Here is a 269999-nt window from a genome sequence, read left to right as displayed (position 1 = left end):
CTTCCTTCAGTTTATAATGTTGAATTTAGTCTTTTCCTAAATAAATCAGAAAAGGTAGAATATCCTTAATTGAATAAAACGTGTGCTTTTCTGACACATTAATACTCAATTTGATCAATTTTGAAGAATTACCAATAGAAACAAGCAAGAATTAAAGAAAAAAAAGATTTTCTACACAATACAAATCAAAAAAAGCAATTTCTGATGGAGACTAAATTGGGACACCATATAGATACTTTAATTCCTTAGGGAAAATTGCAATTCCCATCTCACACACTGCATCCAAACATCAAGTACTTAATGTTTTTAGTTTTTCAGTTCATTAACAGCCCAATCCTATAATTTCTCTGTTTCTGTTAGCCCTCCTTCCAAGCTCCAGTGAGGAGTTGAAGACTTTCATTTATTTACACTGCCTGACATTAGCTGCACATGGTTACAATATGATAACTCAGTATTTTAAGAGGTTTTTCCTATTTGAACATCTGATATGTAGCTTAGGTGCACATGAATCTACTGGGTATTTGAGGGAAATAAAAGACCCCTAAAATTCATAAAACTGAAGCAGAACTTGAACATATAACAAGACAATGACCTCTAAGCAAGTTCACTTTTGCCTAGTGGATTTTGACACTTGGTATTAAAGTGCAATTAAATCACTTTTTCAAAAGTTGAGATTAGACAGTATGAGAGTAGCTTACTTTTTTTTGAGACTTCTTAATTTTTATTGTAGCAAAGTGAACATAACTACAAGTATTCTTTATAAATGCAGAGTGCATATTTCAGAAATTCCAGTTTTTCAAAATTAGAATTAATAAAAACTAAATGTGGAAAAGGTTAAATATGGAATAATTTTCTATATATTTGATTTATGGTTTCATTTAAAGTTCCACTTCTGTTTTTTGAAGAAGAGCCTTTTAAATGGAAAGAGTAAAATGAAAGCAGAGAATTGCATGAATAATAAAGGACCAGAGACGGAGCCGAGTCGTTTGAATGTTTATTGTTATTCCCGCTGCGCACCCCCCTCCCTATTCACAGTGAGGCCGTCGTCCTTCTCCAGTCAGATGCACTGCTGCTCTCCACTCCTTCCACACAGAAACAGATCAACTGCAAAACACAACATACCAAGACTGCTTATCTACTGCGCTTCTACAACGCTCAGGTTAGAACTTTTTAAGCCTATAGAAAAATAAAATAATGGAATTACCTTGAATATTTGCGTTTCTTTCCTACATTCTCATTTTTTTGTTGGTACCAATAAGCTCAGTGACAACTAAAATATTTTAGACATTTCAGTGCAAAACATTTAAGTTGAACTGTACAGATCTACTGTAGATCAGCTCCAGGTCAACATCTGTACCAATTTTCAGATTAGGCTTCAATTATTCTACATTTTGATAGAATAGATAATAATAAATAAAACAAATGTTAAAAACAACAATTTTATAAGCTTGCACAAATTCTGTTAAAATGTTTCAGCACCACAGATTTTTCCAAGTTCCTCACAGAACTGCTCCTTTAAGTTTTCTGAAGAGAAACTGAGCATTTATTTATCCGAGTTCTAAACCAGATCAGAATATTTGAAATGATAAATATAATTTAAATAGAAATAATGTTTTTGAAAGCATTTTTAGAGTTGTTTTTCTTTTAGAAATGGAAAAAAAGGTAGTGAAAAAATGTAATGTTTTTCATTATTTTAACTTCCTTAACATTCTAGTTATATAGTATATATAATTCAATATGCAGATTTTTTTTTTCCAATTTTATTATCTTTGTCTACTATTTTTCTTTACTAGTTGTATTATTGTTACCTTCATAGATAATATTTTTATTCAATTATCTTTGATTTGTTTCCTTTTTATGTTATATAATATTCTACATAAATTGACAATTTTTAAATATTTTTTAGTTTCCATAGGACTGTATATGGTCTATTTTGACATTTTATATTTTGCATATTGATATATTACTTTACAATCTGGGTTTTCTATATCATTTCATACATTACAGATTACCATTTAAATCATTTAAGATATTTGTATCCACTTTTAGACATTACATCGCAGTATTCCACATCAATTTAAAAATTATTCTGAGACACCAAATGTATTAGTTTATTTATTTTATTATATATTTATTATACTGTAGTTCAGATACCCAACTCAATTTGTTTTGTTTATTATAAGTTCATTTATTCTTCATTGTAGTTTGTCCATTCCTTCAGAACTCGGTTTTAAGTACGTCTCCTGCCTTGACCCTTGGTACTGATATTTCCTACATGTCATTGAATGCGACTGTTCAGGTGTTTTCCTGGAATGGGTCTTTTTGCGAGGCAGTGCTGTTTCGTTCTGCTGAGGAGCGTTAGGCACCGAGTGTGACACACTGAGTTTTTGTGTGAAGGTAAATAAAACCCTTTTTTATTCGCAAAGACAACTCCAGATGTCATCTGTGCCTGATCCAGCAACATTATGTTGTATTGATTTTTACTCATTTTTATTTTCCATTCTTTCCCAACCTAAGATATAAGAAGAAACCTGTGATGAAGCTTTTCAACCAGAAAAATGCATCGTTAGGATTATATAGTATTCATATCCTAAATCAATATTCCAGAAAAATAATCCTGGAATATTGGTTCCAGGATTATCAATACTGTTCATAATATTGGGCTGAATGAACAGGACCAACCTGTGTAGCGGACTACAGATCTCCGAAGGGAATGATTTCTTCATTGATAAAAAACTCAATAGTCTCCTCCTCCCAGTCGTCCACGTTGCTGTCCAGCTCATCGGTGTCCACACCTGAAGACATGGCAACATTTTAAACACTGAAAATCTGAGTGTGGGTTCAGTAAAATACCAGTGATTTCTGACCCCCTCTGAGCTCGAGGCGGAGGCTCTTCTGTTCATGATAGAGCTGCTGAGCTGCCTCCCGGTAGTGACGGTACTCCTCCATCATGGCCCTGCGCTTGTCCACCAGCTCCTGCTCTCACATGCGTTTAAACACACACACACACACGCAGCTTTATGAGAACTTTTAAACTTTTTTTTGACTTTCACAATCGACCATCCCAGGCATTACCAACCTGCCTGATTTCTTTAGGATTGTTGCATGCATCAGCATGGTTTGCACTACTCAAATAAGGACATTTTTAATTGTAAAACTCACTCATTTAAAGGGGCAGTATTATTTGTTTTCCAGGCATATAGTGCTATTTTGTAACTGCTTACCTTCAATTGTTAAAAAATTATATTATATTATACAGTACAGACCAAAGGTTTGGACACACCTTCTAATTCAATGGGTTTTCTTTATTTCCATGACTATTTATAAGGCAAGAAATCCCACTTATTAACCTGACAGGGCAGGTTGACCTATGAAGTGAAAACCATTTCAGGTGACGACCTCTTGAAGCTCATCAAGAAAATGCAGAGTGTGTGCAAAGCAGTAATCACAGCAAAAGGTTGCTACTTTGAAGAAACTAGAATATAAGGGCTATTTTCAGTTGTTTTACACTTTTTTGTTTAGTGCATATTTCCACATGTGTTATTCATAGTTTTGATGCCTTCAGTGTGAATCTACAATGCCAAATGTCATGAAAATAAAGGAAACTCATTGAATTAAAAGGTGTGTCCAAACTTTTGGTTGTACTGTATATATAAAATTTGACTTAAAACAGGAAGTAAAATTTCTTTTAACACTAACAATAAGTGTCCTTTTTGGACACGGCAGCTCCAAGAAGGAGCTGAAGGTGGGCTAGGTCCACCCAGGTATTTTGCACAGCTGAAAGATTACCATGGAGATGAAAGGATTTCTCAAACATGCATGAAAAAATGAAGAAAACACTCTATGGAAGGTTTTTGATAAGGGAATAACATTATAACATTATGGAAAGCTCAGAAAAGTCCATTTTACATACTGCCGTTTTAAAAATAGAACCTGCAAAAACGATCCGAGAGAAAGACAGATTCATGGAAGACTAGATTAATGCATACATAATCAGATGCACAGAGAGAGTCGGATGGCTCAAAGCTACTCTGTTTAGCCATGTCTTTCCTAGAAGAAGCGACTGAAGGAGCTAGTACTATCATCAACTCTTTAGTTGGTGGTGGCAGCTGGCCGCTGGTACTGAGCCCACTTCTGGATCTGCTGGAGCTTCCTTCCTGTTAAAGGAGAGTTTTTCCTCTCCACTGTCGCCCCCTGCTGATCCAGGAGGAGTGAATGCTGCAAATCAGTGACTTGATGTAATCTGTTAGGTTTCCTTAGGGTTTTTAAACAGCAACTACTACTGCTTCTCCACTCATATCCAAATCTGGAAATACTTGGATCAAATTTGATGCTTTTTCTAAAAAGTAGGAAATTAATACTACAAACCCTGCAATAAACATAAACGTCAGAAACAGTAATGAAAAAAAATCCAACCTTTGAGGCCTTGGACTGGCTCAGACGATCCTTCTGCTCAAAGATCTTGGAATATTTCTTCAGATCTTTTTTTATCATCTGTAAGAAATTTGACATTTGTAATCAACAGAAGGCTCGACTAAGGTTTAGCAGGTGTGTGTTGTCTGCATGAAGAAGATCTACAATTGAGGTGGAAGCAAACCTTGATCTGATCTGAACTGAGCAAAGTGGGAGGTCTGGGCCTCCACAGCAGCTGACAGAAGCGATCCTTGTTGTTCTTCTGAAGCAGACGTCCTTGGAAGGTCCACAACCAGTACGCGTTGTCCACCTGAGCCCAGAGAGTGAAGGGGACGTTAGCAGAAAACAGGACTAGACCTGAGGACGTGTCCCCTGGTCTGCCAGCAGGAGGCGTTGCCAACCTTGTGGCTCCACCATGAGACGGAGGTGACGACGTATCGACCGGTGGGGTCCCACTCCACATCGGAGGCCATGTAGTGCTCTGCGATGTTCATCATGGTGCAGTCGGAGGTATCCACAAAGGCCAGAGCCCCGTTCATACTGAACACACACACACACCGACAGGAAGGTGAGAACATCTGGAGGCATTCAGCAGCATTGAGGAGGAGCAGGGGTGCAAGCCTCAGAACAGATTTAGAATCATGAGCTTAGCTCTCATATGAGGTGTCAGAAAAATGTTTGCTTTTTCATCAGCGGCTGCTTGAGTTTGTTTCACACAAAAACATTTTGACCTCTGACCTCCTAAGTCCAGCCAGCACCATGAATTGTCCCTGTGGACTCCAGAAAATACTGTTTGCCTGCTGCTTGTCGAACATCTCTGCAGACAAAACAGAACAAAAACACAAAGAGCTTTACACATTAGATAAGAATAGACAGCATTCTTCTGCGCATCTGTTGTATTTACTCACTTATGAGCTCGATCTTGCCATTGTTTTTGACATGATAGAAGGAGGCGTTGATTCTCGGGGACTCTCCATGGAGAACGGCAAATTTGCTGCCATTTGGTTCCCAAGCAAATGCAATAATGCTTTCTGCAAACAACAGAAGATTCACACATCAAAGTATAAATATAAATTCAATCTGGAGAGACTCAGACGGAGATAAGACGACAATTAGAAGAGTTTATTGACAAACAGGATTTAAAGTCTTTGGCGCTCGGGCCCCGGCTGGGGATAACGGTTATCGCAGCGTTAGCGATAGGCTTCAGATGAGCATCCCCGATGCTGTTAGGAACGTCATCCCCCCGGGCAAGGCACTGGTGGTGGAGGTTGAAGAAGGGTGCGGGCCGCAGGACCGGACGAATGGAGGAGAAGGGGTGGTGGTGGGTTGAGCTCGGCTGGAGAGCGAAGGACACCATGAATGAAGGTCCTTATCAGCTGGGACTTGGTCGATGATTGGACGTGACGTGGCTTGGTCCGGCGTTGATAGGTCGACAATTGTGGGCAGGTTGCTTCAATTAACGGGTCCCGGTGGGGATAAAAGAGTCTTCCAGTTTGAATTTGCGCCTAGGCTTCATGACTACACTGTAGACTGACATGAAATACGTCTGCAGCTATCACGCTTTAAAACCTTATCTGATCAAACCCCTCAAACTGCGAGGGGTAAAAGACAAGCAGGATAAAGGAATATAAAGGAATAGACAGACCAGGGCCTGCACTTTTACAAGCCACAGTGCCATTCTGACTCTCACTCCAGCTAAATCAAATTTGTTCAGAAAGACAGAGCTGCCAATGTAAAAAGCATACATAAAAAGCTGCAACCCTGCCACATCAAAGGGGCATTCACTCAACTACTCTTAAAACTACGGGAGGGTTAAAACTCAGCTTATTGTTTATAGCTAGCTTCACTGCAGCTAAATATGACTTCTGTAAAGTATTTAGCTAACAGAAAGAGCGCCAAGCTGCCAAATAAACATACGTAAACTGACCAATAACATTTAGGATTAGAACGTACATGTGCCCACACCCACAGACTCACACAGATGCAGGCTACGTACAAGATGTTTTGACACAAAATACAGTTTTTATCTGCAATGTTGTTAATAGTAAAGGTGGTTAGATAATAAAAAAATAAAGGAACTTTGTCTTTAATTAAAAGAAAATTTCAAGGCTTATAGCCATACAGCTGCAGGCACTACTGGATTTACAATACCGATCATTGAAAAGTGCTCTTGAGTTGTCACACAATTTCAATCGAACGACTCATCAGTTTGATTGACTACTGTTTTGCCAGCAAGAAAAAACACGCATTAGCTGCACCTTAGCCGCAATGTTCAAAGTGTGGGAAAAAAGTAGCAGCTTATAGTCCAGAATTTATGATAATAATTTTAAATATCTACAGGTGGAAACTTGTCAAGGTGCACCAGTAAATCGTCCTTGATTTCCCTAATTTTGGGTGATCGGCTGATACATTTCAAGGAGACCTAATCAATTTCCACACAGGTCTGGAATCAGCCACTGTCCCTTCAGTCAACCCTGACAATCTGCACATGTGAGCTGCTGACCCCGACACGTGGACAGACCAATGGATGGAGAGTACAAACAGAAAAATGAATGGAGAAATAATTGAAAAAGGAAAAGCATTTAGAAATTCAAATACTTTGAAAAGGCTTTTTTGATTTTCAACTTATCCAAAGGAGAAAAACATTTAAGAACTTTTATTAGCCTGCCCTAACCCTAACCCTTCATGTGCAATTCCGCAAAAAAAAAATCTCACTTACAGCACAGTTTGGCTTTCTTCCCTTCACTTAGATTGTCTCCAATAGAATTTATATCAGACCAATCAGTGAATAAAATGAGAAATTGGGAATGATGTTTTAGAATTGTTGTCTGCTTGCAGTTCTAGCAAAGGCAGTGGAGGAAGTGAAGGAAGCCGTTCAGTCCGTGTAGACCATACTTCTAAATATTGAATTAAAATGAACAGACGCCTAGTTTGGATCGGCTTTTCTCTCTCCACTGTGGAGAACGGTTGTTTACAGTGCAGGCAATGTCCGGTAAGCTTCTTAGTGTTACATCACGGGCAAACACTAGAAAAATTTAGAACCTCAACAGAGGCCATGCCTCTAGGATGAAATCATTTGTCAACAGCAGAGAGCCCATATCCCTCTGGACGAAGCAAAGAGTACAATAAGAGGTTTTTACCAGGATAAACTTTTACTGACTAGGAAACCGTGTTAATTGATTTTTTGGAAAGAAGTTTTTCCAACCCCTGGAGTTTGTGCGTTTGTTCCTACCTTTCATCTCCACCACATCAACAGGAACTTGTTTCTCCCTCATTCTGAAAATTTCAAAGTTGGTAACAACGCCCTGTAACGTGAAGACAGATTTAGATTTTTTCAGCTTATTTTTAATCCAAACAGGAGGTGCCTTCTTTTTAGGTACCTGTGTTCCTTTGGGAGTCCTGTCCACTTTCACGCACAAGTAATCGCCATTCCTCTGCCAGTGCAGCTTGCAGTCCACGACGTTGAACAGATTGCGGACACGGATCTCCTGGCGGGAAGGCAACTGCATCAGAGTCACTCTTGCAGGGATGTCCTTGTCCTCCGGTACCCAGAATGCAATGATGTTGTCACCAGGAGACCAAGAAAAGTCCCTGCAGAAACACACACACACTCTCAATACGTGTCAAAAATCTGCAACAGCACCAAATAGTTGAAAAAGAGAGAAAGCTTACTTGATCCCATTGATCTTGAGACTTTTCTTGTCCAACAAGCCCATTGACTAAAACAATAAAATAAATAAATAAATACTTTAGGATCACATCTAAAAATATTTTAAAAATAAAACCCCTTATTTTGAGATTTCCTACTGGAGTTTCATAGATGCTCAGTGTGTCTGTAGTCATCCTTGCAAAGAACTTCCCATCATGGCTCCATCTGAAAGCAGAAATCTACATTTAGCCCGACTGTTCCTGCTAAAATGATGGCAGCCTGATAAGTGCTGTACTGACTTGAATATGGGCCAGTGAGCTGAGCTCTCGCAGTGGAAGCCTCTCTTCTTCTGTCCTGTCAAGATGTCCCAGATGATGATGGCCTGTGGATCCTCCTTAGTGTCCAACAACGGACTGAAGGTCACTACGTACCTGACAGGCAGCAATACACACAAAGTAAAGGTTAAGACCACCAATCATGTTTACAGTGAAGAATCTCACATACCTGCTCGGCCCAAACACACAGGACTCCAAAGATTTACTGAAATGAGTCTTTAAAGGTGTGGTTCCACAATGCTACTTAAAACCAAAGGTACCTAGAATCCCTTGCTTAATCTCCCATGCCTCAACATGCTGTTCATAGAAGGGATATCTGCTGATGCTGTGCATGTTGATCCTCCTCGATTTTGCAATCCAAGAATATTTCTGCCAAATGGACTGTGCACTACAAATATTATTTTTCTGATAAGTTATTAATCTGTTAACTTTAGGGCTGTTGTAAATGAATATTTTAGTAATCGAGTATTTTAACGATTAATCGCGTAATCGGATAAGAAAAATTTGAAAATAAAATATTGGTAAATCTAACAGCAGTGTTACTATTGGATATCAACATGAGTCCAATTTTCATACTTGAGCTTCCCAAACAATTACTTTTATGTAGTTTAGAAAATTAACCTGTAAAAATAGAAGCCCTCTTTCTAAGTTAACCTGAAGGAAAGTTATACAAAAATCTGAAATTATATTCAATTTAATAATAAAGAGGCAGGCTCACAGACACAAAAGGTCTATAGTTTATGTATTCATTTTCAGTCAATTTAACATATGTACTTTCAACTTGTCCAGCCATCTGTAGCTTTTGTGTCCATGTTAGTGACGGGATTTGACTTCTTCGTTTGTCACACACAGAAACTCATCTACCAGCTACGTACCGCCATGATGCGCTCCGCCACCCATTTGTGCGATGAAATGAAATGAACCTTATGTTGCGGTTTGTCCGTAAAGTTACACTTACGTTAAACATAAACTACAAGAACAGCCGCCCACAGTATTCAGTCTATCTGCTCACCTGTATAATACACCTGCAGCACTCCTCGCTGCCACCAGGCAGCAACTCTGGGACGAGAAAGGCTGCTGTACTCCAGGCATCACGCCAGTCAATTTAAGTCAATTTATTAATCCCCCCAAAAATAAAAACACAGACCTTATCATCAATCAAAAAATTCCTCCCAGACTAGAGGTGTGCCGATCGATCGGTCACCAATCATAATCAACCGATTTTTGTGAAAAAGTGTACGATCGGTGATCGCCAATCACTGTCTCTTGTTGCCGATCACACAAACTGATCACCTGTATCTCACTTCGCAGCCTGCCTGTCCAGCTCATCTCTTCTTTCCCTCAAACTGCGCCAGCGTACGGCAGCAAATCCTAAGCAATGTCGTGTGGAACTATAACGCTCTGAGAGTGAATGGGGACGTTTGCGTGTTGAGGTGGAAAATTGCCTCGGCGGTGCATGCACGTCAAAATGCATCAACACAACGAATCTAATACGACATTTAAAAAACAAGCACTTGACGGAGTTTGGCTACATCGAGGCTCAGGACAAAAGGACAGCCGGAGCGGCCAGGCAGCAGGTAAAGCAGCGCACAACTACTAACACTCACCCGGAAGAGCATGACGGTCAGAAAGCTAAACAAATAACCCAAAAAATAATTTAAGTCTTCGAGCTGGCGGTGTAAGATGCTGGTTCTGCTCCCCCTGTTGCTACGCGCTACTGGGACATAACATTTCACACACGTGGAGCTGCTCAAGCTCCACCCGGCAGTGAAGTCACACCGAATGTCTGCTTAAAACTGCAGCATGTAACTAAAACTAAGTTTTTACATATGTATTAAAACTTTCGCTGTCCTAACATAAGACTTATGATATACAAGACAGATAATCTCTGAAAAAAAAATCAATCTCCTCTGTCTCCTCCTGGCATTCTGCAGAATTACTCAGCTCAGTCAGAAACAACCAGTCAGAACCAGCATTAATCAGCTGGCCAGTTATGATTTAGTAACTCAGGATTGTTTATTTCGATGGTTGTTATGCTGCCAACACTTAGTTTTCATCAACAATTCATAGGCGGAAATGAGAGCACTGAGCAACACAAATAATGACCCGGCCGGAATACGGTGCGCTACATAATAAAACATAGTTTAACGAAGCTTTGAGGCAGATTAATTTTCCTCAAGGAATTTTAATAATCGAGGTACTCGAGCAGAATCATTCGAGGAATCATTACAGCCCTTGCTAACTTAGCTGGGCTGTAATGATTCCCTAGTGAGAATAATTGATGAGAATTTCAAACAATCTTTAAACTTGGTCATTGGTGCAACCTCAACCAGCTTTAGAGTGGGTTAAAGAATGGTGAAATAAGACTAGCTTGCCATTCATTTCACAATAATTTATAGAAGTCTCATCATTTAGGTAATATCTGCACTATAATTGGATGATTTTAATAATGTAATGCATGTGCTGATCACAGCTAAGAGGAGATTAAGGGTTTAAGGGAATAAAGCTTCAGGTTGCAAACACTCTGGGTAACACTGTTAAGAGACACGCCTTTAAAAGTGACTGACACAAACCCAGGGTTCGATTATTTCTACTTAATGCAAGTACACCTCGCTGCAGCAAACAGAAAGGGGCGGGACGGACCACTGTCAGTCTCACACCTTTTTTGGAAATGCGATCATTGCACTCTGGAAGTGAAGGGGGCGCTATTTCCTATGTTATCCGCGGTCTCCCGTTTTCTTTTTTTAATCTGTGATACAGCTTCACCTTTAGGAAGGATGTTCACTCTCAGCATGTATTTGAACTTCTCTCTTTTATTTACTTCAGCAGAGCTCACAATTTTTAACAGATTCTGTAGCTTTCGGTGAACTTCTAAATCTGCTCCCTAGTCGCATCTTTTCGGGCCTGATACTGCCTGTAGTGGCATTGGGGTGGTAACACAACTAATCTAATTACATTACTAAATCAGAATAGCACAAAGTCTTTATTATTTACTATTAATTTTGGCCTTGCTGGCACCGTAAAAAGATAAATTAGATTTCAGAGACTCAACTCTGAACCTATATAGATTACCTCTCACATGGTGAGAAGTCAATGAGAGATACGCCTTGATGGCTGAACCTCTGGATCTGCTTGAACTTCTCTCCACCCCACAATGCAATGCCTCGCTGGTGGAAGGTTGCCAGGTAGGTGCCTTTGGGAGACCAGCGAACGTATGTCTCTGTCCAGCGCTGCATCCAAACACAAACAGTTAAGGCTTCTGCATGTTCCACATCCTGATAATCTCCACCTTACATGAAGCTGTCGGGTAACTCACCGCTCGCTCCTCAGCCAAGATGGGATCTTTAGCATCATTTGAGAAGATGGCTGTCCTCTCTCCAGCTTCATAGATGACACTGTACTGGTCACGGCAGTCTGAGTCCTCAATCCAGTGACGCATATTACCCTGAACAAGAAACCAGAGATAAGAAACCAAATTCATTTCCAAATAAACTGAGATCGAGAGATAATTGAGTAAAACTCACAAAATCTTTAAAGGGCTGTTTCTCTGGAGCCTCCCACTCATCACTGATGTTCATGTACCTGAAACCAAAAGTAAAAAAAGAATGGGCTTTTAATTAATGTTATGATAGATCTCTGCTTGCCACTCTATTGACTGATGTCACATACTTGTCAAAGTCAGTGAAGAGGTTAACTCTGAATGTATGCTGTTTGTCCAGTTTGTAGCCATCTGCATTCTTCACCGCCTCCACAGCCTGAGTGGGGGCAGCATACTCCAGAAAGATGTATCTACAAAGAGCAAGAGAGCGTTTCATGTCTTCAACTGGCACAAAAAGCAACAAATCAGGCAGAGCAGGGAGCTCATGGGGTCATACCCTTTGGTCATGCCGTCGGCTTCCGGATAAAACTCAGTTGTGATCTTGCCGAACTTGGAGAAGATCTTGTGTATCACATTCTTGAGTTTTTCCAACCGCTCCGGCCCCACCTGCGGGACGTTGTCCACCACTACCACCGAGTCAATCCCGTCAGCCTCCTGGGGTTTCTCCCGTAAAATGTCCTCCAGAAGTTCTGACAGGTTGACACAACATAATAAGAATAAGAATAATTGGAGAGCAAGAAAGACAGAGGAGTAGGACTGACTCATCTGTTCAGGTAGAAAACATCTGCACTACTTCAGCCTGCTGCTTCACAACCTGCTGACTTTTCATTTATTCCACAAAACAAACATGAAGATTTTTATGTATTTTTTGACAGCCACCATTTAAATATGCATAGCTTTAATAAATATCATATCTACAATGTTTTTAAAACTATATTACTCCCAAAAGCTAATTGGGTCAAACCCATACTTTAAGCTTCCTCATTCCCATTTCATACCAACATACTTCCATTTCCAAGTACTCAACAATCAAGTACTATTTTACTACCAAGGATATTGAGCATTCATTAAAGAACCAATCAAAGAAACGTTAAATTCTTGTTTTAGTTTGACAGTATATTACGATTCAGAAAATCTCATAATTCAATTTCTTTGAATTGCAGTTCTGATTTCTGTTTGGGCCTTCTGACTATGACATAGAAATCATGACAGCAAATAAAACCAAAATAAGTATGAGCAACCTCCTGCTGGCAGATATAATTTATTTAAGCTAGTTAATTACTTTATGAAAAACTTCTTTAAATTATCTTAATCAAAGTGTTTATTCTGGTGGCCCGGGCTCATTTTCATACTCAAAACTTGGGTATAAAAAGACTTAAACACGGTAAGAAAGGCTGGATTGAAATTTAATCAAGTAAACAACATAAAGCTAAGTTTACTTTATAAGTTCATAACTAAGGTGAAATTTTAAGGATTCACAAATCAACTGACACATTTTTTTCATTGTTTGACATTGATCAACGGTCAATACGTCAAGCATAAAAATCTTTTTTTATACACCAAAACTAGATTTTAGTCGAGAAATGCAGCAACCAACAGCATGTATTTTCATGCACAAATGAATTAATGCATTTTAGCTAAATGCTGGGAAAACATTATTTGATCCTTGATTTACAATATGATAATCTTATAATTCCCTACATCAGAAGGAACCTGCAGCATAGTCGCTGCCAGAAAATCCTTAAACACCGAATCTCTAGCAAAAATCCAATAGAAAAATTCTTATAAGAAAATTATTCCTGCGATGGACTAGCAACCTGTCCAGGGTGACTCCACCTCTCACCCCAAACGTTCGCTGGACATAGGCACCAGCACCCCTCCCGACCTCACTAGGGACAAGGGTGTAAGAAAATGGATGGATGGAAGAAAATTATTCTTACGCAATTTTATTTTCAGTCACAATAATTTATTACATATCCATTCTATAAATACACTTAAACTAAAAACAGACTCTTAATGCATAAATACCATTGCCCCAAGTCCAAGTGAGACTCTTTTACTATAGCTCTATTTAAGAGATTTAATGATTCAACAGCTTGATGATATTGAAGGCTTTTTTCTGTAATAACACCTACTGCCAAACACAAAGATGTCACAGGTGTAAATAGATGGAGAACAACCGAGTTTAGAATGATTAAAATTAAGTTAGCATATTTCATGTACTGCGTAAACGGCTGGTTATAAACCCTTCACAGTTTTAACTAAATAGGTCAGGGCACATTTTACATGCAGAACAAACCCCAGGGTTGCAATCTGAAGTGTCACCAGATGTTTCATTACATCATATGAAAGGAAAGTTACAGTTTTTATTTTTGGCCTTGATTTCTACATCAAAGATTTATCAAGATGTACAAATATAACGTATAATGGGTTTAAATAAAAAAAGACAACTACAACGTCAGAGCGAGGGGCTGTGTGGGGTCTGCGTGAGGCTAAAACGGTCGTTTAAGGGAGTGAGTCCTCAAAGAGAATGACGTTTCAGTTCAATAAGTCAAGACTGAACATTATTATAAAAATATAACTATTAAGTTCCAGTAAATTAAATGTGATATAGCGAGGTGTCTGAAAATTTAGGTAGCAACACAGTTGATCTCTCAGCTAACAATTAGCAACAGGCCAGAAAGCCGGCATATTTCCTGCCGCTGCTCACCCTCATCCTCGATGTCATCCTCGAAGTCCTCCGGGTCGCTGAAGGAGGGCTCCTCCTCCTCGTACTCAGGGTCGTCCACCATAGCCAATGTATCTTGCATTTACCAGGGCAAGAGATCAAATGTCTGTCAAAGAGGGAACGGAATTTCGGGAAAACGTGAGGCTAACGATGCTCGGCCGGTACGGCACCATGTGCGAAAATGGACGAAGAGGCGGAAACGGAGCGCCGGAAGCGGCTCGGAGGCGCGTGGGAGCGCTGCGAAGAAAACCCAGATCTGTAAATTAAAATGATGGGTAGGTAGCCACATACTGTACTTTGACTGTTTAACCCATCCAACTACTTATAGATCTACAAAGTGTCTAGCTGTTCTTTTGGTCATTGCGAGTTCAGTTCCCGCGAGAAAAAGTCGAGCTTAGACTGAATGAACATATCAAACGAAGACGTATTTTAGCTATCTTTAGCTCTTGGAGTTAAACCGAAAATCTGTATAACTTTAATAGATTTTATAACGTGCTGGAGACATGGATAGCCAGTGTGTTTCCACCCTGCCCCGCGTCTGTGGAGTTCTGTTGGAGTCAGGAAGCTCTCTCCCCGATGACACCAGTCTGGAGAAACTACTGGACTGGTTTACAACCATCGCGCAGACTGGTCAGTAAGACCAACATTCTCCTAGATTAGACATATCTATATAAAAATGTCATAATAAAATTAAAGTTGTCATTCAGTTCCAGAGCTGTCTGTACCCCTTGAACTTCTTTTGTTGATCGTAGTAATAAAAAATAAATCTGAAAAGTGTGGTATTTTGTATCTAGCTCCCTTTACTTTTATTCCCTTAATTAAAATGGCTTCAAAAGTTACCTGATTAGAAAATGGATTCCATCAAAAATATATTCAGAAATCCACAGCTGGGCAGGGAGAATCTTTCAGGAGAAAATCTAGTCTATATAAACAGTGAATGTTGGAAAAAAAGACATGAAAAAACACAGTTTGCAGTTGGCAAGACCTCGTATGAGACAGAGAGGTATTGAGACTAACGTTGAGACTCACCTACCACACTTCCAGCTATACGATTTAATCCCAAACATACAGGCAGGATCAGATTAATCAAATTCATTTTCATTTTGGGCCACATCAAGATCATGAATATTCTCTTTGAATTGATCAAATCCATTAACAAACCATTAAAATATTGATAACAGTCACTGCATTCAATAAGTACTACTTAAGATAAAATAATATTGAACATCTTTTACATTGATCAGTCCCTTCAGAATTTTCCGATTCTTTTTGTAATTTTTTTGCAATAAAAATCAAAGAGGGGAGTCGGGGCAGGGAATGTGCTGATCGATCACATAAAATTCAACAAAAAAATCATTGATGCATTTGGTTGTAGTGTCACAAAAGAGGTTTTCTGTTCAATTTCAACGTGTCTGTGTTTTCACTTCATTAAGGGGCATCACTGTTGGAGGCGTGTCCATGTCTGGTTGATTTCGTCTCCAAGGTGGCTTTTAACCACGCCTCAGGCTCCAGCATCCTTTCTTTCACTCTGAAGCTCACTGGCTTGATCGGTACTTCTGAAGATGGTTTTAAAGTTCTGAAGGTATGACTAACGAATCCAAACAGCCCCCCCAACCTGGTATTGCTTTCTTTCATCCCTCCATCACTCTCTCTAATGTGCAGGAGTGCTCTGTATTGAAACTGGTCTTTAATCCTCATCACTGGCAAGAGGCAGGACTTTGGGGGGATCCGTGTTTGCGGATTGGCTGGATCCAGGGTCTAAAGATGATTCTGCAGCACTCAGAAGCTCTCAGTTTTTTTGCGCAAGAAGGTAATTCATCATGTAGGACATTTGACCTTCTTTTGTTCACTTTGCTTAATAAGAGTTTCACAAAGAGACTGGCGGTGTTCCTTTATTGTCTGCAGATCTTATTGAACCACTCCTTCAACTTCAGACAGACTCAAGCCTTTTTGTTGCTTCAGCTGCCAATCAGACACTCGCTCAGGTCCTGCTTCTCTGTCAGTCTCTATCTTCTGTGGGTCATAATTGTTCAAAAAATAGATACTTAGAACACAACAGTGTGAGTATAGAAACCACCCAGAATTACAGTGGCATCATCACAAGGGTCTCTGAATATCTGAACAAGTCAGTGGTTCTGAAGGAAATTTCACAGCTTCCTGGATGCCAGCAGATCCTCAGGCTACTGGCTATGCTCCTGGTCCAGGTCGGGCCTCCTTTGAGGGACACATTGCTGCTCGCTGTCATGAACTCTCTGGAGGAACTGGTGACAACAAGCTGCAGTCAGCTCACAGTTCCTCTCATGGATGTCATCCTGGCTGCAAACAGGTGAGATCATTTAGTCAGGTGTTAAACTGCTGTTAAATCAGCTAGCAGTCTCTGCTCTAGCATTAAAGCAGCAGCATTAGATCTACCTTAGATTTGTTTTAGCCCAGTAGCTAACTTGCTAGTGTGTCCTATAAGCTAAAGGCTAATGGCAAGCTTTATGCTGTACAGTACTGAGATAGTTGGTAGTCAATAAGCACAGTTCACTGAAGCACATGTATTTCATCTAGCTAAACCAATTGCCTAAATTCTGATACCAGACCAAAAAAGGAAAATTATCTTCTGGGTAAATATAAAAATGAATATTTTTATCCATGTGATATACTGTATATATATATATATATATATATATATATATATATATATATATATATATATATATATATATATATATATATATATATATATATATATAAATAAATCTCATGCCTGTCAACCTCTTGTGCAGGGTACTGTGCAAAAGTTTCAATCCTCCCCTAATTTCTTTATACCTTGCCTCTAGTGAGCTAAATAAAAGAAAACTGAGAAACAAAGTATCACTAAAACAGTGAAACAAAAATGATAAAATAATTAAATATCAAAAATCCTTAAAAAGTTAAGCCTATAGAACAGTGGTGCCCAAAGTGGGTCCCGGAGAGCCGGCATCCTGCATGTTTTAGTTCTCTTTCTGGTGGTAGTAACAACCTTTTCAGCATGTCAGTGTTCTTCTAATGAGCCATCATTGGATCCAGGTGCATTAAACCAGGGAGTGAACTAAAAAATACAGTTGGGCACCCATGCTTATAGAAGCATAAATACGGATAGCTCAGGATAACTGAAGCCATTCTAACTAGACTAAGATTTATCAAAAAGGAAAGTTTTAAGCCTAGTCTTAAAAGTTTTCAGAGAGTTTGCCTTACAGACTAAAACTGAAATCTACTTCCAGGGGAGAGAAGTCTGAGAACTAAAAGATCTTCCTCTCATTCTACTGCTAGAAAATCCAGGAAGCAGCAGTAAACCAGCAGACTTTGAGTGAAGTGCTCTGTTAGGACCATATGGATCAGTCACATCAGGGATGGGAAGCTAAAATCAGAGAAAAAGGATCTCTCTGTAATTTCATCAGATCCTTCATTAGTACAGATCCTTCATTTACCTTCTAAAACTTTCTATGCTGCAATCAAACGTGTTGTGGGCATAGTGAGGCTGAGTCTATAAGCTAACATTTATTGCACTCAAAGCAGTTCTTTGTGAAATGCATACTGGCTGGGCTGTTATGATAAAGATATTTTAGAGACTTAATGTGTAGTCCTACTATAGTCCAGCTTTGAAGTAACAAAGGCATGCTATGGGCTTTCTGCAGCACTGTTGGGGGAACATAGTTTTTAATTTTCACAGTTTTAGAGAGTGAAGACCTTGAAATTTGTTTTAAAGAGTTTAAATAAGATTAGTCAGATATGGTGGTGTGAGAAAAAGCAGCAAAAAGGAATAGTCCAAAGAAAAAAAAACTTGAAAAACCTCAAGTAGGCTGTAGAACTGCATCTCCTAGAGGGGAGTGGGAGTCACCTGTTAGTGTATTTAAATATTGCATACATGGATTGCAAGATAACTATATCTAATATCACTTGTCACTGTAGAATATGAAAACATTTTTTCAACTAAAAAAAGCTTTCTTAAAAAAAATAATTGGAATGAATGAAGCTGGACCAGTTTCTTTCCACACTCAAGCTTACACAAAAAAACATCAGACTTTTAATTCTGACTATAAATCTGTGTTAACATCTCCACATCAAACTTTAAAGTGCTTAAAAATGAATAATTTTATTTTAAGCAGAGATTTTGCAGGATTCATAAAGAAGAAACAGATTATTGAAACTAATGTCCTTCACTGTTAAATTTTAATGAATTTATTATGTTTATTTGCACAGTGGTCTCAGGGACGATTTTGTCCCAAAGCAGCGACTCATCCGACTTTTGTGGGTCATGTTGAACATGAAGAAGCCTGCCATTGTTATGCAGGCTGCAGCTGCTGTGCTACACAGCCACCATAGGTGAGTGTAGCAGTAAGCTAGAAAACCTTTGATTTTCCTGTTAAAGCAGAACCTGCTATCTGGTCTATCTTCCTCTGTGTCCAGTGACCCCACCTTCTCTGCCCACTCTGCTCGAGTCCTGCTGCTACCCCTGGATATCGTTACTGGTGTCTCCTTACTGGATGAGAACTCCACAGGTGAACAAATGATGTTGGTGTGTTTTTACATGTGTAATAAATGTTTATTAACTTCCTTTAAGAGCATGTTGTCGAATCCTGCAGAAGAAGAGCTTCGAATTTTAATAACTGAGCAGCTTAAGAGGAAAAGCTGCATCTCCATGATTTGTGTATGTCTATCAAACATACCTCAGATCACACTAATGGTGAGTAAAATCAGCAGATAAAAGGAGCATCAGTTATCTTTATTCCATGTTGAAATTGTCATACTTGGATCTGTTCCCCCCCAGGCTTCGGACCACCTCCCCTGTCCTCAGAGGCTAATTGTTACTGCAGTTTTGATGTTACTGAGGCTGTGCTGTGTGGACTCCTCATCTTCATCTGCTGGCTGTGTTGAAGTTGTCAGATTCATTACAGGAAACAGCAAAGTTCAAAAATGTGCCCTGGAGGCTCTGTTAGTGCTCAGCAAGAGTCCAGGTAAAACTCTGACTCTTCCAAATGCAGCAAAGCATCCAACATCTCTTCTCTGTCACTCTGTGTACAAGCTGGTGGGTGGTCTGACAGGGAAAGCAGCAAGGGGTAGTATTGTGTATTTTCTAGGTACATTGTGCCATTATTAAAAATGCAGTAAATCTCCAATATGACTTAAAAGAAATTTGACATTGTAACACCTTGAAATTGGGCCTCTGTCTCTTTAAAAACTCCTGCTCTTTCTTAAACGCCACCTACAGGAAGTCATCACAACATGGCTCCTCGATTAGGCCTTTAACAATGTTTTCAGAAACTTCTTAGCATTTCACTGAAAAGTAGTTCCTATGAGCTCAACTGACGTGTAGTTCCAGCAGGTGTTTGCTAATTGCTTCTGGCTAGTCTGAAGGAGCTGATTGAGGGGGCGTTAGGGAGGGGATTTCCAGGGATCAGAAGCTACCACAGCCTCAGAGCTGAGCCTTGAAGGCGGGGCTAGGTCCACCCAAGAGTTGTGCACAGCTAAATTGTTTCTATGGAGATTAAAGAATTTCTTAAACATGAAAGAATCAATGCAACACTAGGTATAATTTTGAAGAGGGAATAATGCTATAACATGATGTAAAGCTAAATCTTACATAATACTTTCCCCTTAAATCGAATTAAAATCTGTATTTTTAATCCATGTTTTTACATTTTATTCTATGCTGAACAGTTTTGTAAGTTTTGTTTTGTCAGTTGCTATTGTATTTTAATTTTTCTCCACATTACTATTTATCTTTTTAGATAAATAATGGCAACTAAGCCCACAATTTAAAATGCAGGCATTTTATTTTAAATTATTTATATGTTTGTTTACTTTTACATTGCTTTATAAATATTGCTTATTTTTATTTTACTTTTAGCTAAAGTAAATTCATTTGTATTTTTAAAATGTAATATTTCTACCAGTACTTTTTATTTTTACATCGGTGTTGTTCATTTTTACATTTCATATAACATTTAATTCTAGTTATTTAATTATTATTTCATGTAGCAGATCCCCCAAATGAAGGATTGTGGCTTTACTGATGAACAGTGAGGTTTATTGGAAGTAAACCCTGAATTTCACAATAAGAGCTGTATGTACAGACACACAAAGAAAAGACAACGTAAGCCACCAAAACATGCCTTTATAACCGTAACGTTTGAACCAAAAAATAACATTCACTAATAAAATATCAACTCTTATTCAAAAACTGTACCAGTGTTCATATACAATAAAACAAATTTACAATTTCAACCAATCAATAATGGAATAAGAGGCCTATGGCCCGAGGTTTACAACCGCCTTTCAAAATAAAAGCGCTCCTCTGTTTGTTTTTGATTCACACTTTAAGTTTATTTCCAGTGGCTGTAAAATGTGCCACCTCAATCAAAATTGGTGACATTTGACAGGCAAAAGATCTTTCTGATTCCATAAATAATTTGTTACCAGTGACTACTCTCACTTCAGGATGACACTGGGACAGCTCTAGAAGACACCCACCAAATGCCATCCAGATTTGATGATGTTAGACTTGCAGTATAGGAGAAGAAACAAAAATAACTAATTTGGCCAGTTATTGAAGTTTCATAAATCAGATGAAGTTTTCCCAAATCACAAACTGTTTTAATTATTCAGCTATTAATACGTAAGAATCAAACCCATGTTTGTTTTGTTGAGTTGTACTAGTTTTGGAACTGGAGTGCTTTCAATGCGTTCCAAAGATATATAGTACTAATATGAACTTTCCATGAAGTTTCATAAATCAAAGAAAGATTTCATAAATCACACATTTGTTTATATGTATTCTGCTAGTTTAGAATATTCTAGTCCAAGTTTGAAATGTCTGTGGTTGTGGTTTTTAAAGTAGAGCAAATTAAAGATGCTCAGGATAGTGTGAAATCAAGTGGAGTGGCCTTTTAGCTATTTCCGGAATTGGAAGCCCCGGGTGAAGCCAAATTTACAAATTCAGCTTTGTTGCCTCAAAAATTTATTAAAAGAAAAATGACTAAGTCTCTCATTCTTTCTTGGTAATCAAAATCTGAAGTTCAGATCAAACTAATGCATGCACTAATTATTTAGCTGAAGAAAAACACAAAGTTAATAAAAAGAGAAAACTTAACGATAAACCAATTACAAATTTCTTCTTTTGAAGGGCTTTAAATTTGAAATGACACTTCAAATGTGGATAGCAATTGCTGGGTGTCTTCTAGAGGTGTCCCAGTGTCACCCTGAAGAGAGAGAAGTCGCTGGTAACTTTTACAGCCGCTGGAAAGAAACTTGAAGTGAATGAAACATAAACCGGAGGTGAGCTTTATTTTGAAAGGAGCTTGTAAAGAAGGGCGCCGTAACTGGTGCCGTCGCGCACGTCAAAATTCGAGTGCAGGCTGGCTCTACTGTCATTTCCGAAGAGGCGGCTTCGGAAATGACAGTAAGAGAGTTTGATAGTACACGTGAGAGAGTTAGTAAGTTTTGGCCTATTGGGCCTCTCATAACAGAAATATCCTTATTTATAAAATAAACATACCTTGTGCCTCTATCAATGGGGTCGCTAATAACAAGATACATTTTAGCAATGTTGTTGCAACTTGTCGTCCGTTCTTTTCTGTTGTTAAGCTGCCCTCCTATAAACAGCGGAAGTTATCTTATCAAAAGAAAGGCATAAAATCAAAAACTGAAAGTCAACCATATACTATACAAATAAAACAAAATAAAGACAATTAGCGCTAAAAAGCTAATTTACATATACATTCTGTTCTGCATTTTGAATCCTTGCAAGGACTGCTCTAAGCTGCTTTTTATATTGACAGCATGTCATATTTTATTCTTATTTTATCTTGTCTACATTGCTACTCAGTGGTGGATGTTGTGTGTCTTGTCTCTATGCTGCTGTAACTGCAAAATAATTTCCCTGCTGGGATGAATAAAGTTATTCTATTCTATTCAAAAAGGGGATACAGCAAATAAGGAGCTTGATTTGGGGTTATTCACATTTTAAATATCTAATCTGGTATTTTCTGCTGTGGTTGTTTGGTTGTTTTGTTCCTTTGCTTGTAAGATCTTTGAAGCACTTTGTGTGATATTTTAAAATGTTCTGGTACTTCATGCAAAACAAAAGCTGACTGAGTTCTTTAGGTTCATCTTATATTCTTCCTGTTTTTGTTTTTTTCAGGAGTGAAGATGGTTCTGGTTGACGTCTTCAAAGTTCTGACTGAATATTTAAATAGTCCTTCATCTGACCCATCTGTAAGTTTGTGTACGTTTGACACTAGTCACTTTTCAGCAAGTGCTCATAGAAATTTCAAAAAATTGGGGCCCTGTCAATTACAAAATTAATCATATCATGCTTTTAAAATAATTTTTAGCAGTAAAATTTAATGTTCCCCCTCCCAGACCAAAAAACACATATCCATGTTTGCCCTGAACCCCCCTGGATCTGTATGAAGTGGTAAGTTCCTGCTTGGAGGTTTGAAGGTGACGATGTTCAGCAGCAGTCAGTAGAAGACAAGAATGACTGTGGCGGTTATTGTGCTGCTAAGAAAAATGATAGAATCAGGTTTTCATAAAATAAAATAAAAAATAGAGAGAGGGAGAGAGAAAAAGGTAAGAGTGTCAATTTGTAACATAGTTTTTCTCCTATAGGTAGGTAGACTGTGTGAGATTATCAACCATTTAGCATAGTTAGCTTAGCTACAAACTACTGTTTGCCTCCGTTTCACTAGCATTTAATGAATTAAGGGAAAGAATTACCAAGATATTCATATATTTAACTTGTCCCTATATCTTTTACCACACTTAACAACAGATGAGTCAGTCAGCAGCAGCTTTAACCCACATCCCTCCTGACCTGTCCTCTCCTAAGTGAAATTAAAGCTACAGTATGTAACTTTTATTAAAAAAAAAAATTTTTTTCACATATTTGTTAAAACTGTCATGTTGTGACAGTTTGGTATAAGAGATAATCTGTGAAAAAATCATTTTCTCTGCCTTCTCCCAGTGTTTTCTAGAAACAACCAATCAGTGGCAGGAGAGTTTTAGTGCTGTCAATCACAATCTCATGTGGCTGCTATGCTGTAGCTAGTGCAGCCTGTTGTGAATGCTCAGTCTATTTAGTATAGCTACCAATGACGGCATGTAAACATTTTTCCTGTAATTATAAGTTGTTTCTCCACCATTAGCACATTTAGCAGTGAGTGAATGAGGTTGATTGACAGCACTAAGACGCTCCTCCTGGTTCTGAGTGGTTGTTTAATGTTTCATTACTTTAGCTAGTAATAGTAGTTCAGGGAGCAGGTGGAGAAGATTGATCTTCTTGACAGATTATCTGTCTCATAACAAACTGGCACAACATGGTCATCGCTTAAACAAATATGAAAAAAACATATTTTTTATTAAAGTTATATACTGCAGCTTGAACAAAATGCAACTTCATAGCATTTTTTAGAAGTCTGGATTGCGTCATGTATATTTTGCATGCTGCCTGAAAATTAGAGGCTGATTTTGCTGGTGTGACTATGCAGAACACTGTGGTGAGTCGGTCAGAACTCCAAAGAACGCAGAGTCATACTCCAGGTGATTCAACTCGTACTTGCGGTGTATTTAGGTAATTGTGTGTGGTTCCTGAAATTAAACAACAATACAGCGTCAATGTCTGAATAAACTGACTGAAGTAGCATCACACATACTGAATAACTGCACATTTCTACATAAATACACGACACAAACAAAATCCACCGTGTATAACTCTCAAGTGTGCACGTGAACAGAGCATGCTATTAATTAAGGGTAAAACTAAAATACTCTGCTAAATAAACAATATTATTAATATGTAACATCACTTACTTGTATTTCCACGCACACACATCGAAGAGTAACAATAAACGGCAAACAGCAAGTTCTTCTTCTTCTTGTTTTATGGCGGTTGGCAAACAACTTACAGGTGCATTACCGCCACCTTCCAGGTTGGAGTATGGATCACACGCTTATACCCTCCCCATAATACCCGTCCTTCTTAGAAATCTAAAAACACTCTCAAATATTATATCTCCTGACGATTTCTGAAATATTTCTTCTAAATCTAATTTACAATTATTCATCTCATTAACCAACATCTCTCTCTCCCTTACATACTTATTACATTCTAAAAATACATGCTGTATTGTTTCCATCTCTCCACAATATTCACAACAACCTGTACTGTGTTTATTAATTAACTTAAGTGTACTATTTAACTTTGTATGCCTAAATCTGATTCTAGAAATAATATCTTCTTCCCTTCTAGTCCTATTACCTTTTCTATACCCCCCAACTCTTTTTTGAATTTTATAATAAAATCTCCCTTTTTCTCCTCTATCCCACTGCTCTTGCCATTTTTCCTTCATATACTCCTTAACAACACTCTTTATCTCATTTCTACTCATTTTAATATTTAATTCAACAATTTCTTTATTAGAGGCTCTCTTAGCAAAATTATCTGCCAATTCATTACCTACCACACCGATGTGAGCAGGAATCCAAATTAATTTAATCTGAGATCCGTTCTTCTTAATCCTGAAAATTACCTGAACTATATCCTCTATAATATCTTGTCTAACTTCCGATTTCATTCCTTGTATACTCATTAATGCACTACTAGAATCTGAACAAATTACAAACTTTCCTTTTCCTATTCCCTCTATCCATTCTAAGGCTATTAAAATTGCCATTAATTCGCCTGTATACACTGTTAGTTTATCACTAATTCTTTTATTTTCCATAACATTTAAATCTGGAGCAATAAACGCTATCCCTACTTGATTATTTGACTTTTTTGAAGCGTCTGTATATACTTGGATATGCTTTGAATATTCTTTATTTATATAATTTTCCACTTCATTCTTTTCCATCTCTCTTCCCTTTTCCAATAATTTTAAGTCAACTTCAGCTTGTTCTAAAACCCATGGTGGGATGGCAGGAGAGACAACTACTGAACTAACTTGAACTTTATCAATCCCAATTTCTTCTATTTTACTTAAAATTACCCATCCAAAACTATTTGTATTCTTCTTTTCTTTTTCCTGACATGGTTTTAGTGTTAAATATGGAGGATAATTTTTGCTATGACCTTTAATATTCGCCCAATATGTTACTGCTATTTGTTCTCTTCTAATCTTCATTGGCATCTCACCCATCTCAACCTGTAGAGCCGAGACTGGAGTTGTTTTCATCGCTCCGCAGCATAACCTTAACGCTTGATATTGTATTTTGTCTATCTTTTCCAATAACTTATTTGAAGCTGAATTATATAAAATACATCCATAATCAAAAATAGATCGAATTAGACCAATATAAAACGTTCTTAATGCTTTCCTATCAGCTCCCCATTCTCTGCCTACTAGACATCTTAAAATATTTAAAATTCTTTTACTCTTTACCACTATCTTATCTATGTGCGTTTTCCATGTGAGTTTTTTATCAAACCATATCCCCAAATATTTAATTTCATCTCTCCTTTCTATTACACTCCCATAAAATTTAAGTTCCACATTACTACTCACTCTCTTATTTGAAAAACAACAAATTTAGATTTAGATGTTGAGAACCTAAATCCCCATTCTAACGCCCATGCTTCTACATTATTTAATGCTTCCTGCACTTTCTGTGTTATATATTCAATGTTCCTTCCCCTTTTCCAAATGACACCATCATCTGCAAATAGTGAAACACCTAAGGATTTATCTATATTACTAAAAATATCATCAATCATTATATTAAATAACATAGGGCTTATAATACTCCCTTGGGGAGTTCCATTTTCCACTTGATACTCTGAACTAATTTCCCCTTCTATTTTCACTCTTAACTTTCTGTCAGTTAAGAAATTTCTAATCCATCTATACATTTTACCCTTTATACCTGTTAGTTTTAATTTAATCAGCAACCCTTCTTTCCACAACATATCATAAGCCTTTTCCACATCCAAGAACACTGCTATCACACTCTCTTTATTAATTTGAGCTCGTCTAACGTCATGTTCCAAACATATTGCTGGATCAATTGTACTTCTTCCTTTTCTAAATCCAAACTGGTATTCCTTTAACTTCCCCTTGGATTCTAAGAAATATACTAACCTATTATTTACCATTTTCTCCATAATTTTACATAAACACGACGTTAGGGCTATTGGTCTATAACTTTCAGTTAAATTTGGATCTTTCCCAGGTTTGCATATAGGAATAATAATAGCTTCCTTCCAGTTATCAGGCAAAACTCCTTCCTCCCAACTTTTATTAAACAGTTTTAAAATTTTTTCTTTACTCACAGCACTAAGATTACTTATCATATTATAAGTGATTTGATCATTACCAGGTGTCGATTTTCTAGAATTCCTCAACACTTTATCTAATTCAGCTAAGGAAAATTACTTGTTACTATAATCATCATAATTCTCATCATTTTGAATTAATTCTATATTCCGCTGTTTGGTAGTTTCACGTCCTAATTTTTCCCTATTATTTAGATTCTCTGTACTATGTATCTTAGCAAACATCTTTCCTAATTCCTCAGCCTTACTTTTATTATCTATAATATTATTTCCATTCTCTTTAATTATTGGGAAAAAAAATTCTTTTGAATTCCCTGACATTTTTTTAATAGTATTCCAGACTTTATCTAATGTTGAATTCTTCCCCAAAGATTCACAATACTTTCTCCAATAATTTCTTTTAGCACTTTTAATAACTCTTCTAACTTCTGCCTGTTTTCTTTTATAATTTATCAAATTCTGAAAGCTTATCATTTTTTTCAATATCTTAAACGCTTTGTTTCTCTGTTTAATAACTATTGAACATTCTATTGTCCACCAAGGAACTATTTTTTCCTTTATCCTATTCCCATTACTTTTGGGAATACTAAATTTGGCCAAATTTATTATACCCTTGCTAATTTCAGAATTAACCTCATTAATTGGATTATTTATATCTACCTTTTCCAAGCATTCTTCACTCATAACTCCAAACATACCCCAATTTGCTCTCCCAAACTTCCACCTTCCCTCAACTTTTAACTGTTCCTCCTTCATAACTACCCCTATATTAATGGCTATTGGGTAATGATCACTCCCCATTGTATTTTCTTTGAGTATTTCCCATCTGCATACATCAGCCATAGATTGAGACACCAATGTCAAGTCAATAGCAGACTCTTTGCCTCTAACAATATCCACCCGAGTGCCTTCTCCATTATTTAAAACAATCAATCCTTTTTCATCTATGACCTCTTCTACAATCTCTCCATTATAATTATCTTGATCACCCCATAATGTGCTATAAGCATTAAAATCCCCACACCACACTATTTTCCCTCTCCAATTTTTTAGGACTTCTACAAGTTTTGATTTTTCTAATTGCTTACACGGGTTATAGAAATTAATTATTTTAATACTCCCTTCATTTGTCCATACTTCAGCACCAATAATTTCTAAGTCTGACACTATTTGTATTGGTATTTGAATAAATTTTATGTTAGTTTTGATAAAAATAGCACACCCTCCTCCATTTTTATTTTCCCTGTCTTTACGTAGAACTGAATAACTGTTAATACTAAACTGTAATGATGGCTTGAGCCAAGTTTCTTGAACACATACTATATCCGGTTTTGGATTTAAATTACTAATGAAACCTTTAAATTCCTGACCATTTGCTATTAAACTCCGAGCATTCCACTGTATTATTAAAATTATGAAATTGTTTGAGACGCTTCAAGATCAGCTGACCCTTCACCTTGTCTTAGCTCATCATGTATTTTTTCCCAAGACAAATCTTTTACCTTAAAAAATTTAGAAGCTGCTTTCACTATAATTTTAATCTTCTCAGTTTTATTTCTTGCTTGTTCTGAACAGTTAATAATATACGCAAGAAATGGAATTAATTTATCTAACGTAATATTTCCCTGATCATTTTTTGTCATTACTTTCCTTTCCTGACTTACAATCAAATTACTATCATCACTTCTCACCTGTTTCACTGCCTCAGCATAAGTTACTCTCTTTTCAGTTCTAATTTTTTGAACTTCAGCTGCCTCTTTCCTTACATTGCATCCTCCATATGCTGCAGTATGATTTCCTCCGCAGTTGCAACATTTGACAGGATTATTTCCACATTCTCCATAAGGGTGTTCTCCTCCACATCTGCCACATCTCTGTTTCCCTCTACAAACATTTGCAACATGTCCATACCTTTGACATTTATAGCATCTAACTGGTGATGGAACATATTGTCTTACATTGTAACTTAAATATCCAATCATTATCTTATCAGGCAGAACCCTATCTTTAAAGACCAATAGTACAGATGTACTATCCAATTTCTTTCCATCCCTAAAAGCTTGTAGTCTCTTAATTTCTGTAATTTCTCCTCCTTTAATCACTTTCTTCAACTCTTCCAAGTTTTCTCCTATAGGGATTCCTGAAATCACCCCTTTTACCCCTTTTACCTCTCCCACCACCTTTCTTTCTATCACTTCCTTTTTACACACCATTTGTAGCTTAAGAGCTTTATTTCTTTGTTCAGCATTTTTACATATAATTAGTAAACTCCCATCTCTTATCACCTTAGCCAGCTCTACCTCTCCAGTAGCTTTCATAAGCCCATTCGACAAACTAATAGGACTTACCCCCATCAAATCCTGTCCTGTTTTAAACTTTAATATTACTTTAAATTCTTCCATCATTGCTTTCTTTCTTATTTCAGTTGTTTCTTCTTCATCTTCAAAAGATCTTTTCCCATTACCCAATCCTTTTTTCCCTTTATCTTCCCCCCTCCCCCTCTTCTATTTTCTACCATTGACCAACCTGTATCCATATTATCCTCCTCCAAACTTCCCCCACTACTACTAGCCATCTGATCCACTCACAACCCAGATTATGCCACAAACCGCTTCTTTTTCCAAATGTCAGCGTCTCTTCTCCAGAGCTCCTCCTTTCCGGTACAATCGTTGACAGCAGCGTCCAGAACCCAAACAGCAAGTTAAAACAAAATGCGAACATAAACTGTACTCCCTTTACACTCTACTCTTTTTTTTTCTCTCTTTTTCGTCTGCATGCTGCAGCTGCTCTAAGCCCCGCCCCTTAAAGGCTCAGCATGGCAGTTTGTTATACAGTCTTTTCCACACTGCCTATGACTGTTGCTGGTGGCGAGAGACATTTCAGTAAGCTAAAGCTAGTAATAATAAAAAAATTCAATTAAATTATTTGCATACTGTATGCGGACTGTTGCATGTAAAATTCACGAGCAATAAATATTGTGCTAGTATCAGTATTGGACCAAAGAAAGCAAAGCAGTTGCTTTTTATGGGTCAAATAGACTCAAGATAGATAGATAGATAGATAGATAGATAGATAGATAGATAGATAGATAGATAGATAGATAGATAGATAGATAGATAGATAGATAGATAGATAGATAGATAGATAGATAGATAGATAGATAGATAGCATTTATTGTCATTGAACAGAATTCAACGAAATTTCCATTGCAGCTCCCGTGCAAAAGGTCAAATATATACAGTATAAATAAGCAAACACACAATAATAATAATAACAATATATACAACTAAATTAACTAAAGGCACTCAACCACACCAAAGAAGAAGCAGCAGGTCCAATTATGGCAAAGTACAGATAATGTGACAAGAAACTGTAACAGCTGCTGCGCAGGGGGGGTCCAATTTAATTTTTTGTCATGGGGCCCAAGATTCCTGGCGGCGCCCCTGTATTTCAGAAAACACTTAAAGGATTTTAAGTTTAATTTGTTATATTAGTGACACATAACTGAATATTTACATGTAATCATGCTGGATTCTACTGTACTTGTTGATTCATTTTTATACCTTGTCCCTTGGCAGGTTGATGTTATCCACAAATGATTCCTAGAGGAATAGATTATTTAACAATTAGCTTGCACCACCCAAACATGCTCCTCTCTGCATATTGAAGATAGTTATGGTGTTCCGCGAGGCTCGAGTTGGATCTGTTTTTGTTTTTATCTTAGTGATGTTCGGATCCGATCAGTGACAGAGTCCCTGAGGAAACTCAACTCCCAATACCTGTTGCTGGTTTACTCGTCTCTAGATTAAATGTTGTTTACTCTGTTTCTGAAACTGGTGGAGGAATTGCAAATTGAAACCTATATTTTTATTCTGACCCATCTGTAAATCATATTGTTGCGTTTATGACCATGTGGTCACCAGTCAGAGCTGATATAGCTGAAGGTTTTCCAGTTCCCTTCCAGTGGATAATTCCAGATCATGACTGCTCAGGTTTTATCTCTAGTAAAGCTCTCTGAAAAGTATCACAACATAAAATTTTTTCAAAGTTGAGAACTAAAATAGAAGAAATGCCAGTTATGACCTGTTTTTTATGTCTTTGAAATATCTTTGTGTTTATGTGCCAGGTGCTCCAGAAGTCCTACCAGGCTGTGATAAAGTGGGTGGGTGTTTGTCCAGATCTGTCTTGCATCACAGACCAGCTCAGAGAAGGTACAGCTCTTGGATTTGTCCCTGTGTGACAGGAAGCACATGTAGACAGAAAGGATCTGCTCTCTCCTCACTGCTAGGTTTCATCCAAGCGGTGAGAAAGCGTGCTTGTGACACGCGCTGGGAGGCCAGAGACTCCACGGTGGAGTTTCTGGGTCACTTGGGGGGGGCGCCCTCATGCCGGTCGTTCACTGAACAGGAGACGGAACCATCAGACGTTTTCCTGGGTGGCTGCAGCTTTACGGTTCCTCTCCTCAAGGAGGCGCTGCAGGATCCAGAGAGCTATGTGAGAGCCAGCTCCATCTCTGCTCTGGCGCAGACACTGACACCCAGCTGGCAGGAGGGGGCAGCATTAACACAGGAGCAGGTTGGCAGAAACAACAGCAGATTTTACAATCCCACCCGACAGTCTCACTGGGACATTTTTAATGACCTGAAGTTATTTGTTCCTTCCAGGAGGACATAGTAACCCGGCTGCAGGAAGTTCTCTTCCAGGACTCGGAGGGATTTGCCAGGAGAGCTGCTGTGAAGTACTTCATTGCCTGGCTCTCCGCTTGTTCCTCGCCTTCCTCCTGCTGGCTCCTCATGCAGTCTGTGCCGACCGTCCTCTCTCAGGGTGTCAACGATCTGGACTGGGAGGTCAAACTTCACACCCTGGAGTTGGCAGAGCTGCTGCTGGACCAAGCCTTTCCGGATCCTTCTCCATCTCATCCCTATGCTGTGATGTCTGACCAAGCCCACAGACTTCACATTGCAGGTCAGCAGTCAGACCTGCTCAGCAGCTTGAAGGATTTGGTCGATCGGGGAGTGGTCTCAGCTCTGTTGTGTGGTGTGGTTGACTGTGACAGACCCGTTGCTCTGAAGGCCTGCCAGCTGCTGCTAAAGCTCCGAGGAGTTGTTTGCCCTGTGATGGGTAACGCAGCAGACACCAGAGTTTTCTGTCAACTGGCTGAAGGCAGTGTGATGCAGCAGGTCAGAAAGATCCAGGCAATGGGGAAGGACACCTATGTTGTTTCTGAAGCTTGCAGTGAGGCAGACAAGGAAGGCATATGTGCAAGTGTTGACCCAGAGCGTGTTGGTGTGTGTGAGGTGTTGAGGCTTCTGGATTTAGATGAGAAGCTGAGCATCTTGACCCAAAGCAGCGACCACATCTACAATTCTCCCCTCTCTCTGCTCCAGGACATCCTGACAGCCGCTGCTGCTAGCTCTCAGCCTGGCCGGGACCTGCACCAGGAGCTCGTAATGGACTGTTACTAACAGCCAGACACACAGAAACAAACCATCTTCAATCAGTACAATCACATAGGTCATACATGCTGATTTAAAGCTGCAGCATATAACTTTCATAAAAAATATTTTTTTTACATATTTGTTGAAACTGTCACTGTTTGGTGACAGTATGTTATGAGACAGTATGTCTCATAACATACTATTATGTTATGAGACATAACATCTGTGATTTTTTTCACAGATTTTTTCACAATCTGAAAAAATCAAGCTGTTCTGCCATCTCTCAACACTAACTAGAAACAACCAATCAGGCGGGTCTTAGCGATGTCAATCACTCTCATTGTGGCGCCGCTCATTGCCTTGATCCCTCCAACCCCCTTTCTCCCCACTATGCTGCAGCTAACAAAGCCTGTAGTGAATGCTAAGGCTAGTTAGCATGGCTACCAACAGTTTCTCTGTAACAGCAAGTTGTTTCTCCGCCATTAGAACATTTAGCAGCAAGTACATGAGATTGAGTGACAGCGCTAAGACCCTCCTCCTGGCTCTGATTTTCCTGTTTTTAGTCAGGAGTGGTGCATTACTTCAGATTGCAATAGTAGCTCAGGGAGGAGGTGGAGATCAATCTTTTCACAGAAAAAAAGATGTAAAATAAATGATTTTTTTTAAAGTTACATATTGCAGCTTTAAACAGACAAATTTCAGTTTTAGATCTTTTATTGACAGGATTACCTGTGATGTGTCTCATTACCCCCCTAACTTGTCTAATGTTTTGTAGATTTTCCTATGGTTTAAGAAAAAACTAAATATAATGGACAGAGGCAGGAGTATAGCATCTTGAGACCTTTCTGGGTTTGGATTCATCTGTGATTTTGCGCAACTTTCAGCTATGACCAGACCTCCAGCCTCTTGTAATGCCTTTTCATGCTAAGAGCAATCTTTGTGTACAAACACTGACAAATACATTAGCAATCCTGGTAGATATCTGTAAAAAACCTAATAAATTTATGCAGTAAAATAGCTTGCATTGCTTTTTTCCAGAAACACAGCATGTGGGCCTGGAGTTATACGAATGATGAAGGATGTGTAAAAAATGCCTAATGCCAACTGTTAAGTATAATTCAATTCAAATTCTATCCAAAAATACTTTATTTTCTCAAAGAGAAATTAAATGTAACTCATATCCAAGAATCTTCAGACTCGATGTGGATAATGACGCTGTGAGCAGGAAGGATCTCCAGTAGCAGTTTGTTTTGCAGTAAATCTGAAGAAGCCCCTGACTAAAGACACAACTAACAGTTCATTATCCAGCAGAGAAGATGTTCCACAGTAGCATGTTCTGGATGACACCATCCAGGTAAGTGGTGCTAGGCCATCTCATTTGCTTGTGCTACTGCTCTCTAAATCTCTCTCTGGTCTCATGGTTAGGAATACGTAGCTTGAACCGCCTCCTTTTTCTGCTCTTTGGTCCTGCTCTGCATCCATGAAGCCTCCTTTCCAACTCCTCTGGGATTTGATATCATTGTTGAGGTATTATTTTAGTTTTGAGATGCTAGTCAGCTCCTCCCAGTTATAAAAACAATACTTTGATGTCACAGTTGCGCATCAAGGCAACTGTCCAAAAGTAAATACCAAAATTCTTCCAGTTCCTAAGCATGTCAAACTAGAGGGAATAAGTATCTGAACATGCAACGATACAACCAATAAAAGGAAGGTGATACTTCACATCAATTCACCATGTTGTAATGAGTATAAACTATGTAGCATCTAGTAGCACAGTACAGTCACAGAGGCTCATGAATATCCAAAACTCGCCTCCAATTGCACTCTACAGGGATCTTCTACATCTGATCAACTGTACTCATTAGTGGACGCTGTAACTGCCTGTACACATAACTTCATTCATGACGCAACCATTTGCCCTCTGTTTCCTGTGCCTGCTCCTTGGCCACCACTACTCTGCATATTCATCCAATTACATCCACATCAAGCTGTTTGTCAGGGTGCTTTATTTCAGGGGAGATTTTGTACGAGTGCAATCAAGCATCTCTGACTGTTAAATAATGAAGTGTCCACTAGATTGGGGGATTAACAATATTAAAAACTGCACAGCATGAAAGGAGTATATGGTCCCAGGACATTATTATTACTCTAATTGTGATTCTTTCTTTCAGAGGTCAAGACTTGACATGAAATCTAACTTATGGTGTATTATCCTGCTCTTTAGTGTCATTCATTACCCCAGCAAGTCAGAGCACTTTGCTAGAAACACACTGTTTTACAATCACACCTCACCTTGCATCAGAAGAACAGCTTCTGTTCTTCATGTCTAAGGCGTGTGTACGCACAAAATATATGCGGCGCCATATTTTACTCACAAGTCAGCATGTATAAAAATGAACTTTGCGTCAAAGTTTGCGTAAATATATGCACACTTTTTCCATGGCGTGAAAATGTGCGGCAGCCACGCAAACCTTTTCTGTGGACAATAACAAACTACAAACCACCAAAACTCACCTAATTACACTGAAATCTTACTCCATTCAGTTATTTAGACCAAGAAGCATCAAACCCAATGTTTTTTCATGATTTTAATATTTGATTGTTTAAACGTAAATATGAAACTGAACTGCATTTATCCTCAGACAATAACCTGACATGCACACAAAATAATAAAAAAAAAGATAAAAGGATGTGAAAACTTCCCTCGAATGTAAATAGTACTTTCCTCAGTTTTTGTCTCATAAAGATGTAACGCATTGGTCTGTGCGCTGAAGTGCATGAAATGCATCTATGGGGTCATTTCATTGTCACTAAAAAGAAAACAAGTTTGGTTCAGCAGATTAACTCCAAACAGGTTTGATTATTGAAGGTGATCAAGGTGTGTAGACAATCACACGTATATCAGTAGCTGCATCAAGGTTTCTGTTATTAAAATAAAAAGTCACTACTCTGTCTATTTTTAGTTCTTTTCATTTCTTCATCTGTGTCAAGCTTTCCGTGTCACCACTGTCCCTTGGTTAGAGGCTCTTTGTTAAATCCCCAGTGTTTGGAGGATGCAGACTGCGCAGATGGAGACTGAGAGGGCAGTCAGCACCTCCATGTGCTCACAGCCTCTCCACAACTCCATCGCATGGACGAACACAGTGACAGACATTTCAGAATCGTCTCTGATTAACTTCAGAGCTGCAGCAGGTCAGCACGAACATGCTGATTATCTCACCCTGCCATCTCTGCTGCGCTGCACTCCACTCCACTCCACTCCACTCCACTCCACTCCACTCACTTGTGAAGTAAAACTGGTGGATGCTTACTGTGCAGGATGGAGGCTGTGGCTCTCTTCTCTTTCACAGCATCAGAGGCAGATGAGATCAGCTTCCAGAAAGGAGACATCGTCAAGGTAAGAATGGAGACATGCTGCATATGTCTGCATATTTGAATGGTTTTTCTGCATCTTCACATGGAGTAACGGAGGCTTGTGGATTTGCACTGTAGGTGGTAGAAATGGAGAGAGACTCTTTCTGGTTCACAGCTGAGATTGAGGGGAAACGTGGATTCATACCTGAGAACTACATCTCTCTGCACCCTCATCTGTAAATAATCTATTATCCAAATTGTGTTAATAAGAAACACTAATTTTTTTCTGATGATTTTCTACATTTGATGTGTCACAGCCATCATTTTTGACTAAATCTAAACATTATGATTTAGCTAAGAATCATCTGCAGTTAGGTTTATAGTTTCTGTTTGTTTCTTTAGCTGGTTTGCAGGAGCGATATCAAGACTGGAGGCTGAACAACGACTGTGCTGGCAGGATCCTGGAGTATTTCTAGTGCGGGCGAGTGAATCAGCTCCAGGAGAGTTCTCTCTCTCTGTTAGGTCAGTGAATGCGCCACATCTCTAAACACCTTCTCTTCAGTTAAGGCTAATTCAAAGCAATGGTGCTAAAATAGTTCTATATTATTGTTTTCATCTTTTTCTTCCAAAAAGACAGAATTTATTAATTAGGCCCAAGCAGGGAAGCACTGTGAAAGCCTATTGTAATCACAGGATTTCTTATTTTTTCAGCAAAGTATGCAGCTTTCTGGAGGCTTAAAAATATTCAAAAACTCACCAAACGTCACCCAAAATTGTCCCCCAACTTAAAATTTTGGATTCCACTGGAATCGCACATGGGCGTGGCCAAACTGGTCTACAGTGCCCCCTAAGTGAGATAGCACAAACCTTATGTCGTAGATATCTAAAATTCAGTACATAAGTAGATCTAAATGAGGCAGCCATTTTGGTACAAAGGGCAAATTTTGACAATTTTTCACTTATACACACCTTGAACTTTAACAAACTCCTCCTAAGGATTTTGACATATCGGCTTCAGTTTAAGTCAGAATGCAGTTAAGGGGTGGGGCATTAAAAGTTATCAGAAAAACTGAGTTTTTGTATATGTTCAGAGGTCTTGACCGAGCGGTGAACTTGGCGTACTCGCCAAAGCAAACAAAACGCTATAACTTTCACATAAAAGGTCAATAGCCTATGTTACGGCTACTCTTGGATTTTAACAAAAATCAAAAGGTGCCAGAGTAGTTTCTAGGAGGAGGGTTTTCCGACTCATCCAAAACAAAGCACTCGCGGAAAGTTTTCTGGTGGCAAACGGTGACTTTCTCAATGTACAAAAATAACAGAAACACTCTCCGAGTTGACTTTCCAAAAAATGTAAAATTAAACTTTATTTGGTGCGGTGGAAAAACTATTTCACCCCTCGCTCCTTAACCAAACAATCAGATGCCCTGCAGCAGCTGCTTCCGCTGCCTAATCACAGCAGGAGGCCACCTGATAAGGAGGAGGGTCTAAACAAAACAAATAAATAAACAAGTTACAATAGATATATTATTTATATAAATTTAGATCTGTAACCTTAATACATTAGCAAAAATAAATTAATCAAATTCTTAATAGGCTCCAACAGCCTATATGCCACGAATGGTGACGTACTTCTGTTTAAATTTAAGCCACATTGATTATTTCTAGTTGCCTCTTGCTTTTATTGTTTTTAGCCATTGCTGCAAGAGCAATGAATAAGATATAAAAGTTTAAATATCTGCGAGGTTGCCCCAGTCATTTTTGACTCATGGTTGCTAAAACCTTTACAAGACCAACTGATTTTAGTGACATAGTAGGTGTAAAATATTGAATAAAATGTTGTGTTACAGGCGTGCCGTGGTGGCGTAGTGGTTAGCGTGACCCATATTTGAAAGCCTTTGAGTCCTCCACGCGGCCGTCGCGGGTTCGACTCCCGGACCCGACAATATTTGCCGCATGTCTTCCTCCCTCTCCTTCCCCATTTTCTGTCAGCCCATTGTCATATAAGGGACACTAGAGCCCACAAAAGACCTCCTGGAGGGGTAAAAAAAATAAAAATGTTGTGTTACAGTACTGGCTTTATTTTCACTCTTACATTTAACTTTATGACATGCAAAATTACAAGAGGATCGCCAATATTGCCTCCAAGTTTATTCTGGGTAAAGCTTGTCACCAGCCGTCCACCAACACCATCATCAGTCTCTTGGCAACAGATGGCAAACTAGCTAGAGCATTTCTACAGACTAGGTTAACATGAGTGGAGCTCCATGGAGCGGCAAAGTGAAAAGGAGGGAAAAAATAGAACAAGGAAAAGCCAAAAACTGGACGCATATTTTGTTCCTCATCTTGGAGATGAACGAGACTTTTTCGTTGGCAGCGATTCAAACCCGTCAAAACCACCAGCCCAGCGAAGGAGCTGGACTAGTTACAGGTAGCAACTCTGACATTATTCACAAAGTGTGAGTTAACTGTAGACTGATTGAAAATTGTATCAGCCGAGCCGCCGAGCTTACATCCCCTTTTTTTCTCTCTCGGCGGTACAACGGTGATGTCAGGGACCGAAGGCTGAGTTATAGTCATGCTTTTGACAGTTCGGGTTGAGCGTGTGCGAGCCAAGACAGCAGTATGGCGTTTATAGTTATTATGCTGCAGATCTTCTTCTATAAGTTTGTTGTTGAGAGCTCCATCTGTTCTGCTGTCATCTGCTGGGGCAGCAGCATTTGTCTATCTGTTTGTCTATATCTATTTATCTAAAAAAAAATTGCTTTGGGGGACTCCTTTTAAAATCTTCAGAAAGCTAGATATGACACAATTTGTCATATCCAAAAGGTAACGTCTAAATCTTTCTAAAGATTCATCACTCAAGCTGTTGTCATTGAGACTGCTTTTCTTTATCTGATGAAGTCTCCATTTAAACCCCTAAGATGTTTTAAATGTTGTCAGCTATGTTGTCATTTCGAATCTGTGTTTTTACACCTGAAAAACTTGGTCATCTTTCCCAAGGAGCTAGTCTGAAATGTAAGAAGACAACTTGCAAATGGATCAAACAGTTTCAGACAGTAGTTCTGTCAGAATCTCCTGTTTACTGTGCAGTTAGTCTGATGATTGTTTTCCATCCACATCTAACACACAATCACCAGGACTTGAATGTGTGTTAATTCATCAGAGTGGGGAGAGTTTAAATGTGCTCAATGAGAACTCATTGCACTAAAAATATCTCTCCGACACACACATAAAGCACAGAGTGAGGATGAAGTGCTGTTATTTGGGTCAACAGCAAAGTGACATGGGACTCATTTAATCACTGAGGGTAAATGAAATGTGTTCATTAATCAGGGCACTGCGTAACACCAGGCAGCTTTTTAATCATGCATAGGTATGCTATGCAACCAGTGTATGAAAAAATTCACACATTATTGTTTTGAATGAAACATCTGTTTGCTGCTGTTTGTCGCTTAGTACTTAGAAGTGTTTTCTTCTGTTGCGCTATTTCTCTGTAAGTATAAGTTTTCCAGTGACTCCTTTTGGAGTCTGCATGGTTCCTTCACCTGGGGAAGCACAGAGTGCAAGCAAGGGGTGGAAAAGATGGTTGTACCTGTTTATCTTTAGTATTATTATTATCCTTATTTTTTTACTTTTTCTCCTTTTTCTTTTTCAGCCTCTTTTCTGGGGGGTGGCAGTGTTTTTCAACCTCTGTTGTAAACGACTGGTCACATGTCCGTTCACAACCCTATCCCTAACCCTAGCTTCCTCAACATCTTCTGCTGTTAGATTCCTAAGTTGGAATGTTAAAGGTCTTAATAAAAAGGTGAAGCGATTTAAACTATATTCACATCTGAAGCACCTAAACCCTGACATAGTATTTCTTCAGGAAACGCATCTGCAGGATGAAAATCATTTCAAGCTCAGATATTCATGAGTTGGAGAGATCTACCACTCGGGATTTAACTCTAAAGCTAGAGGAGTAGCCATATTATTTAATAAGAAGGTTCATTTTACAGCATCAAAAATAATAAATGATACAAATGGCAGATATCTTATAATAGCAGGCTGTTTGTTTCACACCCCTGTTTTATTAGTGAACATTTATGCACCAAATTTTGATAATCCAGATTTTAAAGCTAGCTCTCGCTCAATATCGCAAGTCAAAGATCAGTCAGGCAATCTCGTTTCCGATTCTGTATCTTTCAGTAACATCTTTAAGAGATTTTATCGGGATCTATATAAATCTGAATTACAATCAGACTTAGATGAGCTATTTGCCTTTCTTAAGAATATTGACAGTCTTAGAATAAATACATTTATTTCTGATCAACTTGACTCTCCTATTGAATTGGAAGAAATATTTACATCAAACAAAAATATGTAGAGTGGTAAAGCGCCCAGCTCAGACGGAGTTCCTGCCAAGTTTTTCCAAAAGGTTTAAAGTCAAGTTAGCCCCTCTTCTTCTTGATGTTTATAATGAATCGCTCGGGCGTGACCTGTTGCCTCCCACCCTAGCCCTGGCCTCAATTTCACTCTTGTTGACGAAGGGTATAGATCCTACTGCTTGTGAGCCTTATAGGCCCCTGTCGCTCTTAATTGTGGATTTTAAGATTTTGGCTAAAGATCTTGCAACTTGGCTTGAGATGGTTCTTTCTCAGATTATTTCACAAGAACAGAATGGATTCAGCAAAGGCCGCCAGTTGTTTTTTAATATTCGTACGCTATTGAATACAGTCTTTTCAACTCATTGCCCACGTCCCCTGAGGTGATTATTTCTCTTGACGCCAAGAAGGCCTTTGATCGTGTAGAATGGGAGTACCTCTTTGCCGTTCTCAATAGGTTTGGTTTTGGAGATAGGTTTGTGTCCTGGATCAAACTACTTTATACATCTCCTCAGGCTTGTATTGTCACTAATCCCGTCCACTATTTGCATTAGGTCGTGGTCCTCTTTCTCCCCTCCTGTTTGCTTTAGCCATTGAACCTCTTTCTGTTGCCTTAAGATCCCTCTCTTCTTTTCATGGAATTATCCGCTCTGGTGTTGAGTTTAAACTGTCCTTGTGTAGCGGCTAAAATCCTATATTTTTGTCTACTAGTTGCTGTTCCTGAAAGACGTTGGTTTCACGTGTGCTCAGTTAAGATTCATAATGCCTATCTTCAGTTTGACTTATAATAAAGTCATTTATTGTCAGAACAATGTCCATTGTCTTACTATTTCCATTTAGATCCACATAAATTCAACATCAATCCAAACCAAGCACAGTAGAAAACTGTTGCCGCTTCCCATTAACAACACCTGAACAGAATCATGGTTGACCTTAAATAACCCCATCCCCCATCAGACACTCAGAACTCAAAATGAAATATGCCCCCTGGTGGCGATAAACATAGGAAAGGATAAATGGCTCCTACACCTTGTATGCAGATGATCTTCTCTTACACGTTTCGGATCCTTTTATGTAGCCTCCCTCCTATTTTTAAGATTCTTGAAAAATTTTGACTTTTCTCTGGCTATTAAATTAATCTATTTAAAAGTGAATGCTACCCAGTAAATTCACTAGCTTTAGGACTTAGGCAGTATGACATTCCTTTTAAACTCAGCCCCTCAGGGTTTAGGTACTTGGGAATTAATATCACACATACTCTGCCCTCAATGTTTTCACAGAATTTTGTCCCCTTGGTCTCTCAAATCGCATCAGATCTTCAGAGGTGGAACTCTCTCCCTCTTTCTCTAATTGGAAGGATTAATGTTATTAAAATGTATCCCTCTATTTTTGCCTAAACAGTACTTTAAGACCTTGGATCAGATGGTTTCTTCTTTTTTGTGGAGTGGATGAGACTTTCTCTACTGCAACAGTTCACCACAAATGGTGGTCTTTCCCTGCCCAGTTTTTCAATGTATTACTGGTCTTCACACATTCATAAATTGATTTACTGGCTAAATTCACCTAATCTGATCTGGTGTAAACTTGAAATTCAATCAATTTCTGAACTTTTTCACCTGCCTCAATTATATATTCATCACTACCAATTAAGGGGCATGCTGTGGTGGTGCAGGGGGTTAGCACGCCCCACATTTGGAGGCCCTAGACCTGCGGACGTCACGGGTTCGACTCCCGGTCTCGACGACCTTTGCCGCATGTCCTCCTTCAAAAATGGCGCCGGCTCAGCTGGCTGCCTGCAGACGCAGCTCCTGTCGTGTGTGTGTTAATCTGTGTATAAAAAAATTCTTGCTGTAACTGCGAAATAATTTCCCTGCTGGGATGAATAAAGTAATTCTTCTTCTTCTTAAATTATCCTCTGCTACTGGAAATCACATTGTGCTCTCTACACTTATGATTTGGTCACAATTTAGATCCCATTTTAAATCTGTGTTTCTTGTTAATAAAATGCCGTTGTTAAAAAAATCATCTATTTACTCCTGCGGCGACTAATGCTGCCTATAGAATTTGGCATGAAAGAGGTATTAGAACAAGGAGAGATCTTTACAAATATGGTTTATTTCTTAGTTTTTCAGAATTATACTCAAAATTTAACCTGCCTGCTTATCCGTTTCTCTATTTCCAAATTAGACATTGTGTCTCATTGCTTTTTCCAAATTTTGGGTCGACCTTCTAGTTTTGAGGCCCAATCTGAAATCACCCCTTTCTAATAGATATGGAAAACTTATGGCAATTGAAAAAAGTCAAAGTACGTCTGTGTAGCACAAGAACTGATTATAGCAGCTAAGTGGAAAAATTCACTCTAATGTGGGTTATAATTATGAAACATTAAAGGTAAAAGTCATATTTTGGTGATTCGGGAAATAAGCCCTTCTTTTCTATTTGTACTTGTTCTGTGGATTTTTTTATGTGGAGAGGTGACACTTGTACGGCTGGAAATGAAAGGTTTTGGACTTTAATTTGACCGCTACCTGTGTGGTTTGGATCGTGTTGCTCGGTGTTGGTAGAACAGAAAGATTGAATTATTTTCAGGCTGAAGCTTTGCTGCGTTTGGCTGTGCTTAAATTACCATGCTCGGTATCGGAGGGGCGCTCCGACTGCGTGTTAAGTGTATTTTATATAATTGTTGTATAAACAAAAACTAAGGAGTTGCCTAAAAATTATTTTATACTCCATATAACACAAACGCATACATCAACACACACACACACATTGACTTGTCTTGTGCTGCATCGCTGCCTCTGTTCTCAGCCTCTTCCCATAGCAGTGAATTTCCTCCCACATTATTTTCCTCCCACAAATTATTCCAGTGAACGAAGCACGAACAGCTCCCTTTTAACCACCGTCTTCCCATTTCTGACGATGGATCTTAAATATCCTCAAGTTTGAAATACCCGGCAGCTACAAACCGTGTGTTCACTTTAGTGGCTAAGTTTTGGATATGATCTGTTGTCACCTTGATATCAGCAGGAAAATGAAAAAACTAAGCACTGGATGGTACCGGCTAATTGCTGAACACAACGGCACACAACAAAACTCAGATGTTATACCAGTAGCTTGCATATATTTTAACTTTTGCGTCTTGTTCATGGTACAAATTTTGCAGCTATGGCTAAAAACAATTGGAGCAATGGTGGCGAAGGTTTAAATGGATGTACATTACCACTACTCGTGGCATATAGTCCATTGGGTGATGAACTGTCTGATTCATGGTGGGATAAAGTTATTCTCAGCATACGTCAAAGTACACCATGTGCCAGATTACAGCTTGTACAGCTTAATAGTAATGAATAGAGTCCACTTCTCAAAATCTCGCCTATCTAAAATGTTCCCTTCAATTCTAGACCAGTGTGAAAGATGCCGGACTTCACCTTGCAACTTAAGTCATGTTTTTTTTCTGCCCAAGCTTGCATAAATTTTGGAGTGCTTTCTTTTCCATACTCTCGGGGTTTTTTAAAATCCAGATCCAAAGTGATCCTCTGAGTTCCAGGGACTAGACTTAACCTGTCCCCCAGCAGGGTGAGATGTGGGCTTTCTGTTCTCTTCTCACCAGATGCTGTATTTTACTCTTCTGGAAATCTCCTACACCTCCTTCTACATCACAAATGCTTAATACTGTAAGAATGTTTTTGAAGATGGAAAAAATTTCATTAACAGTGAGGAGCAGTTCTGCAAAATTTACTCACAAATGGACACTCTTTCTGGAATACCTAAAATCTCTACCTTCATAATTCGTAGAATGATATAACTGACCCATCATGTGACTAAGTTAAAAAAAAAAAGGTAAAATACTATTACCTTTTAGCTCCTCAATGCCCCCGTTGTATTTATTTTTTAGCGTTTCTGTTATGTCAGTATGGTAATTTATGTTCATTAAGGAAAAAAAATTTGGAGAAGTGTCATGAACGGTGCGGTGTAGGTGGTGAGGTAGATGCCAGGAGATCCAGGTAAGTGAAATAAAGAATATTTAATGACAGAACTGATCCAGAAATGTAGTCCAACAACCAAGGCAGCACTGCAGAGCGGAAACCAGGGCTCTTCACAGGTAGCGACCAGGAGAAACGAATGGACTGAGCACAACATCAGACAAGATGCCAAACGAGATGAGGACCCGACCAGGAAAAAGAACACAAGTGGGAATAAATACACAGAGGGTAATCACGGAGAACGAGACACACCTTGGAGCAATCAAGGGGAGACAGGACAACACGGAGACACAGAGAACACAAAATGAACACAGAGAAAACTCAAATCATGACAAGAAGACATGTAAGTTTTGCTAAATCTAAGTAATGTCAATGAATGTATAATCTCCTGATAAACAAATAAATAAGAAAACAGATTTCATATCTTTATTTGAATCTATATAGATATCTCTGTGTGTGCGTACGTACATACATACATACATACATACATACATACATACATACATACATACATACATACATACATACATACATACATACATACATACAGTATGAATGCATGTAACGCATTGTTTTCTTATATAAAAAGTGATCAGCAGAGGGAGCTGTTGTTGTACAGGAATAAAAATCTAACACTTTAAGATCAGTAAACAAACTCAGTGTCTTTTTGTGGTTTTGATTTCTTGAGGCAATATGTGCTCACTTACAGATGAAATTCTCAATTTACATCGCTTTTAACCAGACCGCAAAGAGAACATCCAAACTCCTCCTCTGTCCACCCAGTTGTGCTATACTTCATTCTATGCTTACATTAATCATAAATGTAAGTTTGAGTTTATACTTATTCCAAAAACTAGATGCACAAAGAAAATGTGAAGGTGCTCAGGAACACTTTGTTAAACCAAAAATTACTGTACTTGAATTTGTCTGAAACAAATGATTTCTAAATATGATGGATCATGTCAACAGCATAGGGGATGTTTGGAATTAGGAAATTTAAAGTGAGTCTGAAGTTGGTCTCTATACTTGAAGGAGTAATTAAGAGCTTATCTAATTACTCATTTATTCCAGGTGTGCTGGAGCACCAATGGATTTAAAGTTGCTGGACAGTAGCTCTTAAGACCTGGAGATGGAGACCACTCTATTAGATCAAAGCCTATCCTTGTCTTTGCTAGGACCAGTCAAAGTCCAATACAATTGGACTGAATAGGAGCTATTCTTTAAAGGGGCAGTGTTATATGTTTTCCATACACACTGTTACCATTTCATAGTACAATCAAGTAACTATATTACCTTCAGTTATCAAAATTCTATATATAAAATATGACTTAAAATAAATTTTACTTCCTGATTTAATGCCTTTCAATTTGGTCTTTGTCCCTTCATAATAAGACTTAATGCTCAAAAAATTGATTTTTCACAATGTTGCCCTTCTAAAGAAAAATGGCCAGAATTCAGTCGTCATATATAAAAATCTATTAGAAATACAGGTAGAATTGCAGGAGAAGATGGTTCTGGATTCTGTTTATTAGGAAACCTCAGAAGCCACTCAGTTTGATTTGGGGGGCACTAGGACTCTGGTACATTTTTAGATTTTTATTTGTAAATACAAATCATTCCCTGCGATGGACTGGTGACCAGGGTGTCTCCACCTATTGCCTGTTGACCACTGGAGATAGGCACCATCATCCCTCACAACACTCCCTAAAGATAAGCATGTAAGATGGTGGATGGATGGACGGACGGATGGACAGAAAAATTATTCCACTGTAAAACTTTGCAACACTTTTAATTTGCTTAACACATTATTTCCCAATAAAATCTAAAGTGTATGCTTGTAACTTAACAAAATGTGAACAACTTTTTAAAAGCATTGTCTGTCACTCAGCCTCTGTACCTCCATTGCTGCGGCTCCAGTGACGTTAGACTTTGTGACTGCGGTTGTCCTACCTGCTTGGTGGAGGTGTGACCACAGCATTTAGAAAATTTATAGCTGAATGGCTTAACCTGATTTAAGTTACTGCTTAATTTGAAGGTTATTATGCATACAAAACAAGTATTTGACAACAGTCATTCAGTCGCCACTCAACCATTGTAGCGACTGAATGACTGTTACCTCGTTTTGGTGTTTAGGAGCTGAAATTGTTTACCAGTTATTAGATTAATGTCTTTGCATTTTTCACATCACCCTGTGGATTATAGATTCAATTCAGTTCATTTATAAAGTTCCACTTCACAGCAAATGTTTCTCAAGGCACTTCATTTAACAAAACCATCCTGGTGATGATCTGTCATAAAAGGTTTGTGTTCTTTTTTTCCCCACACCAGGTATGCACAGAATGACTCGAGTGAATTCCTGCAAACAAAAAAGAAACAGACACCAGAATGAAGGCGAAGGAGATGATGGAGCAGAATAAAGCACACATGCCTGCCTTTCTTCACCTGACTCTTATGCTCCTCTCTCATTTGGCAGCTATGGTGACAGGGTGGAGCACTTCAGGGTCCTGGAGGATGGTGGTCAGTACTACATCTGGGATAAGGCATTCTGCTCCCTCAACCGCCTAGTGGAGTTCTACAGAGCACACAGCATCACCATGGAGAAAGTGGTCCACCTCAGGGATTACCCCTCCTTTCACCTGAACTCACATCTTGGACTCAACCCCTACCCCAACCCGTATAATAGCAACTTGCTGGAGTCCACCGCCGCCCTAACCCGTCTCCCAGAGACTGGCAGACCTCCGCACCTTCACTCAAACCAGTTTTAGAGGTATGACACATAACAAGGAGTCACTTTTTCTCACCAGCTGATAATTGCACACCTGTGTGTCTGACGCCATGGTTTGTCTTTCAGCAGAAGCCTCGGGTGGCCCATGCTCTCTGCGACTACACCCCCTCCCAGACCACTCACCTTCACTTCCAGCGCGATGAAATCATTGACCTGCTGGATTGTTCCAGCTCCCTCAGCTGGAGGGGACGCTGCCGCGGCAGAGTGGGCATCTTCCCTCCAGAGTTTGTCCAACCAGTGCTCCATTAACTCCATATCAGCTATTTAGTGTCTATGATGTTTATGTCTGATGCTTCTCAGTCAGGATGGGTGGTGGTTCTTGCATGAATGATAAATTGGGCAGCCCCCCTTTCTGCCATCCCCCAACTAGTGAAAATGCATTTCTAGGACAAGATCAAATACATTACAGTACCACACTAGGTATGTAAGATAGTCTTCCTTTGCACAGCACGTAAATACAAATAGAAACTTTGTCCAAAGTGCTTGGACAGATTTTTTTTTATCTGGTGCTTGTGGTCTCTCTTCCTACGGCTGCCCTGGGCCACTGCCCTATGGCCCAGATCAAAAAGCGCCACTGGTCAGGAAATACCCCACTGTCAACTGTTACCCCTACATTAACTTGACTCCATTTCTTTGGAGCAGCAGGATGAAGCTTTTATATATACAATAACGATATTTTCACATATTTATTAAATATTTAAAACACTGCTTCCATGGTATGACACAGATGATCTGTGAAAAAATTGAGCTCCTCTGCCTTCTCCCAGTTCTAACTATAAACAACCAATCAGAGCCAGGAGGAGGATTTTGGCGCAGTCAATCATGCTTGTGTATGCACTGCTCATCCTGATGGTGAATAAATGGTTTTTCTGGAAAAACAAGGTGCTTCTCTGCCTTTATCATATTGAGCACTATGTACACGAGGGTGATTGATAGCAGCAAGAACCTCTTTCTGGTTCTGATTAGTTGTTTTTGGTCAGATAGAAGTAGAGCACAGGGAGGTGATCAATCTTTTCACAGATCACCTATCTCATTATGCTGGCACCACATGGTGACAGTTTTAACAAATATGTCAAAACATATTTCTTATTAAAGTTACGTAGTTCAGCTCTAAAGAGTAGTTGGTAGAACAGGGGTGTCAAAATGTTTTGTCACGTGGGTTAAAATTGAACATAAGGACCAAGAAATGTTATATTGTTAGTAAAAAACTTATATTGTGATGTGTTCTTTACCTACCTGATAATGTAATAGTTTTATTAAACAAATGAAGTAGCCAGTTTTTTGTTGGAAAGAGACGTGTACACCTAAGAAAGGTTTTGCAGATTGGTCCTGTTAAAAGAAGTATTTGTGGGGCGTGCCGTGGTGGTGGAGGGGTCAGTGCGACCCACATTCAGAGGCAACTTGGCCTCGACGCGGCTGTCGCAGGTTCGACTCCCGGACCCGACAACGCATGTCTTTCCTGTTAGCCTACTTTGAAAAAGGGACACTAGAGCTCACAAAAAAGACTCCTTGCGGGGTGATAAAAAGCAAATATATATATAAAAAAAGTATTTGTTGGTATGCTTTGAATAACAAACATTTGGTCAGTTCAGAGCAAGAAAAGCAGGATTTATTTCACTCTATATTTGGAACTGGGTAGATGTGGTCCTTGCAAAAGAATGCAAAAAGTGTGGTTATTTAAAGATGAATACATGCAAACAGATGCATAACCAGTATGATGATATAATATCCTCAACATTTGACCACCCTTGTAAAAATTTGTTAAAAGCTTATAAATAATAAATTAACCTTGATTGCAGCAGCATAACTGTATACATACAGTAGTTACATGTATAAAAAATAAATTAAAATGTTTAGAAATAATTGCTTTTTTTTTTTTTTTACCAATATAACCAATACAACACTTCAAAAGGTAAACCTCCTGTTAACACACTGTATGTCCCCTTCATGTCAATAGCACAGGACTTATTCCTGTCTGAAAACATTAACCAAGTTGGAGTATGCGGGAGGTCTTTTGCAATTCCTATTTGCCCAAAGTCTTCCGTAGGTGCATTTTTGAAGCTTTTAATAACAAGAACCACTTCAGTAAATACAAAGTTCTCCAAGCAACACTCAAAAGTTTGGAACTGAACTAGAACAGAATGTGGACTTCTCCCATTTGTTATACTTTTTATTTGTTTTACCACACTATTTCTTTTGCCTTGTAATATTAACGTTTTGAGGCAGCCCCCCCAGACTCAAACAAATGTGTGGAGGGAGCTTTAAGATTAGAGTCATGGCATGAAGGACTTCTGAACTCAAAGAGTTGGAGATCATTCTCAAAGCTAAAGCATCAAGATATCAGTGGAAACATATGAAAAACTGGTCAGCAATTACAAGAAGAGGTTGATAGCTGCACTGCACCAACAAAGATTTTCCCACTGATTATTGAGAAGGATATAAATATTAATTGACTTGAAATAGTCATTTTATTATCATTTGAGAGATACCTATCTCATTTCCTGTCAGAAAGACATTTCTTTGTTGAATGAAAATATAATATTGGGTTTAACTTTATTTAGATCGCAACTTTTATTGCTAAGAGTTATTAGCCTGGTCACCAAGCACAACGATTAATAAGCCTTACAGATTTCCCAAGCCGCAAATCAAATCTGATTAAACTGAATTTGATGCTATTTCTCGATCCAGGTTACAACTTCAGAGGTAGATATAATGTAGAATCACCTGTTCTTGGTCATCTGCTTTGATTATGTTTATCTATGTACTGTACTTATTCTGCTATGCATTTAACTTTTGAGAAGTGTATGTTTGATGTACAGAACTGTACGCTGTTGAATGTTTGTGCTTATTAGCTCTAAAGCTAACTGGCTTCATTTACCATTTACAAGGTAAATAACTTTCAACAATGTTCTTGAAGCACATATAAAGGTAACCCATGTACAACCATTCATACTTATAACACAGTATGAAAAACAAGGCTATATGTGTGCTGTGTATGTGTTTAGGTTAAGCTACTGAGGGGTCATGGGAAAACACTGATTTGGTGTCTGATGAACCATTTCTATGCTTATTTGCCCAATAATGACCCATTTTTAGATTTCTGGTAGACGCCATCAAAGATTTAAAATTTCTTTTGTATTTCAAAGAGATGATGCCGTCCACTCCAACATATGTTTTCATGCTTTTCCATATTTCCATTTGTTCATGCCAGACCTGAATCCATGTTCTTAAATCTTAGAAACTGTATCAGGCGTGGTTGTTTGATCCACCTTAGTAATCTGTCAATATATTTGGAAATTTTTCTGTTCTTCATTAAGCAATTTGAAGATCTCACATTGATTTCTGGGCATTACGATTAACGTGTCAGTTAATCACAAGACTGAGATTTACCTCATCACTTCTTAATTTAATGAAAGTGTTGCAGCTTTAGAGTGAATCAACGTGACCTGTAAAAATAAAGAGTTTTCGAAAGACATTTACTTTGTAATCTGTTTTATTATTTTGTCTTTGGTCACAAACCTTGCTGTTACCAGCATATACCGGGTCCAAACACAGCAGTAAATCTTACATTTTTCTTCTTGCTAAATATTTCCAGTCATGGATTGATTGTGTCCATGTTTGTTTTGTTGTGCAACTATCTTTCAGTTTATTTAACATATGCCAATGAAAAACAAAAAAATATAAATTCTTTACTACAAACAATATTTCACAAAACATCTCTAAAAGTTAATACCAGGAGACATAAAAAAAAGTTTTTGATTTTATTTGAGAAGCTGTTGTCTAATAAATCTTTCCTTTATTGTTAAATTGTCATGTGTAAAAATGAACAAAAACAACAGAAAACAATATCTGACTTTAGATCAAACAATATCTAAAGTCATGAGTATTTTATAAAATATTTAACCAATTTTCAATATTAAAATATACTAAATGGCATTAGCATGATCTGCAAATCATAAATCAACAATGCTGAAGCTGGATTCTGATTGTGCTAAAAGGGTATTTTGCTGCTCTGGCTGCATTTGGACCTACTATAATCAGCTCTGGTTCTACATTTACAACAGTTAGTCCCATCAAGTCTGGATCATAGCACCACAAAACACCTCTAAACACAGATTCTTTAAAGCTCAGTTTGTGAACTTTCATACTGATCTTGAAAGTTCTAAATGCTGCAATTCTTTTATTTATATTAATTTAAATCAGACCGGTTTAAACTAGAGATACACTGTAAATGAGCTGATGAAGAAAAACCTTCATACATCCATGTGTTGAAAACCTTTTAGGGTTTATGAAACAATCAGGCTAATTTTGATCAAAGTGTGAAGAAATTAAGTTGATTTAAAACTTTTGCACAGAGCTGTACCTGTCAGGTATCTAACAGGTAAACAAGACAAAATAAAAAAAAGTCTTGTCAATAACCTCTTCCAGTTTGCAGTTTACAGGTTGAACAGAGTTCAGCAGGAGGCATGGTGAGGAACACTACCAAACCTGGCAACCCGTTCAGGCAAAGTATGCATATAGGAAAATATTAATGCAGACTAAGAGGAGAGCATTGGCACAACAGAACCTGGACCAGAACACACTCTCCCGAATCGTGGGAACTCTGGCAGTCTGCTCTGAGTGCCGCATCGCTGAGCGGCACAATCCTGCTCCCTGTCCGCACATCGCCCGGCGAGCCTGTTCAGATCCTGCATCACACACACATATGTAACCACATGGTTACATATATGACGCTGAAAATAATACCTGAAATATTCTCACACTCTTACCCTGCGAGTTACGGAGGCTGACAGAAGACACTTTCTGGAGAGGAATCTCTCTTTCTGGCTCCTCAATTATTGTCCACCAGGTCAGGTTGCACACCTGGGAAAGGTGAAATACAGAGAAGAAAAATGGTTGAATTAATGTAACCCGTCCACAGGCTCTTTACCTTGCTTATGCATGAAAGACTTTAGCAGCTTACAGAAATAGGTATTTACAATTCGAGATTGTTCTCATATTGGCTGTATAAAAACCAAACAAACAACTGAAAGGTTGGATTTATAAACCATGTCGGGAAGCTCGTGTAAACTACCAATAATTTTCCTGACTAATGTTAAAAAACTAAACCTGGCAGAAACTGGCAGATACCCTAATTCAGTGGTTTCCAAAGATTTTCTGGGCTCCCCTATTGATTACAATAAAATCCCCTCCAAATAAGAAAAAAAAAATCAACTGGGCACACACATCGTTCAACCAGACATAAACCTATACACACATTTTGTTTTCAAAATACACTGAAGTTTACTTCACACTTCAGGTTGCAACAAAACAAACTACAAACCATCTTTACAGTCAAATACTTTTGTGTAACTGTTTTTTTTTTTTCATTCATCCATACCGCTTCCTGAGCCTCCCCGCCCTGCAATGGCACTGCGTCCCCCACTAGGGGGCGCGCCCCACACTTTGGGAACCACTGCCCTAACTGATAACCTCAATGTATTTATGAACTTTGTGTTTTCATGGTGGCAAGTTTCCATGAAAAGTCATAAAAGACTTTTTATGAGTAAGAACCCTTGACCATAATTCCACTTCTGGCCTGTTCTTTTATTGTTTATTGAACAATTGAACAAATTCAACTATTTCTTTTGATTGAAACATGCAGACTGCAGTGGGTGTATCTAGGATTAAGGCGTCTGTCAGCATGTGAGGACCTGTAGGTCAGCATGCCTGATTCTCTTGACTGTTTTTGTTTTAGTTTCCCTCCACCTGCATTCTTGTTTCATATTTTTTTAGCTGATGTTGTAGGATTTCTGAAATTATTATGAAAATGTGTACACATCCACATGAACCTTTGTTGTGAGATCAAAATGTAAACATGCCAAAAGCCAAATTATAATTTATAAATTGAAGAGTGAAGTGGAAAGCCAGTGAACATCTCAGACAGGCCTCATGGTTTGCAGTTTGACTTTCAGTTTCATGTATTTCATGAACATGTATTTCAGTATTAATTACTCTCCTCCATCAGTTTCCCTCCTTTCTCCCTGCCACAGTCGTACCACCTCTCATCTGATTAGTTGATCTGGTTCCTCCTGCCTCAGTATTTAAGCTTCCTGGTCCTCGCTCATTTGATTGCTTCATGTTCCATGACCTGGAACACCTTTTCGTTTTCCATTTAAACCACATCTTTGCTCTGCATTTGGGTCTATATTTTCCAACCTAAATTATGACAATTTGACTCTATTTACATCTTTTCATGTGTCAGTGGATATGTTTGTGTGCAATGCATAAAATTTTGATGCATCTTGCACAGTTGTGCTGTTGTAAGCTGCTACCTATTTGAACAGGGCAAGTTTAGAATAAATTTTAAGCTACTTGCCTAGTTAAAATAAAACATGAGTACATGTCATATAAAGATTTAAAATGTACGAGGGGAAAACTAGAAATTAAATCTTGTTCCCCCATAAACTGTGGACAGTTTGTGTTTTAATTTGTGATTAATGGAAACCACTGTGGGTGCTGAGCTTTGTTTTTCTGTTATATTATTGCACTTTTTTCTTAGGCAATCATTCTTTATCATAAAATCGCTGCACTAACCCACTTAGTGAATAACTAAGGGAAAAGGGAGGATACATATGACTGTGGTCACAGTGTGGACAGTAGTATGTTTGGATGTCTAAGGATATAATAGATGCAAATATGTTTACTGTTTTTGCAAATACTGTGGTGTCACAGTTTGAATACCTGAGACTCTGCAGTAGTTTACGCACATAGCATAAAAGTTGTATTAGACAGGAATGACTGTCACAAATCTGCTAAAACCTGCTAAGACAGGGCGTTGGTTCAGAAAGCTGACGTTTGCCTTTTGGGTTCATACACAGGCTGCTTGAGCAATGAAAGACGTAACAAATTAGGTCATGTTGTTGGAATGAAACTTCAAACAATTTACACAACCATTCCCTGGAGGATCTGATGTTTTATGCTTGCAAGAGTGCCAACCTGTTCGTGGCTGGGTGGCGGTGTGACAAATGACACCACGGCTACGACAACAGCAGTGAGTCCACAGAGCAGAATGGCGAAGTGAAGATAATGAACGCCACGTAACACCAGGGGAGCTGAGTCCACAACGCCACATCTGGGAGGAGGGAAGGCGAATTCCAGCACCATCCTGCACACGCCTACCACCAAACCCACCATGAGGCCCCAGAATGCACCCTGAAAAAACAGAAACCGCCCTGGTCAGGTACAGTTCTCTAGCAAAGTACCTACACCACTCAACCATTTTCTTATTTTGTCTCATTAAAACCACAAACTAAAACAACAGACACACAGAATGTAGTGTGCATTTTCCATCTGTGAGATGTTTACTCAAACTGTGAACATCTCATAGAACTCTGAAAATAGAAAGAATGTGGCCCCAGTGTAAGACATTGTTTTTTACCTGACCTAATGGGTCAGGTAAAGAAGCAGACAAGACCCCACCATGTCAGCCCTGCTGGAGCAGCAGAGATCCTCAGAGAGAATCTGGTAACAGATCATATGCCAGGTAATCATATGCATTTGTACTCTGCAAATCTTCCCCTTTATAACTTAAACTTTTGGGCTAACATGTAAAATGCCATATGTGGCAAAAAAAACAACAATTCTACACATCATTCTGAACCAGACAGACAGACAGATAGGTGTGCAGGCGGGGCCCAATTTCTTTTTTTTGTCATGGGGCCCAAGATTCCTGGCGGCGCCCCTGCTGGGCCAGTGAAACTACAGACCTACTGTACATCAAATGAGAATCTGTGGTAAGGAATAAAAAATCATGTTCAGATCAACTAGACTCAAACTACTTTGCAGAGAATATTGGTTGACATTTTCAGTCTGCAAAGCTTGTTGAGATATCCCCCAGTTACAGCTGCAATGCTTCCAGCTGTAACTCTGTCTGTCATATTACAAAATGTGAAAAAATATACGGAGAATGAATACTGCTGCATATGGTTCTGGGTTTCTGAATAAACTGGAAAGCTTCCTCCTCTTGGAAGACTTAGTCTAATTCCAGAGACAACTCTTGGTTTGGATTGTTTCACTCAAACTTTCCCACCATGTTAGACTTTAATGTCACTTCTCAGAGACTCTATGAATACCGATCTGCAACAACACAATCAGGTATCCATTTCCTATTATCTTTGAGAAAGAATGCAAACAGTCCAGTTGACTTAACTCTCTTTATGAACAAATGTCTCGTCACATCATGAATCAGACAGACAAATAATAAGATCACTGTAATCCCGTTAATATGTAAAGTAACTGCTGATTGTCTCTTATTTGCTCAATGTCCAGACTAGGTGGGTAAGTTACTGAGGAACCAGGAATATGAAGTAAATATATCATGTTGGGGTCTTGTTTGTTGGCTCTGAAGAAAGTATTGCCAGGTAACATCATCCAAGGCTGTGTTTTGGCTTTCAAGATTAAATAACGACAAGATGATTATGTAACACTTGCCATATTTATATGTAAGCCCAATTCTGTTCAGACAACTCAGGTGTGACATAAACTGTGCAGCAAAGTGTGTCCTTTGACCCCCACGGATCAACACTGTAGAGTTTTATAGTAACCCACTTAGTGTTTTTTATAAACACACGTACACCCACACATATGAGGGGCCATTTAGGAAAAATACTGTTGCACACTACTAAAGACTCATACAAACACAAAAAATATTAAAATTTCACATACATACTATTAAAATGTCACACACACATACAATTTTTCTCTCAGATGTACACACAAAATACTAAAGCTGCGCATATTCACTACTAAAATATCACACTCGCATACAATCGTTTTTCTCACATGCTTACATAAAAGACTAAGATTGCACATATTTTTTGAGACTCATTGTTTGTATGTGTGAGAGTTATCACGGAAGAGGCGGGGCATAATTTGGAGATCTGATCACGCATGTGTTGATACCACAGTGAAGTCAGCCAACTTTAGTTAAGTTGGATATTGGCGCTTCACGGTGTAAGTTGATCTGATTTATGAACGCTAATTTTGGCCAGCTGTTCTCTACTGCTCCTTCCTCAAGCTCTCGGAGGTTCAGTATGGGCTCTAATGCCGCTTACTTCGGCTCACTTACTTAGAGACTAAGTGAACCTCCGAGAGCTTAAAGGGGGAGCGGAGCTTGGCGTTAGCTCCACTAAACTCATGAAAAGAATGTTTTTCAGGAATTCTCTCTAAAACTTGAAATTTTAAAGCAAAATAAAATGTCTCTTAATGTCTCAGACGATACTGCGGACTGCAACTCTCCCAGGTTTACATCATCAAGAATCAAGTCTACCGAATTCTTGAGTACAAATTACCACTTTATGGACAGTGGTGGCATAGTTACTTTTTCAAAGTAACTTTAATCGGATAACTGATTACTTCTTGAAAAAGTAACTTACTTAGATTACTGATTACTTGATTTGGAAAGTAATTACCATATTTTCCGCACTATAAGGCACACCACATTATAAGGTGCACCTTCAATGAATGGCCTATTTTAAAACTTTTTTCATATATAAGGCGCATAGAATAGACTCTACAGTAGAGGCTGGGGTTACATTATGCATCCATTAGATGGAACTGTGCTAAAAGGAATGTCAACAAAATAGTCAGATAGGTCAGTCAAACTTTATTAATAGATTACAAACCAGCGTTCTGACAACTTCGTTCATTCCTAAAATGAATAAACAGCTCTTGCTTCCTCCACATCCGCACCATTGATTTGTTCATGTTAAATTCTCTCGCTGCTGCTCTATTCCCGTGTTCTACTGTGTGACTAATTGCCTTGAGTTTAAACTCTGCGTCCTAAGCGTGTCTCTTAATAGGAGCCATTTTGGGGTCTTTACACAAAACCCAGCGTGCACCGCTGGCTGCATCGGGAGCTGCTTTCCTCCGTTTCTTCTTCTACGGGGAAAATGAAGTCGGCGTCTGCTTTCCCCCGTTTCTTCTTCTACGGGGGAAAATGAAGTCGGCGTCTGCTTTTCCCCGTGTCTTCTTCTTCGGGGAAAATGAAGTCGGCGTCCGCTTTTCCCTGTGTCTTCTTCTACGGGGAAAATTAAGGGGGAAAATGAAGTCGGCGACTGCTTTCCCCCGTTTCTTCTTCTACGGCAGGGGTGTCAAACTCCAGTCCTCAAGAGCCGGTGTCCTCCAACTTTTAGATGTGCCTCTGCTGCACCACACCTGAATAGAATAATTAGGTCATTAGCAAGGCTCTGGAGAACTGATCTACACAAGGAGGAGGTAATTAAGCCATTTCATTCCAGTGTTTTGTACCTGTGGCACATCTAAAAGCTGTAGGACAGCGGCCCTCGAGGACTGGAGTTTGACACCTGTGTTCTACGGGGAAAATGAAGTCGACGTCTGCTTTCCCCCGTTTCTTCTTCTACGGGGGAAAATGAAGTCGGCGGCTGCTTACCGTAGTTGCGAGACCTGTTGTGGCTCAATATTGGTCCATATATAGGGCGCACCGGATTATAAGGCGCGCTTTCGGCTTTTGACAAAATTGAAGGTTTTTAGTTGCGCCTTATAGTGTGGAAAATACGGTAAGTTACATTAAAAGTAACTTTTTTAGTTACTTTCAGCAGCTGCTAACAACAACTCTTCGCCACCTGTGAAAGTTACATTGGTCTTTGCCAATTCTTAATTTCAAGTTATTTTATAATGTTAACATCAACAATGTGTCTCCACTTATAAGGTTGAACTGAAGGGGAGACTGTTTAATGGTTACAACAGTACAAAAAAAATCTTTAGTAATTTGTGCATGTTTTTGTGCGTTTCTATTGTCTGGAAAACTATAAATAGTATTTTAGACCCCTCCCCCCCCCCCCATCCTCCCCGCCCCAGTCTCCAGGTTGTGCGTTACGGCCCTGTGTCTGCTGTCAGAGCACAGCGCTCCTCCTGCGGCTCTTCAACTCAGATGGCTGCACAGATTTGTGACACTTATCTTAATATTAATAATTATAATGGCGTTTAGTAGCCCAACTTTACTCGTTCATTCATGGCTGTTTTCACGTTTATTGCGTTGTTCATTTTAGTCTCGATGTTTGCAGTTTTCTGGAGCGCAAAGCGAAGCTCGACGTAATTCAGAGGTAATATATTAAGGTGGCAGCCTCTCCTTGGGCTGCCACCTTATCGTGGTGGAGGGGTTTGAGTGCCCCAATGATCCTAGGAGCTATGCTGTCTGGGGCTTCATGCCCCTGGTAGGGTCACCCAAGGCAGACAGGTCCTAGGCGAGGGACCAGACAAAGCGCAGCCCGAAGACCCCAATGATGAGTAAAAACATTGGACTTGGCGTTCCCTCGCCCGGACGCGGGTCACCGGGGCCCCACTCTGGAGCCAGGCCTGGAGGGGGGGCACGATGGCAAGTGCCTGGTGGCCAGGCTTTTTCCCATGGAGCCTGGCCGGGCTCAGCCCGAACAGGAAACATGGGTCCCCCCTCCCATGGGCCCACCACCCGTGAGAGGGGCCAAAGGGGTCGGGTGCATTGTGTGATGGGTGGCGGCAGAGGGAGGGGACCCTGGCGGTCCGATCCTCGGTTGCAGAAGCTGGCTCTTGGGACGTGGAATGTCACCTCTCTGGTGGGGAAGGAGCCGGAGCTAGTGTGTGAGGTTGAGAGGTTCCGGCTAGAAATAGTTGGTCTCACCTCGACGCATGGCTCTGGTTCTGGAACCAGCCTCCTTGAGAGGGGCTGGACATACTTCCACTCTGGAGTTACCCAAGGTGAGAGGCGTCGGGCAGGAGTGGGCATACTTGTTGCTCCCCATCTCGGCGCCTGTACGTTGGGGTTTACTCCGGTGAACGAGAGGGTAGCCTCCCTCTGCCTACGGGTGGGGGGACGGATCCTGACTGCAGTTTGTGCTTACGGGCCGAACGACAGTTCAGATTACCCACCCTTTTTGGAGTCCTTAGATGGGGTACTGGAGAGTGCTCCTCCTGGGGACTCCCTTGTTCTGCTGGGGGACTTCAACGCTCACGTGGGCAATGACAGTGAGACCCGGAGGGGCGTGGTTGGGAGGAATGGCCCCCCCCGATCTGAACTCGAGCGGTGTTCTGTTGTTGGACTTCTGTGCTCGTCATGGATTGTCCATAACGAACACCATGTTCAAGCATAAGGGTGTCCATATGTGCACTTGGCACCAGGACACCCTAGGCCGCAGTTCGATGATCGACTTTGTCATTGTTTCATCGGATCTGCGGCCGTATGTCTTGGACACTCGGGTGAAGAGCGGTACGGAGCTGTCCACTGACCACTACCTGGTGGTGAGTTGGCTCCGGTGGTGTGGGAGGAAGCCGGTCAGGCCTGGCAGGCCCAAACGTGTTGTGAGGGTCTGCTGGGAACGTCTGGCGGAATCCCCTGTGAGACGGAGCTTTAACTCCCATCTCCGGCAAAACTTCGAACATGTCCCGGGGGAGGTGGGGGACATGGAGTCTGAGTGGACCGTGTTCCGTGCCTCCATTGTCGAGGCGGCCGATCGGAGCTGTGGCCGCAAGGTTGTCGGTGCCTGTCGCGGCGGCAACCCTCGAACCCGTTGGTGGACACCTTCGGTGAGGGATGCCGTCAGGCTGAAGAAGGAGTCCTATCGGGCCTTTTTGGCCTGTGGGACTCCGGAAGTAGCTGATAGGTACCGGCAGGCGAAGCGGCATTCGGCTTGGGTGGTTGTTGAGGCAAAAACTCGGGCGTGGGAAGAGTTTGGAGAGGCCATGGAGAAAGACTTCCGTACGGCTTTGAGGTGATTCTGGTCCACCATCCGACGTCTCAGGGGGGGAAGCAGTACAGCACCAACACTGTTTATAGTGGGGATGGTGTGCTGCTGACCTCTACTCGGGACGTTGTGGGCCAGTGGGCAGAGTACTTCAAAGACCTCCTCAATCCCACCAACATGCCTTCCATTAATGAAGCTGAGCCTGGGGACTCTGGGTTGGGCTCTCCAATCTCTGGGGACGAGGTCGCCGAGGTGGTTAAGAAGCTCCTCGGTGGCAAGGCTCCGGGGGTGGATGAGATCCGCCCGGAGTTCCTTAAGGCTCTGGATGTTGTAGGGTTGTGTTGGCTGATGCGACTCTGCAATATTGCATGGACATCGGGGGCAGTTGCCCTGGATTGGCAGACTGGGGTGGTCGTCCCCCTGTTCAAAAGGGGGGATCGGAGGGTGTGCTCTAATTATAGAGGGGTCACACTATTAAGCCTCCCTGGCAAGGTCTATTCAGGGGTCCTGGAGAGGAGGGTCTGTCAGATAGTCGAACCTCGGATTCAGGAAGAGCAGTGTGGTTTTCGTCCTGGTCGTGGAACACTGGACCAGCTCTACACCCTCGGCAGGGTCCTGGAGGGTGCATGAGAGTTCGCCCAACCAGTCTACATGTGTTTTGTGGACTTGGAGAAGGCGTTCGACCGTGTCCCTCGGGGAGCCCTGAGGGACACGGGCTCCCCGGGGGTTCTCCGGGAGTATGGGGTACCGGGCCCTTTGATACGGGCTGTCAGGTCCCTGTATGACCGGTGTCAGAGTCTGGTCCGCATTGCCGGCAGTAAGTCGGGCTCGTTTCCAGTGAGAGTTGGACTCCGCCAGGGCTGCCCTTTGTCACTGATTCTGTTCATCACTTTCATGGACAGAATTTCTAGGCGCAGCCAAGGTGTTGAGGGGATCCGATTTGGTGGCCTTAGGATCTCATCTCTGCTTTTTGCAGACGATGTGGTCCTTTTGGCTTCATCAGGTCGTGATCTGCAGCTCTTGCTGGAGCGGTTTGCAGCCGAGTGTGAAGCGGCCGGGATGGGGATCAGTGCCTCCAAATCCGAGGCCATGGTCTTGAGCCAGAAAAGGGTAGAGTGCCTTCTCCGGGTCAGGGGGGGTGTCCTGCCCCAAGTGGAGGAGTTCAAGTATCTTGGGATCTTATTCACGAATGGGGGAAGAAGGGAGCGGGAGATCGACAGGCGGATTGGCGCAGCGTCTGCCGTCAACCGGGCGCTGTACTGGTCCGTCGTGGTGAAGAGAGAGCTGAGCCAAAAAGCAAAGCTCTCGATTTAATGGTCGATCTACGTTCCCACCCTCATCTGTGGTCATGAGCTTTGGGTCATGACCGAAAGAACGAGATCGCGGATACAAGCGGCTGAAATGGGTTTTCTCCATAGGGTGGCTGGGCTCTCCCTTAGAGATAGGGTGAGAAGCTCAGTCATCTGGGAGGGACTCAGAGTAGAGCCGCTGCTCCTTCACATCGAGAGGAGCCAGTTGAGGTGGCTCAGCCAGGAGGCATCCTGACCAGATGGTCAGGATGCCTCCTGGACACCTCCCTGGTGAGGTGTTCCGGGCACGTCCCACCGGGAGGAGGCCCCGGGGAAGACCCAGGACACGCTGGAGGGACTATGTCTCTCGGCTGGCCTGGGAATGCCTCAGGATTCCCCTGGAAGAGCTAGAAGAAGTGGCCAGGGAGAGGGAAGTCTGGGCCTCCCTTCTGAAGCTGCTACCCCCGCGACCCGACCTCGGATAAGCGGAAGAAGATGGATGGATGGATGGATGGATGGATGGATATATTAACTTGACATTAACAAAGACTCAGCGGGACAGATGATCCGGGAAATGATGGAGAGGGAGAGCCTGACTAAAACTAACTGGAGGTCAGACACATTCTGGGGTTTATGTTATATCTACTTATTTGAAAGCCCAAAAACTGCAAAAATGTGAAAGATTGGCTTGATCTCGGGAGCTCAGTGAATTCCAGCATGGAACTGTGATAGGATGCCACTTGTGCAACAAATCCAGGTGTGAAATTTTCTCACTCCTAAATATCTCATTTAAATTCAAATTTAAACTCAAAGCAGTATGAATGTAAGTAGCACATTTCATGGAAATGCATCTGAGAGTCTTTAAACCAGGGTGTTGACCTGCTAACCAGAGTCAGCAAGTATCCACTAAAACATATTGGACTAAATTGGTTTACTGACCAGGTGTCAGACTGTTGTAACAAATTATGAGGCTAGTGTGAATCCCATGGAATTTCAGAAAACAGAAACGCTCTTTGACCACTGTGTCATAATGCAACCTCAGACAAGCTAATGGTAAACTCCAAATAATCTTTGCTTCCTGAAGTGGTGCATGCCTTTATTTATGTTTAGCAGATCACTGAGGGAGAAATCTTGTTCTTGAAAAAATTCTCTTGGTTTGAGTTGTTGAGCTGCATGCCAGAGGACAGCACACACCCAGAACGTGTTCTATTAGAAAGCGAACTGCAGCAGATTGGTCTTTACATGCAGGGAAACAATATTTCAACACACTACTTATTATCTTTGAGCACACAATCTTACTCCAGCATTCTTATCTCCTTTCTGTCACTCTATATCGTCTTTATATTGCAGCTCTAAACTTTCACTCACACCTTGTTAAAACAATGACTTGTATTCTTTCATCTGAGCACAAACTTCATTCAAGCTGGTTTCTACACAGGAGATGATAGACAATACACTTCATAAAATGAGTGAGAACCACAAACAAACTCAAGTGTGTTCACACATATAAACAAAAAAAAGAAAAGAAATCAACTCCATGCAAAGCAGTGAGAGGAACTTCTGTGCAAAGCTAATAAAACAGTTTGCAGTACAATACAGAAGGAAACACAAACAGTTCCGAGATAAAACCCTGAAAGCTCAGTATTATACTGAAGTACGGGGCTACAAATGGGGTAAACTTCCTAATATACTTGTTGCTCTATGGTCAAAAAGAGGCTGAAATTTTAAATGTAGATGCAAAATCAAGTTCCAAAAAGAACAAAATCCATAGGAATTATATTTGCAAGTGAAATATTTGACATTAAATATGACCAAAACGTACCTTACTTTATGTATTACATAAACTCACAGGTGTAATTACAGTAGTCTTGTGCTCTGGGTGAAAAGATGTGGCCACAATAGTTTAATGTTCTAGTTATCATCTGTACATGTATTGGATTTTAATTACTTGGTTTCAAATGGAAAAATCAAAAATTTTGCAGAAGAGAAAGTTAAAAACACATCAGTTATATGCAACAGTCATTATTCTAAATATGACCACAGATTTATCTAGGCACTGTTTTACAGATTTAGAGAACTGCCTACACATTATAACAACATATATTTTCCCAAGGTCAACCTCTGTAATTTTAAATCACATATGCGCCCATAAATTCTTGTTAATTCTTATAAATTCCAATACATTTCCAAGGAAACTCACCCACTTTGAAGATTTCTTGAACTGCAAAATTCAAGAAATTGAAGGAGCGAGAGCGGGACCCCGTTTCAGAGAGCATGGTTATTAAGCCCTAAGTATTTAGCAATAATTTATCACATACATAACCTTTTTCCCTTCTTTTTATATCTATTTTTGAAAAGTTATTATAAAATTTTAATACTTCTGTAGGTAGCTGCAGCTTAATATGGATCAATATGTTTTCCCACAACACATTGCTTCTCTTCTATATTTATTAAAATTTGATAATAACTTTGCAAAAACAGATATAAAAACAAGTGAAAAATGTTAAGTATGTGACAAATTATTGCTAAAGCAAACATTTGTTTTGCAAAGCACAAACTGTGAGCATGTTTGTGCTAAAGTCGTACTTGTTCATTGGTTCTCTTCCAAAAGACTGCCAGTGTGAAGACGGCTGTGACTGGCGGGGCCAGGTAGCTTGTCACTGATTGGATGTAGACGTAGAGCTGGCCGCTATTGGCTGATTGAAGGATGGGAATCCACACCACGCTCACCACCACCAGGATCACAGTGACAATCCTGGACAAACATTAACAGTAACAGAATCCAAAGATATTTTGTTATTGATCTGTTACGGATCACTGCATAATAAAACAGCATCCTAGTGATGAAGTGTACAGGTGATGTAGGGTACCTGCCAACCAACAGCAGCTCCCTCTCAGAGGCTCGAGGGCGGTGTTTTTTCCAGATGTCCATGGTAAAAAGTGTGGAGCTGCTGTTAAAGATGGAGGTCAGAGACGACATCAGAGCTGCCATCATCACTGCTATCATGAGCCCCCTCAAGCCTGCAGTCCAAACAGACACACACATATGGAGAGATGTGTGCTGGGAAAAACTTAAAGTGACTGAAATATTCAGAAATGAACATAGAGGGGAAAAAACTCACCACTTGGCATGAGCTCAATGACCAGTTTGGGAAAGGCAATGTTGGAACATCCAACCTCTGCTCCACACACCCGTACACACTCCTCTGGATCAACACATCCCACAGTGTCTGAAAAACAAAGAATAGTTGAATATTGTCACAAACAGAGTGGAAAACAAAACCTGTTTCTTTTTCCACCCAGCAGGAAACTCTTAAGGTGTCATGGCCAAAGGCACTGGCAGTGATGCAAAAATTGTATTTTGCAAACTTTGAATATTTGTGGACATTTTGTTGTCTTTACATTATTGTGCAGACTGATCAGATGCACATGACTTTATCGCAACTAGCTTTATTAGCAGGAATGACTTAAAGGCAGTGGCAGATAACTTAATTGCTGTATAATAATATTATGACAGCCTGGAAGAAATTTATTTAACAGATTACTTGCTTTAAACAAGCAATCTGTGCCTGAAACATCCATATTTTTGAATTTGCAATAAGCTGAAAGATTAGCATGAAATCTTCATCAAAATGCTGCCACATGTAAGGAAACGGCTGCTACAAATTCTTCGCCAGAAGAAAAGACGTATTTAGATGATGGATATACAGTTAGGTTAAGACTTTTAGTTGATGACTCTGTGACTGGAACAGCAGGTAAGGAGCCACTTCTTTTCAAGAAAAACATTAAAGAAGCAGGAAGGACAAGTATGGAGAGCAGATATTTTGTATCTGACGCTGCTGTGACATCTGACTTTCCCCTTTGTGGGACAATAAAGGCATTTTCTATTCTAAGACTTGAACAAATCTAGAGTCACCACATTAAAATACATGACTTGTGGCCAGGAGACTCCACAGAACCTATACCTATTGAAAACCTGTGGACAGTTATCTGAATGCAGGACAAAAGCCAATGAGATAAGATCAAGTCCAAGAACTAATGACAATCATGACTCACTACTGGTCAGGAATTGGTCTAGAACATGAAGTCTAGACTAACTAGAGTTCATTAGTTGGTAAGTAGCATTGTGTAGCATTATTTGTGTAGAAATAATGCTACACAAATTTGATGTACTACTTGTAGATAGGATTGTGAGACTAGATTTTTTTTCACTAAACGTAGTGACAAAAAGTTTCAGCAAATAAGATTAGCTGAAAACACAACGTCTGTGTTTGTTGCACCCTAAAAAAGAACTTAAAAACTCAGATTTTTGCTTTTGTGCAACTTTATTAAACAAAATCCACGGTTCAAGCATACAGTGCGTGTAGTTTTCTCTTTTCCATACACATTCACAGGTCATGAACTTTGAACTCCCATCATGCAATATGTAGTTCTTAAAGGGGCATAATTAGGACAGAAATCTATGAAATAAAAAGATGAAGTAGTTTTAGCACATATTTAGCCATAAACCAAAAGAATTGTTTTAATCAAATACTAAATGAAATAAATGCTTACCCAATAAGATCAATATACTTATTACTTAAACATTATCATGTTCCTAAAATATTTTCAGGGCTCTACATGTATGTACCAATTTTTTGACCAAGCCAGAGCACACACTTACTTTCCTTAAACTATTTTATTAAATGACCTTTATGGTATAATGTAGGTATCTTTATAACATGATATATATTATAAACGTTCTCATGACATAAGTCATATGTAGAGCTTAATGTGTTTTATTAATGAATACAAAAAGATACTTAATATCAAAATCTTAAGAACTTTTACAATTAATGAAGTTATACCTAAAATTCCAGAAACCAAGCTCCGAACACCGAATTTATTTTTAAAAATTGTTTTACTATGTTTTATCACAAAAAACAAAAACAGCAGACCCTTTAAATCATAGGTGTCAAACTCTGGCCCACGGGCCAAAATTGGCCCGCAGTGTAATTATATTTGGCCCGCGAGGCAATTTCAAATTAATATTAGAGCCGGCCCGCCGGTATTATACATTGGCAACGCTGTGACGCCGCATTCACCGCTTATACTACAAATCCCATAATGCTCTGCTGTTTTTTTGGCGCGTCAATCAGGACAGAGGCAGACACGCCTCCTCCTCTGTGTCAGTAGCACTTATGGTAGCGGACATGGATGTATTAGGAAGGTGGTGATCCGTCTTCTTCTTCTTTTTTTTTTTTTTTAATGGATCTTTATTGAGATACAAAATACATAACAGTACAAACACAGAAATGTCTGCCAGGTGTCACCGACACATACGGTACATCACCATGACGTTACATGAACACATTTTTTTTTTTTTTAAAACAAATTAATCAGAAACAAATAAGGCAATTACAGTAGTGGAATTCTGTATAAGGCACATATAGAAGAGGCATATTTAAAATGGAATACAGAGTAATATTGATAATAGAAAATTAGTATTACAATAAGTAATAGTGAAACAATAACTAAAAAAAAAAGGGCAAAGGGGGATTCATGTATTAGGATTGATATACATCAGTGGGCAATTCCATTAATATTTCAGCCAGGGATTCATACGATTCAATACATTTCAAGGATTTCAAATATAACTGGAATTCAGATAAGAAGATGTTAAAAACTGGGGATGATCTCAGCAGTCTTTGTTTATGAATAAAGAATTTTGCCAAACAAAATATTAAGTTACAACAGAGTTCTGTAGTTTTGTTTATTAATAACACTCCAAAAGTTACCAAATCTCTGGAAATAGATTCAGGAAGTGTGATTTTTAAACTCATGCACCTTTCTAAGCAATTCCAGAATGTTTTGGTTTGGTTGCATTCATAGAAGATATGGTCTATGGTTTCAATATCACGTTCACAAAATGAGCATTTATTGTCATCGATATTAAAGCCATTTCTTAATAGTTCTTTTGAAGGGTAAATTGCATTTAAAATTTTAAAGTGTGTTTCTTTAGCTTTTGGTTGTATGGGGAGTTTAAAACAAAGAGTTCTTAAAGTTTCAATTGATTTATTATCAAACTTGGAAAGAATGTTATTTCTATTAATTTTCCCAGGGAACAGAGTTTCGTTAAGACAGTTTCTAATTGTGTGGTTATTGAATTTTTGGTCAGTCAATGAAATTCCATTAATTAATAAATTTGATAATTGTGGGGTCATCGGATTATTTATTATCAAGTTTTTTACCTGATTAATAAATTGTTTCAGAAAGGCATTAAATAATTTGGTAAATTCAGCTCTTGGGGGAAAGAATTGATATTGTGCACATAATTGTTCGTAGTTTAACAGGCAACCATTAGCATCCATTAAGTGTATAATAAACCAAATATTCTTCTCCATCCAATCTTTGTAAAATAAGGATTTATTGCGATGTAATATGAATCTGTTATTCCATATGATAGAGGAGTGAGGCGAGTAGTTATGTACATAGAGCATTTTCCAGTATAGTAATACTTGTTTATGGAACTCTGATAGTTTAATGGGCAATTTATTTATATTGAAATCAGCTAGAAGTGCAAGTTTTAAACCACCTATTTTGTTAAATACATAATTAGGGACACAATACCAAAATAACTGAGAATTTTTAACCCAGGATTTCAACCAATTAATCTTAAGGGTTCCGTTAGGGGTGGGCACTCCTGGTCCTCGAGGGCCGGTGTCCTGCAACTCTTAGATGTCTCCCTGGTCCAACACACCTGAATCCAACAGCTGAATCACCTCCTAAGTGCAGTCAAGTTCTCCAGAGTCCTGTTAACGACCTCATTATTTGACTCAGGTGTGTTGAAGTAGAGATGCATCTAAAAGTTGCAGGACACCGGCCCTCGAGGACCAGGAGTGCCCACCCCTGCGTTAAGACATTCAAAGTCAATTACTTTCAGACCGCCATCTTTGAATTGTTTCACCATATGACTTTTCCGTAGGTAGTGTGGCCTGTTCCTCCAAATAAAGTTCATGTTCATTTGGTTAATAGTTTTAGTTAAACTATTTGGGATAGCAGTGCTACAAGTTGAGTAAATTAATCTTGATAAACTTTCCATTTTTGTTAAATAAATGCGTCCTAAAATAGAGAGGTCTCTTTGGAGCCATGAGTTAAGTTTGGATTTACATTCTTTGATCTTGTTTTCAATAGTTAAGGTTGATTCTTGGTTTTTGGTTATAACATTTCCTAAGTATTTAATTTCAGATTTAATTGGAATGCTAGATATTTCTTTTAGGGGAGTGTCATGAATGGCTATAAGCTCACATTTTTTTAAATGTAGTGTTAGTCCTGAAGCCTCAGAAAAATGTTTTATTTTATCAATTACAATTGAAACCTGCTTGTGATTTTTTAAGAAAACGGTGGTGTCATCTGCTAACTGGCTAATGATTAATTCTGTACCAAAAACATCTAATTTCTCAATGACTACACAGTTTTTAAGATAGATTGCTAACATTTCTGCAACCAAATTAAAGAGATATGGGGAGATGGGACACCCTTGAGGAATTCCAACATTAATGTTAAATCTGGCTGTGGTGCCCTTAGGTAGTATTACACAACTATTAATGTTTTGATATAAACCTCTAATTAAGTTAATAAAATTGGCTCCAAAACCAAAATGTTCAAGAACTGAGAATAAGAATTGATGTTCCACCGAGTCAAAGGCTTTATAAAAGTCAAGAAAAAGAATGAAGCCATTGTCTTGGATCATGTCCCTATATTCAATCAGGTCCTTCACCAGTCTGATATTGTTGTGGATTGACCTTCCTTTTAAGAAGCCAGATTGTGATTCTGCAATAATGTTTGAGATTCCTGTTTGGAGACGCATGGTAAATATGTATATTAGTAATTTATAATCAGAATTTCTGAGTGTAATAGGTCTTCTATTCTCAATAAATCTAGGGTCCTTGTCTGGTTTGGGGATACATATAATAATTCCTTGATTCATTGTGGTAGGTAGGTGATCCGTCTTCTTGCGCACTCCTTCAGTTGAAAGCCCCGGCGCACCCCACATCCCCGGGCCTCTCCCCCAAACCACACTGCGACCTCAAACTACAGCCGTCACTGTGTTACCCTACCAAAAAATGGCGAAAAGAAAGACAGAAAATAGAACTTTTCTGGACAGGTGGGAGACAGAATATCTGTTTACATATGTATGTGAGCAACTTTTCTCCTCAGTGAAGATGACGAAAACGTCTCACAGGAGACGTTTGACTGACGAACACCTTTGTTCGATAATGAAGGTTTCCTCAGCTCAAACTCTGAGCCCCAACATTGATGAACTGGCATCCAAGAAAAGATGCCAGGTATCTGACTTTGGCTGCATCAGAGTAGATCAGTGTGTCGCAAAATGAGCAATAAATAAGTTTTCTATGCACCTTTTCTTGTTACTCCAAGGCCTGAATGGTTTATTCATAGTCTATTTAATGATTTATTCATAGTTGTTATGTTATTTTATTTTCAAATTTATTAGCCTGTGTACGAAGTTAATTTTGACATTTACCTCAGAAAGGAGGCATTCAATTTTTATTTAAATTTGATTTAATATGCCATTTATATGTTTTATTATTATTTTTAGCAACTCAATTTTGCACGCCTGCACTTTTAAGTTATATAAGCCTTGCTTGTTCAATATTTATTGTTAAATCAAAACTTGTTTGGGTCCATATCAAAAGATTCATTTGTTCAACCTTGGCCCGTGGCTTTGTTCAATTTAAAATTTTGGCCCACTGTGTATTTGAGTTTGACACCCCTGCTTTAAATTCATGCCATCTAGTCTACTCAGCAATTTTCTTTTAGAGAGGAATCTGCACTTACTGCTTTTCATGGGTTGACAGTTGGCTCATTTAGGCTAAACTCTTCTAACACTGCAGTATATCCATTAATACTTCTCATTAACGCTCCTCAAAGTCAGTTAATCTTTTTGTGAGTTGGTTGTCACGCTGTCTTAAGGTTTCTGATTTGAGGTAGAAAAAATCCACACATATTTCTTTCTCCGTCCGGTTTGGAGGAGGGTGGGGTTTAGCGCTTCTCTTTCCTCACCAACTTCCGAGCCGTACACTCCGCCTTTATGCCCACGGGGCCGAGCTTCCGTTCCCGGATTCAATGATTAAGATAGTCCCTGTATCAATTAGATAAAGTTTTAAAAGTTTTTATAAGAAGTTTAGAACACAAGAACTGCTGTGACCCCGGATACAGTAATGTCATCTGAGATTCTTTCGTGCCACGTTCATGAAGCGCACGGCTCCCTCAGCTGCCTGGACAGAAACCTCCGAGCTCCGACAACAAAGAGGAAATGTGACTCGTCAGCGCAACAGTTAGTCTGAGTCACGCAGTTTTAGCAACGGGGGATTAATAACTTCTGTCTGTGTCTGACGTGTGTTTTCACCGTCGCGTTGACTCACGGACAGACACATTCAAGCTCGTCGACCGACCGGGACATCTGTCTCCCGAGTCTGCTGAGCCCTGCAGCTGCCGTTGTGAGGAGAAGGGGCCGCGGCCGGGATTCTCCGGCCCCTTTCAGGTGAAAGGCGTGGCTCTGGGAGAGAGAGCTTTGTTCAGCCTACACCTGACTGAGAGATTCAGTTAACCGAGCGGTCCGGGTTGAGCTGATAGCTGCTGTTAGCTTATTAAAATTCTATTAAATGGATACTAAATAGTAAGACTGGAGCAAATCTAGGGTCACTCGGACTCTGTGAACCGTAATGACTTATAGCACGTATTTGAGTCTTGACCCCTCGGACCGACGAGAGGAAACTGGGTCAGACTACTTTTAGTGCTTATCTGTTTATTTTAACTGGGGGGTCATGGCGTTGTCTCAGATCCAGTGTCTGGATGAGAACCACGTCAACTGGCGCATTAGCGAGAGCAAGCCAGAGTTTTTCTACAGCGAGGACCAACGACTGGCCCTCGAAGCTCTCATCACCAAGGGCCGCGATGCGTTCACGGACTACATCCAGAAACACGAAGTCCGGGAGTTCCTCTCGGAAAGAGAGCTGGAGCGAGTCACGCGCACCGCGGAGGCGTACCGACCCGGGTACGAACACCACCAGAGGCCAGAGACGCCAGGGCCGGGGAATTTGACTCCAGGGTCCGGGGAAGAAGCAGAAGACGGGGAGGTGTCTCTCGCATATTGGCCAGACCGGTCCGAAGCCTCGGTGGCGGAGTTGGACCTTGGCTGGCCTGAAGCCATCTCATACCGAGGGGTCACGCGCGTGACCGTGTACACGCAGCCTCCCACTGAGGGTCACACGCACATCAAAGAGGTGGTTCGCAAGAGCATTGCATCAGCCCAGAAGGTAGGTGGTAATGAGGAGTATGGCAATAATAAGGACTTTATTGGTAGAAAGTAATAATAACGGAAGTTTCCCTCCAAAAACAGAATATACACATGAGCTAAATCAGGATAGCTGGAGACCCAAAATACAGCTAATATTTCTTGTGAAACAATAAAACACTGTGCATCATGATTTTTAAACCCATTAAACGATATGCACATTTTGTCTTTAAGCTAATCAAATTACATTTTCTTTGATGCACATTGTCTTGAGCTTATTAAAATTAGATAAAGACTAAGGATACATACTATGATGAATAAATGAGGATAATCTTGTAAATTATATGGCTCATTGGTCAAAGTAAGCTGTGCTAAGCTTAAACTCAGGTCATTGTAGCTTATAACTTAATAAACTAAATGATTAGTGTTTTTTTAAAAAAATAATGTTTATCATTTATTTAGCAAGTGCTATGTTAAGATAGAAGATTGCTGACTTAACTTTATAAGGAGGAAATGCCAAAAAGGTAATCACTAAAGAACCTAGCGTTTCACAGAAGGCTGTATCCAGGTATATCAATGAAAAGTTTAGTGGAGAAAAAAAAGTTGGACACACAAGCAACAGCAATAATCTCAGCCTTAAGAGAATTGGGAGTCAAACCCATCAGGACTTCAAGAGTCACCACAAACACAGATAACACACACAGACAGCTATAGCTATCACAAACTTCATGTTGGACCACTCATTGGTGAAGGAGAGAAAGCAGTGGTTTGATGATTAGTCGGCAAAGTACTATTTTTTATGTCAAAGTGTATTTTGGAAATCAAAACCCCAGGCTGGAGGAGAGTGGAAAGTCACAGAATCCAATCTGGTTGATGTCCAGTGTGACGTTTGTCACTGGAGCTCTATTATCTGCTGCTGTTGGTCTACTGTATCAGCTCAGCCATGTACCAGGGAACTATAGAGCATGTCTATGTTTATACATGTTATACATGTCTTGTATAATACTAATAGTGACTTAAGCTGCTTCCTGTGTACTGGTCACTAACCTGAAACAAATTCCCCTTTCACATGATAGGTGTTGGTGTGTTTGCACTCTTGCAGTGGAAAAATAAGTTTAGAGGTCTTAATTATTAATAAAAAATACTTTTATAACAATGATATTGTGGTTACATGCTAGTCACTATAATAAGTACTACTTGACTGTAAATTATTTTAGTGACAGAACAGCATATTTGATTTGCTCTTTGTAGAACCAGCGGCCATGTTTCCGCTCACTTGGCAAACTCTGTTTTGACTTTTCAGTTTAAATCTCACTATCTGCCACAATTTTCTGTCTCATAAATTTTGCTTCGCCTCATCCATGTGCCAGCCTTAGACACGCCTACAGCGTTTTATTGAGACAAGTTTGAGCTTGAAGTGTCAGTGGAAAGAAATGCACTTACGTCACTGAACCAGTTCACATGCCTGCACAATGTACATCACTTTTACCTTTCTTACTCATAAATCTTGGTACATGCTTATTCACTGGTTTAGTCTACAAAAGAAGCAAAAACCATTAAAATAATTAGACTTGGTCCAAAAATCACAAGTTCCTACTGATTGATTCATTTTCCAATGAACCTAAGAGAGGCAGTGCAGTGTTGTTGGCAGATTAATTATAGTCATCTTGATTATCTTCTAGCTGTGTAGTTTTAAGCTTCTAGTTTGGTTAAGTCAATGGGACTGTTGTTTTTCTGTGCAGCAGAGGAACACAGTGTCCAGTCAAGCAGCATTTTATCACCTCTCTGCAAAACATGTTTTGTCTCTAACAGTCATCTGACGAAACCTGTACTTTCTGGACTGGAATAAATGTTTTCTTAATTTATTGTTAGATTCTCCAAAGTGCCCAGCTTCCTCTGTAGATTAATGGGTTTAATATTGTTAATAACAGTAGAACAAACTGAACCCACCCTTGGAACAGGAAACGCTAACAACTTCTGGTTTCCTGTGTGTGTGTGCGCAGGTGATAGCTGTGGTGATGGACGTGTTTACAGATGTGGATATCTTTCGAGACCTTCTGGACGCGTCCTATAAGCGTAAAATCCCTGTGTACATCATTCTGGATATTGCTGCAGTGCCCTGCTTTCTTTCCATGTGTGGCAGAGCTGATATGCACCGGGGGCACCTAAAGGTCTGCATGCACATACACACACTATTTTGATGAGAAGTTTGGATTAGATAACAAGTCTGGAGTCACATAAATGGCAATAATTATAATTAAAACAGTTTTGATCTCCCAGAGAACATATTCTTAGGAAAATGACTGTTTTTAACCATAAGATCACACTTTTAGATGTACATCACTAATATTAGAGATCAAAGTTCTTTATTGATTTAGAGTTGCAAGCTTTTGCCTGCAGCCATCTAACTTGCACCAGCCAGTCATTCACTTAACCCCTTTGTTATTTTTTGCCTCTGAGGTAAACTGGTTCAGGCACTAACAGAAAATACTTAGCGTTTCACGGAAATTTTCTACAGGTTTTTTTTTTTTTAGACTGGAGGCCAGGAAGATGCTGAATACATTCCTGTCTGTGCTGCAGGCAATTAGATAAACCACACACACTCTCAATTTGCCGTTGCTTATAGGTTTCTTTTTCTGTTCCTCTTCTTACTTTCAAACAGCATTATCTGCTTTCTTAACTTTATCTCCTCTCTTAACTTTTCCCTTTTATCTTTCCTCTTTGTTATTGCGAGCTTTTCCAGCTCCTTTCTTTAGCTGCTCCTGAGAGATTTCACACAGAACTATTGCTCAGCCAGGAACCACACCCTTATCACAGAACCCAAGACAAACACTACAGGGTGTGTCAATGAAGCACGACAGTCCAAGCTCTAACCTGCACAGTCACTCAACATCATGTGGAGGTCATTAAAGCTGACTCTTAAGCAACAAGGAAAGGCTTTTTTGGGGGGGCTCTCCAGTCTGTTGTTGCCATTATGTTTCCTTTGTGCATTAAAGGCCTTTCTGCAATGAATGCCAAATCCTGTAGAGTTATATAGTGTTAACACTGTATGTATGCGTGTGTGTGCATAGAATCTGCGAGTACGCTGCTGTGGGGGCTTGGAATTCTTCACACGATCGGCACAGAAGGTGCGGGGTTCCTTGAACGAGAAGTTTCTCCTTGTAGATGGAGACAGAGCCATCTCTGGCTCATACAGGTGAGCAGCCCATGAGTTAGTGCTTTGACACTAACATACTGATTATAATGTGTTACAGTATTGCAAGACTGCCTTGTAGGATTTTTGTTTAAGTCTAACTTTTTTAGACTAAAGGTTTGTCAGATTTTCTTGAGGTTTTCACACAGTGTTTTTACATATTCTTTTCAATGCCTAACTATTTCCAGTGAAATCAAGCCACTTTAAATCTGACCTGAGCATTCAGGCACAAACGGCTAGTGAAATCCAGAGAGAAACTAGTGTGTCAACAAATAAAATGCACTTTAACTTTTTTTTTTTAGCTTTACATCATGTTATAATGTTATCCTCTCCTCAAAAAACACCTGAATGTTGCCTTGATTCTTTCATGCATGTTTGAAAAATCCTTTAATTTCCATGGCAACCTTCCAGCCATGCAAACAACCTGGCCCCGTCTTTGAGGGCATCATATCAGAACGATAAAATATACTGCATATATACAGTGAGGAAAATAAGTGTTTGAGCACTCTTTGCAACTTTGCAAGTTCTCCCATTTAGAAATCATGGAGGGGTCTGAAATGTTCATTTTATGGTCATGTCCACTCAGAGAATCTGAAAAAAAAAATCTGGAAATCACAATGTATGATTTTTAAAAAAATAATTTATTTGTGTGTTACTGCTGCCAATCAGCAAAAAGACTGGCCCTCAAAGACCTGTTAGCTCACCTCTAAAAAGTCCACCTCCAGTTTGAGGTCATTAGCTGCATAAAGATTCATGCTCACCTCACACAATCAGACTCCAACCACTAACATGACTAAGACCAAAGAGCTGTCCAAAGACACCAGAGACTAAATTACAGACCTCCACCAGGCTGGACAGGGCTATGGGGCAATTGCCAAGCAGCTTGGTGAAAAAGATCAACTGTTGATCAATTATTAGAAAATTTACCGCATGTCTTCCCACCTTTTTTTCCCCCTTTCCTGTCAGCCTATTTCCATATAAGCCCACAAAAGACCCCCTGGAGGGGAGAAAAAAAAAAGAAAATGGAAGAAGCTAAACATGATTGTCAATCTCCTCTGGACTGGAGCTCCATTCAAGATCTCACCTAAGAAAGGCGAGGAATCAGCCCATCACTACACGGGAGGAGCTTGTCAATGTCCTGAAGAGAGCAGGCACCTCTGTTAACAAGATTACTGTGGGTAGTACACTAAGACGTCATGGTTTAAAATCATGCACGGCACAGAAGGTTCCTTTGCTTAAATCAGCACACGTCCAGGCCCATCTTAAGTTTGCCCATGACCATTTGGATGATCCAGAGGAGTCATGGGAGAAAGTTATGTGATCAGATGAGAGCAAAATAGAACTTTGGAGGACAAAGAATGATGAGTACCATCCCAAAAACACCATCCCTACTGTGAATCTTGGGGGTGGAAGCATCATGCTTTGGGGGTGTTTTTCTGCACATGGGACAGGATGACTGCACTGTATTAAGGACTGGGGCCAGGTATCGTGAGATTTTGTAGAGGTGAATCGGTCTGATGTCAATATCTGTATTGATCCCAATATTGAAAGAAATTCCAGATCAGTATTGGTGACAATGTGCCAGATCTATAAGAGCAGATCTATTCTATTGCAGTTTATTTTTTACATGTTTGACCAAGGTAGTCAACCTAATGTTTTTGTCAGTTTCAGTTTCTTTTATTCTTTATTTTACATTGGTTGTTCTACTCCTAATTGCACTGACTGAATACATTAAAGTTGTATTTGTACATGTTTGACCAAGCTTGTGAAGCTGTTGGTGTATTGGTGCAGAGTTATTAAATGAATTTGTAATTCAGTACATTCGACTGTTAGAAATAAAAAAAAACAAAAACAATTCAGCTGTTTTTCTGTAACTGATCGGTAGCAGCCGATATGAAATATCTGTATCAGAAGTGAACAACGTGGATCGCTGCATCCCTAGAAATTTGGGGGGTGTTATGTGTGAAAATGTCCAAGGAATAAGAATACTTATGCAAGGACCTTAGTGAATGATTTTTTAGAACTGTCAGTTCATCATATCATGTACTCCTTTTTGACTGCCAGTTGACCTGAGAATATGATAAAGGAGTAGAAGGCAAAACAGTAAAATTCATCAGTTATTGTGAAACCTCTGTACAAGCAAATCACTTTCAGAGACATTACACCCTGTGCAATGGTTTCACTATCCAATGTTTTCCTTTCAGACCTGTTGCTGCATGATGCATTACGCCTGTCATCATCTGATGCCAGTTGAAGTAAATTAGCCTGAATTTCCTGCATGCTAACACTGAAACCTTAGTCTTCAGTTCTGAGCCGTTCCTGCCTTCTGCATCGCCACTGATTCTTCCAGAAAATGTCATCCTAGACAATTATGCAATTTGATCAAAACATAATTAGATGATGTTTGACTTCAGCAAACAGACATCTGGTGTAATTATTAAACTACATTACAGTATGACCCACAGTGCAGGAATCTGCAGACCAAAGCATGTTCAGTTATCGCTGTGACCTTATGCTTTAATCTATGTGTTATTCCAGTTTCACCTGGTCCTCGTCCCGTCTGGACCGGAACCTCATCACTGTCATCACAGGGCAAGCAGTGGAGACCTTTGACCTGCAGTTCCGGGATCTCTACCTCATGTCCCGGGGAGTGTCCCTGAGCAAGGTTTCCTTGAAGGACGAGCCGATCCCTGACCCACTCCCTCAGGCGGTACCGGCTCCTGTCCCGGCTTCTGTCGCAAGGAAGCTCATCAATCCCAAATATGCACTGGTGGCAGTGGGAAATCACACCAGCCCCACCTCCTCTGACCAGAACTCAAGTAAAAAAGAATCAAACACCCAGAATCTTGCTGGGCTGAAGGTGACGAAAGGACGTCTTAAGGAAGTTATGAAAGAGGCGCCATTACATCCGGGCTTAGTCAATCTGGAGAAAGCCAACTTAATCCCCTATCTTCCCACCTGGCCAGAGCCAGACCCCCCGAGTGACGTGATCGGCTTCATCAATATTAGAGATGAAAAGAGGGCGCATCAGGTTCACTTACAGAGGTCAGAAAGGTTCGAGGTTAGTCAGGCTATACGCTTCAGTGCACCACTGACTCAGCCAGTGGCAGCTGAGGAATCCACCTCAAATCAGGACCAAAAAGATCTAAAAACAGAAAAACATAGCAATCCTAAAGGTCCTACGGCCATACTTTCAGCAGAAAACAAGCAAACAGAATCTCCAGATTCCCCTCAGCAACCAACCACAACTCCACAACATAATCCACAACCGCCAAAGTCTCCAACCCAAGCCAAAGTTGCTGCTGATTCACAACCTACACACAGTGCTGGAAAAACTCTAGATACAGCACATGCAGGACCTCCTGTCCCCAAACGCCGCACGCTGCAGTTAGTCATAGACCCCACCTCGGCAGAGCACCCTGGTGAGGCTCAGGTCACGCTGATAAAAATGGATCAGGTTGATAATTTGCACACAGAGCGCGCTCACAAGGAGCTGGTTCCCAACCGCAGCCAGTTAACTTCAAAGAACGATGGCGGAGACTCGGGCAGCAATGAAGAGGGGAGCCAAGACAGCACTAAGGTCATATGTGACCGAGCAGTCAACGAAGACCCCTCAAGTTTATCGACGGCATCAGAGGAGGAGTTTTATGACTGTCCTCAACAGGAGGTCAGTGACCTGCTGATCAACGGTGGGCAGACTGGATCCGGCAGAGGGCAGTCCCATGGAGACGGACTCAACATGATGGCTCGCTTCTCTCAGAGCATGCTGGACCTGCGTGAACCCCGCCAGTCGGAGGGAGGCGCTTCCCTCATTCGTCAGTCCCAGCAACTACGTGGACTGGAACATGCTTCCCCACACCGGCACCTCGGACAGGTGAGCACACACTACAGAATTCTACCCACGTGCTAGTCTGTATGAGGTGCTAAAAGAATGAGCTGGTCACAGAAAAGAACTAAAATGACCTATGATCATCTCATATACTCTGTGTGGCTTTACTGTGTTTTTGGCTGTGTGTGAGTTTAGGTTCTTCAGTTACCAGTCAAGACAACTTGCTTGGTTTGAACCATTTGATCCAAGGCCTTAAAAACCTAACCCCATGCTCTCTTCCACTTCTTCTCAGGTTACAACAGAATTTGTTGTGCTGTCTTGAGATTTTGTGTGAAAGACTCACACAAGGTAGCATAAAACTGCAAAGAAGAAGAAAAATATAATGATTTACAATATTTAATATGTACTTTCATTCAGCTCCCATTTCACTGATACCATAAATTAAAATACAGTTGAAGCATCTGCTTTCAGAAGTCATCTAATCAATTAATAAAGGCCATTGCTCTCTATTTATGGAGAGTGAAGAGTGCCAAATTCCAATAAACAACTTATGAAATTATTTAAATGCCATTAATTTATTAAAAACGGAAATAAATACACAAATAATGTATTCAATTGATTTATTTCCAGTTATAATAATTTCACACATTTAAATTGGTTAGTCATTTTTGTAATTTGTCAGTCTTTGTTCTCCATATGCAATATAATTTCAAAAATAAAAGTTAAACTTTTGCAAAGAAAACAGGTTTCTTGTAAAATGAGGCCAGCAGAGTCTTTTCCATCCACATGTAAAAAGTGTGGAAAAATAGAAAGTCCACCTAAGAAAATAAGTTAAATGATATAAAAGAACATTCCATAAACCATTAGGATCAATCTGGTGGGAAATATCTAAAGTGATAATGCATAAAAATATAGCAACTGTTCAAACCAGCCTGACTATATATTGTTTATATAATTAAAATATTTATTATCTGACATAATTATTGATCCAGGTTAATACATTTTGAGAAAATGATGAGCCTGTAGCTCTGGAGCCTGCGGTTGTAGACCCCTGACCTGAACTGACAGGCTCAGACTCATTCAGAGAAGCAGCCCAGAGGCCATAAGAAGACGTGTTTACTGCAGCTTCATGTCTTCTGCATGATGCTGGACTAGGAGGGAGATAAGAGTTGATAAGATGGAGCTAAATCCAGAGCAGTTCAGGAAGACAAACTTGTTAGAGGCTGTAAGACTTGAGACTGGGACAGGGATTCAAGCATATGACCTTAAACATATAGCCAAAGCTATAATGGAAAGGCTTGGATTAAAGTGTGTTAGAATGGCCTAGTCAAATTCCAAATCCAACTGAGAATCTGTGGCAAAACTTGAAAATTTCTGTTCAGATTCTCTAAATCCAGTGTGATAGAGATTGAGATATTAGCAAAGAAGAATGGGTAACATTTCTATCTGGAAAAAGAGGCCAGGAGGTTCCACCAGCTCTGATGGATCCAAGCGAACAGCACACCTTCAGCTTTTTATTCCTTAACGTCTTTCAAACCATGCATCATTCTCACTTTACAAGTGTGCAATTTTATGTCACAAATAGTGACATAAAATTGTATTAAACACGTTTAGTGACATGTGAAAGATTTAAATGAGTAGGCATACTATGGTGTTGTATATTTTAAGTAAATCTTCAATCAAAAAAGGAAAAATTATAGGACGTTGTGTTTGCATATTTTGTGTAATTTAAAATTTTGTAGTTTTCTTGTTTTTAGTGTGTAATAAAAAAATCAAAGCATGCTATCATCACTCCTTTAAAAAGGCTGAAATTAATTTTTAGATCTAAAAAATAATCGAGATGAATTACAGCTATCCTGCATGACCTTTAACCTCTTCAGGTTAAAGTGATCACTGGGAAAGTCCTGAGCTTCCCCGAAATCGCAATAGACTGACAAGAAAAGCACACAGACACGCAAGCAGCACACACACACACTCTTATACACACACCTGTTTTACAAACTGATGTCAAAATCAGTTCATTTCATCTCTGATAGCAAAGCAAGTTTCTACCTGCATAAACCTGGGATGTTTTACCTTTGTTTTCTTAATTAAAATCTGTGCCATCATGTTGTTCAGTGTTTGTGTTTGTACACACCTGGATAGAGAGCTCGGCTAATCATACCCGGCAGGATGATGAAGATGAAGGGCAGCAACTTTAGATAAGCGGCAAAGATCGACGCTCCCTTCACATGACTCATGTTTTTAGCTGACAGGGACCGTTGTACAATAACCTGCATGTTCAAAGGAAATAAAACAGGAACAAATGATTAGATCAAGAGACTACAGGGTGAACCGACAGGGTGAAATAAGGTGCAATCTCCATTAAAGCTAAATCCAGTCAACTACCTTTGAAATAAAATGCAAACCTGTGTTTTTCACAGGAGACAATTCAGATACTCAAACTTAGGAAAAAAACAGAGAAGTCTTAAACAGTAATACAAAACTCTGATAATGCCTACTTTTAACTTATAGGTCAACTGTAGAAATGTACATAAATAGAAATATAATTTTAAATGATCATACAGATAATCATTTCAATGAACCAAAAGAGTTCATTTTTTCTACATGTCAAGTAAAAATAACTAAAAATGTCAGTTGTTTATTATTTCTGTTTTTTATGTCATTTATTTTCCTTTTTCTCCACTCACTACACAAGTTTAAACCAATTCTACACTGCAATGCTATACAGGAGACAAAAGAAATAACCTCAGTTGAATTAATTTCTTAATAATTTTAATAAAAAATGTATTCAACATTAGGTGAGTTTGTTTAACATAATCAATCTTTCTTGTGATCAACTGTTAGTTCCTTCATTTGATGAACACTTCATATCAGACGAATTTGTTGATTGTTATGCTATACTTGTCAACATTTGATTGAAATATAACATACCTTTTATATCCCACCATCAATTAAAAAAAGAAAAGTAAATACTTTTGAAAGCTAAATGACTCAGGAAAAGTTGACGATCTCAGAAGAGATTTTGCAGTACTCCACATAGATTCAATTCAAGTGTTCCTAAACAGCATTCTCCAAATCTATTGGCACCCCTATAACAGTCATGTAACAAATTTCAGTAATATGATTTGAAAGATCCAACTTAAAATAAAATCCCACTTTAAGAAAAAATGGGTCACAATTCATGTTTGTTTTAGAAGTAAGATAGTTTTGAACTCACAGTAGCACTCAGGAGCAAAACAATTAGTAAAAAAGATCATCTGTGTGACTTTTGTAAATACCTAAAGCATAAATGACTGGCTACTTTTGTTCTGTCATGTTTAGGAGATTTTTAATAGATATGGCTGCTCCATTTTGTTTTTTTGTAGTTTTTTATTTAGACATCTTAGACACTTAAAAATTAAGGCAGTGAGTTTTGACACATTTAAAAGATATATATTTTAATGTATCTGTTAAAAATAAGACATTTTTACACCATATACATTAATGACTTTGGTAAGCAGTCATTTTAGCAATGTTTGACATCAACAGTGACAAAGGTGAGCAAAGGGAGTTATTGTATCTCTATAGACATAGTTTTATTGCATATCACATGGTTTAGCTTGTGGAGCAGTGTGGTAAAAAGATGAAATAAAAATGTGACTGGCTTCCTATTCCTTTTTGTACTTGCATTTACACTTATAGAAACTGTTCTTAGCAGCTTCAGTTTATTTTCTGTTTGCATCTGATAAGATTGTTGGTGTATTGTTCTCCACTCGGTGCAAGAGATGACAAACTGCATGACTTTGAGTGAGAGAGAAATATTTTTGAGTTTACTCCAATTATTTTGGTCCAGATACTGAAATAACACACTGATACAGAGCATAGAAAATGATGTGGAAAGCTGAAGAGGGTTGAAATAGAGTGAGAAATTCTACAGTTATTACATACAGAAATATTATTCTTTAAACACATAAACCGTTTCTGCAATCGTGTAGTTTCACAGTAGAAAAACATTGCAGACCTCTAACTGAGAGCATTGGAGACTTTTTCTCTTTTACCATTTTCCCCACTAAGTTTGGTGGCTAAATAAATCAGTCAGCTTTGTTTGACACACTTCTAGAGTTTTAAGTAGGTAGGCATATTTTATAGCTTATTTTCTGTAGATAATAATGAAGCCATAAGCTTAACGCTCTCTGTATTTCCCTTTCGGTCCACTTGATGACGAAATGACAAAAAACCAAACTGGATCCTCTTGATAAAGTTAAGCAGTTTACTTCAAAAATAAAAACGATACAAATGTTACTTATCCACAAAAAGAATAAAGAATAAAACAAAAGAGACGAAAGAGGTAAAAAAAACTGTGTGGCTCCACTCCAACTGCCCATCTAGCCACAACTTAAAATCTTTAACTGCAGTTCGATATTCACATTTACTAGAGGCCATTAGCATAGTCTATTGCACATTGTCTATTGCAAAGTGGGGCCCCTGATCACTTTGGGCCGACATCCTGCATGTTTTAGTTCTCTCCCTGGTTTAACACACCTGGATCCAATGATGGCTCATTAGAGGCCTAAGAAGAACATTGACCTGCTGAAAAGGTTGTTACTACCAGGGAGAGAACTAGGACATGCAGGATGCCGGCCCTCCAGGACCCACTTTGGGCACCACTGCATTAGACTATGCTAATACAATGTGCTGTGCATTAAAAAAAAAAACCCCAAAAAGGGCAGTGGGGGCATCAAAGATAAAAGGGGCAGGGGCTCAAGCCCCCCCTGCACGTGCCAGGGCCTTAAATTGTCTAATATAAAATTTGTATGCATGAGAGATTTAGTTGGTAATCATTGTTATCCTAATAACCAAATTATCATAAGAAATTGCATATATTTTGAAAGGATGTCAAGTAAAGTGAAGCAGTCTGTAAGGTCAAATATTTATTACAAGGATAGCAAGGGGAGCTTTGATTAGTAGAACATAAAAAATATCTTGGAGTTAAATAAATATGTTATCTTCTGATATGCCTTTATCTTGTTATATAATTTCAACTTAAGTTGAAATCACTGATAAAATGTAACTAATAAAATGCTTAAATGCTTGAGTTTATGAAAACTGAAGACATAACACCAATAATCAAGCCTTGTGGTGCTCAGTTGGTCACTCATCTCTTTGTATTCTGTCTCTGCTTCGGTTCCAGGCCTCAAGGTCTGCAGCTCGTGAAGTGAGGATCAGGGGACCCAAAGTAATCCTTGCAAAACCAGGAAGTTTCCACCGCCCACCCCGGACCGCTGGGCTCGTGATCGGAGGACACCGTTACTGGCAGGGGCAGTTGGTGCCGCCCGACTTGGGTCAGCTGCAGGTGGAGCCCCGCTCAGGGAGGTCACCACGGAGACACAGCCCCGGATACAGGAAGACATCGCCTCAGCCAACAGCCGACCAAATGGGGTTGTTTGGAGTGTCTCTGTCAAAACTCAGCTCCTTTAGAAATTTGAAAGGGCGAGCAGGAAGCTCTCAGAAAAAAGCCTCTCAGACTAATAAAGCTGCTAGGTAGAGCAGTGGCTCAGAACAGACGAGAGTTTTGCTGACAAAACTTCCAGTTTAGAAACTGGAAACTTCAGTCTGGACTTGTTTCTGTCATCTCCATTTTAAGACCTACAATGTAACACAGTCTAGACCTGTCGCAATAAACAAATCAATTAATCGCACGATAAATAAAAATGAGCTCAATAATAAAATGAGGGCAGTACTATTGCTTGTTTGTTTTCGTCATCTCTCTCTTTCTACCAGAAACTGGATGACAGAAAGCTCAATTCTGCTGCCTGGAGTTACTCCTCCCCTCTGGTTTCCTTGGTAACGGCTAAACACACAGGGAGCTAAAAGCCTCAGTTTTCCTCCCCTCAGGCTGAACCTGAGTGGAGGTTCAGCCTGCCACACAAGGGACAGATGGCAAAAATGACAAATGTTGAACAATTTTCAACTTTCTTATGTAGTCCGCGTGTGCGAGCTAGAGATTTCACATGAATGAATTACGCTGTTCACTTGTCGGGATGAGTGCAAGTGTCTGTCGCCTCACTGCACAAACTCCATAGAAATAAATGGAGAGGGAGCAGCGCTGTCTCCAGTCGTCACTGTGCGACCATTACCTCAGTTACCTGCCAGGCTCCTGGTCTCCTACCACAGAGCGCAGCAGAAAGCCCAGTGAGGAGGAGCGAGCTGGAGAAACGCTGGTTTAGCCGAACTTGACAGCTTCAGTCTGGGAGGCTTTGGATTCAAATTGAATGACCGTGGTAAACCACTGAACCTGCAGAGCCGCTACATACTCCTCTCTTCCCTGCCATCAACAGTGCTTAATGTGAACCCCTCCAGCACCCCTCACAATTTTTTAGATTTGAAAGGTCTTACAGTTCCAGTGTTAAATGGTCTTTTGAAATTAGTTTATTGACCCCTTAGAGGGTGTATTTGCATTGTTAGACAATTTTTATGCTATTAGTTAACAATGGTCTCAAAATGACAATGTTATAGTTTATAATATTTTCTGAAACAATTAATTTCCCAGAAAAATTTGTTATTGTGACAGGCCTACTTACAAGAACTATTTATGGTAAGAAGAAATGTCTGTGAGGAAGAACCTGGGGTAGTGACAAAGCAGTTCATATTTGTGTCTACAGAAATGCAAATGTACCACGGATAATTTGTTTTGACCAAAAGACTGAAATGTTTTCTCCATGTGGTACTACATCCATTGAGCTCCGGCATTCTTCTCTGCCTAACCAGACACTTCACTTCCCCCCAAAGCATGTTGAGCCTGGACTTATCTCAGTTGCTTTTCTTTTTCCTTCTAAGTTTGTTCATATCCAACATAAACATAAAAATGTGTCTTGAGTTATGAGAGATTGTCTACTTCTGGAAACAAATCAGCCTTTAGCACTGACAGCACTGTGATTGGTTACAGAAGGCTATGTTGATTACTTTTACATATTTGACAAAGGTTGTTGATAACCTGTGCAAATGTAGATGTAATATCAAGTACTGTTACGGGACCCAAAATTAATGTTTTAAATAAAAGGAGAGACTATTTCTTAGCCAACTGTTGACTAAATCAGCCAGAATCCAACTGAAAAAGACAGTTTAAATGTTTCAAGAAGGGTTTTTAAAGTGTTTGAGATGCTATTTTATGCTTGAATAGCTTCACTGCACAAACCTGCACATATTAGTCTTTTCCAGCATCCCATCAGATTGTTTTTTGCAGAAAAAATTAAAGTCCCGGCCCTAATATTGAATTTTGTGATTGTAACATAACAAAGTGTTAAGGTATTCACTTAAACGTAAGGTATTAAGTGAATACCTTAATACCTTAATAATCCTCCATGGATTATGGAGGTCTACACGTTCATGTCTGTACTTCTTGGAGGACTGATGAAACAGCCGTGTGTTTTTCAGAAGTAATAGTTACTGAACATAGAAGAAGAATATTCCCACTAAAACAGAAGAGTGAGCTACTTCAGTCTGTTTTGCCTCCACTAGAAAAAGAATGACTTTTTTCAAATTTCTCAACTTGATGACCTCTAAGGTTCCACTGAGAGACCCTAAGGAAGAAATTTCTTCACAGAGGCTTTGAATTTCTTTAAAATAGTTTAGCCTGACTCACCTTATGTTTAGCTTGTCAAGTAAATCAACCAAGTTAATTAGAATCAACATTTACCATCAATAAAAAAGCCTCTTGGTTCTACAATAAATTAAACTTAAAGTCTTTCTACATGGGCTAAACTAAGCAGTAAAATCTTTGGAGCATTCAGAAAAAAAAAATCTCAAACCATGTGGTCTCTTGGTTAAAATTTCCTTACTCACATATTTCACTGTTACAGATAACAATATTTAACAAATGAAGACCTAATTTCAGCTCTGTATGTACTTGGCATGTACCTGGTCTGTGCACCAGTACCAGGTGGCCAGTATGGTGAGCCCTAACGTCATGCCTGGCCACGGCAGGTCTCCAGTGACGGCGTCTCTGAACAGGTGCATGGCGTCGGCCCGAGGCAGATGGCAGGTACTGTTGGGGATAATTTTACTTGGCACCGCGATGCTGTAAACTTGCTCCAGATTGTTGTAGCCACCTATCTTGTTAAAAGCTACATGCACGCACACACATACACACATACACACACTTTTTAAAAATTAAAACTCAATACATAGGTATTCTTGTAATATGTTGAAGTGGTCCTGAAACATTTATTTATTATTTTTTTCTTCATTTTCAGTCCAGTCCTTTTATCTTAACATGTTGCTCAGGATGAGACCTACGACATTCATTTCCAACCAGTAGCCCTTCATGAATCACCATGTGGTCCTAATGCTATGTTCCAACTATCAAGCTGTCATTGTTTATATTTTTTTAGATACAGAACTAGATCAGGGGCTCTGCAGTACTCTCTGGTGCACCATAATAAGTCACTGGTAGCAGTGAAGCCTATATTGGGCCTCACTGGTCCTTTGGAAATGTACAGTTACTGGACTGGAAATGAGTGAAAACACAAACAGACTAAAGAAAAGTGTTGAAACATCCTTGTAATGCCTCAAAAACATGTTCATTAAGCTCATTCAACACACCACAGGATGATCATACCTCAATGCAAAACCTGGAGAAAATGACATTTAGACAACACTGTATATGTTTATGTATTTTATAGATGGAATATGCCTTGAAATGATAGAATTTGCACATACCAGTAATTGTTAGAATGATTGCACCGATGATCATGATAAATGTCTGTAAAGTGTCTGTGTAGATGACAGCAGCCAGTCCACCTGGTTAAAGAGAAGAGAGGAACATTTTCACCAGTCATTTGTTTTCTGATGTCTTCCAAACGACTTTTTAGTAACTATTACAGTCAAAAACAGCTCTGTTAACAACAAATGAATATAATTATTATTAATTACATCATCAGAGGGAGAAAAAACAACACTTGTGCATGTCATATTTTGGATCTAAAACCTAAAAAGCAAAAGTCAAAATGCAATAGATGCAGTTTTATGATTGTGTCTACCTGCTATGGTGTAGAGAGCAGTGACCACCAGCATGAGGACAGTGGACAGATAGAGGTTCCATCCCAGGCACACCTGGACGAACAGGGCTCCAGAGTACAAGTCAGTCTGGCCGAGCAAACAAAACACATTTTTAATGCAGGCAGTAAAAGTTCATTTTTAATTTTTTGTTGTTATTTTTAGCTGTACTGTTGTTGCACTTTTCTTCATGTCACTTTGTTCCTGCTGTACCGATATCTTGGTGAAGACAGAAAGCAGGAGTGAGAGGACAGCGAGGTACGTTCGGATCCGTTCCCCTCCAAAACGACGCCCCAGATACTCTGGCATTGTCACGATCTGAAAACAAGCATTTTCACATTGTTAAAGATCCCACAATCAGTGACGGTTTCTGATATGGGCGACACAGGCCACCACCCTGGGCGGCATCTTATGGGGGTGGCATGAGTGCCTCCCAACAGGTTAGGTCCGCCTCTAACCACAGCTGTTTACATTTCAAAACTGCTTACATTGTACTGGAATTAACAATTCATAATGCTCAATTTCAGAGAATGTTAAGTCACAATTTCAATGCCTTTTAATGCGATTTTGTTGATTGGCCAGCATCAAGGAGTGTATACTTGTAAAAGTGGAAGAAAAAGGATTTTCAAAAATACTTTATAAAAATCTAAATAGTACACTTTGCATTGTTGTCTTCATCCCCAAACTCTGATGCCACAGTGAAATTGTGACCTATTTGGCAAACAGAGTCCACATGTGGGTCAGTTCCTCTCTGAATAAATTAGTGAAAATACAGAAGAATAAAAATCAAGGAAAACACCAATCTGCAGAAATAAAGTTGTAGTTAAGTTCTAAAGCAGGTTACTAGATAATAGCACACACTTTGAATGTCTCATTGAGCAAATAAAACATGCATGGTAGTGGAAACCTAACAAGACAAGGTCATCTACCAAAACTGACAAGAGAAAATCTGTTAGAGACAAAACGCAGAGCTTCACCTTCCAGCAGGACAATGTCTCTAAAGTCCTGGTCCAACCAACTGAGAATCTGTGGCAAGACTCTTATTCACAGATTAGATGTGTAAATCTGATAGAGACAAACACACATTTGTTGTGTGCAAAAAGGCGTCAGCAATTTCATGTGGTATTTAACCACTTGTAATTGTAGCTTGAGACATTTTTTAAAAAAAGAAAAAAAAGTATGTGAATACTTCAGTTATTAAATATCAGTATTTTGATTGCTGACAGCAGACAAGCTTAATGAGTTCACATTACTTCAACTTTGAATGTACAACATTGAGGTATAGAGTAACCTTTGACATTTGTTTTGATATAGTAGCTGTGAGTGAAACACCCTGTTAAAGAATTTATAAGGCGGGGAATCCTTGGTTGAAAAAATGTTTTGGCACCTAAATGTACCTGCAGAACTAGCCTTGACAAGAAAACACACACCTGTGAAGGGGTGTGTGTGTGTGTGCGTGTAAACTAACCCCAGAGGAGATGTAGACAGGTACAAATATCCAAGCGAGTGCCAGCAGCACATATGTTGCCTGAAATTGGGCAAACAAAAGAAATGATGATGAGCAGACTGTAAAGAAACATGATGAAAATCTGCTATGAACACTTTAGAATAAGACAACAATCTCATGTTTGCAAGCCTGGGCTGGGTTGAGGCATGAGTATCCAGCTCCAGTCATACAGCGCAAGCGTCCTGCCAGTTTTAGACATGTCTTTGTTCTAACAGCTGCTCAAATGGAGCAACTGCCTCCTCAGGATGCCATGAAGTTCTGCTGATGAACCATCGTTTGATTCAGGTGTGTGGAACCAGGAAACACGCTAAAACATGCAGGATACCGGCCCCTGAGGCCTGACTTTGGACACCGCTGGGTTAAAGGGTTACCATGCTGCCGCCTGCTGTATGCTGCATGTTACACCAAACTTGAAGGTGATTTCATATTTCAAGTCTTCAGAGAGAATGGATACAAAAGCTGCAAATCCAGATCTTTTGTTTGCAAACACAAAGGGGAGATTAGTTTTTGTGCTCTGTGTTTAACTTTTTTCAAACCATTAAATAACAAAAGAAACAACATGCAGAGATATCAGCAGGCCAGATGTGTTTCATTGCAGGTTGTAAAGTGTCTGGTCACCAGACCAATACTGATGGATCCTGTGCTTCTTACTCACATTCCATTCAAATCCAGCGACAGCGATTCCGCCAGCGGCTCCAGTCCCAGCCAGGCCGATGAACAGACCCGAACCCTCTGAGCTGGCGAAAAGAGACGAGCCAATCTGTGCATCAAGCAAATATGGTTTAAAAATAATATTATTAAAGTTCATTTGTTACACAAACAACGGATTTTCTAAGATCCTAACAACTTTGCATAAAAATAAATATTTAAGCTGCTTTTATTTATAAAAGTAACTGGCTGACCCCTATACTGGGGTCCATTTTAAACCTTATTGACAACAAATCCTAATACAGGCCACAGATAACTGTGGAATACTTATATCTAAATTGTAATTCAGTCTATGGCTCTGAAAAAATGTTAACAATAGAATCAGAAATTGTTGAGTACGATGTTTGCCACTGTTGTATTTTGGTTGGCACTACTTTGTGAAGCGGAAGGTTACGTGCTTATGAAAACAATCAAGGCGTAGCCTCCTCTCTGTGTTGAGATCTTGTCTGACAACCTGTTCCCTCTGTGTATCGGAGCGCGCATTGCAGCCAGAGAGGCGGTCTTGTGTGAAATTCTGTCTCCCTGTGAAAATCAGCTGAGTGAAGCTGACGCCCCACAAACGGAGCACTAACCACCCAGACTATTTGCTGGATTTTTTGACGAGGGTGGGGTGTCAGCTTCACAGAGCTGTAATTTTGGTAAGATTTTCTCATTATTTGCCAAGGTTACTTGGGGGAACCGATTATTTTAGCAACCTGAAATAATCTGTGCCCCCACCATAATATTAGAACAAATTACTTTACCAGCAAGTCTTTAACTGTATTTATTCCTCTCATCCTCAACAACAAATCATGTGATTTTGGAAAATGTTGCTCATTATTAGTCAAAGTTAAAGGGGAGGAACTAAATATTTTAGCTGCCTGAAATAATCCATTCCACCTCCAAAAGGGGAGCCAATTAGTTTTTTCACAAAATCTTTAACTGTGCTCATTCCTCTCTTCATCACCAATAAATCCTGCAAGTTTGAAAATTCTTCCAGGTGTTTTGCCAAAGTTATGAGGGGGGAACCACATATTTTAGCTGCTTGAAATAATCCGTTCCCCCTCCATAACATGGGAACAAATTAATTTACCAGAAAGTTTTTAACTGTGTTTATTCCTGTCATCATCAACAATAAGTTCTGTTATTTTTTGTAAAATTAGCTGTTTATTTGCCAGAGTTATGAGGGGGGAACCAAATATTTTAGCCACCTGAAATATTCTGTTCCCCCTACAAAGAATAGGTTATTTCATCCAGCTAAAATATATGGTTCCCTCCTTTAACTTTGGCAAATAAAGAACAACCATTTCCAAATTCTGTCATGAATTGCGGTGGTGTGAGGTGGTGAGGCAGACACAGATGACCCAGGTAGATGAGAGGAAATGATTTTTAAAAATGAAGTCCAAAAAGTCCACAAAACCAAGCAGCACGACTGGGCACAAGCCAGGGCTCAACGTCGGTAGCAAACAGGCTAAATGAAGGGACAGCAAAACAGACTGGTGCATACCACACTGAATTGACAAGGACCCAACGAGGAACAAGGAACACAGGTGGGGTTAAATACACAGGGAGTAATCAAGGAAACGAGACACACCTGGGAATGATCAAGGGGAGACAGGATGGCACAGAGACTCAGAAAACTCAAGACACATAGAAAAACACAGATCCTGACAAATTCTCAATGATTGTTATGTGATAGTATTATAAATTCACGCAATGTGTTGGAAACTGTGTTTGGTGGCTTACTTTTTTGTCAAGCTTGAGTGACAAAAGTAGGGAGAAAAAGTAGGAAAAAATAAAAAGTAGTTTTTAATCTTGGCGATTAAAAACACAAAACAGGGTAAGAAGACCTCGTTTATTTATTTATTTTACAATTTTGTTATTTCTTCTTTTTTTAAACAGCTGCCGATTAAACTGAATGTTACAACCTTGACATAATTATATGAGTTGTTTTACCGAGAAATCGATCAGAAGCGCCGTGGAAATGGTCAGATCCGTCAGATCCGCCTCCCTGGCTGTAATGCTCGCTCCCGACACAGAGGGGCAGATTTTCACCTGGGAACAGAATCTTCTGTTCATTTCCACGGCGCTTCTGATTGATTTCTCGGTAAAACAACTCATATAATCATGTCAAGGTTGTGACTTTCAGTTTATCCAGCAGCTGCTGTTAAAAAAAGCAATAAAATTGTAAAAATAAATAAACTAGGTCTTGTATGAACGTCTTTTTACAATTTTGTGTTGTGTTTTTAATCGCCAAGAGAATATTTGGAATATTTAAAATATTTCGTTCTCCCCTCATAACTTTGGCAAATAAAGAAAAAATGTTTTGAAATTCTCAATCATTGTTATGTATGTTAGTGTGATGCCCACGGGTGTGTGCTCACAATAGAAAAAAGGAGCATGCATTTCTTTAAATGTTTATGGGGTTAATGACGATGGGTGTAGTAATGGTGTTTCACCAGTAGGTTGCGCATGGAGACTCTGAGCTGCCTGTTGCTCTGCGGTTTCTCATAAGCTGAGAGAAATTTCAGTAACACAGACTGCGTCTCCCGTGTGCTCATTTACATGCTGTTTTTCAGGTGAGAATCACCTTCAAGTTAGTTTGAACTTGTAACGTGTTTTTCCTGCAACCGGTAATATAAAGACTGTGGGCTTCATCGGCAATGGAAGACGAGGAGAGTACCCTGGTTACTACTGTGATGGCCGACCTGGACACTGCACTGACTGTCAATACTGAATGCAAGGAGAATATTAGTTGCTTTCCTCTGTCTTTCACACATTTCAGTTGTCGCACATTGTTCGTTTTTTTTTGTGACAAGCCATTTTAAATCATTTCTGCTAAAGAATATTTACCTTTTGACGTGTGCAGTCATCCTTTTTAATAATGTGTTCTTTCAATATTATTTACATTTTTGAATGTTCCTTTTGTTGTAGTTTAGTTGATTTACATTATTTAGTTTTCATAGAAATGGTGCCGTTTCCACACAAAGTTACATTGTGGCTGTAATTTGTTGGAGAGAGTAGAACCAATAATGTAGTTGTAAATATATTGTAACAGCGTTGTTTAACAATAGGATAACCTTGTTTTAAAAATTTTAAATGCAAGCAAAGCTAATAACTTGCAATATTTCATATGTGTAAATATAATGTTTCCTATACTTTTTGAACAATGACTGGAATCAATACAAATTTTCTTTACAAACCTGACGTACAGCTAAGTTGTTTTATGTTTTAACAGAATCAACTGTTGGGTTTTTTGTAATAAAGTAAGCACATACAGAAACATATTGTTCAGTTACAAAGTCATAATACAAACATAAGATTAAAGGTATCCTGAGCCGGACTTTATGAAGAGAGATGAGCCCGGCGCCGTTAGGCTGGGATGGAGACACATGATCAGGTGATTGGCTGAGCAGGTGAGATGAAGACAGTTATAGTTAGAAATTACACATTGGTTTAATTTATGTAACCAGTGACTTTATTCAAAAAGGTTTTCATATAGAAAAAAGATCATTCTCTTTGGCAGTTACCAGCGCAGTGTCTACTGCCGGGGTCCGAGCGCCAAAGATTATTTCTTGTCAAATAAACTTTCTAAAACCTACACTACTCACAAAAATAAAGGGAACACTTAAACAACACAATATAACTCCAAGTAAATCAAACTTCTGTGAAATCAAACTGTCCACTTAGGAAGCAACACTGATTGACAATCAATTTCACCTGCTGTTGTGCAAATGGAATAGACAACAGGTGTAAATTATTGGCAATTAGCAAGACACACTCAATAAAGGAGTGGTTCTGCAGTTGGGACCACAGACCACTTCTCAGTACCTATGCTGTCTGGCTGATGTTTTGGTCAGTTTTGAATGTTGGTGGTGCTTTCACACTCGTGGTAGCATGAGACGGACTCCACAACCCACACAAGTGGCTCAGGTAGTGCAGCTCATCCAGGATGGCACATCAATGCGAGCTGTGGCAAGAAGGTTTGCTGTGTCTGTCAGCGTAGTGTCCAGAGGCTGGAGGCGCTACCAGGAGACAGGCCAGTACACCAGGAGACGTGGAGGAGGCCGTAGGAGGGCAACAACCCAGCAGCAGGACCGCTACCTCCGCCTTTGTGCAAGAAGGAACAGGAGGAGCACTGCCAGAGCCCTGCAAAATGACCTCCAGCAGGCCACAAATGTGCATGTGTCTGCACAAACGGTTAGAAACCGACTCCATGAGGATGGTATGAGGGCCCGACGTCCACAGATGGGGGTTGTGCTCACAGCCCAACAGCGTGCAGGACGCTTGGCATGTGCCAGAGAACACCAGGATTGGCAAATTCGCCACTGGCGCCTTGTGCTCTTCACAGATGAAAGCAGGTTCACACTGAGCACATGTGACAGACGTGACAGAGTCTGGAGACGCCGTGGAGAGCGGTCTGCTGCCTGCAACATCCTTCAGCATGACCGGTTTGGCAGTGGGTCAGTAATGGTGTGGGGTGGCATTTCTTTGGAGGGCCACACAGCCCTCCATGTGCTCACCAGAGGTAGCCTGGCTGCCATTAGGTACCGAGATGAGATCCTCGGACCCCTTGTGAGACCATATGCTGGTGCGGTTGGCCCTGGGTTCCTCCTAATGCAGGACAATGCTAGACCTCATGTGGCTGGAGTGTGTCAGCAGTTCCTGCAAGATGAAGGCATTGAAGCTATGGACTGGCCGGCCCGTTCCCCAGACCTGAATCCGATTGAGCACATCTGGGACATCATGTCTCGCTCCATCCACCAACGTCACGTTGCACCACAGACTGTCCAGGAGTTGGCGGATGCTTTAGTCCAGGTCTGGGAGGAGATCCCTCAGGAGACCATCCGCCACCTCATCAGGAGCATGCCCAGGCGTTGTAGGGAGGTCATACAGGCACGTGGAGGCCACACACAATACTGAGCCTCATTTTGACTTGTTTTAAGGACATTACATTAAAGTTGGATCAGCGTGTAGTGTTATTTCACTTTAATTTTGTGTGTGGCTCCAAATCCAGGCCTCCGTTGGTTAATAAATGTGATTTCCATTGATGATTTTTGTGTGATTTTGTTGTCAGCACATTCAACTTTGTACAGAACAAAGTATTCAATGAGAATATTTCTTTCATTCAGATCTAGGATGTGTTATTTGAGTGTTCCCTTTATTTTTTTGAGCAGTGTACTTTCTGTGTGAGTCTTTCCAGGTGTAAGCTACATTTAAAGTTTTAAATGAATCACTTTGGGTTTTGCAACAATTGGATATTTAAGGTCTTTATTTTATGAATCGATTGCAATTGATAGAATTGATATGGAATTTATAAAAATGGAATAGTGGGACACCAATCAGTTTACTGGTTGAGCTGGAGTCCTTATAGCAAAAGTTTCCAATGAGACATTATGGTAAACAATGATAATAGCTGAGCCAGGTCACCTGCAACCAAAAATATTCTAGTTTTCAGAATGGCACTTGTTAGAAGTTCAGAAGTCCTTTGGTTTGTTTGTAAATTATATTCACAATGTGAATAATAAGAAAAATATTTGGCAAATAAACAACAAAAGTGCACTGTGAATGGACGTACTAAGTTGGCCAAAATTGTTGACTAAATGTTTTACCGACCAAACCTCTTTTCCATCTAGTTCTTATTTAATAAGCCAGAGGCTATTATATTTTAGATTTTAACTTATTTATTTTAAGAGTACCATTCACGAGGTTCCGGAAGATGGCGGCGTAGGAAGTGGTTAACTTCGTTGAACGGCGCACCATATATTCTATATTTGAGCAGAATACCACCCTCTTACTACGACTTTCCAACTAAATGTAGTAATACAACGCTGATAAACGCTCTTCCGACTTACTCCAGCACAATGCCGCCCAAAATCCTAAAGAAAACCAACAAGACCTGCGACGTAGAGTCTCAACTGGCTAGCACAGGTAACATGGCTAACACGGAGCTAGCTGCTAAGCTGCCAGCGGCTGGTGGGACCACCACACTTGATCCTGCTCTTCGCCAAGTTATTGAGGAAATCCCTGGGAACATTTCATCAGTTATCTCCCAGAAAGTAGACATCCTGGCTGAAATGCTTAAGAGCCAGGCCACGGAGATAAAGGAGCTGGTCCGACGCACTACAGATGCGGAGGACAGGATTGCAGCTCAGGACGGCCTGGACCAGGCTACGGCCCGCATAAAATAGTTGGAGAAGGAGGTCCTCACGATGGCACAACGAATCGATGATATTGAAAACAGAGGCAGGAGAAAGAACATTCGGGTGCTCGGCCTAAAAGAGGGCATAGAGGCTGGCCTTGGAGCCCTAAAATTCTTCGAAAAATGGCTGCCCGAATTTCTACAAGTCGAGACCAAGAGTGGCCGGATCAAGCTCGAGAGGGCTCACCGCACACTGGCTCCACAGCCCGGGCCTTCACAGAGACCAAGACCGGTGCTGATCAGATTTCATAACTACCGAGATCAACAGCAGGTTCTTGAAGCCGCGCGGCGTACGGGGAGCGGAGACCAGCCCCTGATGTATCAGAACTCGAAGATAATGTTCTTCCAGGATTTCTCGGCAGACACCATGCGCAGGCGGAAAGGATTCGACGCGGTAAAGCGACGGCTGCGGGAGGCAGGCATCCAGTACTCCCTTCTTTACCCGGCCAGGTTGAGGATTGTACGCGATGGGGAAACAAAGATTTTTACTTCGCCGGATAAGGCAGTGGAGTTCATGGACAGTTTAGGCTGAAACAATGCCAGCGGAGGATCATGGAGGTAGAGGCTCTGGACCGGACGGTGTCAGGGATTTGATCTCTAAGCATGTTCTGATTCTTTTTGTTCCCCTCTTCTCGCATAAGGATAAGGGATGTGAGTAATTGTGATTATGACTCGTTTCAATTTGATCTGCTCAGCTGTACTTTCTTGTGATATTTAGTGGTGCGCGGCAACGATGGATATGTGATGGACTTTTTCCTTTGGGTTTGTTTACCTGTGTGTGTCTTCATCTGGGAGATGAAAGCTTGGTTAAGGAAGGGATGGCCCCCTGTAGGTTTAGGGGGGAAGCGTGCCCGGGATGCGCATTTTTCTGTTTTATTTTGGTTTTAATCTGTTGGTTTTGTTTGGTTCCTGTTCAGCTCAGCACATTGCAGTCCTTGTATGTAGTCATTATCCTCCTGACTACCAGGGAAAAAAATATTGTCCAATCACAATTTTTTTTAAATTCCACAATCTTTGTAAGGTAAATAGAAGACTGCAAAAAATTTTTTTTGGAAAAAAAGTTTTTATTTTTGAAATATCATGTGTCCACTACAGTGGACATCGGAACTCCATACGTTTAAAATTGAACCTTGATGGCAACCAGTTTGTCCCAAAGAAAATATCCAAACATCAACATAAGAATGAATTTCACATTGACAAAACTGTCCATCATCACACTAACAAATATTAGTTTGAGTATCATAGCAATTCCTGTGCTTAATTGCTATGATACTTCAAAAAGCAATTCCCCTTCTTGGAAACACAAAGGAACACTTTGCACTTCGTGCACATCACATATGTTTTGCTTGTGCAGCCAGATCTGCGACATCTTGACGCATGTGTTTCGTCCACCATCTCTGGAAGATGGATGGCACCGTAGTGTCTCAGAGCTGCATTTGGCTGTGGTTTCCACTTTTGACGTGGAGGAGTGTAGTCATCTTCACTGTCACTTCCAATTCCTGCTTGGGCCCGAGTAATCAACTCCTCACCAAGGAGCAGTTTGAAGTTAAGCAACTTCAGTGGTTTCTTCCCCAGAAACTGGCAGTCACTCTTATACTGAAGCCATGAGTTGGTAATTGCCAGGTCAAAAAAGTGGAAAACTGCACGCACTGTCCATTTCCGAGTGCGAGAAGCCATCCTGTAGAAACTCAACATTTGGTCAACCAAGTCCACGCCACCCATGTTGGTGTTGTACTCAGCAATTGCTAGTGGCCTTGACACCTGGACAAATCTTTTGTCTTTCTTGGACCATCTTCTGCGTGTGTCCTGAGGTTCAATGCCATAGGCAGAGGATGCCATGACAACTGGCTTGTTGTCCAACCATTTTATGACAGCAACTTCAGAAGGGCTTCGTCTGACAACCATCTCTGATTCACCTCTTCCTTTCTTTTTGAAGGTCTTGTCCTCTATGATCTTACAGTCCTTTGGAATCCTGTTACTCATGAGCGTTCCAGTTCCTGTTAACCCTTTTGTCATCAGGGTATCAAGGAGGTTGATTGTTGTAAAGAACCTGTCAAGGAACAGGTGGGTTCCTTGAGGAACAGACTCTGCCAAATGAAGAACAGCTTGTTCTCCAATGCCATTTCCTCCTGCCTCCTGTAACTTGGAAGGTAGTCTTACCTTGGTAGACTACAAAGTCCAAGACCAGACCAGTCGGTGCAGCCAAGACAAACACTTTCAATCCAGTTGGATGTGGTTTGCCCGGTACATACTGGCGCACTGGGCATCGACCAGTAAATGGAACCATTTGTTCATCAATGCACAATTTCCCTGTTCTAGGCAGACTCAAACATCCTTGCCTTACTTTGGTCAAGAGGGGCCTGATTCTCCACAAGAGATCACTTCTTTTTTCATCATCTGAGACATCAAGGTCATTGATGATCTTGATGGAGTTTCTAAGCTTGTAAAACCGATTTCTGGTCATAGATTCTGCCACAATTTGAACTCTGGTATTTGAGGCCCAATACATTTGAATGTTTGGGTATCCTAGACAGCCCATGTAAATAGAATTCCCAAAGAATGTCTTCAGTTCATCAGGAGTGGTATTTAATGTTGCTCCAGACACAAGGACTTCACGCTGATTTGTGCACAGGGCCATCACTTCAAACACAGAGTCATCAATGTACTGCTTAAAATAATCCATTGGGGTCCAGTTTTGGCGTGTCATGGCATCATTGCTCTGAATGATGGGAGAATCGCTGTGTTGGAATTGGAATCTTAAAAAAAAAACAATAAAGGAAAATAAAACAAAATTAGAATGAGTCTCAATTTTTAGAGAATAAATAAGTTTTTTTAGAATACAAACTCAAGGTGTACTTCGTATTCTGGCTCCACAGAGGACGCCTACTTGACTGAGATGTGGACTGTCTTGCTTCATCTGACTCTGCATCTGCTTGCCCTGCCTGAATTTCATCCTCAGAGCTCTCTGAATCAACTTTCTCTGCTTCTGCCTGAAACATTGCATCTTCACCTTCTTCATCAGACAACTCAATATCTGAGTCTCCATCAATAATCCACAGTAAAATTCTCTCTGCATCTGAGAACGACTCCCTTTCTTGTCATTTAAAAAAATCAACAAAAAAACAGAGGAAATAACTACAAATGTCCACTACAGAGGACAATTTTTCAACTTTTAAATACTACGATAAAATACAGTCAAAATACTTCATAGAATGTTTTAATATGTTGCTAAGAGACTTATTTAGAATATGCCAACAAAATTTTTAACCAAAATTTGCACAATAAGAAGTATTATGGACTTACTTTCTTTCTTCCCATAAAATGTGCTTGTACTGACGGACGCCATTTTCTGAGTGAGGAAAAGTAAGGTTCAAAAGCCCCACCCCTTCACATTTGGTATCATTGAAAAGCCCTAAATGTCCTCTGTAGATAGCAAAAGGAATTAATTCAGTAGTATGCAGTGGGTGGGAGATATTCAAGTTTACAAATGTCCTCTACAGAGGACAAATTTGAACTACTGGTAGTCATGAGGTTATCTGGGTGGCATCGCATTATGACCCTGGATTATAAATGCTAAGAATATGTACATGAAACATTAAGGGAAGTCATTCACCAATTAAAAGAAAAAAGGTCCTTTTAGCCCTTAAGAAGGAAGGCGTAGATATAGCACTTCTGCAGGAGACACATTTAAACGACTCCGAACATTTAAAATTACAACAATGCGGTTTTGAACATGTCTTTTTCTTCTCTTTTACTAACAAAAGTAGAGGAGTTGCAATTCTTATTAAAAAATCTGTGCCCTTTAAAGTCATAGAATGTATTAAAGACGCAAATGGGAGGTACGTACTTGTTAGAGCAATGATAAACGGGGAAGAATTTGCCATTTTGAATGTTTATTTTCCACCGGGTCACCCTATTAACTTATTAACGGAAATAATGACAAAACTTGCAGGTCTCTCTCTTGAAAATGTTATTGTAGGAGGTGATTTTAATTGTCTTAAGAATCCACTGATTGATAGGATCCCCATTAGCCCACTTCCCATCTCAGGGAAATCAAAACAGATTTTTGATCTTTTTGAGGAGGCGGGGTTTGTGGATGCATGGAGAAAACTCCATCCTGCTGGAAAGGAATACACTTTCTACTCCAACCTCCAAAAATGCCACACACGTATTGACTATTTATTTCTCCCTAAAACTATTTTAAGACAAGTTGCTTCGTGCAAAATTGGACACATTGTTATATCTGACCATGCTGCAGTGTATCTAAATTATACCTTTAAAAATGCTAGGGTTCAATCAAATCACTGGAGGATAAATCCTTTAATTTTAAAGGATGAAAAATTTGTGGAGTATTTTAGAACAGAATTCAAACAATTCCTCGCTATCAATGTTCCCTCTGCTAGCAGCCCCTCCTTGCTCTGGGACACAGCTAAGGCATTTAGTAGAGGACTAATAATATCATATACGTGCAGCAAAAAACGAAGAATTGCAGAACAACAAAACATATTAGAAAGAAAGCTCAGACTCGCGGAAGAAGAATATATAAAAAAACCTTCGCGGTCTAAGTTGGGGGAGCTCAGTGCCATCCGATGCTCACTGAACACATTACTGACACAGAACGCTACAGACAAAGTTAAATTTGTTAAACAAAGACTGTTTGAATATGGGGATAAACCAGGTAGATACCTTTCCTATCTTACAAAAACACGGAAGACCTCCCAAACAATTGCTTCAATTTCTGATCGGAGGGGTTTATGCTCTACAGACCCAGAGAAAATAAATGCAGCTTTCTTTGAATTTTACAAAAATTTGTACCAATCTGAGCAATGCGACAACTCTCAATCTTTAATGGAAACATTTTTCTCAAAAATTAAACTGCCCAATTTGCCAGAGGACAAAAAGAAAGCTCTAAATACAGAAATATAGGAGGCAGAGGTGGAAAGAGCCATCAGATCCCTACAGGGAGGGAAAGCACCTGGCCCGGATGGGCTCACTTCGGAATTCTATAAAACATTTATGGATCTGTTGTCAAAGCCCTATCTATCCATGCTGAATGACTCATTTGGTACCGGTGTCCTCCCCCCTTCCCTGAGGGAAGCAAATATATCCTTAATTCTTAAGAAATCAAAACCCCCAGAAAATTGTGGCTCCTATAGACCCATCTCATTACTTAATGTAGATTTAAATATACTGTCCAAAATTCTAGCAACACGCTTGGAAAACATTCTACCCCTTCTGATAGGGATAGACCAAACGGGTTTTATCAAGGGTCGTAATTCCTGCAATAACCTCAGACGTCTTTTGAATGTGATTCAGCTGTGTGAACAGCGGCCGATGGATGGTCTCGTAATCTCCTTAGACGCAGAGAAGGCATTCGACCGTGTGGAATGGTCATACCTATTTCATACCTTGCATCAATTTGGACTGGGCCCCAACTTTATCAGCTGGATTAAAGTCCTCTACAGTTGTCCTTTAGCTTCAGTTATTACAAATGGGCTTAGGTCTAGAAACTTTGAGGTGGGACGGGGAAACAGGCAGGGCTGCCCCCTTTCGCCTCTTTTATTCACTCTTGCAATTGAACCGATGGCCGAAGCAATTCGTAGTGACCCCACTGTATTCGGTGTCCACACTGATCGGGGGACCCATAAAATTTCTTTATATGCCGACGATGTTCTGTTGTTCCTCTCCAGACCTATCACTTCAGTCGACAGAGTCATTGCAATTATTAACCATTATGGTTCATTCTCGGGATACAAAATAAACTTCTCCAAATCCGAGGCCATGCCCTTGGGTAGACAACTTTATATCCCTAGCACTAGAACTACCAAAGATTCCCAAAATGGGAATCTTCGTCCAGGTACCAGAGAGGGGCCAGTTTGGCCCTCCAAGAGAGGGTGTGAAGAGGCGCCTTTGTTATGTAAATAAGGCCATTACTATCCTGTTCCAAGGACAATCAGCGTGAAAGTTGATGTAGTGAGTTTGGCTCTCCTCCCCCCTGCTCACCAAATGCAGTATATTTCAAGTCCCATGCATAGTTTCTCTTTGCATGGTAATTCTTACAACAAATCCTGATGTTGTTTTCTAAGTTTTGTCCCTCTAGTATCTTGTCTTGACTCTCAATTTTCTTTTTTAAATAACATGTTAACCAGTTTAATAGCAGATGCGCTCTAAAACTTTGTATATTTTGCATCCTTTGTTTACGGCTTTTTTTTTTTGCAAACTTTACAACAAAATTAAATGTCTTTTCTTAGTGGTTAAATTATCAGCTAATAAACTGTTCATGATCTACTGCATACGTTTTGTTAGGTCAGTTGTTAACCTAACAAGCAACAACAACTGCACCATTTAATTGATTTTAAATGTGTACTATAGGCAGAAATGTCTGTCCACTAGCCTATATTAATTATTTAGTAATAAGCTGTTGTAGTGACTGGTGGATGGTTATGGTCTTTTCTATAATTTCTTCTCTGAAATTGCAATAGAGGACTGGGGTTTCACAGCACACTATGGTGAAAAGTCAATTTAATGATGTCGATGAAAGGATGTTAGCTGCCATCTTCCAGGTGTGTTCAGTTGGAATCAGAGAGTAATTAGCAGGAAAACTAAGAGTACTTGTTCCATGCAGGTCATCTACATCCTTTCAACAATTGTCAACGTCTAAGCCTATCACACTGCATACATCCTCACCCCCGTCTGTTGACTGCCTCTTCTGCTGTTGGTTTTGTAGGTTTAAATACTCAACAAGCTGTCGATCTTTTACACAGCATCAATGTTATTCTTATCTCTATAAAAAACACAGAAATAACCCCCGGCATTTATGACATGGAACCATAAAGAAATCGAAAAGCAAACTCTGGTCTACCTAATAACCAGGGTTATTAGGTGTGGTTTGAATGCATAAGTATGTGCCAAGCAAAGTGAATACCATTCAAAAAGCAAAACGTGAATTGTAGGTCAAAGCATTCTGGATAAATAAACCAAAGCAAATGTGCATGTCTTGCGCTAGCGGGAGGAATTGCTGGTAGTCTTTTGCCAAAGATAAAAATGAAGTCATACAACTGCTAAAATCTGACGTGACTCTGTTTTTGTTTACATGTCATGATAATCATTACATTCAAAATTGTAACATCTGTTACATTTTAAGTTGATAAGATATGCTTTCACACTGCATTGTGTTAAACAAATGAAACCCCATTAGCAACTTGTTTATCCTCTTGCCTGTGAAAATGCTGCACTAAGAATCACTGAAGGAAATGACAGAACAAAATCTGAACAAGACACTAAGCACAACTTGATTCTTAAAAATGTAAGCAAAAGTGGGGTGGCCTCAGATTTTAGCTGTTGTTGGATGTTTATTTTGTCTTTGGGTAAATGTGAAAAAACAAACACTGTTCAACAAAATCTGCTCAGCATGAGTCGGGGATGAGGCATCAAACTATGGAGAATGTTGTTTTTCACACAAGTACCCTCTGCTGTAGTGCGTTTCCTGCTTTTGGAGCGGTCTCAGGACCACTTGGCATTCACGTATACATTCAAACCGCACTACAGTTCACTTCAGCTGAACCGAGACCTAGGCTTTTAGGAGGACCAGAGTTCACTTCTTTGGTCCACATTAGAGTTTGAGTACACATTCACACCTCCCTAAATCAACCAAATTTTCTAGGCAAATGAAAAAGAGTATTAACGTGGGCTAAAGAGGGCTGGTGTGAATTTACCCCAATTCTCCTGAAACTTTGGGAACCTGTGGCAGATGTGTGCAAATCCACTCTCAATATCTTGTACATCACATGCCAATGTGTTATAAGTGGGAAAGGAAATGCAATTTTTTTCAACTTGTGGAGAAGATGAGCTATCTTATGCTGAAGATTGCTGTGTATTTTATCCAATTCACTTGTGAAAAAAAAATCACAAATGCATTGAACAAAGATACATTTCAAACATTTTTCATGTACAATATCAATAAATACAAAGTTACACAGAAGCAGCACAGCGGTGTGGTAATTACCAATGTCTCCTTGGAAAAAAAGATCTCCAGTTTGAATCGTAGCCTTGGATTTATTCTGTAGAGTTTGCGTTCTCTCGTGCCCTAGTGTTTGGACTTCCTCTAGCAGTGCTAAAGCATAAATATTAATAATATTCAAAATACCTTGTTTTAGTACATCTAAGTAGCCATCTTGGTGTGTTTCTGTGTTAGCCCTGTGTTGAACTTTAAATTCTCCCTAAGATACATTCTGCCTATCATCGACAGATAACTGTATCCAGTTTTTGGGCCTGAATAAGATGTAAGCTGGTACAGTAAAAATGTCAGAAGAACATTTCTGAATTGCTTGGGTAAAGGTATTGGTCTCTGTAACTCAATTCCATCAGGGTTGATAAAAATGTAAATGCAATAAAGAACCTTGGATTTGATGAAAATGTTTACATTAAACACTTTGGTGAGCACACTTGAGTCTATGAAACACAAAATTCTGCCTTTTTCACATGCAAATGGTAAAAATTGAGTAAAAAATCTTAAAAATAAATTATCTTCTATTCCATTTACATAATTATCCACTGAAATGTTTTAAAATTAAGAGAAACAGTGCAATTGCACGTCTGTTTGCAGTCATTTTTATATGTATAAAATGTGAGCATATGCCTAAATGTTGAATTGGGGAGTGGGGAGAAGGTGACTTTAACTGCTGTGTATTGAGCGTGAAAATTGATGTAGTGAGTTTGGCTCTCCTCCCCCCTGCTCATCTACAGGGATGCTAATTAGACCATTCAGAGTCGTCAGTTTGGCCACATTTGGATGCTAATAACCCAGTTTGGCCCCTCTCGGTAGCTCTAGGAAGATACCCAATCTGGCCCCTCTTGGTAGAGATAGGAATTTCTCAAAATCCTGGTAGTCCTAGTGCTAGTTCCCCTTTTAAGCTGTCCCCTGCAGGATTTAAATATCTTGGCATATTTGTCACACCTGTCTTTGATCAGATGTTCAAAACAAACTTTGTCCCATTATTTGAAAAAATTAAGCTAGACCTTGAACGCTGGAATTGTCTTCCCATATCTTGGCTGGGCAGAATTTCGCTTCTTAAGATGAACATTCTCCCTCGTTTGTTGTACCCAATTAGGATGGTTCCTATTTTGTTTACTCAGAGGTGGATCCAAAAATTAAAGAGTTGGTTTGGTTCCTTTATCTGGGCCAAAAGAAGGGCATTCATAAAAATGTCAACACTACAGCTGCCAAGAAACATGGGAGGCTTAGATCTTCCAGATCTAAAAAAAATATCAATTGAGTTCTCTGATATTATATGCCCGAGAGTGGATATCTGGAAACTCATCCACAGTGTGGCTGGATATAGAAGCCTCGTTATGTGATTGCCCTCTTAAAAGCCTGCTTTTTCTTAAAAATATGAAAACAATAAAGAAATGCTGTAACAATCCAATCACTGTGAATACAGTCAAGGCCTGGAGGGCGGTTCAACATATCGAGGGAAGGACTGGGAAAACATCCCCATTTACACCCTTTGTCCAGAACCCTGACTTTCTTCCGGGTGTGTTAGATGCAGGTTTTGGGGAATGGGTGGCTAAGGGTGTTTCCTCTTTGGGCTGTCTTTTTAAGGAAGGGATCCTAATGTCTTTTAATGAAGTTATGGAAACCTTTGGAGTAGGGAAAAATAACCTCTTCCGTTTCTTCCAGCTAAGAGACTTTATTAAAAAAGAAACAACTCTACTCAGGGACACGGATGTTTCGGGCACTGAAAAACTGTTTTTCGGAACTCGTGAAGTGTCACTCAGTATGTGCTACAAAATATTAAAATGTCATAAGTGTCATTTATCAACTCTGGCCCAGGCCTGGGGAGGAGAGCTGAATATCGAGATTATTGATGAAATGTGGAGCAGTATCTGGAACTCTGCCAGAAAAATCACTATTTGTAATCGCTCCTGGGCGTTGCAACTTAAATTACTACATAGAGCTCACTTGGCCCCAAACCGGGTGTCTAAGTTTAAACCGGGGTCCTCTTCACTGTGCCCTAAATGCAAAATACATGAAGGCAGCCTCACACACTGTCTTTGGTCATGCCCCAAGATCCAGATGTACTGGGAATCTATTCTGGTTGAGACTAGGAAAATTATCAAAACTAATATTGATCTCGATCCAGTGTCTCTCCTCCTTGGTTTACCAAATAAACATATTAAAAATCAAAACAAGAGTAAGTTATATAATGTCCTAATTTTCTGTGCTCGAAAGAATATTTTGTTACAATGGATCTCTAATAAATCTCCTACTATTAATGGATGGAAGAGGCTTATTTTGGAATATATCCCTCTCGACTTCCTAACATGCCTCGTCCACTCTAAGACTGACATTTTTGGACGCATTTGGAAGCCCTTCTTGGGCTATGCTGAAGGACACTTGTCTACCATCCTGTCTCGAGCATTTATAAATGCTTAGATGTGAATGATGATGGAAGTATGTATGCCCCCTATCTTATCCTTCCTTTTGATTCTGGACTGTACTGCTGAGCTTTTGTTCTGTGTTGTGTTGTTGTTGTTATTAAACAAAAAATTAATAAACATATCTACAAAAAAAAAAAAGAGTACCATTCACAACATCAAAATATACTATTTGAACTTCAGCACCAGCAACTATTTGTTTATATCTGTTTTCTTAATCTGCGATGGACTGGCGATTAATTAATTAATAGCTTAAACCTAATTTTATAATATTTTGTTTCATTATTGACATTGTTAAGCACTTATGATGAGTAAAAATGCCGCATAACAAAATATATCACAAAATAGCACCACTTCCACAAATATAACTTAAAATGAATTAAAAAGTTAAATATAAATACAAACACCCACCACAATACGAAAAAGTATCAAAGCAACTTCATAACAGAAAAGGTGCCACAATACAACTATCAAATAATATTCAGTGTTATGTGTGATTGGTCAGATGTGTGGAGCACACGCTTGACATGAGGGCAGTGGACCGACCGAGGGAAAAAAAACTCTCCGCTCTGGCACTGGCAGAAGAGCAAAACGCGCAAGGAGAGGGAGAAGGGGAGGAGAGACAGCGAGGCACCGCAGGACAAAAAAAACGATGTGGGGAAAAACTATCGGCTCTGGCACTTGCAGAGCACAAGCACAACGACAGGGAGGCGGAGAGACAGCGATATACTGTAGAAAAAAACCCGGCTCCCAAATAGGATCCTAAAACGGCTCCCATTGTGGAGCCGGTTCCAATCGTTCACTTCAAAGAGCCGGCTCTTAGAGCCGGATCGTTAGCGACCGACACATCACTATGAGACTGACAGTGGTCCGTCCCCGCCCCTTTCTCTTTGCTGCAGCGAAGTGTACTTGCTTATAAAGGAAGTTGGGATATATATATTCCATGATATGAGAGTAATATACGGTTATCAGGCTCCAGGGTTTATTTGTGTTCTAAACACTGGTGAAAGGTTAAATTGTGATGTAATGCATTCACTTAATGAAAGTAGTTTGAATTCTAAGATAGTTATGCCAGTTTACAATAACTTTAAGATACATGCCCATGAAATATGTCACTGTGTGTGATTAAATATGCATATAAAGTGCAGTGAATTGAAGGTACATGTTACCTGAGGGAATTGTGACAAAATATGATGTTATTTGATTATTTCTGGTTTAAGGAAAGCGAATGTTGATGTTTATGTCAATGATGGAATATGTCTAATATGTACAGTAAATTACTGAGCTATAAATTGGGCTGTATTGACAGTTAAATGAGCTGGTTTGTTCAATAAATATAAGCTGAGAGAAATTGGAGTAACACAGACTGCGTCTCCCGTGTGCTCATTTACATGCTGTTTTTCAGCTTTATCTGCTGCTGACGGGTCCGGAACTCTGGTACCCGTTACATTAGTATGATTTAGCCACCAAAAATTAACTAGAAACTTCTTTTATCCCGCAATCTGTAATATTTTACCTTAGAATGGGACTTTCCAGAAAGCCACTCTCATCTTTTCAGAAAGTCTATTTTTCATGTCCTGCTATTAACCAGCTTCCATCCTATTATATCAGCAATGAAAAATTATTGTCAAGAAGTGTGGTTATGAAGGTGAGGCAGACGCAGTGGACCCAGGTTGTAGAAATTAAATGGTGATTTAATGGTGAAAATACAAATCCAAAGTCCAAAATCCAGGTAGCACAGCATGAGCAGAAGGCTAAGGCTCAAAACTGGTAGCAACTGGTAAACAATAGAAATCTGGACAAACAAGACAGCAAGACAAGGACCTGACAAAGAACAAGGAACACAGATGGGTTTAAATACACAGAGAGACAATCAGGAGAAACAAGGGACAGCTGGGGACAACCAAGGGGTGGACAGGACAACATGGAAACTCAATTAACTGAAAACAACACAAAAACCTAAATTAACAGAGAGAAAAAAACAAGACCTTACAATTATAAATACAGTACACAAAATGTGATGGAAAACTATGTTTGGTGACTTACTTGTATTTGTCTGGCTTAAGTGACAAAAGTTGGAAAAAGACAAATTCTCTTGGCGATTAAAACACAAAACTGTGTAAGAAGACGTCCACACAAGACCTAGTTTATTTATTTCACAATTTTGTTACTGCTTTTTGTAACAACAGCTGCTGATGAAACTGAAAGTCACAACCTTGACATAATTATGAGTTTTACCGAGAAATCAATAAGAAGCGCCGTGAAAATGGTCGGTTCTGGCTGCAGTGTACACTCCTGATTCACAGGGGGAACAGGTTTCTACAGGGGCAACAGGTTTTCACAGGGGGGACAGGTTTCCACAGGGGGGACAGGTTTCCACAGGGGGAACAGGTTTCTACAGGAGGAACAGGTTTCTATAGGAGGAACAGGTTTTCACAAGGTGAACAGGTTTCTACAGGGGGAACAGGTTTCTACATGGGCAACAGGTTTCTACAAGGGGAACAGGTTTCTACAGGGGGAACAGGTTTCTACAGGGGCAACAGGTTTTCACAGGGGGAACAGGTTTTCACAGGGGGAACAGGTTTTCACAGGGTGAACAGGTTTCTACAGGGGGAACAGGTTTCCACAGGGGGAACAGGTTTCCACAGGGGGAACAGGTTTCTACAGGGGGAACAGGTTTCTACAGGGGGAACAGGTTTCCACAGGGTTAACAGGTTTCTACAGGGGGAACAGGTTTTCACAGGAGACCTGCCAGAGCAGGGCAGTGTGGCTACATGTTAAAACTAATGATGCTATGTACTTAATAACTAAGTTAATACTTTTGTGGTAGGATTTATAATAAGCCCTTTGAAGTTTGCCTGACTCTCCAGCACATTTCATTTATTTCCTGGTGGATCTGTTGGGAGTTGGTGTTTTTTATTGTGTAAATAAATAACTAATTAACTAGACAGATTGAAGCCCGTTATGTTCTATGCCCAAACATTTTTGGAGTGGGATGTTTTTTAACCTTAGTTGAATGAATTGAGCTTTACATTTACAGCATAGAAGTTAAAATTGTAGTGGTTTTGAGAGCAAACACAGTTTGAATCTCCCCATTCAAATTTATTCTTTCATCATTTCATCATGTTACTTCATTTGATGTCACTGTTTGATAAAGCTAGTATGCAGACAAGACAGTTATGACTAGACAAATCAATGCTGTTTATAAGATTTGTAACATAACTTTGTATGATTAAGCAATTTGTAGGGGTAGTGTCCAGCTTTCTTTAGTAGGTGTAATGATAGACTGCTTAATTTAGAAAAGAGCAACCTAGCTCTTTTTGTTTTCCATTTGCACAAATTCCCCACCACAGAATCAGAACCATGAGCTTCAGGACTCACCCAGCCACAGTGAGGAGAATTATCCACAGATTAAAGAAGTGACACAGAACAACAGCAGATCTCATGTCTCAGGTAAGGTCAGTGTTCAAGACTCAAATAAGCCTCAAACTGGGCAAAAATGGTGTCCATGGAGGAGCTCTTTGGTGAAATCTAGTTTTTGGCAGAATTCAGCAGATTTTTGGCCATCAAATCACAACCTTAAGTTCAAACTTAGCATGCCAATTTAAAATCTGCTGTGGCATGACCCTAAAAAGACCCAGGATGCTGACAAACCTCCTATTGTGGATGAATTAAAACTGTTAACTGTTCAGCAGTTGCTCAGTTATGTTCCAAAATAAAATCCAAGCACTTTATCAAACTAATAGAACAAAAATTACCAATGAACACATATGTGACAACATGCTGATGTAAAAGTGCATCAATTTTCCCAAATTAAAAATAGGAATAATCTTTTTTAAAATAATAATCAAAAAGGATCTCAGAGACAAACTCACCGGCCACCAGGCCATGTCCCTTCCAGCCAGGAAATATCCACTCAGAGTATTTCTGCTCACTCTGCATGATGACTGACAGAAACAACAATTTTTGTGGACAGTGTGTGATATTAACAAAGCATAGGAGCATAATCAACTAAGAATGACCCTTACCCAGATACCGACAGCGAGGTTCAGGAGAAAATATGTTGCAATGACAATAATATCGGAGATGCTGAAGGACTGGGACCGGGCGTAGAAGTTGATGGTGAAATTAGGCATCCTCAGCAGTCTCAACAATTACAAATATGACAGAAATGTTTTCTTTTGGCGTCGTAGTGCACCTCCTGGGCTCAAGCTTTACACATGCAGAATTAAGATTAAAAAAGTTACAAGCAGCATGTAAACTTTGAACCTTTAAACTCCCTCTTCATTAGGTGAATATCTCCCTCTTGGCTGAGCTACAAGCTGACCTTCGCGTAAATGCAAACCCTGACACAGGCTGATAGCTGTACAGCTGGAGAGGGCAGTTCCTTCGCTCAATTGATGATTAAACACATCACCCTAATGTAGCAACTGCAGGGCTGACACACACAGTCTGCCAGGGGATAATGGAGTGTACTGTGTGACTGAGCACTAGAGTACAGCAGATGTTCACGCGGGCCAGAGTCCGTGCTGACACACACACATACACCCCCACACACCTGCAAGCACCCCCCCACACACACACATATGGTAAATCATTGGTGGTGACAAGTATAATGTCATTAGTGTCTAAACACACAAACATCTTCTGCTAAGGTGTTAAAAGGGTCAGTGAAGGTGTGCAACAACAGACTCAGAACTGTTTGTAGTTTCACTGAAATTATTATATAAGCAAGTTTTTACACATAACTTTGTGTGGTGTATTGAAATCAATGTGTTTTGTTCAAATTAAAGATGTGGGACACCACTGGTGTCTAGACTTAGTGATTTGGGGACCTTAAGAACAGTGATGGCATAGTTACTTTGAAAAAGTAACTTTTTTAGTTACTTTCAGCAGCTGCTAACAACAATTCTGTGAAAATTACATTGATCTTTGCCAATACTTAATTGTAAGCTACAGTATGTTATAATGGTAACATCAACAATGTGTCTCCATTTATAAGGTTGAACTGAAGGGGAGATTTTTTAATGGTTACAGTACAAAAAAAATAACGCTAGTAATTTGTGCATGTTTTTGTGTTTTCCACTATTGTCTGGAAAACTCTAAGAAGGATTTTACCCCCGGCCCCCAGCCCCCAGGTTGTGCGTTACGGCCCTGCATTTGGTGTCAGAGGTCAGAGCTCCTCCTGCGGTTCCACAATTCAGATGGCTGCTGCACAGATTTGTGACACTTATCTTAATATTAATAATTATAATGGCGTTTAGTTGCACAACTTTACGGACTCGTTCATTCGTGGCTGTTTTCACGTTTATTGCTCTGTTCATATTAGTCTCGATGTTTCCAATGTTCTGGATAGCTCGACGTAATTGACAGGTAATATATTAACTAGACATCAACAAAGACTCAGCGGGACGGATCATCCGGGAAATGATGGACAGGGAGAGCCTGACTAAAACTAGCTGGAGGTCAGACACATTCTGGGGTTTATGTCTGTTTATTTCCAAGCCCAAATGAGCAACTGCACGTTCAAAGACGAGCCCAAAAAGTGCAACCCGCGACTCATTAAATTTGCTAGAGACTTAAAAAAAAAAAAAAAGCCCACAGTCGCTTATAATAATCGGACTTGGCGACAGAAACTCAAAATAGTTCCTGCTTTTCTACCAACAAAATGCGCATCTCCCTCTTCCTTCCTTTGTTTACATTTCTGTCGCTGCTGATACTGTCGCATAGAAACGGCGATCACTCGACAAGACGCATAGAGGAAATAAAGTTAAATTCCAAAAGAAAATAGTGACGCACAGTAAAGCAAATTTATTTTGACACCTGTAGTCTGACTACTGGATATGAAATAGCAACGGGTTAGATTACTATTTACTGAAAAAAGTGGTCCGATGTCAGTAAGTTACTGACATCACTGCTTAAGAAGCACATGAACAGATTATGATTTCAAGACTGGCTACATAACATTTGTGTCGGTTTCCGGGGTTTTTGTTCTGTTTTTTCTTTATTTTTGGATCCTCTTGGTGGTTCACGGGCTGTCCACCAGATAGCGCCAGAGGCTTTTTTTCCGGGGGAGGCGTGCCTGTAGTTCTGCACACCTGACGATGATCTTCTCATCGTCAGCTGGAGGTGAAAAGACGCTGACAGCCAGCACTTCGACGCTGGAGTGTTTTCGCCAAAACGGTACTCTGAGCCCCTCGGAGTCAGTCTCCGAGTTCGTTCCCTCTGAATTCCCTCTCGAGTAATTCGTCGTTTTGTTTTCTGTGCTCTTCAGGTGTTTCCTCTCGAGTCATTCCCTGGATCCTCCCTGAGAGACTTTCGTTGTGGCTTTAGGATTAAGCCCTCCTCGTGACGCCGTGGGTGGTTCCCACAGGTTGCCCGAGTTCCCATTTTCACCTCAACTGTCGGATCTCAAGATTCTACAGTTTCACTTCCTCCGGCTAGCTGTCGGACCCTTCCCTCCATCATCGTCGAATCCAGAACTTACCTGTCCGCCCTCCAACCGCCATATCCCAGCCTTTAGACCTCGCTCAGCTCTGCTGCCCATCCGGAACCCGCAGTATCCACCCTCTCAATCCAAGACTATATCTACCAGAAATGAGCCGCAGTCAGCAGCATTCCCCCAAGTATCGGACCCAAACCACGCCAACATCTTTACTGGGTTATTGTTTTACAATAAATATTCTTCAACTGATTCTTTGTCTCCTGTGGTGTTCTGCATGTGGGCTAGAAACCTAAACCCCAACATGACAATTTGAGTAGCCTATTACTATAATACAGAGTAGTTACACATGCAGACTGTAATGTTTGATTGTTTTCAGTAGTTTCCCCCAGAAAGTTTTCAAAAGGGTGGCCAGATGAGCAACTGATGATTTTGCTATGCAATAGAAAAAACCAAAAGCTGTAAAAGAATTCAAATTTTCTCATGTATTATTATGTTTTTGCCACATACAGTATCTACTGTACCTAAATTTAAGTCTTGAAATGCACATATTATCTTTTAATTTGCATGTGTAAAAGCACCAAAACTGGTTCCTCTAGATGTCCTATGTACATATTAGGAACATGTTTTCATTTCCATTCCTTTAATCTTGATTTGCTGTATAGATCTGAATTTTATGTTATTTCCACAGAAGATTAAAACTTCACTAACTTTATAACAAGCCAGAGGTATCATGAGATTTATGAGGAAACTTTTATATAAACTTTGATAAAATATTGTTTGACATGAGCTACATTATATGAAAATAATTCCTCATTGTTTCAAATGCCTAAAATGTATTCTTATAAAGTAAATGTGGTAAAATCTAAACAATAGGTCGACTGGTCTCATACTTTAAATGGTACTTATCTAGAAATCAGAACTCATAATGCACCTGCACATTTTTTAAGTGGTATGTCAACACAAGAGGACAAGACGTCAGAGGTAAAAGTGTTCAATAAGTTTGCTTTCATGCTTCCAAGATGTGAAATTAACACAAACCCTGGCTGGTGTTTGCCTACTACAAGAAGCAGATGGCGGTGATAGAAACACCCTGACGTCACACACATCATCATCATTAATCTCTCTTCCTCCCACACACAACAAAGTATAACAAGAACCTAGATTTTTGTGTGGAGTTTTTAGATTACATTTGACTAACATGGAAAGTTAATTTTGAGATTTTAAACTGTAGTTTTCATGTCTTTAATCAAGTAAAGCAGTTAACATGCTTCTAGTGTCAGTTTTCTGAGACCACAAAATAATAAACTTATAGACTTAAGAATACACATAGGAGACAAACAGTAATATTAAATAAAAAAAATATGTTTTCTTGTGTCAAATTTAGAATTTTTTCTTTTTAAAAATATATTCAAACTTGTTAAATAAGTTTAGGAGAGGAGAGAGAAGCAATTGTGATTCATTTTAAACTAAAAACGTTGGACAGGTAAAATTTTAAAAGATTTGCTATCTGATGGACATTGTTACTTTCCCTCTTTGTTTCTTTTTTGTGGTAGAAAGAAATAGAACCTGATATCAGGTACCAAAGAGACCTGATATCATAGTGGAAATAGAGATGTAGCCAAAATTTTGTGCTTTATCCCAGCTGCTTAATTTATCCTGAGCCATCGCTCACTTTACCGAAAAGCGGTGTGACAGCGCCACATGCTGGGCGTTTTACCAAACTGCTCCCAGAAGAACGACAAAAACTGCTTTAACAATTTTGAATTTATTATTATGTAGACAGAAAAACCTCACTGCGAGCTGACTTTCAAAAGCGACCTGTGTTAAACATTCACAACAACATGTTAAAACATTTTAGTACAATTTGTAGAATCGTGAAATTGAAAAATTACGACTGAAGATAAAATAAGACACTAGTTACTAAACCTATTTAAATAAAAGCGAAAATGTCGGGGGAAATGTTTTTAAAGTATTTGTTGACAGGAAATAGACGAAACGGACTTCTGGAGGAAATTCGGCAGATGTTGCTGATTAGAGAACGCGGAATTTTTGAAAGTGAAAGCGCTTAATGTTAGGAATCGGTTTTTCTCTGTGTTGATTTGAGTTTTTTGGGTTTTTATTTTGAGATTCTGTGTCTTTGAGTCGCTGTGCTGTCCTGTCTTCCCCTCGATTGTTCCCAAGTGTTCCCTGGTTCCCTGATTGCCTCCTGTGTATTTAATGTCACCTCTGTCCCTGTGTCTTTGTCGGGTCCTTGTCTGGTTCTTGTCTCAGTTGGCGTTTTGTCGCTGTCGTCTGTGTGCCCAGTCCGTCTCTTCCTCCGTTTAACCGGTTGCTACCGGCGTCGAGCCCTGGTGTCCGCTCGGCTGTGCTGCCCGGCATTCTGGATTGTGTTGGACTGTTTATTCTGGATATTTTTCATTAAATCTTCATTTCATCCACTTCAACCTGGGTCTACGGCGTCTGCCTCACCACCACATCCCATTTTTTATGACACTTAAACGTTATCTGGCCAGTACTAAATTAAATTTAAAGGTGGTTTTGGCATAATCTGGATTGTGAGTGGATCAAGATGACTAGTTGTAGTGGGGGGCTTTTCGAAGATGAAAATATCAACATAGGAAGATCTATGGTAGAAAATAGAAGGGGAGGAGGAAAGATAAGGTTAAAAAGGGATTAAATGCTGGTAAAAGATCTCTTGATGATGAGGAAGAAAGAGTTGAAATAAGAAAGAAAATAAAGATGGAAGATTTCAAAGTTATATTAAAATTTAAGGCAGGATAAGATATGATTGGAGTAAGACCTATCAGTTTGTCAAATGGATTAAAGAAAGTTATTTGAGATGTAGAATTAGCTAAAGTGTTAAGGGATGGAAGCCTACACTGTAACAAATGGCTGTAAAAACTACAGCATGAAAATACAGTAAAGTGGCTGGGTTTTGAAAATACAGCTTTTTATTGTGATATGAAATGCGTATGGAAAGTATATGGGACGTGATTGGACAGGTGTATCACATGCGGAAATTTACATTTGTACTGTAAATTTTTTAATGTACAGTTGCATTGTGGGATTTTTACCGGCTGTAGGTGAATGTTCACAGGCTGGAGGGCGGGCCAACAATGACTTTCACCGGGTAAGTACTTTTTAAAAAACATTATGTTGCAGTTTTGTGTTTGTTTGTGTAAGAAAATGTATTTTATGTGGTTATATTGAGCTACTCTTGCTTGTTTGCTAAAGCTAACTTTGGTTATTTCTCAGCTACATTATGTGCAACACAAGTGCTTTTTAGTTCAGTTCACCTAGAATATGCGGATGGCTGTATTCTGGCCTTTTTGCAGATGTTGTTTGAGGGTAGGATGCCTCAACTGGGTTTTTTTTATTATTATTTTCTCTCGCACATAGGACTGTCAACGTTAACGCGATTAACCAGAACATTTTAATGCATTAATATTACATAACACAGATCAATCAAACCATCTATTTTGACTCTAAAAGCGGGGAAACTCCATACATTTGCGCTTTGGCATGTTGTTGGCGCACTGACAGCCACGCTATCTATCTTCTGATTAAGAACAGGGCTGCCCGCACTGACGCGGCTCAGGGATTACGTCACACGCAGCGCAGTGCGCAGTGCCTGTAAATTTAATGGTCCAATGAAGGAAATTTAAAAAAACAGGACATTTCCTCACTTTCTAAAAAAAACCCGGGACGCCCGGGACAGGACGTGAAATACGGACATGTCCCGGGAAATACGGACGTTTGGTCACCATACCCAACAGTAGATATTCGCTGGTGCATTTTTCTAAATGTCACTGCTTATGTGCATACATTCACATATGAAACATCTGCTAACTAGCTGTGATGTTCTTTAGCTTGACTTTATTTAAGTGACTCCAGAGAAGTTTGGGTAATTAATGACAAAACAGCAGAAGAGACACTAATCAAACTTCAAGAAAGAGCAACAAGAGTAATTAACAAGGCTGAGTATCAGGATAATAGTCACCAATTATTTAGCCAAACCTGTTAAAACTCATTTACATAGTGTGTAGGAGCTATTTCTCCATTTTTAGTTAAATCTTAGAATTTAGATTGTTTAGTTCATTTTTATTTTTTGCTTATTTTCTAATTGATATATAATTAGAATTTTTGTTTAATTTGTTATTTCGACGCAAAGTGAAGCATAATCTGGAAGAAAAATGAGAAGCTGATTCCTGTTTTTTATTATTATTATTATTATTATTATTATTATTATTATTATTATTATTATTATTATTATTATTATTATTATTATATGTTCTTTGGGTAGTAATTCACTTAATTAGTTAATTAATTTCAGTTTGGGACGTGGGTGTTTCACAGTATAAATAGGTAGGTTTTAGGCAGCTCATTATGCACGTGGGTGTTCATAAGGTTTTTTACCAGTCTAGCCAATCAGTCAGTCCTCAGTCAGAATATCAGCTTATAACTTGTTCTGCCTGAACTGTGGAATAAAGCAACAAAGAACTTCATTTTTGACTTTTTGATCTTTTTGGACTGTGTAAGCCAGAGTCCACGGAGCATCATGGTGACTATTTCAGTTGAATTCACCTTTTGTTTTGATCACCTTCAAGCCTTAAGTTTTTTTTTTGTTTGTTTGGGTTTTTTTAAATTTGAGTTTTGGGACAAATAGTCACTACATAGCGAAATTTACATACTTCTGCTGTGGCAGTTGAAGGAGGAACAGCTTATCCTGCTCTCTCTCGTCCTTACTGATAACTTTGCATGTGAGTTATTTTTTAAAGTGACAGTTTTTATAGTTATATTTACATTATCGACATCATAACTGGATTACTTCAAACCTAAGGACTGGGGGATTTTCTTACTTTTATTTTTACCCTACTTTTCTTCATCTCCAAGTTGAACCAGGACAAAATGCCTCCGGCCGACCCCAAGGACATTAGCAGTATTATACAACGACTTCAGTCTATAGAAATGAAGATCAAACAGTTGGAGGTGAACTTTGAGATAAACGCTACCTGTGGAAATGAGACAACTCTTCCTCAAATCAACGGAGAGGTCGTACGCCTCGCATCAAGCAGCTCACCCTGGAACGCTCTGGGTGCCAAGCCGAAGCAAAAGCCTCACACTGCAGATCCAATGAGGCAACTGACGGGGAGAACCCCTCACCTGGACGAATCAGCGTGGCCGGCTCTGAGCCGAAACCCACCTTCAACCTCAACACCTGCTCCACCAAAGAAAAATAAACAAACAGCTGCAACCAAAACGGTTCCACCGACTGCGCTCCCAAGGACAAAGCGACTAGCACTAGCAACAGCCTCAAAACATTCTGACTTTGTGGGAATCCCACTGAAAAACAGACTTTCTGTACTCCAGCCTGAGCCTCTGAGTGAAACCTCGCATTCAAACATCAACAATGAGGCAAGACCAACACATCCACCCCCAAAGCCCCAACGGACAAAGCGACCACCAGGAAAATGAAAGGTATGCCAACAGTGCTTATTGTTGGAGATGAGGCAGTAAATGGAATCAGTCACGTTTGCAATCCCAAGAAAACGAGAGTGATTTCTTTTCCTGGTGACTCTGTATCTGATTTAACTCATAAAGTTCTTTCGCTAACCGCTGATCAGCCAGATATTGAGTCTTTAGATGTGCATGTTGGAGCCAACGATCTGGCAAAGCAGAAATCTGAGATTCTGAAAAAGGACTTTAATAGTTTTCTGAACACTATGGGAAAATTAAAAATGAAGTTATTTCTCAGTGGTTCAATTCCATCACCTCAATGGGGAGACGAAAAACACTCCAGGCTGGACATGATAAACAAATGGCGGATTAAAACCTGCTCTGCCAGCTCAGTGACCTTCATCGATAACCTCTGGATCTATTGGCAGCGCTTTCACCTTTTTGGAAGAGGCGGACGAAATCTTAATAAACATGGGACAAAGCTACTCACTGCAAATCTTTTTCACTTTATCAACAAGGACAGCAACGTGATCACCGCTTCAGAAGAACAGGCTCAAGGATTTCTGACTAGGATGGAACCCTCCGCTTATCAGGAGCAAATCACTCCAAAACAAGCTGATACATAGACTGCAGACAGAACGACTGGTTCCCTTCTTCCTTCCCCCCTCCCTCTCTGCTCACCCACTCATTCACAGGATTCACAAAATACTTATGGCGAAATATCTTCTGGACTGGAGTTTCTTAAATTTACGGATGGAATGAATCAACAGGTTCGCCTCAGCACGTCTCTCCTTAGCGCTCACGTAGCAGACCTCACTTCATTTAAGCCACCTGACTCTAACGTCCCAGAGGATCCATCACTCTGCGTTTCTGAGGTCTGAGGCCGTGGTCCAGACTTTATCTTTACACCCATCTTACTCCAGAATGCGTCTGGCCCCCCGGCACTGCAGAACAGGACATTACCTGTCCGGATCACTATAAGAAAATTTACAAGAAACAGAAACATAAAATACAGGGGACCTAATTCAAACATCAGACTGTTCCCCTACCTAAAAGAACCTCAGACTGAAGAACTTTTGGCCTCCAAGTCACTTAGACTAGCTTTATTAAATACCAGATCTCTCTGTGCTAAAGCTCTATTAATTAATGATTTCATCACTGAGCATAATATCGATGTTATGTTTCTGACAGAAACATGGTTGAATGACAATAATGAACCAATCGTACTAATTGAATCAGCGCCTACTAACTACAATTTCTTAAGTGAGAATAGAAAACACAAAAAAGGAGGAGGCGTGGCTTCAATATTTAAGAATACCATAAATTGTAGTAAAATCTCTTTGGGTCACTTCACCTCTTTTGAGTATCTTGGAATTGAGGTTAAAGGCCGCAAACGAACTTTGACTGCAACTCTATACAAAACTCCAACTTTTGTGGAAAATTTCTTTACTGACTTGAATGAGCTTCTATCTCTCATATGTATTGATTATGATTGTTTAATAATTGTCGGTGATTTCAACATTCATGTTGACAACCCCCAAGACAGAGGGGCAAAAAAGCTCGCTAATATTTTAGAGACTTTTGGTCTAACACAACATGTCAAACAAGCAACACACACTCAAGGACACACACTGGACCTGGTTATCAATAAGGGTGTGAATATTTCCAATGTCTCTGTAACTGATGTCGCCCTGTCGGATCACTTCGCTGTTATCTTTGAAAGTTCTTTATCCTTTAACCCACTTGGACAAACAGAAACCATCACAAAACGTTCTCTCACTGAAAACACAGCAGAAACATTTAATCAAATCTACTCTTCTTCCTCACCCTTAAGCTGTAATGATGTAGATAAGTTGGTAAATGATTTTCAGTCTAAAGTTTCAGATATCATTGATTCCATTGCCCCAATTAAAATGAAGGTTGTGTCTGGTAGGAAGAAATCTCCATGGAGAAATGCACAGTTAGATCTGCAAGACAACTCTGCCATAGGGCTGAACAAAAATGGCGTAAAACTCAACTTCACGTTCATTATGACATCTATAAAGAAAGACTACGTAACTATCATTTAACACTAAAACATGCAAGAGAGGATTTCTTTGCAGATATCATAAACAAAAACATTAACAATGCTGAAGCTTTATTTGCAACAGTTCACAGAATCACAAACCCTTCTACGACGTTACCGCCTGAATTCCAATGTATTGCCGCCTGCAACAAGTTTTCCAGCTTCTTTTCAGAGAAAATTCAAAAAATCAGAGGATTAATCTGTACATCCACTGTAAAGCCAGTAACAATTCTGTGCCCAAACAAAACAAATACAGGAAAAATGACCCAATTTCAACTACTTAATTATAAAACCCTACAGGAAATTAGAAGTCAACTAAGCTCAAGTTCCTGCTGTCTGGATGTTTTACCCACACATTTCTTTAAGAAAGTCCTGCCTGTTATTGTTACTGATCTGATCCAAATAGTAAACTCATTGCTCTCATCAGGCGTTTTCCCCCAGGCTTTGAAAACAGCAGTAATCAAACCACTTATAAAAAAGAACAATCTGGACAAATCACTACTGTAGAACTACAGGCTGATCTCCAACCTCCCATTCATCAGCAAAGTTATTTTTGTGGCTATTGCACTTTCTATTTGCTGCACAATACTTCCCTTTGACAAACTAGCTCTATAGATTTGTCAGCAAAACACACTGTCTTTGTGTGATTATGTGGTTTCATGCTTACAGAACAAGCTCAGTGCCTTTCTCCAATTTTTTACCCCACCAGTTACGAATTCATCCTTTTTTTTTTTCTCTCCGAAGAGTTTTTGCGGCACTAGTGGCTCGTATTTTTTCCACAGTAGGCAGACAGGAAGGAGGGTGAGGAGAGGGGGGAAGACATGCGGCAAAGGTCGTCGGGACCGGGAGTCGAACCCGCGACATCCCCTTCGAGGACTAAGGCCTCCAAACGTGGGGCGTGCTAACCCCCTGCGCCACCACAGCATGCCCCAAATTCATCCTTTTTTAAATTTTTGCCAAACACCCTACAACTATAGCAAAATGCAGCATTCCTTGTAGTGGAGTATTCCAGCTAGATGAAACTCTGGAACCAATTACACTAAAGGCTCTATTCTGTGTGCCAAAGACACTTTGCTTTACTTGCTGCCTCAGTACCTACTGAGGCAACAAGTAAACAGGACACTGGTCCTGTTAGGTGACAGGACCAGTATCTCTGTCACCTAAATCAGAGGCCATATTTGTAGAAATGGGTGCTTCAGATAGCTGGACAAACTTATCAAGCTCTTCTGCTTCTTTCTGTAAATCTGTGGTCTGCTCCTCCTCACTTTCAAGAATCTCTCCCGGTTCTTCTCTCTCTCATTGTATAACAAAACAAGGAACATAACAAAAGGGTTACCTACCCTAACCCTAACCCTAACCCTAGAATGGAATCAGCAAGGTTAGCAATAAGGTTGAAAGATGGTCACATGAATTGGGGTTTCATTTGTCTATTGAGAAGACACAAGTAATATGTTTTTCAAGAAAAAGGGTTACCGTAATCCCACAGTAGATCTTAAATTATATGGGCAAAAATTGAAGCAGGTAAATATTGTAAGGTACCTAGGAGTATGGTTTGATGTAAAACTTTCATTTAAGACGCATATACAAAAGATTATTGATAAATGTAAAAAAGGCATTAATATTTTGAGATGTCTGTCAGGGAATGATTGGGGGGCGACAAGCACATCTTTGAAAAGATTATGTGATGTTTTAATTTGATCTGTGTTGGACTCTGGATGTATTGTATATAAGTCAGCTGCAAATTCTTTGTGATTAGATTTAGATAGAATCCAAGCCAAAGTGGTGCTTTTAGAACGTCTCCAATTCATGCTCTTCAGGTGATTACTGGAGAAATGCCAATGGACTTAAGGTGTATGAAACTGTCAGCAAATTATTGGTTACATTTACAAGCACATGAGGAAAATCACCCTACAAACAGGTATTCAGAGAATGTTGGGAGTATGGCCATAACATGACAAGTTTTGGATGGGAAAGAAATATTTATGCAGATGAGTTGGGGGATAAATAAAATAGCATGCTGTAAAACTGTAATTAAATCTAAAATTGCTCCGTGGTTATTTGAATTGCCAATAGTAAATTTAGAAACCAAAACAATAGAACAGTCCTGTGGAGGTTTGTATGAAATTATTCAGCGGTATTTAGAAATAATGTATGAAAATATGACACAAATATATACAGATGCATCAAAAGAGGAAAATGGAGTAGCAGTATACTGTATATTCTGAAACAAAAAGTTGAGGATTGGGCATACTAGTTAATAGTGGTTTAATAGGGAAACATCCATCAGGTGATTGTTCTTATTGCAGGGAAACAGAAGGAGTAGAACATGTGTTGATTTATTGTAGAAAATATATAAAAGAGAGGAAAGAACTGGAAAGGGTAATGGGGAGTTTAGTAACTATGGATAATTTATTAGGGAAGCATCGATCACATGACATAATTCAAGCACTTATTAAATATTTAAAAAAGGCAAAATTAGCTGAGAGGATTTGGTATGTATGTGTGTGAGTGTATAAGTATGAATATAATTTAGTAATTTTTTTTAATTTGAAGATTTATAGTAAAAAATTAATTTCTGAAGTTACATCTTCGTCCAGTTGATGGCGGTAATGCACAAAGTCTGTAAACTGCCATAAAACGCAACAGAAGAAGAAGAAGAAGAAGAAGCAGAGGAAACTATGATAGCCAATCAGGTGTCAGGTAAGTCGAGTTACCCGGATGTAAAACATCGCAACAAAAATGACCGCGAACATCCCTCTGTAAAGGAGGCTGCCACCGAAGCTAGATTTAAAACCTTGATGAAAGCAACAGTTTCTTTGTTTTTTTAGGGGCTGGATATAGCAGCCGTTGTTTTTCAGGTTGTGTTTTGCTCTCACACGATCGAAAAATGGACGAATACGACGAACTTTTTGAGATTGAAGACCAATTCGAGGAGCAGTTTGCCGACGAGCTCGAAGTGTTAGCTCAGATGGAGGGTGAGTCCTTAAACTTTATGTCTGCTTTATTTGGGCCAACTTTGGAGGGTTCTGGGCGCACCTGCGTTACCCAAATCACACATACTCACATAAAACCCCAACTCTTGCTGTGAGCACGGCGTATTTAAACTCATATATGCCCATATGTGTGTATGTAGAATTCTCAACCAGTTGACGCAGGTCTCTCGGCTCGCGTTTTGTTGAAGTGCTATCAGAGTTTCCCGGAATTGTCCACAGCTGGGGCATTTCAAGATCTGGCTACATGGGTGTTTACAGCAGTTTAGCAATTATTATTTCCACGTCTCCAAATCCGAATTCCTTCTTGACTTTCCAGAAAAGAAGGTCAGAGTGACACAGTCCGTTTCCTTTTGATAAAATCAAGCCTTAGTGCAAAACAACCAAACAACACAAATATTAACTGTCAACATAATTTTATTCTTCTGCACAATGTGGGACAGTAATGGATATTTATATTCTGTTCTATTCTAATTAAAATTAATTGAGTGAACGATTAATTTATGTAATTTGATGTTCAAATTTAATTTAATTTTAATGGCAAAGTAAGCAATTTGTTGTTTTATATTTTAGAGTTTTTATGTAGTTGTGCTTTTGTAAACCTTTTGCCACCATGTTTTTGCAGGTTTAATCAAGCTTTTTTTCTCTCTATAACACTGATTCTATGCACATATGACTGCACTATACCATACAGATATTTCCCTGATTGAAGACACCTAATTCAGATGATTCCACAACAACAAAAGCCTGTTAATCAGCCATATATTGAAATCATAGGTGCTGTAGCAGGGAAACATCTAAATCCTGCAGAGCAGTGCGCCTTGAGGATCAGGGTTGGGAAACACTATCATAGAGGACTTGGAGTTGAAACCACATATTTACATTCACTGATTAAAAAAAGCTCATAACCACATTGTTTTCTTTCTCACACCTTGACAGTAAATCAGATCAGACTGACCTTTCATATTTAGGTCATTTGGGGATTCTAAAAATTATATTTATTCTGCTAAATGGCTGGATAAAAAGGGAGAATTTTTTATTTTCAGAAAATATTAGCTTACTTAAAAGTTGTAAGTCTTAACACACTGAGATTGCCTAAGGCTTTAAACCAGGGGTCCCCAAACTTTCTCCTGTGAGGGCCACATAACTTGTCCCTTCTCTGATGGGGGGCCGGGGTCAGTTTGTAACAGAAAAAGTGTGACGATTGTAAGAGTGCTAAACATAAAAATGTATTGTTTTTCAGAAAGCACAATCAAATAACCTTTTCTGGATTCTTCAGAGAACAAAAGTCAGGAAATAACACTATTTATGAAATAAATAATAACCAAATAACACTGGATTCTCCACATAAAAAAAAGGGTTAGGGTCAATTATATGCATGTATAAAACAGTTACTAACTAGTAGTTAATAATAAATAAACTTCATTACTAAGGAACATTTATTTTATTGCAAAAGTCCAACTTATCAAATAAAAATGCACATATATGAAAATACTCTGGTATTGTTCAGGGGGCCGGACCAAATGTGGAGGCGGGCCGCATCTGGCCCGCGGGCCGTAGTTTGGGGACCACTGCTTTAAACCATTTGGTAAAGTTCACATCTATTGTGGTGTAAGATTCTGATTTGTGAAAAACATTAAAGGAAATTAAGGCATATCTAGATATATTTAGACATATTTTAAGAAAACAACTCTTTCCAAAGGACTAATACTGATCATACATACAAAGTGGTTTAAAACAAAATCAAAGAAATCGCATTGAAAACTTGAAGGCAAAGCTGAAAATCTGACTTGGTTATATCAGTTCTCTCAGGAGAAATGGGCAAAATATTCCAACCATTTATGAAAAGCTCTATAAAGGATAGCCTTAACATTTGACCCAATTTGTGAAATCAATTTGAGTTTTAAGCTGAAGAGTTTATTAAAGATAAAGCACTTGTTTGATATACTGTATTCGTAGTTTGAATTTATTATGGATTATTTATACAATTAATAAGTCATTGATGAAACAAGAAAGTGACAGATTATAATTTAATCTTCTAGAGGAAACCTCCCAGCCGGCCCAATGTCTGAAACAGGTCCAGGGAGACGACATTTCAGACATGCAGCACCTTCTGGATAATCAACCCAGCAGTAAGTTCAGCCTTTAATTATTATTCATTGTGATTATTATTAATGTAATCTGATTGAAAGTAAAATTCTTGCAGCTCATAAAGCAAAGCGGCAGAAGCAAGATACGGGAGTTGTTAGGCGTCTTTTCAATGCATCCCAAACTCAGCAGAGGAACGTCCCGTCACAGGATGATAACATCACGCCTCCATCCTCCCCTGAGCATTATGAGCCGTCAAACACCTTCAGGTATCAGAACTTAATGTTGGGATGGGAAAAATACACAAAGAGGTACACAAGGAGGGAGACAGAGGTTCAGCTTGAAAAGAAAAATTTCATGTTCATGTTCAATGAGAGGGATTGGTTTGTGTTGTAGATCTACTCCTGCTGTGTTGGATATCAGTGGCTTGGCTGAGATCCCAGAGACACCCAGGCGGCCCGTCACATCGCCCCCACCATCCAAGTGTGTTCTGAGGCGCCCGCCTTTGGAGGGAGACTTCATTAGTGTGACGGACTCATCAGGAAATCGGGTCTACCTCCGACAGAAAGGAGAGGCGGATACAAAGGTAATCCTCTCAGCGTTAGTCCTACATGTCTGTTAAGCTTCTCCAGAACAAATCTGGAAGTTTATCACCTATTTTCCCTCAAATTCTCCAGACTGTCAACTCGCCAAACAGAATATCGCCAAACTCCCATAGTGCACTGGGACTGCTGGCGTTGCCAGTAAGAGTGCTGAGAGAACAGGAGGCTGAGAGGGTGAGTCAATCAGTGCAACTCTGTGAGGTCATATAACTGCCAGTGGGTCTGAACAGAGGGTAGGGATTTGACTGGGACATACAGAAATGAGGTATTCCCACTGGATCATTACAGTAAAAGCATAGCAGGACAAAGTGTTTTTTAAGGAACAGCTTTCCACAAGTTCGACTTTTTTTTCCCTGTAGAGTCTGGAAAAGCCTAGAATTTGGTGCATTTTTGATGTTTTGAATAAAGACAGGAACTTTTAGATATCAGGATTGATATCCTGCTGTCTAAAAGTTATCAGTCTGTCTGTCCATCCCCCTATTCAGTCTTTTGTCACTTTTTCTTGTATTTCATTTCCATCAAGTGATGCTTTTGTTCTACTAAAGTCAAGTCATTTGTTGCAATACACCTAGACAAATCTGAAATTTGTCTAGGTGTATTGCTCTTATAGAATACAGATACTTGACACAGATGGACAAAACGTATAACAATATCAATCAATCAAAAAATAAGTCAAGTTAATTGCGTAGCACATGTCAGCAGCAAGGCAGTTCAAATGCTTTACATCATAAAAACATAAAAATAAAATGTCAAAAAAACAATAATTGAGAAACCAGTGACAAACATTACATTTTCATGAGTACCATCATCAAAGCCATGCATACACATAAAACTGTTGGTCATTGTTTCATTTATGGTTCAAAAGCAACTCTAAACTGATTGGTTTTTAGTCTAGATTTAAAGGCTTTAGAATAGAATAGAATAGAATTACTTTATTCATCCCAGCAGGGAAATTATTTCGCAGTTACAGCAGCATAGAGACAAGACACACAACATCCACACTTTAGCTGTTTTACTTGGTTTTACAGTTTTCTGGAAGTCTGGTCCAGATTTGTGGTGCATAGAAGCTGATCGCTGCTTCCCCATTTTGATTCTGGTTCTGAGGTTGCATAGCAGAACCAGAAGACCTGAGACATATGGAGCAGTTCTTAAATTTATTGTGGTGCTCAGCTGTTCAGTGATTTATAAACTTACAACAGTATTTTAAAGTCTATTCTTTGAGCTACAGGGAGCCAAAGGAAAGACTTTAGAACTGGGTCGATGGGCTCTATCCTCTTGGGTTTTAGTGAGAATGCCAGCAACAACATTCTGGATTAGCGGCAGACCTGTAAAGACACTGTTGTAGTAAACAATGTGACTACAGATAAACCCATGAATGAGTTTCTCTAGATCTGGCTGAGACGTTAGTCCTTTAATCCTGGAAATATTCTTCAGGTGATAGAAGGCCAACTTTGTAACTGTCTTTATGTGGCTCTGGAGGTTCAGGTCAGAGTCCATCACTACTCCCAGGTTTCAGGCCTGATTGCTGGTTTTCAGTTGTAATAACTGAAGCTGTGCATTGACTCTAGATCTACAACTCTAGATCGTTCCTAATTAGGTCCAAAGATAATGACTTGTTTCTGTTCAGAAACAAAACTGCACATCCACACATTGATCTGTTCTAAGCATCTATTCAGTGATTGGATGAGTTCAGAGTCATTAATACTTTTGTTTATTGAACAGATTTTTCAGATACACATTTTTTATCAGCTGAATTATACAACAATAGTGTCACATTAATGGTGGGAAATATGTCTGAATGAGTTCTCAAGGTCCTATCTGTTCACACCACCAAAGCTTTATCAGGAGCGTGTGCAGACATTATAAGGTTTCAATCTTATAGACCAGGAGACACTCTATATTTTTGAAGCACTCTAAACACCTGCTCTTATTTTTTTTAAAATTATTCCTACAGCATCACCAGCAGGTTGTTGAGTCACAGCGTCTTACTGAGCTGCTGGTCAGGTAACTCGCTTGCCTTTTTGTTATCTGAACACTCAGAGAAGAGAAATGGATGTTGTAACTGCTGTCTCCTCCTGCAGCAGTTTAAACAATGTGTTTACTGACTCTGGAAACACCGAGGACCAGGAGAATGAGGATCCCCAAGACGCCGAGGGACAAACATCCCAACTGTGGGTGGAAAGATTCTCACCGCGTCACTACACAGAGCTCCTCAGTGATGATGTAAGCGCTCCCATTTCATTCTGTGTGTGGTCATCCCTTCTCGGGATTCAGGGGCTCATGCTGCGATTTGCTCTCTCCTTCCAGTTCACTAACCGGTGTCTGCTGAAGTGGCTGAAGCTGTGGGACAACGTGGTGTTTGGAAGGGAGAGGAAATCCCGCCCTGTTCGCTCCGACAGACAATCAGCCAATCAGAACTCATTCAAACTCAGCCAGGGAAGTCAGAATCCAAACCGCTTCAAGAGCAAAATGGAGATGACTGAGGAAATCTTGGAGGCTGAACTAGACCAGTACAAACGACCCAAATACCGGGTAGACACTCAGCAGCTGAACCATCGCCATGGTTTCCATCATGTGAATTTGGAACACAACGAATTTGTGTATCCTTCTAGGTGGCGCTACTGTCTGGACCTCCCGGTTTAGGGAAGACCACCTTGGCTCATGTCATAGCAAAGCATGCTGGGTACAATGTGGTGGAAATCAATGCCAGGTCAGACCTTCTGCAGTCAGGACTCATCATCAGAGTTAAACAAGAAGCTTAATCTTGATCTGAATTCTCTTTGTTCCCTTAGCGACGATCGGAGTGCAGAGGTCTTCCAGAAACGCATTGACACGGCAACTCAGATGAAGTCTGTTCTAGGAGCCAACGAGAGGCCCAACTGCCTGATTATTGACGAGATTGACGGAGCGCCGGCGGTAACGACCTGAGGCTGCGCTGAGAGATGCTGGGTGACTTAGAGCGGGTCTAAACATTACCTTCTTCTGCAGGCGGCCATCAACATCCTGTTATCAGCGCTGAACAGGAAAGACACACACGGTGGGGATGCTGGGACAGAGACGGCCAAGAAGAAAAAGAAGGAGTTTGTACTGCTTCGCCCAATCATCTGCATATGTAACGACCTGTAAGATAAACAATGACATTTAACAGCAAAGTATCCTTCTGAAATTGTAGCATTGCTCCATAGTAGTCAAACGCCTCATCCCAGCTGTTCAGCACAGTGCTGGAGGAGTGATGGTGTGGGCTGGCTTTGCAGCTGCAGGACCTGACTGCCTGTCTTTATACAAACACTTTGTAGAGGAAAAGGTTTTTGTGTTTCATATAGAGCCTGTTATCCCAACAACTGAATTTGGCACCAACTGTGTCACAGGCAGATATGTGTTTTTTGGGGTTTGGTTAATTACATGTATTTTGTAATTATTGTTTGTTTGTTTTGAGCTGTTCCTGCCTATAAATAGGCTGACCTTCAGAATACCGTCTTTCTCTTCTCTCACTCCACAACCTTTGTTTGGGTTTTTTTGTTGTAATTTTGGCCCGGTGGAAACGATTGTCCTGTTTTGACTTCTTTTGTTTGCAGTAGGTTCTTTTTGGACCATTTTTGCCTTAGTCTGGTTTCCCTGCAGGGGCTTCCATGGCCCTGTGTTCTGTTGGCCCCCTGCTGTACTTTTTTGTTCATGTTGATCGGCTCACCAGGTCCACCTATCTGTACTAATCTATACATTAGGGTTTTGCTTTTGTTTGGACACGGGAAGTGAGTGTATCTAATTTTCTCTTTTTCTTCACAGAAAGTAAAACGGAGCTGAACCAACAAAATTTCAAGAGAAAATGTTTAAATAAAAAGAATGTTGGAAGCCTCATGTTTGAATCCATGTTCTGAAATAGGTTTTACCCTTTTTGGACATAAACAAATGTTGGAAGGTATAGCTGCTGGACTTAATGGGGTGTACTTACTTTTTTCACATTGATCTTCATTTTAGTTTGATCTTTAAGAAATATTGATGGTGATGAATCTGTTCTGTATTTTTGTACAGTGGAGGTTAGATTTGTTTAATGTCTAGAACTAAGTAAAGAACAGACTCATTTCATCATGACCCAGATTGCACAACCTCAAAACTAACAGAGGGATTCTTTCTGTTTCACATCAGTTCATGTCTTTAATGTTTCATTTCTACATATTTCAACTTTTTTCCCCTTCTTTTAGTTATGTTCCTGCTCTCAGACCTCTCAGGCAACAAGCTTTTCTTCTGGCTTTCCCACAAACTCAGCCTTCTCGCCTCTCTCAGAGATTGGCAGAGGTCAGTATTTAAACATGTAAATACTCACATGAAGACACAAGTTTTAAAGCTCAGACTTTCCTCTTCTTTCTTTTTTCTCTCCCAGATCTCCACGCTGCAGGGCCTGAAAGCAGACACAGGTGCTCTGATGTGCTTGTGTGAGAAGACAGATAATGACATCCGCTCCTGCATCAACACACTACAGGTGCCTGGTGATTTTCTGAACAAACCTCTTATTTGTCTGTTTTACATTGCATTGCATCACATCATATTTAGCATATGGCTCCTGTCTGGGCAGTTCCTGCATGGGCGTGGCTTGAAGCAGCTGGACTCCAGAATCATCCAAAGAGTCTCTGTTGGGCAGAAGGACCAGAACAAAGGCTTGTTCTATCTGTGGCAGGAGATCTTCCAGTTACCACGTACTAAACGGTAAACTGTGTGTACTGTGAGTGGTGGTGTTGACAGATAACTGTAGCAGTGGGAAGTCTAGAAGAGAACCTGCAGAAGAGCCTGAGATCTTCCTGGTTTGGGGATCTTTAACTGCATTTACCTTTGGATTGATACAGCAGCTCCAAAGAAAATAAATCAAAACATTGGTTAAAACATTAGTAATATTTCAAATAAAATACAGGAAAATGATTAAATAATAAATTAAAGGAGCAGTACTATGTGTTTTACAGGCATATTTTAGTGCCATTTTTTAGCACAATCAAGTAACTGTTTGTTATATCTTCAGTTGTTAAAAAATGACTTAAAAGAAACTTTACTTCCTGATTTAATTCCTTGAAATTGGGCGTCTGTCTCTTTAAAAACTCTTACTCTTCCTGAAGATCTGCCTTCAGAAGTTCATCACAATATTGCTCCTTTATTAACCCTTTAACAATACAGTCATGGCCAAATGTTTTGAGAATGATTCAAATGTTAATATTTACAAAGTCTACTGCTTCAGTTTTTATAACGGCAATTTGCATCTCAATCTCGTTGTAACTTGTTGATGACAATGACAAATAAATCTTATCTCATCTTATCGTATCTATATACTCCAGAATGTTATAAAGAGTAATCAGCGTAACAGCAATTAATTGCAAAGTCAATATTTGCCTAGAAAATGAACTTTATCCCCCAAAGCACATTTCAACTTCATTGCAGCCCTGCCTTAAAAGGACCAGCTAACATTGTTTCAGTGATTGCTCCATTAACACAGGTGTGGGTGGTGATGAGGACAGGGCTGGAGATCAATCTGTCATGATTAAGTAAGAATGACACCACTGGACACTTTAAAAAGAGGCTGGTGCTTGGCATCATTGTTTCTCTTCTGTGAACCATGGTTACCTCGAAAGAAACACGTGCAGTCATCATTGCACTGCACAAAAATGGCCTAACAGGAAAGAAAATCGCAGCTAGAAAGATTGCACCTCAGTCAACAATTTATCGCATCATCAAGAACTTCAAGGAGAGAGGTTCCATTGTTGCCAAAAAGGCTCCAGGGCGCCCAAGAAAGACCAGCAAGTGCCAGGACCGTCTCTTAAAAGTGTTTCAGCTGCGGGATCGGGCTACCAGCAGTGCAGAGCTTGCTCAGGAATGGCAGCAGGCAGGTGTGAGTGCATCTGCACGCACTGTGAGGCGGAGACTCTTGGAGCAAGGCCTGGTCTCAAGGAGGGCAGCAAAGAAGCCACTTCTCTCCAGGAAAAACATCAGGGACAGACTGATATTCTGCAAAAGGTACAGGGAGTGGACTGCTGAGGACTGGGGTAAAGCCATTTTCTCTGATGAATCCCCTTTCCGATTGTTTGGGACATCTGGAAAACGGCTTGTTCGGAGAAGACAAGGTGAGCGCTACCACCAGTCTTGTCTCATGCCAACTGTAAAGCATCCTGAAACCATTCATGTGTGGGGTTGCTTCTCAGCCAAGGGAGTCGGCTTTCTCATAGTCTTACCTAAAAACACAGCTATGAATAAAGAATGGTACCAGAATGTCCTCCGAGAGCAACTTCTCCCAACCGTCCAAGAGCAGTTTGGTGATGAACAATGCCTTTTCCAGCATGATGGAGCACCTTGCCATAAAGCAAAGGTGATATCTAACTGGCTCAGGGAACAAAACATAGAGATTTGGGTCCATGGCCTGGAAACTCCCCTGATCTTAATCCCATTAAAAACTTGTGGTCAATCATCAAGAGACGGGTGGACAAACGAAAACCTAGGAATTCTGACAAAATGCAAGCAATGATTGTGCAAGAATGGACTGCTATCAGTCAGGATTTGGTCCAGAAATTGATTGAGAGCATGCCAGGGAGAATTGCAGAGGTCCTGAAGAAGAGGGGTCAACACTGCAAATATTGACTTGCTGCATTAACTCATTCTAACTGTCATTAAAAGCTTTTGTTACTCATAATATGATTGCAGTTGTATTTCTGTATGTGATGACAACATCTGACATACACACATGAAAACCAGAGGGCAGAAGATCATGTGAAAATATAATATTTGTGCCATTCTCAATACTTTTGGCCATGACTGTATTTTTTCCTGTGTTTCGCTGAGAACTAGCAGACTAGAAGTCTGAGCTCAGCAGACTAGAAGTTCCATCAGGTGTTTGCTAATTGCTGCTGGCTAGTCTGAAGGAGCCGAGTGGGGAGTGATGGCGAAGGCCTGCTCTGTGAGGCAGAAGCTCTGAAGCTTAGAAAATAAAGCTATGAGGAGGAGCTGTACTTCACAGCCTGTGGGTTTTTTTCCCTGACTGGGAGCAAGAACGCAGCCTGTTGAATGTGACAGGTAGCCAATCAGAAAGCGCGATGACGTAAGAATGGAGGGAATCCCAAACAGTTGCCATGGCAACTGAGAGTCCGGTCGACATCGGAGGTGATATGTGGAAATGTTTATTACTATATGTAAAGGTCATTTTATATATGTTTATTATGTGTGGCTATGTTTATTCAGTTAAAAATGTTAACTACGAAAAAACATAACTCATAGTGCAGCAAATAGAGCGGCTGCTCCCGCAGTCTTTTATCAAACACCTTTTCTATTTGTTACGTCTTTTATCGTTTAAAATGAGTCCACAAACTATCACTGCTGCTTCTACATCATCATCTGTGTTTGATTATTCTAAATTCATGTATGGTATGTTGGGGGTTTTACTGGATTTTCCTCTGGAATCGGGATGTTTGCGAGTGGAATCGGTTCGTGTGGTGTGTTGCTCCTGCCGTGTGGCTGGACACACGAACCGACTGAACCTGTAGGATTTTTATCGGCTCGTGTCATGTGTGGTCATAAAATCGGCCGACAATCCTTAAATGGTGCTGTGTGAACCAGACCTAAAACTCACAAGCTCTACTCCTCTACTCTCGACCACTGCCCTAACGCTCTCTGACTCGGGTCGCTATGGTAACGTTTACATATCCCTTCGAAATAAGATATAGATGCGCCACAAAAACGAACATTTAACTTTTGCGAAAATTTTAACTTACTATAACGACTAATGGGAGCCCTGAGCTTATTTCTCTGCAACAAGATGGTTCCATCTGGGAGTGATGAGAGACAATGTCACCCGAAGTGTTGCTTATGCACAGGGTGCTTGGTCTCTACGTGGCGAAGCAGTTTGAAGGCTTCATTGCCTCATTAACGAGCCGGTCACCATATCATGCAGAGCGGGCTTGGAATGTGGGAATCACCTACCGGTCCGGGATAAATCCATTCTCCTGTCTCTTCTCTGGGCCTTTTCCGCTCGCAAAGAAACTTTCCAAACACATCTGATATGTTTCTTACTCATTTTGCTGTTTGTGGGCTCAATGTTGGCGCGCAAGATGTAACAGAGAGAGTCCGGTAAAAGGATTTTCAAAATAAAAGCTCCTCCAGACTCACATAATATGTAAAACGGAAATATTTAATTGTTTCTTACGCGGCCCGGTACCAATTGGTCCACAGTAAATCAACAATGTCAAATTTCATTTTCATATTACTGAGGTTCCTAATTAACTTGTTTATCTGAATCCTGTAATTCCTACAATGCAAAATAATAAAATAAATAAAATGTTCTATTGTCTCATCTTCCCCACACTCACATTTCTCTGTCTCATGTTTTCCTATCAAAAATAATGTGCTATTCAATCCAGTGTGTCCTATTCTAAGTCATGAAATAATTATCTCTTCTCTCCTTTTTCTTTCCGTGTTTCTCATTTGTCCAATTCTCTTTTTTTATTTTATAAAACCACCATCCTTTCCTTTCTTCTACCCATAACTTTTGCCACCTCTCTTTCACTTTTTGTTTAATTACACCCTTTATCTTTGTTACACTAAAACAAACATTAATATCTGTCCTTACCCGATTGATACTCTCCTTAGCCATCCTGCCTTAGAAGCCGGTTGCAAACAAGCCAGCATCAAAGTGTCTGTGTGGTTGGGGCATACCACTAGTGCAGTGGTGCCCAAAGTGGGTCCTGGAGGGCCGGCATCCTGCATGTTCTAGTTCTCTCCCTGGTAGTAACAACCTTTTCAGCATGTCAGTGTTCTTAGGCTTTCTAACAAGCCATCATTTGATCCAGGTGCGTTAAACCAGAGAGAGAACTAGACCATGCAGGATGCGGCCCTCCAGGACCCACTTTGGGCACCACTGCTCTAGTGCAAACAGGGGACTGCTCCACTGCTTGTTGTGACTTGTAGATGTTTTTGTGCCAATACAATATGCACAAATGGTCAATAATATTTACAGACAAGTAGGCCTGTCGCGATAAAAGATAAATCAATTAATGGCACGATAAATTAAAACTATCTACGTCATTTTATTTATCGGCATTATCGTCTCATCCGGCCCTTTTCTCTTTCTGTTAATGACACCGAATGAAAAAAGGCTCAACTCCAGTGCTCTCCACAGACTCCCCCCTTCCTCATTTCCTTAGTGTAAAGCCCAGCGCACACGAGTTGTCGGCCGATTGTCGGCTCATTTTCAAAACCTGACAGATCACGCATTAGCCGACAGAAATCCTTGGTATAACGGTTCCATCGGTTTGTTCCTGCCGTGTGGTGTCCAACAATGGGCACAAAATAATGGCTACAAGTCCAGTGAACTAATTTTAAAACCAGGCATTAATCAATGCTTTACTACAATCTACCTGCAATGCATGTGGCTAGTGTCAGCGTAAAGTCCTGACTGAATGAAAATCATTAGAACCTATTTACGTCACGTAACGAAGAACAGCTGAAAAGTTACCGGGTTTATCAACTGCGGTAGCAATTTCGCTCCAACTCCTCCCCTTGTCATTTCTATATTCTTTGCATGTTGAATAAACATTAATGTTGTTTCCACATATCATCTCCAATGTCCGCTGGACTTCGGGTTGCGCCATGTCAGCTGTTTGGGATTCCCCTCGTATTTTCCCCTCAAAAAGCTTGGAGGAGAATCCGTGCTTTCTGATTGGCTGCCTGTCACATTCAACAGGCTGCTTTAACCTCCCAGTCGGGGAAAACCCCTGATTTGGATCAGAGCGGCCATGACGATCTACCGTAACAAACCACACAATCTTAGAAAGACCAACGTTTTAAGATTGTTGTAAGGGGAAAAATAGGAGCAAAAAATCATGTAGTGTGAACTATTGCATCAGGTAGTCGATGTGCCCATTGTCTCTATTTAAATCTAATTATTACTGAAGGGCAACATAATATACAGACTTCATAATCTGCACTCTTTTGGTTGAATGCAGTATTTATTTCCACTTTGGCTTTATGCTGTTTAGTTGTTTTTTTCAAGTGAGTTTTTTGTTAATGGAGACTGAGAATCCATTTTATTTTTGTTTTTGGTTGTTTTGTTTATTTTGTTTATCAGTTCCAGTGTTACACTTTATTTTCAAAAGAATATCTATCTTTGGCAGGAAATCACATGCATTATTACATCATTTCCATTAAATCAGTGTAAAAAGGTCTTCAAACAATATTATTGTTTATCGCAATAATTTTTGAGACAATTAATCGTTCAGCAAAATTTGCTATCGTGACAGGCCTACAGACAAGTAAGAAAGTGTACAGAAAGGAATCACAACCCACTGTTCTCAACTGCTTAATTTAAAATGTGATAAATCCCCACCCAGTAATTAAATTCTCCCACCCAGAACTGAATGAGGGGAAGAAAGTGATGAGGGGAAAGAGGAGGGGAGGAGAGGGGCCAGTAATTAGAAGACATTTTAAATATCCAAATATAAAACGCAACTAAAAAAAATACATAAAACGGAAATAAAAACCACACAACAGAAATCATAAATAAAATGAATTATTTTGTCACTGTAAACAAATTGCCCTTCAGAAATTATTAATAATCAGAATGGAAATTATCAAGCTAATTTTAATTTATTATGCAGTGTTGCGACAGTGAAGCAGATGCTTCCTGTGTTTACATTTGGTTCTCATCTGACATATAAACAGTTTGAATGCTTGTAGTGACTCATTCTTTGAGTTCTTTGTGGGAAAAGAAACCCAACCACCAGAAAAGTTATTCAGCAGCTAATTCAGGACAAAGTTGATCAACTATCAACATGTAAACAGAGAATGAAGCTTTCAGCAGAAATCCTCAGACCCGCTGGAACATTTGTCCTCCTGTTGTGTTAATCCTATATATTGAACCTTTATATTGCTTTACATATTATGCCAACACTATTACTATTCAGTGTTGGCCTTTGAACATGAAATGTTACATTTAGTAAACAATACCAGGCTTTCCCTGTGAAATGTTTTTTTTTTCTTTCAATAGCTTTTAGCAAATGTAAAATGTTGAGTGCAAACAAGCAGTCAGGGAATAATTCTTTGGCTATAAATACAAAGGTCTTTAGAATGTTTTTTTACATTAACTGGTTGCTGAGAAAAGTTGGTTTGTGTTGACCAGAAAACATATTGGCAAAGGCTTTGAAGAGGCACCTGGTTCAGGAAGTGGCTTTCAGAGGTTTCAGCACATTCTGCACCTCGCTTCATCAAGTGGACAATATGAAAAGATCTCTCAGGTAATAAACTCAATCAGCTTCACCAATGCTTTTTTTCTTTATTTGCTCAATTTCTGCACAGATGACAGTAAAGCAACTGCCCTCTTTTCTCCAGGGCCTCTACGATAACTATTTGTCAGTGAGAGTGCGGGACCCCAAACTGCAGAGCGTGTCTGAGGCTCTGGATTGGCTACTGTTTTCCGACAGGCTGAACCAAGTGATTCTGCATGGACAGAACTTCTCCTTGCTGAGATATCTGCCCTTCCTGTCTGTGACGTTTCACTTCCTGTTTGCCCACACGCATGTGCCTCGCATCAGCTATCCTCACAGCCAACAGGAGGTTACAGTCTTGTGCTTGAATATGAGAAGTTTGATGAAAAAAGAGAGGAGGTTAGTTTGGGTGTTTGTAACAGAAACTCTGAAGCACTCCTGTTGGTGTCCTCTGCAGGCCACCTCTCGCCTCCTCAGCAGCAGGAACGCTCTGTCCACCATGTTGGCCGACATCCCGGCAAGCATCAGATCCAGGATCGGCCAGCTCCACCTCACTCTGGATGTGCTGACGCTGCTTCTTGACATCATCTGTCCAAAACTACGACCTGTACGTTAAAAACATTTGTTGTAATTCTACTTGAAGTTGGAAAAAAATATTTTTCAATATTTAAAATGTTAGGAACTTTTTTTCACCTTTTAATCTGGTGTATATCCTGCACAGTTTAACCTAAAATGTTGCTGAGATTATTTTGGGTCCTTTCCAAACTTGAGTTTAGATAAAGCATCAAGAACATCCTTGTCTGAAAGTTAAACATTATTCCAGAGGTATTTCAGAAAATGTGGTCACATTTTTAGAATCCTGAAATGTTTCCATTCATCCATTGCCTTCTGCTTGTCTGAGATTAGTTCACAGGGGAACGGGTCCGGGAGGGAACCCCAGACTTCCCTCAGGCGTTCCATTTGGATTTGCTCCTATGCTACTGTATATAGGCTACATTTATTGTAATGATAACATCTTTAAGGAGTGAGCACTGTTCTGCAAATTCCCAACTTGCTCAATGTGCTACTAGTCCTGGCAACACCAAGCTGACAGGATGAGGGGAGGCAGAGAACCGGGGACTTGTTGGATCAGGTTTGGAAGCCGCTGATAACTGCTTACACTTCTAGTTTGATTTAGTTTTGATTTTCAGATTTTGAGTTCAGATTTTCAATTCTATTTTAACTTTTATTAGTTCTAGTAATTTGTTTCTTAGTTTAGTTGATTTTTGAAAGTTCTTAGTTTGTTTAGTTTTTACTAGTGTCAGTTTAGCTCTAGTGTTCTTTTGCATATGGATTACATACCAGGGGAAAGCCTGAAAAAAAAAAAAGCTGGTTGGGGGATGTTGTGGTGGCACTGGGTTAAGCACAACCCACATAAGGAGGCTTTCGTCTTCGATGTGGCCGTCGCAGGTTTGATTCCCAGCCTGGTGACCTTTGCCTCAATTCTTCCCCCTTCTCTCATTACCCACTTTGTCAATTCACTATCAAATAAAGGCCACTAGAGCCCAATAAAACCTTTAAAAAATAGTTGGCTGTGACAAAATCCTTGAAAACCATCAGTATTTAGAAAATGTGTTAATTTAGGGCTAATGAACAACCACACATACCAGGCAAGGTATGAGAAAAACATTAAAAAAAATAAGTAAACCCAATAACAGCAGCTGGAAAGCAGGTCTTGGTGAGCTCACCAAGACCTTTTCAAGTGGACCTCATTTAAAGGCACTCAGTGTTTCGGCTGTTTCCCCATTATTCAATCCATCCATTTTCTGTACACTCTTTTCCCTTAGAGCAGTGGTTCTTAACCTTTTTTAAGGTACCGAACCCATCAATTTCATATGCGCATTCACCGAACCCATCTTTAGTGATAAATAAAATATATTTTTTTTCCAAATTGAAGACATAGGTATGAACTCACAGCAAGTTACAGTGTTACTTTATTCTGGCCCCCAAAAATATTTTGGCCCCATAAAAGAATTTCAGCCCCCAAAATATTTTTTTTTTACTATTTTACTAATTTAAAAATAAATGTGGATTTTTTTCAAAAAATGACACATTTTTTAATAACTTATTTTTTTATTTATTCTAAATTTAGTTTGTTTTTTGTCATTTTGAATCCACAAAATACTTTTTTGGGGCCAGAATAAAGTATTGCACAAATTACATACCTGCAAATCAGTGTGACTTCTGCTGTTGTTTTTGGGAGACCAGTTCAGAGAGGCGTGGCTTCACCTTGGCAAGTGCATCTTCAGAGCAAAGTCTGTTCATTTTCTTCTTTTTTTGCTCGACATATTTAGTATGGATTAAACTATTAAGAAAGAAACCACGCGACGTACAACTACGACAGCCGCTGATACTGCGCGCACTAAATTCCCTGCAGCACTGATTGGCCGAGCAATGTAACATGATCCTCTGCAGCAAGTGATGGCCAAGCGGGGCGTGTCATCACGACTTTACGCAAGTGTGTCTTTACCTCCGCGGCAGAGGCTGCGCCGAACCCCTGAGACTGACTCATCGAAGCCCTGGGGTTCGATCGAACCCAGGTTAAGAACCACTGCCTTAGAGGTTTTGGGAGGTGCTGGTGCCTATCTCCAGCAAACGTTCCGGGCGAGAGGCAGGGTACACCCTGGACAGGTCACCAGTCTGTCGCAGGGCAAAACAGAAACAGACAGGACAAACACCCATGCACACACACACACACCTAGGGATAATTTAGAAAGACCAATTAACCTAACAGTCATGTTTTTGGACTGTGGGAGGAAGCCAGAGAGAACATGCAAACTCCATGCAGAAAGATCCCGGGCCGGGAATCGAACCCAGGACCTTCTTGCTGCAAGGCAACAGTTCTACCTGTGCCACTGTGCAGCCATTATTCAATGTCACACATATTTTATTTTGTTCTACTGCAAGAAACTTTAACAGTGCGGTTAAATTCAAAGTAATCTCAATTCTAGTGCTTCCTCCCATGTTGCTAGATGTGAAAGGACTGTGGAACAACATGGATGACTTTATTTGTGTTCTTGTCATCTGCTAGCATAATGCTACACTGCAAGAAAAAAAACATGTGGAAACTAGACTTCATTCTTATGACACAAATGAAAACTAAACACATTTTCTCCATTAAAGCTGTAGTATGTAACAACAGGCGCTGCTGACAGGGTAAAGCTGTAATGGTATCGGACAGCATGGAAGAAAGAATAAAGACAGGAGGACAAGCAGCGCCACATGAGTGTGATTGACGAGTGCCTGCTGGCTCTGACTGGTTGTTTCTAGTTGAAACTGGGAGAAGGCAGAGGAGCTCCATTTTTTCACAGATCATCTGTTTCATACCATACTGTCACAAAATAGTGACAGTTTCAACAAATATGTAAAAAAAATAAATACATTTTTTTAAAGTTACATAGTTTAATTCAGTTCCTTTTCAGTTGCTCTGTGAATGCTCATTACACTTTGTTAGTTTTCCTTGTTTGTGCTTCACATCATAAAAACACAAGAATAAGAAGTCATAAAAGTAGCATACAGTCAACATACCTGTTCACCTGCTGTTGACTGCATGTCAAACATTACATTTTAGAGAGGGCTATCGTCTAATCATCAATACACATGAAATATATTATTCTATGTTCCATTTATTATGGTTCAAAGCAACTCTAAACAGGTGTGTTTTTAGCCTTGATTTAAAGGCACTCAATGTTTTGGTTGTTTTGTAGTTTTCTGGAAGGTTGTTCCAGATTTGTGGTGTTTAGAAGTTGAATGCAGACAATACCCCAATCTTCTCAAAAAGTTTTTTGTTTTTTAGCTTTGGTTGAATCGTGCAGGACATGGTCGCATTAAAAGTGGAAAAATGATTGATTATGTTTCAATTTAATACCACAAAAACCTGCCATTTCAACATGTTTTTCCTTTTTTGCACTAAACACCTGCTCAATGTGCAGCATTTGCTACTTTCAGGTGAATCCTCAGCTTTTTAGCAGCAGAGAGAAGGAACTGATGCGGGAGCTGATCAACACCATGCTGGCTTACAACCTCTCATACAGGCAGGACCGCACACCTGAGGGCCAGTACACTTTCATGTTGGAGCCGTGAGTACACACACACCCAAACAAACCTCCTGCTGCCCGCCACTCAGTGGGGAGGGAAACTTGCTGAGCAGATGTGTGAGGTATTGGGGTGTTGAAGGTCACTGCGCTAGTCCACACTGTGGTTTATCTGCATAACAGCTTAGAGAATAATCCCCTTATTACCTGGAGTGTGTGTGTGTGTGCGTGCACGCCAACACACCCCCACATGTTTGTCAGGCTATCTTTGTGGGGACTTTTCATTGACTTCCATTTGTTTCTACAGCTTAACCCTATCTCTTACCATTACATACTTAACTCTAACCAAAACTCAATTCACACCTTAGTCCTAAACCTAAACCCTAACCCTATAACAGCATTTCCCCTTGTGGGGACAGTGGGTCCCCACAACATAATATGTGTCAGGAACGTTGTCCCCACAAGGTACTAAATACCTTGTAAGTGTGTGTGTGTGTGATTGTTGTTGTGTCAGAACAGGGTAGCAGACAGCAAAGCCTCATTGCTGTTGTACAGTGGGATTGACTAAGAGTTGGACTCAGCTGACATATGGCGGAATTCAATGTATATGGAGCAGGAATGCGTTAGAACAGTGCTAGATTTGGAGGCTGTATTCATGTTTGGGACTTTTATTCAGTTCCACGCCGTGTTTCAACAAATCCCGAGACTGTGTGAGGCTCACGGTTGGTCAGGCTGGGAGTCTCCAGGCATGCTGCGGTCGGCTGAAGAGCAGCTGGGCGTCCAGGACGGCTCCTTCCTGCAGGCTCGCTGTGACGAGGTGCTGGTCACCAATGACTGGTGCCTGCCCCTGGTGTTGGCTCTGCTACTGCTGCTCCTGGTCTACACCTTCCTGTACCTGCCCTCACTGGCACACCACAACACCACCCTGTGACTGGTGGAGAAGGGCGGTTTGGAAATGAGTGGTCGACATCAAAGGCAGCCTAAATGTTTGGCACAAGTGGAGATATGTCATTGGACTTCTCTGGTTTTAGATCTGGAGGAATCATCTTTTATATTAGATATCAATATAAGCCCAAATTTTTATATTGGCGCATCCCTAAAGAAAATGTAAGTAAAGTTTGTTCCTTTGCGTTTGGGAAAACTTTGGAATTTGCTAATATCATTTTCCAGGTCTAGATGAGTATGAACTGGAAGTTTTATTACTTCTAGTGTTTTTTTCTTTTTTTATGTGTTGTTCTCGCGGTGTGACATTCAGAATTATTGTCTTGAGTGCCAAGGTGAAGCCCAACAGATTTACTTCCACAAATGGAGCCTTAACTGCTTTTGCTATGAGAAAACCCAAAGCTGTGGGAAAAGGAAAGAAAGGTAGTGATAAGAGTAGAGGAGAGAAAGAAAGACAGAGTGAACACCAAATTTGCTCCTACACTGTCAGAAAGAGAGAAAAAATGTTTTCTAAAGACCAAACATCTAGTAGTGTTGACATGGTTTTCATTTATTTATATCCATATTTTTATTTGATTTGCCACATAATGGCACAATGATTTTAACCCCTTGAAAATATTCTGAATTTTTAATTGACACTTCTTTTAAAAAGTAGAGAAGCAGATCCCTATTTTGTTGCACTCAGAGCTGAGGTTCTCTGGCACACTGTTCTCTGAACACCACAGCAACTAAAGTAAATTAAACAAGGTTGTAACTTTGAGTTGTAAATTGGTGGGGACAAATTGTGAGGAACAGTCAAGGGGCAGGGTTGGGATAGTGTACCCTAGAAGGCCTTTTTTGTGCCAAGAATGAGGCGAAAACCTAAATGTGAATGCCAGGCTGTGTTACTCAATAACTCAGGATATACAATCTGATGAGGTTTGTCAGATTAATAGTACTTATTGAAAATAAAAACCTTTTAGAAGATATTAAACATGCTAAGAGATGTAAAGATGTAGAAACATTAGTTCTTTAATGAATCTGTATAACGTCTTTCACTTGGTGATGGGATTACAAAAAAATTAACTTTTTAGACATATTCTAATTTATGGTGTATTTGCTCAATGCTTGCCTGCAGTTGAAAACAGCAAAATTCAGCTCCACCTCCCCACAAGATGCCACCCTTGGCAGTTGCCCATATTGCCCATATCAAAAACCGCCACTGCAAGTCACATCTGTGTCTCTCCTCGTCAAGAGTTTCAGTAGAAATTTTGGGGGTTGGTTGGGGCAGTTGGGTTGCAGACTGACCATCAATATATTCAATTCAAATTAAAAAATACTTTAATAATCCCAAAGGCAAATTAAATAATATATGTAGGCCTGTCACAATAACAAATTTTGCTGCGTGATTAATTGTCTCAAAAATGATGGCGATAAATGATAATATTGTTTGAAGACCTTTTTACACTGATTTAATGTAAATTAAACCTGGAAGAGTCCAACTCTGACCGGAAATGAGCCCGACTTACTGCCGGCAATGCGGACCAGACTCTGACACCGGTCACACAGGGACCTGACAGCCCTTACCCCAGTACCCCATCCTCCCAGAGAACCCCCCACATGGCTCCCCGAGGAACACGGTCAAACGCCTTCCGATGGACCCTCCTCTCCAGGACCCCTGAATAGACCTTGCCAGGGAGGCTTGAAAGTGTGACCCCCCTATAATTGGAGCACACCCTCCGGTTCCCCTTTTTGAACAGTGGGGTCCCCACTGGGGTGGTAGGGACCACCCCAGTGGGTGGTGGTGGGGACCATCACCCCAGTCTGACAATCCAGGGGAACTGCTCCCGATGTCCATGCGATATTGCAGAGTCGCGTCAGCCAACACAACCCTACAACATCCAGAGCATTAAGGAACTTCGGGTGGATCTCATCCACCCCGAGGAGCTTTTTAACCACCTCGGCGACCTCGTCCCCAAAGATTGGAGAGCCCAACCCAGAGGTGCCAGACTCAGCTTCCTCAGTGAAAGGCATGTTGGTGGGGTTGTGGAGGTCTTCGAAGTATTCTGCCCACCGGCCCACAACGTCCTGAGTCGAGGTCAGCAGCACACCATCCCCACTATAAACAGTGTTGGTGCTGTACTGCTTCCCCATCCTGAGACGCCGGATGGTGGACCAGAATCGCCTTGAAGCTGTGCGGAAGTCTTTCTCCATGGCCTCTCCAAACTCCTTCCACGCTCAAGTTTTTGCCTCAGCAACCACTCGAGCCGCATGCCGCTTTGCTTGCCGGACAACCAACTATTTCTAGCTGGAACCTCACACATTAGCTCTGCCTCGTTCCCCACCAGACAGGTGACATTCCACGTCCCAAGAGCCAGCTTCTGCAACCGAGGATCGGACTGCCAGGGCCCCCTTCCTTGGCCACCACCCATCTCACAATGCACCCGACCCCTTTGGCCCCTCTCATAGGTGGTGGGCCCATGGGAGGGGGGACCCATGTTTCCTCTTCGGGCTGAGCCCGACCGGGCACCATGGGAAAAAGCCCAGCCAAAAGGCGCTCACCATTGTGCCCCCCTCCAGGCCTGGCTCCAGAGTGGAGCCCCGGTGACCCGCGTCCAAGTGAGGGAACACCAAGTCCGATGTTTTTGACCATCATCGGGGTCTTCGGACTGCTCTTTTTCTGGTGCCTCACCTAGGACCTGTCTGCTGCCTGGGTGACCCTACCAGGGGCATAAAGACCCAGACAGCATAGCTCCTAGGATCATTGGGACACTCAAACCCCTCCACCACAATAAGGTGGCAGCCCAAGGAGAGGATGTGTCAGGTTTGAATGACCTAGAACATTGAAATACAGACACAAGAAAGAACAAGAGAGGGTTAGTTTCTTTTATCTCGCGAGGAGAACAGACAGAGATATGCTTTAGTTACAATCTCCACCTATTCTGCAAGCACATTCTGTTTGATGTTTATTTTGAGATTATAAAATGATCATCTGAACACAGCGGTGGTTGATTAGCTAATTTAAACAGCTCCTCCAATGATCTTTCAGAGGTGGTGTGTGGGTCACGTAGCGCTGCACATCGACATATTACATTTGTTTATTCAAACTTTTCAATGACCTGTTAAATATCATATCCTTGGACCTTGTTATCTAATTGTCCTAGTGTTGACAATTAGTAGCAAACTAATATTGTATTGAGAATAAAACTTCGGCTTGTGAAATTGGAATGCCATTGCATTTTACTTTGGATATTTGTTTTTTTTTTAAGAATATAGGTCTTATGGATTTAGGATAAATACTCAAAATAGTGCTTGCTGTTTTTAACATGTGAGGTATTTTTCAAGATAAAGTTACAGTTACACCTTCAAGTACACCCCAGCAGGTCTCCCTTGCTGCCACACAGGTGTAAAACTGGCATGAGCATTAATGCTTATGTTGTGTTGAAAGGCAGCTCGGAAAAACATGTTATGACATGTTAACATTACTACTGCTGTGGCGGTAGGAGTTTGCCCTGCAATCAGAGCATCCCCAGTTTGATTTGTTTGTGAGCCTGGGCAATACACTTCTCCTTCCTTTCCTCCTGGTGTTGGTTAGAAGGGCAGCTGTAGCTACAGTCCAGTAGCTTGCCATCATCAGTTTGTGAATGAACCCTTTGAGATTTCCATTGGAGATTGATCATTAGAATTTTGTTATTAACAATGAAATAAACATTTGTAATGGCTGAAAAACGTGTAGGGAACAGAGGGCACAGATACAGGAAGTGCAGAAGCCCCTACTGCATCAAATTGAGATAGGAATAATAGAAAGTTGGCCACTCTGAGGTAAAAAAATCAACAAAAAACAGCTTCCAGTCCAGGGGTGCACGGCTGACTCATGCAAGCAATGTTTTACTGCTTCATTCAGTCAGTCAATGACTTGATAGAACCCTGTGATAAATAAGCCACTTTCACCATTTTGTTAGATTTTTTGTTTCTCTATCAACTGCAGACAGGACCAGATCACTACGTATTCAACAGTTAAGTTAGAGTAGTAGTAGTTTTCAGCTGCTTGCCATCACATGTTAAGTTTGTTGTGTGTGCAGGCGTGTGGAGGAGGTGGCGAGGTTTCCAGGCCTGCCGCCGCGTCGCCAGCTGACCTATCAGGCCAAACAGACCATCAGCAGAGAAATGGAGCAGGAGAAGATGAGGAGAGCTGAGCAGATGATGCTGCAGAGGAACCCTTCTCCCGTGAGATGCCACCGCCCGTTTAGTCAGAACAAAGCTGAGTGTGTATGAAACTGTACTTATCATTTGTGATGTGCTGCATGTGTTTGTTGTGAAGAAAGAGGAAGAAAGGAAGAGTGCAGGTCCGAAACCAACCAGGAACCATCAGCAGAGGTTGGAGAACATTGTGAAACAGACAACAGTGGAGACCAGGGTGAGGTGCACAAAAAACTTTCTTTCCAGGCAATGTGTGCTTTATGTACCGACAGTTAAAGTTCAGAAAGCAAAATCCAGTTTATTTCTAAAGCACTTAAAAACAACGTGCTTAACGAAAGTTCTGTACAACACTGAAGCGGATCAAACCAAGACACAAATAATAATAAAATGACAAAAAACAAAACAAAATAAAGCATTTGACAAAGAGTGTAGTAAATAAAACAGAAAGAAAAGAACCAACTCCCATTGTAGAAGCCTAAATTCAACATTAGTTCATATAGACCTGTAGAATTAATTAGGTTTATATTTCTTATGATAATTTGTTTATTAGGATAAAAATGATTACTAGTTAAATCTCGTAATGCATACGAATTTGTTAATTAGACTATACTAAGGCCTTCTAGTAAATGTGCATGTCTAATTGCAGTTAAGGATTTGAGGGTGTGGATAGAGAGTCACTTGGGCAGTAGGAGTGGAGCCACACAGTTTTTTGACCTCTTTCGTCTCTTTTATTTTGTTCTTTATTCTGTAGTGGAAAAGTAACATTTGCATCGTTTTTATTTTTGAAGTAAACCATTTAACTTTAAGAGGATCCAGTCTGTTTTTATTTTTTTGTCATTTCGACATCAAGTGGATAGAAGGGGAAATACGGAGAGTGTCAAGCTTATGGCTTCATTATTTAGGAATCTATATTAGTCAAAAAACTTGCTCTATGTGTGAACCATATCGACTTGGAACAACACAACTTACAAGGAATTGTTTCAGGTAAACAGCACGGAGGCTTTGGAAAAGGAGTACATTGGATAACGAGTGACAGCTGCAGCTGAAGTACTTGAGTTAAAAAAAAAAGAAGGCAAGCTTTTGGTGGCTCTGTGGAATTACAAAGTGGAATGGTATGTGTTGTTGACATTATTGTCCATAAGACGTAGAAGTTTAGCTTGTTATGGACGAACGAGAGAGTGAAAAACGGACGGTAAAAATGACTGGAAAGGCTGGAGAAGAAGCTAATCCAAGGTCTCAGGTCCACGCTAGTCCAGTTGTCAAGCTTGAAGAAGCCAATTGAGCAGTTAATGGAAAATGACTCAATTGTTGAAGAGTTTAAAAAGCTCAACTCTGATCTGCAGAAAGTTATGGATGATGAAGAATCCATGAAAGATCAAAAAGACTGGTTCAGACAGAAGCTTGATGGTATGGATGACTTCTTTTGACGCTGTGGAGGATGGATGAAAGAATGGCGCCGACGCGGCCGAGGAATGTGACAAACAGAAAACACCTGCAAATAGTAGGCCTATGACATCAAGACGGACAAGCAGACACAAAAGTAGTTCCTCACCACAATGTGGAAGCTCAGTTTCATTATCTTCATCAGTGAGATTAAAGACAGAATTAGAGCGGGCTGCTTTAAAGGCAAAGGCTGCTGCTTTACAGAAAAAACTAGAAAAAGAAGAAGCAGAGTGGCATGTAGAGCAAAATTTCAAGAAGATTCAATTAGGGGCTGAAGAAAAACAACAAGAAGCAGAGTTTAAAGCTCAGCAAAAGATTTTTGAAGCTACTTTAAAGGCAATCAAAGAAATGCACGCAATGCTAATAGCGTTAGCAGAATCCAGTGCTAAAATAGAGATTTTGCAGAAATATGAAAATGCTCAAAACAACAGCGTTTTTCAAGCTGATCAAAAAGACAGTAAAGAAGGTATAAAACCTACATTGCTGCTACCGTCACAGAACACATTAAAACCAGCTAGCTTTAAACACACTGCTCCAGCTGCATCTGTTCAAATGGCTACATCTGCAAAAGAAGTTGAACCTAGAGATCAGCATGCACCAGTGCTAGACAGGCTTGGCCAAGCTATTTCACAACAAGCCCATGTCACAGAGTACCTGGTGAAGAACCATAAGGCATCATTTCTTCCAGCTCTCACCATACCAATATTTCATGGAGAGCCGTTGGAATAGAATAGAATAGAAGTACTTTATTCATCCCAGCAGGGAAATTACTTCGCAGTTACAGCATAGAGACAAGACGAGACAAGAGACAAGACACAATAACAACGTCCGGGTGTTGAGTCTGGAGTTTGGCTGTGGCAAAGCTGATGACGTCACAGGCCACTGCTGCATCAGCTGATGGGGGAATGTAAACAGTGATCAAAATGGCGGACGTAAACTCCCTCGGTAAATAACACGGCCGCATTCCCACAGCCAGAAGTTCAATGTCCAGGCTACAAATCTGTTCCTTCACGTTAACATGACCGGGATTACACCACCTCTCACTTTCATAAAGTGCAATCCCGCCGCCCCTCTTCTTCCGACTCTTGGAATAGTCCCTGTCCCCGCGCACCAAGGAAAATCCTCCACGCTGTAGTCCGGAATAAGCGAGTGCAGCCAGGTTTCCGTGAAGCAGAAGATACTGCACTCCCAGTACTCCTTCTGGGTTTTAACCAGCGCCGTGAGTTCGTCTGTCCTATTCCCCAAAGACCTCACGTTCCCCACGATAATCGCCGGTACCGCTGGTTTGTGCCGTCTCCTCTTCTACCTCCGTTTAACTCCAGACCCGCAGCCCCGTCGTCTTCTCCGTAACTCCTCCGGGACCACAGGCCCGTCTCCGGGCAGCAGCAGAGACCCACACAGCGCAATCAGCCGTTCACGCGAGCAAACAATGCCGCTACTCCGCTCGGCGAGGTCCTCCGCAACCAAGAGTAGAAAAAGTAGCAGAAGAACGCGGAGAACAGCGACAAAACCACATCCAGCCATTGTAGAAAGCCCAACTGATGATCCATGGGTTCTTTAAGCACGGATCCTTAATTGGTTACAGCAAATATACACAGACAAACACACAGGACGGGAGCTGCGTCTGCAGGCAGCCAGCTGCACCGGCGCCATCTTGACTAATGCAGATCTTTTATTGAAGCCATCGAACATGGAATCGAGAGTCATACCGGTAACGATCGTGATCGACTTCAGTTTTTGCTACAAAACACAAGTAGACAACCACATGATTTGGTTAAGAGCTGCATTCATCTTCAGCATGATATACTACAGCTAAACAGATGTTAAAGGAGTTCTTTGGAAATGACTTCAAGATCTCACAAGCCTACATTAAAGAGACTGTTTATTGGCCAGCAATTAAACCAGAAGATGGAGTTGCTCTTCAGTCTTTTGCACTTTTCTTCACTGGCTGCTTGAACTCAATGATGCTATTAGATATTAGCTATCTAATAGATAATACTAGCTATCATTAGCTATCTAATAGCTAATACTAGCTATTAGCTATTACTAGCTATAGCTAATACTAGCTATTAGATAGCTAATATCTTCAGAAAACTTGGGCAACACAGCTAATATAAAGTCTTTGGCAAATAAACTGCCATACAAGCTCAAAGAATCGTGGAGAAAATCTGCCTGTGACCTGCAAGAAAAGACCAAGAAAAGAGCCAAATTTAAGGACTTTAACTTTTTCCTTCCAGCAGGTTAAGTACCTTTTACACCCACTCTATGGAAACTTAAAGGACACTACCATAACCACGAAAGAACCTACTAAACTAAAACAATACTTGGAATCATTCAAACCAAAGAAGGTGTACACCACAATTGTTGTACTTCAAAAGACAGAAGATAACAAACAAGAATCTTCAAAAATGCCATCTACAACAGCAGAGACTACCACCAGACCTTGTGTTTATTGTGGTGGAGAGCTCCACAGCCTCACAGTTTGCAAAAAATTCTAGAGCAAGCCACATAAGGACAAGATTGAATTCTTGAAGAGCAAAGGTTTGTGTTTTGCACGTTTGAAGCAAGAACATATGAGTAGCAGTTGCAAACAGAAACTTCAGTGTCAAGAATGCTCAAGATGTCACCCCATATCTTTACATATTACAACCAAAGGCACTAAGGAAGAACCAGTAAAGTAAAGTTGTGAATCTGCAATGTCAATCTGTAACAACTGTTTTTGTACAAACAGCTGAAACCTGTGGTGTCACTGGGGCCAGTAGGAATGATTGTGTCCTGTTGATCATTCTGGTGTGTGTTAAGACACAAAAGAGGACCAAGACAATGACATCTTATACATTTTTGGATTGAGGTAGCTCGGCTTCCTTTGCTACAGAGTCACTGATTAATCAGTTGAACATGGATGGGTGCAACATCAACATTTCGTTGTGAACTATGGGAAATGAATCAGTTGTGAATACACGCATTATGACTGGTCTGGAGATCAGCAGCTTGGACACCAATCAATTTGTGGAACTTTCTGAGATTTATTCACAGAAAGAGATTCCTGTAACTAAGGACAATATTCCCCATCAAGAGGATATTGATGGTTGGCCCCACCTCAAGGAGGTGAAAATCCCCACTGTCCAAACAGAGGTTGGATTGCTTACCAGAGCAATTGTTCCTAAAGTTTTGGAACCATTGCAAGTGGTTAACAGTGTGGACAACGGATCATATGCAATAAAGACAATCTTGGGCTGGATGGTGAATAGACTGCTTAGAGACAAAATGGACATGATGAGTGACACATTGACAGGAATTGCTGCAAACTGGATTTCAGTGGCTAATCTAGAGGAACTCTGGCAACTGCAGTTCAAGCTTTCAACAGATTTTGCAGATGAGTTTGCTCAGGAGACGGTCAAAACAGTTCAGAAACATTTTTACATAGACAAGTAAAGTCAGTTTCTGATGAACATACAGCCATCACGCTATGCGCCGAGTTAAGAAGCATGTTGAAAAAAGGAGGATTTCGACTGACCAAACGGTCAAGTAACAGCAGTAACAGCAATTCCAGAAGAGGAGAATTCACAAGGATTAAAAATCTGGACTTAGATGAAGACCATCTGCCGATGGAAAGGACATTGGGCATCCAGTGGTGCACTGAATCAGATCAGTTCAGGTTCAAGACCAACCCCAAAGATCGACCACACACTAGGAAAGGTCTGCTTTCCTTGGTCAGCTCCATCTTTGACCCCTTGGGATTTCTTGCTCCTGTAATACTTCCAGCAAAAAGAATTTATGTTGGCAGAAGTATAGCGGGGATGAAGATCTGCAAGACAATGTTGCAAAAATCTGGAAAAGTTGCATTTCAAGTCTGTCTCTGCTCGAGAAGTTTGGAATCAGTCGATGTGTCAAGTCAAAGCAGTTTGGTATGCCAGTCTACGCACAGCTTCATCACTTTCTTCGAGTGAAGATGCCTATGGAACAGCAAGTTACCTGCTGCTGTGCTCTGAAACTGGTGAATCTCAATGCACATTCTTCATGGCCAAGACAAGGGTTGCACTTTTAAAGTCACCATCCATCCCAAGAATGGAATTGATGGCAGCCACAAAGATGGACACACTGCTAAGAAAAGAGCTGGAGCTCGCTGAATCGATCTTTTGGACTGACAGCACGGCTGTGCTAAAGTACCTCAAGACCAGATTTAAAACCTCACTCAAATATTATTGATTAAAACTATCACACGAGTCTCTGTTTCTTTCCGATTTTTCTCACTTTGGTTCTGTTTTTTATTTATTTATTTATTTATTTTGCCTTTTAAAAAATCACTCCATATCTGAAATCCATGAACCTTCCACTCTGCGCGTCACCACGATGCGCACACTATTGATTGTGTTAATGAGATCAGAACTGGTTTGTTTTTCTCCTTAGCGACACCACAGCCTGCTGCGCAAACTCTGACTTGCTTCTATCTTATTATTTCTGTAGCAGCAGCAGCTCGCTCTGCTTCACTCCCACCTCTGCTTCACAATCCTCTGAGCTTGGATGTGGCGCACCGATCTGAAATTATGCAGGTGACAGAAATACTGTTGAGGAAAGCTGCTACCATGGAAATAGATTTTATTCTTAAATGATTCAGCTTCCATCTATCACCTAAAGTCTCTCCTGTTAGACTGACAACTACTGGAGACTTGTAGCACCAGCTTAACAAAATTTCATGTGCTGCATGCTGCATGGTTGCCACCCCTGTGTTAATGTGCCCTTGTTGTAAAGCTGCATGCTCTGTGTTAATTCATAATTAACCAACTTCAAGTTTAGTTAGTTAACCAGACTGAACCAATATGCCAACTGATTTAGCTCTACAGTGTATTTAAGTACAGCTTCACTGTACTTTTATGTTTATGTTGTAACTTTGGTTATAATTAATTAGTATTATTCTGCTTTCTTACAGAAACCACACACACATACTGTCATATATGAAAGTATGTGGTTTCACCAAGGCCACCTTTTCATTCTGGCAACTTTTCAGTATGAAGAGTGAACTTTGATTTAGACTCCTCTTTCTTTGTTCTACCTTCATCTGAATATTTAGAAGTGTTCTGATCAGGCACTCTGAAGCAATTGCTGCCAACTCAGATTCACAAACCCTTCTCAACACTGAAGCTGGTCAGAGAAGAACGAACGAACAGAAACATTTCTGTATTCATCAACCAGAACCAGAGTAGTTGTCCGGGGGCATTATTACCCCCTATTATTATTAACATTTAAAATACAGTTTTTATTTTTGATTTTCTAAAAGAGTTTTAATCTGATCAGATTTTGGTGGCTGTTTGCTGACCTTTTGTTTTAAATAGAAATAGGCAATTACTGCTCAAAAAACTGAATATTTGGAAAAGTAGACTGAAACCTAAGGCTTGTACTAATGAAAGTAGGAGCTTGGTGAATTCCAGCATGGAACTGTGTTAGGATGCCACCTGTGCAACAAATCCACAGGTGAAATTTCCTCGATCTTAAATATTCCACACAGTCAACTGTCAGCTGTATTATAAGAAAATGGAAGTGCTTGGCTGAAACAAGCACTTCCATTGCAACAAATGGAACTAAGCCACAAAGTACACTACAGACCTCGTAACTTCATGACGCCTTCAGATTAGCTCAAGAACAGTGCGCAGAGAACTTCATGGAATGGGCTTCCGTGGTGGACCAGCTGCATTCAATGCAAAGCTTCGGATGCAGTGGTGTAAAGCACGCTGCTACTGGACTCTAAAGCAGTGCAGGTGCGTTCTCTGGAGTGACGAATTGCGCTTCTCCATCTGGCAATCTGATGGGCGAGTCTAGGTTTGGCAGTTGCCAGGAGAACGGTATAAGTCTGACTGCATTGTACCAAGGGTAAAGTTTGGTGGAGGGGGGATTATGGTGTGGGGTTGTTTCTCAGGAGCTGGGCTTGGAAGAATGGTCAAAAATCTCCATAAACACACTCTTAAACCTTGTAGACAGCCTTCCCAGAAGAGTTGAAGCTGCTCTAGCTGCAAAGGTGGACCAGCATCATATTGAACCCTATAGCTTAGGAATGGGATGTCACTTAAGCTCATATGAGTCATGGCAGGCGAGTGAATACTTTTGGCAAGTGTATGTTCATTTCTGTGCACTCCATACTTCTGCATGAATTACTGGATTAATGCGGCATGGTATAGAGCAGGGGTCTCAAACTCGCGGCCCGCGGGCCAACTGCGGCCCTCGGGATGATAGTTTGTGGCCCCCGCCTTAATATGAAAGTTTAATGTTAGTGCGGCCCACGAGTTTGATATAATTGGCACTTTTCAGTGTTGTGTGCGGAGCTGAACGAACTTACCAATCACGGTGGAGTATATTGCTCTCAGGGGCGGGACATCGGCCGGGCCTATTTGCATTTTTAAAAAAAAAAAAAAAAAAGGTTTTATTGGCTCTAGTGGCCTTTATTTGATAGTTAATTGACAGGAAAGTGGGTAATGAGAGAAGGGGGAAGACATGCGGCAAAGGTCGCCAGGCCGGGAATCGAACCTGCGACAGCCGGGACAAGGACTAAAGCCTCCTTGTGTGGGTTGTGCTTAACCCCTGCGCCACCACAGCACATCCCTATTTGCATTTTCTATGTGTCATTATTTGCATGCGGTACATGCGCAATTTCTGCGGCCGCTCCCGCTTAACGTGCTTCAGCATCCAGTCTAGACCCGGAAGTTGCTGATCAGTGTAACGTAATTAAGGTTAGGCGCTGTAACGCTTGGGTTGTGTTTAAGGGAGGAGAGGAGGCGGCAGATTCGTCAGGACGATCAAAAACTCACAACCACACTGGTACTGGGAATTCCCCAGTGTTGTCCTTTAATAAATACGCTCTTCACCAACCTTACAAAGCCCGGTTGAACAGCTGCTATATTATCAGACATGAAAATTGAGCAGCATCCAAACAACCCGTAACATTACTAAAAAGTTAGGGAGCTAACATGTCCGTCTAGCACGTTTCTCCCACGCTCTCTACAGAGAAGCCGCGGTGCATACTTCTGACAACATTAGCAATACTAGAGTATCTTAAAAAGACACTACACAATTACGGCTGTTACAGCGCCTGACTACGGCCAAATATGGCAATAGGCAATCAGAAAGGTTCGGCTGAGGAGACCGTGTGTGTGAATGTGGCCCAGCCTCACCCAGACTCTACCTCCAGCGGCCCCCGGGTAAATTGAGTTTGAGACCCCTGGTATAGAGGCAATCAGCCTGTGGTTCTGCTGAGGTTCAGGAAGTCCAGGTTGTTTTGATAGCTGCCTTCAGGTCATGTGACTTGTTGGCTCTGGTGTATCTCATCTTCCTCTTGGTAACGCTCTGGAAACTCTGCGAGACATTCAGGTCAGGTCAGTTTGCTGGACAATCGAGAACAGGAGCTCCAAGGTCATTTACTTCAAGCTGGTCCAGAGTTCTGCTGGGAAATGAAATCAGCATCTCCATAATAGCATAAAGTTCTTTAGAATGTCCGGTACACGACTATTTACCATTTACTTCAAAAAATCCAGTGGACCAGTGGTACATTTTGAATTGTTACTATCAGTATAAAATTGGCAAAATTAACACGTAGGAGAATCTGTTTAACGTTTCCTATAGATGATCCTGATTTGATTTAGAGCCAGTAGGTGATCCAGATGCAGCTAGAAAAGTCAAACGTAACCTTTACCACACTGACCCATCAGAAGCCAGCTTCAGCATTGAACATGCTGATGATAAAACTCAACAGCAACGCAGAACTGCACTACTTCACCTTTAGGATGTACAGAGCTCAACAGCTGGACTGGAAACCACAGCCTGTAATTTTCTCGGTTGAGTAATGACATAGTTGAGCCTCTAGAGGGCAGAAATGAGGGTAACGAGGAGCCCCTGGGAATGCGGCCCCTGATGGTGAAATTAGGCTAATAAAAAAGATGTCGTGTGTTCCCTGACTCTGACCTGTTTTACTTTCTTCTCACCCAGCTTTAACTCCTCCCTCACCCTCTGTTTTGCAGCCGGAGGTGGATTTCTTTGGTCGAGCCGTCGGCCCCAGACCTCAGAGGCCCCTGCTGTCCTCAGATTCAGGTACTGTGTGTGCAAAGTCACATCATCACAACTTCACTCAAACCACAGCTGATAAAGTGTGTGATGGTTCTAATTGTGGTATGCTGTAAACTCACCAAAGAAATGACATTAAAAGTACATTTTGCCTCTCAAAGGGCTTCAGATCCATTTTACAAATATAGACATCCAAAGATAACTTAATTTATTAAATAAATTAGATTACAGAGTACTCTTTGCTGCTGTATTATCAGAATGGCTGCAGAATCCTATTAAAAATATGATGAGAAATAATGACAGCGGTTAACACATTTCTGTGCTAAATAGCGTAGTTTGAGTAATATTGAGGAGACTTTCTGTGCAGTTATTGAACCACTCAGTTAGTTTTGTTAGTGCTGTCTCTGGCCCAGGTTCTGCACTGAGTGGTTCTGGCACTTAAAGCTTCTAACTGAAACCCTGAAAACAGTCGATCAACAGGGTGATTACGCTGGAACAGCACAACTCCTAATCCTGAGTGTCCTGCTGCCTTGGCTGATCACTACATTTTATCTGCTGGCGTCCTTCAAAGACACAGTTAACCTTGGATTTTCATCATTGTTCCCTGACTTATTTTATGCTAAACTTAAGTCTTGTTTTCACTGACAAGACCTAGTCCAGGTGTCCATCCAAAGCAGATGGAGACATTTGGGAGAAAACTGTATGAAAGTAAATATGGATCATCAGGATTTGAATAACAAAATTCCACTAAAATTTTGTTTAACTCATTTTTATTTATTTTCAAAAACAGAACCAACATAACACAGAGCAGGTGTAGTTATGATATAAACTGACTATGCCGCGTTTAAATGAAAAGAAAAAAAAAAAAAACGAAATAAAAAAACCTGGAATGAAGAAGGAAACACGGACAAGAAGGCGCTCCAGAGGGTTGTTAGGGCAGCAGAGAGAACCATAGGCTGCCCCCTCCCCACTATGGAACAGATTTACACTTCCAGGCTCCACAAGAAAGTTTTGGACATTTTAAATGACTCTTCACACCCTGACCATGGTCTCTTCCATCTGCTGCCATCAGGCAAGAGATACAGAGCAATAAAAACCAGGACTAATCGCCTAAAAAACAGTTTTTACCCGATGGCAATCATGGCACTAAATTCAAAGGCATAAGAACTTCTGCTCTTGACACCACTTTGTTATAAATCTACATTCTGTTGCGACACCTCCAGGCACTGCAACCATCTTCTGATGTCTAAGTTTATTTCTCATTTTGTACTATTCATTTCTTTATCTTGGTATATTACGTATATACACATAACCTGCATCTTAACTCGAGTCGAGCAAATCTTAATCTCGTTGTAATCTGTTGATGACAATGACAAATAAATCTTACCTAACTTATCTATCTTATCTAAAATAATGAAACAAAGTAATTAAATAAAAGAAAAAATATATAAGTAGATAAATATAAAGGTACTAGAGATTATTATCAAAGAATGGGATAATTTAAAGCAGTTCTCCCAAACCGCTTCCCTACAGACTTTTCCCCGATCCTCCTCCCAATGTCTGAGGACATTTCTAACAAAAGAAACACTTCCTTGTAAAACATTATATAATCTCGAAATAAAACCTGTATTTAAGGTAAACTTGTTAAGGAGCTTTTCTGTTGGCTCTGGAAGTGTGCAAGGGTCCTGGGGCAGCCAGATGCTACAAAGTGACGAATTTGTAGGTAGGCATAGAAATCCTTGGATGAGAGGCCAAATTTATTTTGAAGCTGGGCAAAGGTCATCAATATGTTATTATCAAATAGATCTGCTATTATTTTGATGCATTTTTTGTGCCAGTTTCCAAATACTGCTGAACACCCCTGTGGGAGGAAGTCTTTATTGTGTAATATAGGCAAGAGAATCCTTCCTACCATCAGAATTGTCCTTGCCAACTTTTCGCTGTATTTATCCTCCCTCTTCAAACAGGAATTTTTTATGCTTGTAATCTCTCCTAATAAATTGAAGGTTTACATGCCCTCTTTTCAAAAGGTGCTTCCTGGCCTTTAAAATAATTGTGAAGCCACTCATTAATGATTTTGCCATAATAAGCCCAGTCATAATGTTTAATGTTAGGGAAGGACAAACCCCCTTTAACCTTTGGCAGTTGCAGAGTTTTCATACTCAACCTTGGTGTTTTCTCTTGCCATATAAATTTAGAAAAGTCCCTTTCAATTTTTTTAGCTAGCTTAGAAATATAGATTGATAACAATTGCATTGGGTAAAGTAATCTTGACAGGATGTTCATCTTTATGAGACTTATTCTCCCCATCCATGAAATTGGCAGATTTATCCATCTAGTAAAATCTTTTAATATCTTTTTGTACTTTAGCAAGACTATTTTTCAGCAAGTCCCCACATTAGGCCTTATATCTCCCCCCAGATATTGAAATCCTGAATCAGACCCAGAAAAAGGGGATGGATATTCAATCTTGTAGAATATTGAATCAGTTGAAAGTCTAGTTGCCACTGAAATTTTAATGTTACTCTTTCGCTGTTAAAATATATCCAGAATACATTTTAAACATAAAAAAGGTTTATTATTATTTTTACATGGTTGAAATTTCATTTATTTTCACTTCAAGCTAAAAATTCACATTGCTATTTCGAAGTGATCTAATTTTCAATAGCTGTTCAACTTTTCAGTGTTAAAAAATTCGACATATAAAAAAAATTCTACTTTTCAAAATTTTAATGCAATATTTTCAGTCTTTTCAGATTCAATTGGTTCAATTTTGCTGTCTGAATTCAATGTCTAAAAATTCAGTGTAAAAAGGTTACTTCAGGTCACAGACATTAGCAACAGATGTCAGATTCCAACAACCAGCCACTAGGTTAAAAATGTATTCTGAATATATTTTAACACTGAAAGAGTTACATTAAAATTTCAGTGGTATTTTTTTTTAATTCAAATCCTGGTGACATATTTACTTTCATAAAACTGGAGCTAAACTTACTGGATTTGAATGAAACCTGTGATCTGTCCTGGTTTACTTCTAAGCCATTAAATGGAAAGCTGTCTGGTTTGGGTTCCATTTCATTCAGTTTTATTTTATCACAGTTTGACATGTCTATATTTCTATATTTTGATCATTTATTGTTTTTAAGTTTTTGGGCTTACAAAGTCAACACATAGTGATATAAAAAGAAAATCTAACAAAAGAAATCACAGCCCTCTTTTAATTCAAGTGTTGTGTGTCATCACCAACAATTTAGATTTACTGTAAATAAATGACCTGAGTAACTGCTCATCACCCAGTCTGGCCATTAAAGCAGTATTTTAAAAAAAAGGTTTTATTGGCTCTAGTGATGGTTATTTGATAGTTAATTGACAGAAAAGTTGGTAATGAGAGAGGGGGCAAAGATTGCTAGGCCGGAATCGAACCTGCGACGGCTGTGTCGAGGACTAAGGCCTCCATACATGGGTTGTGCTTAACCCCTGCGCCACCACAGCACCCCCCATTAAAGCAGTCTTAACAGATCGTTGCTCTGCAGCATGCAGGTTTGTGTTAACATGCTTAGACAGAAAGAGGTCAGCATTCATTTTGGGCTGTCAGCCAGTTCTTGAATAATTTTACCCTCAGCAGATTTCATGGAGTGGGACATTGTTCCTGTCAGTTGCCGTACTCAGACAGATCATTTTTGTGGCTAAATGCCTCATTTTGGAGTTTCTTTTGGTAGTCTGTGATTTGCTACGTTAGAGTTGATGTTTAAAAGATGTTTCCTGTCCCTACAGGTGAGAAGTGTGCTGTTGTTGCGATGGGAACAGCCGTGGGAAACAGTGATGTGTGGTTCCGTTTCAACGAAGGCATGTCCAATGCGGTCAGACGCAATGTTTACATCAGAGAGCTTCAGTAGCACTCCTCCAGCATGAATGGATCGACATCAACATGCTTTGTTAATTCAAACAGTCTTTATTTGGATTGACAGTGCAAAGAGCCAAAAAAAAAGAACATTGCGAGACCCAAGGAAAGATGTTCCATGTTGCACACTCAGTCTGACACATCAAGCAACAGCATCCAGAAATCTCCAAATAAATAAACAGAAATTAAAGCAATGATTTTTGGGAGTGAATTCATGCAGCAAGGCGGTGTGAGAGTGCATGCTTTTTGTTTTTTCAGATTATATACATCTTTGATTGTGTGTGTGACCACTAGAGGATCACACACTTGCCCTTTTCTACCCAGGGGTTGGCTCGCATCAGCTCAGGGTTCAGAAATGGATCTTCACAAACACAGCCTTCAATCCACTTCACCAGCCTGCGGAAACAAACCATCATCACCATGAGCGAATTTATTCCAGAATGGCAGAGAGGTGTGCGTGTGTGTGTGGTTTTCTTTGTTTGTAGTACCTTGTGGGGACCATTTTCCTGACACATACTATGTTGTGGGGACCAAAGCCCACAAGGGAAAAAATTGTTTTTGGGTCAGGGGTGAGATTTAGGACTAAGGTGTGAATTGAGTTTTGGTTAGGTATGTAATGGGTAAGGTTAGGGTAAAGTTTAGGATGTAGAAATGAATGGAAGTCAATGGAAAGTTCCCACAAAGATAGCCACGCAAACATATATGTATGTGTGCGTGTGAGAGAGAGAGACAGTTCATGCTCCACTCACTCCGTTACAGTAATGGAGGATTTTTCTCTGTTGATCGCCAGTTGATACTGAAGACTTTCCACTTCTCTCTTCATCTGTGGGACGTCCAACTCTGCCATGATGCAGTTGCTGTGGTACACACACACACAAGAACATTTGAAACAGTAGCTAGTCACTTAAATATTCAAAACACACTCAGTCTAGCTATTCAAGCCAGTTGAATCCTGCTGCATTTTGTCACACAACCTTAACCCTTAGACAAGAATTAAGAAGGGAGGTCCAGACTTCCCTCTTTCTCAGCCACCCTGCTGGGGTCCTGGGCCAGCTGGACCACAGCTGGTCCAGTGTTCCACGACCAGGACGAAAACCACCCTGCTCTTCCCGACTATGAGGTTCAACTGTCCAATGGACCCTCCTCTCAGGATCTCTGAATAGACCTTGCCAGGGAGGCTTAATAGTGTGACTCCTCTGTAATTGGAGCACACCCTGTGGTCCCCCCCCTTTTTGAACAGTGTGTGTGTGTGTGACCACCCCAGTCTGCCAATCCAGGGGGACTTGCCCCGATGTTCATGCGATATTGCAGAGTCGCGTAAGCCAACACAACCCTACAACATCCAGAACTCCGGGTGGATCTCATCCACCCCCGGGGCCCTGCCACCGAGGAGCTTTTTAACCACCTCGGCGATCTCGTCCCCAGAGATTGGAGAGCCCAACCCAGAGTCCCCAGGCTCAGCTTCCTCAATGGAAGGCATGTTGGTGGGATTGAGGAGGTCTTCGAAGTATTCTGCCCACCGGCCCACAATGTCCCAGGTCGAGGTCAGCAGCACACCATCCCCACTGTAAACAGTGTTGGTGCTGCTTCCCCCTCCTGAGGCGCTGGATGGTGGACCAGAATCGCCTCGAAGCCGTACGGAAGTCTTTCTCCATGGCCTCTCCAAACTCCTCCCACGCCAGAGTTTTTGCCTCAGCAACCACCCGAGCCGCATGCCGCTTCGCCCGCCGGTACCCATCAGCTGTTTCCGGAGTCCCACAGGCCCGATAGGACTCCTTCTTCAGTCTAACAGCATCCCTCATTGAAGGTGTCCACCAACTGGTTGCTGCCGTGACAGGCACCGACAACCTTGCAGCCACAGCTCTGATAAGCCACTTAGACAATGGAAGCGCAGAACATGATCCACTCAGACTCAATGTTCCCCACGACCCCCGAGAACATGTTCAAAGTTCTGCTGGAGATGGGAGTTAAATCTCCGTCTCACATCAGACTCTGCCATACGTTCCCAGCAGACCCTCACGACACGTTTGGGCCTGCCAGATCTGACCGGCATCCTCCCAACTCACCACCAGGTAGAGGATCAGTGGACAGCTCCACACACCTCTTCACCCTCGTGTCCAAAACATGGCCGCAGATCTGATGACAAAGTCGATCATCGAACTGCAACCTAGGGTGTCCCGTGCCAAGTGTACATATGGACACCTTGATGCTTGAACATGGCACACACGTTTTAATAAATACAAAACATGACATTGTGAATTTTATTGAAGGGTGTCAGAATAAAGGAGGCTAAATACATAGGCACACTTCAGATTTATATTAATGTGGTCTGAAACCGAAAGTCAAGACAAAACCCAACAAATGTCTGTGGTTGGAACGTGACAAAATGGAAAAACAAAAACTCGAGCTTCTCCCCTGAATACAGTCACAAGTTTTTAAAGCTTAAATAAAAATTAGGTAAACTCTCAAAAATACTGTTGTTAGTTTATAAATCACTGAACAGCTTAGCACCACAATACATCAAAGATCTGCTGTTGTTGTATCAACCTTCCAGACCTCTCAGGTCTTCCGGTTCTGGTCTGCTCTGCATCCCCAGAACCAGAACCAAATGAGGAGAAGCAGCTTTCAGCATCTATGCACCACAAATTTGGAACAAACTTCCAGAAAACTGTAAAACAGCTGAAACACTGACTTCTTTTAAATTTAGACTAAAAACCCACCTGTTTAGAATTGTATTTGAAATGTAATCAAGTTTATTGATGGAACTTGACTTAATGTCATGGTCTGATTGTTGATTCTATGTTGAAATTGTACAAAAATCCGTGAGGGACGAAGGAGTCCCTGCTTGAAATTCCGTGAAAGAGGTGTACGGAACTTTGTGCCAGAAGCCCATTGAAATGCTGTCTACATCGTTTTAAACTGTGTGATTGTGAGCGTGAGTGGGAATAAAAATAGCAACAGGTATTTTGTTCCATATAACACAGTAGGAGTGTAACAGGTAAACCTTCTATGGATGCAAACTTGACTAAAAACCCACATGTTTAGAATTGTATTTGAAATGTAATCAATTACAAATTTATTGATGGAACTTGACTTAATGTCATGTTTTGATTATTGATTCTATGTTGCATTGTGTTTCTGTGTTTGAAATGATGTAAAGCACTTTGAAATGCCTTGCTGCTGAAATGTGCTATACAAATAAAATTTGATTGATTTTGATCAAGAAGCCGTTTGTTTAAAACCAATGCATATGTACAACAGGTGCTGTTTTTTGTCTTTGATTTTCACAGAGTTAAGATGAATTGAAGGAGTTGAGCAGCATGGACAAAGTTTCATGTTTTGTAATTCTAAAATTTTTGTAGTCCTCAATAAAAGGAACAAAATACTTTTTATCCTTCCTCACTGGATATGTGTGATCAGACATGATCTGAGAGTTGTACCATCATTTACTTTGACGAGTGACCCATCAGTCATCTTATGGAGCTCCACTTAACCTCCAAATTATTCATATGTCTGGCAGATTTAGGCTTAAAGTAATCTTTGTGAGGCGATCCAGAGTTTCAAGTAGAATTCCATAGCGACTCCTCGGAAGGAGCAAAAGATTAGAAGGTTATAGCATGAATGGTTTTCAACTTTAGACTCTATCATCACTAAAAACAAGTCATCAAATTCCCAGTGGAAACATGGGACGGCTTGATGGCGCAATCTTAAGCAATGTTCAGCTTTTTACAAAATTATTAAGGCACTAATAACTAAAAAAATTGAATTATCAACGCATTAGAATGCGTTGGATCATGAACAGTTTGGAATATCGCAACTTGTTAAATCAAGTGTGGCGGGTATTTCAGCAGGAAAATGATTGGAAAGTGAGGCTCAGTTAGTACAGAAATGGTTCACCACACAAATTCAATCTACTCATTCCTCAGAAAGAAATCTTTAAAAACCTCTAGGGTTTTAAATATGTAAAGCATTTAAAATCCTTCTCTCCGCATGTAGACATCCATCCATCTGAAAGACTTTGCCCTATGATATTTGCAGAACAACTAGTTATTTCCTTACGTTTAGATTTTCCACACTTTTGTTTTCTCAAACTAAAAATGTAAATGTTCAAAAATGAACTCATTTTAAAGCCAGCATACAGCTCCGATGGCACTGTATGTGCTATTACATATACAGCATACAAATCTGAATAAAGCAAATTGTACTGAAATGTTTCAATATGTCAAAACTTTCTGCACATCTTGAGATCCATTTTCATCACAATACTTGCATGTATTGTACTGTGTATGGTTCGTTATGCTTGAGCCACATCTCAGCGGCTTCACCTGTAAAATATCTATACACAGGCTCAGCTCTACGAGCCCTGCTACATACAGTGAAGTTATCTTTATTTTATTTTACAAAGCTCTCAGCGTATTCCCTATTTTATCAACTTTAATCATTTTTACGCTTAATATTTAATTGCATTGTTGGTTTTTATCATTCCGCCTTATCACGCGATATATTTCAGTCGCGATAAAACAGGAGGAAACCATACATGAAATTGGTCTTCCTGTTTAGAGGCTTCATCTGTTTTCATGGATCCATGTTGGCCCGCTGTCTCCATTCTCCAGAAAGCTGAGATGCTGACCACTTTCCATCTATAAATACGTGTTTGCTGCTCTGTGGGATAACTCGGGTGTAGGAGGAGGCCTGTGATAAACCACAGCATCCCAGGCTGACATATCGCCACAATAATGGATGGCCGCAGTCTTACCTTCCGGCCTGCCGGGGAGGACCGGTGGATGGAGGACGCTGATCAGGCTTCAACGGCGACAGTATCGGCTGAAAGTGGCTTCTCTCCGGCTACTGCGAGGGAAGAGGAGGCGTAGGCGGCTAATAGGTGTTTGTCGGTCGGCACTCCCCTGCGCTCCTCTCACACAGCGACTGGATGCTGGCTGCGCAGCGCGGAGAGTGAGAAAGACGAGCTGCCTGATTTGACTATCAAACGGGGCTCAGGACACCTGTATGCAAATCCCGGCTGGCAAGTCAGGCAAATCAGGACGAGCCGGAGGGAGAACAAGCAGGAATTTCCTTTTCTCTTCTAATGAGGCTGGTAATACAGGACAGGCTCCCTGAGACCTCCAGGAGAATGAGAAATAGTTGCTTTAATACTTTATTCTTAAGTCATTTTTTTATGAATACTGACTCAAGGCTACTCAGTGGTGCAGTTGGTAGCACTGTTGCCTTGCAAGAAGGTTCTGGGTTCGATTCCCGGACCAGGTTCTTTCTGCATGGAGTTTCCATGTTCTCCCTGTGCATGCGTAGCTTCTCCGGGTACTCCGGCTTCCTCCCACAGTCCAAAAACATGACTGTTAGACAGGACAAACAACTGCACCTAAGCAGAATTTAGAGAGAATTGATCTGTCTGTGTGTTGCCATGTGATGGCCTGGCGACCTGTCCAGGGTGACCCCGCCTCGCATGAAATGTCTCATGCGAGAGGCATGAAATGCCTCTCGCATGAGACAAAGTTCATCTACCAGTGGCTGACATGGACCTGAGGAAGGTTTTCCCCATTACTCAGATGTTTGAAGGGGCAAAAGCATCATTAAGATTAAAATGCATAACTTTCCACCGTTTCATTCTTAGCCCCTCTTTAATGCCTAAATATAAAATGTATATATATATTTTTTTACACTGACAGAATTGTTCACAGTTCAGTTTTGATTGACCCCTGCAAGACTCAGAACAAGCTTTTTACTTATCAATAAGTTGAAAATGTATAAAGCCCCACTAGAAGCAAACTTTAAAATTAAGAAAAAAATCCACAACGCATTTTATACAAAGTTCAGTGGTTTATTCAGCAAATACAACTGAACAAAAAGGTTCTTCTTCAGATCAGATCATTCCAGACTGCATGCGATGGGTTCGTTTCATCAGCTTGTTAGAATCAGATTTGAATGCAAACCGTTTCATTCCAATAGCAGACAAATAAAATTTCAGTCGGAACTGTAATGAGGATGAGAGCAGAAGAGATTAAAGCACAACTAACCCACAAATCATCTTTTTTGCTGATAAAACGGTGTACATAGGTTATTTAGGGTTATATCTTTGTTTCTGTGTGAATTTTGGGGTTAAGGTTAGGAAGCAGGAGAAGCTAATAGCGGCTAATGGCCGAACTCTCTGCTCACTCAGGACAGACAGGTTGCAGCTGAGCTGCAACAGCTTCAAAGAGTCACTAGATTTATCACTAGTTCTGAAAAAAATCTCACTAGAGCCATCTAGAAAAATGTATAAATATAGCTATAAAGTGGATAAGTTGATAATAGAACTTCTGATCACAGCCCAACTCATCCCCACTCACAAGAATTAGCTTTGCTGATTCCATGCAGCTTCAGAGTTTACCATAAAAGGGAGTCCCAGAATGAGCGGTGGTCTTCTGCGCTGGCTTTCAAGCTATTAATGGGGAACAAAAGTCTGTTAAAATTAAAACAATCTGTATAAAATAGTGAAGAAATAGACCAGCAGCCTCAGAATCAAGTTAGAATCAGGAGCTGTGGTTCAGCTCTCATAGTAGGTGTCAGAAAAGTTAACTTGTTCTGTCATCATTGGCTTTAAATGTTTCAATCAGCAGCAAATGAACCAACCTCTCTCTAACCCATCTTCATCCAGACATCAGTTTTCACTCCCATTTTCACCTGTAAAAACATTTGTTCAAAGTTATGTCACAGTGACAGCTCAGTGAAGTAATGCACTAATAAGCTAGCCTCAGAATAAAGTCAGAATCAGGAGCTGTGGTTAGGCTCTCATAGTAGGTGTCAGAAAAATGAGTTCATTTTGTCATCACAGGCTGAAAGCGGCCATGACGGCGTTTTTATGAACACCAGACTCACCAGCTGATCCACAGCAGATTAAATCCTGGGATTATACCATCATCCTTGGATTGAATTCATCCAGTTTAGACCACGTTCACAGAGATATTTGTTTTACGTCCTCATCCCTCAGTCTGTGAACAGAAACGAGACCAAACTAGATTTTCTAATGTCACACAATTCAAACAAAACTTGACTAAGAATAACATATTTATAAAGAAACTTAAAATATAAGATCAGTTATACTGACAAGAGCCCAATAATGTGAGGCAGCAGAAAATATTACAAATGCTTTTTGACATTTAGTACTTTGTCTATTTTAGTCCAGCCACGGGTTATAATTGGAGAAAAGAGCGTTTTTAAACGACATGATGTACAACTCAGAATGATCATTTACTAAATAACAAAAGTTACTTTTTATTTAATGGTAAAACAAAACATATAAAACTGAACTTTGTGCTGCACAAGATGCTTTTGAATTAATTTGTTGATGTTTATATATTCAGATAAGACATCTGATTTTGATATAAATGCTGGAATCTGCTATTTATTATTGTGTAGTGCACCCATTTTCCCCTCTGTGCACCAGTCAGGTCCATTTACCAGTTCCAGTCTCCTGTGGAAACCTGTTCCCCCTGTGGAAACCTGTTCCCTCCGTGGAAACCTGTTCCCCCTGTGGAAACCTGTTCCCCCTGTAGAAACCTGTTCCCCCTGTGGAAACCTGTCCCCCCTGTGGAAACCTGTTCCCCCTGTGAAAACCTGTTGCCCTTGTAGAAACCTGTTCCCCCCGTAGAAACCTGTTCCCCCTGTGAAAACCTGTTCCCCCTGTGAAAACCTGTTCCCCCTGTAGAAACCTGTTCCCCCTGTAGAAACCTGTTCCCCCTGTAGAAACCTGCTCCCCCTGTAGAAACCTGTTTCCCCTGTGAAAACCTGTTCCCCCTGTAGAAACCTGTTCCCCCTGTAGAAACCTGTTCCCCTTGTAGAAACCTGCTCCCCCTGTAGAAACCTGTTTCCCCTGTGAAAACCTGTTCCCCTTGTAGAAACCTGTTCCCCTTGTAGAAACCTGTTCCCCCTGTAGAAACCTGTTCCCCCTGTAGAAACCTGTTCCCCCTGTGTATCAGGAGTGTACACTGCAGCCAGAACCGACCATTTTCACGGCGCTTCTTATTGATTTCTTGGTAAAACTCATAATTATGTCAAGGTTGTGACTTTCAGTTTAATCGGCAGCTGCTGTTACAAAAAACCATCCAGCGCTGGGCTCCACTCAGCTCACCTTAGAGGTGACACCAAGTGCTGCACCTTCTCTTATGCCCCTTTTCCTCCGGCTCGGCTCTTATTTCAGGTGTTCAACCTTCACCTTTCTGGAGGAGTTGGCCTCGGTTTCTGTTATGTGTAACATTAAAAGGCCGTCGCCAGTCTTAAGCGTGCAGCTGTACGCATGCAAGCAGCTAAGAGACAAAACACAGAATCATTTATGCATAATGAGTTCTATTGATTACACATTTCAAAACCCTGACCAGTGGAGATTAAGGTTTAAATTGTGTAGACAGAAAGAGCGATTGAATTTAGGCCATTTAATGCATTATCAAACTTGATCAAAGTAGGAAAACCGAAGTTGACCGGGTTTCATATCAAACACTAAAACCCATATTTTAAAAGTAAATGAAACCACAAGATATTATTTCAAAGCAATCATGATAACATTGTGTGAGCCGTTCTGGCAGGACAGCCACGTGCCAACACCACGTTGACTTGAAACTTAAACACGTGAAAAATACTCACCGGTTTTCAGTCGATACACTGCGGTAACCCACGGCAGAAAGGAAAACTATATAGTAGTAAATCTTCAGAAACCAACAGCTCTTTGTAGGAACTGGTCCGCTCTCTTTCCATGTTGCTGCGAAAAGAAAGAACTTTTACCTCACAGCAGTTAACTTCCTGGCTTCCGTAGCAAGCCCCTCCCCTCGGACCTCGCTGCGACAAACAGAAAGGGCGGGAGGGTGTGACACTGTCCGTCTCATACCTTATTTGGAAATTAGACCATTGCACTTCGGAAGTGAAGGGGGCGCTATTTCCTATGTTATCCGCAGCCTCCCGTTTTTATTTTCTTTTGAAATCTGTGATATATCTTCATCTTTAAGAACTCATAAGGATGTTCACTCTCAGTATGTATTTGAACTTCTCTCTTTTATTTACTTCAGCGCAGCTCACAGTTTTTAACAGATTCTGTAGCTTTCGGTGAACTTCTAAATCTGCTCCCTAGTGGCATCTTTTCGGGCCTGATACTGCCTCTAGTGGCATGGGGGTGGTAACACAACTAATATAATTATATTACTAAATCAGAATACCACAAAGTCTTTATTATTTATTATACATTTTTCATTTTCGTAAGGAGGTGAGCTAATTAAATGACCTAACAAGACCTCAAAGTGGTTTCAGTTTCTCTGGAAAACCTGTTGAAACTATGGCAAATTTTGTATACTTTGGTCATTCAGCTCAACTTTGTTGAAAACTAAGTTGAGCTGGCTATATTGTTAAGAACTGTTCTCAGAGACTCATCTTTTAAGAACACTTAGTGATCTTCGGGTTATCCAACTAAAGGTTGTTTATAAGACAATGTTGAGTGTCTGAACTTTTCACCTCTTCAGCTGGTTTGGTCACATGAGCTGCAGAATACGTTTAAACTTTAAGGTCTTCTTGTATGACTATTTAAAACACCCACTTTTTTATTTAAGATTCTTAAAATAACCTTACAAAATCCACTTTTACATAAAAGCAGACCTAGACAGACAGACAGACAAACAGACAGACAGACAGACAGACAGACAGACAGACAGACAGACAGACAGACAGACAGACAGACAGACAGACAGACAGACAGACAGACAGACAGACAGACAGACAGATAGATAGAACCAAGGAGGCTTGGATAGAATTATAAATGGATAGAATTATCTATCCAATTCATCTGGATAGATAACGTTTGGTTTGTCATACAACCCACTTCATTAATTTTAACAGTGGCAGTTATTCTTGCCATAAGGCTAGATTTGTGCAGATGCCGACACTTTACTGAGTCTACAGATTTCCCCATCTGACGTGTCGTCAGCTCCTCCTTAGTTACCACAGGCATCATGGCTGCTTCTCTGATTCTCCCAGGCCGGCCTGCATAGGCAGAAGGTTTGCAGTTTGCAGCTTATGTGACCTTGGGATATCGTTTTAATAGAAAAGCTATTTACACTGAGATTACTTTAAATACAGACTATTTATTAGGTAAGTGACTTGGATATTACTTAAATGTATTAGAAGAGAGGGTGGGCAATCATGTGCATAACACTTTTTAAGCTTTTATTTGTTGAAGAATATGAAGAAATTTCAAATGTTTTTCTTTGTTTCACAATTAGGCACTTTTTGTGTTGGTCAATAACATAAAACCCCAATGAAACAGACTGGAGATCGTAATGTGACAAAATTTGAAATTATTCTATGAAACTTGTGGAATGCATCAATAAAGCTGTTGGAAAAACATGAAAGTGTACCAGGTCAAAATAAAAATATTCAAAGAGTGACATCAGGGATAATTTATACATTTATTCTTATGACAGCTGTACAGGAATGCATCGTCACAGCAGAAACATCCAACTGAACCCAACCATGACACAACAGCTGTCACAACACATCAGAACTCAACCAGTAATATACAGGCTCAAATCAGCTCAGCCCATTCAATGTTTAACACCATCATAGTTATAATGATTAATAATATTATTATTCACATAGAACAGTCTCTCAAATATATCTCTGTTTTCAAAGAGCATAAAAATACAAGTGAACTCTTCATTGGGATGAAAACTGGTGGTTGGTCTGTTGTCTGGGGGAAATCACTGAAGAGTGGAGCCAACTTATTACAGCTTATAGACATGGAGGATTAAACTTCAGGGGTACAAGACTCACAAATAACTGAGAAGTTACTTCCGAACAAACCAGACAGAGAGGGTTTAAAGAGATCAAAAACATTATAGTAGACAGAAAGAAGAACAAAAAACAAAATAATATATAAAGTACACTGCGAAGGCACAGAGATTTGCAGATTTACCTAATTAGACACAGGTTTCAAAGAAGAAGTAGGTCAGATAAGGGCAACTTCACTAACCAACAGTAGATGGAGCTCTAACAGCTCAAATATCCAGGTCTACTATAAACTATGTGTCTTTTTTTACTGTATGTACGATGTAAAGCATTGAAATATAGGAGTATCTTCTGAAAACACCATTCACTGCAGCAGCACACAGGGATATACCACATAAGTGTGTGTGTAGGGGTGTGGGTGAGTGGGTGGGGGTGCGTGCATATTTGCATGTATTTCTCATGAATTATTTCCAAGCAATCCTTCCACACATGATAGATAAACAGCAACAATATTTAAAATAATGGAAGTTCCACCATTGTGTGTATGAATGTGTGTGTGTGCTTGTTTGCATTTCTTATAAATTTATGGACATTTCTTATAATTTATGTTTAGTTTGTCTGATCAAAATAGGTGGGAAAACTGACTCAAGCGTATAAGCAGGGACTACACACACTCGAAACAACAAAGCCAACGATAACGGCACCGACGACAACATGAACAGAGACGACACGCGGGGCAGGAGTCCTCCACTCACACAGAGCAGAAGGAGGCTACAATTCATCTGGAAAAAAGGGATTCTGTTTTCAGATTGGAGGACTCGGACAGCAGCTTTTCTTTCTGTGTGCTTTTTTAAAAAATCCCTCTGTTTTCTATCAGGTTATCAATCTGCCTGTCAGACTATTTCTGTGCTTAATTTTGCAAGCAATATGCTTATCAGATAAAAGGATACGCAAAAAGATTGTGCTTCTCGGTCCACGCAGCCATCTGGGGCTGGGCGGAGGCATCGTCATGTGGGCTGCAGAGGTCAGAGGTTGTGTGGGAGCATTGTCCTTGCAGCAAGAGAAGGAGCAACAAACAGCTCTCCCACTCCTTGGTATCTGCATGAGGATACTCGGGAAGCTCTTACAAAAAAATTTGCACACCAGCATTTAGCCTTGGGAAAGACTTTTCATTGTACACCTACACACAATGAGGGGGACAGAAGGGAGGACTTTGTTGGAAGAAGCATGTGGATGGGAGTTCAGTCCAGCATTGCATCCAGCTGGTCTGCCAAGTCGTCAAACATACTGCCGATGTCATCCAGGATGGAGACTGTTGCTTTTTTGCTGGAAACAGAATTAAGATGGGAAAAATGTATAAGGCTCCAACATTAATACCAGGAATAAAAGCTCCAGCACAATTTCATTTTTTCCTAAAGTAAAATTTCCAGCGTTTTCAGTGCTTGTATGTTCATATTAAATTCATTCAGATATTTTCTACAGTGATCAGACTTTAACTGTAGGATAGATAAAATACTTCCTGAGTCTGTGCAGTAAGTCTGAGCTGGTACACCAAAACCAAATAAATTTCAATGACAGATAAAGAGACTTTTTACCCAGTAGAGATTAGAATCATGGCCCAAGCCCAACCTAAACCAAAACGCAGGCCGGGTTGGGACAGAATTATTTACTTGATAGTAGGGGTGGGAATTTATTGTATCATTTAGCATTTATTGCGATGAATTTCTTATGATAACAATTTTGATTTAATGTTGTCACAATAAATTCCATTTAATGTTTAAAATTCTCCCAAATTGTCCTGACTGCTGGGATTGTTACTTGTACTGTTTTCTCCACTGTTTCTTCAGTAGAAGCATCAAGAAATATGAAAATAAAGTTACTGTGCAGTTTCATGATACTAACACACTGTTTTGTGATTGGTGTCATATTGAAGCGCATTACAAATGGAAATATCTTTCAACATTGTTATTTTTGGCTCTAGTTGTTGTGACACAGTCACAGAAAATAAGTTACATATAGTTATTATTGTCACTTTTATTGTTATAACAGTAATATCACAAAATATTGTCACAATATTTCGTCAGAATATGCCCAGTGGCACATTTAATAGGCCTGCAGAGAAACCAAATGAGAATACTTGATTGTGTTAATCTACTGATTGTAGTCTGAATTCAGGATAGTAAGAAAAGAACAGAAGTTAAACTGACAGGAACAAACTCAGCTGCAGTGGAAAAAAGATCCTATCAATCACACGTCCCAGAAGATTTACACTGCAGCTACAACAAGCGGAGCTGGAAGACATTAAGTGAAATCTAAAAATGGGACAAGTTACACTGTTTACTCAAATGGTGATCTAAAAACAAAAGCAGTAACGGGTCTAGGACACACTCAGGTTGGGTCGAGTAAAAAACTCAACCCAAGGTCAGCAATGCATGACCTTACATGTAGGCCATTCCTTGTGAGGTTAGCATCATGTGTGCAGGGATGTTGTTGCAACAGCTGTTGGTTTGTAAAGTTATTCATCTCACATAACTTATATGACAATTAAAGTTAACACTGACGCTAACATGCACCCCTCTGAAGGTCTTTATTCATGAATACTCACTCATTCGGTCTGTCCTCCTCTTTTATTTTATGCTCTACAGTGTGCAGAGCTGCAGCCAAGGAGGTACTGGTCTCCTCCAAACGATGCTGAATCATCCTTTCTTGCTCTCCTCCTTCTTCTTGACTCTCCTCTTTTGCTTTCTCTCTCCTCAAAGGCCTCCTTTCCATCTCCTTCAAGTTTTCATCCTCTGACCTTTTCTTCTTCTCCTCCTCCTGTTCTGTTTCCCTCTGATGCTCCCCCTCTCTCATCCTTTCCTCTTCCTTTCTTATCCTCTCCTCTTCCTCCTCTGCCTCCCGTCCTCCCAGCAGGTCAATGGAGAGGCTGACGATGGAGGAGCGGGGAGGTTTAACTGGGTGTGGTGACGAAGTAGAAGGACTCTGGGCCGGAGAGATGGATGTGAGAGGGAGTCCCGGAGAAAGAGAGGGAGCAGAAGGGGTGTCAGGAGCTGGGAGTGGAGCAGCAGCCGGAGGAGAGAAGGGTCTGGGGGCCGGAGTGGGACTAGTAGCAGCTGGACTGGTAGAGGCAGGGCTGGGGCTCGCCGCAGCTGAAGGTACTGCTGCTTTTCCTGGTTTGGGAGCCGTTGGTGGCCCACGGGGTTTTGGTGATACAGGAGGAGGGACACGCTTTGGCTCTGGTCACAGAGAAATGACAGATGAATATGCAAAATAAATGTAATCAATTTAAATCAATTCAAGCAGCCAAAGTTTTAAGTATTTTTAAGTGGCCTTACACATTAGTTGTACTCGCTTTCTTGAAGTCTTTCAACATTTATTCCCATAAGTCCATGTGCTTTGAAAGACATATTTTCAGTTATACTGTTTAAGGTGGAATCTCACATGACACAAAGTTCATTCAGTCACGCTTTTTGTATAAGCCATGAATATACAGTATATCAGACATACAGTACAACAAAAAGTTTGGACACACCTTTTAATTCAATGACTTTCCTTTATTTTCATGACTATTGACATTGTAGATTCACACTGAAGGCATCAAAACTATGAATAACACATGTGGAAATATGCACTAAACAAAAAAGTGTAAAACAACTGAAAATAGCCCTTATATTCTAGTTTCTTCAAAGTAGCAACCTTTTGCTGTGATTACTGCTTTGCACACACTCTGCATTTTCTTGATGAGCTTCAAGAGGTCGTCACCTGAAATGGTTTTCACTTCATAGGTCAACCTGCCCTGTCAGGTTAATAAGTGGGATTTCTTGCCTTATAAATAGTCATGAAAATAAAGAAAAGCCATTGAATTAGAAGGTGTGTCCAAACTTTTGGTCTGTACTGTATATAAATATATATTCAGCCTTACAGCTATTGCACTCCAACAGTGGAAAAGTTCCTTTGCAACCCTGAATACTAATAGATAAAACAGACCTCAAATTGGTAACTAATCATTCAAATTAACAAATGCTGTTTTGGTTTATTTTGCTTATATCTAAAGAATATCAATATTATATCTTTAACATTCATATATTTTATATATTCAATGTAAAATATAATATACCCAAAACAACAACAACAACAAAAAATGTTTGGCATCAGTTTGTCTAATCTTTACTGTATATAACAATCTTTTGTTCTCCTCTGTTATTGCAAAAGAGGGCTGCATCATTTTAAGGTTACTTTGATATTGATATTATCGTAGATCGTCTTGAGATACTCCAGAGATCCATTGTGAGTAGAGTGTGACATAATATCTTCATATTTAAGCTGTCAAACTGCTAGCCCTCACTTTCACACCTGGGAAAAATAATATCTAAGACTTCCCTTGTCAAACAAAGTAAGAATAGAATAGAATAGAATAGAATAGAATAGAATAGAATAGAATAGAATAGAAGTACTTTATTCATCCCAGCAGGGAAATTACAAGCTGACAGTAATGAATCAAATCTTTCTAAGACCAACTTAACTTTGACAATAAATATTTCAATGAAATCTCATTTCTTACCTGTTGGATGCTGAACAGAAATGACTAAACAACTAACAGGAATCCAAAGATAAACATTGAAAGATGTTTTCACACCTAGATTTGGTTTGATTAGAGACCAAGTTTCAACATTTGCTACATTTTCAGCTGCCGCAGTTTGGATTCACAATGCACTGTGCCAACTAATCAAACCTTTGACCAACCTGTTCCCCACCCTCACCTGTGATGGCGCTGTACCAAGAATCACTGAAGGAAAAATCTTAAAAACCCTTGAAGAAGACATTGAGCTCAATTTCCATGTACATAAATACTTCCTTCTTCAGAAAATGTAAGCAAAAACAGAGTGGCACCAGAGTTTAGGGGTTGTGGGGTTTCTCTTTTGTCTTTTGCAAAAAACCACGAGCCATTTTTCCAGTACGTGCTAAGACTTGTGCATTGGTTTCAGTTGTGTGTACCAAAAATGCCTTGTGCTATGTGTACTTCCTGCTTTTGGAGCGGCTTGGTGTTCACATATGTATTTGAACCTTTCTAGAGTTCACTTCAACCAAACCAAGACTTACGTTTGTAGGTGGTAGTTTGCTTTTTTGGTCTGCATTACAGTATGGTTGCACATTCACACTGCCTAAAATGAAGCAGACTTTCTAGGCAAATGAAAGTTTGATTAAAGCAGACTAAACAGAGCTGGTGTAATAGCCTCTTAGCCAGGCAAGTGTTGATCAAGACCACTTAAAAAGATAACATGAAGGTTTAACTCAACAGAGTTGAAAAGAAAATTGAGGCAATTTAAAACTTTTGCACAGAGTTGTATTTGTGGGTTCTTACCTGGACTCTGTGCTGGCTCAGCATTATCTGGTCCTGGTATGGGGACTCTTCGAGTCGGAGTAGGTGGGTCTGTCTGGGTCTTTTTCAGGGAGACTGTAGAAGGCTTGGGTGAGACCGGTGGCTTCAGAGACTTCCTGGCTTCCATCCACTCACAGGTCTCGCTGCCGGCCTCCGTCCTCTCAGAGGCCTCAGACACTGGCCTCCGCCTCAGCACTACACCCCCGTTCTGCTTTGGCTCGCCCACGTTTTTCTTTGTCCCCTCAGGAGAATTTGATTGATTATTGCTCTGAGTAACAGATTCCGTTTGCTCTGTTGTGCGTGATCTGCATATCGTTTCTGAGCCAGTTATCATGGTTATTACATTGGCAGCTGTTGATGTGAGGGCTTCAGATTCTGTAGTTGGAGGACGTGGTTTCCTCCTGAGCGTAGCTGTTGTATCTGTGATCTCAGAGGCTGAGGTGGCCACGATGGAGCGAGGTCGAGGTTCTGGACGTCGCTTGACAGGTTGTTGAGGTAACTGGTCAGGAGTCTCATCAGGAAGATTTTCAAGTCCACTGATGGTCCTGCGCCGGTTTGCAACATCATCCTCAGATGCTCCCAAACCTCCAGCTCCAGCCTGGCGACGGAGCAGAGGAGGACTCGCCTAAAAGTCACAAGGCTGTTACTAAAACTTCTCGCATTAGGTTGAAAGTGTAAAATTCCAAGTTTTCACAGACTCACCTGTAGGAAGTTGGTGCCACTTCCCACATTTCTTGGCACCATTGATGTTTCCAACATGGCTGCGAGACTGCGGACACTCCCAGAAGCCCCCTCTGATCGCTGAAGGCCAGCAGAGTCCTGAGCTCTTAACGCTGCTCCCAAGCTGCCACAGTCACTGGCTCGCCTCTCTCGATAGGTTGGCAGACCCAAAAGCCCCAAACCCTGTCCTTCACTGTCCCCGTCGCCGCCGGTGATGGAAGAACAGGAGCGTTTAGGTGGCGTAGGAGGCCGGCCTTTCCGACGGGGACGGAGGGTAACGGATGACTGGCTGCGGTTAACGGTAACATCATTAGGCGCAGCAGTATGAGTGGAGCTGCTTCGGCACACGGTGGCGTATCGGGAGTCCAAATCTGAGCCAATGAGGCTGTGAGTCCTCCGTCGTTCCTCCTCCTCACAGGGCAGTCGCAACAGCGGTACCAATGGATCGACAGCGGATGTCTGGGTGGACGGTCTTGGCCGAGCCCTAGGGGAGGCCTGCTGGGTGCGGGCATGTGGAGGGGTTTGTGGGGGTGTCTGGTTTGGTGTGTGGGGAGGCGTTTGTGAAGAAGTGAGACCTGGGCGAGCTTTGGCCAGCGGGCTAGGGGTCCCCTCCCTCAGTTTCCTTGCCTCCCTGCGTGACTCTGAGGCACTGCTTCCTCCTGGGCTGGAAGGAGGGGAAGTGGGACTCTGAGGAGGCTCTGAGCCACTTCCTCCTCCTTGTAGTTCCTTGAGTTTCTTTACTCCCAACATCAATTTTTTCTGATGTCCTGCAGGACGTCAGAAAAAGATGGAGACTTTATTGTAAGTTGAGAACAGATTTACAGTGCCTAGAAATGATATTAATAACTGTGCAATCTCTCACAGTTTTTCATGTTACAACTAGAAACCTGTTTTTCATTAAGATTTTATGTGACAGTTCAACATTTCATAGGACGTAATTATGAAGTGAAAGAAAAACTAATGCATGTTGTATTTAGCTGACTTTAAGCTCCTAAATGAACATTTGAGAAGTCATCTAGTTGGCAAGTAGAGTCTACTTCTGTGTAATTTAATTTCTGTAAAGTACAGCTGTTCTGTAAAGGCCTCAGTGGTTTGTTAGATGACTTTAGTAAATAGTTTCTTGAAGACAAAAGAACACAGCAGGCAAGATCAAGAAAAAGTTGTGGTGACATTTAAAACTGGGTTGAACCTTTCACAAATGCATTTCATTTCATCTTCCCAAAATGGAAAGGTTTTGTCACAACTGCAAACGCAGCATGAGGTGACTATTCAACCTAACTGACTGGGTGACCAAAGGTAGCATTAATCAGAGAAGCAGCCAGGAGGCCCTTGGTAGCTCTGGCAGAGCTGCCCAAAGCCACAGCTCAGGTAGAAGAATCTGTCAACAAGACAGTCTTGCACTTCAGAAACCTGGTCTTAATGAAAGAGTGGCAATGAAAGCAATAAAATCAGGTCTGTTAGCAGGCCTTAGCAAAATGGTGGAATAAGCTCTGGTCACATGAGACCCAAACAGAATTTTTTGGCCAATAATCATGGGACAGCAATACTCTATACCAGTGGTTCTCAAATGGGGGTACGCGTACCCCTGGGGGTACGTGGAGGTACTGCAGGGGGTACGTGAAGCTTTTCAAAATATCTTTAAAAAATCAGTAGGCTCCTCATAATAAGTCTTGGGAAAAATTATTTTGTAAAAAGTTCGATAAAATATAAATGTGTGTTCATGCACTGAAATTTATATTCAGTATTTAGCTTCAATATCCTTTAAAATAAAACGGACCCCCCCACCAAGTTAGTTTGACTCACGGACCCAGGGCACTCGTCAATGACCTGTCGTTATCATGATTACACTGTAACTATGGAGACATGGCTAAAGCGTAGCAGCAATGCTGCTGAAAGTACAGATAAAGTGAAAAAGAAGGCAAAACCAGAGCCGACGAAGTACATAATGTACATGGAAAAGTATGTTTTAATGGGATTTACGTCCACGATCTCCGTACCTCTTTTTTATTCCAAAAATGTTTTGCCTGTGTCAGGGGGTACTTGACTAAAAATATATTTTTAAGGGGGTACATCACTGAAAAAAGTTTGAGAACCACTGGTCTATACAGTACATTGATGGTTGTGACTTGGCAAAATGTGAAAATGTTAAAGGAATAGGAATACTTTTGCTAAGCATTGTATATTTACTGGTTTACCGAGCTTAGCAATGCCAATCTCCTGCAAGTCTTCAAGGCTGATGTCTGAAACAAAGTCAATGTTTTCATATCCATTCTGGACAAGAACTTGGTAGTACTGGCTGAGACCGAGGTGAGACAACCAGTCTGCCAGGTTGGCCTAAATGAAACAGAACACATAGTTAATAGGACAGAAATCAAGAAAAACTGAGAGCAAAGTCTAATAAAAATTTTTTTAAACTCCCTCATAAAGCCTGAAGGCTTTATGAGCCTTCATAAAGGCTTTATGAAGGCTCATAAAGCCTTCAGGCTTTATGAGGGAGGGTTTGAACATATGTCAAATGTTCATGAGGAACATTTGACATACAGTGGCTTACAAAAGTATTCATATCTCTTGAACTTTTCCATATTTTGTCACATTACAACCAAACATAATTATATTTCATTACAATTTAATGTGAAAGACCAACACAAAGTGGTATACAGTTAAGTAAAAAGAAAATTATACATGATTCAAAATATTTTTTACAAATAAAAAACTGAAAAGTGTGGTCTGAAAAAGTATTCAGGCCCCCTGAATACTTTGGATCCTTTGTGGATCAACCTTTTGCTGCAATTCCAGCTTCAAGTCTTCCAGAGTCCGTCTCTACCAGCTTTGATCATCTACTACAGTGTTTCTCAACCTTTATTGGCCAGAACCTCCTTATCCATCATTCAGGTTCCTTATCGCCCCCATCAAAGAAAATGTAAGCTACTTGCACTGATTATTATTTTATGATTAATATTACTATCATTATTGTTGCTGTCTTGATTTGTATTGTTGTTTCTGTATTTATTGTCAAAAATCCTTAAAAGAGCAGTACATTACTGAATTATTCGTATCCAGAGAACAAAAAACGGCACGTGAATAGAAATCATTTTTAAAGAAAAATGTAATGAACATTCAACTTAAACTTGGTAGGCCTATCAGCAGCCAATCAGAGTGGGAAAAATCCTGTTCTGAGACATTTTCTGATGTAAGTTACTAAACCATGACCAGATAAGATGCACAGCAATACCAGTTTAAACTTTGCAAAAAGACAGCGCTCTGCAGCAATATAACATGAATAGAACCGCAACTATATCAATCATAACTCTCTTCTTCAGCGTTTCCGTCAGTTTCTGGTGGTGCAGCTCTGTGCTGCCTTCCAGGGAATGGGACATCAGAATATCATCCATTAAATTTCACTTGCCATGCAAACCAGAACTTTCAGTGGAAAAACAAAAGTTAGATATCCTTTTAATACCATGCAAATATGAGTCAGGAACATGGATGATATTTTTCAATAGACCTGTCTATTGATTTATCGATTTACTAGACAGAAATAACAAAGAAGAAAGTGTCTTGGAGTCACTTACCAGGATCATAACATTAAATCTGATATGAAAAATAATATTGAAGAAATAAATATATAAAATAAAAAATAATTAAAAACATAAATAAGTGATTAGCTTCTTACTGCTATTGTCTGTAAGATATATTTCTTCTTAGTTCTAGATATGGTCCCAACAAACCCATGGCACAATATTATCTTACCTTTCATCTATAGTGTCTGTTTGTTCTTGCCATACAGTCCCCTGTATTAATTATTGCTTGAAAGGTCTTGCCATACCAGTTTATTCTGCATTTACTGTAGTTTCTTAGTTTAATCTTGCATTTTGTTCTTAGTGCATTTCCATTTAGTTTCCTTTGATAGGTATTGTTGTTTCTTGGTTTACTATGTTCTCTTTAGTTTCTGTCCTGTTATTAGTTTGTATTATCTCACCCATTCACCTGCTGCTCCTCCTCATCATGTGTTTCACCTCATCTGCCCTCATATAAGCTCTTGATTTTTCCCTGTTCAGCCTCAGATTCTCTGTTTTCATATCCTGATTCACATCTAGTTCCTTGCTTCGTTCCATGTCCCAGTTTTCCTCTTTCTGAGTTTTGTTCAACGTGTTTCATTTTTTTTTTTATTTTTTACCCTCCCTCTACGGTGCGGAGCTGTTGGGGAGCGTATCGATGGGGAAAGGCAGACTGACGTAAACCTGTTACAACAACGGAAAACTGATAAGTGAGATTTAAAAGTGCTCACAGCCAATTCAAAAGTGTTAGATTTCCATTAATTCATCTCTTGTTTAGTCTAATTCAACAACATGAATGTTAGTTCCAGAGAGTTCCATTCCAGAGAGTTAAATTTAAGCAACTCTGTCTGGTGATGATTTTGAAATCAACACCAGACAGAGTTGCTCCCACAATTGTAACGTATCTGTGACGTCATGTGTTTGTCTGAGGAGTGGGGACAGCAGCATGGCGTCTTAACGCCTCATTGAGCGGGTCGGGCTGTTGCTGCGATACGCCACAGCGTCCGCCATATTGAATGTGACTTATCTGCCAGCAGTGATGGCATAGTTATTTTGAAAAGTAACTTTAATCAGATTACTGATTACTCCTTGAAAAAGTAACTATTTTCCAAGTACTGACTACTTGATTTGGAAAGTAACTAAGTTACATTAAAAGTAACTTTTTTAGTTACTTTCAGCAGCTGCTAACAACAATTCTGTGAAAATTACATTGATCTTTGCCAATACTTAATTGTAATCTACAGTATGTTATAATGGTAACATCAACAATGTGTCTCCATTTATAAGGTTGAACTGAAGGGGAGATTTTTTAATGGTTACAGTACAAAAAAAAATAACGCTAGTAATTTGTGCATGTTTTTGTGTTTTCCACTATTGTCTGGAAAACTCTAAGAAGGATTTTACCCCCGGCCCCCAGCCCCCAGGTTGTGCGTTACGGCCCTGCATTTGGTGTCAGAGGTCAGAGCTCCTCCTGCGGTTCCACAATTCAGATGGCTGCTGCACAGATTTGTGACACTTATCTTAATATTAATAATTATAATGGCGTTTAGTTGCACAACTTTACGGACTCGTTCATTCGTGGCTGTTTTCACGTTTATTGCTCTGTTCATATTAGTCTCGATGTTTCCAATGTTCTGGATAGCTCGACGTAATTGACAGGTAATATATTAACTAGACATCAACAAAGACTCAGCGGGACGGATCATCCGGGAAATGATGGACAGGGAGAGCCTGACTAAAACTAGCTGGAGGTCAGACACATTCTGGGGTTTATGTCTGTTTATTTCCAAGCCCAAATGAGCAACTGCACGTTCAAAGACGAGCCCAAAAAGTGCAACCCGCGACTCATTAAATTTGCTAGAGACTTAAAAAAAAAAAAAAAGCCCACAGTCGCTTATAATAATCGGACTTGGCGACAGAAACTCAAAATAGTTCCTGCTTTTCTACCTGCGTATTTTTCTAAATGCGCATCTCCCTCTGCCCTCCATCGTTTACGTTTCTGTCGCTGCTGATACTGTCGCATAGAAACGTAGCGGAGATCAAATTCAATTCCAAAAGAAAATAGTAACGCACAGTAACGCAAAAATGATTTTGATAAGTAACTGTAGTCTGACTACTGGATGTGAAATAGCAACGCGTTAGATTACTGGTTACTGAAAAAAGTGGTCCGACATCAGTAAGTTACTGACGTCACTGTCTGCCAGTAAGCTAATACCAGTAAATGGGCCGAACTTCACAAAGTGCCGTTCTACAAAGTATTTGAAGTTAATACCTGTCACTGACACATTCTCTCACACACTCATATATTTGGTAATCAAAGAAAGCTCTAAAAAGAGCGTTTCTGACTTTTAATGTGATTATTTAATTGTTTTGGGGAATTTCTGAATAAAGAGCACAATGTTTTTTGTTACAAATGATTCTGATAAATAGTTTTTATATTAACATTGATGAACAGACACATAGTTTTACAGTGTTTTATTCAAGAACAGATTTACATGGTTCTACAATTTAATGTACATTGAACATTTCAAGATATCAAGAAAAAAAATTATTTCCTTTTGTTTTGTGACATTTTATTGTAAAGACAATAAAATTTGATAAATCAGTCATTGTCAAACATTAGCTACATATTTTCTTGCTTTTTTCAGAAAAAAATATTACAGTACAACTCAACTCTGCTATGGACAGCAAAGACAAAGAGTGAAAATATTCTAACAGAGTAAATTATTTTTATTTCATTACATAAGTTGTCTTAATATACTAATACTTCAGATTGAGCTATTTCTCTTAAAAATACACAAAAAGTGAAAGAATAAAAGTGTGGAATAAAACACACATTTATTCATTTATATTATACTGGTAACACTGGCCACAGGCAGGAGGTTCAGTCTGCTGGCCAAACTGGGAGAAGTCCAATGAGTTCTGAGATGTCCTGGTACTCAGGCTAAAGCCAAGGATGAAAGAGAAATGATCAAAAAGTGTAATAGAAATCTGACTCCTTCACATTCAGAATGTGATATAAATTTTCAGCATGTTGACTTTTAGCATCTTTAGAATTAAATACCAACAACAGAAGAACAGCAGCTCCAGCTCTGATCCTGACTGACTTTCCTCAGTGATGGCAAAGTAACTTTGAAAAAGTAACTTTAATCAGATTACTGATTACTCCTTGAAAAAGTAACTTACTTAGATTACTGATTACTTGATTTGGAAAGTAACTAAGTTACATTAAAAGTAATTTTTTAGTTACTTTCAGCAGCTGCTAACAACAACTCTTCGCCACCTGTGAAAGTTACATTGGTCTTTGCCAATTCTTAATTTCAAGTTATTTTATAATGTTAACATCAACAATGTGTCTCCACTTATAAGGTTGAACTGAAGGGGAGACTGTTTAATGGTTACAACAGTACAAAAAAAATCTTTAGTAATTTGTGCATGTTTTTGTGCGTTTCTATTGTCTGGAAAACTATAAATAGTATTTTAGACACCCCCCCCCCCGCCCCCCATCCTCCCCGCCCCAGTCTCCAGGTTGTGCGTTACGGCCCTGTGTCTGCTGTCAGAGCACAGCGCTCCTCCTGCGGCTCTTCAACTCAGATGGCTGCACAGATTTGTGACACTTATCTTAATATTAATAATTATAATGGCGTTTAGTAGCCCAACTTTACTCGTTCATTCATGGCTGTTTTCACGTTTATTGCGTTGTTCATTTTAGTCTCGATGTTTGCAGTTTTCTGGAGCGCAAAGCGAAGCTCGACGTAATTCAGAGGTAATATATTAACATTATTACATTAACAAAGACTCAGCGGGACAGATGATCCGGGAAATGATGGAGAGGGAGAGCCTGACTAAAACTAGCTGGAGGTCAGACACATTCTGGGGTTCATGTTATGTCTACTTATTTGAAAGCCCAAAAACTGCAACCCGCGACTCATTAAATCTGCAAGCAACTTTAGAAAAAAACAAAAAAACAAACAGCCCAAAGCTGCTTATAATAATCGGACTTGGCGACTTAACTCCAAATAGTTTCTGTTTTTCCAGCAACAAAATGCGCATGGTTTACATTTCTGTCGCATAGAAACGGCGATCACTCCCCAAGACACTTAGAGGAAATACATTTTAATTACAAAAGAAAACAGTAACGCAAAATGATTTGGATAAGTAACTGTAGTCTGACTACTGGATATGAAATAGCAACGCGTTAGATTACTCACTACTGAAAAAAGTGGTCCGACTTTTTTCAATGACGTTACTAAGTAATGCGTTACTGACGTCACTGTCTTTCCTCACAAAATCCCCTGGTCTTTAAAGCACTTCCCCTCTAACAGCAGTTTCTCATCAGCTCTCTCTCATTAGAAAACACAGTATGAAAATGTTAGCTATGCTAACAATCAGTGGTTACTTCGGGTCAATTTAGCTACCGTACATAGAAAGTATTTCTCGGTGGTTTAGAAGCGAGTTTCTGGCTGCAAAATCAAGTAATTCTGCTCGCAAAAATTACGTTATTATTTTATTTCATCCTTACCTGTGGAAGGTAATGACAATGAATCCATTTTTGTAAAACGGTTGAAACAAGCCCACACTGCGCATGACTTGGGAGCTCCGACCGCTACAAGATGGCGGTGACGTAACGTAGGACTCAGCGCTCAATGAGGCGTCTACGCATAGGCGTAAATCCCGGGGGGTCCAAGGGGGTCCGGACCACCCCCAATCTTGGAAAAGTCTAGAATTGCCCCCCCACCTCCCCTCTCAAAAAAATAAAAAAATGGAGAGACATTTGCATTTAAATAATATCAATATGAAAAACCAAAGAAAACAAAGAACCAAATAAATCTGCCATTTATCATAGAAAAAATAAGAATTCATTTTGAGGTCCCCCCCTACCGTTATTAGAACAATGGTTCAGTCCAAAGTGTAGAAAGTTTTGCCTTTATTTCTCACCGTCTTCAACATAGCGCCTTTACAACCACAAAATAAAATCTGAAGATTTTTCTATAAAAACCCTGGTGCTTTAAATGTTACATGATACCCCCAGATATTCATTTCTATCTACCTGTTGGTTCTCCATCACCCAGGACATGGCGAAACTAACATGGCAAAACTAACAAAGTTCTGTTAAACTAAAAATAAAGCAACTTAAGTTATTATTTAAATAGCCCATAACTTGTATTGGGAGCCATTACAAGAAATCAATGTTTATGAGGAATTTTATTAAGAGGAGTTACTCATTAAAGCTTTTTTATTTAGAACCTTAAATTTTTGTAAAGGTGAAGCAGAGATTAGATCAGTGAGACTGAACAAAACTTGTATCTAAGCAATATCTGAATTTTAGTTTTACTTCTCTGCAGGCTGTTTACTGAGAGTAAAACACGTTTGATGTGCATTACTAGTCATTTTTGGTCCTGCAACTTGAATATAATTTTAAAACTTTTTAAACCACAATTTACGTTACATTTCACTGTAACTTTGTTGAGCCCCCCAAAATTGGTCTTAAGAAATGACCTGTTTATGGTCCCCCCCAATAATGAGATAGGATTTACGCCCTGGCATTAATGTTATGATCATTTATGATCATAACAAGGCAAATTTCATGTTAAGATTATCATGTTTTTGATTATTTTTTTATGGATGCATTAATTTTCCATTTGCGCAAGAGTACGGGGTCATATACATGGTTCTCTTTAACATAAGTTTATTTGTGTAGATATCACGGCAAATACAACCCTGTACATACAGGGTTGCTCAAGTCCAGTCCTCCAGAGCTACCATCCTGCAACGTTCAGATGCTTCCCTTCTCCGACACCTGAATCAAATGAACGGCTTGTTAGCAGGCCTGTTCAGAGCTGATCCTGGTCAGGTCTGTTGGAGGAAGGATGCGTCTAAAAGTTGCAGGACGGTAGCTCTGGAGGACTGGACCTGAGTGACCCTTGGTTTAGTATTTTTGTTAGCAGCTAAAGCTAGCCAAGCAGGTATAGCACAAGGTGTCGAGTGGTTAACTGAACATTAAAACTGTCAGAAAAATCTGAAGGCCATTTGAGTTAACATTATTTAGCTGTATATTTAACACTATTCTGTGTTAAATTAACACATTCACAGTGTTAACTTTTGACACTACACACTAGTGTTAGGGAAATTCAACACTGATGTGTGTTAAATTTCAACTACTGAGAGTGTTGATTCAACTCTATCACAAATAACACTTTCAAAAGTGTTAGTTTAACACCATCAAGAGTGGACCAATATAGACCAATATAAAGTGCTTCCAAATTTGCTGTGCTGGTACCACCGCTGCAAACCAGATCACTTTCAGCACCGATGGTAACTCCATAAAATGAACGCTCTCTATCATGATATCATCCATAGAAGGATTTCTTTATTTAAATGGGTTCATTTTTCTAATGGACACATAGTGAGGGTATCATGATTTTAGTAATTACATGTTTATAAGAGTGATATTCCGTTGTCCTTCCATGGAAGCGGGCAGCATCCAGACAGACATTAAAACACTTCTCCTGTTTTAATTTAAAAGTCATGTCAATGTTGCTCTTCAACACGATTACATCACTGATAAAACATATGTATAAAAACACTCAATAGGACATAAAATATTTGAAAACCAGACACCCATGACCTGAAAAGTGAATCACAGCAAGGCCACTAGCTGGTGTAACGCTGAACTGATGCGGTGAAGCTTAGAGTAGCAGAAGCGCGGAGCTGCGCCAAGAAGCTAACAAACACTGAAGAGAAGAGCAGCTGCCATCGATACAGTTGCAGCCAAGTATGTTTTAATGTTACACAATACCGTTTTAGTAAGTTGCTCAAAGTCTAAACTGGTATTGTTGTGCATTTAAGGGGTAAATTTGACCTCCAAGCAAACGCCCCCCTTTTGTACATTTTTCTGCCAGCGCCCCCTGAACGCCCCCTGGATTGCAGTACCGCCTCATTGAAAAACATTAAACTAGTGACTGAAATTTTTGCTCATTATTCTTCTGCAAAATTCAAATTCAAAAATACTTTATTGATCCCAAATGTGACAGACTGACGACCTGTCCAGGATGACCCCACCTCTCACCTGAAACGTTTGCTGAAGATAGGCACCAGCAGAGGTGTGACCAAGTCACTGTGTTGCAAGTCTCAAGTAAGTCTCAAGTCTTTGTCCTCAAGTCCGAGTCAAGTCAGGAACCTTTCATTTCAAGTCATTTCGAGTCGTTTTTATTTATTTATTTTTTTATTTGCAATTATACATAAAATTCCAATAATAGACCATTTGTTCGTTTTAAAATATGTATTTATCTCAAATGATAGAACATGTGTAGCTGAACACAAAGTATAAAAAACATTTTTAAATTGGACCACTTTATTGCCCAGTTCTGTTAAACTTGATATTCAATAAAAAAAAGACAAAAATGCTGACATTTCCACAGCACAATACAAAGAACCATAACAGCAGTTTTTTCCTATTTTCTCTGACCTGTCAAAACAATATATTGTCAATATAATTTCCCAACGTAGATGTCTTCAAATACACCAACCATCCTTAGATGATACTAGACCCGGCTCATCATCATGATGGGACAGAGAGACTCTGTTCCCTGTGTTCAGGTCCAGAATCTGCTTTCTGTTCCGGAGCCCCGCTCACTATCCACCGGCTTCCTGAGCTAACACGGTGCACATTATTTGTGGAGGCATTTGAAGGACCGGATTTATGGTAAATCATCACCAATTTAACCCGGAGTACACATGCTAACGCCAAGTTAGCTATAGTCAACTATCTTACAGCAAAAGAAAAGTGCCACCTACCGATCTTTGTGAAGCTTCAAATGCCGGACAAAGTTGGACGTCGTGGCATCTCCATCCGAAATTCTCTTCTTGCATGTTTTACAAGTTGCAGTTCATTTTTTAGTCGAAAGTTCATAACCTACGTAGCCAAAAGAAATTACTCGCGGAAGCATATTCGAGCGGTTATTTCGTATTTCGTTCCCTGAGCTCTGTAGCTTTGCCGCGTTTTTTTAAACGTCCAAATCCTGTTAATTTGATTGGTTGTGCTGCAGCTACGTACACATACATACATAAGGAGAGAGGAAAACCATAGTGACGGTCTGCGCATATTGATACGGAATGAGTGAAATGAATTAATGACGCCACTTTATAAATAATGTGTTTTAAATTTTAAGACTTTGAGTAAAAAATATCAAGTCTTTTCAAGTAAACAGCTTCAAGTCGAGTCAAGTCCCAAGTCAATGGCATGAAAGTCAAAGTCAAGTCCGAGTCTTTGAGCATTTTTTCAAGTCAAGTCTCAAGTTGTGATTTTAACGACTCGAGTCTGACTCGAGTCCAAGTCATGTGACTCGAGTCCCCACCTCTGGGCACCAGCACCCCTCCTGACCCCACTAGGGACAAGGATGTACAGAAAATGGATGGATAGATGATCCCAAAGGGAAACATCTCAAGAGAAGAGAAGCATCCCAGAGCATGATGCTGCCACCACCATATTTGACAAAGGGGATGTTTTGTTCAAGGTGATGTGCAGTTTTAGCTCTTTGCCACATATATCATTTTGCATTTTGGTCAAAAGGTTTGACTTTGTTCTGGTCTGACCAGAACAAAGGTCACTCCACATGTTTGCTGTGTCCAACATGGCTTCTGGCAAACTGCAAACAGGACTCCTCGTAGTTTTTGTTTAACAATGGCTTTCTTCTTGCCGCTCTTCCATAAAGACCAAATTTGTGCAGTGCATCACTAATAGTTGCCCTATGGACAGATTCCCGTAGCTGAGCTGGGGATCTTTGCATTTGAGTCACAATGGGCCTCTTGGCTGCATCTCTAATCAGAACTCAGCTGGAAGTTTGAGTGGATGGCCTTGTCTTGGTAGGTTTACAGTTGGACTATACTTTTTCCATCTCCAGATGATGGATTAAGCAGTGAGATGTTCAAAGCTTGGGAAAGCTTTTCATAGCCCAAGTCTGCTTTTAACTTTTAACAAATCTTCTCCTCAACCTGTCTACTGTGTTCCTTGGACGTCATGACGCTGTTTGCTCCCCAATATTCTCTTAACCAACCTCTGAGGCGTTAAAGAGCAGCTAGATTTCAACTGACATTAGATTAAACACAGATGGACTTTGTTTAATCATTAACAGTCAACAGGTAACTTCTGAAGGCAATTGGTTGAACTCAGAGAAAGTGGGGCTGAATACTACACAGATGATACACAGCCCTACATTATGACGTCACCAGGAGACTCAGAGCCCATGGTGGTTGTTGTGTGTCTTGTCTCTATGCTGCTGTAACTGCGAAATAATTTCCCTGCTGGGATGAATAAAGTAATTCTATTCTATTCTATTCTATTCTATAGATCTAGAGTCAATGCACAGCTTCAGTTATTACAGCTAAAAACTAGAGATCAGGCCTGAAACCTGGGAGTAGTGATGGACTCTGACCTGAACCTCCAGAGCCACATAAAGACAGTTACAAAGTCGGCCTTCTATCACCTGAAGAACATTTCCAGGATTAAAGGACTAATGTCTCAGCAAGATCTAGAGAAACTCATTCATGGGTTTATCTTTAGTCACATTAATTACTGTAACAGCGTCTTCACAGGTCTGCCTAACAAATGAATCCTCCAGCTGCAGCTGATCCAGAACGCTGCTGCTGATGTTCTCACTAAAACCAGGAAGATAGAACCCATCAACCCAGTTCTAAAGTCCTTCACTGACTCCCTGCAGCTCAGAGAATAGACTTTGAAAAACTGTTGTTAGTTTATAAATCACTGAACGTTGCTGTTGTTTTATCAACTTTTCAGACCTCTCATGTCTTCTGGTTCTGGTTCTGCTCTGCAACAACCAGAACCAAACATGGAGAAGCAGCGATCAGCTTCTATGTACCATAAATCTGGAACAAACTTCCAGAAAACTGTACTACATTTAAAGTGCCTTTAAATGTAGACTAAAAACCCACCTGCTTAGAGTTGTATTTGAAACATAATCATGAAACATTAATCAATAATCTGATGTGCAAAATATAATGTTGTTGACTGTGTTGACTTTTTATTTTTGTGTTTTTATGATTTAAAGCACTTTGAAATGCCTGCTGCTGAAATGTCCTATACAAAGAAAATTAGATTTTTGAATACTTTTGCACACTGCACTTTCATTTTTTATTTGCCAGAAAAGTTTTGAATCATGTAATTTTCTTTGTACTTCACATAAAATTACAATGAAATATGTTTATGTTTGTAGTTGTAATGTGACAAAATGTGCAAAGGTTCAATGGATATGAATACTTTTTCAAGCCTCTGTAGTTTCAAGAAAGTTTGGATCTTACAAAATATACGGTAACCCTAAATTAAATGTGATTCAAAACTTAAGCACAATACTTTTGCTGCCAAAAATTCACACAGTCCTGGAAATGCCTTACAGGTTTGTGGTCAAGCAGCCAGTCTGTGGAGGGCACCTTGCTGATTTCTGACAATAACTTCTTTCGATGTCCAGGCTTTATAACACCAATTGCTGTCAGGTCCTGAAAGAGAAACGTATTTAGACACATCAGGTGGTCACCACTAGCACTGATGGAGTTTTTTCATAATATAGAAATGATCTGATGCTAGTTTGACATTACTACATGAGTTGCATGAGACATGTCTTCTAGAACATTTTGGGTAGTGAAAGCACCAATGAGTGTCCACTGCCTTTAGTGTAGATTATGTCACATGGCTGTGTCTGTTTCAGCACAAATCGATGAACAACTACATTAAAATGACATGGAGATGAAAAAACTAAATTCATGATTGGAGAAAATCAGCTAGTGCATCCATCTAATGCTCAATCTCTATGCAAAAGATTTGTTCCTAATAAAGCTCTGTATCTGTGTGTATTTATGTAAATTATAGTCATAAAAAATGCTTAGTGTTCTGAAAACAGTCACACAGATTGAAGGAAAACATACCGGCTGCTAAAAGCTGGTGGCACTACATAGTCAATTGGCTCAGCTTGGCTGTTGTTCTGACTTTAAGAGGATTAGTCAAGTCAAGAACCCTTTTCTTGACTTGACTAAGAAAAGGGTCTAATATATATATAGATATCTATAGATCTATATATACATCTATAGTTCTATAGATATCTAAAAATATCTATAGGGTTAGGATATATATATATATATATATATCTATATCTAGTTATATATAGATATAGATAGATATCTATAGATCTATATATACATCTATAGATCTATAGATATCTAAAAATATCTATAGGGTTAGGATATCTATATATATCTATATCTATATATAGTTATATATAGATATAGATAGATATCTATAGATCTCTCTCTATATATACATATATACAGTACAGACCAAAAGTTTGGACACACCTTCTAATTCAATGGGTTTTCTTTATTTTCATGACTATTTATATGGCAAGAAATCCCACTTATTAACCTGACAGGGCAGGTTGACCTATGAAGTGAAAACCATTTCAGGTGACGACCTCTTGAAGCTCATCAAGAAAATGCAGAGTGTGTGCAAAGCAGTAATCACAGCAAAAGGTTGCTACTTTGAAGAAACTAGAATATAAGGGCTATTTTCAGTTGTTTTACACTTTTTTGTTTAGTGCATATTTCCACATGTGTTATTCATAGTTTTGATGCCTTCAGTGTGAATCTACAATGTCAATAGTCATGAAAATAAAGGAAAGTCATTGAATTAAAAGGTGTGTCCAAACTTTTGGTCTGCACTGTATATATATATATATATATATATATATATATATATATATACATTCATCCATCCATCCATCCATCTTCATCCGCTTATCCGACGTCGGGTCGCGGGAGTAGCAGCTTCAGAAGGGAGGCCCAGACTTCCCTCTCCTCGGCCACTTCTTCCAGCTCTTCCGGGTGAATCCCGAGGCGTCCCCAGGCCAGCCGAGAGACATAGTCCCTCCAGCGTGTCCTGGGTCTTCCCCGGGGCCTCCTCCCGGTGGGACGTGCCCGGAACACCTTACCAGGGAGAAGTCCAGGAGGCATCCTGACCAGATGCCCGAGCCACCTCAACTGGCTCCTCTCGATGTGAAGGAGCAGCGGCTCTACTCTGAGTCCCTCCCAGATGACTGAGCTTCTCACCCTATTTCTAAGGGAGAGCCCAGCCACCCACGGAGAAAACCCATTTTGGCCGCTTGTATCCACGATCTCGTTCTTTCGGTCACGCCCCAAGCTCATGACCAGTGTTGTATAAAGTACTGAAATCTCAGAGTCAAGTAAAAGTACAAGTACCTCTCCAAAATATGACTTTGGTAAAAGTCCAAGTCACTGACTGAAATGTTACTTGAGTTAAAGTCTTAAAGTATCTGAAACTTCTTGTACTTAAGTATGGAAAGTACTGTAAAAATGGATGTACTCAAGTAATGTAATGAAAAGTACAAGTAAAAAGTAAAACAAAGCAAATGCAGGTTGAATGACATTTTTTATATTTTGGTAAACTTGTCAAATACACTTAAAATAATGTACCCAACCAAGTGCAGGCAAAATTAAACCTGCTAATAGATACACCTGCAGGCATCATTTAGTTAAGAAAGTTAGGTGCTTTACCTATAGCACAATGTTAACTTAACCTGCTTTACAACTGAACCAGCTTCTTAGTATACCCTCCAGGACAGAAAATACAAAGTTTTTGTAAGCCTTAAGTTTTCCCTTCAAGTAAGGTCAGTGCTGAAAATGAGAAAAATAAACAGTACAGAAAATGCGGCCAACATGAAGAAAAAGATCTGTTACGATTACTCTACTTCACAAATCAGTGAATCAGTCAATGCTACAGTCAGTAGGTGGTGCACACAACTGGTCATTATGCAAAAGAAAAAAAGAATTGGGAGGGAAATGCAGCTTATTGGCATCTGTAAACCTGGTTTTGAACTTGCATGCCTTTCCTATATTCGTTAAATTTAGTCTAAATTGCTATCGCTATGGCTTCTGTCCCCCTTGAACAGAGGAGTCTAGGTAGCCTGCTACAGTCAACATTAAGCCTAAGCTAAATACACCACGTGTGGAACTGAAACAATGCCAAACAAAGTTAATTTATGGTCAACGTTTCACAATACAGTAGTGTCTAGTGACCAAGCTATAGTTACTGAAACAGGAGGATTATAACCATTTCATAAGACGTTACCTCGATGTGTTTCTTCAAGTTGGACGGGGAGTTTTTGTAAGACAGAATTTCCACATCTTCGGGCAGGAATAACATAAACTGCATGCGGTCCGACAAATCTTTAACACCCACGAAAGAGTGTATTGTGTTTAAATAAGGCCATGGGCTCTCATCACCAGCTGGTGGTTCCCCTGGAGCCGTGTCCGACGTAGTTGCAGTCGTTGTGGTCTCCGTCTCCTCCTCCATGTGACTGCTGCTGATTGCGAGACTTACTTTGTGTTTAATGGGAGAAGCGAAATAGGTGTATCCTATTGGAGGTGATGAACAAGCCCAGGCAAGTAGTTCTACCGACGTTGTTCGGTAGCCTACTTGCTACTTGCTAATCAGTAGGTGAGATCAAAACACTTAGACTTGTACTTTATTGATCCTTTGGGAAGACTCCCTCAGGAATTTGGCGTTTCTCTCTCTCGCTTTTTTGTAACGAGTAACTAAACCACACATTGAAAATGTATCGGAGTAAAAGTACGCGATTAAGTTCGGAAATATAGTGAAGTAAAAGTGAAAGTCATCAAAAATTTTCATACTCCAGGAAAGTATGAAGTACTCCAAAATATACTTAAGTAAAGTAGTGAAGTATTTTTACTTTGTTACTATACAACACTGCTCATGACCATAGATGAGGGTGGGAACGTAGATCGACCGGTAAATCGAGAGCTTTGCTTTTTGGCTCAGCTCTCTCTTCACCACGATGGACCGGTACAGCGCCCGCTTGATGCCAGACGCTGCGCCAATCCGCCTGTCTATCTCCCGCTCCCTTCTTCCCCCATTCGTGAACAAGATCCCGAGATACTTGAACTCCTCCACTTGGGGCAGGACACCCCCCATATATATACATATATACATATATATATATATACAGTATATATATATACTGTATATATATATATATATGAGCAGCTTTTGTCTCCCTCTGTGTTTGTTGCTGAAGCACAGAGAACTGCAACATTATGCAAAAATATTTGAATATTTCTTGCATCTGCTGGACTTGAGGGGACTAACTGCCTCTCCCATTTGTTCTCTGAAATCTTCCTCTTCGTGCAGAGTAAAAGTTAAGCAGTTAATATGTGCTGTCAAACCAGACTCGATCTGAATGTGTAAGAACAGGTAGACAAATGAAGAATGGCTGACACATACAGAAGACCCATGATAAACCAGGTACGGGATGGACTGATGAAGAGGTCATGACCTTACCTCAGGGGTCATCCGGCTAATGGTGTCTAGATCATATCCTGCAGTGAGGAAGTGAGTGGTGTAGAACTGCAGCTGAAACTCTCCTAGCCACGTCACTACAGCCTGCTTCTACAACACAAAACAAAGACACTACTGACTGCTGGTGGAACACTGCAGGGTTCCTCTAATCCAGTGTTTCTGCAACGTTTTCAGGCTGAGGACCACTAAACCCATTTAACAGCCACGGACCACCTAACCTGAAATCGCCCCCGCGATAACACATCTTAATATATAATGCAATCTGAAATGAAAATATTAGTCTCTTAACTCATGCACTGTTGTTTTGTTTGTTCATCTGAATGAGAAGAGTAATGCTGTTTGGGAAATGTGACTGGCCGCAACAAAACCATGAACACGTCTACTTGGGCATTTTGACTTATTTCCAGATTGTGAAAGTGTGGAGTGACAGTTTTCTAATGATGTCAAATACATGGAAATAAAAACAAGTTTTTCAATACTACCAAGTGTTGTGTGCATTAATAACATTTAGGGCTATTTGTAATTTAGAAGCACAATTAAAGAAAAATAGACTTGAGTTGTTCAACAGAAACAAAAAATTATTTTCTGCGCCATTAAATATGAAATTATGAACCCATTTCTAGCAATTGTATTCATTTATTTTATTTATTTTATTTAATATTTTTAAATTAATTAAAAATAACAATAGTTGTTGACCTGAAAGCAGAGCATCATTCATAAAAAATAAAGAACAGTTCGTGACTGGATGGACATAAGGCAAGACAGCCTCTGTCACTCAAGTGCATCCACTGAACCTCATCATTGTGAAGAACTTTCCTCCCAATCCAGTGAACAAGTACAGGAAAATCAGATGCAAACAGAAAAAAGGCATTTTATCTTTAATGGTGACTCACTTTCCCATCATCTTCCTCGGTCTTGCGCTCAAAAGACCGCTGCTCATGGACTGTGCGACTGGAAGAGGCTGCTGGACGAGACGAATAGACACAAGGGAGAAGTCAAAACATTACTGACAAACAGATCAAATAAATTCACCATCTATGGATTCCTCTAAATCCTGTCCATGGGTTAATTTTGAATGTACTAAATTGCTTTATGTTTGGGCTAAATTGAATTAGTTAGCTTTTTCTGTGAAACAGGAAGTACTTTTTTATTTTTCAAATGTCAGAAAAATAAATAAAGGTTGGGCAAATTTACTTCTACAATATTGGCGAAATTCATCGGATCTGCGGCCGTATGTCTTGGACACTCGGGTGAAGAGAGGTGCGGAGCTGTCCACTGACCACTACCTGGTGGTGAGTTGGCTCCGGTGGTGGGGGAGGATGCTGGTCAGACCTGGCAGGCCCAAACGTGTTGTGAGGGTCTGCTGGGAACGTCTGGCGGAATCCCCTGTGAGACGGAGCTTTAACTCCCATCTCCGGCAAAACTTCAAACACGTCCCGGGGGAGGTGGGAGACATGGAGTCTGAGTGGACCATATTCCGTGCCTCCATTGTCGAGGCGGCCGATCGGAGCTGTGGCCGCAAGGTTGTCGGTGCCTGTCGGCAACCCTCGAACCTGTTGGTGGACACCTTCGGTGAGGGATGCCGTCAGGCTGAAGAAGGAGTCCTATCGGACCTTTTTGGCCTGTGGGACTCTGGAAGCAGCTGATGGGTACCGGCGGGCGAAGCGGCATGCGGCTCAGGTGGTTGCTGAGGCAAAAACTCGGGCGTGGGAGGAGTTTGGAGAGGCCATGGAGAAAGACTTCCGTACGGCTTCGAGGCGATTCTGGTCCACCGTCCGGTGTCTCGGGGGGGGAAGCAGTACGGCACCAACACTGTTCATAGTGGGGATGGTGTGCTGCTGACCTCTACTCTGGACATTGTGGGCCAGTGGGCAGAATACTTCGAAGACCTCCTCAATCCCACCAACATGCCTTCCATTGAGGAAGCTGAGCCTGGAGACTCTGTGTTGGGCTCTCCAATCTCTGGGGACGAGGTCGCCGAGGTGGTTAAAAAGCTCCTCAGTGGCAGGCCCCGGGGGAGGATGAGATCCGCCCGGAGTTCCTTAAGGCTCTGGATGTTGTAGGGTTGTGTTGGTTGACACGACTCTGCAATATCGCATGGACATCGGGGGCAGTTCCCCTGGATTGGCAGACTGGGGTGGTGGTCCCCCTGTTCAAAAAGGGGGATCGGAGGGTGTGCTCCAATTATAGAGGGGTCACACTCTTAAGCCTCCCTGGCAAGGTCTATTCAGGGGTCCTGGAGAGGAGGGTCCGTCGGATAGTCGAACCTCGGATCCAGGAAGAGCAGTGTGGTTTTCGTCCTGGTCGTGGAACACTGGACCAGCTCTACACCCTCGGCAGGGTCCTGGAGGGTGCATGGGAGTTCGCCCAACCAGTCTACATGTGTTTTGTGGACCTGGAGAAGGCGTTTGACCATGTCCCTTGGGGAGCCCTGAGGGACACGGGCTCCCCGGGGGTTCTCCAGGAGTATGGGGTACCGGGCCCTTTGATACGGGCTGTCAGGTTCCTGTACGACCGGTGTCAGAGTCTGGTCCGCATTGCCGGCAGTAAGTCGGGCTCATTTCCGGTGAGAGTTGGACTCCACCAGGGCTGCCCTTTGTCACCGATTCTGTTCATTACTTTCATGGACAGAATTTCTAGGCACAGCCAAGGTGTTGAGGGGATCCGATTTGGTGGCCTTAGGATCTCATCTCTGCTTTATGCAGATGATGTGGTCCTTTTGGCTTCATCAGGTCGTGATCTGCAGCTCTCGCTGGAGTGGTTCGCAGCCAAGTGTGAAGCGGCTGGGATGAGGATCAGTGCCTCCAAATCCGAGGCCATGGTCTTGAGCCGGAAAAGGGTAGAGTGCCTTCTCCGGGTCAGGGGGGGTGTCCTGCCCCAAGTGGAGGAGTTCAAGTATCTTGGGATCTTATTCACGAATGGGGGAAGAAGGGAGCGGGAGATCGACAGGTGGATTGGCGCAGCGACTGCCGTCAAGCGGGCGCTGTACCAGTCCGTCGTGGTGAAGAAAGAGCTGAGCCAAAAAGCAAAGCTCTCGATTTACCGGTCGATCTACGTTCCCACCGTCATCTATGGTCATGAGCTTTGGGTCATGACCAAAAGAACGAGATCGCGGATACAAGCGGCCAAAATGGGTTTTCTCCGTAGGGTGGCTGGGCTCTCCCTTAGAAATAGGGTGAGAAGCTCAGTCATCTGGGAGGGACTCAGAGTAGAGCCGCTGCTCCTTCACATCGAGAGGAGCCAGTTGAGGTGGCTCGGGCATCTGGTCAGGATACCTCCTGGACGCCTCCCTGGTGAGGTGTTCCGGGCACGTCCCACCGGGAGGAGGCCCTGGGGAAGACCCAGGACACGCTGGAGGGACTATGTCTCTCGGCTGGCCTGGGAACGCCTCGGGATTCCCCCGGAAGAGCTGGAAGAAGTGGCCGGGGAGAGGGAAGTCTGGGCCTCCCTTCCGAAGCTGCTACTCCCGCGACCCGACCCCGGATAAGCGGAAGAAGATGGATGGATGGATGGATATTGGCGAAACTTTTAAACTAACATTGTTGCTTACGCACCTTTTGATTCTGCAGTCAGCCACCTGCATCTGAGACTCTTAGGATGTCATGTTGACTTGTGATCCTCAAACTCTTTCAAGTTTGTGAACTTGAAAAAGTTCTAAAAATCTCTTATCTGGCCTACTGCAGTCTTCAGATGAAGCCCAGATCAAGATACTGCCACCACTGTCTTTGAAAATCTTTGCTGTGTACCACCATTGAAAAGAAAACTGAGTTTTATTAATAAAGTGACCACAAAACATTTTTTTCTTCCTTTTTGGTTGTTCTAGCCCATTTTCTGTATCACATCGCTGTAGCTTTAGGGTGCTTTGAAGCCATTTACTGCCACTTAGTAGTAATAAGGTGGATTACAGGCTGTAATTCATATCCATTAAAATAATATGGGTTACATCACCATCGGTAGTACATAACAATGGCTGTTGTATCTGTGGCCAAAAAGTTAAACTCTGTTAATTCAGGCCATTTTTCATTTTCCCAGCAGGATCTATGAGAATTAGGTCCCTTCTTTATAAAAAAAAATGTTTGCCTTTTAACTCTGTTTCTTATACTGCAAATACACTGAGTCTTACCAAGTATTTTTGGTCTGGTTTCTAGAGCAAATGTCTTTTTACACTTGAGATAAGACAAAACTTTTCAGCAAGATATATGTATATACTGTATGCTTGTTCAGAGCTAATAATTCCTTAATATTGATGAAAAAGTACTTGTTCCATTGGCAGATTATTTCACTTATAACATGGGAATTGTGAGGATTTGGTTTTTCTTTATGTTTATTTAGGTCGTGTCTCCGTGTCGTCATGTCACATGTCATTGTCTTTACCCTGTCAACCAGTTGCTACCAGCGACTGAGCTCCTTGCCTCTACTCACCTGTGCTGCCTGGATTTTGTTTTATCATCATTAAACCATTATTCTCTCACTTCAACCTGGGTCCACTGCGTCTACCTCACCACCTACAACCGCAATTCATGACAGGAATAATGTCTTGTTATAAGTGAAATGCCAGTGGAACTAGTGTCATGTTGTGTAAATGGTTGTTGTAGGATCCAAATGCAGGAGACAGAGCTAACAGATCCTAACAAGCAGTACCTTTTCATTAATATTAAAGAATTATTAACTTAAAATAAGCTCCTATATTTTTCTGCCTGTTACTTGTAAGTTAGTTTTGTCCTACTTTGAGTGTACTAAGATATTTTTAAAAACTAGAGCAAAATTAATTGGTGTGAGTTGGTGTTTTTGAAGTGTATTTTAGACAAACAGGGGATAGTTGAGATTATTATCTGCTGTAAAACTCCATCAGTAAAAAGTGGAAATATCTGCAGCCTGTTCTCCTGAGATTTTAATTGAACAGTTTCCATCTTTTCATCAATGTTGGAGAGACGTCCAAATTTGTAATGTGATGGTTTCTGAATGTTTTCTCTACTTTAAGATGATTGTATTCACTGTGCCATTGTATATTAATAATGGGAATTTTATTTACTGATAACTTTTTAACTAAAAGATACAAATGTGGAAATGTCAGAAAAATTCTGCTATGAAAAATAAAGAAGCATTTGAACATTCAGGGTTACTATGCTTTTTTAAGACTCCTTTACTTTTACTTTAAAATAATACAATTATTTAAGTTGATGATGAATTAAAGGCAGACACACTGCAGTCAGCAGACTGTAGTTACAAAACCTGGAAATTCCAGAAACTGGCAGGAATAAAGAAAGAAAAGTTACGAGTAACTGGGACAGATTTGATTGAAGGAAGCAGCAATACAAAATAAAAATGAAGGAAGGAAGGAGAGACACGAAAAAAAAAAAACAAGGAAGGAAGTAATGACAGATGGAAAGACGGGAGTAGGCATAAAAGAACACAAAAGAAGGGAAGAAAGGCACAAAGAAAGGAAAAACACAGGGGAGTAAAGGAAAATATAAGGCAGGAAGGCAACCAAGGAAAGAAGAAAGGAATTGTAATGGATAGTGAACTATTTAAAATAAATTGCCCAAATAATTTATATTTGTAGACTACTTATTGTAAATTATTCAAAGTGAATATTTTAAATTAAGAATGTCGCAGATTGTTTATGGATGTTTGTTTTGATTGGCATTTTTGTTGGTTTTTTATTTTGTTTTGTTTAATGGTATTTACACTTTGTAATGTTTTGGGGTTTTCTGTATGTACCTCACGGGCTGCCGTAGGTAATGAGGGCAGGCCCTATAAAGGCTGGTAGAATCATTGTGTTAATCAATGATTTGAATTGTCAAGATGATTGGCATGAAGAAATCAACACTTAGTGTTTCGCAGTGAAAGCAGCGAGGTACGTTTTGTTTTGTTGTTTGTATTGTAAGTTTATGTTTGTATTCTAATATTTGTATATGTTTTAGTTTTCACGGTGACTGAGGTGATTGAGGTGACTGAGGTGATCATGGTGAATCTGAATCACCCGTAAAAGAAAAAGAAAAACGCCAAATTCACCCGTCAAGACTGGCTGATTAATTCAAGTGCTGGGGAGCTGCTACAGGAATGAAGGAATTTCTTTTTCCCATGTGTCCTTAAGGGTATAAGGAAGGAAACTAGTTAAGGCACATGGTAGACACAAGCAACAAAGTAAAGAAAGAAAGAGAGAAAGAAAGAAAACATTCAGACTATGACAGATGGGATAAAGCATGGAAACACAAATGTTAACCTACATTCTAACGTAATTTTACCATATTTTTCCAGAACTGCAAAACATTGAAATCAAATTCTAGAATTTTCCAGACTGCTTAGGAGCCCCAAATATCTGGGATCTCTTTTAGTTTGGGCTACTTCACTGCTGGGCTTGTACATCTTTGATCCTTGTCACTGCTGTTAAAGCGTAAAAGTGCAGATTGCTGGGAACAGATGTATCTGAAGATCTGTCTGCATATGAAAGCATCTGTTATTAATAGACCATTAAAGTTCAAAAATAAAAGGAGCGTGGAGGGCAGTGCTGCTGGTGTCTGATGTGAGCTGACAGGTGGTCTTTAGACGGTCAGGCTGAATAAAAGTGAGATGAAGAGAAAGCCCAGAGGGAACTGTTGTACTCAAGAACAACGCCTTGATCACTCTCAGTCGTCATCACTAAACTAGCAGTGAAATGGATGGTGGTATTCTCCCTCTATGCAGACAACCACAAATGCTACTTAAATGTGTGTTCAGAATGTAACATTGAGACGTGACTGTGAGTGTTGTGATAACAGCGGGTGCTTACTCGTTGACTGCTCCACAGACTGTGACTGCTCCAAGAGATGCTCCTTTGCTTTTACTGACTGAGACAGTACAGTGGCCAGCAGCTAAAACACAAAAACACATATATGCATAAGCAGGCATGCAAAGAAATGCTTTGTCAAGCGTAGTCATTCAAATCCCAGAGGTGATCTGTGTTTCAGCAAATAGGAAAGAAGAAAAAGATATCAGCTTATGATCCGCCACCTGCTACTGTAGTTTCCTGCAGAGAAGCTACAACCTCCCTGTTCTATATCCATATAATAGAAATGAGAACACACTCCTCTTTCACCAAAACAGTTTTCATATCATTTTTGAATATAGATCTTTTACCCTAAGCAATTACACTGTGTTAGATATGAATAGAATACCAGGCATTACAAAAAAGCATCATAACTCCTTTTCATTGGGATTTGATACGATAGACCAATACAAAATGGCAAATAATTGTGAAGTAAAAGGAAAATCATGCATTTGAACTTTTTTACAAAAAAATCCAAACTGAGAAAGATTGTGGAGTGGTGGTGGTGGTGTGTGGTGGTGGTGGGGGGGGAGGGGGGGGGGGGATTAAAGCACAGTAAAAGTAATAAACATCATTATCTCTGCTTAATGCATTTTCTAAATAAAGAAAGCAGTTGTGGTTTGTTATATGGATAATATGGCTTCATATTATCTGAGGCCTCAGACTGAGGTCTGAGGCCGGGGTCCAGACTTTATCTTTACACCCATCTTACTCCAGCATGCGTCTGGCCCCCCGGCACTGCAGAACAGGACATTACCTGTCCGGATCACTACAAGAAAATTTACAAGAAACAGAAACATAAAATACAGGGGACCTAATTCAAACATCAGACTGTTCCCCTGCCTAAAGGAACCTCAGACTGAAGAACTTTTGGCCTCCAAGTCACTTAAACTAGCTTTATTAAATACCAGATCTCTCTGTGCTAAAGCTCTATTAATTAATGATTTCATCACTGAGCATAATATCGATGTTATGTTTCTGACAGAAACATGGTTGAATGACAATAATGAACCAATTGTACTAATTGAATCAGCGCCTCCTAACTACAATTTCTTAAGTGAGAATAGAAAACATAAAAAAGGAGGAGGCGTGGTTTCAATATTTAAGAATACCATAAATTGTAGTAAAATCTCTTTGGGTCACTTCACCTCTTTTGAGTATCTTGGAATTGAGGTTAAAGGCCGCAAACGAACTTTGACTGCAACTCTATACAAAACTCCAACTTTTGTGGAAAATTTCTTTACTGACTTGAATGAGCTTCTATCTCTCATATGTATTGATTATGATTGTTTAATAATTGTCGGTGATTTCAACATTCATGTTGACAACCCCCAAGACAGAGGGGCAAAAAAGCTCGCTAATATTTTAGAGACTTTTGGTCTAACACAACATGTCAAACAAGCAACACACACTCAAGGACACACACTGGACCTGGTTATCAGTAAGGGTGTGAATATTTCCAATCTCTCTGTAACTGATGTCGCCCTGTTGGATCACTTCCTGTTATCTTTGAAAGTTCTTTATCCTTTAACCCACGTGGACAAACAGAAACCATCACAAAACGTTCTCTCACTGAAAACACAGCAGAAACATTTAATCAAATCTACTCTTCTTCCTCACCCTTAAGCTGTAATGATGTAGATAAGTTGGTAAATGATTTTCAGTCTAAAGTTTCAGATATCATTGATTCCATTGCCCCAATTAAAATGAAGGTTGTGTCTGGTAGGAAGAAATCTCCATGGAGAAATGCACAGTTAGATCTGCAAGACAACTCTGCCATAGGGCAGAACAAAAATGGCGTAAAACTCAACTTCACGTTCATTATGACATCTATAAAGAAATACTACGTAACTATCATTTAACACTAAAACATGCAAGAGAGGATTTCTTTGCAGATATCATAAACAAAAACATTGACAATGCTCAAGCTTTATTTGCAACAGTTCACAGAATCACAAACCCTTCTACGACGTTACCGCCTGAATTCCAATGTATTGCCGCCTGCAACAAGTTTTCCAGCTTCTTTTCAGAGAAAATTCAAAAAATCAGAGGATTAATCTGTACATCCACTATATAGTCAGTACCAATGCTGTGCCCAAACAAAACAAATACAGGAAAAATGACCCAATTTCAACTACTTAATTAAAAAACCTTACAGGAAATTAGAAGTCAACTAAGCTCAAGTTCCTGCTGTCTGGATGTTTTACCCACACATTTCTTTAAGAAAGTCCTGCCTGTTATTGTTACTGATCTGATCCAAATAGTAAACTCATTGCTCTCATCAGGGGTTTTCCCCCAGGCTCTGAAAACAGCAGTAATCAAACCACTTATAAAAAAGAACAATCTGGGCAAATCACTACTGTAGAACTACAGGCTGATCTCCAACCTCCCATTCATCAGCAAAGTTATTGAAAAAGCTGTGTGTAAACAATTAACTAGCTTCCTAACAATAACCAACCTCTTTGACTCCTTCCAGTCTGGTTTTCGTGCTCACCACAGCACAGAGATCGTCCTCGTAAAAGTGTTCAATGACATCCAGATAAATACAGACTGTGGCAGAACCACAGTACTGGTTCTGTTGGACCTCAGTGCAGCTTTTGACACTGTTGACCATGACATATTACTGAATCGACTGGAGAGTTGGGTCAGGCTCTCCGGTCCAGTGCTAAACTGGTTTGAATCCTACATAAAGAACAGGGATTTCTTTGTTTCAATTGAAAACTTTTCATCAAAGAGGTCAAAGGTCACATGTGGGGTACTCCCACTAGCTCAGGTTATAACAGGAAATAATATTAGCTACCATAACTATGCAGGTGACACACAGCTCTACATTACGATGTCACCAGGTGACTCAGAGCCCATCCAATCACTGAACAGATGCTTAGAACAGATAAATGTGTGGATGTGCCAAAACTTTCTCCAGCTGAACAGAAACAAAACTGAAGTTATTATTTTTGGACCTAAAGAGGAACGATCTAGAGTTATAGATCTAGAGTCAATGCACAGCTTCAGTTATTACAACTGAAAACCAGCGATCAGGCCTGAAACCTGGGAGTAGTGATGGACTCTGACCTGAACCTCCAGAGCCACATAAAGACAGTTACAAAGTCGGCCTTCTATCACCTGAAGAACATTTCCAGGATTAAAGGACTAATGTCTCAGCCAGATCTAGAGAAACTCATTCATGTGTTTATCTTCAGTCGTATTGATTATTGTAACAGCGTCTTCACAGGTCTGTCCAACAAATCAATCAAACAGCTGCAGCTGATCCAGAATGCTGCTGCTCGCGTTCTCACTAAAACCAGGAAGGTAGAGCACATCACAAGTTTTAAAGTCCCTCCACTGGCTCCCTGTAGCTCAAAGAATAGACTTTAAAATACTGTTGTTAGTTTATAAATCACTGAACAGCTTAGCACCACAATGCATCAAAGATCTGCTGTTATTGTATCAACCTTCCAGACCTCTCAGGTCTTCCGGTTCTGGTCTGCTCTGCATCCCCAGAACCAGAACCAAACGAGGAGAAGCAGCTTTCAGCATCTATGCACCACAAATTTGGAACAAACTTCCAGAAAACTGTAAAACAGCTGAAACACTGACTTCTTTTAAATCTCAACTGAAAACCCACATGTTTAGGATTGTATTTGAAACTCAATCAATTACAAATTTACTGATGGAACTTGACTTAATGTCATGTTTTGATTATTGATTCTATATTGCATTGCGTTTCTGTATTTGTAATGATGTAAAGCACTTTGAAATGCCTTGCTGCTGAAATGTGCTATACAAATAAAATTTGATTTGATTGATTGATTGACTGATTCATGCGCAGGGTGGAACTAAGTGGTCATCTAAATAGTGTACTGGAAGAATTGTCTTTTGCTTATTTACATGTTGAGTTAAGAACAACAGACAAGCCTATAATGTGCACAGGTACTATAAGAAAACACCGCCGTGCATAATAATTAGCTGATGGTATAATTTACATCTTAAGATTTCTTATTTAGCCATTTTCAAAGGAGTTTTAATATTAAGACTGGTTAGATCAGCTGGATTGTTCTACATTACACCAAGCTTTTAAGAAGCTGAGCTCTATGAATCTTTATAGTATTGTGAAAAATTGAAGGTTTTTAAGTCTACCTAAATAAACTGGTATTATACACTCATCGGCCACTTTATTAGGTACACCTATCCAACCACTCATTTGCGCAAATGTTAGCTTACATGGTAACAACTCAATGCATTTAGGCACGTAGACATGGCCAAAATCATCTGCAGAGAGCTACAGAGAAAAAGTTCTGGATGATGGTGACTATACACTCACCGGCCAGTTTATCAGGTACACCTGTCCAACTGCTCATTGATGCAAATGTTGAATCAGCCAATCACATGGCAGCAACTCAATGCATTTAGGCATGTAGACATGGCCAAGGCGATCTACTGCAGTTCAAACCGAGCTTCAGAATGGGAAAGGAAGGTGATTAAAGAGACTTTTGAACATACAATAGTATGGTAGTTGATGCCAGGCTTGCTGGTCTGAGATTTTCAGAGATGCTGATCTACTGGGATTTTCACACACAACCATCTCCAGGGTTTACAGAGAAAATCCAGTGAACGGCAGTTCTGTGGGCCAAATGCCTTGTTGATGCCAGAGGTCAGAGGAGAATGGTCAGACTGGTTTGAGCTGATAGAACTGCAACAGTAACTCAAATAAACACTCGTTACAACTGATGTATGCAGAAAAGCATCTCTAAATGCACAACACGTTGAACCTTGAGGCGGATGGGCTACAGCAGCAGAAGACTGCACGTGGTGCAACTCCTGTCAGCTAAGAACAGGAAACTGAGGCAACAATTCGCACAGGCTCACCAAAATTAGACAATATAAAATTGGAAAGACGTTGCCTGGTTTGATGAGTCTTGATTTCTGCTGCAACATTCAGATTCAGTAGGGTCAGAATTTGGTGTCAACATCATGGAGCCATGGATCCATCCTGCCTTGTATCAACAGTTCAGGCTGGTGGTGGTGCATTGGTGTGGGGGATATTTTCCTGGCACACTTTGGGCCCATTAGTCCAATTGAACATTGTGTCAACGCCACAGCCTACCTGAGTATTGTTGCTGACCATGTCCATCCCTTTATGACTGCAGTGTATCTATTTTCTGATGGCTACTTCAGTAGGATGGAAGTAGCCATGTCATAAAGCGCGAATTATCTCAGACTGGTTTCTTGAACACGACAACGAGTTCACTGTGCTCGAATGGCCTCCACAGTCACCAGATCTCAATCCAATAGAGCAGTGGTTCTCAAACTTTTTTCAGTGATGTACCCCCTTAAAAATATATTTTTAGTCAACTACCCCCTGACACGGGCAAAACATTTTTGGAATTAAAAAGAGGTACAGTGCTGTAAAATCACTGTCTGATTTATTAAAGCCAAACAACTTATATCAGTGAACCTGACAAATACATCCATATTGCAAACATTGCATGGTTAAACAAAAAAGAAAAACAGAAGACGGTGACCACCAGGAAGGTATAAAACCAGTCAAACCGTTTTATTTTAAAGGATATTGAAACTAAATACTGAATATAAAATTCAGTGCATGAACACACATTTATATTTTAGCGAACTTTTCACAAAATAATTTTTCCCAAGACTTATTATGAGGAGCCTACTGATTTTTTAAAGATATTTTGAAAAGCTTCACGTACCCCCTGCAGTACCTCCACGTACCCCCAGGGGTACACGTACCCCCATTTGAGAACCACTGCCCTAGAGCAACGCATGGAAGGAGCAGAGAGTAGAAACGGTAGATAGGTACTCAACTTTTTCTACTACTTTTACACGACTTCACAGGCCCTCGCATACAGGTGCTGTTGCGAGGGCTTTCACAGGCCAGGGCCTTCACATGCCTTCGCATCCAGGTGGCGGTGCGAGGGCCTTTTTTTCCCTCGAATGTCTAAACACGTCTAGCAAGTAATTACGAAATCAGCACCGAATGAACTTGTAAATTTACATTTTAGCGGGGACAGTTTCCACCAGCTTCACACTACTAACCTGTAAACAAGAACAGCTTTAGCGAACGAAGAACGACCGCCATCTTTTTCCCCAAACTCTGTCTGAGGCGCAAGGGGGAAAGGGGCGGGGCTCCTCACTCTAGGTCTCCTGGTGAAACGCTGTCTATAATTTGGCTCTAACAAAACTGGAAACATCAGTATGAGACCGGAAAGAGCGTAGGGACACCCTAGAGCAACGCATGGAAGGAGCAGAGAGTAGAAACGGTAGAAAGGTACTCAACTTTTTCTACTACTTTTACACGACTTCACAGGCCCTCGCATACAGGTGCTGGTGCGAGGGCTTTCACGAGCCAGAGCCTTCACATGCCTTCGCATCCAGGTGGCGGTGCAAGGGCCTTCACAGGCCAGGTCATTCAAGGATCCCTGGCCTTCACAGGCCCTCGCGTCCACGTTCGGTGCGAGGGCCTTCACAGGCCAGGTCATTCAAGGATCCCTGGCCTTCACAGGCCTTCACATTACCACGTGGTCGTCTTATTCAAGCACTTCTGAAGGAACAGCCTGCGATGTCATCGATGACATCACGTTCGTTTTGTCGGTCTGATGTCATCAGTGACAGTCAGGGACGGACGTGATGTCATCGATGACATCGCAGGCTGTTACCTCAGAAAAAATATTTTTTATACCTATGTTACATGTCTCAGCTGTATTGAAACAGTTGTAACAATTGATGTTTGTCTTGTTTTGTCTCTTCTTCTCCTTTTTTCCGAGTGGGAAGCCTGTAAACAAGAACAGCTTTAGCGAACGAAGAACGACCGCCGTTTTCTTCCCCAAACTCTGTCTGTTTTATTACAAATTGTCAAAATCATGAAATCATGCAATCATACGTTGAACATTCCTTTGTGCATTCATGTCCATGTGTCCTTCCGTTGCTCCAAAACAACCATATTCCATCTACTTCAATAAACAACATCAGCCCCCACCAGCTGTGACAGCATCCATGGGCCAAATCAAAACAATTCAACAATCGATTTAAATCTTACAGATTTACATAAAAAGAAAACTATTCCTCAAGTTCAGTGAAATTGTAAGGCTACTAATTTCTTTGAATTGTAATAACTCTGAAAAATGTAATCATATTATTAGTTCTATAATTTATTATGGGCATATTTAGAGGACTAGATCTAGCTTAAGCTAGTACAGTAGAATCAATTACAGGGTAATAGGGGAAAAGTGGTAACGTCTATAATAAATGTTTGAAACTGATGAGAACTGATTTCCGGTACATGTAACAGAGTAACTTTAACACTTCCTATAAAAAGATAACACAACCCGTCAGGATACCACCGAAATCTTAATAAGGTTGGGTCGGAGAGTGTATCGAAGTTTAGATACATGTAGCAAACTTCTATAACGGCTGTTTTACGACCGTTATAGCTACAAACCGTAATTATGAAACAAAATCACTCTTTTTCCCTCGAACGTCTAAACACGTCTAGCAAGTAATTACGAAATCAGCACCGAATGAACTTGTAAATTTACATTTTAGCGGGGACAGTTTCCACCAGCTTCACACTACTAACCTGTAAACAAGAACAGCTTTAGCGAACGAAGAACGACCGCCATCTTTTTCCCCAAACTCTGTCTGAGTTTAAAATCACTGTCTGATTTATTAAAGCCAAACAACTTATATCAGTGAACCTGACAAATACATCTATATTGCAAACATTGCATGGTTAAACAAAAAAGAAAAACAGAAGACGGTGACCACCAGGAAGGTATAAAACCAGTCAAACCGTTTTATTTTAAAGGATATTGAAACTAAATACTGAATATAAAATTCAGTGCATGAACACACATTTATATTTTAGCGAACTTTTCACAAAATAATTTTTCCCAAGACTTATTATGAGGAGCCTACTGATTTTTTAAAGATATTTTGAAAAGCTTCACGTACCCCCTGCAGTACCTCCACGTACCCCCAGGGGTCCGCGTACCCCCATTTGAGAACCACTGCAATAGAGAACCTTTGGAATGTGGTAAAATGGGACATTCACATCATGGATGTGCAGTCAACAAATCTGCAGTAACTGAGTGATGCTATCATGTTAATATGAACCAGACTCTGAGGAATGTTTCCAGTGCCTTATTGAATCTATGCTGCCTCACCAAGCATTTGAATGGGAAATTGGACAAATTCAGCGATTTTGAAGAAAAAATAATCTAAATTGGTTAAGCTAAATGAAAAATAAATATTTTGTAGTACAAACCTCAGGGTGAAAATAGCAATTTAAATTATTTTATTATTATATATTATTTATCCATGCCTCCCCTGACCACACGTCACTGGTTGAAAGACAAAAAAGTCAAATTTGCAGTTTGCCACAAGCCAAGTGGGAGTCAAAGCAAACAGGTGAAATAAGGAGTCCAAGTCAGATTATACTTTTTGCACCAATAGGGGGAGCTTTTCTTCAGAAGGGATAGGAAGCTAGTCAGAGATAATGGGAAAATCTTTGGAGCCAAATACAGGAAGAAACCCTTCCAGACACTCCAAGAACTTTAGACTGGGATAAATGTGCACCTTCCAGCAGGACAGCAGCCCCAAAGACTTGGCCAAAGCTGCAGTGGAATGGGTCAAATTTTATTTAGAAGTTAGAATGAACGATCCAAAAGCCAGGGCTAAGGATAGGTGACAATACTTGGATATTGATATTCAAAGAATATCATAACTGGCACTACTCTATTTAGTTAATTTAAACTTTATCCCATTTAAATTTATCACTGTGCCAAAACTTTTACATAAAGGGGGGAAAAAATCCTAAGTATTTTTTTGGTCGCTTTAATATGCATTGCTCTCTGAGTGATGCATATGCAACCCACAAAATCAGAGTTAAAGTAAAAGTGAAAGAGAAAAGTGGAGGCCAAACCAAAATGCACCTGGTTTAACTGCTGAAAAAAGATGGAAAAACAACCTGACAGGAAGCACAGCTGTGGTTAACATGGTAAACACATTTGTGTCAGCTTCCTGAAATTGTTTTGTTGTTTCCAGTAAACAACGTGCTGGTTGTTCTGTGAAACTTAAAAGCAGAAATGTGGTAAAAACCTGTGTATGTGAACACATTCAGGAAGCCTCTTACCTTAACCCCTTCAGCTTGAGCATGCAGCCCTGGAGCGTTGAGGCCATGAGTGTTGAGTCCTGGCGTAGGGGCCGGCTGAGGACTGGGGGCCGGTGTTGTCAGGACATGGGTGTTTCCAGATCCCTGCAGGCTGCTGGAGGAGCGAACGCTGCCCAAGCTGCACACACTGCCACTGCGCTCTCCTCCTTCAATCAGAAACTTCATATCTTCCAGCAAGCCAAATTTCATTGCAATCTTTTGAAAGTGGTCTTGAGTAATTGCATGTCTTTTAAGATTTTCTTTGGACTTTTGCTGATTTTTTGATAATTTCCAGTCAGTTATCTGTAGCTTCAGTAGAAAGTCCAGATCCAACTGCCTGACCATCTTAGGCTGAAAGTTTAATGCACTATAATTGTCTGAGAGCCTTTTAGTGGTAAAATTAGTGTTAGCTACATCAGTCAGGTAGTTTACTCAACAGGCCCTGCTCAAAGAGCCACACCAAGCATCAGTCATAATGAGGTGAGTTAATCTTCAACGGTACAGACAGAGGATTTGCATGGTACACCTTGAGAACAGATGCTATTAATCTGTAGTTATTGCTGAGACATTCGAGGAGTGGGTGTGTATATTATGTAGAACATATAGCTGAAATTAAAAGTTTATATACAACAAATAAAAAGACACACATTTTTTCTCACTACCTGAAGTTAAATCAGACCAAACGTCAGTCAGTTAGAATTACCAAAATTATTTTTAATTATTCTTCATGCCTTCATGTATTGCTTTATGTCACAAAGGTGACATGAAGCAATAGTAAAGTTCAAAATCAGAAATTTACATACATTGCCTCAGTAATTGGTAGCATTCCCTTTAAATTGCATGTTGTGGGTGGAACATTTGGGTATCCTCACACAGCCTTTACGTGATAGCTTGCTGGAATTTGAGCCCATTCTGTCTGACAGAACTGTTGACAGTGAGTCAGGTGTTCTAGGTGTGGCTTTACAATAAGGCCTTGTCAAGTTTCCTTATTTCTAAGCAAACACTGGGCTAATCTAGTCAGGTAAAGCAGCTAAAGAGGGAAACACAAAAAATGCAACTGAAGTCCAAGTTCCCCAGGCTTGAGAAAACCTGGGGAACTGATGAACAATATCAATTTAAAAGATTGCAAAAAAAACAGCTCTTTAGCAAGCAAACTATATCGATTTTTGAGCTTTTCTATGGTGTTATAGGTCATATAGAACAAAACTGCAGAAATTCACATTTTTTCCTACAGGCAGAGTTTGGGGTGTACCTGCCACTGGTTTGCGTAACACCCAGATGTCCTCGCTGGTGCTGCTCTGATGTCCTAAAGTGGGTGAGCCCTGAGGACTCAGCTCTGCTGTCCGGGAACCTGTCACATACACACATATACACACAATTTTTATTGTCACTGAAGAAGAAATCAAATTATTTCTGAGGCCAACTTCTAATCATTTACAACAAAAACAAAAAAATTCTCCAAGACAGTGAGTGCAATGCATATCTCCATAAAAATCTGTCACCTATAAATCATTATTACTCATGTCAAGCTAAAGATTTTAGAAGAGCTTTAGGGTTTAAAATAACTTGTTTTGGTTCAATAATTTATCATTTTGACTAAAAAGTATTGTTTTTATTAAAAAATACTGCATGAGTGGTGATACAATTTCCAATAATCTGACAGTGAAATTAATTTATACTTATACTGGATAATAACATACTTCATAAATGTGAACATATTCATTGTAAGTCAAAAGTTTTAAATGAAATGATTTGCTTTGTCCAACCATGACTAGTACTTTTAAGAACCTAGAACAGCCTCATAATGTTATTATAAAATACATAGTACTGTGCAAAAGTTTTAAACCACATCTAATTTATTCCTATTTCAGAGATTCTTCCAATGTGCTTAAGTAGTTTTGAGATACAGATCTGTTTCTGGAGGTCTTTAAAAGTTTGTCTTCAGACTTTGATTTTTGGATGATTTTTGGGAACTGGATTCCCAAAAATCAACCAAGATTGATGTGACTCTGCAATATTGCATGGACATTGGGGGCAGTTCCCCAGGATTGGGTGGTAGTGCCCCTATTCAAAAAGTGGGACCAGAGAATGTGCTCCAATTACAGAAGGATCATACTCTTAAGCCAGGGAGGCTTAAGAGTGAGTCCTAGAGGATTACTTTCAGGGGTCCTAGAGAGGAGGGTCCGTCGGACAGTCGAACCGTATATTCAGGAAGAGCAGTGTGGTTTTCGTCCTGGTCGTGGAACACTGGACCAGCTCTACACCCTCGGCAGGGTCCTGGAGGGTGCATGGGAGTTCGCCCAACCAGTCTACATGTGTTTTGTGGACTTGGAGAAGGCGTTCAACTGTGTCCCTCAGGGAGCCCTGTGGGGGGTTCTCCGGGAGTATGGGGTACTGGGCCCTTTGATACGGGCTGTCAGGTCCCTGTATGACCGGTGTCATAGTCTGGTTCTCATTGCTGTCAATAAGTCGGGCTCGTTTCCGGTGAGAGTTGGACTCCGCCAGGGCTGCCCTTTGTCATTACTGTTATGGACAGAATTTCTAGGCGCAGCCAAGGTGTTGAGGGGATCCGATTTGGTGGCCTTAGGATCTCATCTCTGCTTTTTGTGGTTGATGTGGTTCTGTTGGCTTCATCAGGCCATGATCAGCAGCTCTCACTGTAGCGGTACACAGCTGAGTGTGAAGCAGCTGGGATGAGGATCAGTGCCTCCAAGTCCGAGGCCATGGTCTTGAGCTGGAAAAGGATAGAGTGCCTTCTCTTGGTGGGGGAGGGGGGTGGGGCTGCCCCAAGTGGAGGAGTTTAAATATCTGGGGATCTTGTTCAGCAATGAGGGAAAAATGGAACGGGAGATCGACAGACGGATTGGTGCAGCGTCTGCAGTGAAGCAGGCGCTGTACCTGTCTCTCATGGTGAAGAGAGAGCAGAGTCAAAAAGTGGAACTCTCCATTTTATCATGAGTTTTGGGTCATGACCGAAAGAACAAGGTCATGGATACAAGCGGCCGAAATGAGTTTTTTCCGTATGGTGTTTGGGCTCTCCCTTAGAGATGAGAAGCTCAGTAAAATCCCTTCTGAAATCCTGAAGAGCAGTTTAACATATTACAGGAAAGACTGACTGCTTAGAAGGAACACAGGAAGAAATGTAGCATTACACAAAACTTTTGCACAGCACTGTTTATCATATGAACTAACACAAATTAACAGAATCTTTCTCTTAAAGGATCAGTTCACACAGATTATTTATACAAAGAACTGGGACTGACTTTCTTACACTGTATTACAAAAATTAAACAAAAGAACTTTAGCTATAGCATTAAAACTAAACACTTATCGATTTTAAGGTTTAAAATAAAATGCAAAACACTGGTGTGGCAAAGTTTGGTGTTTTCGCCATCTGAGTGAACTGGAGCTTTAACTAAAGCCAGGCAACAGCTGACAATCCATGAGTTTTCTGTCCAAAGAGCATAAAAAAAGAAAGGATGCTTATCTGTGGTTTACAGTATGTACCTGTCTGACTCTGCTGCTCCTGAGGAGTGGAGAGAGGAGGAGAAATGGACAGAGGAGGAGGAGAGATGGGAAGAGGAACATACCCAAACGAGGAGAAGCGAGGGAGGGAATGTGTGCCGGAATGGAGGGGAGGGGGAGGAGGCAGATGCAGATGCAGGGGGAGGACTTTGGAGGGGGGGTATGGGTGTCCGTTCGCTGAGGCAATGGGGCAGGGGTTGGGCCGGCGGAGGAGCAGGGTGTGGCACTGCTGGGAGGGGGAGTGGCCTGGGTACAACCCGAGAGGGGGTAAGAGGGGAGGTTGCAAAACAAAAACAACACAACAACAACAACTGATCAGTCAAAAAGTAAAAAAAAAAATGCATAAAAATAGAACTGATTGAAATTAAAACCAGAAAACATCCATATATATCCAGATGGAATCTTTCTAAGCAATAATGCAAACACATAAAATGAACAAAAGCGTCTAATAAAGCAGTTGTAGGAAGCAAAGAGGGGTGTGTGTGTGGGGGCAGGGGGGAGGTTAGAGAGGCAAGAGGTTGGTATAGGTTAAGGAAGGAGACAGAAGGAACAGGAGGTAAACAGCCGCCAGCGGACACTGTTGATGAGCAACAGGCTGATGGAGGCCAAAAGCTGCTGCTAGCTACCACACAACACATGCAAACCACTCACACAAGCCACACACACACACACACACACACACACACACACACACACACACACACATACAGCTGTCATGTGGGTGGTCACCTGCCCTCTTGATGACCTCCACGATGTTGGATGGGAAGTAGCCCACGCGGTCATTTCCGGTGCGGTTGTCATGGATGCAGCCCTTCCATCTGCCATCAGAGTGCTGCTCCAGCACCTGTACACAAACATCTGTCTGAACTAGGAACACTTAGTGGAAAAATGGATGAATAAGATGATGCACTGACTTATTGCCCAGAAGATGCCTGGTATCAGATGATTTTATTTAGATTATGTTTAAATGCACAGAGCATTTGCTCCTGAGAACTAGTGAAAAGCATCTTCAAGATGAAAGTTTGAGAAGCTCCTTCAGTGTCCTGTTTCAGAAAGCAGGAGGGGTAGCTATGTGCATATCCTGGGTTTTCCGTTTCAGAAAGCTGTGTATCCAGAGTCAACTTACTACCACAACGTACTCCGTGAACCATCCCTGCTCGGCAGCAGGATTGTTTGAACAAACCCTAAGTTTGTTCTATATTTTAGCTGAAACCTGGCACAAGGAAAGCGTTAGAAATGAAGTGTTCTTTTCTGTGGGAGCCGTTACATGTTGGAGAGTAAATACTCTGCAGAAATCCCTGTCAGATGAGGGTGATCACGCTGCAGTTAGATGTTTTATCATTCCCGGACTAATATATTTTCTAGCGTTACTGTTTTTCGCCACAGTCAAAACTTCTGCTCGCACATCACTCATATGAAACAACGAGGACATTCTTTGTGCTGCACTTTGTTTTAATGCCAACCAGATCTTGTTAGAAAATTTACTGTAGCACATAAACTATTAATGTACAGCAGAGGCGCCTATGAGGTGAATATGAATCTTACTCACATTAACATGATGAGGTTCTACCAAACACCAGGGTTTAATCCCTGGCTGGTGCTCTTTATTAAAGCTATTCTGTTTCTCTGTTATGTTATTGGTATCAGGCATGAAAAGCTTATTTTTAGGTAAATTTTATTTTATGATGGAGCTTTTTAAATATGAGCCCTCCCACTGTTGAGCTGTACATCATTGTGACTTTAACATGTTCTGAAACCAAAACCCCTGATTATCATAGACTAGGTGGTTTCTTCAGAGTTTCTGCCCGAGTTTGTTAGAAAAATTATCTAAGTTCATTTACTTATGAGTTTATTTGAAAGGTTATGTTTTCATATTATTATTTTGTTTGATGTTTACTTGACTCCTTTTCTTCTGTGAAACACTATTAACCATTTTTAGGATGTTTGCCTGGAGGCTAGAGACTTTGCACATTCCTGTGTTATCAGCTACATGTGTAACTGATTAGTTGTGGTCAGCCCCATGCCCTTTCAAGGGCATGTCCACAGAAGGTTCCAGAACACCCTGTAGAAAAAGGTCATCGGTCAAATTCTTTGTGTGACTATGTGAAAAGCCCAACCTCCTTCCTTGTATTTTCTAATAAAGCCAAATGCAGACAAAGATCGGACAGAGTTGATCCCAGACAGTGTTTGACGGCGGCTTTCCGCGTCTCAGATCTTCCCTCCTTTTCTGCAGAAAAGAAAATTATGTCTCTGGTTGATTCTTTGCAAGTTAGGAATTTAAATAAACCTATCAGAGTTAGTTAGCCCTGCTTTCTGAAACGAGGCCCTGAAGTTTTTCACTAGAAACAAATCCTGGAACATAGCTCGTATACTTCTGCATATTTTATTAGTGGAGCCTTCAAGGACAGAGATTCGAAGTAGGGACCTAGGAAAGCCAAACATTTTTTTAATTTACTCTATTGTACTTTTGCAGTTTTGGTTTTTCCACACCCTTTCTGGGTAATAAAAAAGTTGTCTGCCAAAGAGCATTTCATTTCTAATTGTACTCGTCTTGGGGACTAACTTTTTCTGTCATTTTCTCTGATCAACTAGGCTAGAGACACAAATAAATCAAGTTCCCCATCAGGAAATGCCACAAAACATATATTTAAAAAGAAACAACAGGCCTAAATAGGGACCAAAGCCACAACAAATAGAACTAGGGCTTTATAGTATATGAAATCATCAGAAAATATTTTACAGTGGTTGCAAAATGTGGTGAATGTACCGTGATAATGTCTCCAGCTTTGATGTTGAGGCTGGTAAGGTCGTAGTTGTTGCAGTAATCCTTCAGCGCTCGGACCTGCATTGCAGCTGATGCATCTACAGGACAAAGGGGCACAATGAAAAAACAGAAGCTGGGGCAGATCAACTTTTATACATTACTATCTATGAATGTTACATAAAAGTAAAGAATATCTCAGAAAACATTTTCCCTTCCAGCCCAGATAAGAAACACTTCAGTTTTTCAATTTTTTCTAGACAGAAGGGTTTTTAGGGCAACTCAATTTAACTTGATCATTTAACACTAGGCGCTCCACAGAGGCTGTTAGTAACTTTGCAGTGTTTTGAATCTTAAGGTAAAAAAAAAGTTTTGTTTTACACTTTTATTGTGTTTTCATGAATTAGCTGCCATTAATATCACAATAGAATGACCTAATTTTTAAAGCAAAAATGTTTAATTTATTTGAATGAATATGTCAGGTTCCATTCATTACTTCTCTTTTGTTCTAAAATCTAAAAGAATAGAAACCTGCTTCTCGAACTTTGTATGAGTTGATTGTGAAATTTAGAAATGGCTTTAGGCAAATTTAGTCCATTTGCTCCCTTACTTCATACCAACAAAGTCCTGTTTGACACATGGTCACTGCCTGACCCAAGTAGTAAACTGGTTCAGGAAGCTGACTGGTGAGATGATCTACATCCATCTGCAAAGATGTGTCATCCTCTGCACTGCAACTTCTGGATGCAGATATTTGGTCTACAAATGTAAAACCAGTTTTTATAAAACCAATTTCTTGCCTGCTGCCATAAGTTTTTAAAATTCAATTTAGTACAGTTTTAACATGGTTTCCTTATTCTTTTTTCAGTTGTAAAAATGAGGATACTGTATTTAAGTTTATGTGTATTTATTTTTTTGTTTTTATGTTTTTTAACATAAAAAACACTTTTAATCATGTATTGTATGTATTTATTGTGTGTTTATATCAAATTTCCTGCATGGCAAGAAAGCTGGCTCACGTCACTGTAACCAAATCTACCTTGTGGTATAAATAATGTAGATTGATTGACATTTGAGGGACATTTAATCAATAACTCTTGATTAAACCCCTGGAACAGGGGTCGGGATGGTATGGCTCGCGAGCCAGGTGTGGCTCTTTTGATGATTGCATCTGGCTCGCAGATAAAACATAAAATATTTAATTTGGATGGATTAAAACAAGTTTTTATCGATCCATCAATTTTCCACCGCTCATGTCCTGTTCAGGCTTGCTATTGGCTGCTGGAGCAGTCCATTATTTTAATTGGATGATAATAGCCTACGTTGGCTGTTGCTGGGTAAACAGGTAAATGCCCCCTTTTGAATCAGTCTGCTGGGGCATTAGCTCAAAGCTAACCCTTTGACGAAGAAGATGGCGAAAAGAAAAAAAGACGAGGAGTGTCGTACATTTCAGGACGAATGGACCGAAGAATTTGCCTTTGTGGAGAGAGCAGGTTCTGCGGTGTGTCTAATTTGCAATGACAAAATTGCGTCGATGAAACGGTTGAATGTAAAGCGGCACTTCGACACACGCCATGCTACCTTTGCGTCAAAATACCCGGCGGGAGACAGTAGAAAGAAAGCGTGCCAAGAGCTACTGAGCAGCACCATGTTTGGATCTACGTATGCATGTGAGCAGTCATTCTCACATCTTAACAACATCAAGTCCAACCTAAGATCACATTTAACAGATGAAAGCCTCAACGCTTGCATGAAGCTTAACCTTACCAAGTACCAACCAGACTACAAAGCCATCAGCAAATTCATGCAGCACCAGAAGTCACATTAATGGTGAGTATTATAACAACATTATTTAAAAAAATAAATTCAGAGGCTTATTATACTCACATTTAGTAGAATTCAGTCTTAAAATATATTATATGGCTCTCACTGAAATAAATATCCAAATATTTTTGCTTTCATGGCTCTCTGAGTCAAAAAGGTTCCCGACCCCTGCCCTGGAAGCTACTTTTGCTCCAACATTGTGTAGAAACAGGAGGGAGCATTTTGTTTTTTACCTACTTTTTCTGACTGCATTTCAGTTTTTACTCCTAGCAATGTTCTAGATGAGCCCTAACCCAAAGCTGAGGTCAGTATGGATGTGAATGTGTGAGTTCAAGGCCTCACCTCTCAGTAACTGTTTGATCTCCCTGCTGGCCTGTGTGGTGGTAAACTGGTTAACAATGTCCAAGGCAGTTTGACTCAGAGTGTTTCTCACTCCTGCACTGATGCCACTCTACAATGAAACAGAGGAGATAAACAAGGGGCAAAGCTGGAACACTGATCAGTATGAGGGATGGTGTGGTGACAGCATGAGGCTGGCCAGATTGTCTGTTTATGCAACATGTTCCAGAAATGTCTTTATATTCTTTACTGCACAGTGTAAAGAATGATGAACAATGAGGTGTAAATTTGCTTGGCTGAAAAAAACACATTTAAGAACAAAATACTTACATCTAGCAGCAGCCGCACCACCTCCGTCTTCCCACAGAGGGCAGCCTGATGCAGGGCAGTACCACACTCAGACTGTCTGTTGATGTCTATCCCAGCCTGGATCAACAACCTGCAGAGCAACATCAACTTAAATGACACTTTTGTTTATTTTATAAAGTCACCATCCCAAAATGATTTGGGTCTGAGGATTCTGAAGCATGAAAAACATAAAAACAAACGCTGTATAGCTGGCAGAGATTTAGGACGCAATCCAACACGGCCTGTTTTTATTCAACCATCTTCAAGAGTTATTGTGGTTACATTTTTTTAATAGATTTTTTTACTTAGTTAGATAGAGATACCAAGCAGGCTGGATGACTGTTTGTTTTCTCTCTGGTGTGTTTTACTTTTTTTGCACACCAATTTGAGCGAGAACCAAGTAAACAAAAAGGTCCTACAGTTACAAGTCATTCCAGGACATCATCCAGGCAGCCTTAAAAAACCTATTGATGAAACTCCAATTTCAGAATCAGCTTGACGGCCTTCAGTTTGGCATTTTTATCTGATGAAAGCAGTCAATGTAGTCAGAAATCATGTTTAATGGTTCAATATATCCCAGCAGAAAGAGATTAGATGGCTGCTGTTTGCTGGTACATTTGCATGCTTCATGTTGTCATGTATCTACCATTAGACACTAATTGTTTCCTTAGTTCATTGTTTATGAAGCAAATGTACAGGAAAAGAGTTGGACTGCAGTTCTGAAATGTATTTGGATTGTGGGTTTTTGAGTTGAGTTAGGGAGTTTTAGGGCTTAAAAGTGTTGACTTAGTGCTAACTGTCTGCTTTGAGTGAAAGGAAATCTGCAAATGTAGGCATGGACTATGGAGTACTTTTTAAAATGAATATAGAAACATTGAATGTACTGTTCATTAGAGTAAATGACTATTATGATTTAAGAGTTATTGTTCGGACCGTATTACGTCTATGTGTCCATTCTTAGCAGCCAGATGCAGCGGGGAGACTCCATTTGGGTCTGAGGGTTTCGGCTCCAGCATGGCTGCACACATGTTGCTGCTGAGCAGGAGCTGGACCACCTAAACAGGAAAACACAGTATCAGTGGGAACTTCAATGAGTGAATGTTGGATAAAAACACATTTTTTTTCTTACTTTATTCAAATTCAGAAGTTTAAACTTCCTTAGTATTTGATAGAATTTCCTTTTAGACACTTTGACTTGGGAGCAAATGTCTCGCAATTTGTTTCTGTAATTTTGGCCAGTTCCTGTTTGGAGGCCGCCCTGCTCACACACAACTTTTCTATGGAGGTGAGATCAGACTTTTGTAATGGCCACCCCAAAACATTAACTATACTGTCCTTAAATCTCTGTAATTAGTTTGATTGTATGCTAAAGGTCATTGATCATTCAGAAGAACCATTTGTGTTCAGCCTTCCCATGTATTTTGTGAAGTGCACCCATACAACACATCACACCTGGGCTCACATTTTTAAGCTCACAAACTGTAACAATGGTCACTATGACCAATCACTTCAATGATCAAAACTTGATCAAAACTTGATCAAAACACAGGACATGGCTTCAGATTGCAGAGTCTTTGTCCTTGAATCAATTCACAAGCAGTAATCTGGATTCTAGGTTACTTTAGGAAAAAAGGCTTCTTCATGGCTGAGTGGGGTTTCATGATGTGCTTCACTGTGGATAATGACACTGTTACCAGGTTCAACAAACATCTTCATAGTTTAGTTTTTGTTCTGTGGTTTATTCCAACATTTTGCACCAAAACAAGTTCTTTTGTTCTTGGACGCAGAACCTTGCTGAGCAGTGTGATGCCTGAAAACAGTTATGGCTTTCACTTATATACAATTGCTATAATTGATAATGAGGCACATTCCTATGGCAAAAGTCCTCAGTTATGAGCCAGACATGTGGAGCTCCACAATTGCTCTTCCAAGAGTCTAATATTATTTATTTTGATTTTTTCTGACATCACACAATGAAGCAGCATGTTTGAGGTAAAATACAAAAATACAATATAATCAGATGCTTATAAAGCCATTTATAAATTACAAAGAAGTTTCGGAAACCATCATCTGTTGTTTCCTAAATTGCTTAAAGGCACAGTAATCTTGCAAACCTCTAAATTTTACAAACTAATTCTCTCTATTAAAGCTGCAGTATGCAACTTTTATAAAAAAAAAAAAAATATATATATATATATATATATATATATATATATATATATTATACATAGCAGGTGTTTCATGATAACAAATTATGCTGACAATAAATTGTCCTAAAAGTTACAATTTATTTTGATAAACACTTATATTGTAGTTTTGAGACCATTTCAAGTAACATAATGGTAATGTCATATAATGCAAAAACACCCTCTTAAAGGTCTATAAACTTTAAATTCTAATGAACATTTAACATTGGAACTGAAAAGCATTTTAACTATCCAAAATAAATAAGCAAAATAAGAGAAACAACAAATAAAATGAATTATGAAGTCTCTGAAAACTAAACTTTTCTTCAAAAAGAATAAGTTGGGACCAAAGAACCACACTGAATACTGTTATCGTACAGTTTATGGTAAAAGAGAAAAAAAGGAAAAATGATAAAGAATGCCAATGGAAATTATTGAGCTTGTTCTAATTTATCATGTAATTAATTGTTTTATTGCTTATTCAGACAGACCTACAAAATCAAACATGGAGTTCCCTTAAATCAAGACTAAAACCCACCTGTATAGAGTTGCTTTTGAACCATAATTAATGGAACATTGACCAACATATTCATGTGTATTGATGTGTTTGATAAAGACACTTGATAAAATGTTATATTGTTCTCAAATTGGTGACTGCATGATGTTTCTGTGACTTTTTGTTTTTGTCTTGTTGCTGAAATGGGCCATACACATAAACCTGTCTGATTATGAGGAAACTACAACATTCTTTTAAATATCAAATATAGATATTTAGTTCAAACAAAGAAAATTTAAAAACTTTCTTTTTGTTTATTGAACTTACTGCAACACGCCCAAATTCACAGGCGAGGTCCAGGGGAGTTTTCCCAGCTGCATCTGAGATACAAGGGTTGGACTGATGCTGTAGCAACATTTCTGACTGCAACACACACACAAAATCATTACTGGTTTATTTGACCCAAATTTCAAACATGCCCCATCAGATCTAGACTGAAACAAACAGCCACACACACTGAGTTACCCCATCATAGTGTCCGTGCTGAGCTGACAGGTGGAGAGGGATCTGTCCTTCGTCTGACTGTCCGTTGACTGAGGAGCCTGCTTTCAGCAGCATTTTCATTGGTTCAGTCTTCCCTTGCCATGCAGCATAATGCAGAGGACGCATTCCTACACAAATACCCCCCAAACACACACACCCCGAACAGGCAGAGCCAGATGTGACAGCAACCATACAACACAGACATACAGTACATAGTTTCTCATTTATATCAATCAGTTTACAACTAGACATCAGGCAAACATTAACTATCCAAATACTACCTAGTTATGAAGCAAAAGATAACTTGTATTTAAAATGACAACAAGCTAGTGCAGCTAAAATAATCACCAAATGAGAAAATGTTCTTTTTAAAGAAAGTCATTGAAATTAAAAATGTTAGCTTGTTTCTGCACTCTCCCTGCAACATGGCAAATATGTTTGGAAAGTTTTTAAAAATATTCATATTCTGTGGCAGTAACACAATTTCACTGTTAATTCAGCAACAATACACAATTGGTTTGAGTGCATGTATTTCTGAATGCAAAAAATTTAACAAAAAAAGTAGTTTTTAACAAAATGACTAGTGCAACATTTATCTCTCCTTGAAATCCAGACTGAATGTAACTGACACATTAGTTTCTGCTTTACTTTTTGGGTTTTTTATAGCCACTGTTCAAAATGGGAAAGACAATAAAACATCTTTTTTGAGTGTGTTAAATCATTATAAGTCAGAATTGTTCCACAAGAAAACAATAATTTACCTAAATCTGCCCATTCCTGCAGACTATCCTATCACAGTTATGGAACTGTGATCGATCTCACTGAGCTCCTGAGATCGAGCCAATCTTTCACACGTTTGTAAAAACAGTTTGCATGCCTAGGTGCTTCGTATTCCAAGGACATCATTGGAATACATGATTGCTATAATGTGGATAGGTGATCAAATAGTTTTGGCAATATAATATACTGCTCAAAAAAATAAAGGGAACACTTTAAGTGTTAAACACCTGTTTAAGTGTTCCCTTTATTTTTTTGAGCAGTGTACATTAAAGTTTGTACAGATTTCCATATCTCAACAGCCTGGGACCTCCAGGCTAACATGGCTCGTCTTGTTGTTGTTGACATCTTTATGAGCCTTTGTGACCCTGGAACTATTGTATTTGCAAACATGACATTCCTGGGACATTTGAGACAGCAGCTTGAAACAAAGGGCAACAAAACCCTTTTCAGTGCCATAACAGGTCCAAAGAGAACACTGCATGGACCTGGGCAAGTCTGAGAACAGTCCAAAAAACCAGGAGTCACTGCAGACACCACTAAGTAGAGAATATTACACAGGTCTATTGAAAAGTATGATTGTGAATGAAGCTGCACAATATTAGAAAACTATGCAATGGCAATTTTATTGGTTAAAATTGGGACAACAAAAATTGGTGACCGTAAATCAAGTTTTCTTCCTCCTTTGGTTTTTAAACATGTTCCTAATCCTCACTGTGACAGAGTGATCTTCTGATACTTAACAATCATTAGCAAACAATTATTACATTCTTTGCACTATTATTGAAATGACAATACTTTCATGGTAAACTGTGCAACTCTATTTGCAGATATTTCTTAATATGCCACGCAAATTATTTTCTTTCAACCAAGAAGTTTGTTTATGATAGAGAAAAAAAATTCTGAATTTAAAAAAAATCTCTAAGCAATTATTTATTCCTTTCTCAATTAACAGTGAAAAACTGTTGGCACTGTTAGCATACATGGTGTATGTATGATTGCTATACATACAACATGTTTATACTGTTGCTTTGACTATTTCTGTTGGACAATGAGCTCCATGTCCCTGAAGTTAGAAGGCCTCTTGGCCATCTCCCTAATCTTTAGGTCCCACCACAAATTCAGATTTAAGCAGAAACTCCATCTGGGCCACTACAAAACATGAGTAAGGCAAAACAAAATTGACCCAAGAAAAAGGTGAAGAGAACAGGCGTTTCAACGTGCGTTCATTTATTGTCTTTCTCAGAACAGTACAATACAACTGCAGTACTCAGAAGACACAGCAGATGGCAGCATAACAACCTCTCCATTAATCATTGAACAAATTACTGCTTCATATTTCAACACTGCCACTTAATTTTTTACAATAGTATTAAGACACAAGATAGTGCTGAAATCAATTTTAACTCAACTTGCAAGACTAACGTATTAGTCCTTTTCTGTTTATAGTTTACTTTTTGTCTTGCTATACTCAACAAGAAATAGTCAACTTTAAGATAAGATAAGATAAATCTTTATTGTCATTGTCACAAGGACAACGAAATTCAAAGGGTGCCATCAGTCGGTGCACATGCCCAAAAACAAAAAATAACTGTCTCACAATTCACACACAACGCAAGAATCAACAAACAACTGGCAAAAAATAAATAAATAAATAAATAAATAAATAAATAAGAACAGCCACATTCTCACATACATCATTTATGATGATTAATGAAAACTACAAAGTAAGACATTCTATCACAGATTTACATTGGAAAAAGTCCAATCTTTTTTCTAAAATACTCAAACTTCTGTCTTGCAAGAGGCTTTGTCAAGATATCTGCCTTCATGTCATCGGTTGGACAATATTCTAACTTGACTTCACCATTCTGCACACATTCACGAATGTAATGGTAATGAATATCTATGTGCTTGGTTCTTGAATGGTCCACCGGATTCTTTGCTATTGCAATGGCTCCTTGGTTGTCCTCCAGAATCACTGTAGGCTTTGTGACCAAACCCAGATCGTTCAGTAATCTTCTCAGTCAGGTTCCCTCTTGAGCTGCTTGACTGAGAGCAACATACTCAGCTTCTGCTGTTGAAAGTGCAACCGTTGCTTGTTTTTTGCTTAGCCAGCTCACTGCTCCTCCGCTGAGTAGAAATATGTTGCCTGTTGTTGAACGGCGGTCGTCTTGATCTCCAGCCCAGTCAGCATCAGAAGAACCAGTCAAATCTTTGTATAGTCAGACTCTAGAGCAAGGTTAACAGTTCCCTTCAGGTATCGAAGAATCCTCTTCACAGCAGTCAGATGTGCAGTATTTGGATTTGCATTGAACTTTGACACTGCACTCACTGCTTGTGTTATGTCTGGTCTTGCTTGGATTGACAGGATTACTGACAGCATCATCCTTTTTCAGCTTTACACTGATGCCAGCAGGGGTTGCAACAGGATTTGCTTTATCCATCCCGTATTTCTGAAGAATGTTTTCAATGTTCTGTTTCTGGTGAAGAAAGATGCAGTTTTTTGCTTTGTCTTGAATAACTGAGATGCCGAGGATGTAGGACAGTTCACCCAAGTCCTTCATTTTTACCGCTCTTGGAGAGTCAGTTTTAACTCATCCATGCTTTCAGTTGACTCTGTAATCAGCATCAGATCATTTACATAAACTGCAACTATCTCCAGCTCCTGTGATGACTTACTTCACAAACACACAGGGATCCGAGGTCCTCTGCTTAAATCCAAGATCCATCATGAATTTTGTGAACTCTTTGTTCCAACAATGAGGAGACTGTTTTAATCCGTAGATTGATTTTTTTAGTTTGCATACAAGATGCTCCTGACCTGGTTTGATGTATCCCTCAGGTTGTTCCATGTATATTTTTTTCTCCAGGTGTCCATTTAAGAATGCAGTGACAACATCCATTTGATGTACATGTAGGTTATTCTGGATGGCAAAGGACAATAATGTACGAATTGAGCTAAAACGTACCACAGGCACCATAGAGCTGTGAGTAGCCTTTGGCAACAAGTCTGCACTTGTATCGCTCCACTTCTCCATCATTTTGATGCTTGACTTTGAACACCCATCTTCATCCAATGACCTCTTTGTCCTTTGGTAGCTCCACCAGGTCCCATGTTTCATTTTCTTCCAGTGACTGGTATTCTAAATCAGCCGCTTCTTGCCATTCTTTTGCATTTGGACTCTTACTGCTTCTTTCAGTGTGATTGGTTCCATGACAGAACACACATTAGCACAATGATCAACAGTCACCATATCTGCAAACTCGTCATATCCATATCTCTTTGGAGCCTTTCTGATTCTGCTTCCTCTTTTAATAGTTTCATCGACAGTGACGTCATCATCAGTTGTTTCCTTTTCTTCTGTGATGGTAATCACCTCTTTCTCTGGACAGGAAACTTCCTCCTTCTGTTTCCAGTCAATGTCTGACTCATTAAAGATGACACCTTTTTGAATCAGAATTCTTCTTTTTTCTTCATCAAACAGACGATATCCTTTTGCGTTGTTCGCATATCCCACAAACCTGAGCTTTACAGTTTTCTTGTCAAGTTTTTGTCTTTCAGCATCTGGAACATGTGCATAAGCAACACAACCAAACACTCTCACATGGTTCATGTCAGGTTTTTTACCAGACCATCGTTGGTAGGGTGTCTCTTGCTTCAGAACAGATGTTGGCAATCTGTTTTGTATGTAGGCTGCTGTTGCTACTGCTTCAGCCCAGTACATCTTTGGTAGTTTAGCATGTGACAACATGCTCCTAGCTGCTTTAACCAATCAATGTCCTGTTTTTTCTCTCTGCAACTCCATTTTGCTGAGGTGTATGAGGTACAGATATCTCATGGTGGATACCTTGAGCCTTCAAATATTCTGGAAACTCACTTGAAATGTACTCCCCACCATTATCTGATCTCAGTCTTGCAACTTTGTGTCCACACTCATTGGAGAATGTTCTCTCAAATTCCTTGAATTTGCTTAAGACTTCACTTTTTTGTTTATGAAGTAAACCTTACAACAGCGAGAAAAGTCATCAATGAAGGTTACAAAGTATTTTGACCCACCGATGGATTCAGTCTGCATGGGTCCACAGACATCACTATGGATCAGTTGCAGCTTACGTTTGGACCGGATTTCTCCCACTGCCTTCCTGTCTTGTGAGCTTGCCTTCCACACAGGCTTCACAGAAAGGAAGTTCTTTGTCTGCAGAGAATTTCACTCCATTCACCAGAGCTTCTAGTTTCTTTAGTTTGGTGGTGTGACCTAAGCGCTGATGCCACAGATTAGTTGTTACTGATGCACTATGACAGACCGGCATAGATCCTTTAATATCCAACTGCTACAGTCCATCAGATCTTTGTGTTCCCATTCCTTGAAGAGTTCCATCCTTGCCATGAATGTATCACCGAGATTCTTTGAACTGCACTGTATTTCCTTTTCTTGTAGCAGCTCCCACTGAAGAAAGATTTCCAGACAACTTTGGGACGTATAACACATCATACATTGTGGCAGGCTTAGCATCACTTATTTTGAAGGTCATGTTCAATTTAACAATGCCAAATCCTTGAGCTTCCACCACCCTGCCATCACCCAATTTTACAGACTGTGTTTTTGAAAAGTGCTGGTAGTTTTGAAGAATTTCTTTGTCACAGGTCATGTGTTTTGATGCTCCAGAATCAATCAACCACTCATCTTGTGCTGGTCCTTCAGTTAGATTTGCATTTTCTGCAACAAAGGCACTCTCAGAGGGGTCTTCTTCATTTTCACATACCGCATTCTTGGCTTTGTGATTTTTGATTCGTTTTTTCCAGCGTGGACAGTTACGCTTTATGTGTCCTTCTTTGCCACACTTGTAACATCTCCATGAACTCTGTCTTTCAGCTCCCACTACTTTTGAATGGTCCTGCATTTCTCTGTGAACTTGTGTTGACATGGCTGATGCACCACCTGATGTAGCAGCACTGTAGACATCATTAACATTGACTCTTTTTTGCTCTTCATTGATTAATGCTTGCTAAACAAACTGTAATGTCAAATTGTCCATCTTTGTTTCTAGAGCAGTGACAATCGTAGCATTGCTTGGTGGTAAGCTACCCAGGAGTGTTACAATCTGATCTTCCTCTTCAATTACAGCTCCTATTGCTCTTAGCTGATCAGTCAGTTCCTTCATTCGTTTTAAATGGTAAAAAGTAAAAAGTGCCCATGAAAGAAGTGCTTGTTTGTGAAATGCAGAAAGTTTTACTGGTATTTTCTCTACATTATAATTACAGAGGAGGAGGCCCTACCAGGTGTATCTCTGTATTTAGAGGAGTGGAGGAGGGGCGCCACTGACTGAGTGCAGAGAGACGAGGCCAACATCCTGCAGGGATTATAGCTCCCATCTGCCCTGAGATTTCCTCTTTCTTCCGTCAGAATCCACCAATGTTGGCTGGAGATATTTTCCTGCTCTGATGCCATTTGGCTCTCTGTTACGCAGCCATGAAGCTTTTATCCTCTGTTTTCTATTATTTACTCTACAAATAAATCTGTCGCTGTTCTCTCACACACAACAAAAACAAATGATTGCATTTTCAACAAGCTCACACAGGACTCTAATGTTTTTTCAGATTTTAAATATTATGTTTAGTTATTTTTTTAGGTGGGGGTGGAGAGCTTTGTGTGTACTTTGTGTGAACCCTTGGATCTGTGAGAGTTTTTACCTTTATGATCTTTGATATCCACTGCTGCCTGAGCCTCCAACAGCAGAGAGATCAGCTCCTTGTTCCCACTAAGAGCAGCGTGGTGCAGCGGAGACAGCCTTCAAACAGACACCGATTAAGAGTGAAAATAAACATTCACGTCTACGCATCAGCATGAGCTCTGAGTAGAACTTTGCTGAATTAATCTCCCTTCCGCCTTCAGCTCTATGTGGAAGATGGGAGGGGTGAGGCAGGCAGGCGGGCAGGGGGCAGGGGTGACCTACTTCCATTAATAAGCAATCTTGCTATCCTGGAGTGGAGAGAACACACAGGCCATCTATGTGTCTGTGTGCATGTGTGTGTGTGTGTGTGTGAGTGTATGGATCCCCTGTGAATCTAAGAGCCAGCCCCTGGAGTCAAATCAACGAGTCATCAGTCATTAAACAGGGAGCTGAGCCCAATTATCTGATTTCCACCAACATAATAAAAGGATTCTTGTTATTTGATGGAGCAAAATAGAACATGGTTACAAGCCAAGCATGTGCACACATCTAGATGAAGCAACATAAAGCAGTACAGCCAAATTAAAACTTGGCAACACTGCACATCTGCCTTTAACCACTGATTATGGACCATCTTTATGGTTTCATTTAGACAAACACAGATTTAAGTGGAGGATGTTTTTCTTCACATGAGTTGGTCACAGAAAGTTGAACAGAGGTAAGCAGTTTTTCTCTCTTCCTTCATTATTGCTGCATTCCATTTCCACAGAAAAATGAGAACCTGCATCTGGGAGTCACATCCCAGTTAGCAGTGAGTACACTGCTAACTGTACTGAGTCCATTGTTATTAGGCTACATCACACTAATAGCAGTGGATGCATCTAAACATTTTGACGTTAGCCTTTGTTACTGGTTGTCTTCATCTGTCAGAGCTGAATGCTTCAGATTAGCGTTTGGACTCTAGGTGCTATCACTGGTTTTGATCTACATACAGTCTTCTCCAAATTTAATTATACCATTTAAACAATCAATACTTCATAGAACCACCGTTCGATAGAGTTACAGCGGTGAGTATTTTGAGGTAAGTCTCTAGCAACGTCTGGAAACTGAAATTTTTACCCAGACTTCTTTGCAAAATCGTTTCATCCCAGCCAGACTGGTTGGAGTACATTGGGATGTTAACAGAGCCAATCTAAACCATCAATATGCTGTGTTGTATAGTATTTCACTGTAACTCCGTCTGTGTGTTTCAGGTTATTGATGAGTTTCTGGGTGGCTCAAGTCTTCTGCACCTCTGACAGGTTTTCTTCCAGGATTGCCCTGTATTTAGCTTCATCCATCTTCTCATCAACCCTGACCTCTGACCCCTTTGTACAACATGACAGGATAAGGCTACATTTATATACAATGTATCATTTTCTTTCCTGTCAACTTTTATTTTTTTAAAGATTTCTTTTGGCTCTAGTAGCCTTTATTTGCTAGTGAATCACCAGGAAAGTGTGTAGTGAGACAGGGGAAAGACAAAGGTTAATGGGCCGGAACTTGAACCTCTGACATCTGCGTTCAGGACTGAGGCCATGTACACATGTCACACGCTCTACCCCTGCACCACCGTCGCGCCCCTTTCCTATCTTCTAAGACTAGGTTTATAACTTTTTGATCAAGTTTATAGTTAGAGTGGCTCAGTGGCTCCTGAGTCATCTCTGTGGTTACGTTGCTATAGGTTCAGGCTGCTGATGGACAAACTGACTGCTCTTCCTCTCTATTAAATTCTCATATGACTCTCCAATAAAATTTGAAGTATTTGCTGTTATTCCAATTTTTTATTTTTATGTTCTCCCTCTGTGTTTTTTCTCTTTATAGACATAACATCTGGCCTGGGGTTTCTATGCAGCTGCGATAATTTCTTGTGTGTGTGTGTCGGCGTGCGTGTGTGTGTGTGTGTGGAGAGGGAGAAGGGGAACATGGGCTGAGCAAGTGATGAAAACAACTTTATCCTTCTCTAGATCATTCACTGTCTTTCAGTGTTTAACTCTGTTGGCATTCTCCACAAAACTATTGGCAGAGTCTTTGCTGTGGCTAACTGTATGTGCTCTCTTTCAGTTTTTCTTTCTCTCTGAAAATTCATCTATGTAAAAAGAAGGGAGCAATTATAACAGGAGGGGGAGAAAGGAGCTGTTGGTTCTCACCCATCTGCATCTTGGATGTTGACATTAACCCTCTTTGTTGCTCCAAGTAGCTCTAAAAGAGAAAAAAAGTGTTAAAAAAGAATTGAGAAAACTTTAAGGTTTAAATTTAAACTTTAATTTTGTGCAAGCTGAAGCTACCATCTGCTTTTTGACTGCTTCATGCTTATGCTAAATGTGTCTGAAAACATTAAAGCAATAGCTCTGCCTTTGGCAAGACAATGGTTTCTTTTAAATGTGATGTAAAATAATGGTTTCAGGTTAGGGTTAAGATTTTATATCCGATCAAATTAATTGAGTACATTTTACGACTTTTATGAAGACTCTCCTTGGTTTAAAGTCCATTACACATCGAGTTTTAAAGAAATAAAGTAAAAGAAATAAATAGTTAGGAACATTATGGATTACAAAGGGATTGCAAAATGAATATAGAAATAAACAGACAATTATTTTATGGATATCTAGTCAAGTCAAATTTTATTTATATAGCACATTTACAACAGCCTCGGCTGACCAAAGTGCTTCACAACAAACAACATCACAGGTAGATAAATAATAATAAAAGAAAAGAAAAATAAAATTAAGTTTAGTAAAACTAATAAGTGCCCTGCGACAGACTGGCGACCTGTCCAGGGTGACCCTGCCTCTTGCCTGAAATGTTAGCTGGAGAGGCACCAGCACCTCCTGACCCCACTAGGGACAAGGGTGTTAGAAAATGGATGGATGGAAAACTAATAAGAAAAATATAAAATTGGCAGATATACTAAAGGCTAATAGAATGAATAAAAACCAAACAGTTTTTAAATTTAGCTGCAACAATTCTCTTCAGTCCTTTACCTTTTCTCTTTAACTGATCTTGAAGGTCAGGGAGAATGGATGAGTATTCAGGCTGGACTGAAACTGACTGAGAAAGCTTAACAGACAGAGGAAGACTGTTCCACAGTCTGTGTGCCGCCACAGAGAAGGCTCTGTCCCCTCTAGTTTTTAGCCTAGTTTTAGGGACATACAATCAAAGCTGGTCAGTTGACTTTAGGGCTCTGGGTGGAGTGTAGGGCTGCAAGAGCTCACTGAAGTAAGAAGTGCCCATGGAGTTTAAACACTTAAAAATAATCAATAAAACCTTAAATTTTATCCTAAAAGCAACAGGGAGCCAGTGAAGGGTGCGCAAAACTGGAGTAATGGAATCAAGCCTCCTTGTTTTAGTCAGCAGACAGGCTGCAGCATTTTGTACGCTCTGCAGTCACTGCAGGGAGCTCTGGTCCAACCCTAAGTACAAAGAGTTACAATAATCTAAACGCGATATAATGAATGCATGGATAGTCATCTCAAAGACAGGCAGAGGAAGGTTTCATCTTAGCAAGGGTCCTCTTGGCTTTGATAATTTAAACAAAGGATCAACAATCACACCCAGATTTTTCATGAATGGACGACAAAAGGAAGACAGGGAACCAACAATACTGTAACGTCCAAGCAGAGAACTGCATTGACCAAACACTAAAATCTCCGTTTTCTCTCTATTTAGGTTCAGAACATTTGCTCTTAACAAATGCCTATAAATCCTGTAGATCTGTGTTTCTCAACCTTTTTTGGGCCAGCACCCTCCTATCCATTATCCAGGTCCCTTACCACTCCCCTTCAAAGAAGTTGTAGGCTACTGTACTTTGCACTGAATATTATTGTACTATTAATAGTACCATCACTATTGTTGTTTTGATTTTTATGGTTGTTTTTGTATTTATCATCAAAAATAATTCAGGAGAATGGGACATCAGAGTATCATTCATAAAATTTCACCCACATGGCGTTTACTGTGTAAACCAGAGCTTTCAGTGGAAACACAAAAAATCCAGATTCTTTCAATGCCATACAAATATGAGACAGAAACATGGATTATATCTAAATATAGACCTGACTATTGATTTATAGATTAATAGTTTTACTGGACAGAAATGACAAAGAACAATGCTGGTTCTTAGTCAAATCCTAATGAATCAGATTGAAAGTGTCATGGAGTCACTGAACAGCCTCATGATATTAAACACTGTCATGAAAAATAATATTGAAGAAATAAATATATAAAATAAAAAATAATTAAAAACATAAATTAGTGATTAGCTTCTTACTGCTAGCATCTGTAAGATATATTTCTTCTTAGTTCTAGATATGGTCCCAACAAACCCATGGCACTTCAATATTATTTTACCTTTTATCTGAAACCAGTGTCTGTTTATTCCTGCCATATAGTCCTCTGTATTAATTATTGCTTGAGAGGTCTTCCCATACCAGTTTATTCCTCTGTATTTAATTTAGTTTCTTAGTTTATTCCTGCATTTTGTTCTTCATTCATTTCCATTTAGTTTTCTTTGATTAGTATTGTCGTTTCTTGGTTTATTGTTATGTCTTCTTTAGATTTTTTATGTTGCTAGGTTTATTTTATTGTTTGTATTGACGCTCACCACCAATAATCTTCAGATGAATTTGCCTCTCATATTGATTTTTCACTGTTCACCTCCGGATTCTCTGATCCTGATTCACATCTAGTTCGTTGCTCCGTTCTACGTCCCGGTTCTCCTATTTCAGAGTTTTGCGCAATGTGCTTGTCGTTTTCCTAACCCCATGCGGAGGAATAGGGAAGAGTATTGATGGAGAAAAGCAGACTGACGTAAACCTTTTAAAACAACGGGGAAAATCCCGGTATTCTGATGATTAAAACTCAAAGGTGCTGTGGTACTACCGTTTCATACCGGATCACTTTCAGCACCAATGGTAACTCTATAAATGAATGCTCTCTATCATGGTATCATCCATGGAAGGATTTCTTTATTTGAATGGGTTCATTTTTCTGATGGACACACAGTGAGGGTATCATGATTTTAGTAATTACATGTTTATAAGAGTGATATTCCATTGTCATAGGGTTAGGGTAGGGTACCCTACCCTAAAACACTTTTTAATATAAATTGCTACTTTGACATGATCACAGTACTACCAAAACATATGTACAAAATCCTCATTAAAACATAAAATATTTGAAAATCAGACACCAGACAAGTGAATCACAGCACCGTCATCAGCCGGTGTAACGCTGAACTGACGTGGTGAAGCTACCAGTAGCAGGAGAGGCTAACAAACACTGAAGAGAAGAAGAGCTGCCATCGATACAGTTGCAGCCAAGCATGTTTTATTGTTACACAATACCGTTTTAGTAAGTTGCTCAAAGTCTAAACTGGTATTGTTGTGCATTTAAGGGGTAAATTTGACCTTCGAGCAAATGCCCCCCTTTTGTAAAAATGTCCGCCAGCGCCCCCTTCTGTCCTCTGAACATCCCCTGCAGGGCGGTACCGCTCCGTTGAGAAACTCTACTGAAGACAATCCTGTAACATATGGACAGCAGACTGGCTGTCATTTGTAGTTGCAGGTAGATAAATTTGAATGTTGTCTGCAAAACAATGAGAGGAGACTTCAGAGTGGTAGGACATCATGTCCTAGCATTCTGTTGAAGAGGAGTAAAAGCTTTTGACAATGAAAGAATTCCACCCAAACAGTATTAGAAATTGGTGGAGAACAGTGTTTGCAAATCTAAACTGTAGGGTCACCGCAGTTCATAAGGTAAAATGAGATAATAAGCTAAACGTAGATAAATACTAATGGTAATATCTAGGCTACCACTAGCATGTTGAGTTACAGTAATATATTCCATCCAGTATGAAAAACTCAATGTAAAACCTAAAATCTGAATAGGACAGGAATGTTCCCCCATTCCTTCAGATAAAAACGGTGGGTGAAAAAATCCATACCTCTTATAGTTCCTGAGATATTAACATTTGTTTGGAGGCATCGTTTAGCACAGTGACTACAAAAAACATCCCACATGCAGTACGAAAAAAGCAATGTCAAAAGCTCAAATTATTCCCAGGTTCTAAACAGCATAAAAGCTGTTAAACGGTCCAACTTCAAAATGGCCACTGTCTTGTGTCCTCCATGACAGCCCTGAAACTGGATGATTCATTGCCATTAATAGGCAGAACCTAAAACATCAACTGTGAAACACATTCATTTTATATTGTAATTTTCAATTGTTCCTGTTTTTCCATTCATTTCAATGGGACGGAAAAATTAATAAAAAACTGAAAAAATATGAAGGTTATGAATATCAAAAGATTTAGCCGGCATTAGAATCACAAGCTGAATAGAATAAAAGTTAAATGGTGGAAATAGCAAAAAGTATGCAATGTATCGAAGCAACCAAAATTAAAGCTGGAAGCAGCGACAGAGGCCCTTGCAGCTCTGCGCCTCTCCGTCCCCATGGCAACCGCAGGAGTTCCAGCAATGCCACACACCACGGTCGACGCTCAGTTCCTGCATCCATCCACTAGGCAATACACACTGATGTTTTCAGCAGTGCTCTCTGACGACACAAAAATCTGGTGCAGATCAGCTGATGTATTAAGCAGACAGAGCTGTTGGAATAATCTAGGGGGCACAGTGGAGTTGAATTGCAATTTCAAGCTATTGGGTTCTTTAGAGGTTAACAAAGGTCAATCATAAGAAGCTTGATACAAATTGGATGATGCATGTATGATTTAGAGTCAACCAGGGGTGAAAGTAGGCGGGTACGGTCGGGTACTAAAAGATTTAGTGTGGGTATGCAGTACCGGCTAGAGAGGGGAGCGGCTGTCTGCTGTAAAGAATCAGTGGGTGCAGCCGTGAGTGCACTCACTGATCAGCCATGACTGATTAGTTTTTCAAGAACAATCTAAAACAGGATTTAATCAGTTAATAGTTTTTTTCCTCATTTCACATTGTTTCTGAACTGTTCGTGTTATGCTAGCAGGGGTGCTCAATACGTGGATCTCGGCGGTAGGTGACAAACTAAACGTCTCCAGGACGCTGAGACCTCCTCTGACTCGCTTATCAAAACGTTCGTAACTTTATTAAAGAATTTTTTTTTAAATCAACAAAACATATTCAAATTAATGACCCAACAAAAATAATAATCTCAGTGATTATTGTTTCAACTAGGTGTTGTAAGTAACAAACAAATGGCTTCTACCGCAATAATTATGTGAAATTAAATGAATTGTCTAATATAAAAAAAAACTAGTTTCTGGCATCTTGCTTTGAGCTCAGATTCTGAGAGGCTTTTCCTCTGTCAAACATGCTATTTATTTTTGTCTCTTATTTAGTGGAAATATTGATGTTGATACTTTCTTCACTGTTGAAATTGAGTAGCTGACATTCACAAAAGACATTGAAATAAAATCCAGTCCAACATCTGGTTTGAGGTGATTCTTTGGAACCTGTTGGAGGAAAAATATCCCAACTTCAGAAGAAGTGGCTTTATCTTAACAGAGATAAAGCCACTGGCAAATGCCAAGCGTCCTGCACGGTGTTGGGCTGTGAGCACAACCCCCATCTGTGGACGTCGGGCCCTCATACCATCCTCATGGAGTCGGTTTCTAACCGTTTGTGCAGACACATGCACATTTGTGGCCTGCTGGAGGTCATTTTGCAGGGCTCTGGCAGTGCTCCTCCTGTTCCTTCTTGCACAAAGGCGGAGGTAGCGGTCCTGCTACTGGGTTGTTGCCCTCCTACGGCCTCCTCCACGTCTCCTGGTGTACTGGCCTGTCTCCTGGTAGCGCCTCCAGCCTCTGGACACTACGCTGACAGACACAGCAAACCTTCTTGCCACAGCTCGCATTGATGTGCCATCCTGGATGAGCTGCACTACCTGAGCCACTTGTGTGGGTTGTGGAGTCCGTCTCATGCTACCACGAGTGTGAAAGCACCACCAACATTCAAAACTGACCAAAACATCAGCCAGACAGCATAGGTACTGAGAAGTGGTCTGTGGTCCCAACTGCAGAACCACTCCTTTATTGAGTGTGTCTTGCTAATTGCCAATAATTTACACCTGTTGTCTATTCAGGGGGGCAACTGTGGCTCTTTGGTAGAGTAGTCGTCTTCCGATCGGAAGGTTGTAGGTTCGATTCCAGCTTCCTCCTGCCACATGTCGATGTGCCTCTGGGCAAGGCACTTAACCCCAAATTGCCTACCGATCTGCGTATCGGTGTTATAAATGTGTGTGTGTTTGTGAGTGCGACTGGGTGAATGTGACTCTAGTGTAAAGTGCTTTGAGTGGTCAAAAATGACTGGAAAAGCGCTATATAAGTTCAGTCCATTTACCATTTACCATTCCATTTGCACAACAGCAGGTGAAATTGATTGTCAATCAGTGTTGCTTCCTAAGTGGACAGTTTGATTTTACAGAAGTTTGATTTACTTGGAGTTATATTGTGTTGTTTAAGTGTTCCCTTTATTTTTTTGAGCAGTGTGTATATATCTCCACACTGGATGCTCCTGCCAGCATCCAGTGTTGAGAGAAGGATTTATCACCATGTTGTTTTATTTCATTAAACAATTTGAAATCTGCATGAACCTTAGAGTAAAAGAATGAAAAACAGTTGGAAAACAGGTATTGAAGGGAGGCGGGGCTAAGGTTATGTCACTAACTGATCATGTTAAATTGATGAGCTCTGGTCTGCGATGGTAAAAACAAAGTTTGATGTACCTGGGAGCTTATGTGTGGAAGTTATTCCACCCTGATATTTCATGACGAATGGCCAGATTTGAGGCTTGGCCACACCGACATATTTTCACATGCGAAAAATCCTATGATAACTTTTGACTTTCAATGCCTCAAGACTGTGCTGACAGAGTTTAAAGCCTAGATCTCAAAAGCTGTGGGACGAGTTCGCTCAGATATAACATCTATAAAAAAGATCCAAAATGTCCAACTTCCTGATGGGTTTAGACAAGGGTCACTCAGGTCCAGTCTTCAAGAGCTACCGTCCTGCAACTTTTAGACGCATCCTTCCTCCAACAGACCTGACCAGGATCAGCTCTGAACAGGCCTGCTAACAAGCCGTTCATTTGATTCAGGTGTCGGAGCAGGGAAGCATCTGAACGTTGCAGGATGGTAGCTCTGGAGGACTGGACTTGAGCAACCCTGGTTTAGACCATGGCTCCAAAAGACTTTTAGTTTTTTTAACATCCTGTCATGATTGTCGGTGAAAGCATAGCTTGGGGCTGATTTTTAAAATACTCTAGGGGCGCTGTGGAGGAATTAGGCCATGCCCACCAAATATTGGACTGCATTTCTGTCGGGGTTTCGACAAGGATCAATCACAGTAAGTTTGTGGAATTTAGAACCAAACGTATGACCTGTCACTTTGCTGCACCGCCATTGCCATGCCCTCCACCAAAACTTACTTGATTTAAAGCAAGTGAGACCAACTTGTTATCCATCATCTGCCACAAGATCATCTTGATTAGGTCAAGGGAATCAAAGATGGAGCTTTCCAAGTAAAAACAGTCACTTCCCCTCTTTTCATGGGGCGGAGCTTAGTTGATGTCAGACTATGACATCATCTACAACATAGAATCGTCTGGTATCCAACCAGGATCACTCATGCCAAGTTTGGTGGAAATTGACCTTTTTATGTGAAAGTTATATTGTTTTGTTTGCTTTGGCGAGTGCGCCAACTTCGCCCCTTGGCCATGCCCCCTGAACATATACAAGAACTAAATTTTTTTGATAACTTTTAAAGCCCCACCCTTTAACTGCATCCTCACCAAGAATGAAGCTGATAGGTCAAAATCCCTAGGAGGAGTTTGTTAAAGTTTGACGTGAGTAAAAGTGAAAAATGGCCAAAATTTGACCCTTGACTGAAAATGGCCGCCTCCCTGTACATTTTAGGGGGTAACTCCAAAACACTTTTTTTCTTGATTTGGGGAGATCTACCTATGTACCTAGTTTCAGATCTCTATGACCTACAGTTTGTCCTATTTCATGTTAGGGGGCGCTGTTCCATTGGAATCCGAAAATTTTAGTTGGGGGACAATTTTGGGTAAAGTTTGATGAGTTTTCGAATATGTCAAAGGCTCCAAAAAGTTGCATCTTTTGATGGAAAAATAATAAGAAATCTTAGGATTCTAATAGGCCTTCGCAGCGCTTCGCTGCTTGGGCCTAATAAAAAACAGGAACTCAATAGTGTGAATGTTTACATTCACACTATTCCCCCACATGCCTACATGTGGGGGAATTTTTCTGCCATAATCCAAGAGCACACATTTTCAATCGGAAAGCAGGATCTCTTGTCTTTTGTTCTAAAAACTTTTAATACTTTTGCTTACATTTTTATTTTGAAAGCAGGACTTCATGTCTTTCTTCTCAAAACTTGTAACGCATGCACTCAAAACTTGTCCTCCCGCTTAGACTTGGTCTCTGCTTGGACTCTGCTCACTTATGAAACATGGAACTGCTGTTTGACAGTCGACTAGCAACCTCTCAGCCAATAGAATCAAAGGGTTGTCGTGGGTGCGTTTGTTTCCTTCTAGCGGATGTGCCTGTGTGGCTACCATCAATTGTAGCAACCTGCGCCACCCACTGGATGTAGGGAGAAACAATGGCCTCAGTGTTCCGCTCCATGTTATACTAAAGATCCGCTAGCAGTGTGCTACTGATCGCTAACAGCCTTCTGATATTAGGCAGGAGTTTGTTCACCCAAGAACTCCCTGCATCCAGTGGGTGGTGCAGGTTGCTACAATTGACAGTAGCCACATTCCCCCATACACAGGCAAACCCACTAGAAGAAGCTCATAAGGCAGTTTTTGAGGACCACAATACTCAGTTATTTACAAACTCGTGCTTATTAAAACTTCCAAATCTGGTGGAATTTCAAACAGTTCTGTTGATGTATAAAGCTAGATACAAATACAAGATAATATACAGAATTGTTTTTACTGACAGAGAGGGGGATTATGATTACAGTGGAAATCTTAACTTTAGAGCCAGAATGGTTCTAAAGTTATGGAACCATCCTACAACTTCATGGTTGTCAGAGCAACCATGAAAAGAATGTGCACTTCAGTCAGTGGTCTAAGGATCTGGAATAAACTCAGCCAAGAACTGAAGCAATGTCTGAATACAAGTTTATTTAAGAAAAAGTTCAAACTGATGATTTTCAACAAGCATAGGATTGATGATTTGAGGTAAATTTGAGTTGGTGTCTATAATACAGTAATCAGGATTGTATGCATGTGTATGATTGTATATTTTGTGCAGGTGAATGTATGTGGATAAACTCTGTTGTATTGGGGAGGTAGTTGGAACTCCTTAGCTTTTCCTGGTCCCTCTGTGCTATTGCATTTTGGGGGGAGACTGGACTTGGGTGGTTATGGTGTCAAGAGTGCAGCATTGTGTATGGGAGTGTGAATATTTATGGGAATATTCATGGGTAGTTGGATGTGAATGTCTCTGGAAGTGAATTTACAACTATAAAAAATTAGCATCCGAATAATACCAGATTATTTTCTGCATTATCTTATAGGTGCATGTTGTAATTATGGAGTATTGGGGGAAAGGGTAGGATTATATAAATTACTTCGTCCTACCCCTTTTCAAACATGTTAAATAGAATTTTTATATTATGTATATTGTGTGTGTATGTATGTATGTGTGTACAATGGGTATACACTTACTTTATAGATTTATTCTTGTGTGCATTCCATTAAAGTAGATATATTGATTGATATAAATTTCTTTTTTCTTTTCTATATGTTCAATTGTGTGTGTATGCACATGTGCATACATGTATACATGCATAGATTCGTATTATAGTTCATATGGATATGCTAGATGCAATGATTGTGACATGTATGGATGAAGTTTTGCATTTATTGTATTTACAACAGACTTAAAAATGGAAAAAAAGAATATACAATTTTTTCCCACATACTTTTTCTAAAAATTACTTATATTTTACAGTTCAATCTAAGATTAATCTTAAACAATAAACCTAAAAATTCATAGTTTTTGAAAACACTGCATTTGTTGGACAACTTGTCTTATTTTTTCAGTCAGTGTAACACTAATTAAGGCTAGGCACCTGACTGAGGCCAAATATGGTAATCGGCAGTCAGAAAGGTTCGGCTGAGGAGCCCGTGTGTGTGTGTGTGTGTGTGTGTGTGAATAAAACATCATCAGTCAGAAAGTAAGTTTAAGTTATTGTATTCAAACTAATATTTTTGCATATAATTAGGAGGGTATTCAATAATAATAATAATAATAATATTTTCCTATAAGTATAAACAATAGACACAACAGGAAGACAACAATAACAAAAAAAAAACATAAACCCTGATAACACCCAAGAGTTTTTTTCTCTTATTCAAGTCCATTCTTTTGCATGCAGGGTGATTAATTGTCCATCAATCAATAATCCGACTGTTTTTAGTCCATGATCCAGGGGAATAGGTCCGGAAAAATAAAGTAGTTTGGTTCAATTAAGTCCTACCGCAAAACTGCGGTGATCCAGTAACTCACCATCCTGGGTTGAAACAGGGGGTGGAGAAAAAAACCTGCCCTAAACAAGGTCATAGATAAAAACAAAAATTAGCATTCAGGGTTAAACTGCTATCCAAAACAACTAAACATTCAGAAAAAAATAGCTATATTCCATAAAGTATTTGTCAGGAATCAAATAAATTTCAAGTTAAAGATCACATTAATGTTACAGAAAGTTACAGATCAAAGTTAAAGTTACAGATCAAAGTAAAGTGCACTTTCAAGTTGTATTTAAGTTTAATAGACATTAAACTTAATTGACTTCAGTACTGCTTCAATAAACAATTAACTTTTGTTTTGTTGAGCAACTCCAAATAAATTAACCAATTCCAGAGTTCAATAGGCTGTCAACAAAATCAATGAAAAGTAATTAAAAGTATCTTTAAAGGACAAATTTACAAAAATCAAAGGGCTTCTTTAGTACTTTGAGGATATATCTTCTATTCGGGCAAAAAATTAACAAAAAGAGAATGATCTTTTAATCTACAAGACCATTTTTAAGATGCCGAAACATAGATTTTAAGTGGGCGTGCTGCATTTTGTACTATATAAAAAAACAAAAGACCTAAAATAAACAACTCACTGTCGAGTGGTTGCCAGAAAACACCCAATATAATCCTTCGGCTGTGTCAATTAGGCTAGATTCAGCAAGATTCTTCAGAGATTTTGGAAAACGCCAACACAAGTAGCCACAGCAACAGCAGCAACAGCAATGGAGGAGATCCGAGTTCACCTCTGACCCGGAACTTAAAGTGTGCCGTCATTTTGACCCACCAAAATAAAATACGGGTTGATTATTTTGTTTAGGTTACGACAGCTAAAATACAAATTAAAGGTGTGGTTGTCCATGTAAGGATGTGTGGTTTTGGAGGTTGTGATGATAGACGCGGTGGACCCAGGTTGTAGAGTAATGTTGATTTAATGATGAATAACAAAATACAAAATCCAGGGAGCAGACAGCAAAGTACTCTCACACTGGTAGCAACTGAGATCAGATTGGAGACAAAAGACACGACTAGGACCAGACAAGGAGCAGGGAACACTGGTGGGATTAAATACACAAGGAAGGTAATCAGGAGAAACGAGGGACAGCTGGGGACAATCAAGGGGTAGACGGGACAACACGGAGACACAACTGAACACAGAAGCCTAAATAAACATACAGAAAAACCAAATCTTCACAATTCACCCAGGATGCTAAACACACTGGGACCGTTTATATATATATATATATATACATATATATTAGGGAGGCACAATATTGGATTTGTGGTCGATATCCAATAAGCCAACATACTAAAACTCATTTGGCCAATAACCGACACCAATATCAATATTTGATTTTTATATACCTACTTACTGAAACTATATGGCTTTCTCTGCTGTGGAGTTAACATGCTGCATTATCATTGTCAATTTAGCCAGCTAAATTTACAAATGCAAATGCTAAAAAGGAGGCTGAAAATGATGTAACACTTTCAACTTGTAATATGTTTAATGTCAACTGTATTCAATGACGACACTCAAACAGTTCAAATTTGTAAATCTTCAGAAAAAACTAAACTCTACCTGCTCACAAGCAACAAGTGAAAAGCGCAACAGTCATGCATTAATACTTAACAGTTTCTTATGACGTTGTGCCATGCTGAAGGCATCATTGTCACTGGTTTGTCGTATAAAAACACCTTTCATATCGGTGAATTATTTTTGACAGAATATCCGATGTCCGATTCCATGCCTGTAATGTCATGCATCCCACATTATATCTATCTAGCTATATATATATATATATATATATATATATATATATATATATAATCCTAATCTAATATAATCCTAATCCAGAAGGATCCATCAAAGGGTCCAGTCCCACCCAACTACCGACCAATAACCTGCCTCTCCACAACATGGAAGCTCATGTCAGGCATCATAGTGACCAAGATAAGCAAACACATGGATAAACACATGAGCACGGCACAGAAAAGTATCGGTGTAAATAGCAGAGGAGCCAAACACCAACTCCTCGTAGACCGCACAGTTGCCCGAGACTGCAAAACCCGACACACCAACCTGTGCATGGCTTGGATTGATTACAAGAAAGCCTATGACTCAATGCCGCATACTTGGATCATTGAATGCTTAGAGATGTATAACATCAACAGGACTCTGAGAGCCTTCTTTGCAAACTCGATGAGGCTGTGGAAAACCACCCTTGAAGCCAACTGCAAACCACTTGCACAAGTGTCCATCAAATGTGGCATATACCAAGGAGATGCTCTGTCCCCGCTACTGTTCTGCATAGGCCTGAACCCATCCATCCATCCATCCATCCATCTTCTTCCGCTTATCCGAGGTCGGGTCGCGGGGGTAGCAGCTTCAGAAGGGAGGCCCAGACTTCCCTCTCCCCAGCCACTTCTTCTAGCTCCTCCGGGGGAATCCCGAGGCGTTCCCAGGCCAGCCGAGAGACATAGTCCCTCCAGCGTGTCCTGGGTCTTCCCCGGGGCCTCCTCCCGGTGGGACGTGCCCGGAACACCTCACCAGGGAGGCGTCCAGGAGGCATCCTGACCAGATGCCCGAGCCACCTCAACTGGCTCCTCTCGATGTGAAGGAGCAGCGGCTCTACTCTGAGTCCCTCCCGGATGACTGAGCTTCTCACCCTATCTCTAAGGGAGAGCCCAGCCACCCTACGGAGAAAACCCATTTCGGCCGCTTGTATCCACGATCTCATTCTTTCGGTCATGACCCAAAGCTCATGACCATAGATGAGGGTGGGAACGTAGATCGACCGGTAAATCGAGAGCTTCGCTTTTTGGCTCAGCTCTCTCTTCACCACGACGGACCGGTACAGCGCCCGCTTGACAGCAGACGCTGCGCCAATCCGCCTGTCGATCTCCCGCTCCCTTCTTCCCCCATTCGTGAACAAGATCCCGAGATACTTAAACTCCTCCACTTGGGGCAGGACACCCCCCCTGACCCAGAGAAGGCACTCTACCCTTTTCCGGCTCAAGACCATGGCCTCGGATTTGGAGGCACTGATCCCCATCCCGGCCGCTTCACACTCGGCTGCGAACCGCTCCAGCAAGAGCTGCAGATCACGATCTGATGAAGCCAAAAGGACCACATCGTCTGCGAAAAGCAGAGATGAGATCCTAAGGCCACCAAATCGGATCCCCTCAACACCTTGGCTGCGCCTAGAAATTCTGTCCATGAAAGTGATGAACAGAATCGGTGACAAAGGGCAGCCCTGGCGGAGTCCAACTCTCACCGGAAACGAGCCCGACTTACTGCCGACAATGCGGACCAGACTCTGACACCGGTCATACAGGGACCTGACAGCCCGTATCAAAGGGCCCGGTACCCCATACTCCCGGAGAACCCCCCACAGGGCTCCCCGAGGGACACGGTCGAACGCCTTCTCCAAGTCCACAAAACACATGTAGACTGGTTGGGCGAGCTCCCATGCACCCTCCAGGACCCTGCCGAGGGTGTAGAGCTGGTCCAGTGTTCCACGACCAGGACGAAAACCACACTGCTCTTCCTGAATCCGAGGTTCGACTATCCGACGGACCCTCCTCTCCAGGACCCCTGAATAGACCTTGCCAGGGAGGCTTAAGAGTGTGACCCCTCTATAATTGGAGCACACCCTCCGGTCCCCCTTTTTGAACAGGGGGACCACCACCCCAGTCTGCCAATCCAGGGGAACTGCCCCCGATGTCCATGCGACATTGCAGAGTCGCGTCAACCAACACAACCCCACAACATCCAGAGCCTTAAGGAACTCCGGGCGGATCTCATCCACCCCCGGGGCCCTGCCACCGAGGAGCTTTTTAACCACCTCGGTGACCTCGTCCCCAGAGATTGGAGAGCCCAACCCAGAGTCCCCAGGCTCCGCTTCCTCAGTGGAAGGCATGTTGGTGGGATTGAGGAGGTCTTCGAAGTACTCTGCCCACCGGCCCACAACGTCCCGAGTAGAGGTCAGCAGCACACCATCCCCACTATAAACAGTGTTGGTGCTGCACCGCTTCCCCCCCCTGAGACGCCGGATGGTGGACCAGAATCGCCTCGAAGCCGTACGGAAGTCTTTCTCCATGGCCTCTCCAAACTCCTCCCACGCCCGAGTTTTTTCCTCAGCAACCGCCCGAGCCGCATGCCGCTTCGCCCGCCGGTACCCATCAGCTGCTTCCGGAGTCTCACAGGCCAAAAAGGCCTGATAGGACTCCTTCTTCAGCCTGACGGCATCCCTCACCGAAGGTGTCCACCAGCGGGTTCGAGGGTTGCCGCCGCGACAGGCACCGACAACCTTGCGGCCACAGCTCCGATCGGCCGCCTCGACAATGGAGGCACGGAACACGGTCCACTCAGACTCCATGTCCCCCACCTCCCCCGGGACGTGTTCGAAGTTTTGCCGGAGATGGGAGTTAAAGCTCCGTCTCACAGGGGATTCCGCCAGACGTTCCCAGCAGACCCTCACAACATGTTTGGGCCTGCCAGGTCTGACCGGCTTTCGCCCCCACCACCGGAGCCAACTCACCACCAGGTAGTGGTCAGTGTACAGCTCCGCACCTCTCTTCACCCGAGTGTCCAAGACATACGGCCGCAGATCCGATGAAACGATGACAAAGTCGATCATCGAACTGCGGCCTAGGGTGTCCTGGTGCCAAGTGCACATATGGACACCCTTATGCTTGAACATGGTGTTCGTTATGGACAATCCATGGCGAGCACAGAAGTCCAGCAACAGAACACCGCTCGAGTTCAGGTCAGGCGGGCCGTTCCTCCCAACCACGCCCCTCCAGGTCTCACTGTCATTGCCCACGTGAGCGTTGAAGTCCCCCAGCAGAACAAGGGAGTCCCCAGGAGGAGCACTCTCCAGTACCCCCACTAAGGACTCCAAAAAGGGTGGGTAATGTGAACTGTCGTTCGGCCCGTAAGCACAAACGACAGTCAGAACCCGTCCCCCCACCCGTAGGCAGAGGGATGCTACCCTCTCGTTCACCGGGGTAAACCCCAACGTACAGGCGCCGAGATGGGGAGCAACAAGTATGCCCACTCCTGCCCGACGCCTCTCACCTTGGGCAACTCCAGAGTGGAAGTATGTCCAGCCCCTCTCAAGGAGACTGGTTCCAGAACCAGAGCCGTGCGTCGAGGTGAGACCGACTATTTCTAGCCGGAACCTCTCGACCTCACGCACTAGCTCCGGCTCCTTCCCCACCAGAGAGGTGACATTCCACGTCCCAAGAGCCAGTTTCTGCAACCGAGGATCGGACCGCCAGGGTCCCCTCCCTCTGCTGCCACCCATCCCACACTGCACCCGACCCCTTTGGCCCCTCCCACGGGTGGTGGGCCCATGGGAGGGGGGGCCCATGTTTCCTCTTCGGGCTGAGCCCGGCCGGGCTCCATGGGTAAAAGCCCGGCCACCAGACGCTCGCCATCGTGCCCCCCCTCCAGGCCTGGCTCCAGAGTGGGGCCCCAGTGACCCGCGTCCGGGCGAGGGAACACCAAGTCCAAAGCTCTTGTCCATCATAAGGGGTCTTCAGGCTGCTCTTTGTCTGGTCCCTCACCTAGGACCTGTCTGCCTTGGGTGACCCTACCAGGGGCATGAAGCCCCAGACAGCATAGCTCCTAGGATCATTGGGACACTCAAACCCCTCCACCACGATAAGGTGGCAGCCCATAGAGGAGGGCCTGAACCCCCTCAGCCAAATTATCAACAAGACTGGCTACGGATACCGACTCAAAAATGGGGCCAACATCAGTCACCTTCTCTACATGGATGACATCAAGCTGTATGCCAAGAGTGAGCGAGACATCGACTCACTGATCCACACCACCAGGATCTACAGCACGGACATTGGGATGTCATTCGGACTAGAGAAGTGTGGTTGGCTGATCACAAAGAGGGGGAAGGTCATCCGCACAGAAGGGGTCTCACTCCCAGAAGGAACAATAGCAGACATAGAGGACAGTTACAAGTACCTAGGTATACCACAAGCAAATGGCAACCTCGATGAGGTCACAAGGAAAGGAGCCAGAGCTAAATACCTCCAACGAATAAGGCAAGTCCTGAGAAGCCAGCTCAACGGCAAGAACAAAATCCGTGCGATAAACAGCTATGCCCTGCCAATAATCAGATACCCTGCTGGAATAATTAGCTGGCCAAAGGAGGAGATAAAAGCCACAGATATTAAGACTAGAAAACTACTAACAATGCATGGATGGTTCCATCCCAAATCCAGCACCCTGAGACTGTACACGAGCCGCAAGGAAGGAGGCAGAGGACTAGTGAGTGTGAGAACCACAGTCCAGGACGAAACAACTAAGATCCATAAATACATCAGGGACAAAGCCTCAACAGACAATGTGCTCAGTGAATGTCTCAGACAACAGGGAACGGAGGTTGAGGTGCCAGAGATACCATCATGGGAGGACAAGCCCCTACATGGGATGTACCACCAGCAAATAACCCTGATATCTGATATCAGTAAATCCTACCAATGGCTGGAAAAAACTGGACTCAAGGACAGCACAGAGGCCCTCATTATGGCCGCCCAGGAACAGGCCCTAAACACCAGAGCAATAGAGGCCCAGATCTACCACACCAGACAAGACCCAACGTGTAGGTTGTGCAAGGAGGCCCCTGAGACAGTCCAGCACATAACAGCAGGGTGCAAGATACTGGCAGGGAAAGTGTACATGGAACGACATAACCAAGTTGCAGGCATAGTGTACAGAAACATCTGTGCAGAATATGGACTGGAAACCCCGAGATCAAAGTGGGAAACACCCCCAAAGTTGGCGGAGAATGCAAGAGCTAAGATCCTGTGGGACTTCCAGATCCAGACAGACAAAATGGTAATGGCGAACCAACCAACCAGACATTATCGTAGTGGATAAACAACAGAGGAAAGCCGTTGTGGTAGATGTAGCAATACCAAGTGACTGCAACATCAGGAAATAGGAGCACAAGAAACTAGAGAAATACCAGGGCCTCAGGGAGGAACTGGAGAGGGCCTGGAAGGTGAAGACCACAGTGGTGCCTGTGGTCATCGGGGCCCTCGGGGCAGTCACCCCCAAACTGCACCAATGGCTACAACAGATCCCAGGAACAACATCAGACATCTCAGTCCAAAAATGTGCAGTCCTTGGCACAGCCAAGATACTGCCAGAACCCTCAAGCTCCCAGGCCTCTGGTAGAGGACCCGAGCTCAGAGGATAAGAACCACCCGCGGTGGGTGAGAAGGGAATTTTATATATATATATATACATATAAACACAGTACAGACCAAAAGTTTGGACACACCTACTAATTCAATGGGTTTTCTTTATTTCCACAACTATTTATAAGGCAAGAAATCCCAATTATTAACCTGACAGGGCACACCTATGAAGTGAAAACCATTTCAGGTGACGACCTCTTGAAGCTCATCAAGAAAATGCAGAGTGTGTGCAAAGCAGTAATCACAGCAAAAGGTTGCTACTTTGAAGAAACTAGAATATAAGGGCTATTTTCAGTTGTTTTACACTTTTTTGTTTAGTGCATATTTCCACATGTGTTATTCATAGTTTTGATGCCTTCAGTGTGAATCTACAATGTCAATAGTCATGAAAATAAAGGAAACTCATTGAATTAGAAGGTGTGTCCAAACTTTTGGTCTGTACTGTGTATATACAGTATATATATATATATATGTATATATATATATATACTGTATAGATAGATAGATAGATAGATAGATAGATAGATAGATAGATAGATAGATAGATAGATAGATAGATAGATAGATAGATAGATAGATAGATTTATCTATATATCGGTGTGTTATTGGAACTAATAACAGTCACATGAGAGAAGCAGCATTGTTTTTGAAGGAGGGTTGAAATCCAACAAATGCTCTGAAATGGACTCAGCCTCCTTTTTTATGTTCTGGTCAAACCCTCATAATCCGAAGGCCATAATCTGTAGCTGTTCTATAATCTGCGGAAAAGCTTTTCCCTCTCCCTACGGCTTGATCTGCTCTTCATCCCTTCATCCTGCTTTCACACTCTAATTTTCACTGTAATTTGCTAAAAAGTTCATGCTGGTTGATGCTTGTCTGTCTCTGTTTAAACTATGAAGCTGACATAATTTTCCTGCTGGGATGTAGCATTACCGTTTACTGTGCACATTTAGGTTCCCCCATTATGTCTTGGATTAAATCTAAGGACAAGCCCATCCCCCTGCTGATGAATTTCAATATCTGTGTCACTATAAAAGCATCACAGAGCCACATGAGGCCCCAGAGGACCAGCAACACAAGGAAGAACACAACTGATTTTCTTATATATTTGTTTTCTGCTTCAATTGTTATTTTTCCTTTGAGCTTTAATGTTTACCTTAGGCCACAGGGGCCAAAAGTTATGGAGGACCAAAACTGACATAATAAGAAATAAAGTCATACATACTGTATATATTTAGTTTTTCCTTGTCCTTACACATGAGTTTCCGTCAAGAAATGTATATATTTTCTTTTTCATTTCCCCTAAACATGCGTTTTTGTCAAGAAAAGTAGATATTTTTGTTTTGTCTTTTGTTTTAACCCCCTACCCTAACCCTGAAGCTGTGCATCGACTCTATAACTCTAGATCGCTCCTCTTCAGGTCCAAAGATAATAACTTCAGTTTAGTTTTTGTTCAGCTTGTCAGGATCTGTGTTTTCTGTGTTCATTTAAAGTTTTTTGTGTCCTTGAGTCTCTTCATTGTCCTGTCCTCCCCTTGATTGTTCCCAGGTGTGTCTCGTTCTGTCATTACCCTCCCATGTATTTAACTCCACCTGTGTTCCTTGTTCCTCGTCGGGTCCTCGTCAATGTCTAGTCCGTTCGTGGTCAGTGTGTCCATGTGCCTGTTGCCGGTTGTCTTGGACTGAGTTTCTTCAATTAAAATTCATCATTCATCTTATCTGGGTCCACTGCGTATGCCTCACCATCCCCTACACCGCACCGTTCCATGACAGAAGGACCCGACCAGACCAATCGGTGAGGCTCGCTCATGATGGACCCAGCTGTATTAAGGAGGTTCCCTCCAAAGGGACAAAGCGGACCGAGGCGGAGATCCGGCAGGGAGGAGAGGACACTGGCTGAAGCTCTCTCTGACCTGCAGCGGGAGCTTTTCCGGGGAACAAGGCTGGTGTTGGCACCCCCCGGATTCGGCCCACATCGATACCTCCATCCGGGAAGTCAGCGACGTGAGCCGCCGGTGGACCCGGCCCCTCGTCGTTTTCTGGAGCCACAGCCGGCCCCGAGGCTTCGCTCCGGCTCACCTCCGCAGCCGGCCCTGAGGCTTCGCCCAGCTCACCTCCGCAGCCGGCCCCGAGGCTGCGCTCTGGACTTCCTCCCGAGACTCCCAGTGTTCCTCCCGAGACTCCCAGTGTTCCTCCCGAGACCCAGACCCTATGTGTTCCTCCTGAGACCCTGACCCTCTGCGTTCCTCCCGAGACCCAGACCCTCTGCGTTCCTCCCGAGACCCAGACCCTCTGCGTTCCTCCCGAGACCCTCACCCTCTGCGTTCCTCCCGAGACCCAGACCCTCTGCGTTCCTCCCGAGACCCTGACCCTCTGCGGTCCTCCTGAGACCCAGACCCCCTGTGCTCCGACCGAGACCCCGACTCTCTGTGCTCCACCAGAGACCCTGCCTCGGGGGGCTCGTCGTCGCCGTCTGTGGGCGGCCCCCGGGACTCCTCATCGCCACCTCCAGCGCCGCGGACGACCGCCGGACCACCTCCGTGGTCCCCGCCTCTTTTGCCTCCGCCCACCCTGTGGGTAGTTTTTTGTTGTTTATGGACTCTTGGCCCTTCTTGTGTTTCCGCCCACGATGGTGGGTTGTTTTTTGTTTTTCTGGACTCAGGCCCCCCGTCCAGCGCCCCTCCGCCCACCCTTGTTGTGTTTTTTTGTGGGCGTCTGGTAGCCGCCCTTGAGGGGGGGGTACTGTCAGGATCTGTGTTTTCTGTGTTCATTTAGAGTTTTTTGTGTCCTTCGTTGTCCTGTCCTCCCGTTGATTGTTCCCAGGTGTGTCTCGTTCTGTCATTACCCTCCCATGTATTTAACTCCACCTGTGTTCCTTGTTCCTCGTCGGGTCCTCGTCAATGTCTAGTCTATTCGTCGTCAGTGTGTCCATGTGCCTGCTGCTCGTTGTTTGGACTGTGCTTCCGTCATTAAATTCACCATTTACCTTACCTGGGTCTGCTGCGTCTGCCTCACCATCCCCTACACCGCACCGTTCCATTACACGGCTGCAGAACGTTTTGGCACATCCACACATTTATTTATTCTAAGCATTTATTCAGTGACTGGATGGGTTCACAGTCACCTGGTGACATGGTAATGTAGAGCTGTGTATCGACATGGAATAAAAGGGTCAAATCAAATAAAAATTTGTGTATCTCATCTGTACAGACTGGTAGAACAATTTCACACAGATTTTGATTCAATAGGTCACATGACCTAGAAGCCATTAAAGAGAAATACTAAATTTAAACTTAAAAAAATTATGTAACAAAAATAAAAAAATGAGTTTAAATCAAATAAAAATGCGTGTGCATCATATATAAAGTTTAGTACAACAATTAGACACTGATTTCTAGTCAATGTAGCACACAATATGGAAGCTATTGAAGAAAACATTATATTATTTAATATTAAAATTATTAAAAATATTGAATATGACTTAACATTTTAATAGAGAGTAGTGTGTCTCATGTAAAAGAATGAATTACCACTTTTTTGTATCAGTTGGTCACAAGGCAAGGCATTTATTAACATTTGTTTGACAGGAGTGTTTGGTTTGGAAATTTGTTGACACTCTCTAAGTGAACCTCCGAGTGCTTGAGGAGGGAGCTTGAGAACGGCTGGCCGAAATTAGCATTCATAAATCAGATCAACCTTGAGCTAAACGCCGCTTGCTCGGAATACAAAAATTGGAATATAAAAATATCCAACTTGAAACTAACTTCACTGCAGTCGGTAACACAATAAAAACACCGGGATAAAGTTTGCTTTGGTCTGTGGCCTGTAAAGAGCGACTGCATGAGACGTAAATGCCCCACAACGTCTTACGCAGTGACGTTGGTACCAAAGCTCTATTGGCCAATAGTAGGAGCTGCACATAGAAGGGAGCTCTCCTTATTAACATAAAAATGCACACGAAGAAGTAGAAAAAGAACAAATAGAAAAAGGACAAGCAGAAAAATGAGAGGAGACAATGACAAAAGAATGAGGGCTTGTACAAGGAAAAGACTAAACAAAAATATCTACTTTTCTTGACAAAAATGCATGTTTAGGGGAAATGAAAAAGAAAATATATACATTTCTTGACAGAAACTCATGTGTAAGGACAAGGAAAAACTAAATATATATTTATGCTTTTATTTCTTATTATGTCAGTTTTGGTCCTGCATTAAAAGAATCACGTCAAATATTCTTTTGGGATCAATACATGTTTTGGATTTGAACTGAAATGAAAGCTCTAACAGACCGCAAAAATTCTTGGATGGATTTTGGATGTTTGTGGTTCAATTTAATATGAAATTAAAATGAATGCAGAAACCTGTTTTATGAATGAGAATTAATTTGTGTTGCATCTATTTTTATTATGTGTTTGAATCAGTTTTATTCACGAGCTGATCACATTGCATTCTAACTCACCTCTGTTTACAAACGATTGCACTATTGATTTTTTGTTTTTACAAAAAATAGCCTTGAAATAAAGTGTACCACTTTTGCGGGCATGGTGGGCATCCCTAACCACAGAAAATCAGTGCTATGGACCATAAAGTGTGAAGTGACATCTTGTGGCAAACAAAGCAGTGTGATGATCACCAGCTTTTGATCAAAGAAGATTATTGCATTTAAACTCAAATCAGTCGATTTCTTAATGCCTCATCTACAAATTACACACAGGCTTCAGTTAGCAGGTTAAATATAAAGCGTCATGATGGGAATGGTGGAAAATTTTAAGGTTACTATGATTATGAATAAATCAATTCATAACAGTATTATGTTTTTAGATAAAACTCATGGAAGAGTTGCCTAAAATAATTTCATACTCCGTATACCACAAACTCATACACACACTGACTTGTGCCTCGCTGCCACTGATCTCAACCTCTTCCCCTAGCGGCGGATTTCCTCCCGGAGAGCATGATTTTCCTCCAACAAATTATTCCAATGAATGACGCAAGAACAGCTTCCTTTTTTTTAACTGCCATCTTCCTATTTCATACATTAAATCTTCAATATCCTTAAGTTTGAAATGCTGGGTGGCTACACATCTGTGTGTTAGCTTTAGTGACTAAGTTTTCTCTGCTGATAGACACGTCCTTTATTAACAGGAAAATAAAATTATAAATAAATAAAAAAACCTTATCACTGGATTATAACTTCTAATCACTGGATACAGTAGCACATAAAACTTTGTTGTATCAATAACTTGCAGATATTTTAACTTTTGTGTCTTGATCATTTTACAGCTCTTTCAGCTATCGCTAAAAACAATAGCAACACGAGGCAACCGGAAATGATCGATGTGATACTTCAATGCTTACATGTGCAATAACAGTGAGACCTTGAGGGGGTTCCGTGCCTCCATTGTCGAGGCAACTTACCGGAGCTGTGGCCACAAGGTTGTCTGTGCCTGTCGCGGGGGCAACCCTCAAACCCGTTGGTGGACACTTTTGGTGAGGGATGCTGTCAGGCTGAAGAAGGAGTCTTATTGGAACTTTTTGGCCTGTGGGACTCCAGAAGCAGCTGACTGGTATCGGTGGGCGAAGCGGCATTTGGCTCGGGTGGTTGCTGGGGCAAAAACCGGGACCATGGGAGGATTTTGGAGAGGCCATGAAGAAAGACTTCCGCACGGCTTTAAGGCGATTCTGGTCCACCATCCGGCGTCTCAGGAGGGGGAAGCAGTACAGCACCAACACTGTTTACAGTGGGGATGGTGTGCTGCTGGCCTTGACCTGGGACATTGTGGGCCGGTGGGCAGAATACTTCGAAGACTTCCTCAATCCCACCAACATGCCTTCCATTGAGGAAGCTGAGCCTGGGGACTCTGGGTTGGGCTCTCCAATCTTTGGGGACGAGGTCGCCGAGGTGGTTAAAAAGCTCCTCGGCAGCAGGGGCCCAGGGGTGGATGAGATCCACCCGGAGTTCTGGATGTTGTAGGGTTGTGTTGGCTGACGCGACTCTGTAATATCGCATGAAAATCGGGGCAAGTCCCCCTGGATTGGAGCACACCCTGTGATCCCCCTGTTCAAAAAGGGGGACCACAGGGTGTGCTCCAATTACAGGAGGGTCACACTCTTGAGCTTCCCTGGCAAGGTCTATTCAAGGGTCCTGAGAGGAGGGACCGCCGGATAGTCGAACCTCGGATTCAGGAAGAGCAGTGTGGTTTTCACCCTGGTTGAACACTGGACCTTCAGCAGGGTCCTGGAGGGTGAGTGGGAGTTTGCCCAACCAGTCTACACAGGGCCGTGCAGAGACCTATGGAGGGGCAGGGGCTCAAATTTAAAAATGGGGCACATTGAACAAAAACTCCGTACAACAACAACATAGCAACAACCCATATTAATCAAGAATCTAATTGGATCCTACTATATCATTGCCATCATGCGGGGAAATGCAAAGCAAATCTAGTCTATATTTTCCCCAACAGGTATAAAGTTTCTGTTTCTGCTGCTGACAGTCCTGGAGGGCTGAGCTGATCTGAGACTGTAGCTGTTAAACAGATCAGAGGAGAGAAGTTATGAAGTTATAAAATAAGCAAAATTGCTGCCATTTTAATAATTAAGCCCTAATAATATCTATTTAACCTCTAGAACAACCTGGCTGTAGACTGATTTATAGATCAAAACGCTCAAAGGGGTTAACTCTATACAATAGTTTGATGTTAGCACCTCTGAGACCTAGAATTATAAGACTGAGATATCAAGGCAAAGAAAACTCAGTAGTCCCTGTAAGACCGGTGTCAGAGTCTGATCTGCATTGCTGGCAGTAAGTCGGGTTCATTTCCGGTGAGAGTCGGTTTCCGCCAAGGCTGCTCTTTGCCACAGATTCTGATCATTACTTTTATGGACAGACTTTCTAGGCAAAGCCAAGGTGTTGAGGGCAGTGGTGATTCTAGCCCTGTTTTAGGGCTAGAATCGCCTGTATCGCCTGAAAACTGTATTTTAGCACCCCTGAATAGGATTGCCACTCATCCCGTAAAATACGGAGTCATCCCATATTTGGTCGTTAAATGTGCGTCCCGTTACATGATGGATTCTAACTCAATCATTTGAATTTCTCTCTTAGACCACAACCCACTTCCACCATTATTATTTATGTATCGTATTGAACCGACACATAACTGTCCAATAGACATGCCTATAATTGACACATCAACACTAAGTTTACTTAAATAAGGTCAAACTAAAGAACAGTGCAGAATGTTAGGCTGTTTCTTTGAGAAGAAAAAGGTGTTTTGTCCTGAAACTACGACAGACCCACTTCATGAACTGTGAACTGAAACAGTAAAACTCTGACTCATCATGTCTACTTTTCCATAGATGGACAATCATTCTTGTTTAAAGAAAAAAGGCCAAAAGCCACATAACGTTCAGATAAAAATAAGGGTAATGCAATTTCTAAGTATGATTTTCAAATAAAGTTCAGGTTAATGACTAGTGAGAACTTGTCATTAATCTGACCTTCTACCTTGATAATAAACTGGTTTTAGGTTTATTAATCCTATGAATTTAGCAAAATGTTCTTCAAATGACTGGAAATGCATAGTTTTGAGTAGATTTTATTTTAATTTCCAGGGGAACAGACCCCACTAGAATACCATACCCCCCTCTAAGAATACCATAAATTGTAGTAAAATCTCTTTGAGTCACTTCACCTCTTTTGAGTATCTTGGAAATGAGGTTAAAGGCCACAAACGAACTTTGACTGTAACTTTATACAAAACTCCAACTTTTGTGGAAAATTTCTTTACTGACTTGAATGAGCTTCTATCTCTCATATGTATTGATTATGATTGTTTAATAATTGTCGGTGATTTCAACATTCATGTCGACAACCCCCAAGACAGAGGGGCAAAAAAGCTCGCTAATATTTTAGAGACTTTTGGTCTAACACAACATGTCAAACAAGCAACACACACTCACGGACACACACTGGACCTGGTTATCAGTAAGGGTGTGAATATTTCCAATCTCTCTGTAACTGATGTCGCCCTGTTGGATCACTTCCTGTTATCTTTGAAAGTTCTTTATCCTTTAACCCACTTGGACAAACAGAAACCATCACAAAACGTTCTCTCACTGAAAACACAGCAGAAACATTTAATCAAATCTACTCCTCTTCCTCACCCTTAAGCTGTAATGATGTAGATAAGTTGGTAAATGATTTTCAGTCTAAAGTTTCAGATATCATTGATTCCATTGCCCCAATTAAAATGAAGGTTGTGTCTGGTAGGAAGAAATCTCCATGGAGAAATACACAGTTAGATCTGCAAGACAACTCTGCCATAGGGCTGAACAAAAATGGCGTAAAACTCAACTTCACGTTCATTATGACATCTATAAAGAAAGACTACGTAACTATCATTTAACACTAAAACATGCAAGAGAGGATTTCTTTGCAGATATCATAAACAAAAACATTGACAATGCTCAAGCTTTATTTGCAACAGTTCACAGAATCACAAACCCTTCTACGACGTTACCGCCTGAATTCCAATGTATTGCCGCCTGCAACAAGTTTTCCAGCTTCTTTTCAGAGAAAATTCAAAAAATCAGAGGATTAATCTGTACATCCACTATATAGTCAGTACCAATGCTGTGCCCAAACAAAACAAATACAGGAAAAATGACCCAATTTCAACTACTTAATTAAAAAACCTTACAGGAAATTAGAAGTCAACTAAGCTCAAGTTCCTGCTGTCTGGATGTTTTACCCACACATTTCTTTAAGAAAGTCCTGCCTGTTATTGTTACTGATCTGATCCAAATAGTAAACTCATTGCTCTCATCAGGCGTTTTCCCCCAGGCTCTGAAAACAGCAGTAATCAAACCACTTATAAAAAAGAACAATGTGGACAAATCACTACTGTAGAACTACAGGCTGATCTCCAACCTCCCATTCATCAGCAAAGTTATTGAAAAAGCTGTGTGTAAACAATTAACTAGCTTCCTAACTATAACCAACCTCTTTGACTCCTTCCAGTCTGGTTTTCGTGCTCACCACAGCACAGAGACTGGCCTAGTCAAAGTGTTCAATGACATCCATATAAATACAGACTGTGGCAGAACCACAGTACTGGTTCTGTTGGACCTCAGTGCAGCTTTTGACACTGTTGACCATGACATATTACTGAATCGACTGGAGAGTTGGGTCAGGCTCTCCGGTCCAGTGCTAAACTGGTTTGAATCCTACATAAAGAACAGGGATTTCTTTGTTTCAATTGAAAACTTTTCATCAAAGAGGTCAAAGGTCACATGTGGGGTACTCCCACTAGCTCAGGTTATAACAGGAAATAATATTAGCTACCATAACTATGCAGGTGACACACAGCTCTACATTACGATGTCACCAGGTGACTCAGAGCCCATCCAATCACTGAACAGATGCTTAGAACAGATAAATGTGTGGATGTGCCAAAACTTTCTCCAGCTGAACAGAAACAAAACTGAAGTTATTATTTTTGGACCTAAAGAGGAACGATCTAGAGTTATAGATCTAGAGTCAATGCACAGCTTCAGTTATTACAACTGAAAACCAGCGATCAGGCCTGAAACCTGGGAGTAGTGATGGACTCTGACCTGAACCTCCAGAGCCACATAAAGACAGTTACAAAGTCGGCCTTCTATCACCTGAAGAACATTTCCAGGATTAAAGGACTAATGTCTCAGCCAGATCTAGAGAAACTCATTCATGTGTTTATCTTCAGTCGTATTGATTATTGTAACAGCGTCTTCACAGGTCTGTCCAACAAATCAATCAAACAGCTGCAGCTGATCCAGAATGCTGCTGCTCGCGTTCTCACTAAAACCAGGAAGGTAGAGCACATCACAAGTTTTAAAGTCCCTCCACTGGCTCCCTGTAGCTCAAAGAATAGACTTTAAAATACTGTTGTTAGTTTATAAATCACTGAACAGCTTAGCACCACAATACATCAAAGATCTGCTGTTGTTGTATCAACCTTCCAGACCTCTCAGGTCTTTCGGTTCTGGTCTGCTCTGCATCCCCAGAATCAGAGCAAAATGAGGAGAAGCAGCTTTCAGCATCTATGCACCACAAATTTGGAACAAACTTCCAGAAAACTGTAAAACAGCTGAAACACTGACTTCTTTTAAATCTCAACTGAAAACCCACCTGTTTAGAATTGTATTTGAAATGTAATCAATTACAAATTTATTGATGGAACTTGACTTAATGATTGATTCTATGTTGCATTGTGTTTCTGTGTTTGTAATGATGTAAAGCACTTTGAAATGTCTTGCTGCTGAAATGTGCTATACAAATAAAATTTGATTGATTGATTGATTGACTAGGACTGTGTCACTCCACAGCTGCTTGTGTCTCATTAATGTTAGCAGATGTTGGCAGGTATGACGTGGTCTACAGATTCTGTTTGAAACTGAGTTTATACAACTCTGGAAAAAATGTAAAGTTTCTCTGATTTTACTCTTTAGAGGTATATGTTTTTATTATAAGAATTACTGACAACATGTCTCTTCATTTTGTTTGTGAATGTATGTAAATAAGCAGTTAGATTTAGAAAACTGCACCAATGAATATCTTCTCATGGGTCTTAGCCCTGCTGGGGGCTAAGCACCCCAAAGGTCAGATCCTAGAATCGCCCCTAGTTTAGGGGATCCATTTTGGAGGCCTTAGGATCGCATCTTTGCATTTTGCGGATGATGTGGTCCTACTGGCTTAATTAGGTCATGATCTACAGCTTCCACTGGAGTGGTTCACAACCAAGTGTAAAGTAGATGAGGTGAGGGTCAGTGCCTCCAAATCCGAGGCCATGGTCTCCAGCCGGAAAAGGGTAGCGTGCCTTCTCCGGGTCGGGAGGGGGTGGGGGGGGGCCCTGCCCCAAGTGGAGCAGCTTAAGCATCTGGGGATTTTGTTCACAAATGAGGGAAAAATGGAACGTGAGATCGACAGACGGATTGGCACAATGTCTGCAGTGAAGCGGGTGCTGGACCGGTCAGTCCTGGTGAAGAGAGAGCTGAGTCAAAAAGTGAAGCTCTTGATTTACCCGTTGATCTACGTTCCTATTCTCATCTATGGTCATGAGATTTGCCTCATGACCGAAAGAACATGGTCATGGATACAAGCCAGACTGTAGGGTGTCTGGGCTCTCCCTTAGAAAGAGCCAGTCAAGGTGGCTCCAGCATCTGGATGGGATGCCTCCTGGATGGACACACTGGAGGGACTGTGTTTCTCATCTGACCTAGGAACGCCTTGGGATTCCTCCGGAGGACCTGGGTCAAATGGTTGAGGAGTGGGAAGTCTGGCCCTCCCTTCTTAGGCTGCTACCCCCGTGACCTGACCCCAGATAAGTGAAAAAAAATGAATGGATTTTCAGCAACAAGGCAATTCAAAATGATTTGCATGAATTAGAAAGAAATACAACAAAACAACAGACCAAAGGAAAGAGCAAAAGAAGAAAAAAGAAAACAAAAACAGTATAACCGGGTGTTTAAGAATAAGTAGTCCATGATTTATAAACTAGTAGGGGTTTCTCTAGATTCTTGTTCTGATAATGTTGATTGAAGGCAGTGCTTCTCAATTCCAGTCCTCAGGCCCCCCTGCTCTGCATGTTTTAGATGTGCCTCTATTCCAGAACAGCTGATCCAAATGATTGCATAACCTCTTCTGCAGCCGAAGAGGGTCTAGAGAGATCAGGAGATCACGCGAGATTATGGAAGATCACACGATATAACTGTTTTGTGCCTGGGAAAACTGCAAGGCGATTTTAGTTACACATTAAACTATAGATATTTGTATTTCTCTGCAGGGCACTGCTGGCACTTAAGAACTGCACTGTAACAAATGGCTGTAAAAACTACAGCATGAAAATACAGTAAAGTGGCTGGGTTTTGAAAATACAGCTTTTTATTGTGATCTGAAATGCGTATGGAAAGTATATGGGACGTGAAATTTGTTCGTAGATCTCTTCTGCAGAATGCATGAAGATTGAAAATTTGTCCTTTATGATCATTTCAGTCAAGTTGTTTCAAATATTACCAGGCAGCTGATTCAAGATCGACAAAATTGATCATGAATTATTGTTAAGTGATTAAAAAAAAGCATTTTATTACTTGCTCATCTGTTCCTGCATTGCAGTTTTACAGGATGCAGGATCGTATTAAATTTCTGATGCCCTCTTTGGCTGCACATTAGTAACTGAAGCTTTTAGTTTTGGGTTCCCTCTCCTCTACATGTTGAAGTTGTTACCAACCCTCCCCAGTTGCCTGATCATGAATACTGTTCATGATCAGACAACTGGGGATCACATGCGGAAATTTACATTTGTACTGTAAATTTTTTAATGTACAGTTGCATTGTGGGATTTTTACCGGCTGTAGGTGAATGTTCACAGGCTGGAGGGCGGGCCAACAATGACTTTCACCGGGTAAGTACTTTTTAAAAAACATTATGTTGCAGTTTTGTGTTTGTGTACAAAAATATATTTTATGTGGTTAAAGCTAACTTCGGTTATTTCTCAGCTAACACAAGTGTGCAACACAAGTGCTTTTAGTTCACCTAGAATATGCGGATGGCTGTATTCTGGTCTTTTTGCTTAAGTTGTTTGAGGGTAGGATGCCTCAACTGTTTTTTTGTTTTGTTTTGTTTTTTCTCGTACATAGGACTGTCAACGTTAACGCGATTAACCAGAACATTTTAATGCATTAATATTACATAACACAGATCAATCAAACCATCTATTTTGACATCAGAGCCCCTCTCCCGTTGAGGATTATCTAGTTCACAGCAACACGTTACACACGGGGAGCTACGAACAGCGAAATACTTTTTCCACGACAGCTGACAGCAACAAGAGTTGAACAGTTTCAACAGTTTCTTGTGTTGGTCTTTAACCAACGTTGTGCACATCTAGTTTACTAGCCCTCAGTTTCATGTGCACGAATTACACCGGTCTTCACCGGCTGGATGAGGACAATATAGTCCCGCTTCATCACAGGAAATGAATATAGAGGAACATTTTTAAACCAACGTTTAAAGCAAACTGACTTTCTATAAACCTTCTTGAATATAAAAACCTGGAAAACTAAGAATCTTTAGACATGGTTGGTTTGAAATAAAACATTTTTTGAGAATGTGCATGTTTGATATGGACTTCATGGTATCAAAGGGTATAAAAGGGTGGGGCATCCAAGAACTAGAAATTAAAATAGATCTAATAAAATAGATCTTATCTATCAGTTGGCTCCTGAACAAGTTTGGTACCACTTGTATGGATATGTAGTGGAGTAAATTTCTCTTAGTTTTTATTGAGTATGGGAGACTACAAATGTACAAATGCAAGATAACTGCTTGGATTTTAAATTGTTGGCATGCAGCAAGAGGGGTTTGCACAGCTGTGTGCATATTTATATTTCAAGCCTACAAAGTTAGGCATACATAGTTATTAATTGTGATTAATCAGCCAGTGCCAGATTCTGCTATGGGCCACACGGGCAACCGCCCAGGGCAGCATCTTGTGGGGGTGACAAGACCGACCTCTCACCCCTCTCACCGCCCTAGATATTCCAATTGTCTGTGTCTCACTGTAACTTCAATCCTTCTGTCCATAGACTAATGGATGAAGACATAGTGAGATATTGCCATCTTACTGTATCTGCCACCCTTATGTCTACACATAGAAGCACAGAAGTTACAGAAGGTGTCTGTCTGCAAACATAGTGTATGGATAGAGACAGAGGAATGTATCTGTCTATGGAAATGCCTCTGTGTACCAGAGTATTAAATTAAAATTATAACTAGTATCAATGAACATTGTTATTTTTCAGGAAACGGCATCAAGGGCACAAGCGGGTCCAGCAACTCCTTTTGCCACCTAGAGTATTGTTTCATAGGTGAGAACTATGAGAACTATTTTTAGTAATGACTTTACAGAACATATTTGGTAATTCACAGGTATCTAATCTAAAAATGTAATATGTACTTAAAAACAAAAGGGTAATTTTAAACTGTCTCCCATCTATTCTAGGTGATTCATAGGCCTCAACCCAGAAAATGGAACAAAAGCTGCAAACAGAAAAGTGACATCAACCAACAAGACGACTTATGCAGAACACAGCAGTGAACCTGCATGTCTCCATTCTCCTCCTTCATGAGCCATGTAATTTTACCATTTTAAAATGGTAAAATTACACATTTACACTCCATCTCTCTCCCTGTCTGTCTTTTTCTCCGTCTGTCTCTCTGTATCTGTTCTGTCCATTTCTAATAGACAGACAGGAGGACAGAACAATGAAGGAAGGTCAGAGAGAGTCTTTCCTTTTCATCCTGTCTGTCTTTAACTGATATGAATGTAGTTTGGAAACTTTGACATTTGGGTACTTTTGTTTTAGTAAAGATTATTTAATTAATTGTACTCAATGTCATATTATCATGATTGTAAATGTATCAGTTATGTTTTTAGATCTGACTATTTTTCACTTTGGTTGCAATACTTTGACTTTTGTGTAACAAGCAAATATTGCTGCTGCAAAATACTGTATTTTGTTTAGCTTCAGTTTGTCAGATTTAAATTGACAATAAAATCAAGTGATTTTAAAATATACATGTATGTTTTTTTAATTAGAAAAATATATATTTTTGTGAGTTTGGTCAATTAAGTTGCAGGTTCACATTTAAACTTTTAAAAGCTAGCAAAGTATGCAGTTTCATGAACTACTGAAAAATGACAACTTTTTGTAATTGTGACTAGTTTAAATGCTGTTAAAATGTGTTGTCATATGGCAAGAGTTTATACCTTTTGTAGTAAAGTGCCTGCACTGCACATGTAAAAGAAAATGGACAACAATTTTGACAATACAGTTCTGTTGTACCTGTTCTAATTGTTGAGTGTTCTTTCTACCCTTTCACCCAGTCCCGTCTTAAAACACTTCATGTGATGTAACTTAAAAACATGTCTTTGAATTAACGTAATTAAATCATGGAAAGAATTTCCACATGATTAAATAGCTTTCTTTCAGCATGAAGCATGTTTGTTGAGCTAACTTAATTTTCATGAGTTGGATCAACTTAATTAAGTAGTGTGAAGGTACCGCTGTAACATATAGTGGTTTCAACTAAATTTGCATTAATCTTAATCTAGTAAAATCAATTATTTGGTCCAAGACATTGCAAATTAGTTGGGCTGGCTCTATTAAATTACATTGGGTCAAACTATGGTAAATGAGTTAAATGAACCTTAAAAAAATAAGTTGAGCCAACACATTTGATTTAATTTAGAATAACCATAATAACATAAGTTGACCCAACACAATTGCTTTACATTGGAATAACCTTAATAAATTAAGTTGACCTAACACATTTGCTTTAAATAGGAGTATCGTATTTTCCGCACTATAAGGCGCACCACATTATAAGGCGCACCTTCAATGAATGACCTATTTAAAAACTTTGTTCATATATCAGGCGCATCAAATTATAAGGCGCACTCTCGGCTTTTGAGAAAATTGAAGGTTTTTAGATGCGCCTTATAGTGCGGAAAATACGGTAACAGAATTACATGGTGCTGAAATAAAGCAAAGTAATCAGGTGGAAATCATTTCCATGATTTCTTTATGTTCATCCAGAGAGTTATTTTTTTCAGTGTACCACAACATTTATAAATTGAAGAGCCAACTCATAACACCTTTATGGCCTCAAGCAAACTAAAGACTGATTCACACTTAGCAGTTCACACCAAATACAGAACTTGAATTACTTTTTCTTATTTGTTTATACCAGTCCTATTAATGTGTTGATTTGGACATTTCTGATTTGTTCCGGAAACAATTCTGGTGTTCTTATTATGGAGTAGTGTTATGTTTTAATACAGACAACATTGTATTTACTGTGAAGTTTAATTTGGTTGAAAATAACTAAGTCTGGTTTAGAATGAGGATTTGTTTGTAAAAAAAAAAAAAAAAGGAGTGATGTAATGTCTGGAGTCAGATAAACATTAATATAACAGAGAAAGTATTTCTGGCTCTTTTATTCTTGCTTTATTTTATATGCTAAGAGACTGACTTTTACCTCAAGCCATGAATTCTATTTATTAGCTTTTTAATCAAATTAAAATGTCATATGTCTGGTCAAAGTTTGTCGTCTTGGCATGATGAGTTTTAAAACTCAGAAAGAAAGGGGAAAATGTAGCAGTGAGCAGCAACAGGATGGGGAGGATGAGTGGTCATTTTTTACCACTTAAGATTTAACAGAAGTGCAAATAATATATTAAGACTATAGTTGTTTTTAAGCATTGTAAACAGTGTCTTCCAGTAACATAACCACCCAGTAATGTTTTCACATTTCCTGTCAACGTAAAATGTTTTAATACAAAAACACGGTGGACCGCCGGGGTCCCGACCGCCGGGGTCCCGACCGCCGGTGTCCAGACCGCTGGACTTAGCAAGTTTTCTGGGGGAAACCTGCTTATATGGGAATACATAGGAAAACATACATACTAAATCTCAGATATGGGAATATATTGCTTCATGTATTGAACAATATTTTCCAGTATACTGCAACATATCTGCAATATATTTTGTTTTGTATGGGTAAGCTCCAACCAGTTGGAGAAAACCCTGGTCATGTTAGCTCTTACTCTGGTGTCAAAACACTTTTATCCAAAGGAAGGGCATGATGAGAAATATCAGCTGTTTTAGAACTATAGCTTTTGAAACATTGTGGTAATTCAAACCAAAGAGACATTGTTTAAAAATACAATTTGAGATTTATTCAACATTTACTCTATATTCATAAAAACATTTATAAAGGGAATACTTTAATGTAGGCCTGTCACGATAGCAAATTTTTCTCAACGATTAATTGTCTCAAAAATTATTGCGATAAACGATAATATTGTTTGAAGACCTTTTTACACTGATTTAATGGAAATGACGTAATAATGCATGCGATTTCCTGCCAAAGATAGATACACTTTATTTTCAAAAGAACACTTAACACTGGAACTGATAAACAAAATAAACAAAACAACCAAAAACAAAAATAAAATGGATTCTCAGTCTCCATTAACAAAAAACTCACTTGAAAAAAACAATTAAACAACATAAAGCCAAAGTCGAAATAAATACTGCATTCAACCAAAAGAGTGCAGATTATGAAGTCTGTATATTATGTTGCCCTTCAGTAATAATTAGATTTAAATAGAGAAGATGGGCACATCGACTACCTGATGCAATAGTTCACACTACAGATTTTTTGCTCCTATTTTTCCCCTTACAACAATCTTAAAACGTTGGTCTTTCTAAGATTGTGTGGTTTGTTACGGTAGATCGTCATGGCCGCTCCGATCTAAATCAGAGGTTTTCCCCGACTGGGAGGTTAAAGCAGCCTGTTGAATGTGACAGGCAGCCAATCAGAAAGCACGGATTCTCCTCCAAGTTTTTTGAGGGGAAAATACGAGGGGAATCCCAAACAGCTGACATGGCGCAACCCGAAGTCCAGCAGACATCGGAGATGATATGTGGAAACATTAATGTTTATTCAACATGCAAAGAATATAGAAATGACAAGGGGAGGAGTTGGAGCGAAATTGCTACCGCAGTTGATAAACCCGGTAACTTTTCAGCTGTTCTTCGTTACATGACGTAAATAGGTTCTAATGATTTTCATTCAGTCAGGACTTTACGCTGACACTAGCCACATGCATTGCAGGTAGATTGTAGTAAAGCAGGTTTTAAAATTAGTTCACTGGACTTGTAGCCATTATTTTGTGCCCATTGTTGGACACCACACAGGAACAAACCGATGGAACCGTTATACCAAGGATTTCTGTCGGGTAATGCGTGATCTGTCAGGTTTTGAAAATGAGCCAAGGAAATGAGGAAGGGGGGAGTCTGTGAAGAGCACTGGAGTTGAGCCTTTTTTCATTCGGTGTCATCAACAGAAAGAGAAAAGGGCCGTAAGAGACCATAATGCCGATAATTAAAATGACGTCGATAGTTTTAATTTATCGTACGATTAATTGATTTACCGTTTATCGCGACAGGCCTACTTTAATGCATTTTTTAGTGACAAATCAGTCAGCCAAAAACCATTTTTTCCTTTTATTTACAATTAAATAATATTTAAAAAAAAAAAATCCCACAAAAGATAAACGCATAAATAAATTAATTCTATTCATCAAACACAATGTGATCAGTGCATGTCTATGTAAAAGCTCCTTAGAATTAGTCAAGGATGGACTTGTTAAGCGTAGAATAAACTATTACAAATTCAATGAAAAACATTATTTGTGAAAACTTCATTTGTGAAAACTAGCACTATTTCTGAAATCTCATTTGTCTCATTAGCTGGATGTACCACAAACTGTCACACTAAGATATCAAGCAGAAAAAGATTTGATGCAAACGTTTTATTTCTACAGGTATAAATATGTACAGTATGGTCGTATCCCTCCCACCTGTAACCCTAACATTGATTTGTGCCATTTCAACAGCACTGATCTAAATGACCCCAACCACAACTTACCACACTGCTGCTCTGAACTTCATTAGCATTCTATTAATAATGCAAACACAGTCAAGCACATGACTAACACCCAAAGTGTGAAGTGTGTTTCCAATCATGCTTGCCTGTGACTGTGTGTGCAGAGTGTTTGGGATTGTGTTTGTGGAGGCAACAATCCTCCAGCTGGGAGACCTGGCTTACTGTTTAATTATTCAAACATAAACCTCAGCACACACACACACACACACACACACACACACGCACACACACACACACACACACACACCCCCACACACACACACACACACACACACACACACACACACAAGCCGTCACTCACATTTTAACCACCCTCCAGCACACTCTGTCTCCTCGCCTCCCTGCATCCATATCTCATGGGTTGAGTCCTTCTGTCCTGCACCCCTCCCCCCCCTCCACCACCACCCAGTTCCCTTTGTCGTTCTGCAGTGGCCGGAGCCCTCTGAGCTGATCTGTTCTGGCGTTTGAAGAGAGAAGCATTTTTTCTTTTCCATGTCACTGCCACCACCGTTCATCATAGCCAAACACACACACAAGAGGAGGAGGAGGAGGAGGAAGTGAAGGGAGAGCAGGGAGGAAAGTAGGTGACAGAAGAAGAGAAAGAAGATTCTTGTGAGACGGGAGAGGAGAACATTTTCAAGGCTGTAATTGAAATGTAATTATCACCTCAAGCTGAATCCATGCTAGGAGCACGCTCACGCTTCATGAATATGTCTGCACGTGTTCCCTTACAACCATCACATTTATTCCCACTAACATCTGGCGCCTTCACACACCAATAATCCTCCTCTGCAGGACATTCTACCTCTCCACCTGCACAGCATCCTTACTGTGGACATGAAGGACATCTATGTAGATATATTTCTGTGAAGACATGCAGATGCCAACACAAACTGCCTAATTGCAGAGACTGGGGAGACAAGCTTGCCTAATTTCTAATCACAACCTGATGATGACTGCCCTCACTTATTTCAACGTCATCACTATCGCATTCTCAACGTCAAAGCACAAACAGACGCACGCTGCAGGGAAGTGTGCACACCCACACAAGCACTGGTGAAACATTTAGGTTAAAAGACATTACATTAGATTGAGCTTGTACTGTCCTAACCTGGAAATGACTGGTGTGTGTGGGGGGAGGGGGCTGCTTGTGTCTGCGTGTGTGTGTGTGCTAGGGACCGGAGGATGGGAGATGGATGGATACTAACTGGCTTTTCCTGGCCGCGGTCTCTGTAGAAGGCGCTGTGCTGTCAGCAGGTCTTCGGTCTTCACGGCCTGGAGCAGCTCCTGGTCCTTCCCCATGTCCCCTCTGTGCCACCCCGGTCCGGTCCACTCGGCCCAGCCCTCTTCCTCTGAGCGCCCCTCTCTCCTCTGTTAATCCGCCGCTACATCCTGTCGCCACTCCCCGGCCTCCCTTTGGACCTGGAGCTGGCGGTTGTCGGGATGGATGGAAGGATGGATGCAGCTGCGCAGGAGAGGGAAGCTTTCAGCGCAGATCGCTGTCGCGCCTCCACTGGCCAAGGCAGACCGCAAACGGTCGCGTCAGATTCCACAGACTCTAACCCCTGTGACGACTTCACCAGGTCTGGATGCGTCCCGTGAGTGAAAAACGGTGGAGCGTGAGCGCCCTCGTGCACCTTAGGGCCAAACTCGGCCCCCCGCCCCCTCGCACCGCTCGAACCTTCACGAGTCTTGCAGTCAGTGGATTTTTGTTCGCCGTGTCACCGCCGTCGCCTCAGTCCCCGCGCCGCGGCAGACCAGCTCGCGCGACAACTACGCACGCGCACTGACACAGCAAACTACCACAGTTCGGCTATATTTATTACATAAGCCATGCAAGTGGCACTTCAAAACGTGTCAGTCTAGTTGTGACGCTGCTGCACCATGTTAGGACAAATCGTTCTGATGCAGCCCGGTCAGGCAACAGCATTCTAAACGCGTGAATGTGGGAAAGGTTTGTGGGTCACCTTCTCCAAATAAATAGGTCAAGTTGTATGATTTATTGCAGTACAGTGGCACTATTTATACGGACTGCCAAAAGTGCCACAACAAAAGAAATGAATACATTCGTTTTTAAAAATTTAAAAAATTTCTCGACACTGCAGAAACATAATTAACTCGAGGGACAAAGACAAGGAGAAACCGCAAAAGAACTGAACAGAAACAAGCTGATCTAATCAGGACTAAGGAACACAGAATACTCAAACTAGAATAACTAAAAAAGAGTAGACAAAGAAATAAACCTAAATAGAATCACTAAGGAAGAACAAAGTATAAGTCAATAAAAAAACACCAAAAATGAGAGAAATCCAAAACCCAAAGCAAACAACTCCAGATCCTGACACATTCACTGATATTTAAATGTGACAATTACACACATTGATACATGATCCAGTGTGAAATGTATTAATTAAAATCTAAATAATTGGTCATTTTAATACATGACGAAATCCTTCAACTTAATAAAATATTTGTTTCATATTTATGTCATAGGTTTGATTGTGAAATTGTCATAGTTGTTGGTTTGAAAGTGGATCCAAACGCAATGAAATAGAGACAGCGAGGTGATGAAGTTTTTAATAAAAATGAAGGAAAAAAATCTTACAAAAAAAGACTTGAACATAGGGAGCCAGAGGAAAACAAAAACAGGAATTCAGAGGAAAAGAACATCAGGGAATCAACGGAGAAGTAATAGGGAGATCACAGGCGGAACCAGCAAGGAGTGACTGAGAATGAGTAGCGTATAATATACTGGGAACTTGACTATGGAACAAGGAAAAGGCTAGAAACAGGCTGCATGTGTGAGGGGAGAGAACAGAAGGCAGGCTGAGGAGAGAGAGAGAAAAAAAGGCTCAGTGGGCGAAGGGGAGTACGCAAACTTGTAACTAGGAAAATCAATTTGACACCAAAGAATGAATAGACATGAAAAACATAATTAAACTAGAGTAAAGAATAAGTAGACACAAGAAATGATTAAGCATA

At 40.5% G+C, this 269999-nt stretch overlaps 9 protein-coding genes, 2 long non-coding RNA genes and 3 other non-coding genes across 25 annotated transcripts; 5 read left to right on the top strand and 9 right to left on the bottom strand.

Annotated features, from left to right (window-relative positions):
- Positions 1 to 977: 977 nt before the first annotated feature.
- eif3b (eukaryotic translation initiation factor 3 subunit B) lies at positions 978 to 14586 on the bottom strand. Its single transcript, XM_005816205.2, has 19 exons — positions 14487 to 14586; positions 12273 to 12465; positions 12067 to 12186; positions 11922 to 11979; positions 11714 to 11842; positions 11470 to 11627; positions 8362 to 8493; positions 8221 to 8287; positions 8086 to 8132; positions 7794 to 8004; positions 7646 to 7718; positions 5322 to 5444; positions 5152 to 5230; positions 4815 to 4953; positions 4598 to 4723; positions 4417 to 4494; positions 2868 to 2976; positions 2683 to 2795; positions 978 to 1104 (listed from the first exon to the last, which is right to left on the bottom strand). Exons 1-18 carry the CDS (start codon positions 14584 to 14586, stop codon positions 2695 to 2697), a joined length of 2043 nt encoding a protein of 680 aa, XP_005816262.1. The 3' UTR covers positions 978 to 1104; positions 2683 to 2694.
- On the bottom strand, positions 5031 to 5111 carry LOC111608747. The gene has a single exon (XR_002752835.1). It is a non-coding gene; the product is annotated as a small nucleolar RNA SNORD60 (small nucleolar RNA).
- A 299-nt stretch (positions 14587 to 14885) lies between the features above and the next one.
- brat1 (BRCA1 associated ATM activator 1) lies at positions 14886 to 33255 on the top strand. Of its 3 annotated transcripts, none has more exons than XM_023334586.1 (12): positions 14886 to 15134; positions 15938 to 16086; positions 16167 to 16314; positions 16410 to 16830; positions 18732 to 18854; positions 18939 to 19030; positions 19115 to 19215; positions 19300 to 19486; positions 22672 to 22745; positions 30929 to 31013; positions 31091 to 31377; positions 31467 to 33255. In XM_023334586.1, exons 1-12 carry the CDS (start codon positions 15008 to 15010, stop codon positions 32265 to 32267), a joined length of 2595 nt encoding a protein of 864 aa, XP_023190354.1. In that variant the 5' UTR covers positions 14886 to 15007; the 3' UTR covers positions 32268 to 33255. The 3 variants fall into 3 exon arrangements, with proteins under 3 accessions (XP_023190354.1, XP_023190355.1, XP_023190353.1); XM_023334587.1 differs by having other exon boundaries at positions 18939 to 19215; positions 31467 to 31767; positions 32190 to 33255; XM_023334585.1 differs by having other exon boundaries at positions 18939 to 19215.
- On the bottom strand, positions 16734 to 27617 carry LOC111608710. 2 transcript variants are annotated; one of them, XM_023334588.1, is made up of 2 exons: positions 24342 to 27617; positions 16734 to 16820 (listed from the first exon to the last, which is right to left on the bottom strand). In XM_023334588.1, the coding sequence occupies exon 1, from the start codon at positions 25703 to 25705 to the stop codon at positions 24482 to 24484; it is 1224 nt and encodes a 407-aa protein (XP_023190356.1). In that variant the 5' UTR covers positions 25706 to 27617; the 3' UTR covers positions 16734 to 16820; positions 24342 to 24481. The 2 variants fall into 2 exon arrangements, with proteins under 2 accessions (XP_023190356.1, XP_023190357.1); XM_023334589.1 differs by lacking the exon at positions 16734 to 16820 and adding an exon at positions 23711 to 24119.
- A 2028-nt stretch (positions 33256 to 35283) lies between the features above and the next one.
- Positions 35284 to 47472, top strand: LOC102233710 (GRB2-related adapter protein-like). Of its 3 annotated transcripts, none has more exons than XM_005814225.2 (5): positions 35284 to 35637; positions 35733 to 35830; positions 35997 to 36116; positions 46418 to 46584; positions 46797 to 47472. In XM_005814225.2, the coding sequence occupies exons 1-5, from the start codon at positions 35560 to 35562 to the stop codon at positions 46976 to 46978; spliced, it is 645 nt and encodes a 214-aa protein (XP_005814282.1). In that variant the 5' UTR covers positions 35284 to 35559; the 3' UTR covers positions 46979 to 47472. The 3 variants fall into 3 exon arrangements, with proteins under 3 accessions (XP_005814282.1, XP_023189000.1, XP_023188999.1); XM_023333232.1 differs by having other exon boundaries at positions 35286 to 35637; positions 46418 to 46711; positions 46799 to 47472; XM_023333231.1 differs by having other exon boundaries at positions 35288 to 35637; positions 46418 to 46711; positions 46796 to 47472.
- Positions 47473 to 50508: 3036 nt separating this feature from the next.
- Positions 50509 to 110234, bottom strand: slc5a10 (solute carrier family 5 member 10). 2 transcript variants are annotated; one of them, XM_023333692.1, is made up of 15 exons: positions 109954 to 110234; positions 109801 to 109872; positions 89255 to 89359; positions 88561 to 88620; positions 87306 to 87410; positions 87077 to 87182; positions 86757 to 86837; positions 85956 to 86161; positions 80194 to 80329; positions 63860 to 63967; positions 63608 to 63758; positions 63324 to 63492; positions 53708 to 53923; positions 51499 to 51592; positions 50509 to 51417 (listed from the first exon to the last, which is right to left on the bottom strand). In XM_023333692.1, the coding sequence occupies exons 1-15, from the start codon at positions 110059 to 110061 to the stop codon at positions 51230 to 51232; spliced, it is 1905 nt and encodes a 634-aa protein (XP_023189460.1). In that variant the 5' UTR covers positions 110062 to 110234; the 3' UTR covers positions 50509 to 51229. The 2 variants fall into 2 exon arrangements, with proteins under 2 accessions (XP_023189460.1, XP_023189461.1); XM_023333693.1 differs by lacking the exon at positions 53708 to 53923.
- On the top strand, positions 69807 to 85114 carry LOC102231647 (protein FAM83G-like). The gene is made up of 5 exons (XM_014474930.2): positions 69807 to 71056; positions 73038 to 73205; positions 74106 to 74230; positions 76766 to 78101; positions 83230 to 85114. The coding sequence occupies exons 1-5, from the start codon at positions 70565 to 70567 to the stop codon at positions 83581 to 83583; spliced, it is 2475 nt and encodes an 824-aa protein (XP_014330416.1). The 5' UTR covers positions 69807 to 70564; the 3' UTR covers positions 83584 to 85114.
- A 12230-nt stretch (positions 110235 to 122464) lies between the features above and the next one.
- On the top strand, positions 122465 to 159395 carry chtf18 (chromosome transmission fidelity factor 18). 2 transcript variants are annotated; one of them, XM_023333776.1, is made up of 22 exons: positions 122465 to 122867; positions 124925 to 125014; positions 125089 to 125239; positions 125367 to 125556; positions 125648 to 125746; positions 127527 to 127576; positions 127657 to 127795; positions 127880 to 128104; positions 128185 to 128282; positions 128365 to 128488; positions 128561 to 128694; positions 129772 to 129865; positions 129951 to 130049; positions 130143 to 130273; positions 136713 to 136827; positions 136922 to 137146; positions 137255 to 137404; positions 140785 to 140915; positions 145874 to 146018; positions 146113 to 146208; positions 155441 to 155510; positions 159258 to 159395. In XM_023333776.1, exons 1-22 carry the CDS (start codon positions 122780 to 122782, stop codon positions 159377 to 159379), a joined length of 2766 nt encoding a protein of 921 aa, XP_023189544.1. In that variant the 5' UTR covers positions 122465 to 122779; the 3' UTR covers positions 159380 to 159395. The 2 variants fall into 2 exon arrangements, with proteins under 2 accessions (XP_023189544.1, XP_023189543.1); XM_023333775.1 differs by having other exon boundaries at positions 127654 to 127795.
- A 20-nt stretch (positions 159396 to 159415) lies between these two features.
- On the bottom strand, positions 159416 to 164439 carry LOC102231022 (guanine nucleotide-binding protein G(I)/G(S)/G(O) subunit gamma-13). Its single transcript, XM_005814548.3, has 3 exons — positions 164141 to 164439; positions 160134 to 160241; positions 159416 to 159780 (listed from the first exon to the last, which is right to left on the bottom strand). The coding sequence occupies exons 2-3, from the start codon at positions 160229 to 160231 to the stop codon at positions 159675 to 159677; spliced, it is 204 nt and encodes a 67-aa protein (XP_005814605.1). The 5' UTR covers positions 160232 to 160241; positions 164141 to 164439; the 3' UTR covers positions 159416 to 159674.
- A 768-nt stretch (positions 164440 to 165207) lies between these two features.
- LOC111608516 lies at positions 165208 to 168198 on the bottom strand. 2 transcript variants are annotated; one of them, XR_002752717.1, is made up of 6 exons: positions 168019 to 168198; positions 167510 to 167684; positions 166258 to 166370; positions 166012 to 166062; positions 165729 to 165820; positions 165208 to 165373 (listed from the first exon to the last, which is right to left on the bottom strand). It is a non-coding gene; the product is annotated as an uncharacterized LOC111608516 (long non-coding RNA). The 2 variants fall into 2 exon arrangements; XR_002752716.1 differs by having other exon boundaries at positions 165208 to 165820; positions 168019 to 168196.
- Positions 165890 to 165978, bottom strand: LOC111608746. The gene has a single exon (XR_002752834.1). It is a non-coding gene; the product is annotated as a small nucleolar RNA SNORD60 (small nucleolar RNA).
- On the bottom strand, positions 166128 to 166216 carry LOC111608749. The gene has a single exon (XR_002752837.1). It is a non-coding gene; the product is annotated as a small nucleolar RNA SNORD60 (small nucleolar RNA).
- A 1609-nt stretch (positions 168199 to 169807) lies between the features above and the next one.
- Positions 169808 to 268916, bottom strand: LOC102231283 (caskin-1-like). 4 transcript variants are annotated; one of them, XM_023333536.1, is made up of 22 exons: positions 268226 to 268916; positions 230845 to 230896; positions 228675 to 228772; positions 222185 to 222330; positions 221987 to 222082; positions 219911 to 220032; positions 218960 to 219068; positions 218633 to 218741; positions 216473 to 216567; positions 214435 to 214549; positions 213688 to 213951; positions 211433 to 211531; positions 210163 to 210347; positions 200976 to 201057; positions 195097 to 195164; positions 194186 to 194293; positions 190213 to 190314; positions 178441 to 178579; positions 176228 to 177012; positions 175508 to 176150; positions 172751 to 173381; positions 169808 to 171471 (listed from the first exon to the last, which is right to left on the bottom strand). In XM_023333536.1, exons 1-22 carry the CDS (start codon positions 268317 to 268319, stop codon positions 171387 to 171389), a joined length of 4227 nt encoding a protein of 1408 aa, XP_023189304.1. In that variant the 5' UTR covers positions 268320 to 268916; the 3' UTR covers positions 169808 to 171386. The 4 variants fall into 4 exon arrangements, with proteins under 4 accessions (XP_023189304.1, XP_023189305.1, XP_023189306.1 ...); XM_023333537.1 differs by lacking the exon at positions 213688 to 213951 and having other exon boundaries at positions 195097 to 195167; positions 214414 to 214549; positions 268226 to 268913; XM_023333538.1 differs by lacking the exon at positions 213688 to 213951 and having other exon boundaries at positions 195097 to 195167; positions 268226 to 268912.
- On the top strand, positions 260881 to 262556 carry LOC111608592. Its single transcript, XR_002752752.1, has 3 exons — positions 260881 to 260904; positions 262304 to 262369; positions 262504 to 262556. It is a non-coding gene; the product is annotated as an uncharacterized LOC111608592 (long non-coding RNA).
- Positions 268917 to 269999: the final 1083 nt, after the last annotated feature.

The sequence above is a fragment of the Xiphophorus maculatus genome, chromosome 5 (genome assembly GCF_002775205.1).
Source record: "Xiphophorus maculatus strain JP 163 A chromosome 5, X_maculatus-5.0-male, whole genome shotgun sequence".
In the NCBI taxonomy this organism is placed as follows: domain Eukaryota; kingdom Metazoa; phylum Chordata; class Actinopteri; order Cyprinodontiformes; family Poeciliidae; genus Xiphophorus; species Xiphophorus maculatus.
This window is presented reverse-complemented; position numbering and strand designations above follow the sequence as displayed.

Coding starts and splice junctions, on each gene's coding strand:
- eif3b (XM_005816205.2), bottom strand. CDS start 14,586: ATGCAAGATACATTGGCTATGGTGGACGACCCTGAGTACGAGGAGGAG. Junction 5,231..5,321: donor TGGCAAGATCGAGCTCATAA/GTGAGTAAATAC, acceptor TTTTGTCTGCAG/AGATGTTCGACAAGCAGCAG. Junction 2,977..4,416: donor GCCAGTCCAAGGCCTCAAAG/GTTGGATTTTTT, acceptor ATGTGAGAGCAG/GAGCTGGTGGACAAGCGCAG.
- LOC111608710 (XM_023334588.1), bottom strand. CDS start 25,705: ATGAAAACAACTCCAGTCTCGGCTCTACAGGTTGAGATGGGTGAGATG.
- LOC102233710 (XM_005814225.2), top strand. CDS start 35,560: ATGGAGGCTGTGGCTCTCTTCTCTTTCACAGCATCAGAGGCAGATGAG. Junction 35,638..35,732: donor AGAAAGGAGACATCGTCAAG/GTAAGAATGGAG, acceptor TTTGCACTGTAG/GTGGTAGAAATGGAGAGAGA. Junction 46,585..46,796: donor TTACCCCTCCTTTCACCTGA/ACTCACATCTTG, acceptor TTGTCTTTCAGC/AGAAGCCTCGGGTGGCCCAT.
- chtf18 (XM_023333775.1), top strand. CDS start 122,780: ATGGACGAATACGACGAACTTTTTGAGATTGAAGACCAATTCGAGGAG. Junction 125,557..125,647: donor AAGGAGAGGCGGATACAAAG/GTAATCCTCTCA, acceptor CAAATTCTCCAG/ACTGTCAACTCGCCAAACAG. Junction 140,916..145,873: donor TACACTTTCATGTTGGAGCC/GTGAGTACACAC, acceptor TTGTGTGTGCAG/GCGTGTGGAGGAGGTGGCGA.
- slc5a10 (XM_023333692.1), bottom strand. CDS start 110,061: ATGCCTAATTTCACCATCAACTTCTACGCCCGGTCCCAGTCCTTCAGC. Junction 80,330..85,955: donor GGTACTGGTGCACAGACCAG/GTACATGCCAAG, acceptor TTGAACATGCAG/GTTATTGTACAACGGTCCCT. Junction 63,968..80,193: donor TAGCCGAGCTCTCTATCCAG/GTGTGTACAAAC, acceptor TTTGTTTTTCAG/ACACTGTGGGATGTGTTGAT.
- LOC102231283 (XM_023333536.1), bottom strand. CDS start 268,319: ATGGGGAAGGACCAGGAGCTGCTCCAGGCCGTGAAGACCGAAGACCTG. Junction 216,568..218,632: donor GATCAAACAGTTACTGAGAG/GTGAGGCCTTGA, acceptor TTTGTCCTGTAG/ATGCATCAGCTGCAATGCAG. Junction 190,315..194,185: donor TTAGCCGGATGACCCCTGAG/GTAAGGTCATGA, acceptor TTTCTCTTTCAG/GACCTGACAGCAATTGGTGT.
- LOC102231022 (XM_005814548.3), bottom strand. CDS start 160,231: ATGGCAGAGTTGGACGTCCCACAGATGAAGAGAGAAGTGGAAAGTCTT. Junction 159,781..160,133: donor TCCTCCATTACTGTAACGGA/GTGAGTGGAGCA, acceptor TTGTTTCCGCAG/GCTGGTGAAGTGGATTGAAG.
- brat1 (XM_023334585.1), top strand. CDS start 15,008: ATGGATAGCCAGTGTGTTTCCACCCTGCCCCGCGTCTGTGGAGTTCTG. Junction 22,746..30,928: donor GTCCTTCATCTGACCCATCT/GTAAGTTTGTGT, acceptor TTTATGTGCCAG/GTGCTCCAGAAGTCCTACCA. Junction 31,014..31,090: donor CACAGACCAGCTCAGAGAAG/GTACAGCTCTTG, acceptor CCTCACTGCTAG/GTTTCATCCAAGCGGTGAGA.
- LOC102231647 (XM_014474930.2), top strand. CDS start 70,565: ATGGCGTTGTCTCAGATCCAGTGTCTGGATGAGAACCACGTCAACTGG. Junction 73,206..74,105: donor TGCACCGGGGGCACCTAAAG/GTCTGCATGCAC, acceptor GTGTGTGCATAG/AATCTGCGAGTACGCTGCTG. Junction 78,102..83,229: donor CACACCGGCACCTCGGACAG/GTGAGCACACAC, acceptor CTTCGGTTCCAG/GCCTCAAGGTCTGCAGCTCG.